This window comes from Colias eurytheme, chromosome 13 (assembly GCF_061535395.1).
Source record: "Colias eurytheme isolate Ceu_HAF_F1 chromosome 13, ilColEury1 Martin Lab GWU primary, whole genome shotgun sequence".
NCBI classification, from domain to species: Eukaryota; Metazoa; Arthropoda; class Insecta; order Lepidoptera; family Pieridae; genus Colias; species Colias eurytheme.
In genome coordinates this window covers 3,612,445-3,886,941 of record NC_142992.1, presented here as the reverse complement: position 1 = coordinate 3,886,941, position 274,497 = coordinate 3,612,445, and the positions used below count along the sequence as shown (strand labels likewise).

General features: G+C 33.8%; 21 protein-coding genes and 1 long non-coding RNA gene across 37 annotated transcripts; 9 read left to right on the top strand and 13 right to left on the bottom strand.

Annotated features, from left to right (window-relative positions):
* The first annotated feature begins 4,519 nt into the window (after nucleotides 1-4,519).
* Nucleotides 4,520-14,969, top strand: LOC149903314 (orcokinin peptides-like). 3 transcript variants are annotated; one of them, XM_090108540.1, is made up of 7 exons: nucleotides 4,520-4,559; nucleotides 9,676-9,758; nucleotides 10,210-10,255; nucleotides 11,756-11,861; nucleotides 12,543-12,632; nucleotides 13,839-13,958; nucleotides 14,653-14,969. In XM_090108540.1, the coding sequence occupies exons 2-7, from the start codon at nucleotides 9,684-9,686 to the stop codon at nucleotides 14,762-14,764; spliced, it is 549 nt and encodes a 182-aa protein (XP_089964666.1). In that variant the 5' UTR covers nucleotides 4,520-4,559; nucleotides 9,676-9,683; the 3' UTR covers nucleotides 14,765-14,969. The 3 variants fall into 3 exon arrangements, with proteins under 3 accessions (XP_089964666.1, XP_089964664.1, XP_089964665.1); XM_090108538.1 differs by lacking the exons at nucleotides 11,756-11,861; nucleotides 12,543-12,632; nucleotides 13,839-13,958; nucleotides 14,653-14,969 and adding an exon at nucleotides 10,673-11,417; XM_090108539.1 differs by lacking the exons at nucleotides 11,756-11,861; nucleotides 12,543-12,632; nucleotides 13,839-13,958; nucleotides 14,653-14,969 and adding an exon at nucleotides 10,673-11,417 and having other exon boundaries at nucleotides 4,521-4,559; nucleotides 9,679-9,758.
* Nucleotides 14,970-25,809: 10,840 nt separating this feature from the next.
* Nucleotides 25,810-27,327, top strand: LOC149903313 (uncharacterized). Its single transcript, XM_090108909.1, has one exon. The coding sequence runs from the start codon at nucleotides 25,810-25,812 to the stop codon at nucleotides 27,253-27,255; it is 1,446 nt and encodes a 481-aa protein (XP_089965035.1). The 3' UTR covers nucleotides 27,256-27,327.
* A 3,880-nt stretch (nucleotides 27,328-31,207) lies between these two features.
* LOC149903312 (mediator of RNA polymerase II transcription subunit 1-like) lies at nucleotides 31,208-40,516 on the top strand. Its single transcript, XM_090108360.1, has 13 exons — nucleotides 31,208-31,603; nucleotides 31,747-31,880; nucleotides 32,083-32,206; nucleotides 32,560-32,676; nucleotides 32,797-32,935; nucleotides 33,184-33,430; nucleotides 33,984-34,110; nucleotides 34,207-34,329; nucleotides 34,599-34,779; nucleotides 35,233-35,467; nucleotides 36,064-36,248; nucleotides 36,681-37,092; nucleotides 37,175-40,516. The coding sequence occupies exons 1-13, from the start codon at nucleotides 31,445-31,447 to the stop codon at nucleotides 39,753-39,755; spliced, it is 4,764 nt and encodes a 1,587-aa protein (XP_089964486.1). The 5' UTR covers nucleotides 31,208-31,444; the 3' UTR covers nucleotides 39,756-40,516.
* Nucleotides 40,517-40,528: 12 nt separating this feature from the next.
* LOC149903311 (uncharacterized) lies at nucleotides 40,529-42,386 on the bottom strand. The gene is made up of 2 exons (XM_090108361.1): nucleotides 41,554-42,386; nucleotides 40,529-41,137 (listed from the first exon to the last, which is right to left on the bottom strand). Exons 1-2 carry the CDS (start codon nucleotides 41,567-41,569, stop codon nucleotides 40,590-40,592), a joined length of 564 nt encoding a protein of 187 aa, XP_089964487.1. The 5' UTR covers nucleotides 41,570-42,386; the 3' UTR covers nucleotides 40,529-40,589.
* Nucleotides 42,387-52,036: 9,650 nt separating this feature from the next.
* LOC149903310 (facilitated trehalose transporter Tret1-like) lies at nucleotides 52,037-76,917 on the top strand. The gene is made up of 7 exons (XM_090108779.1): nucleotides 52,037-52,290; nucleotides 68,371-68,554; nucleotides 70,673-70,808; nucleotides 72,892-73,100; nucleotides 73,674-73,940; nucleotides 74,665-74,886; nucleotides 75,683-76,917. The coding sequence occupies exons 1-7, from the start codon at nucleotides 52,271-52,273 to the stop codon at nucleotides 76,214-76,216; spliced, it is 1,572 nt and encodes a 523-aa protein (XP_089964905.1). The 5' UTR covers nucleotides 52,037-52,270; the 3' UTR covers nucleotides 76,217-76,917.
* An 8,710-nt stretch (nucleotides 76,918-85,627) lies between these two features.
* Nucleotides 85,628-99,533, bottom strand: Chro (chromodomain-containing protein chromator). 8 transcript variants are annotated; one of them, XM_090108996.1, is made up of 22 exons: nucleotides 99,410-99,533; nucleotides 98,934-99,048; nucleotides 98,534-98,667; nucleotides 97,778-97,969; nucleotides 97,159-97,248; nucleotides 96,827-96,928; nucleotides 95,460-95,650; nucleotides 94,999-95,134; nucleotides 94,797-94,879; nucleotides 94,076-94,215; nucleotides 93,131-93,280; nucleotides 92,664-92,782; nucleotides 92,535-92,588; nucleotides 92,261-92,419; nucleotides 91,531-91,662; nucleotides 90,613-90,843; nucleotides 90,332-90,421; nucleotides 90,056-90,196; nucleotides 89,471-89,605; nucleotides 88,689-88,796; nucleotides 86,707-88,381; nucleotides 85,628-85,941 (listed from the first exon to the last, which is right to left on the bottom strand). In XM_090108996.1, the coding sequence occupies exons 1-22, from the start codon at nucleotides 99,410-99,412 to the stop codon at nucleotides 85,832-85,834; spliced, it is 4,290 nt and encodes a 1,429-aa protein (XP_089965122.1). In that variant the 5' UTR covers nucleotides 99,413-99,533; the 3' UTR covers nucleotides 85,628-85,831. The 8 variants fall into 8 exon arrangements, with proteins under 8 accessions (XP_089965122.1, XP_089965123.1, XP_089965124.1 ...); XM_090108997.1 differs by having other exon boundaries at nucleotides 91,537-91,662; XM_090108998.1 differs by having other exon boundaries at nucleotides 97,159-97,236.
* Nucleotides 99,534-100,678: 1,145 nt separating this feature from the next.
* On the top strand, nucleotides 100,679-102,949 carry LOC149903308 (uncharacterized). The gene is made up of 3 exons (XR_016457399.1): nucleotides 100,679-101,242; nucleotides 101,369-101,430; nucleotides 101,505-102,949. It is a non-coding gene; the product is annotated as an uncharacterized LOC149903308 (long non-coding RNA).
* Nucleotides 102,950-106,873: 3,924 nt separating this feature from the next.
* On the bottom strand, nucleotides 106,874-108,590 carry lwr (ubiquitin conjugating enzyme lesswright). The gene is made up of 5 exons (XM_090108555.1): nucleotides 108,490-108,590; nucleotides 108,350-108,418; nucleotides 108,173-108,256; nucleotides 107,799-108,061; nucleotides 106,874-107,616 (listed from the first exon to the last, which is right to left on the bottom strand). The coding sequence occupies exons 2-5, from the start codon at nucleotides 108,413-108,415 to the stop codon at nucleotides 107,550-107,552; spliced, it is 480 nt and encodes a 159-aa protein (XP_089964681.1). The 5' UTR covers nucleotides 108,416-108,418; nucleotides 108,490-108,590; the 3' UTR covers nucleotides 106,874-107,549.
* A 328-nt stretch (nucleotides 108,591-108,918) lies between these two features.
* Ssl1 (general transcription factor IIH subunit 2 Ssl1) lies at nucleotides 108,919-114,122 on the top strand. Its single transcript, XM_090108514.1, has 9 exons — nucleotides 108,919-109,074; nucleotides 109,143-109,344; nucleotides 109,495-109,634; nucleotides 109,801-109,963; nucleotides 110,179-110,277; nucleotides 110,660-110,832; nucleotides 111,428-111,559; nucleotides 111,981-112,089; nucleotides 113,940-114,122. The coding sequence occupies exons 1-9, from the start codon at nucleotides 109,013-109,015 to the stop codon at nucleotides 114,069-114,071; spliced, it is 1,212 nt and encodes a 403-aa protein (XP_089964640.1). The 5' UTR covers nucleotides 108,919-109,012; the 3' UTR covers nucleotides 114,072-114,122.
* A 1,467-nt stretch (nucleotides 114,123-115,589) lies between these two features.
* On the bottom strand, nucleotides 115,590-116,283 carry Bet1 (blocked early in transport 1). Its single transcript, XM_090108515.1, has one exon. The coding sequence runs from the start codon at nucleotides 116,037-116,039 to the stop codon at nucleotides 115,701-115,703; it is 339 nt and encodes a 112-aa protein (XP_089964641.1). The 5' UTR covers nucleotides 116,040-116,283; the 3' UTR covers nucleotides 115,590-115,700.
* Nucleotides 116,284-118,171: 1,888 nt separating this feature from the next.
* Nucleotides 118,172-126,358, bottom strand: LOC149903304 (uncharacterized). 4 transcript variants are annotated; one of them, XM_090108647.1, is made up of 17 exons: nucleotides 126,096-126,358; nucleotides 125,343-125,600; nucleotides 125,191-125,262; nucleotides 124,713-124,885; nucleotides 124,430-124,517; nucleotides 123,949-124,168; nucleotides 123,729-123,808; nucleotides 123,175-123,408; nucleotides 122,654-122,804; nucleotides 122,172-122,334; nucleotides 121,649-121,789; nucleotides 121,433-121,509; nucleotides 120,996-121,133; nucleotides 120,463-120,570; nucleotides 120,168-120,283; nucleotides 119,798-120,031; nucleotides 118,172-119,344 (listed from the first exon to the last, which is right to left on the bottom strand). In XM_090108647.1, the coding sequence occupies exons 2-17, from the start codon at nucleotides 125,388-125,390 to the stop codon at nucleotides 119,087-119,089; spliced, it is 2,301 nt and encodes a 766-aa protein (XP_089964773.1). In that variant the 5' UTR covers nucleotides 125,391-125,600; nucleotides 126,096-126,358; the 3' UTR covers nucleotides 118,172-119,086. The 4 variants fall into 4 exon arrangements, with proteins under 4 accessions (XP_089964773.1, XP_089964774.1, XP_089964775.1 ...); XM_090108648.1 differs by having other exon boundaries at nucleotides 125,343-125,505; XM_090108649.1 differs by having other exon boundaries at nucleotides 126,237-126,339.
* Nucleotides 126,359-127,195: 837 nt separating this feature from the next.
* Cog8 (conserved oligomeric Golgi complex subunit 8) lies at nucleotides 127,196-129,758 on the top strand. The gene is made up of 7 exons (XM_090109024.1): nucleotides 127,196-127,346; nucleotides 127,435-127,741; nucleotides 127,827-127,992; nucleotides 128,277-128,372; nucleotides 128,474-128,642; nucleotides 128,747-128,910; nucleotides 129,001-129,758. The coding sequence occupies exons 1-7, from the start codon at nucleotides 127,292-127,294 to the stop codon at nucleotides 129,688-129,690; spliced, it is 1,647 nt and encodes a 548-aa protein (XP_089965150.1). The 5' UTR covers nucleotides 127,196-127,291; the 3' UTR covers nucleotides 129,691-129,758.
* Nucleotides 129,759-131,447: 1,689 nt separating this feature from the next.
* Nucleotides 131,448-148,620, bottom strand: rad50 (DNA repair protein rad50). Its single transcript, XM_090108643.1, has 23 exons — nucleotides 148,303-148,620; nucleotides 147,256-147,439; nucleotides 146,870-147,055; nucleotides 146,533-146,746; nucleotides 146,183-146,274; nucleotides 143,603-143,812; nucleotides 143,150-143,316; nucleotides 140,099-140,247; nucleotides 139,568-139,682; nucleotides 139,081-139,187; nucleotides 137,691-137,817; nucleotides 137,072-137,230; nucleotides 136,735-136,848; nucleotides 136,411-136,608; nucleotides 135,631-135,777; nucleotides 135,043-135,258; nucleotides 134,677-134,837; nucleotides 134,249-134,483; nucleotides 133,768-133,974; nucleotides 133,297-133,493; nucleotides 132,308-132,412; nucleotides 132,061-132,177; nucleotides 131,448-131,853 (listed from the first exon to the last, which is right to left on the bottom strand). The coding sequence occupies exons 1-23, from the start codon at nucleotides 148,555-148,557 to the stop codon at nucleotides 131,607-131,609; spliced, it is 3,909 nt and encodes a 1,302-aa protein (XP_089964769.1). The 5' UTR covers nucleotides 148,558-148,620; the 3' UTR covers nucleotides 131,448-131,606.
* Nucleotides 148,583-149,857, bottom strand: LOC149903301 (uncharacterized). Its single transcript, XM_090108908.1, has 2 exons — nucleotides 149,340-149,857; nucleotides 148,583-148,598 (listed from the first exon to the last, which is right to left on the bottom strand). The coding sequence occupies exons 1-2, from the start codon at nucleotides 149,855-149,857 to the stop codon at nucleotides 148,583-148,585; spliced, it is 534 nt and encodes a 177-aa protein (XP_089965034.1).
* A 1,130-nt stretch (nucleotides 149,858-150,987) lies between these two features.
* On the top strand, nucleotides 150,988-174,674 carry LOC149903300 (transmembrane protein 47). 3 transcript variants are annotated; one of them, XM_090108557.1, is made up of 7 exons: nucleotides 150,988-151,178; nucleotides 154,132-154,193; nucleotides 165,525-165,721; nucleotides 168,183-168,322; nucleotides 168,706-168,768; nucleotides 170,135-170,265; nucleotides 171,696-174,674. In XM_090108557.1, the coding sequence occupies exons 1-7, from the start codon at nucleotides 151,175-151,177 to the stop codon at nucleotides 171,726-171,728; spliced, it is 630 nt and encodes a 209-aa protein (XP_089964683.1). In that variant the 5' UTR covers nucleotides 150,988-151,174; the 3' UTR covers nucleotides 171,729-174,674. The 3 variants fall into 3 exon arrangements, with proteins under 3 accessions (XP_089964683.1, XP_089964684.1, XP_089964682.1); XM_090108556.1 differs by lacking the exons at nucleotides 150,988-151,178; nucleotides 154,132-154,193 and adding exons at nucleotides 155,782-155,920; nucleotides 160,822-161,125; XM_090108558.1 differs by lacking the exons at nucleotides 150,988-151,178; nucleotides 154,132-154,193 and adding an exon at nucleotides 154,803-155,504.
* A 985-nt stretch (nucleotides 174,675-175,659) lies between these two features.
* RPA1 (replication protein A 70) lies at nucleotides 175,660-181,891 on the bottom strand. The gene is made up of 11 exons (XM_090108778.1): nucleotides 181,704-181,891; nucleotides 181,169-181,416; nucleotides 180,689-180,946; nucleotides 180,357-180,519; nucleotides 179,888-180,092; nucleotides 179,393-179,505; nucleotides 179,007-179,078; nucleotides 178,593-178,747; nucleotides 177,762-178,020; nucleotides 177,196-177,390; nucleotides 175,660-176,304 (listed from the first exon to the last, which is right to left on the bottom strand). The coding sequence occupies exons 1-11, from the start codon at nucleotides 181,734-181,736 to the stop codon at nucleotides 176,194-176,196; spliced, it is 1,812 nt and encodes a 603-aa protein (XP_089964904.1). The 5' UTR covers nucleotides 181,737-181,891; the 3' UTR covers nucleotides 175,660-176,193.
* A 1,979-nt stretch (nucleotides 181,892-183,870) lies between these two features.
* LOC149903297 (glutathione hydrolase 1 proenzyme-like) lies at nucleotides 183,871-204,512 on the bottom strand. Of its 2 annotated transcripts, XM_090109047.1 has the most exons (9): nucleotides 204,371-204,512; nucleotides 197,347-197,499; nucleotides 194,217-194,624; nucleotides 193,892-194,092; nucleotides 192,829-193,087; nucleotides 185,919-186,109; nucleotides 185,335-185,575; nucleotides 184,785-184,898; nucleotides 183,871-184,522 (listed from the first exon to the last, which is right to left on the bottom strand). In XM_090109047.1, exons 1-9 carry the CDS (start codon nucleotides 204,376-204,378, stop codon nucleotides 184,367-184,369), a joined length of 1,731 nt encoding a protein of 576 aa, XP_089965173.1. In that variant the 5' UTR covers nucleotides 204,379-204,512; the 3' UTR covers nucleotides 183,871-184,366. The 2 variants fall into 2 exon arrangements, with proteins under 2 accessions (XP_089965173.1, XP_089965172.1); XM_090109046.1 differs by lacking the exon at nucleotides 204,371-204,512 and having other exon boundaries at nucleotides 197,347-197,531.
* On the bottom strand, nucleotides 187,210-188,571 carry LOC149903298 (uncharacterized). The gene has a single exon (XM_090108880.1). The coding sequence runs from the start codon at nucleotides 188,569-188,571 to the stop codon at nucleotides 187,210-187,212; it is 1,362 nt and encodes a 453-aa protein (XP_089965006.1).
* A 3,476-nt stretch (nucleotides 204,513-207,988) lies between the features above and the next one.
* On the bottom strand, nucleotides 207,989-213,281 carry LOC149903296 (SREBP regulating gene protein). Its single transcript, XM_090109045.1, has 4 exons — nucleotides 212,912-213,281; nucleotides 212,378-212,522; nucleotides 211,525-211,676; nucleotides 207,989-210,907 (listed from the first exon to the last, which is right to left on the bottom strand). The coding sequence occupies exons 1-4, from the start codon at nucleotides 213,083-213,085 to the stop codon at nucleotides 210,710-210,712; spliced, it is 669 nt and encodes a 222-aa protein (XP_089965171.1). The 5' UTR covers nucleotides 213,086-213,281; the 3' UTR covers nucleotides 207,989-210,709.
* Nucleotides 213,282-218,289: 5,008 nt separating this feature from the next.
* On the bottom strand, nucleotides 218,290-219,790 carry LOC149903295 (uncharacterized). The gene is made up of 2 exons (XM_090108906.1): nucleotides 219,749-219,790; nucleotides 218,290-218,997 (listed from the first exon to the last, which is right to left on the bottom strand). The coding sequence occupies exons 1-2, from the start codon at nucleotides 219,788-219,790 to the stop codon at nucleotides 218,290-218,292; spliced, it is 750 nt and encodes a 249-aa protein (XP_089965032.1).
* Nucleotides 219,791-220,135: 345 nt separating this feature from the next.
* Nucleotides 220,136-228,671, bottom strand: LOC149903294 (uncharacterized). Its single transcript, XM_090109025.1, has 5 exons — nucleotides 228,637-228,671; nucleotides 223,051-223,105; nucleotides 221,569-222,803; nucleotides 221,302-221,475; nucleotides 220,136-220,392 (listed from the first exon to the last, which is right to left on the bottom strand). Exons 2-5 carry the CDS (start codon nucleotides 223,100-223,102, stop codon nucleotides 220,339-220,341), a joined length of 1,515 nt encoding a protein of 504 aa, XP_089965151.1. The 5' UTR covers nucleotides 223,103-223,105; nucleotides 228,637-228,671; the 3' UTR covers nucleotides 220,136-220,338.
* A 23,045-nt stretch (nucleotides 228,672-251,716) lies between these two features.
* Nucleotides 251,717-271,371, top strand: swi2 (Protein singed wings 2). The gene is made up of 8 exons (XM_090108964.1): nucleotides 251,717-251,872; nucleotides 254,173-254,332; nucleotides 255,868-256,030; nucleotides 259,264-259,421; nucleotides 260,538-260,711; nucleotides 267,320-267,478; nucleotides 269,182-269,382; nucleotides 270,947-271,371. Exons 1-8 carry the CDS (start codon nucleotides 251,790-251,792, stop codon nucleotides 271,130-271,132), a joined length of 1,284 nt encoding a protein of 427 aa, XP_089965090.1. The 5' UTR covers nucleotides 251,717-251,789; the 3' UTR covers nucleotides 271,133-271,371.
* Nucleotides 271,372-274,497: the final 3,126 nt, after the last annotated feature.

Sequence of the window (274,497 nt, the reverse complement as noted above, 5' to 3'; positions counted from 1 at the left end):
TTATAAAAAATTATTTATATTCTTTGGTTTACATTTTTTTTAATACTTTTAGACTTGACACAGGTATCTGAGCTTGACCTGTTGGTACAAAAAAATTATCAATTTTTGAACCTAAAATAAATTTTATGAAATATTCATAAGCTGCATGTAAAATAATAGTAAGGTTATGGATGGGAAAGCAACAGCTGAATGAATGTGTAACTAGAATTGGATTTATAAACTTGTTTTCCTTTTGGAACTTCGCTTTATGCACCTCGAGTACCTACCAAAGCTACAAATTGAAATGCCATCAAAATATTATTGAATCAAATCGTGATGATAACTAGATTTTAACTGAACTTTGTGTAACATTGCTATTCAGAAAATTTTTGTTTCTTTGATTTTCATTAATTAGAACATTGTCTAAACTTCTATAAAAGTCGTAGACTTAATTGAGGTTAGTTATTCAAATTTTGTACTTTATTTCAATACAATTGTCTTCTTACGAAATCTATTGTTGAGATGAATATATTATATTATTCAAATATCAAGACAATTCGGTATCTATTAACAAAAAACACTGAATTATTTTTGATGATTATGTTTTCATTGTGCATTAACTAGTAAGAGGATAAGTCATCACTCATCTCCCATAAAATTGGCCGCTAAAAGTATGTCAAGGGAATGGAAAACGTGAGTTTCCTTTTAAATTTTTTGAGGCATATTTGTTTCATGTTTGATTTAATCTGGATTATCAATTGACGCAATATTGTGACATCATTCGGAAGCATATCGCAGTAGGAATGGAACCCTGATTTGTATCACTTGCCGTTGAGTACCGGTTATTAAATGTTGAGAGCACTCTAGATAATGAAATTGCCTCAAAAAGCTATGGAAATTAAAAGACACCAGGGCGTAAGTTAGTAAACAAAATGACATGTAGGGGTTTGTACATTTAACAGTTTTTAACTCTGTGCTTTTTTACAAAATTTAAATGTTTAAAATGTTGGAAATAATGATTGCACCTCTTTAATATCTACTTTATGATAAAATTGGACACACGTATTGGACGTAGATTTAAATACACACATTAATTTACATGTTATTTTTTTCTGTGATGTATAAATTTATGAATAGAAGCGACGTACTTTATTCACAAGGTGGCCAAAGTAATGTGATTAAAACTTAAACGAACCATAATTCTACACCATCTTAATCCATACTAATATTATAAATGCGAAAGTAACTCTGTCTGTCTGTCTGTCTGTTACTCAATCACGCCTTAACTACTGAACCAATTTGCATGAAATTTGGTATAGAGATATTTTGATACCCGAGAAAGGACATAGGATAAGTTTTATCCCGGAAATCCCACGGGAACGGGAAATGTGCGGGTTTTTCTTTGGCTGCGAGGGCGAAGCCGCATGTGGAAGGCTAGTATGTATATAAATCTCGTGTCACAATGTTTGTCCTCAATGGACTCCTAAACCACTTAACCACCGATTATAATAAAATTCGCACACCATGTGCAGTTTGATGCAACTTGAGAGATAGGATAGTTTAAACATGTAGGCACCACGGGCGAAGCCGGGGCGGACCACTAGTTTGTGTATAAGAAGTAAGAAATTTAAAAAGGAGAACACATACAGAAGAAATACAAAATAGCGATTATGACACTTTTGCTAGTTACTTCATCCTTGGAAATAGTGGATGGAAAAAATGCAACGTTAATAAATAATTATTGCTCGCAATGTGACCCAATTATTATTTTTCACTGAAGGCTATGATTTATAAAGCCCGGGAGCAAATTAGTAGGGTTATTTTTTACACTAATTGATCCTCGTTCCATGTGTTTCGTCATAATTTTGATTTTAATTAACATGCTCGTGTTACCTACGCTTATATTTTTTTTTGGAAAAATACCCACGCTGTTTTGATTGGTTGAGTATAATTTTTAATATCAATCTTCTTCGTATCCTATTTTTGTACTATGAACAATAATAATCATTACGGATAAGGTATTTCTCTAATAGTGATGATAATGAAAAAGAAATTGCATAATATGAGCCGTTTGAAACTAGCGGTGACTTTATTACAAAAATATGACTCTACATTGCCTTCATTATGTTGTTTTATTGTATTTTAACAATTATTTAGACTGAAATTGGTAACTGACCATGACGCCATTACTCATCATTTTAAAGTATAACAGCAGATACAGAAAATGATGATGATTAGTAGATAAATTTTACATACAGGAATTTTAGTACTTTGAAGATTATTTATTTATTTACACTTTATTGTGCTGGCATACAAATTAATCCTTAAAATTAAAACTTAAAAACTAGTCCAGCACAGAAGGCGGCCTTATCACTTAAGAGTGATCTCTTCCAGGCAACCTACTGTGTGGAGTAATATTATGAAAGAGGAGGTAGGTAGGAAGTACAAAATATATATATAGCTATATATGTTCTATAATAAATACATACATATAAAATATTATATATATTACATATAAGTAATATTATTTCACTTTTAATTGGGAAAATCTAGAACTTCTGTTATTATATTCGTCATGACGTATTTTGATGAATTCCTGTAGTTTAACCCACAGAGAATTTACTGATTAGGTAATTTGTTATTCAAGTAAGGGCCGATTTTTCAATGCTTGGATAAAACTTATTCATCGAATAATGTATAAAACTACCATTTTAAAAACGTATTCTAATTGCCCGTATTTGACAGTTTACGTGACATTTGAATATTATCGTGTAATTTAAATTGTATCCAAGCATTGAAAAATCGGCCCTAAAACTCAATTTCTCAGAATAAGAGCGTATACGCACTATGCGGGTAGCCGCATTGCGGGTAGCCGTCCGGCTGACCGCAAGCACAATTATGTACGTAATATTCATTTCTATGCGCACTGTGCGGTCTGCGGTTACGTACATAATTGTGCTTGCGGTCAGCCGGACGGCTACCCGCAATGCGGCTACCCGCATAGTGCGTATAGGCTCTAAAACATTAAAATGGGTAATTCACCGACGATATTAAAATTAATAGGGAAATTGAAGATTGCTATAACAGGTACTAAGACATGATCAATATAAATTACAGTTGAAAGAAGAAAAGCCCTATAGCTATTAACAATTAAAAATTAAAATAACTTAATAAGTAGTGTTAGTAGCACTATGCAAACACGCTTCTAAAATCTTGTAATGCTATATCCACTACCAAGCTAGCAGTTTCTTAGACGTAGACCTTAATGTCATCAAGCAACTGAGTAAAAATTAAGGCAAATAACAGAACCGACTCGCTAATGTAGATAAAGTGTAAGATCGTGTCTTGCATACGAATCGTGAAGATATTTACTAGTCGATTAATTACTAATGATACAACATTAGGTAGGTAATTACTAAATATGAATGAACTTAAGTCCAATAATATTCATATTCAATTTATATTTTATAGTATTCAACTGAATTATAAAATTACTAGCATATTTATAATACAAAATATAAATATTAAATACGTTCAATATAAGCTTCAGCTGAATGATTCATAAAAATGCAATATACGAGGTATGTTATGTAAAAATCGTGCGTATCACTTTAAAAAATGTTATATGAACTTCGTCTTTGCAGATCATATTTATAACATATGTAGCCTTTAATATGTGATATTTCCTTTCGAACATTCAAGTATTCTAAACAAATACTACATCTCTTCATCTTTAAATCTAATCAGTATCTTAGTATCGCCTTTTTCAAATTTCAAGACCAATAAAATTGTCTTGACTTGAAATTCATTGCTCACTTTAACATAGTAAAGAAAAGCTCAAGTGTTCTTTGTAGCATTTAATTGATGTAGGGTAGGATGATGTTTTTTCTAAGATTTAACTAGCTGTCCGCCCGGCTTCGCCTGTGGTAACTATTATACATCCTATCAATCTGTGAAATCAAATCTCTTCCACGGATATTTTTAGGCTATTTATGAGTATTTTTTTGTATAAAATTTTATTACCTATTCATTATTAAATTAAAGGCTTTTTAACTGATTTTGAACAGATCATTCATCATATTGAAAAAAAAATGTCAATCAAGATTTTTTTTTCATTATATAAACATGACTTTCTTATAATATCATCGCAGTCTCATCGAAACATAATTATTTACAACTACTTATTTAATCATATAATGATGAAGGTGAATTATTTACTTTCTGTACAATATTATTTATATCCTATTTTTGACAGAGTAAAAAAACACGAAGAGTATAAACCATATTTTTCCTTGTACAGCAACAATATTATGTTGTTAAAAATCAACAAAACTTAAATGTTAAACACAAATGTGAAATAAAACATTTACCCAAAACGACATTAAAATAACGAAATATATTACAAATGGAATGACAATTGATAATACAGTAAACGTGAGGCAGCTTGTTGCATTAACGAGGCGGAGGGCGGACCGCCCGCCCAATCCGCCCAACGATATAAAAGCCGTCGAGATCGCTTCCACGGCACATCGCACCACAACACCGTCAACACAACTTCCCAACCAGCATCATCATACCAGGTCAGTATACATTTATATTCATCTCTCCAGTATTACCTAACTTCATTATCGACTTTTGTAAATTTTTACATTTAATTTTCAGAACTTTTAAAAAGTAAATTTTAATACAATCCAAATAATAAATAGTTCTATTTTATTTATTTGCGTAGTACACCAATTTATATACTTGCGTGTATTGTTGGTCAGAAACTGATGAATCGTTTTTGATGACATTGTGACCTGTAGTCTGTGGTTTTAAATACAAATAATAAATTGTTCTATTTTATTAATTTGCGTACACCAGTTTTATAAACTTGCGTGTATTGTTGGTCAGAAACTGATGAATCGTTTTTGATGACATCGTGAATTGTAGACTCTGCGGTTTTAAAATTGAACATTTTGTCGTTCATTATTTTTTGGTCAGTGGCTGTGTATTTAAATAATTAATTTTATCTTTTCATTCTTCTAATGAGACAAAAATTACAATTTAATGGCATAAACCAAATTGTAAACGAACATAATGTAACGATATAAATTTTATAGGCAATAAAAGGTAGCAACAAAACTGGCTACTCGCGAAAATTTTTAATATAAAATGCTAATGCCCACATACTCAAAAACATTGTTACCATTCATGTAAGAATACAAAAGAATGTTTCAAAACCAACCACTAAAGACGACATAGTTAAAAAATACATATAATATTATATATAGAAACCGATGAACAATAATAACAATTACGCAAATTATTGATCAGACTACTGGAATAGAAAACATATTCATATGATTTCTAAAAATAATCTTCAATTGAACAAAAATTATAAGCAATCTTACATAATTTATTGCGCGTGTAACTTCTTGAAGGTAAATATTAAGTAGCAGCGAAAGAGGGATAATAATCGAAAGGTCAACCAATAAATTGTTAGGAAATGGCATCTAATTTAAATACGATGAATGTAAACATAATTTTCTATCAATGCTGTTAAATTGTTATTTTAAAAATATTTAGCCATGAAAATGGAATAAGCGCGGAAAATTCAAGGAAGACCTTCTACAATAGAACTGACTTCTACAATTCGTATGAATTACTTTATTAATTTTTGTTTAAAGAAAGATATACGGCCTATTATTTTAAAGATTACGAACAAAATTTATTCTTTAGCTTTTACTGATTTTATATGTAAACTGATCCCATTTGTTACATTATTTCGGGTCTTTAAATAAGGGTAGATTTTGACGGACTGTAGTCTCATGTTAATGACATCTGTCACAAATATATTTTATTATTCAGTCAATAATGATAAATTACTGTGCCAAGTAAGACGAATGAACAGCACATACGAGAAATAAAATTTTATGATCAAAATAAATGTTGTTTAGTACAGACGCGTCCATTTCACAGTCTTGTATTATGTACTCTAAGCACGCTTGAAATATGGTTTGCCGCCCTCTTAATTTAAAAGAGTTCGTAAAAATCACTCAGAATTAGAATTATATTAATCCAACTATAAAATCGCTTATTTGCTCTGTTGCAATGTAAAGACAAAGACGCCTTTACTCACTCATCTAAAATATACTTATTATATTTCTTAATCCTGTATATAATGAATTTCGATTACTATTTTATTCAGAAATTTATTAATTTTTTAACTAGTAAAAAAATACTAACAAGTTCAGAAATAATGTACTCGTATATCGATTTCACGCGATAATTAATCTTTCATCAAATGCCGTGAAAGAAACGCGTTGATGTCTTTGTAATCATCTCTAAATCATTACGTAAAAAGAACTTCGTCCGAGAAAAACAAAAATTAAATGGTAATGGTTCATATTGTTGTAGATATGTACTCAAATTTTAAATGAACAAACCCGCATACATTATAACGTGCTTAATGAATGTATGAGACAAAAATCCTCTCAAATCCTCTTCAGCTTTGTATCTTTATATTTCATTAAATATTTATAAAGGTATATTTCAAGAGTATTATTATCTCCAACGTCGTGGCTACTCCCACCTAATAGATAGTATGTCATAAATTGAATAAGTATACACCGACCCAGATTAAATTCATATTGAACTCAAATATTGGTGGCTTTATACGAATCTGTGATTCTTCAATATTATATTATTAATAGTCTGTGATTATATACAAAATAATATGACAGTTTATTTAGCATTTTGAGGTATAGAAAGTATGAATACTAAAATAATACTAAACGTAATATTACGTAAATTTATATAACTAAAATAACATATTTTACCAAGCCTACAAATATGAATAAAATAATATTATTCAAATTAACGAGGAGTCAACCTAGTTCTATAAAGGAGTAATTTTGAGAACAAGGTATGTACCTTCTAAAGTTTAATAATTTTACTATTACGTTTAGATACGATCATATAGTTATACATTCAGAAAAAAAGTAACTATTCCAAATAAATATGAGTTCTCAGTGAGTTCTTTTTATCATTCAGTCGCTTATTGTTTTGCAAACATTCATCATACATATATATTGTTTTCGGTACATACCTACTTATAAGTACTATGTGCTTAGACAGTTCTTCATAAATAGCCTGGAGGCATCAAACAAGATTCACAAGCAGGGTAGGACGAAGGTTCGCTTCTAAACTTTATTAGAAATTTATTAATGATAATACGAACATGCGATTAATTATTCAAATCCAACGTAATTATGTTAAACTTTAACAAAAGTAGTTTCTAAGAAAACATTGTACTTCAAAATCTATTCAATTATATTATCATACTTCAGATATATTATAGAGAGAAACAATATAGAGCTTCCATCAGATCTGTTCAGAATGTTCATTTGAGGGATATCTGATTAGAATGGTAACAAGTGAGTTATATACATTCTCAATTCTATTTAGGTACCGGTTGAATATTTCCGTGTAAGCTTAAATAATATCCATCTCATCCATACTTAAATATTTATAATTCTTATAACCTACTTAAGGTTGAATACGTCGAATCTTTTTCAAAATGAGGTCAATTATTATTCCACAGAACACAGCCGAAGGTTACAACGCTGAACGCATAATGCTTCTCTATATCACTTCCTTTTCCAGCAACCCTTTCTTAAACATTATCTAGGAAGCAATGCGTCAAATTTTAATAAATGTTTTGAGTATGCTTGAATTACATATGTAGAGCCAAAGTACCACGTTACTTTTGGAATATATTCGCAATATTTTTTTTTAATATTTAATGTCTTATGCTTGAATCTAATTTAAAAAAATAATTGGTAATATGCACATGATATGTATTTTATTAATTGATATGATAATTATAAAATAACAATAATATTTTAGATTTAGTAAAAACACGCTTAAATCAGAGAAACTCAATAAAATTATTTCTCAAGTTCTCTATGAACTAAAATATAGATTTCCAATAATTGTAAATATTGTACATTTAAAAGCTAAGAGGAAACCTCTTCTTTGAAAAATACTTCAAACGGTAGATTTTATTACACATTAACGGTCTTAATTGAAGTTCACTTATTGCCCCTAGATACCGTCAGTCTTACTTAACCCGTGCTAATGAAATAGCCCGTTCTTTTACTCACTGCGTTTTAATTCAAATTATATATTTTATAATGATTAAATGCGCTCTAGATATTAGTAGTTTATGACTTGTTTTATTTCTCGATTTTACAGCTATAATATACATCAAAAAACTTCACAAATGCATTAACACGTTCGCTGCGAAACAGGGCTTGAAACACCCTGTCCGTGTCTCGTCGTTATAGCGGTAGGAAAAAACTTAAACTTCTCTGTCGTGCGGGAGGCATAACTTCCATCAGGTTCAGTGTAGGAAAGTGATATCTATATATCTGAGATGTGCTATTGATTCCTAGTTCAATGGTATACCGATCTTAATACCGGGTTTCTGAGACCTCGTGCCGCACTGAACAAATAAAAATTCTAACACAGTGCGGAACGAGGTTGCGAACACCTCGTACCATCGCGCACCTCGTACCGCACCCTAAGCTAGCTTCACGCGGTTAGTGTTGTGCAACGCATTCGAGACTATTTGTGGAACAACTTATTGAAGCTTTTACAAAGAAGGACTTGAATGTGGATACAGGTACCTAATTTTCAAACTACTCGTTATAATAAATATCGTTAATAGAAACGTGAATGTGACATGTTGAGTAACTTTCTTCAAATATGTTGATAATCATGATTACTATTAGCGTGTTTGTTCATTGAATCAACTAGCGGCAAATCCAAAACACCCGGCAATCGGTGTATGGCTCATCAAAATTTAACTCTTGCCCAAGTCAACAAGCCAACAAACAAGGCACATCATCTCTTAAAGGGATCAAAGAAGAGGAGATGTGTAGGATGTTACAAAAAACTCCGCATCTTCTTAACAAGTCGTGAGGCCGACAAAAAAAGTAAAGGAAATTCTCACAGAATGCACTGGTTGCAAACAATGTTCTGGTTTGGCCTGTTTTAATAAAAAACATCCATAAGTTTGATAAATAAATACAATTAAATAAAATCGATATTTCTTTTCCCATCACTAAATTATATGAAAAACTGCTATTGTTCAGTGCGGTATGGGGTACATCAGACCCCACATTTTATTTTACCCATAGAATCTAAACTAACTAATCTAACCACGGGCGACGGTAGATTTAGGTTAATGAACTCATTGTTAATAATAATCACGACAAAAGCCGCACACTTTGTCTTATTTGGCGCCAAAAAAAGGATTTTGGTCTCCTACGGGCGGTGGGGTTTAATATGCCTCGTGCCGCCACAATCTCTGGTATAGGACAAGGTTTAAAACGACCCGTAACGCAGTAATGGAAAGTACAGATATATCTGTGCCGCAGCGAACGTGTTAATATTACTTAAATTGTATGAAATTTACTTCTGGGATACATAATTCACTTCTAGGATACGTAGTCCATACGATAGTGAATTATTGATAACATAAAAGCTATGCGATGCTTTGAGCTTTCACACCTGCTCTTTAGAACTTATTTTATATCACGTTTCTCGAGAAAATATAAATAAGAATTTAAAATTTTCATGGAATTTGACTTCCAGTTTTTCAGGTCTGTAAGTATGTTAGTATGCAATTCTCAAAATAAGTATTTTCAGCAGACAAAATGATCCGCGCCAGTGGAGCAGTGGTCGTTGCCTTGGTTACACTAGTTATCTGCTGCAATGCTGACCCTCGACAGGTACAGTGAACATTACAATTACTGATACAAGCATTAGATTTGAAAATATTTTGTCTTCTCGTTTTATTTTTTTCTCTTTTTATGTATCTCTATAAACAGCAATTTTTTTATATTGATCGTAGTCGTTCTTCCTTATTTATCTAATCTATTTGTTCTTAATGAAACTAAAAAGAAAATGTTAATTAAATAAATAATTCTCACTTCCCGAGCAATTTCTTGCCTTTGAATATTTTAATAAAGAACCTCGCCTCAACCAGATTCATATTTTTTTTTGCTAATTCCGCAAATAAGCCGCAAATAAACCCAAATTTAAAAATACATAAAAACAACCCGACCAATCATTTTCAACGTATTGTTTACGACATTCACTTTTTTGACATTTTTCAACTTTAATCCCGCGTTGGTTCGAAAAAATTTGCTCCATTTTAAATGTTTACACATTTTTTGGCAGGAACAGGAGTTATCCGATCATAATTCTGCCGAGCGGTATGAAAGTGGTAAGACTTAGTATACAATATTTAATTACACAACTCGATTACGGCACTTATAATAACCCCTAGCACTGATGATCCTCTGGTTTTTCTCTCACGAAATTCTAATGTAGGTATATTCCCTTTCACTTGTCACGCCCCGTGCAATTTAATGGTTTTGGTAAGACATTTTAAATATTATGCAACCCTATGCACAACATCACAAATCAAATGTTTTTCAATTCACGAGTTTGCACTTCTAAATTCTTTCACATTTTTCACGTATTTGTGGTGATGGAAACGCACTTTACCTACAACGCACAGTCACGACACAAAAGCTTCACATGTGCACTCGTATTCTTCTGGTAAGTACACCTCGAATTATTTGGCTATTTGTCACATGATTAATATATTGCAATATAAACACGGTATATTTTGTTACAGATTTAAGACAAAGACAAGAACTAGAGAATTTCTTACGTTTCTTACTGCAATATGAAAATAAAAATAAAGGAAGACACCATGACTATGTGATGTCCACTTTATTAGCAAAAGCTTTGATTGGAAATGGACGTACAACTGACGGTCTTGGTGGCAGTAGCCTTCTAGGGAGAAGCTTAACGTTTGGAAAGAATTTGGATAATTTAGGAGGTTCTACGCTCCTTGGCCGCAGTATTGGTGGAAATAACCACTATGCGAGGTTTGTGGATGCTCTAGGTGGCGGCAATTTGGTTCGCAATTTAGATTCGATTGGTGGGGCAAATCTTGTGAGAAATTTAGATGCGATTGGTGGGGCAAATCTTGTGAGAAATTTAGATTCTATTGGAGGGGCAAATCTTGTGAGAAATTTAGATTCTATTGGTGGCGCTAATCTAGTCAAGAAAAATCTTGATCAAATCGGTGGACCCAATCTCGTCAAAAGAAATCTGGACTCATTAGGCGGAGGAAATTTGGTACGTAATCTAGATTCAATCGGAGGAGCTAATTTGGTTAGAGAAGTGGACCCTCTGGGAGGTGGTAACTTTGTGTAACTTGTAATAGTGAGTTGGCAATGCAATTCCAGCAACGTTTTCATCATATCATTAGAGGAAGTGATCAAATAAATTATTCCTGGAATAAAACATATTTTTCAATGTATATTCGATGTTTGTGATTATAATTTTAATAAAAATAAATGTGCAGATAAAAACTAAGCTTTTTTTTCAATTGAACATCTCAATTCCCTTATACAATCCTAACTCCTTAGCCAATACATGTTTTAATTTACTATAAATCCTCGTGCGCGTTTATAAAACTTAATGCTATATCACGGACCCAATTTTTACCCAACTATTTTATAATACGGAAACGTGACTTTCTGCATACATCGGAGACAAGCATGTAAAACTACTCGAATAGAAAAATAGGCTTGGTATTAAGCAAGTTCCAGAGCCAATATTTTTGTATACAACACACAAACTCAGGTAAGAACAATTTATAATTGTGATGAGATAGTCATCATAATATATGTTGTCATAATGTGTTTAGGTAACAAACCCCGCAATTTGGAATCCATAGGAGGAAATAATTTGGTGAGACAAGTTCGTGAAGCCCATCGAATGGCACATTTGGGAAGACGTTATGATTATCTTAGGTACGTATAAATAATAATACTATTTATTTTAGTATACTATGTATTTTATTTAACTTTGTTATACCATTATTGTATGTAAATATTTTAATGAAATATATTTTATGTTATACAAATTCCGGTAATTCAAATTTTCATGTGGCTTAAGAACAACCTGACTTACAAATTGGTTTGACCTGACCGTTATTAATTCACGTAAATCCTTAGAGAAACTTATAGAGGATCTGCTAGTTCACTTTACAGTTATCCGGTCTGCTATGTGATAACAAATTTATAGACAATTACACTTAAGTTATTTACAAGCAAGCTTTACCTAACTTTACATTAATCTGTCACACTTTTGTATTTCAATACTGACTTCATATTAATATAGATTTCAATAGAAAGATGATATAAAGTGCAGACATTTCAAAGTAATATATAACATATCAATATCCATTAAATTATGTACTGAATATAATATATCAATCATAAAATATTGCTCTACAATAAGGAAAATTGAGGAAAATATTTTTCATGTATCATTAGTGAAAGAAAATATATTTTGCTGCTTTAATAAAACTACCAGATTCATAACATCTTTATAGCTGCGACATAAATCAATTTTTATATGAAATCAAATTTAAAAACGCTGTCAGCTTTATTTAAATATACAGTCAAACTAATATAAGCATTTCATTATAGTCCATATGGCAACCGGGCACTGCTGAGTCCTTTTGAATATGGGTATTACGGAGAGGGGTTCCCCAAACGCAACTTTGATGAAATCGACCGGTAAGACATCGATTGAATTTTTAAAAATTGCTTCTCTGGCTCTATATTGTGTTTCTGTCAAAGTTTTAGAAGAGTGCTGAATTGGAAATCCCATAGGTATTGCGTTTTCTTCCTTGGAACTTTTAACAGCTGTAATGGAATGTTAGTATTTTTACTACAGTTTTCAAACAATGTCTTATTATACAAGCTAGAGCTCTGGTAAAATTTTCATTTATGTCCAATCTTTCATCTTTCATCAACAAGTCTATATTGAAACTAAATGGTATTACATAATTTCAGGGTAAATAGACGTGACTATGAATTTAGGATGTTGACTTCAAGCAATTTACAAGCTATACGATCAACAATCGAAATCTGTTAGCTCAGCCAGTCGAACTTGAAACTTGACTTAACAGTTTTACTTTGTTCAGTAGTAATTATCTTAAACTACGGTCCCTGAGGTAACATTTTAGACCTTGACATGGACACATTGTGACTTTGTTGGACTTTATCTGCTGTAACTTTCTTCAAAATTATGTAACACACGCGTTCTAATGTCAGTTCTAGAATAAATACTAGAGAGTGGTAGGGATCGCAAGAAATAAATGTAATCATATTCAGGTGAGAGAGCTTTTTTAACTTACAGGAAAACATGAAACATGATAACGGGATAAAGTACATTCATTTTTTTGTTTTCTTTTTTTTGCGTAAAATATTTTACCTTTCTTCCCAATTTAGTCAAACCATTTTTTCATATCCAGTCATGTTCACAAATATATTGCACATACACACATACGTTCACTATTCATTAATCTATATTTTCCAAGGGTCTAATTCAACTTCGTTTAGTTCAGAAAAGCTAATATTTTGTTGTTTACATTTATATAGTTAGTCGAGTTTTCACACTGACCCGTTTATTAATTTCTATTTGAATTGTTTATCTAAACGTTCACTGAAAATAAATTTACCATTTATTTTAAATACGTTTCGATTATTCTAAACGATGTGAACGAATTAAAAAAATGGTAAACACACGATTATTTTCAAACAACTTAACAAAATGATGTAGGAGATATTATAACAAGTAGGTGTACTAAAGGTCGTGGCTCGTGCATAATAATCAGCACTACATTCAGGAAATTAAAACTACCAAGCACCTAAACTAAGCCAGGGAGTAAAATTAAACATTCAAGTAACCTTTACATAATCCCGGAATTATGTACACAGGTCAAACCTCAACACGTTTGTGAAAAAACGCAACTTCGACGAAATTGACCAATCGTCCATGCCCTTCCCGTTCAAACGATTCTACCACATCATCGGGCCCAACTATCTTGACAACCCTGTGTAAGTAAACTACTTATTTAAAAAAATTGTTAGTAAGTACATATATTTGATCTTAAGGTGTCTTTCTAACCAGGATTCTCAACATTCCACAATAGGTACCTACCTACTCAGGTAACTATAACACATAATTTGAACAAGTAATTGAAAGTGTTTAATTTACTTAGTAAAGTTTATTATAATGTGGCTTTTATGACAAGAAAATGGTTAACATTTAATTAGATATTGTAAACATAAAGTAAAGATTTACTCCCCTGAGTCGTGAAAGATCAAGAGTATACCAAAAGTAATTCAACTAGAATGCACGACTTGACACGAAAGTTTTGATCGTAACCCAAACTTTTACGAAGGATGTTTGTGTTTTAATTATGAAATTTATAACACAGTTGTCATATTTATTAGGTATAAAACTTCACACCCACTTGTCAGGATTATCCGTGCGTGCGTTACCAAATTAAAATGGAATGAATCATTCGTTTTACACGAAATAGGAAAGCAATGATTCTAGTTTCAATTTAACTAAACATTTATGGGAAAGAACCATATACAAGAATCGGCAACGAGTAATCTGGATTACCCGTACTATGAGTTGAATCTCTACATATTAGTAGAGCTAGATTGAAATTTCATTCCTTGTATTTTTAGAACCTATTTGGAAAGCTTTTAATCTGTATTTAAATTTTTCCATAAATTACAGATCCAACTTGGATAAGAAGCGCTACAGGCCCGACTACCCCATGGACGAAATCGATCTCTCCCCATTCCCCATCGGCTCCAAGAGATCCAGCGAATCGCATTCTCTACGATAAATAAATATATTCAAGTTTTAACGTCCATCGGCTTAAATCCCCTTAAAATACTTCTTGATGCTTCGGATTCACGTTACAAATTTAACAAGATCAAATGTTGTCCCGCTATGAACTTAGTTGACGTGACTATACTTCCTTATTATATCAAATTTCGATAGAATTTGCAGATTATCTTAACAAAATATATTTCCATAAAGCCATATGATATCATAGTATATTTTCGTAAAAAAATCCCGATATAGAACAAAAATATTAATAAGAGATGTTATTATAGAATCATATAGAACGTTTACTTTTTCTACAAGTTCAATTGTAATTCAAACACTAATTTGATGTAAATCTATTTTAACATATAAATGTTTAACAATTACTTAGTTTTAATATGAAATGTTTTAGAATGTTAATATAAAATAATGTATATTTATTTATTTTATAAGGAGAGAGTGTTTGTAAAATGACCTTAGATTTTTTAATATCGACTTCTAAGGAATGATATTATTATGTATTTAAATCGAAAGACGTGGAAATGATGATTATTTCAATGTATTATTTTTCATATAAATATATTCCTTAAAATTAAAAGGTTTTTCAATTATTTCTTTCCCAAGAAAAATACGAGGAAGACATTCATTTGTAAACAAGTCAATTACAAAAAATAAATAATAACCCTTGAAAATTTACTTCTATCGAAGTAATAAGTAAAAGCAATGGTACTGTTCCTTGACTCATTAGATTATTTTCCTTTTATGACATTCTTACCAAAGAAATAACAACTTACTTAAATATTTACGAAGTCATACACTAGAAACAACTGCAATAATCGACCGAAGTAATATTGATTCAATCTCTCAACTAGCATAAACCAGAATTTTTTACTTTGGCCATAGCCATAAAGTAAAGTAATGTACTTAATCTACATAGCATACTCAACAAATCAACTTCAATTGATTTAAATTTCACGACATACGTAACATAAAAAGAAGCGAATGACTCTGAGGTTGTGCATTTCCCTTTTTTATGAAAATTTCTGTATTACGTCCAATTTTCTACAGCCCGTAGGTAATAACAGCAAACTAGGAACGGGTGGATCATAATGAGAATCGAGAACGGAACCAATTTGCCGTCGACAAATAGTCCTCCCATAGGCAATCTCTTTGAAAACAAACAACAAATATTAGTATTGTACTGATCATTTTTTACCCCATAGAAAAATGATTACAACCAACTACAACACATTTTTTTTAACAATAAGTACTCATTTCCCAATTGGAATATTTCAATGGTAGACTGAAAAAATACACAATTTCAATGCCTTAATAATTACTTATCCACTTGTAACTAGAAGTTGAACACAACTAATTAGTGTCAAAATAAATAGTTACCTGATTAGACAATTTTTGGATTAAGCATTATTTGATATCAATATTGAAAAATAGTTTAGAATTGGGAAATACCAATTTTACCAAGTTTCAGTAGTAATCTGAAGGATCGAAGTTGTAGCGTATTGACATATTTTAAGTGTAGGTACCATATAGGAGCTACGACCTAGTAGCGACGTGATGAGGCGCGTTTTCAGCTAATTAAAGTTCGTGCCGATAGCGCAATTATCTCGGAAATACCGTCTCCGCTTTATGCTAGTCACATTCGATTCCAAATTAACTTTAAATAAAGGCGCAATTTCATTAATATAGTTTATGGCAGAGAGCCAATGCTCTCGTTTTGTCCTTAGAGTTTGTCTCGCGAAATTTAGAAAGTACTGATATCTGTTACAGGGCGTTTAACGAACGAGCCAGCCGCTACTGAAAGTTTATTTCCCGCATCGTTGTTTCTTGTAATTTGATAGTTTTTCTAGTTTTATAGTAGGTATTTATTATTTAACTACAATACGAAGTTTAGATCATATATTCTCTCTTTATTCTATTCAATTAATTATTATGAAATGTTGTACAAAAACATTGAAATGCAATTTACGCTGAACTTTACTTTCAGCCAAAGCATTTAATTATAAAATAATCTCCGGATATTTTGTCATCCATTTCCCAAAATTAATTAGAAGTTTGTAATTCCAATGGAAATATTTACCGATATTATAACTTCAATCTTACAATTAACAAAACTTAATTAGCTAAACGGTGAAGCTTAAACATTAATTTTCCATCGACACTATATTCAATTAGCATTCTGTACACATGTCGACATAGTTCATTTTATAATTTCTTATATTATTGCCAAATAAAAGTAACATCTTATATGAAAGCATACACTTATATCTATAATAGTGAATAAGATTAATCAAAATTGAAATAAATTACCTTATTAAAGTCTTGCAGTTAGAAGGTGAATATTTCCAGCCGTGCGTAGTAGTAGATATATTATGTCGTAGCAGGATAATCATATTCAGGAACCAGGGCCAGGGTAACATTTAAAATACGATCCAAAATTGCAGTGTTATAAGTATAAAGTAGATTCTTTTACCACTGCATTAGGTAGATATCAAATATCAAAATTTCTCATAATCGTACTTCCTACTAAATATTATAAATGCGAAAGTTTGTGAGGATGTGTACGTGTGTGTTTGTTACTCTTTCACGCAAATACTACTGAACCGATTACAATGAAATTTAGCACACATGGCACACATATAAAATAGAGGGCAACTTTGATTAACACATAGGATAGGTTTTAACGGAAACTATGCGGGTTTTTCATTGAAAACGCGGGCGAGTTATTAACGTGAGAAATTTCAAGATTTGGTAATTATATTTTACTAGCGGTCCGCCCCGGCTTCGCCCGTGGTACATATTTACGTTTTCTCTACATAAAAATAATCCTCGTACTTCAAGGAATATAATAAAAAAAGAATTATCGAAATCGGTTCAGCCGTTCTCGAGTTATGCGCTTACCAACACATTTTGCGATTCATTTTTATATTATAGATTTATTTGGTAATTCGTATAGGTACTATATAGTATATAGTAGTATATTATTATTAATCTGTGGTACTATGTACAACATTTACAAGCATTTACAAGGGTACAACTAGTTTTATAATGAGAGAAACTGAAACATTGTTTTATCGCGAATAGTAAAGCTTACATTACAATTACAATTTAATATAATTAATTGGTACCCTGGGTACAAATTAGGGATTTCCTGGGAAAGCCTCGATCGCAAAACGGTGAAACAGTAGATAATAATTATTGAATTCGAGACTGTTTAAATTACTTTGCGAATTGCTTGAAGTTTTTTTTTTATGAAAAAATAATTTCCATCAGTCTATGATCTATGTCGGTATTGGTAGATACAGATCACTTCCTAAATAGTTACTAGTTTATATTCGCAATATATTAAAACATTAGGTATGAATTGTGTTATGTGCCCTAAAGTTACATACATACATACTAAAGAAAATCCTCTCCGTATTTTCTTTTTCAGCTGACTTAAAAAACGAGGTTCTCAAGAACTTTCTACTGGGTGAACCGATATTTAAAACTTATTCGTGTTAACTAGGCGCAGAAGTATAAAGCCGACTTTAATAAATAAAATATTTCACATCTCTCATCTCCAAGAGAATGGAAATAACCTATTACGAACTAAGTCAGTTTCAGATACAATTTTCTATGTATTTAGACACATTGACCCCTAGATTCAACAGACAATGTCTTTGTACACGTTAGATATTGAATTTTGTGACGGGGTCACTGAATTACATCGTAAATCAGAAGTGCAATAATAATCATTAAATAGAAATATGTAAGATATAAGATATACATAATACATTGCTCGGTATATAGAGAAATTAGGCATCATTAGAGTGAAAGCCACATATTACATCATACAGTAATGTAATGCGTTCAATTTCAACATCCCTCTCCAGCCCTTTCATTATACAGGAAGACAATACAAGAACTTAACGAGTTCTATGTCAAGTTCATATAGAAAATAATACTCATGATGATATTATAGAAATTGTTATTAATTGATCCCATCCTTAGGGAGTGCTAACAATAAATATATTAAACATAAGCGGTAGGTACTTTCCATATGTACAAGGTTATGCAAACAGAATCAAGTGTTACTATAATATTATTTTATTATCATTCTTTATGGTAAGATAAAAAAAAACTTTATGCTTTTAGGTACATGTAACAAGTAATGACGAATGAATATCAGCTAAAAGATAAATATCTAGAAAGAATTCGATAGTCGTAACATCGGATCATTCAATGAAAAGAGCAAGAATTTAATTTTCACCCTGTAAAGAGAGTTTAACGTAAAAATATTTGAATAATTTATTGCGTTTGTATTCTGTTCTTTAAACTTTTGTCTTTCGCAATGCTCAATTTTCTTTGACCATCTCTTTGACTGTGTAGAAATATATTGTCTGTAATTGAGAATGTAAGTACGTACGAGTCATTAATGTATACCTACCTATCGCGTATAAACAACTTAAATGTATAATCTCCCTCAGATGTGTAATGTCTAGTTCTAGTTTATCTACCCTATTTGAATATTATCTTATATATAAAATTCTCGTGTCACAATGTTAGTCTGCATACTCCTCCGAAACGGGTGGACTGATTCTCATGAAATTTTCTGTGCATATCGGGTAAGTCTGAGAATCGGCCAACATCTATTTTTCATATGTACCACGGGCGAAGCCGGGGCGGACCGCTAGTAATTTATAAACATGTTAAACTTCAACAGACAAAAAATATTCATGACACTACCACATTCAGCGACATTCATCAATACTTGATAGAATGATGAATTACTCCGTTGCACATTTTTATTGCGCTTTTGTATGTCATGACACAATGCACCTGAATGGTTTTAAAATAAATTAGGTAAAAGTAAAATACATATATTATACGGAAATGAACGGCCAATTTAAAACCAGCACAACAATTAAATTTAAAGCAAATGAAATAAATTAGTACCTAGCGTACAAGACGAACCTTAAAATTGTGTTAATATTCAGTATCTCTACGCTATTGGTTATTATTTATTGCATTATATATCGGAGTGTTATTGGTAAAAGCTGGGATCACTTCGCTTTCACGGATCGTAACACAATATAGGTAGGTAGGTATTTATTGATTGAATTTGATCAATTCGCAAATTTCGCTTTGCCTTTTATGAAGACAGACATTACATTTTTTTCACGTCCTTCCGATCCTAAGTTACACTTAGACTATGTGTTAAAAAGCTGATATTGTTAATCAATGGGGAAATGTAAGACGTTACATAGCTTAGGTTAACAACAAACTTATTATAATTTTCTCGAGAAAAAAATATTCGAGTATGATTCGAGTGTATTTTTTTTTTATTTAGCAATCGGTTAGGTAGGTATATTGTCTAAATTATAGGTGTAATGCGATCGATATAACGTGGAATAAAACTTTTTACTTGAACTTAATTCATAAAAATTCATAATTTCCGACTCCTGTTTATAAAGAATTTATAAAATTATGTTATACTTAGGTAGACCGTACACAAAAATCTCCAGCCCACACAACTCTCGAAACTCACTCACGTAAGCAAAAGAATTCGTCGGAAAGATTTGCATCTACTAAGAATTCAGATATTGGATGGCATCACAGAAAGGGAGAAAAGTGGTATGTGAATCCCTGAATCCCTACGATATAAGCTCACGGTCACTTCAATCGCATAACATAAAATAGGTACAATGTAAAAATTGTACAAAGGGTAACTACATACTTCTTGGATTCTTGGATTTATAGCTCACGTAGTCACGTAGTTACGTCACCTATGTAGAGAAAGAGAATAAGTAATTATTTCAAAAAGATTATGGAATCGATGTTTTCTTATGAAATGTGCTTCAAAACAATGATTTCCATTGATTTAAACATAATTATTAAGCAATGTGAAATACATAATACGGTATATTTAAAATTACATTTAAACTTTTCCATACTTCGCTTTGAAATATTATGAACTCGTGAATGAGTGAAACCACATAACGACCTTGTACTGAAAATCAACCGCCTATACAACAAGACGTTGCGAATATTTAAATAACACACCGCAGGAAAACGCGAATTCAGATTGCTTGTAAAATGAGGAAACGCTGTTTGCATTAATTTAGCAAAAGTGTATAAATTTATTTTCTTTATTTCACTAATCAGTAAATCTAAATCTATATATATATATGTATATAAAAATGAAACCCGTTTCGCGTTGTTCTTTTTTTATTATATATTCCTTGAAGAACGGGGATGGTTCATATATAGAGAAAACGTAAATATGTACCACGGGCGAAGCCGGGGCGGACCGCTAGTATATTATAATATTGTATAGATTAAGCCAAACATGGAAATTTTTGATATAGTACTTAGGTCCTACGTTGGTGGGTCTACATTTTAATATTTAAAAGTGGTAAATGTTCTTATTTGATACAACTTTAGGAATAAGAAATTCACATAAAAATCATGATAGGTAGGTATCTACTAACTTTCTTTGACTTTTTATTGGATGGATTTTTACAATAGGTATGTACCATTTTATTTGTTCATAAACTGCACTGTATATTGCGAATAAAATACTATTTATTACCAAATACTAAAGCTTCAAATTCAATTTGTATCTTTTATGATCTTCCATCATGATCTCATTCTTACAATATCTAAGCTTACAATAGGCTATTTGACAGTATAAAAAATAAATTACTTTTTTGTGTAATCCATATATATATATAAGGTTTTTAAAGCGATTTAAATTAATAAATGATATAAATAATAGCTTATTTGTTTATAAATCGTCGAGAAAAAACATCATATTTTTTAAAATTACCACGTGACCGAAAACATCCATGATTGGCTGCATCTGCCATGAGTCATGACGTCACAGATGCGTAAATAACAAGTGATCCCAACGTTTACTCACGTCGTTGCTAAATTTCGCTTTTGGTTTTGTTTCTTGTATAACTTATTTCTTGTGATTCAAGGTGTCTGTAATCAGTTTTGTTCTTTATGTGTTATTTTTGTTTGTCATGGAACCTAATTTCGAAAAAGCAGACAGTAGAAATCTACCTAAAGTGGACGCTGTATTGGTTGACATGTTCTATAAAAACAACCCAGACTTTTACGCTCCTGAATTGAGAAATGTGAAAACAGCTACGTAAGTTAATATTTCAATCGTCATTCATTACCTTTTTAGTTAAATGTACCTACAAACATGAATCACAATAGCACAATAATTATTATGAAGTATACATTTTTTAGGTTATGCCCTTTGTTTTTCATTTCAGCCATCCAGTTTATAGGATCAAAATTGACGTGTTTGTATTGATTATTTTCAATATCAATACAAACACGTCATCATCAATTTATATATATCATTATCTTACCTCAAGCAGGTAAGTAATGAGACGATTTATACTATCTACTAGCTTTCCACCCGCGGCATCGCCCGCGCAGTCAAAGAAAAACCCGCATAGTTCCCCTTCCCGTGGGATTTCCGGAATAAAACCTATCCTATGTCCTTTCTCGGGTATCAAAATATCTCCATACCAAATTTCATGCAAATTGGTTCAGTAGTTAAGGCGTGATTGAGTAACAGACAGACAGACAGAGTTACTTTCGCATTTATAATATTAGTATGGATTATAAATTTATTATTTACTAGCGGTCCGCCCCAGCTTCGCCCGTGGTACATATTTCGCAATAAAAGGTAGCCTATGTTCTTTCTCAGGGTCTAAATATTGTCTGTGCCAAATTGCATCAAAATCGCTCCGGAAGTTTATGAGACTATTCATTACAATCAAACAAACAAACTATCCCATCCCCTCAGTATCTCCCATCCTCACCACTTCCATCTCCCCAATCCTCCCAACCGTCATCCTCCCCACTCCCATCCTCCCCACTCCCCACTCCTATCCTTTCCTATCCCATCCTCCCAACTCCCATCCTCCCCACTCCCATCCTCCCACATTCCATCCTCCCCACTCCCCACTCCCATCCTCCCACAACCCATCCTCCCTACTCCCATCCTCCCATCCTCCCACAAACCATCCTCCACACTCCCACCCTCCCACATTCCATCCTCCCCACTCTCCACTCCCACATTCCATCCTCCCCACTCCCATCCTCCCACATCCTATCCTCCCACATCCCATGCTCCCATATCCCATCCTCCCACATTCCACCCTCCCATATCCCACCCTCCCAATTCCCATCCTCCCACATGCCATCCTCCCGCACCCATCCTTCCCACTCCCATCCTCCCCACTCCCATCCTCCCATCCTCCCATACTCCCACATCCCATCCTCCCACATCCCATCCTCCCCACACTCCCATCCTCCCATATTTCATCCTCCCTTCTCCCATCCTCCCACATTCCATCCTCCCAACTCCCATCCTCCCACATCCCACCCTCCCACATCCCATGCTCCCATATCCCATGCTCCCATATCCCATCCTCCCACATTCCACCCTCCCTACTCCCATCCTCCCCACTCCCATCCTCCCCACTCCCATACTCCCACATCCCATCCTCCCCACTCCCATACTCCCCACTCCCATCCTCCCACATCCTACCCTCCCACATTCCATCCTCCCCACTCCCAACCTCCCGCATTACATCCTCCCACATTCCATCCTCCCCACATTCCATCTTCCCCACTCCCATCCTCCCACATTCCATCCTCCCCACTCCCCACTCCCACATTCCATCCTCCCACATTCCATCCTCCCCACTCCCATCCTCCCCACTCCCATCCTCCCACATTCCATCCTCCCCACTCCCATCCTCCCACAGTCCATCCTACCCACTACCATTCTCCCCACTCCCATCCTCCCACATCCCATCCTCCCACATCCCATGCTCCCATATCCCATCCTCCCACATCCTATCCTACCATATCCCATCCTCCCACATCCCATCCTACCCACTCCCATCCTCCCACGTTCCATCCTCCCACATTCCATCCTCCCACATTCCATCCTCCCCACTCTCATCCTCCCCACTCCCATCCTCCCACATTCCATCCTCCCCACTCCCATCCTCCCCCGTTTTAAATTTCATTTATAAAAATATATAGAGTACTAGCTTTCCGCCCGCGGCTTCGCCCGCGTTTTCAAAGAAAAACCTGTTCCCGTAGGATTTCCGGGATAAAACCTATCCTATGTCCTTTCTCGGGTATCAAAATATCTCATGCAAATTGGTTCAGTAGTTAAGGCGTGATTGAGTAACAGACAGACAGACAGAGTTACTTTCGCATTTATAATATTAGTATGGATTGCAAATAAAATAAACTGCCTACTAGGTATTCAACACCATACTTACATCGAAGTGGTCTTCTCAAAAAAATATAACTGTTTTAATTGATATAATTATCTAATATCACTTGGATTTCAGCGAGCTAACTGACACTTTCTACGCATTTTTATATCTTTTGGGGCACATATAAATAGTTTGTCAGGGGTTTTAATAGTTGTATTTCTGCATCCAGGAACTACACACCACCTATAAGAACTCATTTTCTGGTTTTTAAACAGATTAACTTAATTATACTATAATTAAAACAAAAACGAACAATAAGTACTAGGAGCAAGTTGATGTTTACGCCGCTGTGACGTCACCATGATCGCGAGACGCCATGTTCTTCAAAATTGTGTTTTGGCGGCATAGAAACTGAAGGTGTTTGTATTTTATATGAATAATCTTATTTTTTTTAATCCCTTTAACTACTTAGGTACCTACCTAAATTATTATCTGTGTATTTGTTTTATGGGTGGCCCGTTGTAGGAAAGAACTAATACTTAAATTTGAACATTGAATCCAAATAATATTATGAACTTCGTAAAATTTGTGGTTAGGTAGTTACAATTTCATCTTAATTTTCCTTTTAGTACAGGAATTTTTTCTTGTCCCTTGCTATAAACTTATAATCAGTATTATCACATGTAATGTTACCCATATACCTAAATTTAAATTTTAAAATATTGTTTTGGATCGAACATAATAATAAGACTTCTCCTTTTAACTTGTTTTATATACATAAGTATTTTACTCACGTATGTTCCAGTCAAGTAAAGGGATCAGCGTCGAGTTAAGTGAGAGGTAAGGCTAACAAATCTAATTAAGGTTCGTTCTCTTTGAGTCTCTTTGAAACAGGATGGCCTGTATCATTTTATGTAGATCAACTCTTATCGTTTTTATGTAAGCGCTATCCATCAGCAGAATTGTTTCCCTGCACTTAATACAACGGTTGAAGCGGTTAGTTGAACCGCTTGAATATAATATTTTAATAGTGATAGCCACGAAATTATTATGGATTACCTACACAATTATTCGATAAAATACTTTGGTGAACGGACCACCTTTTAAAGGGATAGTTTAGAACCATCAGGTGTATTAGATGCTCTGTGCCATTAGTTTTAGCATCAGTCAATCTAGCATGTTTAACATAAATTTAATATCTAAAGTTTAGTTATGTACTAAATACAATATAAAAACCTACATGAAAATCCACATGAAAATCGCTTATTCTGAAAGACTCATTATTATACATAAAATATATTACTTAAGTACAAGTTTTTAAATTTTTTATCTACTTAACTATTGTTATTAATTTATTTTATGTGTTTAATACTTGGTTTAATATTAATAGGTGTATATAAAATAAGGAAAATACCTGTTGAAAATATGTACAAACCACAGTACAAACAGACTATGGAATAATTTAATTCATAGCTCGATTCATAGAGTGTAGAAGATTTGACGTATTCACGACGTTTTATTTCAAATTGACATTTGGCATGGCGTTGACAATTTGACATAAGATCGAACGAAAAAAGCGCGGGAAACTTCGAATGAAGCGGGTGTAATTTTTCTTGGCTGAGTTAAAATAATTAATTTTTATATGATCAGTGGAGTTTGGTTTTGTATATATAGTTTATAATTGTATATATTTTATTAATTGTGTATAGTTAGTGTTTATTTAGGTAAGTTTTTGTATATATTTAATTTATAGTATGTAAAAAGTTAAATTTCGTGAGGTAAGGTTCGGTCTGATTGTTCTATGAACGATCCTCCGGATCCTATTCCCCCGGGACTGGTTACCCCCGGTCCTGAGGTAGCTAGTTACATAACAATCCCAATTGTTACAAATACATGCTTAGATCAGAATTTGGAGAGTACTCCAAAGAAACGACGCTATAGAAAGCATGCAAAAGATTCAAATGAATCAATGATCACTGAAAATATTGATGTTGGTGATAAGCTAAATAGATCTAATGATAATTCTAAATTACATGACTCTGTTGCTTTACAAGATAGTCGGTGTGAATATGTACCTTCAGATTCCTTCCCTTATATTGTTCATGTACAGAGAACTGAAACATCACCCGGCGATGGCTCTACTCTGCATCCCATTACTTTTGGAAGGTTTTTAAAGAACAATAACATAAAAAACATTGTGTCTGGTAGCATTAAAAAAATAGGCAGAAACCGTTGCATTGTTGCTTTCACAACAGCACAGGATGCTAATGAGTTCGTCAAAAATAAAAATTTGAGTAGCTTTAATCTTAGTGCAAAAATTCCATCATTCAATATTACCAGAATTGGTATTGTTAAAGGCATTCCATCCGAGTGGTCCCCCGAGGAAGTAAAAGAATATGTGTCCACCCCAGTAGGTTGTGGTAAAATAATTAAGGTCCGAAGGATAAATTATAAAGTTAATGTTAATGGTACTATTTCTTGGAAACCTACACAATCAGTCGTTATAACATTTGACGGACAAGTTCTCCCTGAGCGTGTCTATGTTTGTTATAACTCTTTGCCAGTAAACTTATATATTTTCCCTACTGTCCAATGTTATCAATGTTGTAGATACGGTCACACTAAAAATATATGCCGATCCAAACCTAGGTGTTACAAGTGTGGTCAAGACCACACAGGCGACACTTGTACGGTAGAAGAAGATTGTGCGTCATGCTTATTATGTTCTGGTTTCCATTATGCTTCTAACAAAATCTGTCCTGAGTATAAACGGCAAAAAGATATCAAAATATGTATGGCTCAAAAAAATATTTCTTATGGTGAGGCAAGCAAATTTTACCCACAAATTACAAAATCATATGGCGAGGTATTGATGGCACCCTCTTCTAATTCAACCCCAAACAGAATAAGTGTTAATAATACAAATTCTTCATACAAAAAAACTTTTCATTTAAAACCTAAATTGCCTCCTAAGTCTATAAAGGGTTATGACAAAGTTGCTCATAATGATATTATTAGACAAGCTCAGATTCCTACGCCTGAAAATGGCTGCGGATATCAAGTGGTCCATAATGAAACCGAAACATCTCAGATTATGGATATTATAACTTCTTTAATAAACACTTTATTAAAAAATAAAACTTTAAAACCGTCCAACGTTGCCACTTTGTATAAGTTAATTGATAGCATAAGTAATAATAATGGATTCCAAAATAATACAGTGGAACTGCAGGAGCATAATTCCTAAGAAATCGGATTTAATTCATATTATAAATAAGCATGATCCTATTATAATCACTCTTAACGAGACTTGGCTAAAACCAAATCTCAATTTTAGAATTCCAGGTTATGTTTGTATTCGTGATGACAGAATTGATGGGTATGGTGGTGCTGCCATACTCATCAAAAAGTCTTTACAATTTAAACGTCTAATATTACCAGCGCACAATAATAAATATGTAAATAGTGTTGGCATTAGTTTTAAAAATATTTCAATCATTTCAATTTATATATCTTATAATTCAGAATCAACGTTTAATTATTTACAAAATCTATTAACATCAATTTCTACTCCTTTATTACTGCTTGGTGATTTTAATTCCCAACACCAATATTGGGGAAGTGGTATTACTACTAGTAGTGGTGAGCAACTTTTAGATATTATGGACATGCATAATTTATGTATACTTAACACAGGTGAACCAACACGACGTACGCGAATGAATGAAAATCTGAGTGCGGTAGATCTTTCTCTTTGCTCGCCAGGATTAGCTTCATCCATATCATGGCGTCCTTTAGCATCTTCATTCGGCAGTGATCACTTCCCTCTATTAATGTCAGTTCCTATAGGAAATACTAATAACACAACAAGAAAGCCAAGGTTGAGGTACCAATTGAACAATGCCAATTGGGATAAGTTTAGAGAAAAGGTTGATTTACGTATTATAAATCTTCCTGAATGTCATGCAGGTAATGAAGAGACGTGCTCTGAACATCTTGCTAAAATATTGATTGAAGTTGCCGATGAAACTTTCCGACATAAATCTACTAAAAGTTTGAAAATTCCTTCCCCACCGTGGTGGGATAATGAATGTAGTGATGCAGTCAAAGAAAGGAAGCGTATGGAAAGAATTTATGCAGATGACATGTCCGGTATTAATTTTGATAACCTCTCTGAAGCTATTAACTTTACTCGATCACTTCTTAAGAAGAAAAAACAAGAAGGTTGGAAATCTTTTTGTTCTTCATTATCCCCCGAGACTTGTCCAAGTGAAGTGTGGAAAAATATTAGACGTTTCCGATCTGCTTTCAGAGAACAAACATCTGTAATTTCTAAGGATTTAGCTCATAAATTTATGGATAATCTAGCTCCATCTACGGCCCCAGAGTATATTGAAAAACCCTTACCTATTGTCTCCCCTTCAGACCACAATTATAGCTCTGTAATAGGATCTCCATTTCTTTTAGAGGAACTCAAAGGAGTTCTTTCTAGTGTTAAAGATTCCGCGCCGGGTATGGACGGGATCCCGTATTCCTTTTTATCTCACCTATCAGAAATTAGTCTTAAATATTATCTGGACCTCATAAATTTAATTATGATTTCTGGGAAAATTCCACGGTCTTGGAAATCTCAAGAAATTATACCTATTTTGAAGCCAAATAAATCTTCGAGTGAGGCATCATCATATAGACCAGTGGCTTTATCGTCTGTCCTTTGCAAAATTTCAGAGCATTTAATAAAAAATCGACTGGAGTGGTATTTGGAACATAACAATTTTTTATCGAATAGCCAATTCGGATTCCGTAAGGCGAAAAGCGCCATTGACAACATCTCCATACTTACTTCAGATATCAATATTGCTTTTTCGGATAATCAACATGTTGTTGCTGCGTTTGTTGATATTCGCTCAGCATATGACAATGTGGTTATCACCATCCTACAACAGAAACTTATCAGACTTGGTATTCCAGACGTTTTAATTAATTTTATTATTTCTTTATTAGAGGAGAGATATATTGTTTTAAATATTGATGAATCCGTCCATTTTCAACGTACCACGAGTAAGGGTCTTCCTCAAGGGTCGGTCTTAAGCCCTCTATTATATAATATTTATACGCACGATTTAGCTGATTCATTTAATAATAGCATTAACATTCTTCAGTATGCTGATGATGTTGTATTATACACTATAGATTTTAGTTTAGATTCAGCTTGTAATTTTTTAAATAAAGGTCTGGTCGAGCTTAAGTCTTGGCTAGATAAAAATGGATTAGATGTTTCTGTAGATAAAAGTGTCGCTGTAGTTTTTACGAGATTGCGGATAGTTCCTAGGGTTTATATTAGTTTTAATGGGAAAAGGATACCACTCCAAAATCATACAAAATTTTTGGGCGTGTTATTAGATAGCAAAATGGCTGGTACTTATCACGTCGAGTATATATGCTCAAAATGTGAAAATATATTAAACTTGTTAAGGTGTCTTTCCGGAGTTTGGTGGGGTGCCCACCCTTTTTGTATGAAATTGGTGTATAATGCTTTGATTCGTAGTATTCTGGACTACGGAACGTTCTTGTTAGAAAGCGGTAACGTAACGGCACTTAAAAAATTAGATCAAATCCAAGCTAAGGCTCTGCGAATCGTATTAGGTGCAATGAAATCGAGCCCTATTAATGCCCTTCAGGTTGAATGTGGAGATCCTCCACTGAAAATCAGAAGGCAATATTTATCTGATAGGTTTTTGTTCCGTATAGTACAATTCTCCAACCATCCATTAATAGACAAGTTAAAAATGTTAAACGATCGGATAAGTACGTCTTCTTTCTGGAAAAATAAGTCAATACCTTGTTTAGTTATAAGTTACCGTAAATTCATTTCAATGTCAACAAGTATTTTTCAGTCGCCAGTTTTACCGCTGTATGCATATAACTTTAAGTGCCTTTTGATCAAACCAATTATAAAATACAATATTGGAATCAATAAGAATGATACGGATTCAAATGCAAATTTTAGGTTTAATGTCGATAGGGAGTGGCGTAATTGGCATCATATTTTCACTGATGCATCTAAATCATCAAATGATAGTTGTGTTGGAGTTGGTATATTTCACGTTCAATATAAGATTACACAAAAGATCAAGCTACCGCCGGAGTCTTCAGTCTTTTCTGGAGAGTGCTTTGGGCTCCTAAAAGCATTAGAATATATTAAATTAATGAAACTACCTAAATCTGTAATTTTTTCTGATTCAATGAGTTCTCTGCAATGCTTAGATAAATATTCTTTTTACAATAAACCATTTTACCCTGTTATTTTTCAAATCAAAAATAAGTTACATGAATGCATTAATCTGGGTTACCTGGTAACTTTTGCTTGGATCCCGAGCCATCGTGGAATCCAAGGAAATGATAGGGCTGATAGCTTGGCCAAGGATGCGGTGCAGTGTGGAGATATGTTTCCATACATGAACTATTCTCATGACCTGCTAAACTTACCGAAGCGATATCTCTTTGAAACGTGGAATACGGTTTGGTCAGATACTGGGCAATGTAAGGGAAGGAATTATTATAGAATCCAACCGACAATACCAATAAAGCCTTGGTTTGTTGGTGTTGAAGCCAATAAATTAGTTATGTCTTCAATAAGTCGCATGAGAATTGGACATATGTGTATACCTAGTCATTTAGCCAGAATTGGTGTGTTAAAATATACTGAAGTTTGTGAGTGTGGAGAGGGCGAGGGAAATATAGACCACATATTTTTCTCTTGCTCTCTATACGACCATTCTTCCTTTTATAATTCCTTAATATCCTCAAATGTTCCTCTTCCTACTCGTATGTCCTATCTATTTATGTACCCTAAAAAATATCTGAGTAATATATCTAATTTTATATGTAGCAATAATATCAAATTGTAATGTTAATTAATTTCCATTTAATCTATTTAAGTTATGTAAATAAGTATTATCTTAATGTAAGTATGTATTAATTTTTTTTTTCCTAAACTCTTTTGATCATCTTGCTATCGTCCTAACCATGGAACTATAGTACGTAGTATATATAGTTCCATGGTCCTAACCTATTTTCCCGTGTATGGTTTCCCTACCTTTAACTTGACACTGGCAAATGGTTATCTTCTTGCCATAACGAAGAAAAAAAAAAAAAAAAAAAATTTGACATAAAAATTTGACAGTTTATGTTAGTGCCAGTGGCTTGATATTTGGTTTGCTGCAGGAAAGGTGGAAATTTTCTTTGAAAAAAGATATTTAGAATAGGTTTCGTATTTATATTAGTTTATAGTCCACATAAGTTGTGTTTAGCAACTTAATTCAAGTTTTTAATGAGCATTAAACAAATCACACAAAACACAGCTGTGTGAAGAAAAAAAATCATACCTATCGAATTTGTTTGTTGTTATAATAGATAAAAAATTTCTTGAAAAGATGACGGATTCCAAAGCCTTAGTTATGGCTCCTTCAAATGGACTTCACGATAAATCTAAGGAGCTTCAAAAAGAAATTCTTATGGAAAAACTCAGATCCAAAACATCTCAATTTAAAAATCTTAGTGAAACTTCCAAAGCTGTTAGGATGGCTCTTTTGGTAAGAATTTTGTTGATAGTGTATAATTTTCTTGAATTTTTAGTAAATTAATAGAATTAATTAATTATAAAATCCTTATAACAATATTGTTCTAAATAAACTACCTTATTGGTGGTATACATAAAATAACATCAATTTTGCAGGACAAGCGCTGGGCGGTAGATTCAGCTGATCGCATGATCCTACAAAAATGTTTAGATAGTTTGCAGCATTGTATCAAAGTCACATCTCTACAGAGTTTAATTGAGAGACTGGAATGCTTGTCACGGCAGCAAGAGTAAGTGGTCCTACATAGCTTAAATAAAAAACTCATTTAAAGTAATTATACCATGTCTACCTTCTATGTTTCTAGTTCTGTTTTCTTGAGTTTATTATGTAACTGTATTGATAAAATATTGAATTAAGTCTAAGTTGTTCAGATCTTCTTTAAAACATTTCCATTCTTTATCTTAAAACCTACAGGAATGATTTTATTTTAGATTAAAGTTTGTTGTTGGTACATCTGGGGTGAATCTTTTCATATCTTCTGATATGTTTTACTTGGAAATACTAGTGGAATCTTGTGGATCAGTGAAAGATGTTAAGATACATCATGAAGGCAAGGTAAATATTTAATTTAAGTGTTTCTAATTTCTTTAGCTATAAGTTTTAAATCTATAAGGTTGAATTGATAAATCCAGAAGTCAGAAATGTGTGAATGAGTGCTGATGCAATATGCCTCGTTATTTTTTCACATAAAATTGGGGCTCAACATTATCCTGAGAAATAAGATTTGTGAAATATTATTAATAACATATTTTGTGTGTCTATCCTTTATTGTTTGTGGTATTTAAAATAAGAAAGCTTACAAATTTCAAATGTTATGTTATGCCTAGTACTTTAGAAGTGTTATTAAAACAAATGATATTTTAATTAGTAGTAGTAGTTAAAATTCATCATATTGATTGACTTTTTAGATTGAACAACAAAGCTGTGAAGAGTTAGTACAGTGTATCGCCAGAGGTGACTTTTCAGACTTCACAGCACATCTAGAAGGACTAACGGCTGTATATCAATTAAACGCTGAAAAGAAGGTAACTTGACATGTCAAAACAATAAAAATTTAAAAATGTCAGCTTCCTTGCTTCAATTGAAGTTACATTTACTGCATTTCCTATAGAAATTAAAATAAAGTGAGGTTGCATTTATTTTAGATAAAATGTAAAGCATTCAGTGCACTCCAGAGTTTAGAAGAGGATTTATGTACAATGAGACAGTTGCAAAGTTTCATAAAAGACCCATGGACCCAGGTACATAAGAGTCCTATTGGATTTCTTCAAAGGAGAAGAGGAGGTAAGCATTTGTTTGTAAACTAAATGCAAACTAAATATTAAGTAATATTTATCATTCTTTTCCGTTTTCATAATCCTATAGAATTATTGCACAAATAAAGCAATGATAATAATAGAGGAATCATTAATTATGTTCACATAAAGTGTCCACATATGGTATTTTTATATTCATTATTTTACAGTTAAATCAAATTATTCGCACATTTTCCCATTTCATTGTTGCATCTTAAATTATTGTTTCACTTCCAGGGCACGCAATGCGTCTCACGTATTTCGTATCTCCATATGAATTACTAGACAAAGACAAAGGTCTACAACCACTAACACCAGAGTTGATAACGGAAGGCCGACCACCCGCGTCCAATGGCTTTACGTCCCTCTCGGCAACTGCACGAACACCTATAGGACAATCAGCTCTAGTACTGCTAGAGGGGTCTACGGCTAGTAAATTACAATTGGTGCCGATTATTTCAACGGCGCAGAGGGCTGGGAAAGGGTAAGTGGTATTAATAGATTTTAGATTGGAAAACTGATTATTAAAAAAAATATTATTGAAAGTACATACCAAATTTTTATTCTACTTCAACATTAATTGTATAATCGTTAAAAATTTATGTTTACAAAATGTATATATATAAGTATGTATTTCAGAGAAATATGATACTACTAGTTTTCCACCCGCGGCTTCGCCCGCGCAGTCAAAGAAAAACCGGCATAGTTCCAGTTCCCGTGGGATTTCCGGGATAAAACCTATCCTATGTCCCGGGGTAAAAAGTAGCCTATGTCCTTTCTCGGATATCAAAATATCTCTATACCAAATTTCATGCAAATTGGTTGAGTAGTTAAGGCGTGATTGAGTAACAGACAGACAGACAGAGTTACTTTCGCATTTATAATATTAGTATGGATTGTTTCAGAAATCAGTTGCCAGTGAGGCCAATTTGGGATTATATGAAATACAATAATCAACAATTAATTTTTGATTTTACATATCAAGCATGTTATTATAATATGACTTAATGAACATTTTATAATTGTTTGTTTTGCAGTGGTCCAGTATACGCGCAACTAGTGCCACAAAACAGCGCAATGTTACCAGCTTGCTTTACGCTCAAGTTATCCCAGCCTATGCCTCTGTGTGCGGGCTTGGCTAAACTCATACATGCTACTACTGAGGTAAGAAATGTAGAATTTAACATGATAAAAATTCACACGGGTTGATTTTAATCTATCTTAATTCATATTCTTACAACTTATTTGTGTTTTCAAAAGGTCGAAATATCTGGAGATTGGGCGAATCCGAAGCCAATGCTTGGTCTGATCGCACAGCAGGCTTATAACAATCTAGTACCTGGAAAAATTATAGAGTTGAATCTTAGTAAAGGACTTTTTGTGGTAAGTTACTTTTTTTGAAATATAATATTTATATTAATTTTATGCCACTTTATAAAAAGTTCAACACATCCTCCATTTAGTTTTTTTTTTCTTCTTTCGCGTGTTATTCATCCTTAAAATAAATGTTTATCTATCTATGATTGTCTACATCAAATCATTTCAAAACATTGTACATTTCAAATTATTTTACAAAAAATCAGCACAGTGTGGCCATTAAAATATTAAAGTGCCCTATTATATGAGGTTCTATATGGACAATTATTCTGCAGAAACTCCCCGACCAATGGCAGTGCTACTTCCTGTGCGAGCGGCGCGGTCTGGGCGGGTGCGTGGTGTCGAGCGTGCCGTTCACGCACCCGTCGCACGTGCCGCAGCTGCTGGCGGCGCTCCGGCAGCAGGCGCTGTTCAACACGCTCGTCGCCTCCTGCGTGCGGGCGCAGACTAAACAAGGTTCGCTCTTACGTGGGATTATATACTGTAGGTTTGTTCACGGGCGGGTGCGTGCCGTTCACGCACTCGTGAAATACCACGTCACGTCAGTTACACGACTGAACGAAACATTCGAATTTTATTCTGCAGTGCAGACATAGCCGTACTTATTTTATACCGTACGAAACTGCGCGGAAATAATGCGCACCGCTTAAATTATTTATAGCTGAATTTGAAAAAGATTATCTTTACCTACTTAGATTTTTTGAAAACTTTCTCATTCATGTTCGATGACTGGAAGCTTTTTTTTTCACAACAAGTCTCATAATTATTTACATCTCGCGCCTAACGCAAATTAAACATTGCCACTAAATATTTTTATCGTATGTTTTATTTAAGTAAAAAGTAGGGTAGAAATTAAATTAATCAAGTTTTTCTTGTGAATATTATTTAAAAATCCGTCGTATTCCATAGCGGTGGACCTAGAGAACGTGCTAATGTTCGAAGTGAGCGCGCTGTCATGGCAACACATCTCGATATCGCTGGAGCACCCGCTGGACGAGAGCATGGCGACGGTGGAGCTGGACCTGGGCGAGCCGGCAACGCCGCGCGCCGCCGTGTGCGCGCTCAACTCGCCGCCGCGCGAACACGTCGACGAGTACATCAGCAAGGTGCTGCAGAAGAGCCACTCGATACCCGTCACTCTAAGGTAAGCAATGACGATGGGAACTGAGATGATTCTATTAGATATATATTAGAAAATTTTACTTGAATTTTTTTTTATGTTACTGTTGTGGCAAAACTGTACTTTGTCTGTGGTTTTTTTTCTTCTTGTACGCGGTGTGTAATGTGTAAGGCAATAGGCAATTATGGTCTTCTGGAAACAATATAAATAAGTTTAAGTAATCGCTGTTTTCATTTAACTTTAACTTAATAGATTCATTCAGCGACTACGAGATGCGATTGGACAAATAGCTAATTAATCTTACAAATGTCAATTTTGACAAATTGTATAATATTGTGGTACGTTTACACGATCTAAGAATGATGAAGTAAAATAAGTATGGTCAAGTTGATTAATATTTTAGTTTAATTTTTTAAAGTAAATTTTTGTAACAGGTTATTTTAGTAATAATGAAGTATTGTTTAATAATTGAAGGTCGATTGTCATACTTGGATCGACATGATGATTGATCGAGAATACTCCTTTTATTTTATAATTAAAGAACTTCCGCTTTTTAACACTTTATTAACGGTTAATGAATGTATCCTTCACTCGACCATATATTAATTATCCGTACACAGATCATTGATAAAAATATGGGAGCGCGAAGCGGCGGCGAAGCACATGAACGGCGGCTACTCCGGGTTGGAGTCAAATTTTAGCTGCGGCCTGGGGGGCATCGACCCCGGCGGCGACGTGAAGCACGAGCCGGCGCCGCACGCGCGCGCGCTCTACCCCTCCTCCGTGTCGCACCCGCACCAGGGGGGTGAGCATATACAATATACATACCTTTTTTTTATAGTGGGGAAATCTTCCAAGGATACCCACGGCCCCCGGGGAAGGAGCCGTGGGTTATGTCGGATTCTTACCGAATAAAACCCCACTGTGTTCCGTCGAGCTGCTTTAATGATGGGGCCGCGGGTATTTGTTAGAATTCTTCCGCGACCAAGCATATACATACCTACACAAAAGTAACGATTATTCGACCTGTATTTTTTGACAGAATTTTCATACGTCATTTTAATAGACAGATAAACTAACAAAACATTAAAATTTACCAAACAACCACTATTTATATTTCCGTACTGAAATGTACTATCAGTCTACGCAGAGATACAGATTTATTGAATTGGATCAAACCGAGCGTCAATATACCAATAGTGGGACACCCTGTATACTTTTATTTTTACTTTAACAGGTACATACCTTTCCGAGCAACAGCATCACTTATCTATGATGTGCCAAGATGCTGGCACTGGAGAATCGAAATCTCAATTATCTGATGACCGAAAACCGAAGAAACGTAAATCCGATACGGGATTGTGGTCAGCGTCGCAAAAGAAAGGGAAGCCCGGTATCGGTGATTTAGGCGACTCCGATAGTGAGAGTGACAATTCTGAAGGTTATGGAAACGAAGATGATAATACTATGAATAGTAATTCTACAAATGATGATATCGAAGGTCAGGAGTCATCGGTCTCTCAGAATGAATTCGCGTCAGATCTCGAGCTATCTGCGATGGACACGGCTGACGCGCTCGGTGGACCAGAGAACAGAACTTCATCTGATATGGATAACTCGAACGACGGAGATGTTGAAGATATAATCAGGTATTTAAATACTTTTATTCACGTTAATGAAACTATAAATCTCGAATATCATAATATAATAATAATCAATATTATTTCACAGGAATTCTTTTCATAAGTCTGAGCACAAAAGGCAAAAGCTGAAAAACAAAGAAGCTGAGGCGCGTAGAAGTACATCTTCTTTGCTTTTAGATCTCACTGACGGTAAATCGTATATGCCATCGTCCGTGAGTATTACTCCAATTTCTTCCAACTCTTCAAATCAGCCCAGTTCTGGATCTACAAATTTAACTTCAATGCTTTGTCTCGATAGGAGACCTGGTATCGAAATAATTCCAATAACAGCCGCTCCGCCCGCCGCTTTGCCGAGCTCTATTACAATAACTCCAATAACATCGTCTCAAATGAAGTCGATGGATGATCGCATACGATCGGAGAAGAAATCGAGCAAGTCTGAAGAACGAAGTAAAGAGAAGAAAAAGAAACGGCGCAGAGACGATTCCATGGGACCACCAGAAAAAGTTCCGCCCAAACAAGATCCTTTAACAAAACCTGTTTCTGTTAGTATCAAACCGACTGACGGTTCACCCATGCGATCGACTTCCCCAAACTCGATTTTAAGAAAATTTAGTCCTAGTCCTACTCACGGCAGATCAGTTTCAATTACTAAATCGCCAAGTCCTAATACAGTAAAGGGTATGGGAAAACCCTCCGGGACATCGAGTCATCACAACAGCCCTAGACATTCCCCAGTACAAAGCAGTCCAAAACATTTACCTGGGTATTCTAGTCCAAAAAACCACAGTATTTCTTCTCCTAAACATAGTTCCTCTGGATCTGGGAAACCAAGTATGTCAACTTTAAAGTCTGCAACCAGTGGGTCACCCTCAGGTAAATCCGGTACAACGGGTTATGATCTTACAAAAAAGATATCAAAAGACTGCTATGGCTCCACGTCTTTGACTTCTAGAGACAAAGAAAAAAAACATTCTGGTCTATCTTTTTCTAGTTCCGGTAGAAGCAGTCCAAAACTAAAAAACCCATTGAAATTGAAACAACTTGAAATAACACCAGTTTCATGTGACAGCCCCGTAACTGAACCGTTAATTTCACCACCTAATATCGAAGTAAATAAATCAAATGCACCAAGCCAAGCTCGAAATAGAAAAGGATCTCTTAGTGCCGTTATAGACAAGTTGAAGTCCGCACAGCATTGCGGTACCGATTCTGATATCGGGAGCGCTAAAACGAGCTCAAGTAGTAGCAACAAATTTAATGATGTAAAAAATAACGCAACATCTAGTAATTTAAAAGTGAGTGAAAGTAAAAACCAAGAGTATATGGTAAAGCCAAGTTTAGATGGTATGAAAATTACAATTAACAAAACAAGGTCGAAAGAATCATCTAGTAGTAATTCGAAAATAAATTATTCTGGATCCAGTAAGCAATCCTCACCTCAGCTTACACCGCCGAGCCAAGGCTCCCCTAAAACTCACACAGGCTTAAAACCAGGTGTAATAAGTGGCCCGGCATCTAAAAAAACTCAAGTTATGCAATCATCTAAATCCGGTTCATTGACACCAGGATCCACACCACCTAAAGCCAATATGAGTCCCTCCGAATCTTCTAGCTCTAGCAGTACTAGTGCTGCATCTAAAGTGCCTTATTCTAAATCTTCAAGTAGCAACACGTCTGGTATAAATTTATCGAAATCTGGCTCTAAGTCGAGTTCAGGTTCTCCAAAAAGCAGTAGTTCCGATCTTGCCAAAATCATTCGTGATAGAGAACGAGAAAAAGCTCGAACTAAACTTATGAATAATTCTGAGAAATCAATATTTTCCTCCAAATCTGAACGACATTCTAGTCCGAGTGGTTCACGAGACGATGTCGATGGTGATAGATTTAAAAGTTCAGCAAAAGACGCTAGTTTCTTAGTCGAAGGATTGATAAAACCATTAGACACCAGTAAGTTTCAAATACCGAAGCTGAAGAATCAAAACACTCCTGACAAAAACAGTCCAGTATCGCAATACGACAGCCGCTCAATGGTTAATGACTTTAGTAGATCGGTGGACCAAAACAAATATCCCTTTCCACACTTCGATAGTCCAAATAGAGTCTCTGACCCAATGCAGAAATCTGGCTATCCACTAAATGTACCGAAGCCTCTATTAAACATGGGAGGTGTAAGCCCTAAAACATTAGGAAACAAAACCGACCCATCAGAGTTTGCCAAGGTTTTGTCTGATAGCTTAGTAAAAGGCGAAAGTCCCCAAAGAAGTAAAGAAGATCCAAAAGATGCTTATTCTGGATCATATCCTCTAATGCCTCTGGATTTTAAAACAGATATGGCAAAGGGGTTTCCTGCTCCAAAGGGAAGCTCTGAAGACAGAAAAGGTGCTGATTCGTGTATGAAACCACCGGTTAGCGGTTCCGTGCCGCGAAGTGGTGCAACTACTCCTCAAGAGGCGGCTGAAATGCTTTTAGATTTCTCATCATCGTCGGGTAGTAAAGTGTCAGGTATGGTGGCCGTCCGACCCGTGTACCCAGCCACTCCTGCACTCTTACAGCTTGCAAAAAGTCCGGCCCCGTCCCCTTTAGTAGCGGCGTCGCCCCATTCTAACTCTCCTTGCATTACTGATGATGAGTTAATGGATGAAGCTCTCGTAGGACCAGGTAAATGAGAAAATGTCTCAAGTAAATAAGGATACAAAAAAAATTGTACGTATTTAAATTATGAATATAAGTGTAGTATATTAGTAAGGAAACTCTATTAGTAACTCTATTAGTAAGGAAAGACAAGAAAATGTTTATTTATTTTACTAAAAACCAAACTGCTATAATCAAATATTATTTTATCATACTGTTTTTGTGTAATGTAACTGGCCAAAATACAAATAATATTTAAACGATTCTTTTGTGTAAAGTATTACTAACATACTATAGTTATATGTGTATAAGTCAGTTAAATGCTCTTGTTCTAAATAATATTTATAACCTTTATTTATACATGCTTAGTTTGAGGGATATCTTATTATTTCATTTTATATTAAGTACATGTAACCATATTCTATTACGACTTACATAATATGGCATTTTAAGCATGTTTTAGTACTTTTGACTTAATCTAATTTAATCCTAACTATTTTATACATTTTAAATTAGCTGGGTTCTGAGAAATTTATTGAGTGTAGTGCTTTGGGAAGAATTTTGATTTATAATAAATTTATGAAGACGTAGATACGTCCAATTTGTCTTATTTTGACGCAAACTTTAAAACTATAACCAGCATAAAAATATATTTCCTATGTATTTGTGGGCCCACCAGGAGTTTACCGAATTGTTTTAAATATGTATATAGATAATTATTTTAGAATAAGTATATTCTAATAATAATGTAAAAATGGTTAAGACATTTATGTTTATACCTTAGGATGGTTGAAATAAACGTGTTCCATTCATTCTTATATTTTTTTATTTATATAAAAATAAACCTAGTAAATAATGTAGCTTAAAAATTAATAATAAAAATATCTGAGAGAGCTAGGGCGGTAAAACCTGTAGTAATAATACGGGTAAAAGGGTTGATATCTCCTATAAGGATTCCTCAAGAAATTTCTGCGTAATCCGTATCGCTTTTGTGGTTTTTGTCTCCTTTTAATGATGGGGATGGGCACAAATCCAGCTGCAGTATCCATTATTTCACTCGGATCTCTATTAACGACGTCATTGTATAAAATTTCTTCATCAGCTATTGCCACCTCGTCTAAATCAACTTCGGATGTTTCAGGAATCAAAGTATTTAACGGTGTTTGAATATTTTCTTCAATAACGATGTCCATGGTTGCGTCAACATTTGATACCAAATTATACGATTCGCTGCTTGAATTCAATTCGTCAGCCTTTTGTTCCAAATAACTATTGACCAAATTTATTTCCTCTATTGGTTCTGGTTCATTATTTTCAGTTTGTATTAAATTAAAAATATCTGCATTTTCAGTAGTTGAACTTGCGTATGCGGTAAGCCACAATGCCACGGAGAAAATTACTTGCGCCTTCATTTTTACTACAAATTGAAATAAAAATATTAGCTTTGAGGTAACTGACAAATTTACGAGACATCCAAGGTATATATATTGGGAAAACTAGGTTGGTAGGTTGAAGAAAGGTGTTAATTTTTCTCGTATTGAAATAAGCTATTAGAACTAAATAATGTAGATCATAACAATACTTTTATGAGACATATTGATTTCACACTGACTCAGGGGTTGCTTTTGTAGGGCAGTAGGACATCCTCGATTTTAACATTAGAGTTTTTAATACTTTAAAAATTACTTTTATCTGGTGAATATATATAAGATTCCAAAATCTGAATTGGTTTATTTACTAGAAACTAACACCGAAAATGCTTTATTGTTCTTTAAAACAAATTAATCGCCTAGAGTCCCATACTAATTTTAAAGTGACTTAAACAAAACTTACATATCTGTCTGGACATCTGGGTCTATACGCCTGGTACATTCTTCCCTGGTTTTGATTGTTCCTTCTCTCAGCTCGGGCCTTCTCGCGTCTCTCCTTCAATCTTCTCATAGCAAATCGAGGTAAGAACTGAAATTCAGCTGTTTCCATCATTTCGTCGGATGCCTCAGCCACATTTTTGCCATCGACGGGCTTTGCTTGTATTTGCGAACCAAACATAAAAATGGAAAACACTATCAAGAAAATTATTTTCATAAAAGAAGACATGACGAACGGAGATGATTAGTTAAATTATTTCCAACGGAATTATAACGGTGATTTGGATATGAATGCTAATCTTTATATGACCTTCGTAGGATTTTGCATCCAGCTTTATATGATACTACTGTTCCGGTGACACACATGTATGCATTTGTTTACAATACGGATGTTTTAAGAAATGTAACGGGTCATAAAGCTGCTTCCAATTATCACTTCTACGCCGGGTGTATTTATAGTCAAGTCTTGTTTTAGGGTCATAGTTATTTATTTATTTACGGCATACGCCAAACCATACATTCCCATCCCTGACACAAACAAATCATATCCTGGTGCAGAATTGAGGAATGAGTTCAGCAGTGAAAGCATAGTTATGATATAAATTTTAGAACTAATTAACAGATACTGCGTCCAATTCAACAGACAACCAAGTGCTAATCTATTACATACTCCCTTAATATTAATTTTAAATTTAATTCATAAAAAATCGGAATCGAGAGATCTTGTAGGCACTTTATGATTACATAATTAAATTTCAAAGAAAGCTTCTCCTTGCAAAATATATAACACCAACTCACACCATCCAACGCATGAATAAAGAGTACCTACCTATATTCCCTATCCCAATATGCATGGACATAAAACAACTTATATACATATAATATTTAGACCATACTATAAATTAATCCCTATATGGTTACGTATTTCAGTAACCGTAACACAGTGACTCATTTCAACGATAAAGTTGGAATAAACATAACTCGCTATTATAGCATCAATTTCCGCGAAAAGTCATCTTAGAACGGTAATAATAGTCACTTCATCTGTTCATGATGTAAACAAATATACTGTCAATTCTTTAAATATTTGTGTATTGTCGAAGAAAATTATAAAATGCCTTTTTAATGCCTTATGCCAGTCTTGGGCTTTCAAAAAGCGACAATCGATCACTGCACTGCCTTTGATTCAAATTTTATTGGTTCAGTGAACCATTTTTAATGAAATTGGTTTAGGTGTGAAACCTGGACCAAGTTTAGGCATGAAAGCCTAACTGACAGGGACGTTTTTTGTATATATGTACATATAATATCTGTAAGGATTACAAATTTACAAATTAAAAAATAACATATCATCAAATTCACATAACTACCTAAAAGTGTAACAAATATGAAATAACCCACTAAAAACATTAGTTAACTATAATTATTAAAAAAATAATACCACGTATCTCGATGACTTTTTTATTGTGTCATCGAGATACGTGAAATTCCATAAACATAAGTCCCCGTAGATAAGTAATAACTTTATTACTTATATATTATACTATTATTTTTTTAATAATTATAGTTAACTAATGTTTTTAGTGGGTTATTTCATATTTGTTACACTTTTAGGTAGTTATGTGAATTTGATGATATCACAGACTAATAATAATATACTACGTATACAAGATATGTTAGTTATTTTTTAAATGTGTCTGGCTAGATGTAAGAACCATGAAAACTGTCCGGCTCTTAAGGTAACATCTTTTTATAGGTCCCCAAGTAACATATATAAAATTTAGCTTTTAAACTATAACAAAAGTTAGGTACAATTTTATACACCTTTAACTACTACCTGTTTCCTGCCAAAGTAACCACAACCCAGACTTGATAATCGCTAGTCGTTCTTATCTGTATCGGAGACATATACAGAGAAACTTTCAACTTTCCTAAAGAAAGGAATGCTCTTGATCTATAAGAATCTAATTAAAACAGATAATTACTGCATATCATTTATTATTAGATAATCATGTTAATGTACGTGGCAGTTTGGTACTGTATTTGTATGGTTGTCTGTTTGCTTATAGGCTACCTGAAGTCTCTAAAATGCTTATAACTAGATATAAGGCCCGCTGTATGTCAAATAACAATAAGACTTGTTCTTCACCACAAAAAGTCTTATAAAAACATCACCAAAAAACGTCTGCCATTGTATTATTACATGGATTCCTTTACCTATTATCATAGCTCAGCGGGTATAATTATTCTAAACCTTGAACTAAATCGTCGTCCTTTTTTTCCAAATCCAAAAGATCCCTTCTTCGGCTTCACCTCTTGATCCGATATTAGGACTAAAAAAGAAATATAATCCGTCACTCAGTCGTTCTGAAGCCCTTCTGCTGATGTAAGAATTTTATAGGTAACAAAAAATAAATGCCCTCCTCATTACAAAGTTAGATAGTATGTAGTAATAAGAATATTATATATATACAGAATTAAAATATTTTCAACGCATATGGTATACAGGCAACATTATTAACCTCCAATGAAATCAGGTAATATCTCCAAAAATAAAGTATTGTTCATCCGCAGTTAAGGAAGTCTTTGTTTAAAATACCGACATTGACAATATCAGATAACAACCTTGCTCGACAAAAATTACCAAAAAACAGCTCGTGAAAGGTCAAAAGATTCGCTTGAGTATTTTATCCTTATCCAAATGGAGAGGTTATAATATTAGTAATATTTTCGTTCTCGAAATGACAAGTATCGACTATAAAACCAAGAGATTTTTTTTTTTTCAAAATATGTAAGTGTAGTTTCTACTCTATGTTTTACGAGCAAAGTTTTAGTTACACGTTATATTATTAAAGTATTTTATTGCAAGGGGCATCATATTTATTTGATCCGTATAACATTTTAATGTTAGAATTTAGTGTTTAGAATGGAACGTTCGAAAATCGAACTAACTAAAGTTTAAAGTTGAATGCCTTGTTGATTATAAATACTGTATGTAAGAAATTCAAATGTCAGGTAGGTAGGTAATAGGATTGTGTCACGGCCCCTCTTCCCTTTAATCTTCTTTTTTAGAAAGTCGGTCTAGTTTTACATTTCATTTACGAGAATTTTATTTTTCATGTCTCAAGAATAAAGATACATTTATTTTTAAAGAGTTATGTTCTAATTCCATATAGTATTGAGAGTAGCTGATATATTCTTATTTGGGTTGCTGGGAATTTCGTAGAAATTGGGATTTAAAGCCGTATTTATTCCTTATTTATCATAATGCTTAGTCTTTATGTGCATATCTGTGCTGTATAAATTAAAATGAATATGGATCAACTACATTATAAGAGTGGGTATAAAGTACCTATATCCATAATTATATATGATTATATGTAGTCTCTCAATAGGTACGCAATAATTTTTCTCTTATTATAATGAGGTAGGTAAGTATTCATATGCAATTAAAATATGAATGTAAACACCATACAAATTCTACATATTCAAACGTGTTGTAAAACAAGAATCACTGTAAAAACAACAACAAGTGTTGTTTACTGTTTATTTCCTGTGTACACCTCTCTGGAGAAAAATCTACGAGTCAGTAGGTATTTAGTCACGCAGACAGATTAAATTAACTAGTCACATAATAGAACATTAATATAAGACAGCATGAGATACAGCATATAAAAATGTATTATAAGAATGAACTTTCTCACGAGATGATGATTACAAAATTTAGAAGAGGGTTTTATGTCATGGGTACACAGAGTCATGGGTATAAAAAGTTTATCGATTCTGCTTGGAATGCACGCAGATGCTTCCCTGTAGATATTTTTAATAATATATTATTTCAGGTATGTATATTTTATTTACCTTTGTCCCTTTCCTGTACAATTACCAATTCCGCCAATATAGAACCACAAACTCATTTAAGGACGCTGTCACAAATCTGCGTTACTCAAATTTAGGTATCTAACGACGTAACTTTGTTCGCGGCAATATCACGCTCACGTAAACATAGCGCATTCCATTTTATAGACCATCTTCATACTTGATATTATTTTTAATTTTTGATATTATGTATTTTTATTGAAATTGATTCCAGAAGATTACTAGGAACTTTAAAAATTCATTTTGTTACTTTTATTAGTAGGTACGATCCTAATAAGTATGTTAGTATATTCAAACAACTTAAAAAAGTGTGACTATTTTACATCATTATTTCATTGAATAATAATCTATGAATTGGTTAATTGGCCAATATCAAAGCTTTTTAAGAAATGTAGAATTATTATCATACATATGATGTTACCGGCACTGTATTAAATCCGGCATTGTATACAATTCTTAGTAAATGTATGTTATTCCGAAAAATAGTCGGAATGAAATAAATTATAGGTATTCGTCACATAACACATTACCTAGGATACTCTTAAATCTGAACTTTTCCTACGTAGCAAACACATTTGCAAGTGTGGGTAGTTTTTGGGGTAGCTATTAACCAATATGAGGTCAAAACTAAAATCCAAGATGGCGCCGACGAAAATTTTACATCTTTTCGTCATGGGTGTCATTTTCAAGGTTTTGGAGTAGCTCTTAACAAATATGAGGTCAAAACTAAAATCCAAGATGGCGCCGACGAAAATTTGACTATTTTCGTGATGGGTGTCATTTTCATGGTTTTTGGGGTAGCTATTAACGAATATGAGGTTAAAACCAAAATCCAAGATGGCGCCGATGGGTCCTTACACATAGGTACCACACCTATGTGTAAGGACCATGCAATTTCATAAAGCTTATAATAACACTGTTGACCGACATCTTCTATAGAACATAAAACTGTAGGTATTGAAGCTTATCTTGATAAAAACTAAACCGGTTAACGGCCGCGGCTTGACACGAGCTTGGCCATTTTAAAAAGTCAAGTGTTCAATAGACCATGTTCGAATTTAGATAATATCTGCATAAATGATCAACACATAACAGCTGTTTTTTGCATTATATATTATGAAAATTATTATTTCCGTATACCTAATACATACTTAGGTATGTGAAGAGCAACTGGGTGGTTTTTCAACATTATTAATCTTAACTGTTTCAAAGTTACAGCGATCGGCGACAGCGAATTCTGATGAATGACAAACATTCATCTTGGTCTTGTCACCTCTCCTATTTGCCATATTTATTAACAATCTCACAACTCAATTAACTTCTCCCTATCATATGTTTGCCGACGATTTACAGATCTACACGCAGTCAACTCTTGATAGCCTACACCAAGAACGAACTGACCAAAATAGTAACATGGTGCGATCAATTTGGCCTAAAAATCAATCCGTCGAAAAGTCAAGTCTTCGTTATAGGTAGTCCCTACCAAATATCGGAGGTTGATTGGGGTATACAGGCTATACAGCGTATACTGCTTTCTGTACAGATTCGTAGAGAAATCATACCTTATAGCGACGACGTCAAAAATTTATGTGTCTACCTGGATCAGACACTATCTTGTTCACATCACATCCAAGAACTGAGTCGGAAATTTTATGCTGCTTCCAGTTAATTGCGGAGTCTGTGTAATTTCTTACCCTCACAGTTCCTTCTCCTTCCTATTATCGACTACGATGCTTGCTTTCCTGATTTATCAGTCGAGCAGATAGAAAAACTTGAGCGCCTCCGGAACTATGTTATCCGGTTTGTATTTTACTATTTAAGTAATTAAGTAGTAAAATTTAATTAAGTACATTTTTGCGCAAATTTTTTTCTATAACTATTGACACAGCTCTCTTATAGCTCTCATAAAAATACGATAAGCCGTTTAGAATGCATGCCAAAGAAATATAATTACCGACATACACTCTAATATAACGCTCCCTTTGTCGCACTGCACTCGGGTAAAAAGATAAAATACCATTCTCTAAAACATAATATTCTTTAGTGTTTATGTTAATTATCTAATATGAAAATTATAATAGAAAATAATTAACTAACTAATCGTGGTTATGAATGGAATGGATGCTGCAATTTGCTAAGTTTTTAGTTTTTTTACAATCCATATAGTAGTACTTAGGTAGTTACAGTAGACCGTACCGTAAAAATAAAAATATATATAGTATTATTTATATAAGGTGACTACTTATATATATTTTTTAAATTAGGTATGTTTCGTGAGAACCGTATTTAAAATTTAAATAATAGGTACGTCAATAAATCGGTACTTAACCATTACAGAATCAATGGTGATAATATAATTTTCATATTCATAGCAATAATTCCATGCCAATTGTCACGTTTAACTCAGATAAGAATTTTATGGACGAAACATTTTAATAACAGAAATCAAATAACCTTAAAATTAACCTCATGTTATCAAATAGTACGCACTAACTATTTCAGAGAAATTCAGATGAATGTACTTTTTTAGTTAAATTTCAACAGCTAGGTTTATTTGGTACCTACGTTTCGTGTTGTCGTTCTATGTAGCTCACACTTCAATACTATTTATATCTAGTTGTTTTTCAGACTTTCTTACGGTATTAAAATCTGCTTTGCCATGACCGCTGATCTGAATCAAAATAGGATCCGTATAAAACTATCGTCCAAGCGGGCTCCCCGCTTAGCTCAGCGAAGCTTCGAGATTTGACACCGTTAACATCTGTTGCTTATAATAATATGTCTGATCATGTGTGAAAAAGGCGTATTAATTTAGATTTAAATATGAATAATAATATTTTATGTCTTAATTATATAGACGATGATATACCGATTACCATATCTAAACATCCACATACATTTAAAATGAAGTCTAAAAAATGCATGAACCTATATCGAGTCAGTCAGTCAAATTGACCTGTAAGCGAAAAATGTGGTAGGTAATTGTACCTACCACTGTGATTTTTTTATTTGATCCAAGTGAACCAGTTATCTTGCACATACCCGGTACAAAAAATACTACGCGAAGTTCAACAATGATTTTCTCATTTAACTATGTAAGTACTAAGTACCTATGTATGTATGTCTTTTAGTTTAAACATGATTAATACAAAACATACATATTGATACAAAAATTAACAACTCCCTATTTTATTGAATAATATTATTGAAATATTATAACGTCTACATATTAATAAAAAAAATTGGGATATATGTAACTATGTGTAGTATGTATATTATTATTTTCAAAAAATACTTGGAAGAATGTTGGAAGATGAGAAAAATGTAGTTATTCTCGTCTCTAGTCGTCGTAGCTCTATCTTTCTGTAGCTTACACGATAATATTAAGCATGGTGATAAAATTCACAAATTAGTTAGGTACCTATATAAAGAAAGCTCTGCTTTAAAAATAAGGCTTTGAAATTTGAATACGGGTGATACAAAAGAAGTAGAAAATATTATTTCATAGTAATTTGATCTTGGTTGTAGTGTTATGTGAAGTCTTTTCCAGTGTTAGACCGTCTATATAGTGATAACTGATAACTACACTTGCCGTTATCAAGGTGTATGATTCATTTCTACAAGACAACAATTTATTGAATAATCTCGATTTACATATCATGTGTATAGACTAAGATCTCTAAGTTAGTTCTTTTTTTTATTATTTAAAAAAAAATCTTGTTGGCGTTTGGCAGAACAAAAAAAATTTTTGATAGAACAATGAAGAACAGTTTTAACGAACAGTTGATTGAGCCAAAAAAAGTGCAAAAAATTAATTTCCCCCCGCCAACAGAGCCTAGAGAGCCTATAGACTACTATCCACACTACTATCTATTTATGTGTCCGATTAGACTTTTGCTGAGATAAATCTGTGCAAAAGGGCATTGAAACTTTCTGGCATATCAACCCGGCCGCCATTTTGATTTTTTTTCAAAATCACGGCGCACGATTAAAGTTGTATGCATGGATAGAGGATACATAGACAAACAAAAAATGTCTAATAACATAGTACCCTAAAGCGTCACATTACCGAGATATTTGGAGGTAAATATTCACTTATGAGTACAACGACAAACACTAAAAATTGACTTATTATGTGTCTATATGCATAATATTATCTCCAAATAATCACTCCCAGGTAGATTATTATTAATTAACAGTTTATTGGAAGAAAGTAGGTACATTCATTACATAAAAACATACATACATTACATAAAAATGTAAGTAATGTAATGAATACCTAATTTCTTCCTGTAATAATAATAATCTACCTGGGAGTGATTATTTGGAGATAATATTATGCATATAGACACGTAATAAGTCTATTTTTAGTGTTTGTCGTTGTACTCATAAGTGAATATTTACCTCCAAATATCTCGGTAATGTGACGCTTTAGGGTACTATGTTATGAGACATTTTTTGTTCGTCTATGTGTCCTCTATCCATACATACCACTTTAATCGTGCGCCGCGATTTTGAAAAAAAATCAAAATGGCGGCAGGTCGATATGCCAGCGTCCATACAAAAAGTTTCAAACCCCTTTTCGAAGATTATGAAGAAAACTTATCTTAAATGACATCTATAAGCAATTCAAAGAAAATCGTGATTTCTATTTACAAGTGTCCGATTAGACTTTTGCTAATATAAATCTGTGTAAAATTTACGAAGATTATGAAGAAAACTTATCTTAAATGACATCTATACAGGGTGTACCAAAAAGTAGTGATTAACGGAAGCTGAGAGGTAGAGGACCTAAAGGGCTATCCGAATCACCCCCATGTATGTTATGCGATTTTTCGTATTTTCGGAGTTATGAGGTTTTTTTCAATTTTTCACCTATCGCCGAGTACGATGATATTTTCACTCATGCTGACGTCAATGATTGCGGAAGATGCTTGATTTTTTTTGTGTGCTAAGCTGAAAGATAGGCCAATTCAGTATGGTAACATTTACTATCGTTAGATCTTTGAATGGAATAAAAAAAATAATTAAATGGCAAGAAAGATAAAATTACCCAATATGTTCACCACTTCAAGGGCCCGTAAAAAAATAAAATCACATAAAAAAAGTTTTCCGTTTGACTTTTAAAAACTTGCTCTATCTATCAGATAGCTACCCTGAAAATTTCATTTTATTATTCAGAAGGCTTCAATCGAAAAATTTAAATCTAAATGTGGTAAGTGCAAAAATTGAATTAACTTGATGATCATTAAAACCAATAAATAGGTGTTTAATTACCAGAAATTTTTAAAATAACCCCGCTGTTGCTCAATGCAAGTAAGACATCACCGTAAAAAGTTGTCTTTTAAATGTCTGAATGCCCTTTTATCATTTTTAATGGTTTCTTCTGCTACTATGAATTTCCGGGTTATTTCGTCCAAATTGTGGCATTTTCTCAAGTAGCCGAGGTCTTTTTAGTATTCCCATTGAAACAAATCAATGGGGTTTAGGTCGAGGGACCGTGGAGGCCAGGCTTTAAGGCAGGCATCACCGGCGCATGCGCAGGCTGCAACGACCAATCCATCTTTCAGGGTATCTTTGCCCTTTAGCCTGGCCTGCACGGTCCCCGGACATAAACCCTATTGATTTTTTTCCTTGGGGATACTACAAAGACGAGAGACTGCCACAATTTGGACGAAATAACCCGGAAATTCATAGTAGCAGAAGAAACCATTAAAAATGATAAAAGGGCATTCAGACATTTAAAAGACAACTTTTTACGGTGATGTCGCACTTGCATTGAGCAACAGCGGGGTTATTTTAAAAATTTCTGGTAATTAAACACCTATTTATTGGTTTTAATGATCATCAAGTTAATTCAATTTTTGCACTTACCACATTTTGATTTAAATTTTTCGATTGAAGCTTTCTGAATAATTAAATGAAATTTTCAGGGTAGCTATCTGATAGATAGAGCAAGTTTTTAAAAGTCAAACGGAAAACTTTTTTTTATGTGATTTTATTTTTTTACGGGCCCTTGAAGTGGTGAACATACTGGGTAATTTTATCTTTCTTGCCATTTAATTCTTTTTTTTATTCCATTCAAAGATCTAACGATAGTAAATGTTACCATACTGAATTGGCCTATCTTTCAGCTTAGCACACAAAAAAAATCAAGCATCTTCCGCAATCATTGACGTCAGCATGAGTGAAAATATCATCGTACTCGGCGATAGGTGAAAAATTGAAAAAAACGTCATAACTCCGAAAATACGAAAAATCGCATCACATACATAGGGGTGATTCGGATAGCCCTTTAGGTCCTCTACCTCTCAGCTTCCGTTCATCACTACTTTTTGGTACACCCTGTATAAGCAATTCAAAGAAAATCGTGATTTCTGTGTACATATCACGAAAAGAGATAAAGTTAATAAATGATTCGTATGTCACGTTGATGGATACAAACTCATATGTAATTCAAGGTCCGTGTCCGCTGTTTTGTTCGTGATTATTATGACGTCAGCTAGCGGACTACAAACGTTGCTAAAATCTAAGTGCTTTTTACCACGCGCCGGCCGCAGTCACTCGGCGCAACGCTCGGCTGTAGACGCCGTCGCGGCGGTAACGCTATACCGAATAGCAATCGATCGCTTTCATTCACAATGTTTTGATCTGAAACTTTATAAATACTGTAGTATACTATGACCAGACGGTAAACGGACTTCACATAGAAAGTGCAAGCACTGAACGAAGTTTGAAATCCACAGTGAGATCGCGTGAGAGTCAAAGAACCGGTTTTGTTGCTGTAAATTTATTTTCTCATCATGAAGGATAAAAATAAACGGTAAGTAAATTTTAATATTTTTTAGTTATTTTTTTCTACGAAAATGTGGGGCAAAGAAAAATCTACAAAAAAAATATATCCAAATTATTTCCATAGCTGTAATAGTACATACTATCTCGATGGCTGTAATGGTACAATTATTTTTATGCATTCAAGCAAATAAAAAAGTTACATCAAAATAATAAATATTTTAAATAGTTATAACTTATAATAATATCTATTATACTGACTACCCTTATGACTATTTGAACAAGCTGAACGTTGTCTCCCCGGCTCCGCCCGTGGTACATAATATTTACGTTTTCTCTACATAAGAACCATCCTCGTACTTCAAGGAATATAATAAAAAAAGAATTATCGAAATCGGTTCAGCCGTTCTCGAGTTATGCGCTTACCAACACATTTTGCGATTCATTTTTATATATAAGAAGAAGAAGATATTTTAAAAGTTCCCCCAGTATAATGTATTATTTTTGCCCGATTCGTCACTTTCCATTGATAACCAGTCAGTGTCCAAATTACAAGGAAAAATATTATCAAACAATAATATTTATACAAATTTTATTTTTAATTAAAACGATAATTTGACATTTATAGTAGGTAGGTAATTTGGTAATTTCACGAATAATTATTGACGCTATTATGACTGTATCCTTAGACTGTAGTCTGTATTGCATGCGAATAACTATCCTCTATGCTCGTTGTTCCGGTAAAAATAAAATTACTTGTTAGCGATGGTTATTGTTTTTATTTCAAAAGTAAGCAGTAAAGGAGAATGGCAAACTCCCAAAAGACCCTGGACCTGATTGTTACACTGATGAATTATGGGGGATTAAAGTAATTAAAACTTCACTCAAAAGTTAAACAACAAACAGCCACAGACAAACAGCATTCTTGATTCTATTCACTCATCAGCATCACTGACACTATGACGTTTACAATATAATTGATGCCAGTCTAAAATAAAAATGTTTAATAATTAATTATTATTGATCACAGTTATTGATTATGTAAAAAATATTTTTGTTTTATAGAATGACCTTTTACATTTGAATTCAATAAAACTAAAAATAAAATATAAACATCCATTCGTAATAATCGATATATTCGACTATTTTACTCCTGACAACAATGGCATCTCTGCTTGATAAGACCGGTACATAGTGAACACATTAACTTTTTTTTTCAAAGATTTTTTTCAAGTTTTTTTCCCATAGAATCAGAAGTCAATAACTCAATATTTTACAAATAATTATTAAAATTAACATAATGAATTTTAAGTATATTATAATTTCTGTAATAGTTAGGCCCAGTTTCGTCATTCATTAAATTATTTGATATTTGTTAAATTTGTACCTATATAATACGGTCTATATGTAATGTTGGTAGGTACAAAGGAATTAACTTTCAATTAATTTAATTAAAAGCATTCTTAAATTTAAACAGAAAATAGACGAAAACATTGAAGGAAAAATAAGGTTGAACAATGTTCCATGTGTGGTAGGTACCCATGATAGGTAGATATAAGCCCTATTTTCTTAACTTGTCTTATCTTATTAATATACTTTAGAAACTCAGTTAATAAAAAAAACGCTATAAATGGATGTTTTTACATCAATCGAACCGGTCACATTGATACTTAATTTACCTAAGTACATTATTACGGAAGTTAAAAATTCGAATTAATTTGATTTCTGAATAAAAAGCTAAGAAACATGTTAATTTATTCATATGTATTAGGGGACCTACTTACTGATTCTAGAAACCTTATTATAAAGTTGGTAAAATGAATATTTCATTATTGCACGTAAAATCCCACAAGTATTATCGCAGGATAGAGCAGTTTCACTGAAACCTCTACAATCGTATATAAATATAATAAATTATACGACTAATAGATATTAATTTAATTGTTTGTTTGTTTGAACGCGCTAATCTCGGGAACTACTTATCCGATTTGAAAAATTCTTTCGCTGTTAGATAGCCCATTTATGCTTTGGTTGCGGGAGGTTTGGAAGACATTATTTTAATTTATTGTTCACTACGGACATATTGCATTCAACGTGAACATAATACTTAGATCATTAATGATCTAAGACATAATATTATGATTAGGTATAGTTTGCAAGCACAATGGGTTGAAATCGAGGAACAATTATTAGTCAATGATACCATTACACCTACCTAAAAGTTGTTATCAGTTATGATTTATGAATAACGAACGAATTTTATATCCGTCTTATAAAAAGTCTTTAGCAGGTTATGTAATAGAATAACTAGTTACTCGTGAGTAGAAAAAGTTACCTTTACCTACACAAAATGTTGCTAACACCAGATAATAAAGATAATTAGTAAACTGTTTAGGAATATTTTAATATTATAAGCTAAATTTTATTTAATAAGTAATACTGAAGTATAAAACTGTATGGTAGATAATAATGGCAAAGATACTCAAACCTCTAATAGCGCTATAACGAGAACAACACGCAGAACGTATCCAACTTATTAGTTATTATAATTATGATAGGTTTTCACCATTTTGTCAAAATGATTTTACTTTAGCCATTATTAGGAATTACTCTTTCTGAGTTAAAAAAATGATTCTCAATTTGATTGTATTTTTTGTAGGTTTGTTATATCCGACTATGCGAACCAATCTTGATTCCTCTTTTTTTTTAATTTTTTTAATCTTCTTTTCCTTTATTACCATTTACCTTGTTTAAACGAAAGTTATAGTCCTTTTCATTTAGGATGATTCCTGTGACACTTCATCGTGTTCCGAATTACGTATTTTATGTTTAAAAAGTCAAAATAATTTTAGTGCATAATATTTTTATTTTATGGCGGCATTATTACCAAAAATATAAAAATGAAACATCTTAAGCTTATAAATCAATAACAGTATTGTTTAGTTTAATATAATGAAAAATAAAATAAAATAATACAAAAATATAATACCTACGCAATTCGTGTACATGAAATGGATCGTTGAAAAATCATAGAGTTGGAAAATCATATAATCGGCGCCCATCTTGTAATCGTTTGTCAATCGAGTCAATCGTCTGTACGAGTACGTCAGCCTTGTATACAAGTTGCATTTTTATATTGATACTTTACGTGGTATTCTGTTATTTTTACTAATTGTTATTGTTGACTTTTTGTTGCTGTTGTTTGCTAAGTTACCTTAGTTAATTGTTGGCGAAATGCCGAAAAAACTAATTTTGGTACTTTATTCAAATCGATTTCATTTCCATATAGAATATTATCGATTATCGGAAACAATTCATACGATTTCAGTAACCGACATCTCTACACGTGTCAATAATCGATGTGTCACAGAAATCATCTTAGGCGCGGGACATATACAAGCGGCGCGGCGCGCATCGGGCGCACCGCGGGCGCACTGCCGGCGCTCCGCGGGCGCGCTGCCGGCGCGCCTCGGGCGCGCTGCCGGCGCGCCTCGGGCGCGCTGCCGGCGCGCATCGGGCACATGAGTAGAAAGACGGAACAGAGACTAAGCTTCTTAAGAACGTGCAAAATTGTTACCTATTTTGGTAGGGTTGTCACAATAGGTTAAGACAAATTAAACAAAACATATTTTGTTAAATAGTTTTATAATTACACACAATTACATACATACTTACAAATGTTAAACTTGTAATAATAATTAAAGGTAAAAACACACCGTGTACAATTCTCTTCTTATTAAAAAAGGACCTAATAAAATAAACGCAAGTAGGTACTTACTTGAAAAAGTAATAATCAAAATATTTACTCACCTATTGTACTCCCTGGGATAGTTGAAGTATGATATATTTTTAGTTTTTCTAGTATTATTCATACACACAGTACAATAAACAACCATTTTTAACAATAAAATATTACGTTTTATATTAAAATATTCAAACTTGCAAGTTGCAACTAATAAAACAAACAACGTGCGTCGTATCAACCCTGAGACTGTCCTCAGCCTGTGCAAGCGCAAACCGGTTTTTTCCAGAATCGCTGCGTACGCGACAAGCGGCCTGCGGTCACACACACATGCCCCGCGTACTTGTAGTAGTGCAATCGATTCGCGCGGTTGTTTGAAGCTTAGTCTCTGTTCCGTCTTTCTACTCATGTGCATCGGGCGCGCTGTTGGCGTCCGAAAACGATATTTATATAGAGTGGTTAAATACATTTTCTTTATGCATAATTTAGTAAAATTATGTTTTTTGTGCTAAAAGAGATTAACATTAATTTGAAAGTAACGATTTTGTTTTGATAATTCCTTGTAAGTAAATAGCGAGGATAACCCCACGATTGCAAATATATCTTTGTTGGAAATGTTGGAATTTACTTGGAAAATTTTATAGTACTTTTAAAGTAATTTTAAAGTAGTACTGGTGTAATGATGGAAGAAAAGAAGGTTAAAATAACACAAAATTTATATTGTACTAGCGGTCCGCCCCGGCTTCGCCCGTGGTACATATTTCGCAATAAAAGGTAGCCTATGTTCTTTCTCAGGGTCTAAAGATTATCTGTGCCAAATTTCATCAAAATCGGTCCAGTACCTAGTTTATGCGTGAAAACCATACATACATACATACATACATACATACATACAAACCTTTCCTCTTTATAATATTAGTATAGATAAAATATGGTTTTCAAACACAGGTTTACATTTAAACCATATAAATCTTATCATTAAAATCTCAGTTCAAAAGTATTTACAGTACTGATCATTCCACAATATTATTACAATTACAAATAAATAAAAAACACAATCAAAATCAGGATTATCTTTATTTCTGACATTGTAAATACATGGGAACTTTCATTATGCTCTTCTTCATTTTCAATTTCCCTACTGCCATCACCTGTGTAAATAATTTCATCGATTAATTCAATTCACCTTTAAAAACAAAACGAAGAAGGGTATGTAATAGCAGCTCTATATAATTCCACACAGAGAGAACACATTTTTGACTGACAGGCTACCGTCTCCTACTATAGACCGGGAGATACTGACACAAAATTTCGAGTCATTTGTAACAGGATGGTGGTTCTACAGGGGTCTTAGTACGCAATGACAAAAAGGAAAATGATGGTGTGAACGCTGGTACCGGTGGCTAAGTCGCGTGGGAGTTAGTCGAACTCGTCGGAAAATAGCGAAAGTCAAACGATTTGTAACAGTATGGCACTTATTTTTCATGTAAGTTTGAGGATCAACGAATATAAATACAAAATTTCAAAGATCTAGGTGTTGGAAATTTTCACTTATATAAATTAATAATAAATTATTTTTTTAAGTATGACAGCACTTTTTCCCCCTACTAGAAGTATGGCAAATATAACAATGGTCACATTTTATCAAATACTCTCCAAAAATCCAAATGCAATACTGGTACAAAAAATTTGGCGAAATAAATTTTTTTGCAGATTTTCGGCGGTACCATTTGGAATCGTCCGAAAAGTATGGCATGGCGATTTTCGTAAATGGCTGCACGACGATGGTTACCTGGCCTTAGCCTGGTACAAATGGTTGAATAATTGTTTTATTTAAATCAACACATTCGCGTCGGTATAGCGGGCTGTAAGTCACACCGGAAAAGTATGGCATGACACTACCGCCTACTTCTTTTTTATGGGCTATCGGTAAATTCTAAAATTTTTGTGTTACAAATCGTTTGACTTTCGCTATTTTTCCGACGAGTTCGACTAACGCCCACGCGACTAAGCCACCGGTACCAGCGTTCACACCATCATTTTCGTTTTTGTCATTGCGTACTAAGACCCCCGTAGAACCGCCATCCTGTTACAAATGACTCGAAATTTTGTGTCAGTATCTCCCGGTCTATACCACCCGATTTGTTTTTGATTGTGTATGACCGTGAATTGACCTCTATTTGGATGCGATGGGGGAAGCGCGCCTGCGGTACGCCTGCGGTACGCCCGCGGCGCAACCGTGGCGTGCCGCCTCGTCGCCTTTCCAAAATTCTTTCATACAAAATGTATAAGAAGGACGTGGTGCAAAACAGATTCAAGAGGTGCGCTTATGGCACGCCCGCGCCCGCGCCGCTTGTGTTTGACCCGCGCCTTAGGTGGAAAGGACTATAGTGTCTTCCGGTTGGTTCCATTAAAATTTTGTCTAGTTCTGACGATTTGGTGGCAGTTTATTTATTTTATTATTAAATTAAATACCTCCTACAGAAGTATTATATTATCTGTGCCTTCAGGTATCGAATATATGTTATAGTTAGAAATACATTTGTAGTCTAGTATGCTAACTCTATTATTAAAATAAAACAAATCATCTGTATAAACATACAATGTAATAAATAAATAACTAACAATGTAACGAATGTAAAAGAAAGAACTGACACCTGTTAACCTATTGGTAAGTTGCTTTTCTATGAAATATATTAATTAAGTATATTCTATTCATAGTTATAGGTACATTAAAACATCTGAAATATAAGTCCATTACTATGGCAAAACGGTAAAATGTATTATTACCATGTCAATGACACTGATAAAAAAGCTTTTATTCAGGACTCAGGTGTTTACAATTTCAAATAAAAAATGCCTCACAAGAGATTTCTTGCAACCTCGTCTGATCCAAACGTAATACTTGTGGTAATACGATCGCCTCACACAGGAGGGCTTTGTGTGATAGCATATTTTATAGTTAAGTGAACATTTTGTAAGAATAATAACATAATTAAATAAAACCGGCTAAGTACGAGTCGGACTCGCGCACTGAGGATTCCGTATAAACATGGTTTTTTTATATAATATCAAATATGTTGTAACTTTTTTATACTTTCCATAATGTTTCCTTTATCTGTGCTATAGGACGTTGCTTCGTACCAAATTTCAATATTCTGTGTTCACGGAAAGTAGATTTTGATTGCGAACGAAAATTTCTAAATTAGCGAAAAAGTTAATTAATATATCTTAACTAATTTGATTGCGTTGGCTCAAACTTTGCGTAGGCTTGAGTATTCATACGTTCTTCGGTTCTTGGGAAAAAGAGTCTTGACAGACAAACTCACAGACGGACAACCTGGGTTTCGCTTTTTTTTTCCTTTTGAGGTTCGGAAGTGGTTCGGAACCCTAAAAGGATTCATATAATAATACTTATTACACCAGACCATGAGATTTTATACCGATATAAATTTAATTTATAAAATAAATCCTTGACCCCACATCTTTTGCGTTTTAGTTTGAAAACGAACATCAAAAAGTTATTTTATTGCAAAGAAATTGACTCATAAATTATACCTACATACAACATTTCACAATGTATGTAACCAAATCCGATTTTATGTTATAAATTATGCTATACCTATATAAAGATTTAGGCTTTTCTAAAAAAAAAACATTTTACCAACTTCATTATTCGTGTGCCCGAGGTGTGCCCATATTCGCAGTGGTATTCCGCCATATTGAATTTGATTGATCTCGTTTTGATATTGATTATATATCTTTGTTTATCCAAAGATTATTAAATAGTTACTACGTAAGTACGGAGGGTACCTACAGCCACAGAGGTAAGGAGAATTATCTGTGTACATGAAAAAAGTCCGTTAAAATGCACTTTAGCATCGGGGTAAAAAGTTTTGTCATATGAGATGACTCTCCTTATCTCTACCCTCCATATACTTAAGTTTAACTACTTATAGACTTAATACTGATCTGTATTTCTTCTGATATGTATTTCATTCAGCCCATTATTATTCTTAATTGGGAATTAACATAGAATTAATAAGTCAACAACCGATATAAAATAGCTAAATATATTAATCAGGTTATTCAGCACTTACTTACCTACATTCTGCTTTACAGACATCTTTTGTTATCATTTTTAAATTATATTGATGCAGCATTTTAAACATACATACCTACCTAACTAGGTATTTATCTGTAAATGTAATATTTTTTAACTTCAAACCTACGTCCAACTAACATAATATATTATATACGCCACGTATTAAACTTTAATATAAATATGAATACATAATAGGTACCTACATAACTATAGGCATGTGTGTTTTATTTAAATTAAAGCAAATCCGTATTGTTATTATCATTTTTATAAAACGCAGACGAAAGGCAAAAACGAATTACCTACTGTATAGGTACCTAGGTAGGAGGTACTCTCAAGACTAGAGAATTACTGATAGAGAGAGAGAGATGATTAATTACATAAATAAATTTAAAAAAATCCATTAATACCACCGTCCACCACCCACACTTTTAGCAGATAACGGTTTCCACTCTAAGTATACCTAAAGCCATAAGCAGCAAATTTTATACGTTTCAAGATGCTTTCAAGTCTCATATAAAATTTCCTAACGTTTTGTTCTTATGAAGTTCTATAAAAGTGAGATTAAAAATGGCCGATCCACCATCTCTCGAGATTAAAGTTGTTGATTATTCATCTACCTACTAGGTACCTACTTACTTACGTTATTTATAAAATTTTATAATAATATTATTTTTTAATTAGTAATATATTATCTAATACTACATACTCGTGCATCTTCTAACATTTCCACTCATCATAATTCATTGGAAATATTTATCTAATCATACTATATTACTTTGACTTCAATCACTACATTCAAGGTTAAGAAAATTGAAAAGTAGAGCGAGCGCTCACGAGCAACTTAGTTGCCCGGCAACTATTTTGTCTCTGTCGCTGTCTCCTCGCAAAGTTTTGAACGATGCGCACACGAAAGCGACAGCAACGCACCTTTTTCTTTAAAATTTTCTTCATTTATCAACATGGTTTTCGAAGAGACGGTTGTGGTCTGTGCTCTTGTCCCGCATAGTTCCCATTCCCGTGAGATTTCCGGGATAAAACCTATCCTATGTGTTAATCCAAGTTACTCTCTATATGTGTGCTAAATTTCATTGTAATCGGTTCAGTAGTTTATGCGTGAAAACTGAAAACCATACATACCTACAAACCTTTCCTCTTTATAATATTAGTATAGATATGTAATCGTAATTGTAAAAAGTAAATTAGTTTTTATTTAATACTTTTTAGTGTATTTTTCAACACGAATCAAACGAGCCCAAACTCGATAAAGTTTAGTCAATATATTACTAAGTTCCTAATATGACCACCTTCCGACTCCATCATCAAATCAGCTCTATGTCATAATAATGTTTCATCGTTATCCAATTTACATGCGTATACAAAATTTCAGCTCAATCGGTTACCTGGAAATGAATCAAAGTTACTTGCTACATTTCAATTAAGTCATCGAGACCAGACAAAAATGCTCATAAAATAAAAACTACTGGGCTTATCCGAATAAAATTTATGGGACCAATTCCACACCATTCCGCATCAAAAAAAAAAAGAATCACGTAAACCGGTTCAGAAACCTTGGAGTAATTGGTATACATACATACAAAAAATATACCGGCCGAATTGATAACCTCCTCCTTTTTTTTGAAGTCGGTTAAAACTACTGTGTACGAGAATAAATACGTTGACATAAATACGTATTATCGCTACGCCGGTTACGCGGCAACTGGCCGGCGGCCGCCGACAGGCAACATTTTTGTCGCCGTGCGCGCACTTGCATTGAAACCAATAGATAGGGCGACAGTTGCGTCGCGGGCTTGTCTCCGAACCCGCGGACAAAAAAGTCTCCCGGGAGTTGCGTCGCTACGTGCGCGCTCGCTCATAGGAATACAATAAGTTGACAATAGTATGTATTTCAATTGCGTTACATAAGGCAATATATATAAAAGATTGTTGCAAAAGTAGAAATCCATTTAAAAAAACCAAACGATCTGAACAAAATTTCGTCGGTTTTATTCAAATTTAAAGGCAACAATTATGACTTTTTTCCATTCCAAAATACTAACACGATAATTATTATATTAGTACAAACTATATCAGCCTTAGATGATCTAAGATATCAGCTAATATACCTACCTGTACCTTCCTACACGGTGCCAATTACTCATTACTCCGCTCCTGTTGGTCTTAGCATGATGATATATAGCCTACTAGCTTTCCGCCCGTGGCTTCGCCCGCGTTTTCAAAGAAAAACCCGTTCCCGTAGGATTTCCGGGATAAAACCTATCCTATGTCCTTTCTCGGGTATCAAAATATCTCTATACCAAATTTCATGCAAATTGGTTCAGCAGTTGAGGCGTGATTGAGTAACAGACAGACAGACAGAGTTACTTTCGCATTTATAATATTAGTATGGATATTACTCGTGGTGAATGGATTTTTTAAATCGGTCCAGTAGTTTATGAGCCTATTCATTACAATCAAACAAACAAAGTCTTCCTCTTTATAATATTAGTGTAGATAAATCGCACCCCTAGATGAAGACTCCGGTAACTCAAAAAACCAGTTTTTTCAGAAATAAAGAAAAACTGATATTTCTGCATTTAGAAAAGATATCAAAACTCTAACTATACACATTCAAAGATAATAAATTTTTAGACCGTGTTGGATTAACTTGTTTGTTTATTGACTGTTAAAAACCTGAACAATATATTTTTTTTTAGTTACCGGGGTTTTGAAGTAGAAATATTGAACTTTTTTGTACACTAAGAAGAGTTGGTTTACTTTACCTGAAATTAAAATGAGTTTCACCTAAAAAAAAGCGGATTTTTGCTGAGGAGTTTTGAGTTATATTACTAGTTTTTCATTCATAAATAAATAAATAAATATTTTTTTTAAATAAAAATGCATAATATTAGAAAATTTAAATATGTATTCAAAAAATGGTACATATGAACTTATTATTACAAACTATTATTACTAATAATTACTATTTTAATAAAATTGAGATCGTGGACTACTTATTGCTTAGCTAAAACTATACTTAATAACTATCATAACTTTGTTAAAATCACAGCAATAAGTAAATAGATGTTTATTCTAAAAAAATAGAATAAAAATTGTTAGTATTTTTGTGACCATTATTGTACCCGGGGACAAATTCCTTGAACCCTCCGATGCTTCTAGCGGGTCAGGATCCTCCTTTTTTGCGTTCAACATCTCTAACATCAATTTTCCCCGACCTTTCATAATTCTGAAAGCAAATAATGATCACATTCATTAAAAAATCAAGTAAAGTCAACCAACTAAAAAAAACAGCAAAACTTCACGATCTTACTTCGAACATTTATAACATAGAAAGAAATCAATTGAAAATGTTATAAATAATCTATTTACTTTATTATAATTGCGTATTTAACTAAACAAGCAACAATAAACAGAGTTAATCTTTTATTCAAGAAAACTGAGTTAACTCAAAATTTACGTAAATTTTCATGTAAATTAAAGTAACTCAAAATAGCCAAAAAAACATTGTGATACAATATCATCAAAACCCCTGCAAATCAAAATGAGCAGTCCTAAATATCAACGAAATTTCAGCAAAACTTGATCAACTCCAAATAAGAAAGTAAACTTACCTTATAAACTTCACGTAAACTCCTGCAACTTAAAATGTGCAACTTTTGAAGCATCTTTCACCTGTGTCGATCGGGAATTAACTAAAGATGGCGGACTAGTCTACGGGCGGTGCGGGGCAAGGTCATTCAACTAAAGTAATGTTTCGCGCCATTTTTTCAAAATGGTGGACGATATTGTTACGTGAGTTATATCTCCGTGTAGGTACTCGATACGAGGATTTGAAAAGGCCATTAACTCAAAACGGGCACTTTTTGAGTTACCGGAGTCTTCATCTAGGGGTGCGAAATATATTTCGGCCGCACTCGGTACGGTTTTCTCCTTTCAAAAGAGATGTTCATTTATTATTATCATTTCTTAAAATGTTAACTAAAAATCATTCATAGATTATAAAGGTTTTGTGAATTTATTGCGAATCGATAACTAAGCATTATCTTGAAAATATAATTTAAATCTATTTTTTTTTTTTTTATTCTGAAGACTATAATATAGCGATGTCGACATATCATTCACGGTCGTACGAGTCAACTAGGAAGGCAAAAGGCAACTTGGTATTGCCAAACAGACTACTATATCAATATCCCGTCCCAGAAAGTTAGAGGTCACTTTGCGAAATTTGCCAACTGGAGATCATATCATTACTACATAAATATTATAAACAAATCTTAGACATTTATATTAGGTACAATCAATATTTTATCCAACGTGTCAGAGGCTAAAAATAATTGGAGAACAATCTATTATTTATTTCAAACTTTTTCTACAATCGCGCGGATAGACATTTTCGAGTAAAAGTAGTATTAATTTTAATTTTACAGCATAATTAAGTAGTCTTTAAAATCTAGTTCATATTTAGCATGTCATGCATAATATGTCGTGGCCATATCGTAGATTTGCTCATTTCATGAAATGATTGATCATTTCGTGAAATGGTCGCTTTTCATGAAATGGTTGAATGTCTATAGGCCACATCATGTTGTGGTTTGAACAGATCAGTGATAAGAAATCGTTTCTCGTCGTTCTTTCTTTATGGCCAACTAAACGCGCGGTTTTTTTCATGAAATGATCAAAATTATTTAATCATATCGTAAAATAGTTACATTAATTATTGGTAGAGGCGCTACAAGCGCTGTGTTTATGTGACTTGAATGACAATGAACAAGTTCTTTGAATATATATATTTTTTTAATATCTTATCGACTTCCTATATTTTAAACGATCTGGCCAAGTGTGGATGACAAAATCGTGAAACATTGACGATTTAACGATCTGGTCAAACTATGTTGGCCACATCATGAAATGCGACCATTTCACATACCTACATCTAAATCGGAACCTTATAAGTAAAACATTATAATATATACCTACCTATAAATAAGATTAATTCTGTTGTAAATTTAACTACAAAATAGAATTTTAAAACTTACATTAGGAAAAACTTTTTGATCTTTTTTAATTTCTATTAACAAATCTTTGGTAATCGAACCGTATTTATCATAATTTTTTGTCCCGTGTACGATATTATCTGGGTCAGATGACAATAAAAATCGTCTGACCCACAACAAACGGCGACACCTACTTCAGCCAAATTAATATACAATGTTTGTGACGTTTGTACCCAAAAACAAGTTTATAGGTATGTAATAAATATATGTGAACGGTTCAACCAAATGGTTGTACCGTTGTAAATACAGCTTCACAGGAAAGGATATTATTTTATCGTAGTACGGTAGGAAGGTTAAGGGTTAGTATGATAACAATTAAACTGCATGTAAATACAATCTTGCAAACTGCTAGTGACCGTATCGGACGTTTTATTAATTTCATTAAATATATAACAAACAAACAATGGTTGTGTTATTGTTCGGCTACGCGTTTCACATTCGCGGATTACGTATATTGAAGGTACAAAGGTAAGTCTGTTCCTAAATAAGCACGCGCAGATATTCATTATTCAGATTTCAGTAACGAGTAGATGAGCTCGTAGGTATTATGAGATAGTTTAGATATCTTATCGTGCTCGTTCGCAGCATAATCGATCGAGCTTGCGTACGAAGCTCTAATTTTGCACGCCTCATAAGCGAAGCGTTGAGGTGGGTACTACTGTCGCTTCGCGCAAAACATCTGATTTTTCAAACTTAAAATGTCTTTATGTATCATACATTGCACTTGTAAGATAATACAAACACACACATATTAAGAAAAAACACTATTTTTAACGTTCATGATATTTTTGATGTCATTTTTGTTATTTAAACTAGTTAAAAAACAGTTTAAAAAAGTTCTGTCTTGGACGTCCGTGTGTCTGTATGTGCGGATCCTTTTTCTTGTTAACACGATAGCGACCGAAATACTTTACTAATCGAGTCTTTTTTTTTCTCTTACGCTTGAGTATGCTCAGGAATAGAACCCTTTCATTTTTCAGGGTCTGATTCGATGTGGTTTAATTGTTATTAAATAAACAAAAATAATAATTAAAAATATTTATTAAAAAAAAATTATGAGGCGTGCACTTTTGGATTTTCCAAATTATCTAAGAATATATTAACTGATTCAATATGTACGTACAGCAAAGCTATAGCGTTTGCCGTTATATTAGTTGCTAAGCTTGAAACATTTTTCAAATAATGTAGTTTGTTTTCTGTTATTTATATTATTTTATTACCTATAGAGTATTGTTTAATTAAAAAAATAACTTATTTACTTACATTTAGTCATTCAATTTTTGCATAGGTATTAGTAATGATAGGTACGCATGGAATCGATGTATAATTTTCACGTACCCTATTTTTTGGGCTCATTTGACTGGACAATGAAGAAAGTATTGTACCTACCTACTTACTACTTAAAGCAGTGTTCATTTTTTTTTCCTCATATGATTATCCTTACTAGCATGTCAATGAAAGTGCGTTATATCCATAATAAATATATCGAATATCGATTGACTCTTGGCGCCGTTATCAATTATTTTCCCATCACGCACACGCCTTTCTTCTGCGTGATGGTATGTACCTACCTACATGTTCATGTACATGTTTAGTAGCATAAGTTTTAGTTAAAATATTCATAAAAAGTTTTGTTTTGTTTGTACTTTAACATATTCCTACAAAGCGAGTGTGCCGTATACAATAGTTGTATTAGCATACCAATGCGTTGACCAAAATTCATGAACTCATTTACCCAAAAAGATTAAAAGTGTTATATATTAACCTACGTAGAAAGGACCTGTATAGAATTCTTTCACAGAAGTAAATAAGACACAATGTTGTGTACTTGTGTGTGACGTAGATAAAAAATTGACCTTTAAAACTTAAATAACCAAGAATCAAAATCATTACAAAATTGTAGTTACAATTATTGGTAAAATCGAAATTATTCAAAAAAAATTAAATAAAATGTTATTTAAGTATTATACCTATTAGGTATTTGCTTAGATCATTAATTTGTTGTAATACTTTTCGCAATTTTTCCTTTATCTCTTCTAGTTCTGTATGACGTTGCAGCTTCGTAGGTATCAAATTTCAAGAAGTTCACGGGAAGTACAATTTGCAGCATAAATAGTATCTTTTGATTGCATTGACTTAGAAGATTTCTTTCTTTCTTTCTTAGAAGTTTGATTTTTCACACATATGTAAATTTCAGTTTGAGATGTACCTAGTGCTTAAATCCAGGCCGCGTTCCTCAGAATAAGGGTTTTGATAGACGGACAAACAGACGGAGAAACAGATAAACGGGCAATGAAGATCCCGTTTTTACTAATAATGACCATTGTTTTCACCTTATTTTCACAAACAAAAGCATTAGGCAATAAGAAGATATCATTAATGACATCAGTACGCTCTATATTGGCTCGCATGTCGAAATATCTTTCCACAAAACAGCCGTACTGGGTCTTACGCTAAATAAAACCGAACTGTACAGTTCCACAAATAACGCTCTAGTCCGAATAAAAAAAAATTGGCAAACACCTAAATAGACTCATGTGACGAGCATGCGGTACACGTACCAAATATAACTTTTTGCCTGTGCTTTTTGCTCATCTATTTACTTTTTTTAGTCACTTTTACCCTACCTATATATATTCAACGAAGCAACACAATTCTGTAAGACCTGCACATGGTCAAATGCAAAGAGTTTATAGTCGCTATTAATTTATCGTATGAGCATTTCGAGTATGAGTTGGGAAATATTGTGCAACTAGTGTTACAATTTTATAGAGAAAAGTTTAATTTTATTATTTTAATAGATATCGTTGACAGTGTTTGAATAACCCATTGACTTTCATGCTGATCCATTCGTTGAAATCATCATAGTTGAAATAAATTAAAAATACGAATCTAAATTTCAAATTAAGTTAATCTAGCTAGCAGTTAATCAAGTTCTCCCTGATACAATAGATAGAATTTCATTTCGTCGCCAGTAATGGCATTCATGGTATTATAGTAATTTGTAAGATAAATATAAACGCTACTTTTTCGTTTACAAAATAATGTGCTCTTCTAAAGATAACCTACCCAGAGTGCAATACAATTTTGCAAAGTCATTCGTATACAAATGCGTAAGAATGTAAAAATATATTAGTTTAAATCTTCTGTTGTAATACCTATATATTATACAAAAATATAATTTTCTTACAGCGATGGTGCTCACGAGGCAATGCTCTCTCAAAGTCCCAAGCCAGTGGTCAAGAGAAAAGAAGAGAAGAGTCAAGAAGAATATGAAGCTCTTCAAAACTTCCTTCGTAGTATTAGCTCCACGGCCACTCTACCGCCTTACGTAAAGGGTGAAACCTACTCATCAGTGCGCGGAGTATTTAATCAGGTAACATTAACATTATATACCTATGGAGAAAAATCAATTCAGAGTAAAAAAAAATCCTTTTTCCTTTCAAATAAATCGCCTTTCGATTGATTGAGGTTCTTCAGAGCGTACCTAATGTACCTATCTGTTTCATAGTGTGTGTATTATTAAACTTATATTTAAGGCGCTACCCGGCAATTTCGACTATGTTCAACCTCTATAAAGTCTGGTACAACATAAAGCACAATACCGAAAAAAATATATAAAATAGGATGGTCTTTGATCTTTAATTGCTCGCGAGGAATTTTTTCCAAAGTTAATAGATTTCTAGAAAAAAAATGTTCCGTGGTCATCGATTTTTCCGCAAATACTCTATAAACTTCGTAACCTGCTGACTTAGAGCTCTGAAAATTTTATGTTTAATAAATTATCAGTTACACAACAGTCCCTGACGAGGATTTTTTGTTTCACTGATTGGTATCTTTTTAAATACAAAATGCGAGGAAAAAAGAAGGTGCAGCGGGAGAGGTTTGAGATCCGTCAAGTATGGTCAAGGTTATTAGCGCATGTATAAGCCTTAAGTATAAAGTACCTACACACTACACATATCGTCAAACTAATATGATTGAATTTACAAGAAATTTGCCATATTAACTTAATGAAGTGGAGAATGCCGTCATTGATAAATTACCTACACCCATTATAGATATATAGTTACATGACCCAGTGAGATACCTTTTAACTTGATTAGTATTGAGAAACCAGTAATTACAGGGTACGAACATTCTATAGGTATTAATTCAGTGTTAGCGTTAGTAGGTATATATTATTAACACATTCAATGACATATCAAATAAATTATTACGCATAAAGCGTCAATATTACGTAAGGAGTCAAGTTCATGTTAACACTCAAACGCTATTGATAAGATTTCATGCACAGATTTCATGATTTATCGAGATGACATTGATTTTAAATTCAAATATAGGGCTCTGATAAACGGCAATATAGTTACGGCAATACATGATGAGATGGTATCTCTCATTTAACTGAATAATTTATTCAATGATAAACTAATATGAATTTATGTGTTGCGATTTCTAATGTTCGTCTGATATCCGGGGACCAATTTTATTAACATAACAGACAGTAACATACGTACATAAAAAAAAATATTTAAAAAATAAATTGTCTGTTTTTAGTAGTTACGTTCATAAGGTGTGGTCTTTGTCTTTGTCTTGTTCACTAAGCTTGACCTATTTCGGTCACATCTGCTTTCAAGTTTCAACAATAGCAATAATTGAGTCATATTATTGATATATATAATATGTACCACAGAATATACCTACTAGTAGTAGTAAAGTGAATACGAATTCACTTTAGGACCCTTGTACCCCTGTGACCCTTGGCCTTGTGACCCTGTACTGTAGCAAACTGGGCTTATTTTTATTGCGTGGAAAATAAATTTTTAAATATTGTACAAAATAACGTGTTAAATCTTATCTTTAAAAATACATCATTGTGTAGAAGGCAACAAACTTGATAATAATTTGTACATGGATGACTTTTTATTTATTAGTTACTTATGTCTTGCGAAATAAAAATCGCAAACATTTTCCGAATGTATAGGTACAACATGTTTCACTCACACTATTCCATAGAAAGATCTTTCTAGATCTTTCGTTGTTTTCTCATAAAACATTGGCAGCGGCGATAGGCGCAGTGAATTATTAAGTATTCATACGATTACACAACTGAGGTGGAAGCGACCCCAAGGAGGCAGCATCGATTAGCATACGACTTCCCTGATAGATTTCTCTGTCATTCGGCGAATATATGAACTAAACAATTAAGTAGAGATTAAAAAAAACTTCTTCAGTCGCCAGCTTACAGCACTATACATATAAATCAAGCTGACTTTTGATACGAAAACATAGCGTGAAGTTAAGGAAAAATAATAACTACATATGTATATGGAATATGTATTATTGTTAATATGGTCGATTTTCGTCGCGTAAAACTAGATAATCAACCACTTCCTGGCTGAAATCTGACACAAATGGGAGCAAATGTTTAAATTAAATTACAATAATTACAAAAAATACCATATATTTAATCAGTTTTGTACTTTTGTTACAGTGCCTTATAACATGTGCAGTGCTCATATTAGCAGCGGGTGCAGGTCACCCCATAGGTTTTTCTGCTGTGGCTTTGCCACAACTTCGAACGGAAAACTCCACTATGAGGATAGATGACGATATGGGGTCTTGGATAGGTAAGTGCTTAGAAAAAAGTAATATGTTAAATACATGGATATGAATATACATTAATATTAGCATAATCTTTCATGAGTCGGGACTCGTGACTTTACGTAAAAATTGGAAAGAAATAAACTGTCAAAAGCGTTATGATAATTACGATGGTCAAACATCATAACGCATCATTTATCATTATTGAACTTACTTAGGTATGACGTATGTAAAATTTCATGTGATTTGTTTTGTCTACAAAAATACTTCTACCTAGCGGCTAACTATCTATAAAAACGATTCAAATTGATGATTCATGTGATTATATTTTTTTTTTATAAATTCATTTAATTAATTAAATCGAAAACTTAAATCGGATTTGATGATAATTTATTCTTTTTATTATTAAAGACATAAAATTAGCTATCCAACAACATAAAATATGTACATAAATTATGAATTGGGAACAAAGAAAGAAAATTATTTGAAAATTACCTCTTTGTTGTCATTGTTATTTAAACACGTTTTTGTGTCTTGAAATGTAAATTTATAATTGAATTAGTTTCATATTTTTCTCGGGTGTTATTTTTCATAATACAATCTCCACAACAGAAAATGTTAGCTGATAAAGGAGTGAAAAATAAAATTGTTGACGGACAAAGTACCTACCAAGTAGGTACATACTTATTATATACCTACGTACCTTTTGTCATTTAGCTTCTTCAAATTAATTGTGATTAATGTTCGAGAGCAAAACAAATATCAGATGGCAACATTTTTAAACTTGTAAATTGTAATTATTCACTGTTCAGTAATTGGTAGCAATTACTATTCATTAACGTAATTGGCTTCGAATGTAATGTTTGTTTTCTTCTCAGACCTGATGAATCTTGAAAACTTAGTAGGAATAGATGTTGATATATGTATCGGTCTGGATTGTTCGATCTGTTGGGTAGCTCTACTTCTAGTAGTCAACTATCAACCAAATACATTTTAATGAATATAAAGTACCTAGGTAGGTAGGTATGTCCCTAAATAGAGGAAAATAACTCATTATAATATCATGACACATATTATGTTACCGCTATACCATACCAATATAAAAACACTATACTAATGAGTAATGACATTCTCAGAATACCGAAACAATAAATTAAGCTAGGAATTCGACTGATAAAGGTTAATAACGCCACAGATAATATAATACTATAATACCTACTATATAACGCTTAGGTATTTTTGGATCATATATCTAGTGACCTACACAATCTCCTCAGTCCTCTACTATTGCAGTTTGTGGTAGTAGTTTATGCTTTTACTTATTTATCGTATCATAAAGAATAAATTTCCATATTTTGCCTTTCAATTATATTTTTTACGTTGCACATCAATATCGCAAACACAGATCGCAAATTATAGTCCCTGTACCTTACATTGACACACTTAGCAACCGTAGATTGCAAGCTGCAATAAATAAAATAGTTAGGTACCTACATTTCTTGCCAATGCACATTGCACGTGTCATCTCTATAAATTATAATATTCTAGTTGTCTCTTTTATATAATCAGTCGTCAGTAGTCGTCTACTTACTTACTTTTTAGCAAATTTACACGAATTATGTATTATATCTATAATTTATAAAGGAATGCACACTAACCATATTTTCATATACCTAGAAAAATGAATTGATTTAAATGATTTTAAAATACATAGTACATGTTGCATCACATTTTATATGCGGAGTATCTAATTAATATCTTCACGATTTCAAATGTACAAATGTATAGAATCAATATATTATATAAGCCTTACATGCTTCTCCAAAAAATTCTCGATCGATATGTTTTGCAAAAAACGAACAATGACTTTATTGTATAATGCTATATTATGTAACTACTTCGATAGGAAGTTGGCAGGGTCAAGGGTAGATATGGATGTGAATCTATTATTAAGCTGTTTATACAAGAACATACAATTTTAACTATCTAAGGAAAATAAAAATTGGCCTTTTTTGTCAGTCCTTATTACTACATATATATCAATCAAAATCTGAATCTGCTTATTACAATTTTTAAAGGACAAACCAATGAACGTCACTTCCTTTACAGCTAGTATCCATTCTGCGGCAACTCCCTTGGGTTCAATGCTCTCCGGACCAATAATGGAAGCGATAGGGCGAAAGCGGACCCTTCAAGCATCCACCTTGCCTCTAGTAGTGGGCTGGATACTAATTGGCACTTCCACACATCACGCCTTACTACTTCTAGGACGTGTCGTATGTGGTTTTGCCGTCGGTATATTAGCGGCACCATCACAGGTAAATAAATTCAGCTTGATTATCAGGAAATTACACTTATGAATCTTCTTTGCTCATAAAAATTAGCAACTATACTTAATGTATATTTCATATTCATCGCTATAAATTGTGAACGTCACTATAGCTATGGTTAAACGGATGTAGAGCTAACGAATTCATCATGATTTTTCTTTATAAAAAAAATAAATGAACGTATATATTTTCTTTTATTTTAAGAGGCAAGGAAATGCTGAGGCATTTTACCTCGACTATTTATATGATAAATAAAACTAGTCCGTATAATCAATAGTGAATATCACTATCATTACGGTCTATTACATTACATACTACAGTAACAGTAGGACCCATTATGAATAGTTTCTTATATATTTTCTTTCCAAGGATATTACTATTTTAATTTTAATATCTACATTTTTTGATCCGCAAAAGCTTTATGGTGGAAGCTAGGAGCTATATAAACTTGTTTTACAACTATAATTACACTATTATAAGAACAACCAGTTTAATCTCAAGGTATTGCATTAATACCTTCTATTTATTAACCGATATCGCTATAATATTTTCGATCCACAGGTCTATTTGGGGGAGATATCGGAGCCAAGACTGAGAGGTCTTCTAATTGGAACACCGTTCGTGGCCTATTCACTGGGAGTTCTTTATGTGTATGCTCTTGGCGGGGCGCTACCGTGGAGATCGGTTGCACATCTATCTATAGTGCTGCCGACTTTAGCGTTTGTTGCCTTGTGCTTTTCTCCGGAGAGTCCCACGTGGTTGGCACGACGTGGTCGGTTCCATGAAGCCATGGCGGCCATGTCACGGTTACGTGGAGATCCTGATACTGTAAGTTTTATTACCAAAATGTTTTGAAGAAATTTTATAAGCATCTAATTCAAAATTATAATTCGTCATGATACTAAAGGAACACTACAAAATGCTTGAGGAAAATATATCTATTGTTCATGTCCATGATGTTTATACTTATATGACTATATTTACCTTCTCCCATATAGGTAGGTATGTACCTAAGTAAATTTAACAATACAAACTTGCATAGAGTACTTACCTTAAACATGATTACCTAATCCTCAACACCCCATTACAAGCAACTGTTTGATATAATTCCGCTGAACAATGCCTTAAGTGGTTTGTTTTCAAGCTCGTAACATGGTTTCGTGCAATCGTGTCTAATGAGCTCAATAAGCACGCGCGCGCCAATTGAACTGATGTTTCTCGAACATTTAACCGCTTCGACGAGCTACATTTTTAAGAAGCAACATAACACCCATATTAGTCTTGCTGTGTACTCTTGTTTAACAACCCATTATAATGTAACGCTACACGACTCGTTATATCATTATGTCACAGACATTTAAACAACACACGCTCTTCAATTTCAGAATTGTTATCTAGCATTACTGTACGATTTTCATTCCCAATTTGAATTATTAACTACATAATGACACAAATTGAGTTTAGTAGACGAAAATCTGTCTAACTCACATAATTATATGTAGTTAAAATGCGACGTTATTATCATCCATAGTTAACATCTTATGTATTTCAGGCGCAAAGAGAACTCCATGAACTAATATCGGCCCGTGAAAAGGAAAAAGCACGAGGTGAAGAGACCATTCGTTTCTTCGCGACTGTCCTCCGACCGCCGGTGATGAAACCACTGCTGCTTATCAACGCCTTCAACATGCTTCAGATCCTGTCGGGCAGCTACGTTGTAATCTTCTATGCGGTCGACATTGTCAGAGATGCGGGCGGTTCTTTGAACCCTCATGTACGTATGTCGTATAATGCTAGTTACTGAAATAATTTAATTTTTCCCTTATCGTTGACATTTTTCGAGTCAAAAAATAGATACCCCTCTCCTTTTTTCTATAGGGTAATAACACAGGTTTACAATATTGTAATACTGTGGTAATAATATAAATAGGTTCAGAGAGTGAATATTTTCATATTATGTATCTATAGACGGACAGTCACAGAGAAAAATTACTTAAATGCGTTTAGTTGAATTCGATAAAAGATCATATTACTTATAAATAAAACATATTATGGGACTAAACTAGTTTATTGATTTTATTTATTTCATTTTGTTATACATATTTCCTCGTAGCAACGATTTGTTATGTTACCTACTTAAGTTGGTGATGATTCATGCTGTTAGAAATAAATGATACGGGTAATTTGCTAAGAGCTGCTAGTAAAAAATAACGCATTATTACTTGTAAGTAGTAAGTAGGTACCTACTTCAATAGATTTGGCAAAATTAGACATAAAAACTTACCATGACGTAACTTACCACACATATTATTACCTACCTACTTATAATGTACATTTTTACCAAACCTAATATTTTATTATTCATACATGCGTACGGTGATACTTTTTCGAAAGTAGAATATCACCAAGCCGTGTCTGTGCGCCTGATTTAGTGGGTTATTTAAACTGAGGTACAAATTTAAAAAAAATAACCAGACAAATAAAATTCTGAATCTTTCTTATACATAATTCTAAATTATATTTTTTGTTATCTAATAATAATATATTAAATTAAATTATTTATTTTCCAGTTGGCTGCCAATGCGAGTGCCCTGGTGCGTCTAGTTGTGACGGTGTTAGCGTGTGTGATGCTGCTCAAGGTGACCCGTCGAGCTCTCGTGCTGGTGTCAGGAGCTGGTACTGCGGTGTGTACCCTCGCACTCGCTTTCCTTCTCTCCCAAGGGCCCGGCACCGGTTTCCTTCCACCCACTCTCATCCTGGGCTACGTCGCATTCAACACTCTAGGCTTTTTCCTCCTCCCGGGCCTGATGATAGGCGAACTCCTACCGACCAAAGTGCGAGGCCTCTGCGGCGGCTACATATTCTGCCTCTTCAACGCCGTCCTCTTCGGTTTCACGAAACTGTACCCAGTCATGGAGAACGCTATCGGCATGACCGGCGTCTTTGGTCTCTTCGGTGCCTCGGCCACGCTAGCGACGGTGGTGCTATTCCTCCTACTCCCGGAGACTAAAGGAAAGTCGTTGATTCAAATAGAACAGTATTACCAGAAACCAAACATATTATGGGTTACGAGAAACAGAACTGAAAATGGTCAAGGTGTGTAGGAATAGCGATAGAGTACTTAATGAAGGAGCTTATGTCCGTGTGGATAACATGAGAATGCCTACTCTCAGCATTTAATGCAACTGCCGCATTCTTCACAAACACATTTTCCAAGGTTTTAGAAACATTTAGAATGTTTATTGTTACTTCGTAGATCTAAGATGAATTTGTGGTATATTTAGTGTAACCGTTGTTGTTAGTACTATTAATTACTTCGTTTTACAAATTTCGACATATATGGCATTAGCTAAGCATTTGGTACTTCTAAGATAATCTATATTATTATATGTGTACCAATGTTACAAGTCTATAATATTTTACTAAGGATTCTCATATGAGAAGAGTCGCTTCCTTAAATATTTTATCAATGCCTTAATATATTAGGTATAAAACTAAATGTTTCCTGTTGAGCTTAACTAACTGATGTTAAATGAATAATTATCATAATGAACTATTTTTTATCAAATACAAACCAAATGACGACAGTTATATTTACCACTTCTTCGAACGAACAATTACTGGGATCCAATTGAGATCTGTGTACCTATTTAAATATGAAATTAAAGATGACGTACCTAATATCCGTTAGATAGAGTTTTTTTTTCAATTATTATTTTAATGTTTAATTAATTCGAATAATGTCTAATTAATTGTAAAAATCGTAATTTTTTAATCGATGGAAAAATTTGGTTTCACATTCTACATTATAGGGTAAACTCACCTAATTATGTGACTCACTTAATTCGGAGATACAACGTTTGGACTCTTTTACAGCGTTATAGGAGTAAAATACAATACATTAAAATTAACCCTATGGTATGGTAATAAAGCTTCTTTTTGTGTACAAATTTTGGTTAAAATCGTGCGGGTGAGATAGTAACAATCACGGAATTTGTCACTGCGCCCGCCATGTTTGACGCTTCACCGATAGCATGCAACTGTGCTGTCATTATTTAATTAATTTTAAATAGAAAAGGTGAGTGTAAGTTCATGATACTTTGACAATTAATTGTTAAAAACATATTCTTGTTGATACCGATAAAGGTTTTAGTAATTTTTCATTTGTTTTTGCATAATACCTTATTTCCTGGGTTCAAAAAGTTAACGATTCTCAAGATTGCAACTCAAAACAGTGTCACCGAATTAACCAAGCAAATTTTTATTATTTTCAATTCGTGTATTAATAATTGTTTTCAGTACGTATACGTTAGTCGTTTAAGTCAGAAAATATTTATTTTTACTCAGGTAAAAAAGTAGGATCGCTTTCAAGCATTTTAAAAAAGTCCGTTATTTTTTTTATAACATAATTAAGTGAGTTATTTTTTTATTTTAGACAGCATGGAGGAAGACAAAAATAAAAATAGAAAATATAATGAAACAACCCTGACATCCGCAATTCAAAGTATTCTGCAGTCAAAAATGAGTCTGTACACACAAACAATTATAAAGTCCAATATTGTTTTTTATTGTTCCCTTCTTTTGATAGTATCTCGTTGATTAATAAAAACATAATTATTACTTTCAATATGTTTATATTTTTTATTAATTGTATTTTTTTTACTTTTGTGTTAAAAAATAATAAATACTCGCATAATTCGGTTATAACAGAATTAGAGAAGTACTATCACCGAATTATGGTGATTGTCACAGAATTAGACAAGTCATCGCGGTTTGATTAAGCTCATTTTACGCTGAGTTAATTCATATGTGTTAAGATTACACTTGTTCCATATGATAAATAGAAGATTGATTAATGTTCCTATTAAAAATAAAAATAAAATTTATGAAGTTTAACCTGCTTTTTTTTTCATATTCTGTTTTGTCACAGAATTAGATGAGTTGACTATACAAATTGCTACTTTAAGTATAGATAAGTTGAACATATATCTGCACGATCCAAACCACATAAATTGATTTGTGTCTACAATAATTGATTTTGCATTCAAATATACATATTATAAAGTTACTAAAAAGTAAAAATATCATAAAAAAAATATCCATTAATAGTCTTGTCCATATCCAGTCCAATCTTTTTTGGTGGTAGGCTATATAAAGAGTACTTACCTACATTTAATAAACCTTACCTTCAAACATTCTACTTACGATTTTTTTTACTATATCTTTACTATATATATATACTACTTTTGATATATTTATACTTTTTAGCATGCCCATTATGTGAGATTATCTGTGATTTTTAAATGACCACGTAATAGTCCAATGATTTTCATATTGTAAGGTCTTTTTTAAGTGATATATTTATATAGGACAATTATTTTTGTAGTTAAGAAATAGAAAATGTGATAAAAATATACAACTTGAAAATATTTATCGTTTTATTTTTCCACGGAAATATTAAGTTGCTGCGTTCTACAAAAGTATTTCTGGAATTGCGTAGGCATACCATAGTTAATTATCTTTAATAGCTTATAATTAAGAACCCAATGTCACATACTACTTCATGGGGTATGTACTAGTGAACCTTCCTCGATTTCAGCCATGTTTATTTAATTTACCTACTTTACTATATAACCTTTCACCCGCACGGAACCGATATAAAAAAATTGGAGCTATTATCAATATTGTTGTATATTTCGACTTAACTCATTACTAGACAAAAACGTGTATCATACATATCTTCTCTGCTACTAACCGATGATCTAGTTTATATAAATAACTATTATTCTTTAACCTTTGACCCGGATAGAAGCGATATAAAAATTAATAGATGTTCAATCCTTGTCATAGGTCAATCTTGTGCGTTTTTATTAAAACTCTTTTTTTTTACTAAACTAGTAAGATACATGCAATTATTATTTGCTCTATTTAATGATGGTCTTATTAGTAGATGGTCTTATTAGTTTGTGATGAAAAATGGATCCTTTATGACAATCGGAAGCGTTCGTCGCAATGGCTATCCCCAGGAGTATCAGCTAAATCCTGCCGTAAACAAAAATTGACTCTGAAAAAGTTACTTGTGAGTGTTTATTGGACTAGTGCTGGTGTCGTTCACTACAGCTTTTAAAATCTGGCCTAACGGTTACGGCAGATATCTATTATCAGTAACTGCCATGATGGAAAAAATAGCTGCTAAACAACCAAGACTGGCCATTCGCTCTAGGCCACTGTTGCTTCGGGACAACTCTAGTCCACACACTGCACAACAGATGGCCGCAAAACTGGAGGAGCAGCAATTGGAATGTCTGCGACATCCACCGTACTCCCCGGACCTTGCTCCATCAGATGACCAATTTTATCGGAATTTGGATAACTTCCTACATGGAAAAAAAAATCAACTCTAATGTGGCAGTCCAAACCGCATTCAAAGAATTTATTGAATCTCGTCCCTCCGTTTTTTTTAGTAACAAAAATGCATCGATAACAATGGTACACACAGGAACTGTGTGTACATACTTTGATTAATTAAATACTTACATTAAACAAAACAAATCGACTTTATATTCCTACCATACAAAACGCCAATTTCATATATATTAAGGACCTAATATTTTGTAATATTTATTTTATCCACGTGATATTTAATTAGTGATTTAAACAAAATATTCACGATCACTGGATCCCGTTCTGATATTTTTGACCGATTCGATTATAGCAGAGTATAGTATTATCACAGTATTACATGGTATTATCTGTGGTATTATCGTATTACATTATAGATAAACAAATAAAACAACGCTTTATTAAATATATTTTTATTTATTTTATATCGTCCAAGGTTCTATATAAAACCAATTTACACTGTTATTTAAAAAATACATACAAATGAAACTGTCGAGATGGTTATGTACAATGTTGTTATGTTGTAATAATCGCTACATATTTACACATATGTATTTTGAAATTTCAAAAGTCGAAATTTACAATCAATCATAGAGCCGTACGTAATAACTAATAACTATTTAAAGTACAGAAAATCGAGTACCTATTCCTATTTGTCTTTTAGTGAGGAAAATATCTATTTATTTATAACAGGTTTCTAGATTCCCATGTCGCAGTGTGCGTTACCCAGGCAAAATGTTTTGCTTTAGAGAGATGAGACTTAAACAAATAATTAGTGTATCATGAGGAGCAATTTGTTTACTAATAGCAAAATTTGTTTGAATTGTAGTTTTTAAGTTATTTAAGAAAAACAAATTTTGCTGGAGTAACGTTTGAAACGTTACCCAGGCAAAATCGTCTTTCAAAAATTAGTTTCAGCACGGAACCAAATACATGAATAGATAGCTTTTGTTGCGTAGTAAATGTTTATAAATAGCAAAATTTGTGTGTGGTATAGTTCTTTAGTTATTTAAGATTTTGCTGCGGTAACGTTTTGGGATTTCCCAGATCTCGAAAACGGCTCAACGCAGAAGTTTGAAAAAAATACCAATAAAAGACCTTAATTTGTTTAAATTTGTTTAATCATTAGTTTTTGATTTGGTTGACGTAAACCAATGTAATTAAATGGTTTCAAAAATCAGAAGAAGCGGGTTTACATGTAAACCAATACACTTATAACCAAATAAACAGCTGTAAAAAATACCCGTGGTTCGACGCTTGTTTACAGCAGACATTTTAGATTTCATACTTTACACGTTAAGAAGATAAAAACAAATTTGATTTATTTTAGACTGGTCGTACTTTAGCGATCGAATACGCAGTTCCCATAACATTAAGAAACATGGCATACTTTAAACAAATTAAAATGATTCATGAAAATTCTTTCTTGTTAATTTCAGCCTTGAATTACGGCTCTAATGAAAGTTATCTCAAAAACAAGAATATGTCAGCAATTCTCTAATAAGCCGACCAAATTGAAAAGGTCACGTAAAAGCGACTGCACCGTACGTACGGGTAATCTTCGCAAATTAGCAGCTTGGTAACCGATGTTTTGTACAGTTAAGCAGAAAAACGTTATTCGTGAAGCCGATTTTTTAATATTTTTTAAGTGCAGTACCATATTACACAATTTTTACTAGTTAATAAAAGTGTAATATCATAGTGTATAATTTATAGTGTGATTTAAAACAATACAAACATATATACATGTAGCTATATTTTTAGTACTTAATTTGTTGTTTCTGTTAACCCTTAAATGGACAATGTTGTTTTTAAACAACATACTAAACATCACAGATAAAATTATCTTTATTTTATTTTTTTGTTAATTTTGACAACTAGTTCTTATTTCTGAACGAATTTTGTACTTTTTTTAATGTTGGCACTATCCAATATTTTTATGCATTTAAAAATAAATGAATGTCAAATGTCACTTTGAAGAAAACTTTTCTAGTGGCGCGAAACTAAGTTTTGAAGCTGTGTTCGGACTTTGATAAAATATAATGTAAGTATATAACATATTTTTATTTGCTTGATTATATCTTCAATTACATGTTCATGTTGTAAAACATTGAAAATTACTTGATGCTACTGTCGAATTACGCGAAATCTGGTATGTTGTAGGAAAACTACAATGCGCATTGCCTGCTAAATAAATGCATGTTTGGTGAAGGGTTTTTATTTTGCTTTTCAGCATGCCGCGATTACTAGAAAGCAAAATTACAAAGTATTTAGAAACTCTTGAAGATTCAGAAGATGGCTTAGACGGCTCGGACTCCGAAGTAGAGGATGAAGGTCACTATTATCAAACAGCTCGAGATGTTCTTCGGGACCTTGAAAATAGTGATGAAGGTGAGAATGCCCAGTCTGATGAAGTGGATGCTGATCCTCCTCTCGTAATTGACAACGATCAAAATATGCCAGACCCTCCTATTTTGGAAGCCGGAGAAGCAGTACCCCAGAGTAGATCACAAGGGATTTCTAAGCGACCTCTGGTTTGGCGAAAACGGAATCTTGTTACTGCTGAAGACAGCCTTATTTTGAAGAGCCACAAGTGGACCATGCGCTTATTTTATCATTTCCTGGACCTCGCAGTTATAAATTCATGGGTTATGTTCAAGAAGGTAAATAATATAAAAGGAAATGATCAACTTCTCAATTTGGGTACATTTAGACTAGAACTTGCCGAAACCCTCTGCAAATTGGGTCTACCTGCAAATGGCGCTAAACGTGGTCGACCTAGTGGGAGCACAATACAAAGAGAACTTGTAATGAAGAAGTTCCGAGGACCAGCTCAAGCAATTCCTTTGAAAGACGTCAGATTGGATCAGACATGTCATTGGGCAGTTTGGCTGGATAAGCAGCAGAGGTGCAAATTCCCGAAATGTTCAGGATTTACGTTGAAAATGTGCCAAAAATGTCGTGTATCTTTATGTGATACGAAAAAAAGCAATTGTTTTTATAAATATCATAATTTAGAATAAATAAACACATTTCAAAAACAATATCCACTCTTATTTTACCCATACTTGCAAAATGTCATTGAATGCGCAATGTAGTTTATAAACAACACTCACATTATTGCAAAAAAAAAATAGTAAATTCATGTCTAGATTTTTTTACCCATTTTTCCTAGACAGTAATACATGTCTATTACACAAATATATTTTTTTAAAACGTAAAAAAAAAATCGTCCATTTAAGGGTTAAACCAAATGTTTTATTTTGATACCACAACGCAAAGCCACGCTAAAAACGTTTTTACGTTCTTGATGCTAGTCAGAGCAGCGCGTTTATTTTAACTAACCTGACCAGAAAACTTTTGTATTCAACTGTACTAACAAAACATCTATATTATCCTGTTCATTTCAGATGGTTGTGCTTATGTATGGTGCGGTCGCTTTTATGTGACCTTTTCAATTTGGTCGGCTCATTAGAGAATTGCTGACATAATCTTGTTTTTGAGATAACTTTCATTAGAGCCGTAATTCAAAGCTGCAATTAACAGGAAGGAATTTTCAGGAATCATTTTAATTTGTTTAAAGTATGCCATGTTTCTTAATGTTATGGGAACTGCGTATTTGATCGCTAAAGTACGACCAGTCTAAAATAAATCAAATTTGTTTTTATCTTCTTAATGTGTAAAGTATGAAATCTAATATTTCTGATGTAAACAAGCGTCGAACCACGGGTATTTTTTACAGCTGTTTATTTGGTTATAAGTGTATTGGTTTACTTGCAAACCCGTTTCTTCTGATTTTTGAAACCATTTAATTACATTGGTTTACGTCAACCAAATCAAAAACTAATGATTAAACAAATTTAAACAAATTGAGGTCTTTTATTGGTATTTTTTTTAAACTTCTGCGTTGAGCCGTTTTCGAGATCTGGGAAATCCCAAAACGTTACCGCAGCAAAATCTTAAATAACTAAAGAACTATACCACACACAAATTTTGCTATTTATAAACATTTACTACGCAACAAAAGCTATCTATTCATGTATTTGGTTCCGTGCTGAAACTAATTTTTGAAAGACGATTTTGCCTGGGTAACGTTTCAAACGTTACTCCAGCAAAATTTGTTTTTCTTAAATAACTTAAAAACTACAATTCAAACAAATTTTGCTATTAGTAAACAAATTGCTCCTCATGATACACTAATTATTTGTTTAAGTCTCATCTCTCTAAAGCAAAACATTTTGCCTGGGTAACGCACACCATGTCGCAATCGTCTACATCTTAGTACAATAAAATTTATTCTAAGAACACAATGAAATTGTATTTAATTATCACTCAATTTCAACCTCCATTTTTAAATAATGCTGTTTATTAAACTAGTGTGTAAAGAGCAGGAAAGCACATGCACAGATCTTACATCATACATCTATACGTTTGTTTGAACGCGCTAATCTCAGGAACTACTGGTCCGATTTTAAAAATTATTTCGGTGTTAGATAGCCTATTTATCGAGGAAGGCTTTGAGGAAGGAGGAAGGCTTAGGGAATTATATTTATAGAATGATATTATCATCACGCTAAGACCAAACCATTGTATCTGTACTGGGATGATATTTCAATAAATATTCCTTTAGCGACATTTCCTTGTTTTTATTTTTAAAATACATATTTATTAGGAAGTCATAGAGCAGAGTTATTTCAAAACAATCGTGAAACATTTAGAGTAAAACTTGGATACAATGTTTTCAACGTGTTAAACTGAACCAAAAAAATTGAACTAAGAAAAATTACATTTATAGAGAAGATTTTATGTATAAATATGTCATCTTATACTATTACTACAACATTAAAAGGCGGAGGACCTATGATTGTCGTTGTTTCCATACTAAATAGTACCTATTACATACGTTCGCACTTAATCTGCACCATACATAGGTGTAATATACACAACATACTATGAAGAACACTATATTAGAATTAATTAAACTATCCTCAACTTACACAAATTTGATACGTAATTTCTACAACATTCATACTTTGGTTAGCGACTAATATTTGTTTTTTTTTTGCATATAATATCCAAATAATTCATTACTGATATTGAATCCATTAGGATATATTATAACCATTTATGTAACAAGTAAAATTACAATTCTTATAAAAACGAAATTTAAACAATAAAAACTGTAAAGAATATGGATTTCTGTATAGTATTCTTCATATATGTAAAATGTAGCATATATATTACACCTACAATCTAGTACCTGGCCTAGATTTAAGGCATATTATTGAACTATAAATAGACAAGTAGTTTTCCTTACATTAAAGAACGAGAGTGGGAAAGTAAACCAAAAGAATGCAAAATAAATAAATTTATTTTCTTCCTAATCGCGTTTATTTTACCGATATGAAATTCTTATTTATAATTAATATACAAAATGTAACTTACAATAAAATTACAATTAGGCAAATATATTTTTAAAAGTTTAATTCTTGAGAGTTTAGAATTAATTTAAGTTTAAAGACAACAAATTTACATATTTTCAAGTTGATAATACATCAGTGTGTATCTTGTGTATTATTCAATTATTCAATCAATATTACAGTTACTTGCTGTTTTTGTAGTATATATTACAATAAATATTAAAAAGTAACGCAAGTCAAGGTCATGTTTTATTTTCCTTCACTCTCATTCTAAAAATCTAATTATTCATAAAATTTGAATTATATGCATTCAAAGTGTCCAACTTGTAATTGAAAGTGGCAATGGAAACCATCTATGAAATATTTATTCATAATTACATTTGGATCGATTCTTACAAAACATTTTCCCATGTACATCATACATTTTTGTGCATACAAATACATAATAAAATCAAACTTTAACAATAAGTGACCACTAATTTCATCATCATCTATACAAATATTATAAAGAGGAAAGGTTTGATTTTTTGTTTGTTTGTTTGTTTGTATGAATTGAATAGGCTCCGAAACTACTTGGCAGATTTGAAAAATTCTTTCACTGTTGGAAAGCTACATCATTTCTGAGTGACATAGGCTAGGTTTTATCCCGGAAATCCCACAGGAACGGGAACTATGCGGGTTTTAGCTAAAGCTAGTATAAGATAAATCGTTAATTTCATACTGTTTTGTTCATTAAAATATTAAGAACTGCGCCACTAAAAAATATAGTCTATACTATAATTCTCATAATCAACACATGTATGCATATAATTCAAGAAATCCCCGTTTATTTGGGGATCAGGGGTAATTCCTTAGTCTTAGACTGTTCAGTAACTATACACTTAAGCTATCAGTCATTCACTCTTGTGCTTTACTCGCTTCCGTTATGGACTCGTACTGTTCCTTGTCGAGTTCAGTCATTGTGAAGCTTCCGTCTGGTAGTAGGAGAACTACCCGCCGCGTGCCACCTGCGATAAAACAAGAGTAAATTAAAAACATTTTATTTATTAACATATAAGCTGGAATATGTTTTAAGTAATATGAGATTTTTCTTTGAGTGGTTTAACATGTTTGTCTGTGTCAAGTGTCTGATATCTGTGCAGTCTGGTAAATATGTCAAGTCAGTGTCTAGTATTAGTGAAGTTTAAGTTTCCTATCTATTATTTGCAGTCTGACGTCTGGTATCTATGTAGTCTTATATCTGACAAAATATGTGGAATTTGGTGTGTATACTGCATAGTGTATGTGCTTTAGAGACCAAACATCTAGTGTCTGGTGTTTAATATCTCTAATCTGACGTCTGCTATCTGTGTAGTCTGGTATTATATGACATGTGTGGAATCTAGTGTTTGGTGTTCGATATCTGTGGTCTGACGACTGGTATTTGTGGTCAGACGTCTGGTATTTATTTATTTGTTTATTTTTTGAAGTGAAAACTTCTTTAGCGGCGTTGAGCACTTGTTCTGTAATCTGTAATGGGTATAAAATCTCGCGTCAGGACTCAGGACACGTGACCTGATCGAAAAAGCGTAAGACGGATGGATATCAAGCATGCTCAACGTTAATAATCAAGTTTTCTCTTCTGCCGTGCCCGGAGTGCAACCCGTCTTTTTTTATTTTGTATCTGTATCTGGTGCGTCTGACAGGTATTGTATGTACGGTGGTCTGACGACTGGTATCGGTGGTCTGACGACAGGTATCTGGTGCGTCTGCCAGGTATTGTGTGCACGTACCGGGCGAGGGCAGGTCGGCCTGCACGAGCTGCGCGATGACCTGCGTGGCGTCCTCCCCGGGCTCGCCCTCCACCTGCACGGCCACCTGCTGCAGCCGTCTGGTATCTGGTGCGTCTGCCAGGTATTGTGTGCACGTACCGGGCGAGGGCAGGTCGGCCTGCACGAGCTGCGCGATGACCTGCGTGGCGTCCTCCCCGGGCTCGCCCTCCACCTGCACGGCCACCTGCTGCAGCCGTCTGGTATCTGGTGCGTCTGCCAGGTATTGTGTGCACGTACCGGGCGAGGGCAGGTCGGCCTGCACGAGCTGCGCGATGACCTGCGTGGCGTCCTCCCCGGGCTCGCCCTCCACCTGCACGGCCACCTGCTGCAGCCGTCTGGTATCTGGTGCGTCTGCCAGGTATTGTGTGCACGTACCGGGCGAGGGCAGGTCGGCCTGCACGAGCTGCGCGATGACCTGCGTGGCGTCCTCCCCGGGCTCGCCCTCCACCTGCACGGCCACCTGCTGCAGCCGTCTGGTATCTGGTGCGTCTGCCAGGTATTGTGTGCACGTACCGGGCGAGGGCAGGTCGGCCTGCACGAGCTGCGCGATGACCTGCGTGGCGTCCTCCCCGGGCTCGCCCTCCACCTGCACGGCCACCTGCTGCAGCCGTCTGGTATCTGGTGCGTCTGCCAGGTATTGTGTGCACGTACCGGGCGAGGGCAGGTCGGCCTGCACGAGCTGCGCGATGACCTGCGTGGCGTCCTCCCCGGGCTCGCCCTCCACCTGCACGGCCACCTGCTGCAGCCGTCTGGTATCTGGTGCGTCTGCCAGGTATTGTGTGCACGTACCGGGCGAGGGCAGGTCGGCCTGCACGAGCTGCGCGATGACCTGCGTGGCGTCCTCCCCGGGCTCGCCCTCCACCTGCACGGCCACCTGCTGCAGCCGTCTGGTATCTGGTGCGTCTGCCAGGTATTGTGTGCACGTACCGGGCGAGGGCAGGTCGGCCTGCACGAGCTGCGCGATGACCTGCGTGGCGTCCTCCCCGGGCTCGCCCTCCACCTGCACGGCCACCTGCTGCAGCCGTCTGGTATCTGGTGCGTCTGCCAGGTATTGTGTGCACGTACCGGGCGAGGGCAGGTCGGCCTGCACGAGCTGCGCGATGACCTGCGTGGCGTCCTCCCCGGGCTCGCCCTCCACCTGCACGGCCACCTGCTGCAGCCGTCTGGTATCTGGTGCGTCTGCCAGGTATTGTGTGCACGTACCGGGCGAGGGCAGGTCGGCCTGCACGAGCTGCGCGATGACCTGCGTGGCGTCCTCCCCGGGCTCGCCCTCCACCTGCACGGCCACCTGCTGCAGCCGTCTGGTATCTGGTGCGTCTGCCAGGTATTGTGTGCACGTACCGGGCGAGGGCAGGTCGGCCTGCACGAGCTGCGCGATGACCTGCGTGGCGTCCTCCCCGGGCTCGCCCTCCACCTGCACGGCCACCTGCTGCAGCCGTCTGGTATCTGGTGCGTCTGCCAGGTATTGTGTGCACGTACCGGGCGAGGGCAGGTCGGCCTGCACGAGCTGCGCGATGACCTGCGTGGCGTCCTCCCCGGGCTCGCCCTCCACCTGCACGGCCACCTGCTGCAGCCCGCCCGCAGACCCGCCCGGCATCAGCTGCGCGAGCTGCGACGGGTCGATTGTCAGCACGTCCTATAGTACAAACACGATATTAATTAGCTTTAAATACATATTGTTATTGAAGGATCAATCGTGATACGATTGTATGGGAGTTAAATTTCGGCCAATGTTGGTTATATAACGCAACACACATCAAAAAGTACATTACTTTATAAACTTTATCAATATTTTCGCTGTCAAGAAGTAAATTGTCTAGTGAAGATATTTTTTCAATTTATACCTTTGAATCATATATTTATAAAAAAATATCTATTCCAAAAGCTTTAGTTAAATTATAAGAAATTGCTGTAAATTATTCGACAAAAAGAAGTAAACGCACCTGTCCATCCTCTCTTGTAACATACGTCACACCTTCCCCGTCACCCTCAGCCCCGCCCTCCACGCCCTCCACTGTGCCTTGCACACCTTGCGTCGACACTAGTAGCGTCTGTGAACATTTCATTACATTATTGATTGCAATGTCGCGGGTAACATTTCTGAGGGATTGTAATCTAAAAGTGTTTACATTTTTTTGGTGCCATACATAAATTTTATTATGTGTCTAGTGTATCATGCCACATCTGCAGTCAGACGCTTGGTATTTCTGGAGTCTGATGTGTCTGGTAGGCATTCATTCGTATTATTTAAACTCAATACAACCGGATTAAAGAAAGTTATCACACAGATAAAACACAATCGGACTACTGTAGGTATTATTACCGTGGTTTTACACATTCACATAGCATGTACTCGCGAACAAAAAAAAACATAATAATGCCATTGAGATAATATGACACGTATGGAAGAGACACCACGAACAAAATCTGTGCGCCATTTTTTTGCTCTAACTAAGTTTTAAAAATTATTATCTAGTTATTAATAACTTTCATCAGTAAGTACCTGATACTTACCGATGAAAGTTATTCCTTTGCACTTTTCCGTATTATTTGTATTATTTGCGCAATATCGCAACACACACGAAGGCATATTTAATGCGTTTCACTTTAAAACAAATAAAAAATGAGCGTGCAGTTACGCCATATGGCGTATGTTGAGCGGAACATAAGTGATGTAGGCGGTGTCGTCTCCATATGTCAATATATATCAATTAATAATGCTCACCTGTCCGTCCTCCCGTGTCACATACATGACCCCCTCCCCGTCCCCCTCCACGCCGCCCTCCACCCCCTCCACTCCCCCCTCCACACCCTCAGCCGCTACTAACAGCGTCTGGCCCGCTTCGTTCTCGCCGGCCACCTGCATACAATATACATTAGCTATCTATCGTTTGTATGTTTGATAGCACGTTATTTTGCAATGCAATAGAAAAAAAGAGCGTGGGCCGAGCAGACGTGTCAGAAGTGAAACGTCTTTGGCAAGACGACGTGACAATATTGCCATGGCGCGACCTTGGATATAACTACCAACGCGCCGCCTAAAGAAGTTTCAATTCAAAATGAAGGAACGACTTATGATATGTTGTATAACGTCGATTGTAATGTTTTTTGGATTTTTCGCTGTTTAGGTAACGGTGAAAAATATTTAAAATTTAAAAAGCTTACAAAAAAAACCGTTTACCCGAGAGGATTTTTTGCTATTAAAGAGGGAAAACACATTTTTTTTTTTTAATTTAATAGGAAAGCTACCTTTTTCTAGAAACACGTTTAAAAAATTACAAATATTTACATTTAACTTATACTCAATTACCTGATATAGCACTCCATCCTCCCCGCGAATCATGATGGGTGTGTGACCAGCGTGCAATAAACTAACTTCTTCACTATCATCAACGCCGACGCCCTCTTCTAACAACTGTTTCACGGCACTCGCTTCCACTTTCACTTCCGTCTATTACAACAAATAAATACGTGTAAGAGTGAAGTCCCATGTCCCCAAGTGGGGTAAGGGGCAGATGCATTATACATCTGTTTCACTGATCGATTTTCATTAGGGACAAGTAGGTATATTGAAATTTTTACTCACTCCATCTTCATCAGTAAGCATAGGTAAGGAAGGCTGCGCTCCATCGCCCTGTACCAACATTCCCGTTGTTCCACCCGGCGACATTTCCACCTGTTGAATAATAAATAATAAGAAAACATTTGTATAAAAGAAGGACTTTTCTAACAAATGTTGGTACTTATACAGTATTAAAAATACAATTCAAACTCTCTAATAAGCAAAGTAGACGATTATTGACCGCGAGGACATACGCTTTTTAAAATTTTCAAAAATAAATTAACGCAGTACAATCAGCCACGTACCTTCATGAGCATAGTAGCGGACTGCGTGGGCGGCGGGGTGGGCGGCGTGGGCGGCGTGGGCGGGGGCGAGGGCGTGGGCGGCGGCGTGGGCTCGTTCTCCGCGCGCGCGAGCCGCCGCCCCGTGAGCGGGCACAGCGTCAGCGGCCGCTCGGGGCTCGCCGGCGGCAGCGGGCCCAGCTCGCGCGGGAACGGGTCCTCCACGCCGTCCGACGAGTCAGACGACGTGTCCCACTGGGTAATGGTATAGTTCAGTTACACTTGGGATTACAATAGGTTTAAGTATAGGTCGCGTCATGTAAAAAGAACGCTGACGGTTAAGCTGCGCATTGGCGATTTATTGGTCTATTTGGTGTTATGAGGTGGTATAAGAATAACAAATATGTAGTTGCGAAGCCACGACTCGAGAGCCTACTTCAAAAATTATACAAGCAGCAAATAACTTTCGTGCTAAACTCGATACATGCGAAAACACACCCCATCACTTTCATCCAGCGTTCTTTTTTCATGACGAGTACTGTACTGTGACATTTCAGTCTACTTGAGTGAATAAACTTTCGAGTTCAGAGTTCGAATCACATTCAAAAATTGTCCAAAGCGAAATCCTATGTGTGTTTTAGACAGTTTGCGAATGTGAGATACAATAGACTTTGAACCTTAATGCCAGGACGTAAGGTGTCAATTTTAATAAGGTTATGTTATGTTTTCTTCTATCATTTCTAATCATCGAAAAGATATTGTAAAAATATAATAAGACAATTTTTATTCTATAAACAACTCAAGCAATATGTAAAATTTAATAACTTTTAAATAGTTAGCATAAGCTGTAGATTTCTTTGTCAGAACATATAAATCAATATAAAAAGCGTGCAAAAAAATATGTTAATTGTAATCTATATTAATATTTGACACGTCACATACATTTACCTTGTCGAAATCAAAGGAAACAGCCTTCTCCTTGATACGCATGAGCGTTGTAGGCGAAGACATGAACCCGCCCCGCCCGCGGCCTCTCACCGCACCGCCGCGACGCAGTAGACTGTCTCCTTGCGACTACACATACAAAATATTAATACCACAGAACATATAAAAGAGGTTAGAAAGGCATTGTAGGCGGGACAGACGCGCCAAGGATATGAGCACTGCTCACATCATCATCATGCGTATGATTCGTTCCATTTTAAATCGCGTGATCGCGCGGCGCTATGATTGGCTAGATTTTAAATTGCAAATATGTGCGTAAGCGAACTTGCGTAGACTTGGTCACACCTACAGGCGACACCGGTTCTTATAGGAACGGCGAATTATTGCCATTCTAACCTCTTTTATATGTTCTGTGATTAATACTACTGTATATTATATTCGTAAATGAATGAAATTGATTCGCAGTATAAACTACCAAAAAGTCTTAGTATGGTAAGAAGAAAACAGAAATAACAGGGAAAGCTGATAAATAAAATTGATCATAGAAATAGATCTTCTGATTCATAGTACTTCTTGAAGAACAAAAACAAATGTATAAAATTTGTTTACAAATTGCATTAAGAGTTATATTAAAAATTGACTTCATTCATATATAATATTTCCTAATAAGATTTTTTATGCTGATATTGAGGTACACATTACATTTTTCAAATGCCTTGGTACTTACTTGTGCCAATTTCTTATTGAGTATAGTAACTGGCGACTTTCCGTCAGACTGACCGCCATATGGTCTTTGTATTGTCCTCTGAATGATTTTCTGTCCAGATGGAGTTATTATTGTCTTTTCGGTGACTTGCTGTCCAGCAGGGCCATATGTTTTCTTAACCTTTTAATTCGTAAATTTATTTTAACATTGAACATAATATATTATACCAATATTTATAACATTGAAATAACAAAAAATGTGTAACATAATATATTTTTCATGGTTAATTAATTACCTGTTGTGTCATTGGTGTACTTGGTGATTGTCTCTTATTTTCTTCCATCTTCTTCTGTAAATAAAAATAATAATCATTGTTTTTTTTTACAACATACCTTAAAACATTTTAAAACAATGATATACATACCTGTTTAGCAGCCATTATTTGCTTCTTAATAACATCTTGGTCTATATTAAGGCCAGGACCAATTTTTCCAGGTGAATCGATCTTCATTATGCCAGAACTCTTTGACATTATGTACACACCTGACAACAATTATTTGAATTGTACAATTACATTTTAAGTAAACTTAACATATGAGACATAACCTAAACCAATATTGAAATTGATATTTATTATTTTATGGCATTTAAATGCTTTATAAATATAAATTTATAAAGAATTTAATCATCCCAATAGATGGCGCGCGGTGTGTCCCCAAGACACATAAAAAAAACTGAAAGAATAGAATAAATTCGATTGCTCTGGCGGGTCACGAGTGGCTGAGTTGGTCAGGCATTCTCCCCGGAATGGCGCAAAAGGATGCGGGTTCGAGTCCCGCCTCGTGATCGAATTTTTTCTATTCTTTATAAATTTATATAAACCAATATTACCTGTGCTCAAGTTAGGCATATGCTTGGGGTCAACTTTGATAACTCCCTTAATGTTAGGCATGCCCTTGCCACCAAGCCCCAGGGACTTCACTAACTCTGGATCCACATTAGACTTTGGAGACGATTGGCCATTGATAATGCTTTTTTCCACTAGAAACCATACAAATACTTTAACTAACACATTTTGACACACATTGTTAAAAATATACAACTCCTCTATACATATAATAACCACTGCCAAAACTTTTGAAAATAAACATGCCTTAAAATTTTAGTCCAAAGTTTTATAATGCACATACACTTTTTGACTAACCAAACATATTTTTTCAAAGGATTTAAACACCACACATTCAAAGAATATGTATATTAAATAAAAATTAACAACATAATAATATGTTTATCTCATCTCCAAACGAACGTTTAATATACCGAGCCATTAACTTCAATCCATATTAGTTGCCATGAAAAGCATGCACTCATTTTTAGGTTATTATAAACATGCACAGTCTACTGACTATTATCATTCAAGAATATCTAATACACTGGAGATTTCAGTATGAAAATTAACTTGTAACAAGAAAATATGACGTTGAATGACGCCTGTATGTTTTTTATCCCTTTCCTAGGTAGTTAGTTAGGTGTGAAAGGGATAAAAAGCATACAGGCTTCATTCAAGGTCATATTTTCTTGTTACAAGTTATTTATTTTATTATTTATTGCACACACAAAAGAAATAGAGACACATACAGTACAGACAAGAGGAAAATAATGTGTACAAACGGTGGCCTTATCGCTAGGTAGCGATCTCTTCCAGGCCTCTCTTCCACTCTGAAGTTAATGTTCATACTGAAATCTCCAGTGTATTAGATATAAGCTTCTTGATTATCATTATCCATTTTGGCTTATAATGTTGGCTCCCTACATAGTTTCACATTCCAAACTGACCTTTAGGCTCATCAGGGTCGGAGTAGTCATTGTCCACAGAGAGTTGTCTGGCGCGCTTGGCGGGCGGTTCGTCGTCCGCGCCGCCGCACCACGCCTTCACTTGGTCCAACGCACGCGCTTTACTACTACGTTGTAAACGGCTACAATATAAAACGTTCATGTTTTTAACGTGATAACGTTTTTAAAATCGTTTTAGTCGGGTGACATGTTCAGAAACTTGTGTCACACCAAAACCTCACGAGCGCGATCGCAGGTATAACGAGAGAGAGACGGACCGATCTCCCGTCTCATCTCGAGCGCTGCCACTGCATTATGTTATCACGTAAACATCTCGATCGTAAACCTACTTTACAAACAACCAATTTTTTTTTTATACTCATTTATCATTATGAGTGCTGTTAAAAACCTCATAAGGTTTCATATCGCGAAATTATGTTAGAAAAAGTGTACAGCATAATTTACACAAGGCCATGCTGGCTTGTCTGTAGGACTGGCGCCAGTATAAACTCTGCTTAAAATTTTGTTTTCTGTACCAATAAACAAATAAAATAAATTATAAATCTATTTAATACCATATTTTACCATTAAAAAAAATATGTTTACTATTTTATTGTCTATTAAAATATATCTAAATATGAATACAATAATATAAACATATAAAAATAAATAAATAATATCTATACAACAGTAAACATTAATCATAAAGGCTTTTTTAACTTACCCTGTAGGTGTTAATGCTGGTGTGTCATTTTTCTTAACTAATTGTTTCACAACTTGAGGCAATGGTGTACTTGTTTGTTTCACCTGTGCAAACAATTACATAAGGAATAATTAATGTATGTATTTTATATATATTAAACTGGTTATCAACTTCATTAGATTAATTTATAAATTACACATTATGATAATGAATAAAATTTTACCTGTACTGGATGTTGTGATTGTTGTTGAGCTCTTAATGCCTTCAGTTCCTTTTGCCGTGCCAATTGCTTTTCAAATGCCTCTAGTAAGTGTTTGCATGTTTCCATATTTTCTACTGGCTCCCATGTATTTTGTTCGCTGCAATTCCATATTTTAAATTAGGGCCAAGTATGCTTTGAAATTATTAAAAGCAACGAAAATCAAAATAATGTGGCTGTTAAAATAAGACTAATATTAAACATTCTTTAAAAAAAATTCCCAAATATCTCTTTGAAATACAACATTTTAGAAATACGAATTTTTTTACAGGTATGAAATTTAATTTAAATCGCTTTGTTCATATCAAAAAATATGAAATTTTATAAACAATTCGAATGTAATACCAATAGCAACAAGATATTTATTAATTATTATTTATTTAAACAACACCAAGCGCTAGACTCAAAAACAACAGATCACATACTGCGGGTAGCCCTCCCACTTGAGCAGGTACTCATAGTGCTTGCGGCGCGGGTTGAACCGCTTGGCGAGTATCTTCTCTACAACAAACTCTTGGGGTGCTGCGCCCGGCGGAGCCTCGCGCTCCGTGCGACGCGCGATACGCTCCGCTGCCGGCACGCGCTCTTGTGCACCGCGTACACTTTCTGTGTCCTCCTGCGAATTCATCATCATCATCACAGAACATATAAAAGAGGTTAGAAAGGCATTGTAGGCGGGACAGACGCGCCAAGGATATGAGCACTGCTCACATCATCATCATGCGTATGATTCGTTCCATTTTAAATCGCGTGATCGCGCGGCGCTATGATTGGCTAGATTTTAAATTGCAAATATGTGCGTAAGCGGACTTGCGTGGACTTGGCCACACCCACAGGCGACACCGGTTCTTATAGGAACGGCGAATTATTGCCATTCTAACCTCTTTTATATGTTCTGTGGTCATCATCATCATCAGCCCATACACGTTCCCACTGCTGCGACACGGGCCTCCTATAGGGTACAGGCCATAATCCACCACGCTGGCCAAGTGCCGGTTGGCGGATGACACATGTCGTCGAACTTTTGATTCTTCGACATGTCGGTTTCCTCACGATGTTTTCCTTCACCGTTCGAGCAGTGGTGACGTTACAACATGCGCAGATAAATTGAAAAATCAATTTATTTCCTGCGCGCTAGCCTGGTCTCGAACCCCGGACTTATCGATTCGAAGTCCGAGGTCTCACCACTGAGCCACCACTGCTCTCCTGAATTAATTTATATAAATTTGCAGCTACAGCTACACTTTTTGAGGGGTTAAGTGTTAATGGATAGATGGATGTGTATATATGGTGACTTTTGAGTTATTTTGAAATCTACTTGCACCTGTGGCTTCACAAATTATACTTAAACCTTCGTCAAGAACTAATCTATTAAAAGGTCACAGCAAAATTTTTTTTATACATTTGTTGATCTGAGAATATTCTTGTATACTAAGTAGTGTTAACATCCGTTCAAAATAGTTTCTACTTAGAGCTAAAAACTCAATTATAAAAAAATAATAATTTGGAAGGAGCCGCTTACGAATTATGTATGTACTTTTGCAAGCAAGTATAATTATTATACATTGTTTCATACTCCAATAATTTAAAATTAAATCTTTAATAAATAAAAATGTAATGATAAAAGGATTACTCTTGCATATTTTACTAAATTAAATTTAAGAAAAGGAAGATTGCAACCAAAGTATCAGAACCACAAAACAATTTTATTTTCTATTATTATCGAATTATTCATTTACCAAATATCACACAAATAAACAACAATCTATTGAAATTATATAAAATGTTATACCTTTGCCTTCGCAAGAGCTGAAACTGATAATTTAGAAGGAGGTTTGATTGATGGTTTTACATCATCACTTTCTTCTCCAGATGGTTGCGGTTCAATATCTTCCTACAAAATAATATATCAAATTAGAAAATAGAAAAATCTATAAATTTAAATGTATTTTTTGAAAATTCAGATAAATAAAAGAAAGTACATGCAAATACATAATTTAAAAACATTTTACGCTTTTCAAATTCTGTCTCGCCAAGTTAATCATGATGTGTGTGTGTTTGATTATTTATTATTTGAGGCATGGTCAACTAAATTAAATTCAGAGCTAGTAATAAAATACATACTTGTTTTATTTTTCTTGGTCTTCCCCTTCTTTTCCCTTCACCCGGTGTGTTTTGAACAGGAACAAGCTGATCATCTGACTTTAATTCCATCTAATTAATAAATCATATTTTATGAAAATTATTAATCTAAAAAACACATTTACTCAATTATAATTAAATAGTACTATAACCTAATAATAGCTTAGTAAACTAACTAAACACCAGTGCCGGTATAAGGGCCACTGACACCCTGGGCGAAAATATTGTGGCGCCCACTTGAGGTGTTCTGAAGGTTTGCACCAGGAGAGGCAAGAGACTCCAACTTCAGACCTTGGCGCCCCCCAGAATTTGCCATTCTGGGCTCTCTCCCCCCCCCTGACGCCGGCACTGCTAAACACTACACATACTTTTAGGGCCGATTTTTCAATGCTTGGATAAAACTTATCCGTCCAATAAAGTATTTCACAATAATATTAAAATGTCACGTAAACTGTCAAATACGGGCAATTAGAATACGTTTTTAAAATGGTAGTTTTATTCATTATTCGACAAATAAGTTTTATCCAAGCATTGAAAAATCGGCCCTTAATCTAACTTTTAAATTTTAATCAAGAACAATCTCAATTCTCAATATACTCACAACTTTAGCATGTGAGAACTTAGACAAGGACTGTACATTGGAGCCAGCGGTGATCCACGCAGTGCGCTGTGCTTCGGGCATCCTGCACCACTGCTGGTACAGTTTCCAGCTGTTATCGCCCGATGTCGCTGCGGCGTCGCGGGACGAACACTTCCATAGGAGGAACGCCCACACTTGCGACTTGCTTTCATTCTGTGGGCCAAATTTTATTAATAAACTAGATTACCGCTCGCGGCTTCGCCCGCTTTGACTAAAACCTAATAAATTATATACTAAAACCATCTTCTTGAATCACTCTATCTATTAAAAAAAACCACATCAAAATCCGTTGCGTAGTTTTAAAGATATAAGCATATAAAGGGAAATAGGGACAGAGAAAGGGACTTTGTTTTATACTATGTAGTGATTATCGTGTTCTTCTGTAGCAAACTTCTATGTGCAGAACTGAGGTTATCATGAATTTATTAATCTATCTGGCCAGAGGCTACCATATCTCTAAGTAGGACAAATATTATATCAGTTGATGTTCATTTTTTTAAATTCTAATGTATGAAAAACAATTCATTTTAATTGGAATGCCAGCTGCAGTAACAATTTAATGAATATCCGTTTAAATTTTTTACGAGGCTTGTTTACCTAAACAATCAAAAGAACCTACAAAATATTTAAAATTATCTCTATCAATTTGATTAATAGACGGTGGAAATTTTAAAAATGTTCATTAGCATTTTTATCAATGATAACAAATGAACTTACACTATCTCTAACAGGAGATTTTCCAGTACAGTTGTTTTCATCTTTGTGCTCCTTGAACTCATCAACAAAATGGAATGCTGAGTGGCACTGTCCGCACACCAGCACATCCAAGGTGGCCATTTGTTCATGGGCTTCTGCAAATAAACAGTACAAATTATTTTTGACAGTACAACAAACATTATAAACATAAATTTTGATACCCCACCCACTTCTTTTCTACAATAGCTTATAGCATACTTGCTCTGTGGCTTATAGCTATAACATAACTGTAATGAGACTCCTGTGAAAAATGTTTATTTTATTTTCTCTAGGTACAATTATAATTTAAGCTATAAATTATAAATAGGTCCATAGTCGCTTTAACTTTTTTAGAATAATAAATATGTATTATAATTTTTACCTTTTAGAGCAGTAGGATTTTTTGTCAACTCCTGGGGGTTTCCAGCTGGTATTTCTTCCGCAAGCGGCGGTTCTCCTTCTTCCATAGACGCCATTATTTCCACAGCACTATCTTTCTACAATTATTTGGATACTTTCTAAAGTTTTTACTAATTTTATAACCTAAGCTAAATGTATAGCATCAGATTCCCGCCAAACTTACATTATGAACATAATAAACCAAACATTACTACATTTTTTAGCTATATTTTCGTTAGGTTTCTGTACTTATTAATTGCAAAAATAATATAAAATCATCATTAATATAGCGAACAAGGTAATTAATTTAACAGAGACGCCTATACAATGCCGAGCCTATAACTTAGGCAGCTTCTCAACCATTATCTACTATTTATAACAAATTTTGCCTTATCTGATATTTGATATAATCACAATAAAGAATAATTTTGTTCACTTTTTATTTATATTCTCACTCACCATTTAATGTCAACAAATCAGATTTTTTTACAAATATTTAATTACAAGAATGCATGCAAAACGGAACAACAATGCGACGAGTTCCACTCTCAAATTCAATATAAAAATTTTACCGACACATTAAATATGCCACCTCGCGATGGCCGACACAATGTGTTTTCTAATCTAAGACTTTCGTTAATGCCCAATCGCAACTAAGCACGCTGATATTATTAACCAATCACGAAATAGTGATCATTTGGAATGGCATAACATACTTCTGGTAGTAGTTTTGCCGTCACAAATGGCCGACTCGACATTATGTCGACATATTTAACCGACATTTGAAAGAAACACAATTTTGCTGATAAAAACTAAAATTAACTGTAGATTAATCAATTAAAAGAAACTATAAGTTACCATAAATGCTTAACCTATCATATTCAGAGCTTTATATTGATAGAAATCATAATAATTTTATAATCAAACTCGTTTATTTTTATTATTTTGTTAACCGACTTCGAAAAAAGAAGAGGTTCTATGTTCTACTGTTATCGTGATGTATGATAAGTATATAGGCATTATATAGGGATATATTTATGTTTGTTCATGTAGGTATATATGTCGTGGCCATGGACGTATAAAAAAAGACGGACGGTATATCGCCTAAACATTGAGTGAAGCCTACTGCCTAGTAATGGCGGCGAAACATCAATGTGTGTGTGCCATGTTGCCATGGCAACAGCTTTCCTGATGACAATGGCGGCTGTATTTTTTTCTATAAATTTTGCCGTAATAATTTTGTCATTAAAACATAAAAGAAATAACTTGCTTCCCTGTGGAAGTTAATCCCTTGTGTTTTGTTATTTAAAATTGTACTGTTGCGACACCATTTAACCACGCAAGACGGTATTTTAAATATTTTTTTGTGTAACAGTGACGCTAGTTCACGACGTAATGGCGGCCGACTAGCTTACTATGGTGAGAGTGTGTGCGTGTTTATTGTCTTTACACGATCGCTAGCTTACTATGGTGGCTTCACGTTGTTTGTTCGTAATACGGCGTCCGTCTTTTTTTATACGTCCATGGTCGTGGCTATATCGTAGATTTTCTCATTTCATGAAATGATCGATCATCTTTATATATAGTGGTGGTCATACAATTAAGAACGATCTGAAGTACTAGAAATTTTTATTTAAATAATGTCATAGGTACACAGAGATGTTCACCTTCTGAGAAGCAACTAGTTATGTCATAAAATAGCCACATTAATAGAGCAACTAAGTTTAAGGTGATGAATTAATTTTTCTAACATTTACGGCCCTTTTCAAACCTTCGTAATTTTTATATTATTAAAGTTGTCGTGATGAAAATTCTTGACAAGAAAGTTCAATAGTAACACAATACGTCTACCGTTTTAGAAACATGATTCCATGATATTTTCTCGATAGAAAAAAAATACAAAGTTATCATTGTTATTTTTTTTTAATCTCTGGCATCTTCAAAATAACAAACGTAAAGTTACGACTTTTTGGATATTAACTATAAAATATACAACCTATACGTCTACCGTGTTAGAATTTTGAAATATGCGATGGTTTTGAAATAAACAAGAAATACTTGAAATTAGCGCGCGACCAGCCAATATAGCGAGAGCCGCCCTGTATCTTCCTACCCCGATCGCTGCACGAGTCATTCCCGCTACGGCCGTCACACGGGGAACTTGTGTCGCTCGCGCAATCGTAAAAAAGGGTGACAACACGATAAGACAAATGGGGACAATAAAGAAAATAAGAAGAAGAAACATAAAGGTTGGAGGAAAAAGAATGCTTACAATTGGAACAAATTAATGAAGTAAGTTGGTTTTATTTTAAATTTGATGATAATTGTATTATAGACGATGTTTGATATGTACCCCTGTTTTAAGTACATAACGAATGTGTAAGATTTTTTCATTTATAGCATAAATAATCTGTTCAGAAATCCGGAATCCAGAAGGAAAATAAACCCACTGATTGTTCACAATGTGAATCCACTCCTTCGTAAGTACCTTTATTCAGTCAAAAATGTATGTTATCAAAGCTCTACTGGTTTTATCGCATGATTCCATTTTTAGCAAAAAGCAACAAAGTGCAAAGAAATAAAAAATCATGGTGAACTTAGTGGAAGTATGGCGGACATAATATGGAACAGGAGCTCATTGGAGTAGTATTATATTTAAAAAAAATACGAAATAATTTCAAGAATTACATTTCTTAGAAGGTGGTAGATAAGTATGTTGTATAAAGAATTTGATGTTGATATATTTTATTTCAATTATACTTACTACACCTGTGCGGGAAATTGCTTAGTAATAAAACAGGTTTATATTCATATTTACATAGTAATGTGAGTTTTCATTTCGAAAAATTTTGTGTAAGTATGTATATTAAATTGAGTTCCTGGGTGATCTGGAAACACAATTGGGCCCGGAAGATGGCGCTGCAGTCACTCCTCCTAATGACATGAACCGATTTGGATGAATATTTGTGTGCACATTTCATTTTTGTGGGATGATTGGTTGATTCGCTTTCACATTAGCTAATATTATGTATTTTTGTTGTTAGAAAGTAAACTTAATTTAATGTTTATAATACATTATTATTGGTATAAATAAGCCAGTGTTCGTCTCACATTGCTGTACCTGCCTACCTACCCTACCAGGGCCTAACTTTGTTCTGGCTATTTTATTTTGATTATTTGTAATGAATAATTACAATTATAATAGAGTGCAAAAAATAAATACATGCATCAATATATTTTGTGTTTTTTTAAACAATTTTTTTATTTAAAAAAATATCATTCCGACCGCGGCTTTGCCCGCGTGGAATTAGATTATATCGTGAATCCTGTCTTATCCCACATAAGTGTTCAGTTCGGATAAAAAGTATCCTATGTGTAAATCCAGGCAATTAGCTATATTTTATCAAAATTGGTAATGTAGTCTTGACGTGATTAAGTAACAACTAACAAAAAAATATACAAATTAACATCCAAAGTTTCGCATCAGTTTTACTGTATTAGTGATATCTTCCACTCTTGACTTTGACTGAGAAGAATTAGGGTTTATAACTTCTTTCAGAAATATTACCTTTCATTTCTGGGCATGATGTAATATCTACGTCAGCATCAAATTCTATCTAAGTCCATTCAGTAGTCCGCGTTATTGAGTACCATTTCATTTTTTCAGAGTAACAATATTTTTTGTTATTTTAAAGATTATTTATAACCTGTATTATTTTGTAATAAAGTAAACATTACGAAATAATAATAATTATTAATAATGTCTAAGTAGTTGTTAAAAAGAAGATTATTTGTTTATAAGCAAGAAAATAAAACCAATAAATCAACAATTAAATATATGTATAAGAATATTATAACTGTATGACGACTCCATACATGTTTGTCCCGAGTCGACCAGCGGCAGCGCGGCGAGTTTGCAAGAATGACTTCGCGCACACCCGCGTTCGCGATAGCGAGCTATTAGACTCCGCCCGCCAAGCAGTAGATTTTTTTTGTGTATCGTCTTAATAATAAGTAATAAAATCACCAACAATATTTTTTCAAAAATAATTTATTTTACCAAAGCAACACATTCAAATAATAGTGAAGCTGGCCAAATAATTAAGAACGATTAATTTATCTGCTCGGGAATTGTTTTGTATGACACTTTCATTTAAAAAAATTACAATAATACGTTGCGAGAAAAATTTGTAGAGCAAGTTAATACATTTTTAACTAAAATTTATATTTAATAGCATGTCCACGGCTTTTAATTACTGCTTTACACCGGCGAGGCATTGACTCTATTAATTTTTGACATTTTGCTAGAGAAATAGAGTTTCATTCTTCTAAGAAGACGTCGTACAGCTTCCCTTAAATTTCGACACTGTGTATTTGAAACCTTTTTCTTTACTTCGAACCACAGATTCTCTATTGGGTTAAGGTCAGGGCTGTTAGCTGGCCAGTCCAAAGCAGAAACTGACTGCGCTGTTAGAAATTCTTTTACAGTGTGTGCAGTGTCCTTTGGATCATTGTCATGCTGGAAAGTCCAAATAACCGGTAGAACTCTTCAGCATAAGGTAACATTGTTTCTTCCAGTATATTTTTGTATTGGAATTGATTCATGTTACCTTCTATTAACTTTACAGGTCCAACACCATGTCCAGAAAAGCACCCTCAAATTTTCACATTTCCACCACCGTGCCTGTCGAATTCTGTATTCGGAGGACGTAAAACATATCGTTTTCCATCGGAAAATACTCTGTTTATTTTCGTTTAGTCAGAGAAAAGTACATTTTTCCACTGTCGCACAGTCCAGTTTTCATATTTTCTTGCAAATCTAAGCCGGGCTTGCCTGTGGCAAAGTTTCAACATGGGTACTTTTCTTGCTATCCGACCGTGCAATTTTTCTTCTACCAAACGTCTTCGAATAGTGCGTGCTGAGATTGCTGAAGGGTTATTTTCGCCGAAATATTCTTTTCTCAGCCCATTGGACCCTTTAAAAGGATTTTGTTTCACCATACGGACGACGTTTCGGTCATCTAGAGGAGTTGTTTTTTTCTGTCTTGGCATACGTGGGACATCCGAAGTTGTTTGATACGTATCAAAATGCCTTAAGGTGTGTAAAACCATAGTTTGAACATTGCAGATGCACTTTTTATAAGACCAATTCTTCCCGCGAAGTTTCATTATAACTTTCCTAGTAGATTTATCACAACTTTTATTTATTTCCATTTTTTTTTTATGAGAAGTAATCACTTTTAATCTCTTGCAACACTTAATGGCGCCAAAATTATACAAACATCCACAACACACAACACACAACAAATCGAGTCCAGTGTTCTCTATTGAAATTTGAATAAAAGTATAAACTATTTTGCGTTCTTAATTACGTGACCAGCTAGTAAATAGGAATACTATGTTTAGAAGTAGTGTAATAAGTTTGTCTATTAATTTTTAGGCTAATCACGTGTATTAATAAATACAGTGATTTGTTGGAAAAGTATTTCTATATCGAGAAAAATAAAAATAATTACATGAAATTAGTTATGCATCTTAGTCTGAAAAAATCTTCCCTTTGTATCAGCGTTCTTAATTATATGACCACCACTGTATAATAATTAATATATAAAGAAATAATAATATACCTAACTAGTACTTAGGTATAAAAAAAATTGCTCATTTCATGAAATGCTTGATCATTTTGTGAAATGGTCGCATTTCATGATGTGGCCAAGCCAACATAGCCGATCGTTAAATCGTCAATGTGTCAATGTTTTACGATTTTGTCATCCACATTGGGCCAGATCGTATAAAATATACGGAGTCGATAAAATATTTAAAAAATTCTGAATATTTAAAGAATTAGCTCATTGCCATTCAAGTTAGTGCCGAGACAGGAGCCGGCGAGTGCCAGAAGCGAATCGTTTTTTGTAATAGGAAACAGTTAAGTTAGGTGACTTTGATAAATAACACACGAGCCGAGCGAGCAAATCGCGCGTGCCGCAGCAGCGGCCGGCGAGTGCCAGAAGCGAATCGCTTTTTAGAAAAGAAACAATTAAGTATAATAATGGTAGGATCATGGACGTATACAAAAAGACGGACGCCGTTTTACGAACAAACAACGTGAAGCCACCGTAGTAAGCTAGCGATCGTGTAAAGACAATGAACACGCACACACTCTCACCATAGTAAGCTAGTCGGCCGCCATTACGTCGTGAACTACCAACTGATTAACTGCGTCACTGTTTCACAAAAATATTTAAAATGCCGTCTTGCGTGGTTAAATGGTGTCGCAACAGTACAATTTTAAATAACAAAACACAAGGGATTACATTCCACAGGGAAGCAAGTTATTTCTTTTATGTTTTAATGACAAAATTATTACGGCAAAACTTATAGAAAAAAAAATCAGCCGCCATTGTCATCAGGACAGCTGTTGCCATGGCAACATGGCACACACACATAGATGTGTCACCGCCATTACTAGGCTTCACTCAATGTGGCGATACTCCGTCCGTCTTTTTTTATACGTCCATGGGTAGGATATAATATTATAATTAATGTAGTTATAGGATTTTAGATGTATTTTTTCTTCAATATAAGATCCGCAGTTTCCATAGTACTCTAACCTCTCCGTCGTTAATTCTTTGCTATGACTTTCTTCATATTGTAATTAGACGAATTATGAAGTTTTACTGCGAATAATAAAATTTTCGCCAACGGCCGCCATCTTCACACATAAACACAGCGCTTGCAGCGCCTCTACCAATAATTATTAATGTAACTATTTTACGATATGATCGATTAATTTTGATCATTTCATGAAAAAACCGCGAGTTTAGTTACCCATATCGAGAAACGATTTCCTATCATTGATCTGTTCAAACCACATCATGATGTGGCCAATAGGCATTCAACCATTTCATGAAATGCGACCATTTCACGAAATGATCGATCGACGAGATTACTATGATGCGATGTGATTTAATTGTTTGTAATCTAAGGTTGTAATATGTATTACTTACCTTATAACACACATATTGATTTTTGGTAGGTACCTTACATTTCAAGAGTATGATATAAAAAAATTTAATTTATTAATTTTAACAAAGAAGTTTTTATTGCTCGTATATTTTTAACAGGAGTACTAAAATGGCACTGACCAATAAAAATTATTTGAATTATGTGTAATATGGTATGGATATACCTACTATAATATGTATTATAAATGCGAAAGTAACTCTGTCTGTCTGTTACTCAATCACGCCTAAACTACTGAACCAATTTTCATGAAATTTGGTATGGAGCTATTTTGATACCCGAGAAAGGACATAGAAGGGACATAGGCTACTAAAGGGCTACTATTTATCCCGGGAAAATGACGCAATCCCGGAAATCCCACGGGTTATGTATGCGGGTTTTTCTTTGACTGCGCGAGCGAAAAGCTAGTTATAATATAATATTATTATTGTCGAAATTAGAAAGCCCATTGGCGGAAAATTTCGTGGAAATGAAAAGTTAATTATTAATTATTTTGTCTTAGAAAGAAACGAGGTAGTCTTGCCTTCCCTTCATAAAAATTGGATGCAAATTATACATTTCAAAAATTTTTTTAAATGTAAGTATAATTTGCATCCAATTTTTATGCTGAAAATTTTTCCAAGAGCAGGTAGTTTCTACTACGGCACTGGCACCTTCATGAGTAGTTACTTACTAGTCGCATCAACTAGTCTCAAAAAGCAGGTACTCCATGGATTTACTTCAAATATGGTACAAAGATAGATTGACCTGAGGAAGGACATAGGATAGGTTTTATCCCGAAAATCCCATGGGAACGGGAACTATGCGGATTTTTCTTTGACTACGCGGGCGAAGCCGCTTGCGGAATGCTAGTTCCTAATAAAAAAGTTGTTTTGTAACATGTTAATAAAACCATCCAGATATGATTTTTACAATTTATTATTATTCGATAATACTAACATAAAGATACAAAAATAGTTTAAAATCATAGTTAAGATTCTTATCGCAACTCATCCCAGATGTTACCGATTCTACAGTGATTTTATCTGCAATACAGTTGTTTACAATAATGCTTTTAGTAATTTAATAAAAGCTTCTAGTCATAACCTTTAATCTCACCAGTCTTACTTCTTCACATAACCTCCATTAACACATTATTTAACACCCTTATTTGTTGTTACAAAATAAATTAACACTTTTATTTTAATTATACATGGAAAATATGAAAATGTTGGCTATGGACTTACTTTTTAATTACAATAAAATTGGAAATCAAGTACATATATACTTGAATGAAAATAACTGTTAAATTATTAATGTCTCCTACAAGAAATTAAAATTTTAACAATTTTTATGACTATATTCAAAGTACAATCACTTTACTACAAAATATAGAAAAATTGATGTTATTTGCAGCCATAATTGATATCACAAGTCAAGAAAGACATGTTATTACCATAATTTGACATGTGGACTATAAAGCATCTTCATAGTAATGCAATCTGAAGCCACAGGCTCTATACATAGTATTCAATTTTCCTATATTATGCTGCAAACAAAATGATGGTTTTTTAAGTGAGTTTAATTTATTTGAGTTTTATTCAGTGGCAGCCATCGCGCGTGCTTGTGCCCTTACTCTCTTGTCATATTCTAGCCGGTTTTGACTGAAATAAAAAAACACAATATATAAGTTTAAACTAGAAACTACTAACTACTACTACTCCAAATGATTGTGTATTTTTGAGAATCCTTCCTTGTAATTAGTTTTTATATATCAACTATACTTTTATAGCATAAAAAAATGAATAATAAAAAAAATATACTTCTATGAAATGTATAAACTTACCAATAGATTGTGTAAGCTTCAGCCTGTGCAGGATCTTTGACATTTGGCTCATTAAGAAGGTCTTGTATACCAAGTAGAATCTGTTTGATTGTTATCGCTGGGCGCCAGTCTTTTTCTTCATCAAGTAACGAAAGGCAAACAGTTCCAGAAGGGTAGACGTTTGGGTGGAACAGAGGTGGTTCAAATTTGCATTTTGGTGGACTAGAGGGGTAATCATCTTTGAAGATCATTCGCAGCTTGTACAGTCCACCTTCCCAGGGTGTCTGGAGAATGAAAGGATAGTATGAAGTGTTGAAACATTTAATGGGTTGACGGTCAATGATTAAATTATTTCAGAGTTATATTGTACGAAGTGTTTCTAAATAAATACTAACCCCTTTCTTTCCTGGAATCGCACATTCCCATGTCATTAAGTTTAGTGAGCCGTCAGGGTTTTTCATAGGTCTTGCAACAAACCCCTGAAATATATACACATCATTATTAATTTGAATAAAAAGTGTAAAATTGTCACTAACGTATCCATAGAAGTATGTGCTAGAAACATGACTTACAAAGGGATGGTCCTTACGCCAAGCTTTTCTTTCTTCCGCGAGACGAGCACTTGCAATACCCGACATTTTCTGAAAGTCCAAACAGTTGATTAGTAAATATAAATACACGGTTTTTAGACGCTTTGGAAATCCATACTTACAAATAAAACAAGGAACTACAGAAATAATAAATTACACAGCGCGAAAAGCGTCCCACGATGCGTCAATTAGGCATATGACATAGATAAAAAATGCGTTATTATGTAGCTGTCAATTGACAGATTCTATTATATAAATTTAACATTCACGTCAAGACTATTTGGTGAAATTTTATAGTGCACCAATATTTATTAATTTTAAAGTTTTTTTTTAAACCACATTTAAAGTATGAAATATTGAATATTTTTCTGGGATTTTTGTAATAAAAACATTGAAACAATACAAAAAATCACGTACAAAACATTTAGCCAAAAACTTAACATAATAGACTGGTTCTGATAGGCTTCTGCCTATTCAAAAATAAATCTGGCAACCTTGCAAAAATCTAAATGTCAATGTCACAACATGTCTGAAACTGAGGTCTGAAAATATTTGATAGAAAACACCGATACGTTTATGTTTTTATAATATTTTAATATTTACATAAAATTTAAACTTAGTTTTGTGCTACCAAAAGACAAGATCATGGCTGACGATGAACAGGATCCTAAAGAATATCGATGGGAAACGGGTTATGAAAAGACATGGTAGGTTGAGTTGTTATTATTTAAATAAGAAAGCTTGAAACATGTATTAAGTGTTATTATTTCTGTAGGGAAGCAATAAAAGAAGATGAAGATGGCTTGGTGGAAGGTCTTGTGGCGGAGTTTGCTCAAAAAGCGGCTCGGAAAGCAGCAACCACTCGTCGTGGCCCGGTACGCCTTGGCATGATGAGGCATCTACTTGTAGCCATCGATTGTTCTGAAGCTATGAGTTCACAGGATCTTAAGCCTACAAGGTTTTTATGTACATTAAAGGTTTGATACTTTTCATTCATTATTACACATTCAAAACATTTTATTTGTTGTGTCATGATTTTCCCTTATTCATATTAGATTTTTATTGATAATAAAGCATTTTTTTATATTGAAAGTTATATAACATAGGTGCTTAACATTTTATTGCAGTTATTGGAGAAATTTGTAGAAGAATTCTTTGATCAGAATCCTCTTAGCCAATTGGGGTTAATTGCAATGAAAAACAAAAGAGCTGAAAAGATAACTGAGCTCTCAGGAAATATTAGAAAACATGTCAAAACTGTTCAAGGGTAAGAATATCATATTTATGAGATTACAGTTGAAATATCCTTATACAGAAAAATTCCATGTGTTCTATCAGATGTTTGTAAAAATTATGAATTATGTTCTTTTTATTTTCAATTTATATGTATTTTTACTTCTTTCATTAAAATATTATAATATTTTCCATTCTAGCTTATCCAACTTGGCATTAACGGGAGAGCCTTCACTCCAAAACACATTGGAACTTGCTGGCCGAGTTCTGAAGCCACTCCCTGGTCATGCGTCCAGAGAATTACTTGTTCTATTTGCTTCTCTAACTACATGTGACCCTGGTGATATTACTACAACTATTCAGGTATTTTATTTTGAATATTGGCTTGAAATCTACCATTTTATCTTAAATGATGTAAATAGCATACTTAATTAAATGAATAGTGAAATTCCTGGTGATATATTGTTTATTCAAGTTTTGAGAAAACTGTTAAAATTATAAATATGTACATGAAAATTCCGTTTACGTTAAACACACAAACGTTTACGTAAAAAACATAAGAATTTAATTATTTTTAGAACTTGAAAAATGATGGAATTAGATGTTCAGTAATTGGATTGGCTGCTGAAGTAAGAATATGTAAGAAATTATGTCAAGATACAGGTGGGGAATATGGGGTAAGTGTAATTAATTACAATTTATTTTAATGCTTTATTTATACAAACTCCATGGAGAATAATCACAAATTTCCCAAGACTGGCTGAAATTTCATTGTAATAATTATTGTCTTCCAGAAGAATTTAATGAAATTGTAGTGAAAAATAAATGTTTAATATTTATTTACCTACGCTACTTAAATTGGGACAAAATTTTACTTAATAATGTGTTAAATGTTGGAAAATCACAATAAAAAAAATGTTACTTTAAACCATTATTACATTTTTAATACGATTGACTGGTTCCTGCCCTGTCCCTGATAACCTATTAGCCACATATTATGTAAAAAATTTTTTTTGTATTAGTTGGTATATTATCATACTTTTGCCATTTTCTCAATAGGTAGTATTGGATGATGTTCACTACCGCTCGCTACTCTTAGAACATACTTCCCCACCTCCTCGAGCGCGGGCGTTAGACGCTGGTTTAGTAAAAATGGGTTTTCCACATACCGCACCCCCCGCTACTACTTCTGATGGTGCATCTAATGATCCACCCATCACTGTTTGTATGTGGTAAGTTTTTGTCATAAACAATTTAACAAACACATTTCTGACTAGGGCTCAAATAGATTGTTATCTTGTGCTTTATTTCTTGAATCATGTTAGATTATGAATAGTCTTTACTCTTCAGTGATAGAAGGTTTGACCCTCTAAACTGACTATTAAACAAACTCGTCCTGTAATAATAAAACAGTTCACTCTACCTACATGTATTTTCTTTAAACGATTTTGAACATACGAAATTTGCAAGTGTTTGTTTGTTTTTTTTTTTAATAAAAAAAAATAGCCTTTTTTGGTCCAGTTTTGTGTCCATATACGAATTACGTACTTATTAAGATTTTTTTATGAATAGAAGAAAATCTCACTTTAACGAAAACATAAAAAGTATATCCTAATATGTGAAGAGTGAAGCGTTTTTATTTTTTTAATGTTTATACTACTAGCATATACATGACATGTATACATTGTATATCGTTATAATAACAAAAAATGTAACAATAAAACATCACTAGAATCATATCCTGCTTCATTACCTAGGGCGTGAACCTCAAGCCAATGTGACAAATTAATGTATGAATTCAAATAATATTTTATTTATTGAATACAGTCACCTAGAGGAGGGCGAGGGTGTGGGCGGCGAGGGCCACCTGTGCCCGCAGTGCCGCAGCAAGTACTGCTCGCTGCCCGCGCAGTGCCGCACCTGTGGGCTCACGCTCGCCTCCGCGCCGCATCTCGCTAGGTACACGCGGCTAGATGTATTTCTTTTATTTTTTTTGAAGTGAAAACTTTTTTAGCGGCGTTGAGCACTTTTTCTGTAATGGGTATAAAATCTTGAACTCGCGTCAGGACACGTGACCTGATCGAAAAAGCGTAAGACGGATACCATTCCAAAATATCAAACATGCTCAACGTTAATAATCAAGTTTTCACTGCTGCCGGCACTCCCGGAGTACAACCCGTCTTTTTTTTTTTAGGTGAAGTAGACTGTGCATATTATAGATTTATTCGTATTGTTTTATTTTGTTTATTTTTCCTTTAAACCATGGTTTCCAAGGTTGCTTGGAAGAAATCGCTTATCGCGATAAGGCTGCCAAAATTCTTTTTGTAAATTTTTATGTTTGTGAGGGTTAATTATTATAGCAAAGATTACTTGTTTCCAGATCATATCATCACTTATTCCCGGTAGACCCATTTGAAGAATTAAAAAATGAGGGGCAAAGTCAGTTTTGCTTTGCCTGTGTGAGATCATTTACCGATGTTGATAAGCAGGTATGTCATTTTTTAATTCACTAATTCGTTACGAATTAAAATATTATTATTGCATGTATCATGTGTGAGAGTAATTAATATTTTAAATTGTTATTTGTTAATCAACAAAACTACAGTGCATGTTTGTTATGCATGTTTCATTTGGTGAAATTAATCCTAAACCCCATTGAGATAATATTAATATGGAGTCGATACCGCCTACACCACTTATGTTCCACTCAACATACGTCATGTGGCGTAACTGCACTCAGTCGCTTGCTCGCTCATTGGCGCGAACGTCACGCTCATTTTTTATTTGTTTTAAAGTGAAACGCATCAAATATACCTACGTGTGTTTTACGATATTGCACAAATAATACGGAAAAGTGCAAAGGAATAACTTTTCAATCAGTAAGTAACTAGATAATAATTTTTAAAACTTAGTTAGAACAAAATTTTTGGCGGGCGACATTTTGCGTCATTTGTCATAGATTAAAAATTTAAGATATGACATTGGGCATGAAATAAGTGTTGTTAGTAATATTTGCTGGCGTATATTTTTATAGTATAAAATAATAATTTTACATATTTAGAAAAGCATAGACTGGTTGTTAATTGAAAAAAGGTGAAATCATGAAATATGAAAATCAATTACTTAATCACCAATTTTTTTTTGTTAATTGATTTTAATCAATTTTAATTGATATTGTATAAGCTACTGACTTGAACGTATAATTGAATTATTATTTATTTATCTGCACTAATATTATAAAGAGGAAAACTTTGTTTGTTTGTTTGATTGTAGGTAATAAATAGGCTCATAAACTATTGGACCGATTTTGATGAAATTTGGCACAGACAATTTTTAGACCCTGAGAAAAAAAATAGGCTACTTTTTATTGCGAAATATGTACCACGGGCGAAGCCGGGGCGGACCGCTAGTTCAGAGATTAATATTTTTTCTATTCAAGGTTTCCATGTCTGGGTCGTGAAGAAAGGGAAAAATGGGTAAAATTTGTCCAAAACAACCGCAGTGAAGAAACCTGGTTACCATCCGATAGAACTAGCGTCTGTTCATTGCATTTTCGCGATGAGGATAAATATACCACAAAAGCGGGAAGGCGTATTCTAAAGAAGTCTGCTGTTCCTTGTATTGATGTTAGTAATAATAATAAAATTTTACGGATTTGTATAACAAATAAAATATTATTTTAGCCATCACTAACATTATAATTATTATATTTATTTTAGCCGAAGGTGTGCTACAATAGTACTGGAACAATACAAGCAATTTCTGAGCCGGGAACATGTTCTGAGGATGATGAACTAAATATAAATAAACACAATTTTTACACGGCTATTATTTTTTTTCTAAAAAAGGCTCAATTTGTAAGGAATGAAACTTCCCATAGCCCATATTGAACCTCCTCATCCTATATTATATGCCAGATATTGTTAGCCCCGCGTAGTAAAGTCAGTTTATATCTAAAATAAATATTAAGTAAGTACAAAGAAAATTTCAAGTCAACGTGCATGTAAGGAGTGGCACCCAATAAAATAAACAGAAAGAAACAAAGTGTCGCCTCTATAGCGGTGAGTCAGTGACATCGCATAATCTATGACTGTCTAGCCGTCATTCGCGCGCCCCGCGCCGCCATCTTGGCGCACAGATTTTGTTCGTGGTGTCTGCTCCATTATTAATATTATCTCAATGCTAAACCCTTAAAAATTAAACCTTTATTTTCCATTTGCTGATGAATCATAGTACTGTGCGTAAATAAAATACCGTTAATGGATTCTTGTTTCTCTTTTTCCATCAATTTTTAATACATTATTTCAGGTACTGATTCCTAAAATTTTAAATTGTACAGATATATCGCTGCACCCGTTGTATGGAGTTTTATTGCTGGGAATGCGAGAGTATGATAGCATCCACCTTGCATGTGTGTCCGGGATGCGCGTCTCGACCGCACCTATATCAGCGATTGCCGGAATCCTCGTGATATTAGTTATATATTGTAAAAAGTATTGTAATATATGATTGTAAGAATAAATTGTGTTTCATTTAAATTGAGTGTGAGATGTATTATAATTTCGATTTTTATTTTATGATATGGTTACTTTAGAAATTGTATTTATACAATACTAGCGGTCCGCCCCATCTTCGCCCGTCGAAAATACATAATGATGTACATAATAATGTAGCATTTAGCTCACATATCCCTTTCCATTATCCCTTATTTATATTTTTAATTTTTTAACATTTTCTTTCTCAGAAACTCGTGTTTTTATTTGTTTAAATTTTCCTTGAGGATGTGAGGATAAATTTTTTTTTATCAATATTGGTACAATAGACTAGTAAACAGGGTTTAAAATATGTACTTACCTACCTCTGTAATAATTAGATATGTTTTAGTGGTTTTATTACACAGTTTTATGATATAGAGATTATGTACATACTGCTTTGAATTTATCAATTCGTGATTTCTGAACTGTTGTGTCAATGACTACTTTATGTCAATGTCAGAAAACGTTCATGTCGTGGTTCATGTCACATGAAATTGAAAAATTTATATTTGTTTGAATTTAAAAATTAGCACCACCAACTAAAATTTAATTTAATTAACCACAGAGCAAGTAATATAGTAGCACATAACAAGCAAATGTAATGACTTGAAGAACCCTAATTAAGTTTAAAATGTTAGAAGATATTATTGGATTGAGTATATTATATTTTTGAGCAGTCTGGTAAAATATTCAAATTTCTACTGTATTGTGATACAAAGATAAACCTTGACCTAAGATAAAACATGTGTGATGGAAAAGTAATCACTGACCTCTTTTACGACAATGAAAAAATGAACAGGAAAAAGCTTTTTGAAAAGGCATTATTTCAGGCGAAACAGGGCAAAGTATTATATATACTTCAAGATGAATTGAACGAATTGCCTGAATTATCTCAAGATTTAAGTTTAATAGATAGGCATTATATAAAAATGATCAGTTTTCTGTATGTATCTAATACAATATCGCTCATAGAAAGTCTGGCATCATTAGCAGAATGGGAACATGTACCATCTACTATAATTCTGGATAGCATGAATAATTTTGCAAATAAGAACAACATACAAAATGCTTGTGGCATTGTTGCCTTGCTTATTGATTCAGCAAGAAGTTGTTCAGTCGCCACTGGATCTTCATGTAATTTGTATATATCCATTACTAAAGATGTTGCATTTAATGATTATTATAATTTGATGAAAGAATTGTATGTGACAACATTTTGATGATATATGTATTAATCACTTTAAGTTATAATTCAATTTTTGTAAATTATTTTACTCAATATATCTTTTTGAAAAATTTAAAGAAATTTTATTGTCTTCTTTTACACTAAACCATCAAAACCTGTGTTTGATTTATTCTTGAATATTGACTTACAGATATTGCCGCCATAGTCCTTATCAAAAACCTTATCCACAATATAATTGGTTCAATTTAAACTATGGAATAAAAGACCATTGATTGATTCACAACATCATATAATATTATAATTTAATAAACATATTTACAAATTTTAATGATAAAAGGGAATGAAAACATATGAAATAAACATGTATGCTTTGCAGAAATCACCTGAACTTCAGAACTATATAAAGCAAAAAGAAAACAAAAATAGAGAACAAGAATAAGTAAATGATGTAATAGTTATGATTCCCTTTACCAAGCTTCAATACTCTGCCCATAGTTTTTCCCAGAAAACCAGAACTTCTGTCGACATCGTCATCTAGGCCACGTAATATTTTATCCTGGTATCGAACTTCGTTGCCAATCTCAATTGACATATGTTTAAGGGATGTTATTTTTCCACTAAGTTCCTCGGCCATTCGTTCGTTTTCATGTTCAAGAACATCCTCAGTAGGAGCTCGAGGTATCGGTTGGTATGCATAAGTTTCTCGGGCTCTTCGCATATTGCTGCTACGACCCGCCGTCTTGAAATCTTTATTTTTACTATACTATTATTGAATATGTTCGAAAGAGCTGAAAGGCCTTCGTATTCACTTCACAGCAAATAAACGATGTATTAGTTTATATACAGAGCATTTAACCGTATAACAAGGGGTTTTAGATTAGTTACAACAACAATGAATAGATATTTATATTATTTCTTTCAGATTCATAGATTTTTCATTTCATCACTTTCACGTCGTCAACATGTCGTCAACAAAAGTGACGTGTGACGTGTGTCAACTGTCAAATTAAACTATTGTCATTTGTCATGTATTTTTTTAAAAGATAAAAAAGTATTCACGCTTCAAGGCTCCTAGTACTTTTGACGTTTAAACTTTGAAGTAAAAAGGATCATCAAGTAGTTTCGAGTGTAAACTATAATTTATGAATTCTTAACACTCAAACACGATTTTTGCATTCATAGCAATGAGCATTAAATCTCTACGTTTTAATATAGGAGGTAAAGGTATTTAACAGTTATTTCTAATTAGACGGAATATCAACGATCGCATTCAAGTCGGACCTACAATCGAGTCTGGGTTAGTACAAAGGCTACTTTTTGCCTGGATACCACGCGAATGAGCCACGGGTTCAGTTAGGATACCGTGGCCGTGGCTTCGCCTGTGTGCTGTTAAGTAAATTAGTTTTAATGCTTAACATTTTGCTCTTTACTGCGGATAGAAAGATAGACAGAAAAACGAGGGAACAATCCCACCCCAAGTGGAATATATTATTATGCTCACGTTATCTATTGCAACACGAAAAAATAGAAAATAATACTTATGTATTTTAGAACTGAAATCTCCTTTACACACGAGAAATAAAGTGTATCATAGGATAAGAGAGCTACGAGCTAATTGTCAAATGCTTATACGATTATCGTATGGGATAAACCTATACAAATAATAAAATTTGAGTATCTGTTTGTTAAATAACCGTTTTTTACAAGATGCATATGGATGTAGACACTGTACATACACCAAAATAGTAATTATTTTTTAATGTCTGTCTGTTCCGGTTAATCTCCGGAACGGCTGAGCCGATTTAGACAAAACTTTCACTGACAGATGGCTGATGAGTTACTTAGTCTATAATTTATACTGATATTCTCACAAGAACACTAGGATTAAAAGGAAAAATCGTTCACGCGCGCGGATGAAACCGCGAGGCGCAGCTAGTAAATAAAAGAAGCAGTTTTATTTAAATTTATATTATGAAAGATTTATTTTATTGCTATTAGTTTTAAGAGTTTTGGTTACAGCTAGAAATTAGGATAAATAATAATAAACAATATGTGTTTCTGTACAAGTGACAAATTACATTTTTGCTACGTCAAATTATACCTCTTCCCAGAAAATGAATGAGAAAAGGAATTACTCAGAACAATGTATGATTTAGTTACTAAAATTTCATTTTTTTGAATAATGATAAAAAAAAAGAAAATTTGAACTCAAAATACTGTGAAACTTAATATTAATAAAAATAAAACTAGTATCATATACATTCATGATTTACTAAAATATAATCAAAATAACGAAACATATTATGCTACAACAACCATACATTTAAGTTTGGGGAATGTATTGCACAATACAGCAGTGATCATTTGCTACATTTTTTCCATTTTAATATACAATATTATGTATAATATTGTAAAATAATAACTAAGAATTTATATACGTATTGTTTTGTAATGATACCTAAGTCCCATGTCACATGATGCAATATAATATTAGATGTACATATTTGCTTTAAATATTGTCTGAAAATTCACTTATAGATTGTTGATTTTAATATTACTTTTAAAGTAATTAATTTTTTTTTAACTTCATTCATAATTTTTATTTCTTGTCGTCGAACTATGCAAATATAATGAATAATGATGATTTTAATATTACTAAAACTCATAATATTGTCCCAAAAGTATGTTCTCTCACAGTCCATACCCCCATTATCACCTTATGTATGCTGTCACTTGTTAGCTATCAAATACTTCAATTTAGAATAACAGAAAATAATATCTTTTATGGAGTTCAAACTGAATATCAACAAAATTTAGGATTTTTTACTTATTTCATTATATTCATGAGAAATAAGCAATGAATACAGAATACCCCAAACATATTACTAATAGTTTATAATACACAGTATACACAATTATATACCCTATGTACAGTCACACACGAATTAGAATACAACTAACCGAATAATCAGTCAATCATTAAAATATAACACAGACAGACTGAACACCAGACGTCTTAAGTCTTAATAGGACAGAATATTCACAACTAGCATTATATATTTATTATTTACAAAGTATGTACTCTAGACTTCCATAAAGTTCATTTTGGATTGATGATAAACATAATCTATTAATTTGTGAGATTTTACGTAATGATGTGAAGACATAAGACATACATATAAGTCATTTAACACATAGATAAATGTTCATGTTAAAAGCTTTGGTTTTAAAATAGCAAAGGATTGTAACATTTGAAAACATGAGCTTTGGTACGGCAATAAATACCAATCAATGAAAGACAAATACTTACAATGCTAACATTGTATATGGATAGTTAAAAATGTAAGTTATGAAACACAATTTATTTATTTCCTATAATAATAAGTAATTAAGCTATCGAGGCCAGCTCTAAAATATTATTTGCATCACATTTTTTTAAAGTTTCTTTAACACACAAATGCGATCAACTATTTTCAGTATGCAAAATTATTAAATACATCATACTTTCGTCACGTTTAATAAATTCATTACATATAATACCTAAATTTTACAAATTGCACTGAACTCAACATCAAACAGCATTAGCTTGTCTTTTTCACGTGTTATACGTGCAAATTAAGATACGCGGAGATTCCGTACCCGTTTCACTCGAATGAACCAATTCTATATCTTTACTGGTACTTCGATAACTATAGCACCTCAAAAATTCTATTTCTTCCTCCTCGCCTTTCTTTTCCTATTATTGTTCCTAGTTCCGAGTTTTCGTCATATGTGTACCGGGACGTGCAGGAGAAGGGCATCTCTGCGGGGGAATTCCAACGAGCACATTTCGCACTTGAAGGGTCCCTCGTCGTGTGTGTGTTGTGGGGAGTGTGCGGGGGAGGGGGGTGGAGAGGGGGATGGCGGGGAGGCGGGTGCGGGGGTGGGGGGAGAGGGCAGCGGGGAGGGGGAGGGGGAGAGGGAGCGCGGCGCTATGGCGCGTAGATCGTCAGCCGGGTGCCGGGGTGGACGCCGGGTCCGGACCTGTAATAAAAGCAAGCAGTTAGAGTGATGTAATGGTGAATGTGCACGGTCAATGATAGCAAAATATTAAAGAGACAAATAAATATCAGTATGTATCCTACGGACGAAATAGAGATAGCTAGGCTATACAGATAGGATGTAAAATTAAAAATTATGCGCAGAACAGTTTTGTTTTACTTATGCATGATTTCTAACACTTGACATGTCTACTCATCGTATAATAGCACAGCATCTGGTAATTCTGTGAATGATAACCTTTATATTTATGTACTTGTATACTGGATGTGTTAGTAGGTACCTAATCATTAACTGCACGCCTCTGTTCCCGTTGCCATGGCAACTCAACTGCAACAATAAACACATACCTGCTTAGTGCGCGGCAAGCAAGGCAGCGCGGCTGGTGACCGCGGCGACGGTGGTGACCGTAACCGCACCGGTGACCGTGACACATACCTGCTTAGTGCGGGCACGACTCTCCTCCGACGTGTGTATCATGCGCGGTCGGCGCGGCGGCGGGGCAGCGGCGCGGCGACGTCGGCGCGCAGTTGGCGCGGCCGGTGACCGCGGCGACGCTGGTGACCGTGACCGTGACCGCGCCGGTGACCGTGACCCGCCCCACTCGCCCACGGGCGACAGCGCCGGCTCGTTCTTTATTTTCCGCCGCCGCTTGTACTTCCTTGGCCCGGACTGCAAAAGGGATACATTGAATATTATGCATTTCTGCAATGTTAAGCAGTTTCAACTGGCCAGTACTCACATGTCAAAAACAAAATATGAAACAATTTAAATAAATTTATGTATGGTTTTAAAAATCAACATTTACCTGTGGTTGTCTTTTCAAGGCGGTATTTTCATCACAGTGCTGTATGAGATGCTGCACCAACTCTGCGCTTGTTAACATCGGCCTCCCGCACACAGTGCACGAATATTGATACCCACCTGATATAAAATATTTTTATAAATAATTATTTTTTTTTGACTGCAAAAAGCATCTTGAAAATTCAAAAAAATAACATTATTTTTAATAGAAATATTATTTCCTTCATTCAACATTCGAAATATTATATAATTTAGTTCCAAATTAAAATATTTGTATACCAATAACAAATAATAATTACCGTTAGCGCGTCGGTCGGGCGCCGAGTGGTGCGAGCGCACGTGCTCGCGCAGCACAACGCGCTGGTTGAACGCACGCGGGCACACTGCGCACGCGTACGGCTTCTCACCTGCACACAACATGATTATAATAAACATTATTATTATTGCTTAAACTTTATAGATACTCCATATCTTCAACCGCCTCCTTGGTACAGTAGTTGACGCGTGAGCGTAGCACCGAGGGGTCCTGGGTTCGATTCCTGGTGGAGACGAAGAAAAAAAAATGTCTCGGTCTGGTAGGACACAAAAGGCTGATCACCTACTTGTCCCTAAAGAAAATCGATCAGTGAAACAGATGTATAATGCATCTGCCCCTTACCCCACTTGGGTACATGGGACTTCACTTTATATCTTCATCCACAAGCTAAAGCATGTAAAATGTTCCATCAGAAAATATTTGACTTATAATAATTAAAACGTCACTTTCCTTTGAGGAACAAATAAAAGGCTATTATTGTCACAATCATAATATATAATTAAAGATGTAACGTACCGGTGTGTATCCGCTCGTGCTTGCGCAGCGTGCCGCCGTCGGCGAACGCCTTCCAACAGAAGCGGCACGCGTACGGCCGCTCGCCCGTGTGGATGCGGATGTGGATCTGCTGCGAACTGCGCGACCCGAACACTTTGCCTAAAATATAATACGCATTTATTGACGTGACAACGTCTTATAATTCGATGGAGCCGGCTGTACGCACGAAAAAACATGACTCATGCGGCGTTACCTCGCTCTGAGGCGTTCCATGTAAAGCTTGAAGTGCAAGCGAGAGCGCGGAACGAGCGACAAAGAAGCACAATCAGACGTTGTCACGTTCAACTATCGTCAGTGAACCGACTTAGACAACCAATTTTTTTGTTACATTATCGCTATTTTTTTACTTTTTGTAAAAATGAGTATTTTAATTTTCATTATTTTGAGTAAATACTTACCACATTCTCTGCATGGGAATTGTCTTGAATTGAGTGATGCTGTAGTTGTGTTGCGACCTTTGGACATTCTTTTTAATCTGTAACATAAAACAAATATTATATCCGAAATATATTATTTATCGAAAATTTATTAGTAACTTTCTATGACAAATGTCAGTGTCCCTAAAGTTTATTTACATAATATATGTGTGACCTGTTTATTTTTTTTTATATTACCTAGGTGCATTAGGCCGATGTCGTTCAGCGTGTCTCTCCGCGTGTGCCAATAGCGTCAAGGCATCGGGACAGCTCTCGCCGCACACGTCGCATGTGTGCTCTTGCTCCCAGGTACTGCTTGTGCTGTCGTGTCGCTTGTAACTGGTAAAAGTTTGGAGTGTTAGTATGTTATGGAATGTCTATAGACGTATCACGTACATTACGTGATAACTTATACATCAATTTAAATAAAATGGAAAAAAATGATGGTTAGTATATTATTTTGTACTTTCAAAAATTTTACAAATATTAATCAAGTGTGCAAATTATTAAAATATTACTAATATATAAAAGTGGTTATTATATCAGAGGTCTCAAAATTTAATTAGCGATCCAACTAAAAATGTACAAATAAGTGTAAGAATTTTGAAATCTACACCACACACAAGTCTCTTATCGTGCTGTACACCGTGCGCTCGCTACCGCTGTGCGCTAATTTAAACTCTAAACCATACACAATTAGGTCCACAATACGTTCGCTTACCTGTGCGCGGCTGCCACGTGCCGCCGCAGCAGGTCAGCACGCTGGAAAGCCACGCCGCAGTCCTGACAGAACAGCTCGGGGCCGCGCACCGTGTCGTACACCGTGCGCTCGCGTTCACTGCCGCTATGCGCTAGTGGGGATAGGCGGAAGTCCATGTCGTCACCTGTTGTTTGCCAAAAAAACAACATATCATTAATTTTGGTTTATTTTTTTCAGTAGTAGTGATCAATTGATGTCTGTCGGAGAGGTAAATATGTTACAACTTTTAATAAGAAGTAAAGTTGTAGAGTAGTAAAAATATCTTATTTTTTGGTTTAAGAATATAACTCTGATTACAAAGTACCAGCTGGCATATTATATAAATTTTCCCAGTGTGGCTTTGTAGACATTAAAAAAAATAAACAAAGAGTACTTGGACTATTGTTAATTTTTGCGTCTTACCAACTAAAAATTCAAATTAATAAAAATCATATTGCACTTACCTGAGTTATCATCATAGGGGTCGTGTTTAGCCGATCGCGGCAGATGCGGCAGGTGCGGGTGCCGCTGCGCCGCGTGCGACGCGAGCGCCTCGCGCGACCAGCACAGCTCGCCGCACTCGCTGCACTCCACGGGGGAGTCGCCGCCGTGCACCTGCGGGGGGGAATTAAGTTTTATATATTTTAGTGGAAGTCAGTTTCACATCCTAAATTAAAAAATTGTAAAAATTTTGAAATATATAAGAACATTTCTAAATAGACGACCCACTGATATCAACTGTCCATGCAATATAAAAGTCAATACATGGTGAAGCTAAATCTATACATACAATGGACTACAAATTTACATACTATGTCAGCTGATTCATATTTTTGGACATATTGGACTATTGATTCATAGCAGATGAAGTTTAAAATTTTGAAAGATAAGAAGTAAGCACCAGCAAAGGCTATTCTAGTAAACTATGCCCAGTGGAAGATAAATTATGAAGTATAACATACAACATTCACACGCTTGTACATACCCTGGCATGCGACTGCAGCGCTTTCTCCCTTGCGAATCCAATACCACAATGCCGGCAAACGAAGGGCCTTGACGGGTCGGTTGGCGGCGGGGGCGGGGGAGGTGAGGGCGGCGGGGAGGGGGACACGGGGGATGGCGGGGAGGGGGGAGATGGGGGAGGCTTGGGCGGAGTGCGCCCGCGCCGCGACCACTGCTGCGTGCGCGCTGACGTCATGTGCACGTCCGGCACGCCGTTCTGTGCAAACAAGATATGAAATTTCTATAATAAGAAAGACCTTAAGTTAGCTTAAAACATGTTTTCGTCAGTTTTTAAACACATGTTTTTTTTCCTCATTTCTCTTTTCTTCATTTGGATTTTTTAAATAATTCACATAAATTGTATGTTAGCTGATTAATAAACAATGTCGTACATTTTTGTTATCTTATTAATTGATGTTTAATATTTCCACATTTATCTAATGGGTTTGAAGAAATAAGTTTTACATTTTAAGACCAAGATTAAAAAATCTCATTCGTGAATTGTATTCATGATTTAGTTATTGCATATTATCTTACTTCTACAGGATCTGGTTTCTTTTTCCGTCTGCCTCTTTTCTTTCTTGCCTTTAAAAGAGAGGCAGTGTGTATTTCTTCATCTGGAATAAAATAGCCGATATAGAATTTCATTCTTTTCTTCATTTGGCTTTATAATGTTGAAGTAAATATCAAAGCACTGATTTAGCAGTCTAATGACATAGATTAAATAAGTTAATATACTATAATATTCAATATTTACCATGACTATGATATTCAATAGGCTCATTTTCTGGTATAAAAGCGTGTACTTTCAGATGGTTCATGAGGTCACATTTGCGCACGTATCTTACGCCGCACAAGTTGCATGCGTGCGGTCTATCATTTTGATGTGCAACCATGTGATTCATTAGAGCTGCTTTCTTTCGAAACCGCCGTGAACAAAAATCGCAGGGGAATGGTCGCATCGCTGTGTATTCATCCTGTAAAAAAGTAATTAATAAAACATTGGATCTATACTAATTTTACATAGCTTTGAGATGAAATAAATTTGAGTTAAGATAGGCTATTTATCAAAGAGGCTACTGTATAGTTCATTTAGTAAGGAAGATACAGCAAAACATTTTGGTAGAACTAATATAAAGCATAACATGAAATGTAAATATTGCATAATATATAATTATTAAAATCAAATAAATAAAATACAAAACAGAATATAGGTTCTGCTTGTGAAATAAAATTACCTGATCAGTTGGTAATGGCACATCAAGGTCATTTTCTATTTTCACATTCTGCACTGGATGTGCAAGATGTTCTAAAGGCACTTCCACTCTGAAACAATTTCAACAGTATATCATAACTTTCCTCTTTCATTCTTCATATAGTTAAGTTAGATAAGATATATTAATTCCTTTTCAAACAATTTACACAAAAAAATTAACACGATTAATCAGATAACATTTAGAGAAATTTCGTAACAATTTACATTATTTCAAATAAACATCGATATTTATAATTATTAATTACCGTTCCTGTTCTCCACTAATCACCCAATCATCAGTGATTACTTCTTCCGTAACACACTCAACGCTGGGATCAGCTGCTAGTTCAGCTGACTCAGTATAATTCACATCTTGGGATAAGAATACAAGGTTCTCCGCTGCTATATTATCTGCATTGGCAATTAGCTCTTCTGCCGTCTAAAAATTATATTTATTATCACATACTAGACCATTGACATTATTAAAATTTATTAATAGATAATATATTTATGAATGTACATTCTTAGTATAAAATTATGAATGTCTATTGGCAAGGCATGAATGTAGCCAATCATTTTTCAATGACATTGCAAAATAATTTCTATACTTAGTTAAAGTATAAATTAAGCATGCAATTTATTGATTGATCAAAATAAAATAACTAAATCATTATAAATTCTTTTTTCCATAAATTAATAACAACCAGGGTCATTAACAGAACATAAAACATATGAATAACAAACCATATTTGAATAAGGCACAGTTTGGACATTTTCTAATCCGCATATTACTTCTTCAGTCACCTCTATATTAGGCTAAAAAATAAAATTGTAACTAAAAATATGATAATAAAATAAAAAGGTGCAACAGATAATCAATTTAAACAAAAACTCACTTTTATATCAGCTTCCTCCCAGCGGAGGTGGAATTCTTCTCCTTCCATTATTGTATTGTTCTATTTCAGTCTAAATCATTTTTAGTTACTTTCTCTCTTTGCTTAAAAGGCCATTAGGATGATCTTCAATTATTTGAGTAGACCAACTTTATGTAAATCCAGTCTTAGTAAATAATTAGATGTCATATTTATTGAAAGTTAATGATTACAATCAGTAATAGGATTTCATTTTAAAAAATGGTATGATATTTGATATAACTAAAACAATCAGAGAATAAAATGTTTGAGGTTATATTTATTTGTTTACATACAAAAATTATCGAATTTTACAATAAATATATATTTCGCCAATAATTAATACAATAACATAAACGTAACGATAAAAGTTTTACCCGCTGCACGTAAAAATAGACATGAGTAGAACATAAAGTCTATCTCTGTCACTGATTTCAATAATAGATTTAGATGTAAGATCAAAACATCAACATAACCTTAGCAAGAGATTAAGTATTTATGACAACTGTATAGGTTAAATGAATGAAATTACTTTTAAAATTATATTTGCTCAATAACCATCAACGTACAGCGATATCAATTGAAATGGCGCAACTAAAATGGTGCCTTGAATTGAAAGTGCATAGGTTATAATTGTCAAATAAAAGGTTACTTAAGTATACACAAAGTAAAAAATTACAACATTAAATATTTTTGTTGAGAGTGTGTTAAAAAATTGGTGATTCTCTTTTACAATACCTGATTTTTGGTGGTGATAAATTCATATATCTATAGTTTTACATGACGCAATCACAAAACTTGATAACTGAGTACCTACGGAACGAAAACAAAAAGATAACCAAAAATGAAGTGAGGTTATTTCCCTCGATTTATTCTTACGCAGAAAATAAAGAAGACAAAGATGAAACTGCACTTTTTTCTCAATTATTGGGCAAATTTAAGAAACATTTGGTTATTTCAGCAAATGGCTATCTTGAAACTCGTCTTTGTAATATTCTCGATTTTTAGTTACCACAGATAAGAAATATATATTTTTTTGTATCGAATCGGTATTGAAAAAAACTTAATTACGAAAAGACGTGTACAGTTTTTTTTTATAAAATTATTATTTATAAAATATTTAGTCAAGAAGTAAATATAAATTGAAATTTAATATGGCTAGATATTATATTTTATAATTACAATGGAAATTCAAATTCTTCAATCTTAATGGTGTCCTCTTACAAGAAAGTAAGAAGTTCACTGATCATCCTACTTATAAATTTAATTTAATGCGAATGTTTGTGAGGATGGATGGACGTGCATAAATCCCGCAGGAATGAAAATTATGCGGGTTTTTCTTTGAAAACGCGGCCGTGCCGCAGGCGGAATTCTAGTGTATTCATGTAATTAAACAAAGATAAAACTAATCGCATTGATGAAAATTATTAATTCCTGAATAATTAAATAGACATTTATACAATAAATTTGCCGAAAGGTGGCCGGAATCATGTATTATAAAAAAAAAATAACTACTACCATAATATACTGATCCTCTGGCTCTAAGCCTCTGGCACTGAATTCTGAAACGTCGAAGTTTGTTTGGCCTCTGAAATGAGAACACTCCACAAAAAATTGAGCTTTGATAAAACTATAAAGGCGAATCTTGCGCGGGATGTCGGATGCACGTGGGATGCGAATCGGCCGCGGCGCGATCGAATCACGAATCGCTCACTCGCTAGCCTCCTTAATTAGAACGCAAAAGCACAGGAACGCAGCTTTACATATTTTGTGAATTGTGCTGTCAAATGTCATTGTCATTATTATAATAATTGTCAGATTGTAGGTCCGAGTTGTAGGTAGTCGGATGTCAATAAAACACGTAAACAAGCAATTTTGCGTAAATACAGAAAATTTAATACAGTTAATACAAATTTATTTCATTTATTAGTATAATGGCACAAGAATTAAGAGAATTGTGTCAATTATTATTTCCGAATTCTTCCACAGGTAAACCTTCACAGTAATATATACTAACTAGGTTGAACTATTCGTTGAGGCTATTTAACACGAATCATCTATTTTAATTTGCTTTTAGAAAATGCTGAATATTTCTCGGATATATCCGATTATATAAAAAAGATTGGTTCCCAAAATTGGGAACAAATTGCCAAAGAACCTGAGCGTTTAACTGATGAAATGAAACATTTAACCGAGCAAACACAAGATTTGGCTTTCACAAACTACAAAACCTTCGTTGAAACGGCTGAGATATCGCGAACAATAATGAAAGATCTTGGCAAATCAAAAGATTCTTTAGCAGTATTTTTGGAAACAACACCAACTTTTGTGACAGAATGTGAAAAATTCTCACAAGCTGCTTCGGACATAGTGGAAGACAAAAAGTAAGCTATTCATGACTTTTTTTTAAATATAATGCATAAGTTATTATTTACATAACATTATAATTACACTTAAAAACTGTTTCAGACAATATAGTAACATCAGGAATCAAAGTGATAAATTGCTTGAACTCTTAGAATTGCCATCTTTAATGAGAGAAGCCTTAAATTCAGAGGACTATGAGAGTGCGCTTGATATATTCACATTTGTACGGAATTTATCAAAGAGATATTCAAATATTCCAATTGTTCAGGTAATTATTAACATTGCTATAATGAGTAACTAGTTATTAATTGTTGTCCAACCCCTAGGAGGTAAATATATACCAATGAGAAATGTACTCAGTAAATATTACATTTCAAAGTTTAAAGCATTAAGCTTATATTAGAAAATTCAGTATATTAATTGTCTTTATTTGTAACTAGATATGAGTGGTCAGTTTTGTCATGAAACAGAGTGTTCATATAATATATTATGTTACTCTTTTGATTTGAATGTTTACTATCAGTATAATTAAAAATATATTTTACTTTTTAGAATACTACTAGGGAAATCATGACTTTATGGTATGAAACTTTGTATCATCTTTTCAATCAACTGCATTATGATTTACCATTACCACAGTGTTTGCAAGTAAGTAGATTCACTGTTGCATGATTTTTTAATGAAAAATTTGCTCTTAGTAAAAAAAAAATATTTGAATGTTCTTACTCATTTTTTGTTATTTAATACAGATTTTGGGTTATTTGCGACGAGCCAATATTGTATTCAAATCCACTGAGGAGGAACAAAATTATACCAATGGGAACAAAAACGCCACTTCAGATGGCTTGCATTTACATTTTCTTAAAGCCAGGAATGCATGGTTTGAAAAAGCTCTAGAAGATGCTAAGAGTACAGAATGTAAGTTGAAATACAATACTATTTTTTTAAATGAATATTTTACCATTTGAATTTTATTTATAACTTATTATGTTACTAATACATGCTAAATATATTTTTTTTAGCCCCTGATAAATTGCTAAGAAGAATTGTTGAACTGCACAGGATTCATTTATTCAATGTTCTTACTCAACACAAATCTATATTTTTATCTGACTCCCAAGAGTCCAAAGTCAGAGATGATGAATTAAGTGGAACTAGTGCACTGTCTTGCTGGTTAAAGCAAAAGGTAGGAGAAAATCTTATATTAAACATAAATATAAATATTTGACTATTTTTGTTATTATTATATAACTATTAATAATTGTTTTCCTCACAGGTTGAAGAATTAGCAAATACTCTAAATCAAAACTTACACAAAGAAGATGAGACAAGCTTTGAGTCATTATTAAACCAGTGTATGTATTTGTGCTTGTCATTTGGAAGGGTGGGAGCCGATTTGAGATGTGTGCTTACTCCTTTATTCAGGAACAATGTTTTGATGCAATTTAATGCTGGCATAGAGAAGGCTGATAACAATTTTGAACTATACATGAAAACATACAAAGTTGCTAGTATAAAAAATGTACCAAGACCAATAAATGAAAACCTAGCATCTGGTCCTCCGGAAATTTTACTAGATTATTATCCTTTAGCTGAGTATTGTAATGGCTTATTAAATGTTCTGAATTCAATGAGAGTAACAGCGCCATTAAATCTCGTAAAGGATGTTTATAATGGTTTTCGGAAATCATTTGAAAAAGCTGTACAGATTCTTATTTCATTTTATCACAGAGAGCAACAAGCTTTTACTGATATTGAGAGACAAAATTATAGTTCGTTTTGTGTTTGTTTTACTGAAGATTTAGTGCCATATATATCCAAATGTTTGTCGATTTCTTTTCCTCCATCACAAATAGCCGAAACGCTAGGTGTTACTCTTACTGTTCTTCAAGAAAGTAAAATCCTGTACATAGATCAAGCAAAATTATGTCAACCGTTAAATAATATCACAGGTTTTTCTATGTAATTGACTTTGTATCAATAATAATTAATAATTATTATAATAAATAATTTGTATAATATATTTATATTAGGGAAATAGTCCATTGAATAAAAAGTTCTAGAGTGCGTGAGTTAGTAACGTAAGATGTTTCTTCGGAAACATATCAAGAGTCCCTAGATAATAAACTTACTAAAACCCCGGGACACTAGGAGGAGCCCCGGAGTGGGGGGAGGGGGGGAAAGGGTCCATTTTTTCATTTTTCGCTTAAATCTCAAAAACGGTACATGTTAGAGAAAAACTTTCAAGGAAAAGTTGAAAGGCCATAAAATTATCTACAAGTTGTGCCTAAATCATTTTTTCCTATATCCTACCGTTTCTGAGTTATGCGCAGTAAGAAATGATTTTGACTCGAAACAATTTCCCCATATCGATCAAAAAATATTTATTTCTTCCAAAAAACTCAAAAGTGCAACTTGTGACCGGTACAGATAGATTGCTCTTAATTAGGTCTATAATTAGTAAAATAAACACATTCCTCCATGGAAGCCTTTAGGAGGAATCCATTGTCAAAATATTATATTAGGGTAGTTTGAGTTACTGAACTTGATCTTTTTATTTTTTTCTTCCAAAAAATTCAAAAGTGCAACTTGTGACCGGTACAGATAGATTGCTCATAATTAGGTCTATCATTGATAAAAATACTAGATTCCACCACGGAGGCGTTTACGGGGAATTGAATTTTATTAGGGTAGTTAAGATACTTGAACTTTTTATTTTTTTTCTTCAAAAAAACTCAAAAGTGCAACTTGTGACCGGTACCGATAGATTGCTCATAATTAGGTCTATCATTGATAAAAAAACCAGATTCCACCACGGAGGCGTTTAGGAGGTATTGAATTTTATTATGGTAGTTACGATACTTGAACTTTTTAACTAACTACCCTAATAAAATTCAATTCCCCGTAAACGCCTCCATTGTGGAATCTGGTATTTTTATCAATGATAGACCTAATTATGAGCAATCTATCTGTACCGGTCACAAGTTGCACTTTTGAGTTTTTTCGAAGAAAAAAAATAAAAAATTCAAGTATCGTAACTACCCTGATAAAATTCAATTCCCCGTAAACGCTTCCGTGGTGGAATCTGGTATTTTTATCAATGATAGACCTAATTAAGAGCAATCTATCAGTACCGGTCACAAGTTGCACTTTTGAGTTGTTGGAAGAAAAAAATAAAAAGATCAAGTTCAGTAACTCAAACTGCCCTAATATAATATTTTGACAATCGATTCCTCCTAAAGGCTTCCATGGAGGAATGTGTTTATTTTACCAATGATAGACCTAATTATGAGCAATCTATCTGTACCGGTCACAAGTTGCACTTTTGAGTTTTTTGGAAGAAATAAATATTTTTTGTTCGATATGGGGAAATTGTTTCGAGTCAAAATCATTTCTTACTGCGCATAACTCAGAAACGGTAGGATATAGGAAAAAATGATTTAGGCACAACTTGTAGATAATTTTATGGCCTTTCAACTTTTCCTTGAAAGTTTTTCTCTAACATGTACCGTTTTTGAGATTTAAGCGAAAAATGAAAAAATGGACCCATTCCCCCCCTCCCCCCACTCCGGGGCTCCTCCTAGTGTCCCGGGGTTTTAGTATGTTTATTACCTAGGGACTCTTGACATGTTTCCGAAGAAACATCTTACGTTACTAACTCACGCACTCTAGACCCCCCTTGGAGGGACTCATTCAATGGACTAATAAGTTATCAGGTTATGAAATAAAACTGTTTATTATTAACTAAAAAATTGTTTTATTAATTATTCTTATAAAATAAAAATATTGTGTTATAAATGAAATTTAAGGCATTTTATAGATATTTTCTCCGATAATCATCTTACAGTAAGATGTTGGAATGAAATGAACATTATGATTTTTTTATGTAAATCTGATTTTCTTAATTCTAGATTTTCCTTCTTCATTTCTGGAAACTTCGTAATAATGTGTGACTTTATCTATATTTCCCAGAGATTCGATGAACTCCCTGTCGTGGGTGATGATTATAAACATGAAGTTCTTCTGGGTCATTCTCTCTTGAACTATTTCTCCGAGAGCAGAACACAAACTGTGAATGTTCTCTTGATCTAAATTCGTTGTCGGCTCATCTAGCGCGAGGATACCGAATCTGTAATGTTATTTAATAAATAATTATTTTTTGTGTCAAATCTAAAAACTCATAGCATCTTTGTTATACAATTTTTTTATTATTCAAATGAACTATCCATAGGTATATTATTATATCAATAAAAACAGTTGCCACAAAATCTTTGTGAGGATATACAAACGAATCTCTTATTTATACAATTCAGTTAAAATAAAGGCTGAAACTCACTTGGAGCTAAATGTTTCAGCTAAAGCCAGACGTATGATGAGGCAGGCTAGCACCTTCTGTCCCGCACTGCAGCGCCCACGCATGTCTATTTCAACACCATTTTTACATTGGACTACCCTGTGATAAAAAAACGTTTTATATCAAGATATACTATTGAAAAAATCTTATTATTATAATAAAATAAAATTTGATGACTAAATTTCTTAAAAAAAAATCCTTTGGTCATATACACTTGCACCATACATACCTGTAATCATATTTACGACGATCAGAGTCAGCATTCATAGTACCCTCGGTTTTAATTTCTATATAGTCGATATCATTTCCTCTGTATATTTTTCTCCACATTTCACTGTAACAGGTAAAAAAAATTGCTTTTATTAATAATATTATTGCTTTAAGCCGTGTTATACAAACAGCGTAACAGATTTCTGTCTTTGTGACAACATTCATATAACTCACAAGTGACAACATTCATATAACTCACAGGTCGATATGAGATGCATATTCCTTAGTCTTAGAGCGTATACGCACTATGCGGGTAGCCGCATTGCGGGTAGCCGCAAGCACAATTATGTACGTAATATTCATTTCTATGCGCACTGCGATGCGGCTACCGCAGACCGCACAGTGCGCATAGAAATGAATATTACGTACATAATTGTGCTTGCGGTCAGCCGGACGGCTACCCACAATGCGGCTAACCGCATAGTGCGTATACGCTCTAAGTCTAGCTCAATACATAACCAGGTTCCACCATATCATGGTGATTATAACGTAATAAACGTGTTTAGTGCATACACTGCACATCACCTGTCTACGCGGTGCACGTGCAGCGAGCGGATGTACCGTCACACCCCGGACACTCCATACAAAATTATCGTTTTGACAGTCACACTGTAGAGACTGCAAATGTGTGTGTTAACGCTTTATGGTTGGCACATTTGTGACTAGCGTAAAAAAAAATCGCGTTTTTCTGATGAAATACATCCGTAAACAGCACAATATCTAACCATTTTCTACGAAAAACGATAATCACGAATCCAAAATAATAAAATTACTTTAAGTCAATTTGATTAATGTTGTCAATCTTCGTTGCGTGTCGTCCTTGCAGAAAAATGCGGACCATTATTAGCCTGATCGTGCGGGGTGAGGTAAGTGTTTAATTTTAGCGGGCGGCGGAGAGCGTCCGTTCTGTAGCGTTTAGCTACTATTATGTATTCTGTGGTACCGTACCGTATGATGAGGTTGATGTTCTCCATCTTGTCGCGGTGGAACTGCAGCAGGCAGCGGTCGAGCGCGGCGAGCAGGTCGCGCGCGTCGCGGTCCACGGCGCGCGTCACGTGCAGCGAGCACAGCCGCTCGCGGTGGCGCGCCTCCACGCCCGCGTTGCCGCTCGCCTTCAGCTCCGCGCGGAACTGCTTCAGGCTCGCCTGTGATACGTAGAGAGATGTGAGGCGTGTGTCGCCGTAAAAATGTAAATACAGTTAGATTGAAAAATGTCGAAAATTTGTATACCTACATGAAATTTTATTACAATTTGCTTTTATTTCGATTTTAATAAACTAGCGCATTGTAAGATAATTAAGTATAACTTGAAATGAAAAAAATAAAAACAAATTAAAATTATTCAATAGATATTTATCACCAACCTATATTATTACAAAATTGGACCATTAAAAAAAAACATATTTAAATTCACATTACCTTCATCTCTCCCAACATGCCCTCAGTCTGCGCTTTCTCTCTAAATATCTTAGTCTGTTTGGAAATCAGTTCCTCTTTCTGCGACAACATCTCCGTATTAACTCCGCTCAGTTTCTCGTTGATTTCCGCCAACTCTTTCTCACAATTCTCGATTTCGGTTTGCGCTTTACGTAGTTTTAAGTTATCGTCTAAATTACGTTTGTATATCTGTTAAAAAAAGAGAAATTGGTTTACGTACTCTTCACCATTTTTATTTCAAAAGAACTTTATCACATAAACTATACAGTGATAAACTTGTATAGTTTTATAAGCACATGGCTTAAGAGTCTGTGTGATATCTTGTGAATTATGTGTACCAAAAAAATAGAGATAGACGATCCAGAGAATAATATTACGTGCTATAGACTAATATATAAACAAAATAATAAAATTCAAATTACATTATATATTACATAAATATTTAAGACGTATTTCAACATACTTCCTGTTTAGCAAGCTCATCCCTCAAGCTATCTATCTTCTTAGTGAGAACATCGCGGTCGACCATAATCTGTTTCTGTTTTTCCATCAACTTCTCATTTGCTTCCTTAATTTCGTCCATTTTCTTCTGGATGTTTCGCTCCTTATGTTGACGAATCTCCAAGTCTATGATCTTCACTTTGTCGAACGCGTTTACGACTTTCATTATGTAATTATTTTTTATATCTATTTCGTTTCTGAAAGGTTTATTAGCATTAAAACAATATAATATACAAAAACACATAATTCAATGTTTTTTAACAAATTTGGCTTTAATATTTTAAATACTAAAATGTATTCAAATAATGATTATCAAAATATACAAATGTTAAACGTGCAAAGGTGTTATAACTTACAATAAAAATGGAGAAATATCAATAAATCACTCACCTATTCTTTTTAACGACCTCATTCTTTGCATTTTGTTTCTCTTTGAGATCGGCTTCGAGCGGCGCGATACCTTCTTGCAGTTCTTTTAATTCAACCAAATATTTCTCTTTGTTTTCTTCCATTGTCTTCAGGTTTTCTTGCAGGTTGACTAGATCTTGAACCTTAATATAGGAAATGGACATTTTATCAATATCTTGAAAGTAAAATGAGAAAAATACATATGTTGATCGATACGATGTCGCGAGGTCGCTTGATTGATGAGAAAATAGCATAATATAAGAATTTTAATAAAAACAATTTACGAGATTTTCTACAGGAATCAAAAAAGTGCCGTATTTATTAAATATTAGATTAGACAAAAAATACCTTCTTCTGAATATTAACGACTTCCTCTTTCAACTTGATCTTCTTCTCAGTGGCATTATGCAGTTTCTTGTTGTGTGCGTTGAGCGCAGTTTGCGCGCTCTTGATTTGCGCTCGCAACGCGGAGAGACGTTGCCGCACCGACGTTTGCTGCGTTGTCGCTTCGTCGAGCGTTATGTCCGTTATTATGTCCGTGCATTGCGCTTTTATTGCTTCTAGCTGTTTGTCAAAACAATCTTTTTAAGGGGCAGAAAAATATGCTTACATATTTTGCTAATGAATTTTGTTATGAAAATGTGGTGCAGTGCTGTTAAAAAATTTACTTTTCCTTTTCTTTGGTACTTAAAAAGTCGGTTAAAAACATAAATAACTATATAAATATTGTCAGTCAGTCTACAATGATTATTTCGTATAAAGATAGATTCCTTTCCGAATCGTAATTTCTTATGAATTTAAACAACTTAAATTTAGAGAACTTATTATATGGGAGTTATTTTAAAAACATAAGAATAAGAATGCAAATCCTTATAATTCCAAACAACCTAAAAAAACATTTATTTAAAAGAATTTATAAAAATGATATGATCTCACATCTTTATTAGCGGTTTTCAGCTCGTTAGTGAAGCGGTCCAACAGCGGCATGTCGCCGGCGAGTGCTCGCGCGGTTTGCAAGCGCTTCTCCGGCTCTATCATGGTCATAGATAGCTCGTCCGTTTCCTCTGTAGCACTGGATATTTTCTGAAATCATTTATTTATTTTACTTTTTGAAGTGATACTTTTTTATGGGGGTTGGAAAAAAATTTAGTGTAACATTTTTCCGTTACGCGCCATCTTGTTTTTATCCCTACAACGCGTGATTGACGTAGTTATTTCTGTAAAGTTGCATAAAGTAAATTATTTTTTGAAAAATAAGGTCATAAAGAAGTTTCACTTCTTACGTGTGTACACTAGTTCACGCACACATTTTTTTTTATTGTACAGTGTACACCATTTAACTTATATGTAAATAAGGTTAAGTACTGAGACCTTATTGCTTATGAACAATCTCATGCAGGCAGGTTGTAATTTTATGAGAAATAATATAATAGTGTATGTAACTCGTAATTTTAAAAGTCTATCTATACATATAGATAATAAAGATGTAAATACAAAATTAAAGAACATTATCTTCCTGTAATGTATATCTGTGTCAATTATTTATTCATGATAATGTTTAGAATAATTATTATAACATGCAATATTGACTTAGTTATGTTGAATATCACAATATTGTTGTGTTGCATCTCATCCTGCTTATGCAAATAGGAAATACCATTAGATTAACTATTACCTATGACTTAACTTATAAGCCATCTAAAAGAAACAACTTACAGTGTCAATATCGCTAAGACGTTTCTCCAACTTCGGTATCTCCTTATCTTTGAGGTTGATAATTCTCTCATTGAGCGACTTCATACTGAGCAAATCATCTTTCTTTGCAGAGGACTTCTGTAATTCCTCTGTTACTTTTTCAAGCTTGGCCGGTACATTCATCACTTGTGTTGTTAATTGTGTTATGAGATCTGATACCTAAAAATAGTAGATTTTAATATAAAATCGATATAACAACTGGTATAAAATATACATATTTTTTACTAAATTATATTTTTTTTGAAAATTATAGTTTTTAAATGTATGTACTTAAGTATAACAAACCTCCGTGTCTGTATCAAATCCTCGGTTGCACAGTGGGCAGCAGTTATTGTCCTTCAGTTGATTTTTATACTTAGCTATTATAAACATTGATGATTGTAGAACATTTTGTTCATCCTGTAAAAACGAATGTATTAGGATGATATTAAGTTTATTTACGCAAATGTATTTTCTGTAGAATTCTGTACCATTATTTTGTAAATATATTGCGTTGGAAATCAAAACTAAATTTAACTTATAAATTGTTACACAAAAATTTTTTACAAAAATTAACACATTTCAACTAATTTCGCCCTTATTGTCACTTCCTTTGAAACAAGTAATTAAACAAAAAAAATACCTGAAGTTTTTCCACAGTGGCGGTTACTTTAGCCAGCGTAGCATCGTACGTCTGTGTGCCACAAGCTTTATACATTTGATCCTCTGCTTTTGTGAGTTCCGCTTTTCGCTCATTCAGTTGGTCGCGGGCGTGCTTACGATCGGCTTCTAGACGAGTTATCTGAAATTGAGATGATATTTTAAAATAAAAAAAAAAAAAGTGTGGTACTCGGGGACTGCCGCGGTAAAGCTATTGCATTTGCATAGCGTGCCTTCAAGTCGTGCGTGGGGAGCGTGAGGTTTTTTCGTTATGGAATTTCTGGATTCGGTCCCCGCGTTCAAGGCCCGCGATAGAAGCTATGCAATAGCTTAAAAATGCCCTTTGTTTATGCAAAAATCTTTAATAGTATTTCCTTTTTTGTTTGACAATTCAAATAGAAAAATGAAACATGTTTTGAAATATATGAATAAGTATTGTTAAATAACACTTCAGAAGTGTTTTTTCTTTGTATGGCGTAATTTATATTCAACAGTTAAAATTTATGGTACATAATAAATAAATAAATTCTACTTTTTTAATGAACTAAATAAAGTATTTGATAATAAAGCAGGTAAAATATTAAATTATAAAATATACATACTTCCATTTGTTTCTCTTTGATCTTCTGTTTCGCTGAATCTACTTCAGATCTAAGTTCACATTCCAATTTGTTCACAGATACAGCGTAATTATTTTGAATGTCTCCTAATAGTTCAGTTAAATTCTCCCTGGAATAAAATATTAGTATAAGTAAAAGTTCATCTATCTTCCCTTAAAATTTACATATTTTTTCTGAGATTCATGAATTATTATGCTAATCATATGCATTTCTGTTGGTAAATTGGTTGAATATCAGAAATTGAAAATGGGATCTGTAGTTTCAGATAAGAAGGAATTTCTACAATAACTCTCACCAGAGGCGGCTCGTGACAAAATTTTATGGGTGTTCACTTGAAATAAAACACTGAAAATACATGGTGTAAAGCAGTACATTTATCAAAAAAATTACTTATAAAGGAAATACATATGTCTTTCTTTTTGGTGTGCAAAAATATCTACTTAAAGCGACAAGACATTCGTAAATGTCTGTCACAACCACACAACCACGGTGTTTTCACATAATATTCATCGGATTTAAACACACGCGTATATGTTTTCGTTTTTGTCGTACATTTTTGCCTAAGGCCAAGTTCAGGCCGTGGCAGTCCCTTAGCTTTCAATTCAAGCCGAATTTGTAACGTTTTAACACACTTTTTAATGAACGCCACATTATAATTGTTCATTTTCACACTCACAAATTATACTGATAACTACAGACTATTTCATCACGTATCTTATGATTTTAATTAGAAAATTCCCGAATTTGCATTCGCGCGCGTGCATTGAAGTTGACTCGAGAGTCGAGTGTTTGTTTAAAATTTAGAGAGTGGCAACATCGCGCGAAATCGCTGTCCTGTGTACGGGCGCCCAGGCGCGGCGGTAAAAACGAACCGGCAACGTTTGCGGGAGCGGCGCTCCGAATTTTGCTATCTTTCCATAGAAAATCTTCTGTTTCACGCGCGCAGGCCACTGGCAAACCCTCTCTTTCACTCCTATTGGATTTCGTATTAGGAAATGTACTAAATATTTTTTCATTGGAGCGCAATCGTGAGCGCACCGCTTCGCGCGTTACTGTATAATACAGTATTATTCAGGTGTATGGAATGATGGAATGATGGATATATTCATTGGTATTGACAGTAGTTTTTTACGATTACGATTGATTTTAAATAGTAATAATTAATATTAATAATGAAATTAAGGAGTATGATTTTATTATAATTATTTATGGGAGTTCACTGCACCAGCGCTCCTTAGGGCGAGCCGCCTCTGACTCTCACAATATTTCTTGGTTTATGGTTTAAGTATAGAAGTTTACATTGTTTGAATTTGAATAAATAAAGTATGGGTTCTTAAATGTGAAAATAACAAAGCTATAACTATTTACATACTTGTGTTTGTTCTTTAAAACTGTCAATTGTTTTTCTTTTTGTTTCAATGATTCCTCAATCATATCCCGCTCCTTAATTTTTGCTGTTTGTTTTTGTAGTTTTGTTACCTGGAAATAATTTTGATTGTTACATTATACTTACTTGAATTATATTATGTTAGTAATGAGAAATTTATATTGTATATAAAACATATGAAAAGAAAACTTATACAATGTAAGTAAGTTAATATATTATTGGATATATAACTAGCTGTGCCGCGCGATTTCACCCGCGTGGCTCCGCTCCTGTTGGTCTAACCGTGATGATATATAGATATTATAAGATATATTATTGAGGATTTTCAAGAAAACCAATTTGTTTCTGTGTAAACGGGCTATCTAATACCGAAAGAATTTTGCAAATCGGACCAGTCGTTCCCGAGATCAGCGCGTTCAAACGAACAAACTCTTCAGCTTTATAATATTAGTATAGATAAAAATAATTGTACCTTATCATTTAATACTTCCAGCTCTTGCTCATTAGTTTCAATGAGTTTTTCATTTTCATTTATTTCCTTTTGCTTCTCTTCAGTATTGAGTTCATTTTGGATCCGTTCAAAGTCCCTATAAAGTATATAAATTAATGTAAGAATAACAAATATTATAGAAGTAATTGGGAAGGTAAATGTAATTGTTATGAGATAAAAAAATATCTGAAAATTAAAATTGATTTTGATCTCTTAAAAAATTATTGGCAATAAGTAAATCAGCATCAATTTTCACCTGGGATTTAAAATAAATGACAATTGAATAAAGTATAGTCTGTGGTTGTCTGTCAGTAAAATGTTTCCTTCAAAAAATACACAATATTAAAAAAAAACAGCGTGTGTGGCGAGCACACATTTACTTCTTTGGCTAGATTCAAGATACCAAAATCGTCGCCTTACTCCAAGACGTGACAGCATTGCCATGACGCAACCTTGAAATTTTACTCTCAACACGCCTAAAGAAGTTAACTTCAAAAAGTAAAATGTACTTACTCTTCAGCAGTCTTCAGTTTTGCCTCAACAGTTTCTAATCTCTGCTTTGATTTATTCACATCTGTAATTTGTTTTTCAATTTTCGCCATATCCTTCTTATTTGTTTGAATATCCTCTTCTTTGTTTGATATCTTTTCTTTTTGTCTAGACTGTATAAACATAGTAATATTAAAGTTGTATATAAAATTATCTTACTTGAATATTATGATCAATTATAATTGTGTATAATTTTGTTATTTTAAGAATTAAATGATGATGAAAATTATTTTTTATGTGTGTTTATGTATAATAGTCCGTTGAATAAAAAGTTCTAGAGTGCGTGAGTTAGTAACGTAAGATGTTTCTTCGGAAACATGTCAAGAGTCCCTAGGTAATAAACATACTAAAACCCCGGGCCACTAGGAGGAGCCCCGGAGTGGGGGGAGGGGGGAAATGGGTCCATTTTTTCATTTTTCGCTTAAATCTCAAAAACGGTACATGTTAGAGAAAAACTTTCAAGGAAAAGTTGAAAGGCCATAAAATTATCTACAAGTTGGACCTCAATCATTTTTTCCTATATCCTACCGTTTCTGAGTTATACGCAGTAAAACATGATTTTGGCTCAAACAATTTCCACATCAATCGATCAAAAAATATTTCTTTCTTCCAAAAAACTAAAATGTGCAACTTGTGACCGGTACTGATAGATTGCTCTTAATTAGGTCTATAATTGGTAAAATAAACACATACCTCCATGAAAGCCTTTAGGAGGAATCGATTGTCAAAATATTATAATATGGTAGTTTGAGTTACTGAACTTGATCTTTTTATTTTTTTCTTCCAAAAAACTCAAAAGTGCAACTTGTGACCGGTACAGATAGATTGCTCATAATTGGGTCTATCATTGATAAAAATACCAGATTCCACCACGGAGGCGTTTACGGGGAATTGAATTTTATTAGGGTAGTTACGATACTTGAACTTTTTATTTTTTTTCTCCAAAAAAACTCAAAAGTGCAACTTGTGACCAATACTGATAGATTGCTCTTAATTAGGTCTATAATTGGTAAAATAAACACATTCCTCCATGGAAGCCTTTAGGAGGAATCGATTGTCAAAATACTATATTAGGGTAGTTTGAGTTACTGAACTTTATCTTTTTATTTTTTTCTTCCAAAAAACTCAAAAGTGCAACTTGTGACCGGTGTGATAGATTGCTCTTAATTAGGTCTATAATTGGTAAAATAAACACATTCCTCCATGGAAGCCTTTAGGAGGAATCGATTGTCAAAATATTATATTAGGGTAGTTTGAGTTACTGAACTTGATCTTTTTATTTTTTTCTTCCAAAAAACTCAAAAGTGCAACTTGTGACCGGTACAGATAGATTGCTCATAATAAGGTCTATCATTGATAAAAATACTAGATTCCACCACGGAGGCGTTTACGGGGAATTAAATTTTATTAGGGTAGATACGATACTTGAACTTTATATTTTTTTTCTTCCAAAAAAACTCAAAAGTGCAACTTGTGACCGGTACCGATAGATTGCTCATAATTAGGTCTATCATTGATAAAAAAACCAGATTCCACCATGGAGGCGTTTAGGAGGTATTGAATTTTATTAGGGTAGTTACGATACATGAACTTTTTAACTAACTACCCTAATAAAATTCAATTCCCCGTAAACGTTTCCATGGTGGAATCTGGTATTTTTATCAATGATAGACCTAATTATGAGCAATCTATCTGTACCGGTCACAAGTTGCACTTTTGAGCTTTTTGGAAGAAAAAAAATAAAAAGTTCATGTATCGTAACTACCCTGATAAAATTCAATTCCCCGTAAACGCCTCCGTGGTGGGATCTGGTATTTTTAGCAATGATAGACCTAATTATGAGCAATCTATCTGTACCGGTCACAAGTTGCACTTTTGAGTTTTTTGGAAGAAAAAAATAAAAAGATCAAGTTCAGTAACTCAAACTACCATATTATAATATTTTGACAATCGATTCCTCCTAAAGGCTTCCATGGAGGAATGTGTTTATTTTACCAATTATAGACCTAATTAAGAGCAATCTATCAGTACTGGTCACAAGTTGCACATTTGAGTTTTTTGGAAGAAAGAAATATTTTTTGATCGATTGATGTGGAAATTGTTTGAGCCAAAATCATGTTTTACTGCGTATAACTCAGAAACGGTAGGATATAGGAAAAAATGATTCAGGTACAACTTGTAGATAATTTTATGGCCTTTCAATTTTTCCTTGAAAGTTTTTCTCTAACATGTACCGTTTTTGAGATTTAAGCGAAAAATGAAAAAATGGACCCATTTCCCCCCTCCCCCCACTCCGGGGCTCCTCCTAGTGGCCCGGGGTTTTAGTATGTTTATTACCTAGGGACTCTTGACATGTTTCCGAAGAAACATCTTACGTTACTAACTCACGCACTCTGGACCCCCTTTGGAGGGACTCATTCAATGGACTATAAAGCCAACCTATAACACCCAACAACATACTTAAAAAAAATTCCATCACCTCCAATAGAATTAGTAACTCAATGATGATATTTTAGATAAACAGGTTCTGTCACAAGTTCACAACCATACAAGTAATTACAGTTGCATTTAGGGCTGATTTTTCAATCCTTGGTTAAAACTTATTCATCGAATAACGTATTAAACTATCATTTCAAAAATATATTATACTAGCTTTCCGCCTGCGGATTCGCCCGCGTTTTCAAAAAAAAACCCGCATAGTTCCCGTTCCCGTGGGATTTCCGGGATAAAACCTAGCCTATGTCACTCAGAAATGATGTAGCTTTCCAACAGTGAAAGAATTTTTCAAATCTGCCAAGTAGTTTCGGAGCCTATTCAATTCATACAAACAAACAAAAAATCAAACCTTTCCTCTTTATAATATTTGTATAGATTGTATAGATGTATAGATGTATAGATTTGTCTGTATTTGACAGTATACAGGTGACGTTTTAAAATGTTCGTGTAATACTTTATTGGACGGATAAATTTTAACCAACGATTGAAAAATCGGCCCTTATTATATTTATTACTTACCAAAGCATCCCTGCTCTGGTCCACATGATGCTGGAACTTCTTTTCTTCTTCATCGGCCAGCCCCTTCTGCTCCTTGAGGTCGTCCTGCAGTTCCTTAATCTTTTGGGTGATTGTGTTCATGCCTTTCTGTGCGTCTTCGTCTGTTTCCACCTTCTCAATTTCTAGATCTGTTTGTAGACAATTTTGTTGTTTTTATTCTATTCTATACACATTTGTTTTAAGTTTTAGTTGCTGAAGTGATTAAGAAGAAGAAATTAAAAATTCTTTAAAGATTAAGGTAATTTTACTATTATTAATTACTATTAAACACCATAACTATAGGTGAGACAATGTTCCTCTTTTTCTAATGTATTGCAAATAAGAATCTAAAGAAAATACTTCTTCAAATTGAAATGTGTAAGATTGTTTCAGGGGAAATACAATTGTAAATGACTTAAAATTATTTGCACTTACCAGCAAGTTTGCCTGTCTCCACAATTGAGGAATTTCTTTTATCAATTTTCTCCTGGTTTTGGCTCTCCAACATAATTAATTTGTTGAATTTCACTTCATTGGATGTTTTTTCATTAGCTATTTTCTCTTCCTCTTTATTAAATGAAGTATTCTTCTTGTATGATTCCTCCAGTTCTTTCTGCTTAGTTTTAGCTGTCGCCGCATAGTTGTCTAAAGATAGCATGTTTTCATTATTATTGGAATAATTTCAATAGTTAATTTTATGTTAGGTGATATATTAGGTATATTAGCGTATTTCCAAACTATACATAGCCAGAACGCAACCATAGGAAACTGCTCGTGTATACTTTGTAATGTTGTTTTTAAGTTTGTTATTACAATATATACACGAATTTTGCGTACTGGTCGTGTATACTTTGTAACACGGATTCTTGCTTCTTCGTTCCAAACTATACACGATCAGTACGCAAAATATGTATAAGTAAATATAGCTACTACACCACTTACGCTTGAGCGAAATAATAAATATATAGGCAATCAAAGACTTGTACAGCCATATCTATCTACTTTTATTCTTCTTGATTGATTCAGTAAAATATGGAATAAAAATATAATTAGGTAAGCTTAGAAAAATAAATAGGTAACAGATATAAGGGTTACCTATGGGTTAGGTTAGGTTCGTGTTTTAACCAATGATATTTTATGTATAGATACGTTATATACTCACAATATATCCAAAAAAAATGCTTCATATGCAGTGTCAGGCACACACAAATACAATTTTCATTTTACTTAATTTATTACATTGACAGACTGTATAAGAGAGATGGCTCTAATAAAATGATATAAACAAAAAAGACAAAGATAGTTTGTCACTTCCGCGCAGGTGTAAGCAAAAGTCATAAGAATTCACCAATTAAATATAAATAAACAAATAGTTGTCATGGTAATTGGCATAGACTAACGACACAGAAGGTTCAATGTTATAGGTTATAGATGTTAGGTTTCCTGCTTAAATAAATGTGACATTTCATTTCATTTACTTTTTTGATTAATATGATGACGTATTAAAATGAAAAAAAAAAACTTTTTTGGAGATATAACTGTATTAAGTATTTATTACTAGCTGTGGTGTTCGTTTTCGGTCATCATCATTTCACCCGATAAACACCCACTGCTGAGCATACTGCATAGTCCTCCTTATAGAACTCCATAAGGACCGATCTTACGCTATTCGTTTCAAGGCAGTTCCCGAAACCCGTACAAGGTCATCATTCCAACTTGTAGGATAATTATAATAATAGTGGTGCCTAGATGAAAAAAAAGGATGAAATAAAAGAAAGGATGAAGTATAAGCCTTTTTTATCTAAAACACAAATAAAATTTATGTTCAATAGCTATTTACAGAAAAGCAAATAGCATTTTTCGTCAGTAGCGATAATCTTTTCTTTAATGTATATACGTATATTCAACATCATTTTTGCAAACAAACATTTTTGCCATCACGATTTCATTGTATATATGTATATAATAAATAGATATATATTTTGTTAATTATATGCACTGTGTGGATTTAAATATAAAAATAATGAAGTATTTACCCAAATCGAAATTAATAAAATAACCGTTCTATTTTCAATAATCGTATCTACATGATAATCTTTGAACACAGTGTACGCTAGCTTTGTCACACTAGTGATTGAAGCAATGTTTTACCCCTTTCATTATTTCAATACACGTGTCAAGCAAGTGTCATTCATAAAGAATTGTAAATTGTTATTTTTGCTCTTAAACTGTAATAATTTAATATATTTTGCTGTGATATGATATTCCTTTATATTTCTTTATTTTTTTGCACGAATACGTGCACTTTCTGAACACACAGGAAGCCATTTTCGACAACTTTAATGTACCTATCGGCACATGCGCTCACTGGGACCGGTGACAATCTGACTGATTGCATTGGTCCCAAATAGGACCAATTCACGGAATCAGTTTTGGTGCGTTAATGACGTATCTACCTCTTGTTTCTATATATAATATCATTGGTTTTAACTACACAAAAAAAGGAGCCCCGCGAAGCGGGGCTCCGTCGCCTCGCAACCGTCTTCTTCTGGACTTATTAGATTCTTACATTTTAGCACTATTGTCAATTGTAAGTTGTGCAGTATAGTCGGGAACGAAGACGCAAGCATCCTCGATACAAAAAATATACGATCAGTACGCAACATTATAATATACACAATACACATGCATTTTAATAATAGATTTCAAAACAGCAATACAATTATATTATAAACGCGAGCAATGGAAAGACGCCGCGCTTACTCCGAAACATACACGATTAGTCCGCATGCGTACTGGCGCTGTATGTTTTGGAGCGCTATTCTTACTTACTTCACTACAAAGTATACGCGAGTATTTGCGTACTGCTGTTGTATAGATTGGAAGAACTTTGTAAAAAAGTTATTTCCAAACTATACATGATTAGTTTCACACCGTTGCGTACTGGCCTTGTATAGTTTGGAAAGACGCGGTATATTAATACAAATAAAAAAAATTTAAACATAAATGACATACTGATATTTTCTTGTAATTCAGGTGTTGTTCCCTCATAAACATTTTGTATGCTTTTCTTGAGCTCTTGTTCTTGGGTCTGGCAGTGTTCTAATCTGAAATTATTCATAGTACATACATTTTTATTAGTGATAGTGTTCAACATGGACATTATTGGCTTAAAATTATAAACAGACAACTCAGGAAAGACCACCCCGGCGAGAAGCCGACACCAAATAAAGTGATAAGTCAAAGGAAGAAGAAATTATTGGCTCAAAATTTTCAATACAAAGGATATAACAGATAGAAAACCTATATCTATAATTTGTGGCCAAAAGGATTATCAAACAATATAAATAAATACAAATACATACCTAGTCTTAATCTTTTCCTTTTTTGACTCAAAAGAAACTAAATTCTTTTGTAATGCAACAATGGCAGTTATCTTTTCAGTGATAGGAGTAAGCTCTTGGGTTAATTCACTCAATTTCAACTCGGCTTCCGAGATTCTAGACTCCGTGTTGACAACATCTAATTTCTTTTTATCTAATTCTTGCTTCTTGTCTGTTAAGAAGGTAACTTCTTGTTCTGAAAGTTATTAAAATATATAGTAAAATCTTACACAAATGTATGCTCTAAATCTTTATTATTTTAAATAAAATATGTTAAGTAAATTAGTTATATTATATTCTACATAATTGAAATACTTACCAAGTAACTTGAGTGTTGTAGCATATTCCTTTCTGATTTTTCTAAGCTTATCAATACAATCACTGTACTTATCAGCATCAAAAATCTCATCAAACCTCTCTTTCACCTTTTTGCCCTCGTCTAAAGGCCAACTTGAATCTTCTTGATGGCAAAATATGACAGAATTCAATATTGCTTTTGATACACCTATAAATTATCATTAGTTATTAGTGTATACATAATTTTGATTAGATACCTACAGTGTATATTTTATTACTATTCTAAACATCTAGGAATATTATACATGAATGATTTATGGATGAATAAGTTTCTGTATAAACCATATTTTGAAAAACAAATGTTCTATTTCTTAACTTAAATAATAAATATTATCATTGTTAACTTGCCCAGTTCTTCATGCATAACAACATCTAAGTCTGCGCATCTTGAAGATATATCTTTAGTCTTTCCATTTTCATCTATAACTGAGAGGAAGGAATCCAAAGTCTGGAACTTGGTTTTCTTCTTTTGTAGTGCAGTAACTCTCATTGATCGTGACACCTCCAGTTGCTTATCTTTAGCATTCACTATCTAAGAATAAAAAAAACATATTTACAGTCAAAACCGTTTATGGTGACATCGTTAAGAACAACATACCAGTTAAATTGACCAAAATCAAAGGTCCTGGCTGAATGTTATATGACCGCCTTATCGAAAACATTGGTTTTTACGACATTGTTTACTACGACATACCGCATTAAGCGACCACATTTGGTTAATATTTTCGGAGTATTATATCTGTAGAACGACCGGCTCTGCTGTATTGTAAACAATTTGAATAGGTAACTGTATCCACATCTGGCACGGTATAATAGTCAATTGCTATTATCGTAAAAGTAATCAAAGTTTAGGGTCTTTTGTAATTCTTAGAAACAAAGCACATGCATGCAGTAGGCATGCTTCGTCATATCTCTTTCTCTTAAGTCAGTTTGTTACTTATCTTTTCACAAGGCACACCAAAACATATTGTTGAGTTAACTGTGAAAATTGTAACATGTCGCAAAAAAGAAAACAAATCAATATCGAAGAAAAAACGCGTATTATTTCAAAGCTACCTGGCAAAAGAATATAGTGTATCACACTCGACAATTTTAACCGTTTGGAAAGAAAGGGAGAAAATTCAAATCCGGTTGTTACAACTATCGGTTTTTACGACTCAATATGACTAGTCCCTTCGATGTCGTTATAACAGATTTTGACTGTATTTTGAAGTTGGATATGGAGTCTCTTTTTGTCTTAAATTGTATAGAATTTGGATAACCATATAGTGTAAAATGTAAACATACTAAATAAACATTTAATCCATTGAATACATTATCCTTTATTACCCTCCATGCAATATTATAGGTTTTTAAAATGATTAACCCTCTATCTGGGTATTAAAACTTCCATACCTTTAATTTTACTTGTCCCATTACTTCAGTGGATCTGTTTACTTTAGCATCGTGTACAAAGCATTCATTTCGGCTGCCCGGAGGCATTTGACCTGTTACAGCATATCGTAAACATTCAATTATTGTTGTTTTACCGCACCCATTTTGACCAAGTATTAAAGTTAATGGTTTTTCAAAAGAAATCCTTTGCTCATCACATTCTTCAGGACCAAAACTGCGGATACCTCGAACCGCCAAAGATTTTATTCCCGCCATTGTAATGTTTAATATGTTGTCGAGCTCAACTCAATTCATTCCTGGGAAAAATGATGTTATTGATTATGAATATGTTACCCTTTACATTGATGTGTTATATGGATCTAAATTCAGTTGTCTGTTGATTATTACCGATGTTTTAACAAATTCAAATATCAAAATCGGATGAACTGTAACACGACAAAAGGTTATTTTCCCGGCGTCCGCGTCGTTGTCTTTGAAGTTTGATGCTGAATTGTTGACAGTTGTTTATTGATAAACCGTAGTGCTTTAAGCTACGGCCACACTACCGTGATATGCCAATAATTATTGCCACAACTTTAACAACACCTAGGTGTAACCACGACTTATGGCCATAATTCTACAATGCCAATCAATATGACAAATGGCGGTAGGCAATAGCTCCGGTGGCGGTATTCTTTCGCACATCAAAGAAGATTACCGCGGTATTTTTTTTTTTTTTTTTTTATTGGTAATAGGGAAGCGCTTGACCACAATCTCGCCTGATGTTAAGCTGAGATGTGGTCTAAGATGGAACGCGCTTCCCTAGAAGGTACCTGTTCACTCTACGCTTGAAGACCCCCATATTGTACTCGTCGGGGAACACAGACTCAGGAAGCATGTTCCAGTCCCTCGCGGTTCGGATAAAGAATGTGGAACCGAACCGCTTAGTCCGGGTACATGGAACGTCCACCATATGGCGATGCCTAGAATCTGTGCGCCTCGACGATCGATGGAAGAACGGGGATGGCGGAACGAGATCGTGCAGTTCCGCAGCGCACTCTCCAAAGTGTATCCGATAGAAGACCGATAAGCTGGCCACTCTGCGGCGGTGACCGAGGCTTTGGAGCTTTTTGCCTACTAGGTCATCGTCATTTATGAGCCTCTTGGCACGCCTCTCTATCGCCTCAAGCGCCTCCAGTTGGTACTTGGCGGATCCGTCCCAGAGGTGAGAGCAGTATTCCATGCACGATCGGACTTGTGCTTGATAAAGGTTGAGCAACTGTCCCGGGCTGAAATACTGTCTCACCTTCGCCAGAATTCCAAGCTTTTTTGAGGCTACTTGGGCTTTAGATTCAATGAAGGAACCAAAGTTCAGAGTGGGCGTTAAGGTGATACCAAGAAGCTCAAGGTGGTTAGTTATCGGCACGGACACACCTTGAAAATTCGGAGTCAGGTGGAATGGACTCCGTTTAGCGGAGAATAGACACGCCTGGGTCTTAGCCGCATTGAACTTGACCAGATTGGCATCGCCCCAGTCGGAGACCGCCTGTAAGGACAAGTTCATGCGATCAACCATCGCCTCCCGTAGAGACTGAATTTGTGCCGTACTGGCTCGCGTATTATTAATATGTAATTATTAATATGTAATTATTGCGTATGCGGCCACACTACCGTTTGTCCAGTGTGCAATATGAGCTCACCGGCGACGCACGTATCGACATGGAGTGGTCAAATGAAAAAGCGCTCGATGGTGCTCGAATTTTTGGAATTATATTCCAATCCGAACCGTCTCTTTGGGATACCCGACAGAAGAACTATAAAAATCGCAGTGTACCTACTACACATCGATTTTTATGTCGGATCAAACAAAATTTATCATTTCCAAGTATAATACTACGGCCACACTACCGTGATATGCCAATAATTATTGCTACAACTTTAACAATACCTAGGTGTAACCACGACTTATGGCCATAATTCTACAATGCCAATCAATATGACAATTGGCGGTAGGCAATAGCTCCGGCGGCGGTATTCTTTCGCACATCAAAGAAGATTACCGCGGTAAATATTGCGTATGCGGCCACACTACCGTTTGTCCAGTGTGCAATATGAGCTCACCGGTGACGCACGTATCGACCGACATGGAGTGGTCAAATGAAAAAGCGCTCGATGGCGCTAATTTTTGGAATTCTTGGAATTCTTCTCTTTGGGATACCCGACAGAAGAACTATAAAAATCGCAGTGTACACAATGATGCGTGGCGTCGGATCAAACAAAATTTATCATTTCCAAGTAATAGATGATTTGAAAAAGAAAAAATCCTTTTGAAAGAGAAAGAATCCTTGATGAATTATTTCAGAAACCATATTATATATTAATTATTAACTAATATTTTTTTTGCTGCGGTATCTGCCATTAATTACCGACATATCTAGGTAAACTCTAGTGTAACCACACCAGTTCATGCAGTAATTTAGACGGTAATATAATGCCATAATTATTGCGGTAACAGCCCGGTAGACGGTAAGGTAGTGTGGCCGTAGCATAATAGATGATTTGAATAAGAAAAAAGAATCCTTGATGGATTATTACAGAAACCATAATATACATTTTTTGCTGCGGTAAATGCCAATAATTACCGGCATAATAAGTGTGTCATCTGTGCCGAGACCATTTTTTGGTACTCTGTTTAACGTTATATATTTTTAGACTGTGGTCGCACGAAGAAAAAAATCAGTTCAAAAAAATAAATACTGTCATGGTGTTTCTCGATTATTTATTTTATGTAATTTATATTTTTCCTTTGTGTAGGCTACAAAATACATTTTAAATTTATTATAGTTTTATTATTTCATGTGAACCTGATTGATAGCTGTGTTAAAAAAGCTTCATGAGTAAGTATTGATCACTTGAAATTTTGTTTATTTTGATGAGACAGCTTCTGAACATTAAGATTTAAGCACACATTTAGAATGCGCTATATAAATTACAAGTAGGTTTAAAGCCTAAAATTAGACTTTATAGTGTTGAATTCGCTCGTATATTTTTATTATACGTTATCCATTGTACTGTTGAATTGAGTATCAAATGTATATAAAGCTTGGCCTTGTTTCGTTATGAATCACCAAGTTTTAAAGGTTTTATGTTAATCATTGAGGCTGTGTTATAATAATTATTGTACTTATTATATACTAGCCTTCCACCCGCGGCTTCGCCCGCTTTGTTTAAAACAATAAATTATATACTAATACCTTCCTCTAGAATCACCTTATCTATTAAAAAAAAACTGCATCAAAATCCGTTGTGTAGTTTTAAAGATTTAAGCATACAAAGTACATAGGGACAGAAAAAGCGACTTTGTTTTATACTTTGTAGTGATTAATATTTTATGATATAATGTTCTCCATTAGGAAATTTCAAACTAACACTATTTTTTTTCATGTATTTGCAATCAAAAAGGAATGTTTTTGTTGTTATTAATATGATTAATCGTATGTTACTCAAAATTTATTGCAATGACACTATCTATATTTTATGTCTAATGTATAAATAGTATCAAATTCTGGGGCGTAGTTTTATCTTAATTTTCAAGCATTTCTAAATTGCAATTTTACACTAGGTACTCAAGTTCTTGACACAAATTCCTTGATTTATGACACTGCTCCAAAAAATAGCCCCATTTCATTGAATCTCGTTAAAGTCTTAGGTTTATTTGTGTATTTTTAAACAATTTCTATCATTTGAGGTAAAATATTAATATTTTCTTCAATAAAGTTTGGTGGGCAAAAGTTGGATGAGAGTTTTATTCATACTTAGAATGCAACAGATTTGATGTTTAATAGTTGTCTCTTTCTGTCATGCTAATTGTATCTATTTTTCAATAATCTGTATGTTAACATTATAATATATGTACTTATTTAATTTTTAAGATTTAATTTTCATAAAATGTGTGAAACGTTATTGACAATAATTTAGTTAGAATTGAATTTCATATAATCTTATAAGTTATACAATTATCATCTATAAATGTTACTTTAATGATAAATGCAATCTCTAGTCATCTAGTGAGTGTGTGTTATTATTATCATTTGGACTAAATAAATGCTTTTTCTTCTCACTTGTTAAATGGTTGTATTCAGATGAAGTGTAACATTTTTTTGATATGATAAGTTTTCTGTCATGAAATAAAAACATCACTTATAGTTGTTGCTATATTTTAATATGAGTGAAACCAAGGATGCAAATCACATAAAATAGAATTCCTTCTATATACAAATCCATTCTTTATTGATATTGGGTTGACTCAATAATGTATGTTACTTGGTCATGCAAAAATATTTTTAGAGTCGTTTTTGAGTGTACCTGTACCATACAAAAAGCTTAAATTACAAATCTTTCCTCTTAATAATATTTGTGTCGATAGTATCTATTATCAACAAGTTGAAGTTAATGCAAATAGTTTTTTTTTTTAATTATATGTACCTACATTTATTATTCTAGTTGGTTAAAAATATAAACCATATAGACCGGGAGATATTGACACAAAATTTCGAGTAATTTGTAAGAGGATGGTGGTTCTACAGGGGTCTTAGTACGCAATGAAAAAAATGAAAATGATGGTGTAAACGCTGGTACCGGCGGCTTAGTCGCGTGGGCCTTAGTCGAACTTATCGGAAAAATAGCGAAAGTCATACGATTTGTAACACAAAAATTTTAGAATTTACTGATAGCCCATAAAAAAGAAGTAGGCGGTAGTGTCATGCCATACTTTTCCGGTGTGACTTACAGCCCGCCATACCGACGCGAATGTGTTGATTTAAAAAAAACAATTCAACCATTTGTACCAGGCTAACTTTTGCACAGGTAACCATCGTCGTGCAGCCAATTTCGAATTCGATTGAAAATCGCCATGCCATACTTTTCGGACGATTCCAAATGGTCGCCATACCGCCGAATAATTGCAAATTTTTTTCTCACTGAAAGATTTGTACCACCTTAATTTTTTTTTTCAACAACTCCTGAATGATTATAAATAGAAGTGTGATAATGCCATACCTGTGGGAGGTGGCGAATGTGTATAAGATTTCTTTTATTGTAAGATGTTATTCGTATTTTGAACGATTTGTACTAATTTTTCCTGTAAGTTTGAGGATCAAAGAATATAAATACAAAATTTCAAAGATCTAGGAGGTGGAAATCTTTACTTATATAAATTAATAATAAATTAATTTTTCAGGTATGGCAGCACTTTTTCCCCTACTAGAAGTATGGCAAATATAATAATGGTCACATTTTATCAATTACTCTCCAAAAATCCAAATGCAATACTGGTACAAAAAGTTTGGCAAAAAAAACAAATTTTTTTGCAGATTTTCGGCGGTATGGCGACCATTTGGAATCGTCCGAAAAGTATGGCATGGCGATTTTCGTAAATGGCTGCACGACGATGGTTACCTGTGCAAAAGTTAGCCTGGTACAAATGGTTTAATTGTTTTTTTTTAAATCAACACATTCGCGTCGGTATGGCGGGCTTTAAGTCACACCGGAAAAGTATGGCATGACACTACCGCCTACATCTTTTTTATGGGCTATCGGTAAATTCTAAAATTTTTGTGTTACAAATCGTTTGGCTTTCGCTATTTTTCCGACGAGTTCGACTAACGCCCACGCGACTAAGCCGCCGGTACCAGCGTTCACACCATCATTTTTCTTTTTGTCATTGCGTACTAAGACCCCTGTAGAAACGCCATCCTGTTACAAATGACTCGAAATTTTGTGTCAATATCTCCCGGTCTATAGAAGATAATTATTGTTCTGTGTTTTCTTATTGATGTTCTCTTTTTAAAGGTGACAACAGGATGGCCTCAACAACAATGATAGAAACAGTTACTATCACAAGACCACTGAAGGTGAGTCTTTTATGTACCTATTGTTCTTTAGAGTTATCCAAATAAGATAAACATTATCATAAGAAAGCTATAATAAAGAAAAGAAAGATACAGCATACAACTCTGTTGTAAATCATGTGTTTCTTAATTAAATTAAAATAAAATTCTTTCACATGGTCAGTTTGTTTAATCTCATGTCTTAAACTAGGAAAAGAGAGATAATCATAGAAAAAAGAAAGGACAGTCTGTGTCAGTCAGAATGTAGACATTCCTATGAATATTTTAATGGATCCAATAAAAATGTGAAATTAATTGTAGAATCTTGGTGAATTAATCATGGTTTGTATAGTTTTGGTGAGTTATGTAGATTGTAGACCTAAAATAAAACTCCATTAAGCCATGGCATTTCTTTATAAATTATAATAAAACCCATTTTCATTATAAGACTAATTATTCTTTACAATAATAGAATAAATTTTAATACCTACCTTGCTCTGTATCTTTCATCCAATTATAAAAGGGTACAGTGTACACGTGAGCGTATATTATCTAGGAATACATAAAAGTGCTCGAAGCCTAGTATTGGATTAGCGAACGACTTACGTTTTGTTAGTGAACTAGTGTGGCGGAATGCAAACGCACGGGGGTTTGACGCCTAGTAATCTGTGGCAACCGGGAGAATTTACACGACGTATGATGGGAGAGCGGCCCTCTCCGGTCCCGCCGACGAGGGACCTCTGGCCGCCGGTGCAGCAGCCTCTCAGCATAAGCACCCTACACATAGCTTACCTTAAAGATGACGATCTATCACCGAGAAGGGCGTCTACGCTACCGCCGCAACCTTACACTCCAACTACCATTCCCATAGAACATGAGTACAGGCCTGGAGTATGCACCGTTGGAACTAACACTGAACCACCGCCGTCTTTCATGTTCAAACTTAAAAATCTTCTGAAACGAGACACCCGTGAAACGAATGTGTTTCCGCCACCGGTACAGTTCACCCCGGTAAACAGAGACAGTTCATCTGAATACGAAGACTCGCCGTTAGAACGTGCGTTTAATGGCATTAAAAAAGCAATATCGGGTGCTAAATATCGTATTGCACCGCGTTCCGATACGGCGGATAGCCCCAAAATAGTATATGATATGTCGAAACCTGGTGATAGGATGGTTACAACTTTCGGAGCTAGTGAATCCAGAAAATGGTTCAAATTTCCTTCACGGGCAACTTACACTCGACGTCTCCGAGCCGTAGCCGATTGTTGCCATAGGACCCCACAGCGCCCGCCCAGACGTAACGTGCAGCCTAAGAGCTTGCAGATCACACAGGTGTGACCGTTGTGAAGATTTTTATTGAGAAATCTTAAAGTAGTTTTTAATAGAACTGTTTTTGTTTAGTCATAGTAAATCTCTGTGATCGCGTGCTAGAGTGGTGTTCGTTTATTGTAGAACGATCGAAGTTGAAGTAACATTTTGGCTAATAAACGAGTTTCTGTAATCTGTGTTTTGTTGGCGCGCGGGAGGGTGGCGTTGCGAGGTGGTGCAGGGCGGGCGGCCAGTCTCGCGTCAGGCGCTGCGCCGCCCGGTTCCGCCGCCCTACTATCGAGATCCGCCCTCCGAGTGTCTTTACAATTTCACACATCCCTGTTTATTCCCTACTACACCTACCCTTTTCGAAACCTTGCTAGTATTTTTGTTAAACATTTTATTTTCGTACAGTGCTTTTATTTTCGAAGACTGCAAAGGTGCTTTTTGTGTAAATCTCAAAGTCGGCGCGGGTCAATGCGCAAAACTCTTAAGCCAGATATTTTGTGAAATATATGTTTAAAATTGCTATTGTTATGTTTTATATGCCTGAAAATTATTCTGTTCAATTCGAAAAAATCGTATAAAAGGTCTTGTGATATTTGTTATTTAATAAGGTTTTTATTGTGCTAGTTGGATTGGGTTTAAAGCATATCATAGAGGCTACTATGGCCTATATTTCTTGAATTCTTTAATTAAATATACAATATACATGTCTTCCATTGTATCGAATCGTCACAAAAGAACGAAATATTTTACTATAAATGGCATCTTCCATTTGTTTACGTGTGAACGGCACCACACAACGGTGATTAATAATAAAGCAATACTTTCACTTTCGTTTGTATCAGATATATCTGAATCGTCCCAATATAGAAATGGTAAATACAGACAGAGTGCGTCATGTTTCTTCACACTATTTATTGGAAAGTTGTCTCAAACTCTGTATTGAAACAATGCGTCCTGGTAACAATGATTGAAAAGATTTTGTTAGTGTGTTACTATTTATTTATTGCTGTTACATCCGCTAATTGGAGAATAGATGTTTTCAGAAATCTATTCCTATTTTTCAATCAATATGTTGTAAAGTTAGAAAAATATTTTAATCAATAAAAAATACTTTAATAATCTAAAGTTATTAATTTGATCAATCTATGCCTGCATTATGTCACTTGAATATGACTAGAGTTTTAGCTCTTTACGTGAATTGATTAAATAAAGTATCAACTTATGTACGAGCAAAATATCGTAAAATTCTATGTACGTATAGGTATATTTTTAATACTAAAATTAAAAATATACGTTTTGCTCTATGGAGTGCGGTACCCTCTTGATGTATAATTTTCTCAATATAATATGAAGGATACTTCTGATTCCTGAAAAACTGAGCAATGGCAAAATACAGTTATAATAATATCTTATTTCAAACATTCTTGTTGTCTTTCTCTCAGCGGCGGCCTTACCCATTGCGAGGCTCCGGGCGGCAGGCCCTATGCGAGGCCCTTTGCTCTTCGTGAAATGTATGTGATGTGAAAGTAGGTCTGGTTGTTTGGTTTAGGTATTTGTCATGTTTGAGGAGAAATGATAAAGTTATACAAATGAATAAAATTGGAGTTTTAAAATATTTATATATTTATACATAGAAAGATTTACCAAATTAACAAATACAGAGATGATAAATTTTAAAATTGATGTTTGCGGCTTTTCCTAAGGCTAAAATCTTTAATTAAAGCACAATAATCCAACGAATGAGCTACGTCATTTTCGATTGAAAGAATAGCAAGGGCTGAAAGCCGATCTTGTGTCATCGAATTCCTCAAATATAATTTAATAATTTTAAGCCTCGAAAAACTCCTTTCAACAGACGCAACTGTCACAGGTGTGGTGGCAATAATTCTCAGGACTATTTAGATAGTGGGGTAAACTTTAGTTAATTTGTTTTCTATTATGTATTTCAGCACCGATATAATATCGTCGTTTCCTTCATACATAACACACGCATGAACATACTCAGTTCTTCGTACAATTCATGTCCATCAATATCACATGATTCTCCTACTGTCATAGATATTTGCAAGTCGCTATTACAAGGGATGCCTGGAAACCATTTTCTCGATAATTATCGAGCCAATTTGTGAATGCGTCTAGGTGTTGTATAGCCATATCTAAGTGCATGTTTTCACCTTGCCACATTTTGCTTATAACACTTATCTTTGTAAGAATTTCATACCATATGACAAGTGAAACTACAAATTCGTAGGTAGTTATTTCCTTTTCTATAGAATTGCATTCACTGACCAATTGACAATCTGTTGTATTTTCTGCTAAATCCTTTAAAGCATCACATATATCGCTTAGTTGGTATTTAACGGCCTTCACCGATGCTACCCTGCACTCCCATCTAGTTTCAGAAAGTGGTTTCAGCGATAACGATTTTACATGAGCATTTAAAATAGCCCACCTCTGACTTCAGCCGGCAAACAGAGTGTACAACCCTTGTAGCAAACCAAAAAAAGAATTTTGCTTGGACACAAGACGATGCTGCATCTCCTAGGATGAGATTCCAGCTATGACTCCCACATGGTAAAAAATAAGCAAGTGGATTAATTTCAAGAATACGTTTTTGGACACCACTTTTTTCACCACGCATATTCGCACCATTATCATATCCTTGGCCTCTGCAGTTTTGCAATGATATACCTAACTGTTCTAATTTTGTGATTATATAATTAGTCAAACTCTCAGCTGTGGTTTTTTCGACGGCTAAGAAACCAATAAAATGTTCTTCAATTTCAGCTGTATTAATATTAAAAAATCTTATCCGAGCGAGCGAATCGAGCGAGTTGCAGCAGCGGCCGGTGTAAATATAGCGAGGAGCGAAGCGACGAGCGTGTTATACTAACATATTTCAGTAATATTGTATATAGTAAATTATTTTTTAAAAAATAAGGTCATAAAGAAGTTTCACTTCTTTACGTGTGTACTCTAGTACACGCACACATTTTCATTTTTTTAAATTTGCTTGGGTGGGTTGTTGCGCGAGGCCCCTGCAAGAGCGAGGCCCCGGGCGATTGCCCTGTTCGCCACCCCCTAAGGCCGCCGCTGCTTTCTCTGCACATTTAAGGTACAGTTCTCTACAACCACTATCTGTGGTTTCAATTCATTCAAATGTTCCAAAGAGGGGTGATCAATTAAGTCATGTTTACATGATAATCAAAATTAATTGTTTTTACGACTTACGGCCCCAGATTATTTACTTAAAAAATAAACCTCATTTTTCACAAGCAATTTTGAACTAGCAGTATAAGGGTAACTTATCATATTTGACTTTTATTTGAAGAGCCTAGAATTAATAATATGCAGGGTTATTATGGAAATTGAAATATAGAGCGCAAGATTTAATAAAAATATATTCATGTGTACTTAAAGGAAAAAAAAGAAAAGGTTCCTTTGAAGGTTTTCCGTTTTACACTCGGTTCACGCTTTAATAAACATTTTCCAACGTATCTACCCTGAAAAAAACAAATATGGAATTTATATTAAAACGCTCTTCGAAAAATCAAATGTTGAACATGATATTAAAATATGTTAATATATTATGATCTAATATGAATAGTAGTAATAAAATCTGTTAATTGTAATTTTGTAATATCGGAAGTGATATTAACAATGACATTCCTTTCTTTCATTACATACCTATTGAGAAATTCTATCTATTGGATGAAATTCGATCGACTCTACTAACCACTGAGAAACTTTCTCAGTGAAAATGTCAACTTTGAAGTGCAAACGCCAACTTTAACATCAAAAAACTTGTACAACACAATGCGTTTCGAAACTTTTCAAGTTGAATTGCTTTCAGTATGAAACCTTAGCTTACAAGGACATTATATTAACTACTAGTGCCTGTAACTGAAGTAAGAACGAGTTCGAATTTCGAAACTGGTATTGCTTGCTACTAACTTGCTAGATGTATTTGCGTCTTGCTCGGACGTCTTATTTGTTTTTAATACATAGTTTTTTTTACTACAAGTAAGTGAATATTAGAATTCAAAGATTTCTGGTCTAATATTATATGAGCGCAACGTTTTCTCAAATTCTGTCTACATAATATTTTTGATTGAATTTGAATTATCTTTTCATTCCATTCTTCCGTTCTCAATTATCATTTATGGACTATAAGGACTTTTATAAAATAAACCATGTAACTAATACTTATGTAAACATGGATAATAAACATGAGCACATACATCATAGTCCTGATAATGCATTTTATCCAAGTTACATATTTAGGTGTGCATTTCTACATTCTTGATAAGATAGGATTATTATATGTACGTAGGTATATGTATTGTATATACGTAGGATTAAATTGATATTGATTTTAAATTTGTAAAATTTTATTTGAATGACATCAGCCTTTTCTCAAAGTTAAAATTATTATCGTAGCGTAGGTGTACTTTGCATAGGAAATATGTAAGTATGTAAAGTACCTATAACCAAAAACATGTACATATTACCTTATATACTTTTTCGATCACACATTAGCAATTTACGACTAACATAAAACCGGGATGGTTACCTCATTACAGTTTAGTATTCTCATACGGCTCCTATAACCTCATTTGGTTACTTCCCCTTTATTTAAAGTAGGTAGATATACGCATTTGTTCTGTCGCTTGCTGACCTAATTTGAGAAGTCATGCGAATAAAACGGTGCTTGTTGATATCACTACCCTAGTTTATTGACAGTATTTGCACGGTAGGAATTTTGATTTTATTCCGAGTTTCAGTACGTTCAGTCGCGCATACAAGCAAAATAAACTTAGAAATTGGGTCACCTCTTTTATAATGAATGCTCAAGCTTTTATTGGTGTCCTATTTTGATATTTTTTAAAGATGATTATGAATGAAAACAACTATTGCTTTTGATTGTCTCCTATAATAACTTTTTTCTATTCTTGTTGTATATCCAATAAAGGCGATGGTGTAATCTAAAATTCAAATACAAGTCAAAACTAAACATTTTGAGGTGCTTTTATATGGTAGCGTCCTAATTCTTCTGTCTCCGCGATAGTTCTAGGGTTGTTTTCTTGTCTTTAACCTAGTTGGTTTCATTTGAATTTCACTAGGAAACTAAAGCCAAAGTGTAAATTTGTATTTGTGTTTTGTGCATTACATATGTAAATTTACCTTTGTTGTATTGTCATTAACGTCGAGGTCTGTGGGTGTAATTCGATCAGCGTGACTTTAGCGCAGCATTTACCTAGACAAACGATCTTCATGTTCGTTGTAAGGTTTCCATTGTTTACATTGTTTTAATTAAAATCTTTTTATGTAGAAGTTACTCGTCCAGTTGAGAATCCTCGACCATATATCCTACCAGTGATCACGCACAGTAAAAGTAGTGTAATATATATAAAGAAGAGAAGTGAATATATAATAGGCGTCTAAGGAAAGGAATGTATTAACGTGTGTAAGCGCGGTGCGTGTGTGCGTGTTTAGAGCGTGCGCGCATGCAGGGGCGCGCGGGAGCTGGCCCCGGTGGGCTCCGCTCGCAGCCGCGCGCCCTGCCGCCCGTGTTGCCGCCGCCGCCGCAGTTCGCATCGGAATCAGACGAAATGCCTGCCAATCAGATTGCACAGGTGATTTGATGTACTTTAGAACATAGGTTATTAACAATACCTTTAGTCCAGTAGATGAATAGTATATAATATGTGGACTATCTTTACCAATGTAAATATAGTAAAATGTGGAACGAGAAGGAACTTCTGCATTATTGAATTTTATCTTGTAGACATAATTTTTAAGTCGGCTAGAGCTCTGCTATTTTTGTCATGATCCGGATTCAACGAAAGCTCCCGTCATTTCTCTTTAGAAAAATGAGCAAAAAGCTGTACATAATTCGCTTTTCTAATTATTCTCTGAACTATAAAATACATTGCTTTATTAAAAAACTAGGTTTCCGCCCGCGGCTTCGCCCGCGCAGTCAAAGAAAAACCCGCATAGTTCCCGTTTCCGTGGGATTTCCGGGATTGTGTCATTTTCCCGGGATAAAAAGTAGCCTATGTTCTTTCTCGGGTATCAAAATATCACCATACCAAATTTCATCAAAATTGGTTCAGTAGTTTAGGCGTGATTGAGTAACAGACAGACAGACAGAGTTACTTTCGCATTTATAATATAATAATATTAGTATGGTTTTCATCTGCCATAAACGATATACATTGAAATTGTATTTAATTGAATGTATAATTTATATAACACATGAAATTGGCCAATTTTGGGGTCAATATAAATACAAATAAAAAGTATCTACTATATATACTGTATACATAGGCTGTATTAAAAAAAACGCCAAAGTAGAAGTGCCACAGTAGAAGAGATTCACTTTGCTCCTTCGATTGCCGAATGCACTGGAACTGGAGGCTTAATTTCCTCTCTGTTTCCATGCTATTTCCGTAATATTGTAAATTCATGTGTGGCTCTTATGACTCCGATCTACCCGCAACGGCTTTGCACGGTTAAATACAGAGTATGTGAGGATTTATTTGAAAGCAAAATTAAATTCGTCGTCTTTTTAAACGGACTTAAAAATGCAAGTTGCAATCTTCCTGTGTAGTCTGATTTAGTTTTTTAAAATCATCAACATAAAATAATCTCGCAATTTTATACCGTTCAATTTATAACATTCTGAGCGCGATGTAACTCATTACTCAACCCTTGCTCTCCTTAACATTTCGCTGATGAAATAACAAAAACAAAATAACATACGTTTTATAAGATAAATTAGAATAAACATATAAATTATAAACCCATTTTTGAATAAAATATTATCTAAATACTAAAATTTAATTATTTTTCTGTGTTAATTACGGACACACAGACGCACGTGGGCTCTACTAATAATTTGATTCAATTTATGATTGCGTGCCTAGCTGAGGGAGAGTTTACGAGAGTTTTAAATATTTTATATTTTTGTTATGAATGAGGATGTCTATATTGTCATAATTAGTTCACATGAAAATGTACTTCCTTTTTATGCATCTATCAGTAGTATTGACGAGAAAATTGCACTACCACAAAGCTATAAATATTTTCTTTTTCTATAATATGACATGGTTTCTACTTTTTATTTCTTTTAAATAGCGTCCGTTATTTTTTAATTTTTTGCAATATAATAAAGGAAAGGGCGAGTCATAAAAATATTCACATTATGTGTACTACCTTGTTGAATCCCATGTTACATTATAGAGTAAAACGAAACTAGAATTTAACCGACTGGGAATAGGGGACTATACATGGGGACTACAAAATCTATTGTATGGATATTGGAGAATTATGTAATGCATCATTGTACATACATATTATGCAGTGCACTGTATACATAATATTTTTGTAATCGTTGTATGTAAATGAAGTTTAAAAGTGAAAATGAAAGAACAAGAGGCGTATAGTTATACTTTAATTAACACGAGTCTTTGGACAATGGTCGTTCATTATTACTATCGCTCATTCTGTATTCATCATACAATATACATACTACCAAGCGTCTGACCTACATTTTAAAAAAACGTATTCAAATGATTCTTTCCTTACACGTGCCTGAGACGTAACCCCTAACATGATGGCTTTACAATTTGACAGACCTCTTTACAAATGCTTCCGGAGTTTATATATTGTTTGAAGACCACTTAATCAACTCGTTTTATTAACTGTATTTCTTGTATAGCCGTGTATAGAGGGGTGTTTTTTAAATAAATACGTAATTTCGAAAGATGTACTATTAAAAAAAAATATATGGATTAACAATTTATTGATTGATTTAAAATCAGTATTATAATATTATAATATTACTACTGAAGAAATAAATCCCGTCAAAACGTGATAAAAATAGTTTTCAAATTCTTTTGTCTGCACAGAACTATTGAATTAAAAGTGTCTGGGATTTTCGCGGGCGAGGGAGCGTCGTCGCGACGGTCGCGACGCGCGTAGCTAAGCAGGGGTGCGATTTCTAATGCAAGTTCGTGTGTCGGTCCTTACTCCTTGCAGCTGATGGTCCGGCCCGTGGGGACCGGGACCCTATCGATCCCGCCCGTCCCGCCTCGCCTCTAGACACCCACCTCTCACTTTCGTTCTTCTTACCCTCGCGTTTACGTTCCTTGCGTTTCATTTCACGCTATAATCCCCAGTCCCACTTTTGACGACTACAGTTTGATGGATCGCTACTCGCGAGCCGCGCAACACGCCGCTGCGAGCATGCTTTGTTTTTCACGTTCTTTGTTTATAGAAAGAACTTTTAGCTACCGAGTACTTTGCTCGACGTATGTTGTTTTGTACATGCTTAATGAGGATGGGAACAATAGGGTAAAGTAGATCTATCTATGCAAGTGGATTCGAGCGACATGGCAGTTAGACTACAGGCCCGTGTTGAAAAAATTATGGGTCATTTGACCCACCAGGTGACCTATCTAGAACGATATAAGAGCATAAAATAATAAGATTCAGCACTATGACGTCACTTGTAAGCTGTCCACCTGAGTGCAGATGAGAATTCGAAGGTTCAGGTAGAGATTTTCTCCCCTTGTCTCCATGATTTTTGTACGGCGTTGCGGAATAATTGATTAAAAGTAGTATAGAAATAGTATGACACAGATGCCGTACAAAATCAAATGACCAAATTTACCCCGGCAACTGTCGAAAAATAAAAATAAATTCCGACTTTGTGGACCACCATTTTTGTACGGCATCTGTGTCATACTATTTCTATACTGCTTTTAAGCCATTATTCCGCAACGCCGTACAAAAATCATGGAGACAAGGGGAGAAAATCTCTACCTGAACTTTCGAATTCTCATCTGCACTCAGGTGGACAGCTTACGAGTGACGTCATAGTGCTGAATCTTATTATTTTATGCTCTTATATCATTCTAGATAGGTCAGGTGGTGGGTCAAATGACCCATAATTTTTTCAACATGGGCCTGTAGTCTAAGTTCGCACACATGTTTTAAAACGTTTTCATTGAACATTTCTTTGCATTTTAGCTTTAATAGAACCCTTTACATTTTACAGTGTACATACATTACTCATTAAAAAGTAAATGTGTATTTACCAAATTCACCATATTTATTAATTTTAAAAGAGGAATAATTTTCTATACACTAAGTTTTATAAAATATATAGGAAGCATACTTCTCTTATGAAAGCTCGCAAGCTTAGACAAAACAACTCACAATGTTTGGACTTGATAAATATGACCCATATTTAAGAATTTTTGCTTCAAGAGCGAAAATAAGTTTGCAGGCGGTTCCTTATTAATGTTATGTTTTAATTAGCGCCCGCATGCGAAGAAAAATTGAGTTAATTAGTATCTGTATATTTGGGGAAAGCTTTTATAAGCCATATTTATTTTAGAAATTGATTATTTTCGTGCAGACAATAATATTAATTAAGGAAGGTAAATATTTTTTACTATAAATTAGTTGGATAATGTTTCTGTTGCAACTTTCAAAATCATCATTATTATGTTGTACTAAAGCAAAATACGTTATTTTATTTTGAATGAAATTGGTATCCAAAAAGCACAAAAATGGACGCATTTAATGTAGGTGTTAAGGACCTTTGTATAATCATACGTTTAGATAAACGTATGGTTATATGAGTATGATCGTATGATTATATATGTGGACTAGGAAAGGTGGCTACGAATTATGAGGGAAAAGTTTTATATTCATACTAGCTTTCCGCCCGCGGCTTCGCCCACGCAGTCAAAGAAAAACCTACATAGTTCCCATTCCCGTGAGATTTCCGGGATTGCGTCATTTTCCCGGGATAAAAAGTAGCCTATGTCCTTTCTCGGGTATCAAAATATCTCCATACCAAATGAAAATTGGTTCAGTAGTTTAGGCGTGATTGAGTAACAGACAGACAGACAGACAGAGTTACTTTCGCATTTATAATATTAGTATGGATAGATAGCGTGGAACCGCCGCGCCGCCCAATCGTTAGGCTCTTGTACTAAAGTAAACATTCGTATCTTCCAGGTGATCGCACTAATATGCGGCCTGCTAGTGATCATCCTGATGGTGTTGGGGCTGGCGTCAGCTGACTGGCTGATGGCGGCGGGCTGGCGGCAGGGGCTCTTCATGCACTGCATCGACCCTGAGGCGCCCACGCCGCTCCCCTTCGATATCACGGCGCAACCGGGATGCTACGCTGCGAGGCCCGCGCCATACATAAAGTTAGTATAGCTAGCGAATTGTGAATTATTATATGATTTCTGTTATCTTCTATGAAGATTACTTTGTGCTTCGCTTCGCTATTCTCAGGAATGTATAAATGTGGATACATTCCTGCGAATAGTGAGGCAAATGAACACCATTGTGCAAATGCGTTATCATATGCATGCTCGTTATTCGCCTCACAGTGCATTTACATCAAACGAACATAGAGCTAGAGCTAGAGCAAGAGCATTCTTTCGAGATCTTTTAGTGTAAACGAAAACTCGTTTTCAGTGTTGTTATAGTATTAGAACTGTTTACACTGAAATAATTTGACATAGTGGGGTTAGAATGAGGATTTGCTCGTTTGATTTAAATGCACGATTCGCACAAATGCTTAAATGTGCTTTAAAAAATGGCACTGTTACCTCCATGGAGTAGTGATTTTGTATGTAGAATATAAGTCAAAACAAATATAGGATAGGATAGAGGGTTGCTTTTTATAGAATATTGTTAGTTAAATATTAGTGATGGAATTAAAAATTTATATCGTAATGAACCCACATTCTTATCCAGTGTTGTAAATATTATAGCCTGTATCATTGCTGAAAAATAATATTGCATTGTTCAACATTACAATAAATGCAATGCAGTTTAGTGGATCATATTGTATTGCTGCATTAAAACTTATCATGCAAAACGGCCCAGATAAAAATACCTAGTAAGATAAAATCGATATACATGTCAAGGACGCCGTCGCTACATAAATTATGTTCATTATTCAAAGAAATAGATTCATAATTTTCATTCTAAATAACCTTATTATTATTGTAAAGTGCCTACCAACAAAGTCACAAATATTTTTTTCATTCGCGTAATGGACAAACTGTATAAATCTTTGAAATCGAAACGACTAAAAATAGCAGCGCTCTCAAGTTTCAGTGGAGCACTTGTCAAATTAAATTAAAAACGATTCAGAATTTGTGAATTGTGTTTGTCAGTTTGTTGAAGCCACTTTGTTTGCGTTTCGTGGAATGAATACGGTTAGTTACTGCCCTCTCGCTATTTTCATTTCGAGAAGGAAATTAATACTTTAACTTTTCAAGTATTGCAATAACAATTGCAAATTGCAACTGCAACATGGAGCAGAGCTAATTCTTTTCTTAAATAAGTAGGGATGTGTTAAGACATTTAATACGAATTTTTACCGTGTTATTACTGGTTAGGGAGCCAGGTGCAAATTTGGTTAACTATTTCCTCTCAAGAGATAATTCGTCAGACGCATGAGAGTATAGTATTATAAAGCCTCGTGAACGTCAGCTGGCGCTCGGTTGGGGGGGTGAGCGGTTGTAGCCTCCCACGCACATAGGAAAAAAAATACATTCATTCATTCATTTCCTCTCACCTAAAAATTTGTCAAATTGTAGCTAACCCAATATCTCAACGAAAAAAAATAGTCAGCTGGTTACAACATGGTGTATTATACGTCAGCTGGGGTCTCGAACATGAAAGTTAAATTTAAAGAAAAATTTATTTTCCGTTATTTCCTCTCAAACAAAAATTTACCTGATGATAGCTTATATGTAACTGTAGATAAATATATATGTCAGCTGGCTGTATCTTGGTGGAAAAACCGTCAGCTGATACGGGAGGCTACAACCGCTCTTCCCCCCAACCGAGCTCCAGCTGACGTTCACGAGGCTTCATAATACTATACTTTGATGCATTTTACTACATAATTACCGCTTGAGAGGAACTTGGTCATAAAATCTGCTGCTGGCTCCCGGACCATACGTTATCATTTGTTTTAATTGCCTGAAATCCTTCCTTTATTATAGCAATATAATTCAAAGTGTCTTAACTCAATCTATTAATATTATTATATAATATTCTTTATTTATACCTACTTATATGTAATCAATAGGTTTATATGGTTAAAGAACTATTAAGGGGAGGCTCCCTAAATTTTATGTGAATTTGCATTAATATTCTGAAACAGGCACACATACAATCAAAATGGAACTTTAGTATATGATTTATTGGGTCTTTTTCTTTCGATGTACAAGACAGTTACGTAATTGTAACATTTTCGCTCGATTTATTTTTTATTAAAAAATTATGCCTTTTTTAAGGATTATTACATTTTTTTAAAGATTTACTTCGACTTTATGTCTAAAATAAATGTTAACGGTAAGAAAATAGAGTTTACTATCGAATCCCAAGATATTTTTTCTCTAGATCAATTATTACTTTAGTTATAAACGAAATAAGAATTGAGCCTTACTTTTCGAGCTCGACCGCGATCAAAGAGCGCACGCGATATTCAACTTTATTACGGCTGTGTTAGCGTCTAGTACCGTAACCGGTCTCTCAGTGCCAGAAATTATGTTAGGGAGCCTCCTCTTAAATGAATCCTTCAAACTTCCAAACTTCATATCTATTGAATTTTCGTGGTATATAACAAGTATCTTGTGTGTGCAGGGCGGCAGCCGGTCTGTGCGTGGCGACGCTGGCGGCGGACGTGTGCGGCGCGCTGCTGACGGCGCTGGGGCTGCGCGCGGCGGACCACCGCACCAAGTTCCGATACTACCGGTTCGCCGTGCTCGCCATGTCGCTCGCACGTACGTATACACTACTATTACAACTCAGAATATTGTGACGTCATAGCTGTTCATTCAAACAAACTCATCATCTAAGTTCAGCTATTTTGACCATCCTTTCCATATCCTTAATCATTAGTAGTAGGCATACTACTAATGATGAAGGATATGGAAAGGATGGTCAACGAACCGACAAACGGACGTACGTTGACGGTTTTGGGTAGGAGCCCTCAAGGTAACATAAAAATTAGTAAAAAGGTAATGTAAATTCCGTGCTTCATAGCCTAATGAAATCTGACCGTGTATCTGGAGCATTACTGTCAAAACAAATGTGTGATGAGCCGTTTTATTATTAAAGTAAAAATTGTGCGATTTAACTAATAAAAATGTTTTTCATTTTACAGTGATGTGCATCTTAATAGCGCTGGTGATATATCCAGTTTGCTTTGCGGCAGAATTGAATTTAGGTAAGCCAAATAAATTGCTTTGTCAATATTATATTCGTACATTATTTTGTTATTTTTGACATGTGTGTCCGTGACTTCTCGACATATTTTCCCTAGATACGTCGCTATAATTGCCAATTAGTCGTATTACATATTTAGGATCCCTTTATCAATATTCCTATATTGAAGATACCTGTTACTACGTGATCTCATAAATCTTTATACTATAAGTATCTCTAATGAGATGTATTGAAAAAAAAATCATACAATTTATATTTATTTTTAAGTACTAGGTTATTATTTCAGGCATATATTTCTATACAAAATATTATGAAGAAACAAAAAGGAGACATAACCTTTCTAGTATTTACGTGTCGCTCATATATGGAAGTCCTTATACATTCGTGCACAATGTTGAACCGTCTAAAACTGTAAATGAGAAAGGATACTCGGTGCTAGCTTTTTCCAGTCCTATTTTCCCATTGTACTGTATCTTGAAAGTGCTCTTTATACCTAGTAGTACATATACATAGTAGTTTGTAACGTGCTTCCCGTGCGATGATAACAGCCTGCACACTTCGACCCTCTTGAGGACCGCCAACAAAACCGCTTACTCTCGAGCACTAGAGGTTAGCTCTGAAGTAATCTACGCAACGCTTTGTGCCCTTGCTTTCTATAAATAGCGAATTTTTATAGTGGAAGTAACGTAGTACAAAGTAACGTTAAAAATGATCCTAGACAAAAAATGTTTCAATTTAATAAATTGATACCTGTGCAGCTGTGTATTCAGATTTCATCCAATTTCAGATATTGTTTTTGAAAATTTTTGATTATTTAAGCAGTAGCATAATGTAATAGGCATCTCCAATAAACCATGAATCTTTCGCTATCAAGCTTCGAATAAAATGTAACCTAGGTTTTCATTTAAAAAAAAAAAACTGGGTCATAAAAATATGTTATAATAAATCGCTCCTTATTAATTATTATTGTATTTGCGTTTTTACCTGGGATCTCTTTTCAAGTAGAATAATAAATTTGAAATAATGAATTTTTATTTTTTGTTCTGTTTGTTGTATAGTTTATAACATAATATTATTATAGAACCTATGACTGCGAATCGAAAACAATTTCAAAACAAATCATATAATGTACTGTTTTTTTTTATTAACTACTCAAATGAATATAGACAATGGGCGGATCTACACGGAGCAAGCAGCCCCGCGAAGCGATATCATAATTTTAATTTTTCAAAGAGCGCCGAGCGGCGACCTAGCCACTTTGCGTAGCATTTGCTTCGCGTGTCGTTTTCCTTTGTGTGGACCCGCCTAATCAAAATTTGGATTATGTGCGATTTCAATGAAACATTGGTTGCATATTATGCGTGCAGGTAACAGATCAGTGTGGGAGTTCGGGTGGGCGTACGGCGTGGGGTGGGGCGCCGCCATTTTCCTTTTCGGCGCAGTCGTGCTGCTGCTCTGCGATAAGGAAAGCGAAGAACTCTACTACAAGGAGCGGAAAGTGAGTCAGCCTTTGAATTATAAATAAAAAACATGTTTTTATTTCTGCTGCATGCCACACTTTCCGTTTGTAAAATAATAAGACTGTATTTTATTCTATAGTGCCTTTGTATATATTGTTGTAAGAAATAAATGAGTTTTTTTACATGGCTTTTTATTTTTTGTTCTGTTTTGTTTTATAGCGTATAACAATTATGATAGCTTTGAATGCATGTGATTTTTTTATATACATATTTTAAATTGACTTTTATCCCTTATCCCGAAAGGAATAATCCTTTATAACTAATACTTACCTGATTTATTTTTAGTTTTGTTTTATGGCATAATATAATTAATAAAATATCCATAGATTTTTTTTTCTTTTATATTTACTCACATGCAATAGATAATTTTTGATTTATTAAAATTGATAGTCTTTCATCAATACTTTTGTGTTTTGGCAACATTAATGTGCCATATTTATTGTCCAAGTACAAATACACATTCAAAATATTACCATATTCTTTATCCCTAATGGTATGCCGATGTATAAATGAACTTAATGATACGATTACAAATCAAATGCTATTTTATCGGAATTTTTAATAGGGATATTAATAAGTAAATAGCACATGAAATGTCAACATAACATGAAAATGACTATGCAGTGGTATTGATGTATAATTATGATCTTTTGTGAGCAACAATGAAATAGGTATTTTTACACATAACTAAAACATAATAATTAATTAATGTCTGCTTATTCAATAGCGACACTTAATACTTATACAGTAAATTATGTTTCTGTATACTATGATACATAAACCTTAGTTAAAATGTTCTACAGTTGATCCTTGTAGAGTATAAGGTATTTACAAATTACATTTGTTTCACTGATTCATTATACCTTATGGACAAGTAGATGAACAGACTTCTTAGCTTTATCAAACCGAGACTTCTTTAATGGAAACAACGGGAATCAAACCCAGGACCTTTTTTATTCTTAGGTATTGTTTTAACACTATCCAAGAAGAGCATCAAATGCCCTTTTTTATTATGTAAATGTAATAAAACCACAAAATATTCGTACGATACGACCATTGCCTGAGAAAGCCATTTGCACATATTTTATTAGCTAAAACTATCCTATGTGTAAATCCAAGTTACCCTCTATATGTGTGCCAAGTTTCATGAAAATTGGTTCTGCAGTTTTTGCGCGAGTAGTAACGAACGAGAAGTAACAAACGAAAATAAAAACTCGCATTTATAATATTAATAGGATTACCATTTTTAACCCATTGAGCCCCAAGTGGCCCGATCGGTCCACGACACAATAGATTTTCTATTGTGTCTGTGGTTCCGGGGCCTGAGTTATTACAACCATATTTCAATAAAGTTTTATAATATATTCTGGTAATAATGACGATGCTGATGATGGTATGTGCACGCCAGGTGGTGAGCGGCGAAGCGGGCGCCCGCCCCTAGGGCCGCGGGCGCCTGCCCGACCTCGTGCCGTGAGAGCGCTAGCGCACACGCGCACACACCCACACACGCACCCCACGCACACACACGCACACCAACCACTTGGACCACACCGCATACGTCTAATGTTTATTATGTGTAGACTCTTGTGTTGATTCGTTTCTTTTTTAATTTTGTGTATGGAACACTGGCAGTAGACATTTGAATAAGGAACATCTGTGGTTTTTGGCTGAAATGTCTATTGGCGGTTGTGTTCTGTTTGGCGAAATGAAGAGGTCCAATTTCATTTGCTTCTAGATAATTGAGATTGTGTTCCAGTAAGAGAAATGTAATTATAACAGACTTGTGTAAATTGGACTTCTTCAATACGCTATTTTTAGTGCTTTCTTATCACCGTTACAGTTATAATGTAATACGAATATGCGAAATGTGTTATATTGTAATTTTAAACTTGATAAAAAGCATGTCTGTAACTCTGTTAAGTATCTGGTTAAAAAATTGTTCATAATTTTTTAATATAATACTAAGCGATGTGGTCCAATTGTTGTTAAGACGAATGTTGTACGATTTTAAGAATTGTTATTTTGGTAAATCCTGTAAGAATTCTTTAAAACGTATCAAGAGTAAATTGTAACGAGATGTTCTGTTACGAGTGTGGAGTGCGGCGATGTTAACTTTAACTATTGTTCTGCAAAATCGAATTGATATCCAGAGAACTGCTTTTACCCAAGGATAATTAATCTTTAAGCAATTTAAGATTATTTGTCGATTCAAATTTGCAGATAAATGGTTGCAAGTCTGCTGCGATTACGAATAATGTACGACTCGCGTTTGTTTTTATTAATTTACACCTTTTTCTTGCTTTATTCGAGCAGTGTTTTGTGATTTATTTTGTACAAATGACGTTCATATCAGAATACAGTCTGAAATGAATGTCGTCTACATCATAAAAATATGTATTTTTTACAATTTTTTTTTTACAAATTTAAGTTATTATAAATTTTTATAATTATTTAAGCTTTAAGTAATTATATTATGTCGATGATTTTATGTGATTGAAATGAAATGATTTTCACCGAAGGCGTAATTTTTTTGTTCGCCCGTTCGAAATTTTCCCTTTAGGCATCAGAGTCGTTTGGAAATAACTTCAAAATTTTTTGCCGCGTACGTGCGCTCGTCAAAATTATAAACGTATCACATAAGATCGTATCGCCTCTCGGCCATATTGTGTTAATGTTTAATTTTAAGGTTAATTTAAGGGCGTCGTTAATTTAGTTTGAGGGCGTCTCGGCGAGACCGGCGACCGCTCCACAGCGCCTCGAATGTAATCCGTTCCAAAGAGCGTCGCTATTATTTATTGTTAACTTATTCGTTGGTCCTTAGCGGGTTGTAAATATTTTTAGTGTGGTAGTATCGTTCGTCGGCACAGATTTTAGTGCGACAGAGAGTGTGGCGTGACGTATGGCTTGTGACGTGTGGTGTGGCATGGCGTGGCGTGGCGTGGCGTGTGGCGTGTGCGACGCGCGGCGGCGGGCAGGCGGCGGGCGGCAGGCGTCGCTCGCGCAATACTACTGACTTATTACTTACCTGCGTTTTGTAATATGAACTTGTACTCTTAGAGCTACTGCACAATTAGTGTAACGAGTGTGCTTGGATTACTGTATCGATGCGACCGACGACTCCGTAGAACGGAACGACGACGTTCGTATACGTCGAGCTCTACCGTCGCGATGATGTTTCTGAGATTAAACGGGCTATGACTACTTGAGATATGTAACGGAATTAATGATTTCGGTCGAAGTTACCTTCCCTAGGGTATGTATGAATGTATTTTTGTCGTATTATTTATACTTGTTCACGTGTACCGATCGATTCGGTCCCGTTCGGCCTCGGTGATACTCGTCAGGAATCTCATTTGTTTTAAGTAAAACTATAAAGATCCTTTTCGGAATTGAAAATTAATTCACGAGATATTTTCTTAATATTTATATAATTGTCTATGAAATAAAATGTATCGCTAGGACAGCTGTAGGCTAATGTTAATGGTTAATTATTATAACTTCTAAGGCATATTAATAATTAAGGATTTTAACTTGAAATCTGCATTTTACATTTGCCTATTTACCTACTTAGATTTCAAACAGGACTAAATTTGCCATAGTTACAAGATTATACCCTCTTACGTTTTTTTTCCTTTACAAAACTCGAAAGATTGTATATAATTCAAATGATATAAAAAAATACTTCTAATAATAAATATTAAGCGATTATTATTACTGATTACTCAAAACTAACTGAAAAATGCAGATTTTTGTAATCTCTAATAGTGTTAATAGTTTATTAGTGAAAGATACTGTATTTTTTGTAATCAAGCATTATCTTCTAACTACATATTCTATTAACTATTGAATCATATTTATTGGTTAATGCTTTAATTTTGTACGATTTTTTGTATTTTTACATCATTTGGTTTGTGATAATTTTAATTACTTAAGGATTTTAGTAATTGTATCAATTTTAGAATCTCTATTGTTAACTCTATCTCTACTATTTTATCACTATAATCTCCTTTACATGCAATTTTTTCGATGTTCAAGACAAAGTGAAGAATATGTAAAACACTGCCATTGACTGATTTACTTCGTCGAATGGTGTCAATGTTATAAGTTAAGTGTACATTTTATATAGATATACTTAATACATAGCTACTTGTTTTTTGTTCTTTGTTTATATGCTTGGGCAAATTGCATCGTTCATGCTAGTCAAATACTGATACAATACAAATTTCACGGTTTTCTTTTCATTTTCAAATAATGTTAGAAAAGAAATGTTATAAAACAAGTATATTTTGGGCACAAGGGATCTATGTAAAAGTACTATTTATATAGAAATTTGTTGTCTTACCAACCCTTTCTAAATTAATTAAATACAATTGTAAGAATAAAGTCAATTAACGTCTTAGTTAATTGACTTTATTCTTACAATTGTATTTTAAGATATGATAGATTTAATATATAAATCTCATTTTAAAAGTCAAACAGACGTTATTGTTTTATTTTTAACACGCATTTGCCCAAGTTTATAGGAACTATTGGATTATTTTAGCCAAATGATGAGTCATATCAATGAGATTGAATAAAGTAATAATCTAGTGAAGTTTTTGTTTTATTTCCCAATGTTCCACTTTTACATATTAATAAAATATGATAGCTAAATGTTCGACACAGCTCCGGCAGACACAGATCACGACACAGATCCTAATACAAACGGAGAATATTCAACGAAAAAACAGGTGGAAATCGGTTCAGCCGTACTTGAGTATTTAGAGATGTAGACGTAAGACGGTCGATGTTCGAATGCTTGTTATTTATTAGCTCATAACGAACATTATTTAATAACAACATTAACACAATTATTAGCTCACAAGGTATTTACATATTAGGTTGCAATTATTCATCTTAAATAATATACAATACAAGAAAAGAAACCTGATTTTTGGAGAAGAGATTCATAAGAGCTTCGTCTTCGCGAGATCAAGAATACAATATCAAGTTATAAGGTTTCTAGTTTTCCAAATATTTTTAGTCAAGCTCATGTAAACCAAAACAAGTGTACTAGCAGTCTGTATAGTGTACTGTTTGTGTAATAGCACTATTTTTACCACATTCCAATTATGGTCATTTATGCTCCAATGTATCATAGAATAGCTGTACTCCGCGGTTTTAGCTTTATAATATTAGTGTAGATATGTTATATTATAACAGTACTATTGTACTAGCTTATATATTATATGCAAAAGCAGTTGTTAGTTAAGTTTAACGTTAACATTACTGTTTTAACATAGAGAGATATTATATAGTTTATAAAGAAAACAAAACTTGATGAGGTGATATTTGTAGGGAATGGATGATGTAGTAAAAAAATACAACATAAATAAAAATAATTATTTATTAAAAATCATACATAATTAACACAAGAAATTTACCATGGTTTTTATGACTCGATACAAAAACAATGCTACATAATTTTACATTATAAACAAATTATTTGGATAGCTCCCAGAGCTCTCTTAATTGTACTCACTTATAAGCAATTATCACAAGTAGGTCTAGAATTTTTAATAGACCTGAACATATTATTGAATTGTCAGAGGAACTGAATTGATTTCTCTTCCTTTTAAAAGAGAATCACATTTCTCTGCTTTTTTATTGATAATAATCAGGTAGGTATTACATTGGCTTCATTGGATTCGATAAGAAGACATTTAAAGCCCCGTATTCACGATAATCATTTGCTTAGCAAAACAATTGAATCAAACAATCAATCAAATAAATATTTTCAGACTAACGCAGCGTTGGAGCGGTTAGCATTAAAACAAACCAGCAACATTAATAATTAACTTGTAGTTTAGTTGCTAAGCAGATTGCCTTGAATACGAGGCTTATTCCTTAAGTATTAAGGTTTATAATTAAATGCCGACATTGCACAGCGCCGTGATACTGCGCACGAGTCTCGCGTTCGCGTCCTTGTAGTCCACGGGCTGAGCGTTCATCACTATTGTCTTCAGACGAGCTTCATCCTATTATTAAGAATAATTATAAATGTAGAGAATGTTAATGAAAGTGGACCAAGTCTATTTACTTGTAGTTGAATTATCTATGTATCTATGAATGAAATTCTATTTATAAATATTTAATCAAAAGTATTTCCTACGTCTTTTCAACATTTTCTGAAATTTTGATGAATGTAAAATTTAATATTTAAGTTTAAACAGTTTTTCTGTACACTCGATTTTATACACATCCATTTAGAGAATCACATAAAATGTTAACGTGAAAGACTATTCCCTTGTGGTTAGGGAGCCAGGTGCAAATTTGGTTAACTATTTCCTCTCAAGAGATAATTCGTCAGACGCATGAGAGTATAGTATTATAAAGCCTCGTGAACGTCAGCTGGCGCTCGGTTGGGGGGGTGAGCGGTTGTAGCCTCCCACGCACATAGGAAAAAAAATACATTCATTCAGTCATTTCCTCTCCGCTAAAAATTTGTCAAATTGTAGCTAACCCAATATCTCAACGAAAAAAAATAGTCAGCTGGTTACAACATGGTGTACTATACGTCAGCTGGTGTCTCGAACATGAAAGTTAAATTTAAAGAAAAATTTATTTTCCGTTATTTCCTCTCAAACAAAAATTTACCTGATGATAGCTTATATGTAACTGTGGATAAATATATATGTCAGCTGGCTGTATCTTGGTGGAAAAACCGTCAGCTGATACGGGAGGCTACAACCGCTCTTCCCCCCAACCGAGCTCCAGCTGACGTTCACGAGGCTTCATAATACTATACTTTGATGCATTTTACTAATTACCGCTTGAGAGGAACTTGGTCATAAAATCTGCTGCTGGCTCCCGGACCATTGAGAGATCAACATTTCCCTTGCTTTGTTTCTAGTCAATCAAATACTTACACTGTAAACTTCCATTTTTGTTCGGAATTTGAAGACGAAAGTTTTAAACTTGACATCTTCGAAGAGCCGCGCATACCCACTCTTATTATATTCAAACATTTGTCCGATCTCCGCGGAAGTTTTTCCGAGCATGGCTTCGGCGGTTTCGTTAAACGCTGTTATACGCTGATCGCCCGTTGGATCTGACACGTTTGCCTGAAGATTTAAAAACATAAGGTCCTGCTAAGATAACTATATTAAAAATTAAGGTAGATGACTCACCATGACCAATTTAAATGTAGGGATAAAATCGCGTTTAATGACCTTTATTTTCAAAAATATAATACGCGCATAGAAATAAATAGAATAATTACATTTGTAAAATTCCCACAAATACTCTCCAAATATCTGATACATACAAAAGTCCCACAGACAAACTGCATAGTGCAGTTTTGTGGGACTTAGACATAAGTTATTGTAAAAATTTGTAAGAATAATTTCAATAAATAATAATAAATAAAAATAATGAAAATGACAGATTTGTTCATATAACAATATATTATTAATTTATCATAAAAACAACCTACCCCCAAAAGCAGCCGATACTTGTAATTAGGGTATTCTCTATTGCACTTTTCACATCTATACTGTCCATTCTCTTGATCCACCAGTTTCTTATTACACTGTTCTTGTGGACAAGCCTTGTACACCGCGTTGTCTGCAAACGTGAACGTTAGAACACCGAGTAGACTGAAATAGTCGCCTTTACTACCAGAGCCTAGTTGTTTGGCTTCTGCTTCAGAGAATGTTATCCATTCGCTACTGCCTCCAGAGTAACCACCCGCTCTGCAAATTGGTACATTTTAGTTGTCTATCACATGAAATGACTCATGTCATTGAGAAGAAAATCTACATATATAAAACTCAAAGGTGACCTATATAATGATCTATCAACACTAGCACCACTGGACGTATCGGGCTGAAATTTGGCATGCAGGTAGATGTTAGGACGTAGGTATCCGCTAAGAAAGGATTTCCCGATATTCTTGCGGGAACGGGGAAAAACAGGGATGTACGTATAAAGTCGTGGGCGGAAGCTAGTGTTATTATAAAAGTGTAAAATTTCAGATTTTATAAAGTAATGTAATGGGAAGCGTTTATAACGAAAATTATTTATTCATTATTTCCTGTATAATTTGCAGTTTCAAATATGTTTAGATTATTAGGTTAATATTTTTTCATGCATCTCCATCCAAATATTTTGTTTCTTATTCACCTTTGACAAAATTAAAACAATATTGTGAAGTGTAAGAAATATTAAAATTACATTAACTTTCAAGTAAATTTACACCTTTGTGTAAGAATGAACACTATTCATTGCAATTTTGAATTATTACATTTTACATAAGTATATTTACCTTGCTGATATATTTACAATATCCATATTAGCGCCACCATTATCGTACCAGCCTCTCAGCTTGTGAGCTTCGGGCAGATCAGGGTTGTATCGTAACATTGTACTCGCGAGACACGACAGGGATTTACTTCCGTTGAATTCTGTGAGGCGAGCCCCCTGTAGCCATTGTTAATAAATTAATTACCAAGTTTGTGTGTTTATTTATTTTGATTACTTATGAACTGAAGCATCTAAATTCTAAACTGAAGCACTGTCATCAAAATTAGTGCCATTTACTGCAAGTAAATCATTTATTTCCAAGTCTTGTTCATTTATTTACCCAAAATGTCCCAGTTTTATTTATGATTCACAAAGATATTTGATATTTTCATATAAAAGATTGAGGTAGAATGATTTAGGAGTGTAGGAGACTTACTTTTGCAGCAACTACAGGATTTGAACTGCCATCAAAGGTTTCTGCTTCATTGCCCCAGAGTGTTAAAACAACCTGTAAAGCCATATTTTTATAAAATATTTAAGTTACTAAGTTATACTAAGTTCTCTTAATATAGGTAAGTTTAAAACAAAGGTAAGTCAAAAACAAGAAGTATAGGATGACTGCCAAGTATTATCTCTTTAAGTTTTAAAGAACATCATGTTCATATTGCCTCGTCCACAAGGGGACAAATGCCTTATCTTTAAGTGATACTGCTTTCCGAATCGGTGGTAAATGTTAAAAATATGTACCTATGACGTTTCAAAAGTGCTTCTAGAAGAAGTCTAATTGAATAAATAAATGTTTGAGTTTGAGTGAACACTTACCGCACCACCAGAAGAATCAACTAGTGTCACTTCTCTCTTTTTCAATTGCTTGCCGGTGTTGCGGGCAGTTAACTCTTGCATGTCGGCTGCTGATTTGCACACTCCGATTAAATCTGAAAAATATACCATTTATTACTATTTTTTATTAATGATTCTTTACAATATCAACCTCACATATATTACTTGAAAAAAAATGTTTGTCTGTAATGTCTGTTTACTGACGATAGTTGAACGTGACAACGTCCGATTGTGCCTCTTTGTCGCTCAGAGTGCGGAAGCACTCTCGCTCGTATTTCAAGCTTTACAAGGAACGCCTCAGAGCGAGGTAACGCCGCATTAGTCATGTTTTATCGTGCGTGCAGCCGGCTCTATCGAATTATAAGACGTTGTCACGTCAAAAAAAGTATGTATTGCAAACTAAAATCATTTTAGAAAATGTGTTCACTTAAAAATCACTTAAAAAGACACAATAAAAGTACAAAGTGAAGAAATTACCTAGTAAAGTATCAGGGCTCTTATTAGCAATCTCATTGATTGGTGTGAAATCATATTTAACTGATGGAACCGATGACGAGCCCTCAGTACATTCTGCAACCACTGTGTCTGAATTGAACGTCATTTCGTAATCATTCTTGAGAGAAGTGTACTGTTTGTTTGCTGTCTTCAATTGGCACTTGCTTATATAATATACTTTATCAACCTAGAATGGAATAAGGACTTATATAATAACGTTTAGTGCATGAATGTTACTATTAAAAATATTATATAGGTTTAAAATTAAGATGTTACAATAATTTAAATTATGTAAACATAATGCAATTGCAACTGAGAAATTAGCTATTATTAATTGATAAATTATTATTTATCATCATTTAAAATTAAATATAAAATTTGTATTTATTTTATTTTGAAATAACACATAGTCAGTAACGAATAATACATACAATAATAAAAAAATAATTACCTGAATCATATCATAGAATTTATCAACTTCATTCCGGAAGGCTGTAGCTCTAATCTCCCCAGTTTCATCACAAAGGTCCATACTGAATAGTTTCCCTTCACCCTTTGCATTGCTCCAAGTGCGAATGGCAGATTTACTCATAACACGCGCTTTTATTACCCACCTACCAAAAATAAGTACATTAATAAATTATATAGTAATATATAAACATTTCTAAGTATATTGTGGCATAATTTTAGCACAATACGAATCTGTTTTTGCGTGTTAATTTTCCAAATTCTTATAAAACTCATTTCAATACTTAGATTATATATCAATAAATTTGTTCATACTTATTCTGATAAGGACTCAGACTATTGATAGGATGAGTCATTTGTGTATTCAATAAGCTGTTATTTAGTCCTGCTGCACTTGATTGATTTATATTAGTTGACATGCTCGGTACTGGCGCTGGTTTCTGCATAGGTCTCATAGGGCTTTGTACAGCTGGTTTAGGTGACTCCTCTGACCAGGTTGTTGGGTTCCCAAGCTTCTGGCCCACTTCTGAGCCAGGGGCAATTATTGTTATGTCCAGGATAATCATTACTCGTCTAGAAAGATATTGATATCATTTGACTTTTTATATCAGTGTCATGTTCATAGTTTACTTTTTATTCTATAGTAAATGTTTTTAATTTGTTTTTTATGTTTGTATAATTTTTTAGTCCATAGAACATGTTTAGTGTAATTTTAACAAAAGATCTATGAAAAATCTTTATACTCCTTTGAATATGTAATAAGTAATTTATAATATCATACACGTAGATACATACTTTTCCCCCTTTCCAGTGTTTTTTAATAGTGATGTGACAAACCGGTCAATCTGAACAACTGAGTAGTCTGACAATTCCCCTGTTATGAGTTTATCATTGAGCTGTGTAGCGAGCATGGCAAAGCTATGTGAGTGTTTGCCATCAGACACAAGTAATCTGAACCTTTCGTTAGCTCCACTGCCTTGTATTTTCTTACTTCCCAAAACTTGCATGACGGGTTTGTCATAGTTACCACCATTCATGATTATCTATAAATTTAACCAAAATTATTTGAAATAGTGTAATTTTATAATTCATACGTCTAAAGTCTCTAAAGATATGTACCATAAACTCTGTTAGAAGTTCAAGTTTAAATTCAAATTCATTTAATATCAGAACATCGTCCACTTGTTACTAATTTCTTAGATAGTACAGTACATGCTTAGATCCACTATAAAATCCTAGCAAAGCGGTAGGCGGTTTGCAATTTAAATGTAAAAAAATAAAAATCAACGAAATAGCAGGTGAGTTTGATTGCGTTACAATTTCTTGTTACCTCAAGAGATCCTTCGGATAAATTGTAACCCATTTTGTATGCTTAGCGTTATCTAAGGTTAGATGTATTACAGTTTTATTTATCTCCGTTTTCTATATTTTATGTAAAAAGTGTGCTAATACTGGTTATTTAAAATTCCTTTGCTTTCAGTCTTTTGCTTCAGTTTTCAACTGTCAAAATTACCGCGAACTACGAATGTGCATAGAGAATATATAGAATATCATGGTATATCTCAACAGATAAAAAAGATATTGTCTCAAATACGAGTCTGTTGAGAAGTGGCCGAGAATGTATCGAGTCGTGTGAGTCATGCAAAGACGTGCAAAGACGTTATGCTATTAGCTAGAGTGACTCTAGCTGCTAGACTATTTTCCTGCGCGGGTTACCAGCGCTTATAAGCGCCGATAAGCGCTTATAAGCGCTTATAAGTTTCAAGCTTTCTTTCTGAATACGCCCTAAGGTGGGTGACCATGAATTTTGTTTGACATTGCACTGTCTCACGAATTATGTATCGGTATTTTTTAAAATTTAAGATTTAAAAGCGAAACCCTAGCACGTTACGACGACGTTAGCGGCTACATTACGATAAAAACTGTATTTTTCAGCTATGTATGAAAATTATAAATTACGATATACTTTTACTGTAACATAAACATACATTATGTTTTCGTTTATTTTTAACCGACTTCAAAAAAAAGGAGGAGGTTATCAATTCAGCCGGTATATTTTTTATGTATGTACAGTGTACACCGATTATACCGAGGTTTCTGAACCGATTTACGTGATTCTCTTTTTGTTTGATGCGGAATGGTTTCGAATTGGTCCCATAAAAATTTGATTCGGGTAACTAGGCCCAGTATGTAGTTTTTATTTTATGAATATTTTTGTCTGATCTCGATGACTAATTATTGAAAATCTAGCAAGTAACTTTGATTCACTTCCCGGTTACCGATTGAGCTGAAATTTTGTATACGTATGTAAGTAAATTGGATAGCGATGAAAAATTATCATGACATATATGGAACTGATTTGATGACGGAATCGGAAGGTGGCCATAGGAACTCAGTAATTAATTGACTCAACTTTATCGAGTTTTGGATCATTTGATTCGTGTTGAAAAATACACTAAAAAGTATTAAAATATATAAAATAACTACGTTAAAAAACCGACTTCAAAAAGGGAAAAGTAAAAAATTAAAAAGATTTGATATTATTATTTACCTACTAGTTATATATTTTTTAGTTGTGCTCATTGTGCTATTTACAAAATAGGTTTGAAGTCGGTGCCAAGCACTAAGCTCTTAGTATTGAACGCGTGTAAACCGGGCAATAGGAATTAGGAAATCAAAACTACATAATAGACTACAGGCCCATGTTGAAAAAATTATGGGTCATTTGACCCACCACCTGACCTATCTAGAATGATATAAGAGCATAAAATAATAAGATTCAGCACTATGACGTCACTCGTAAGCTGTCCACCTGAGTGCAGGTGAGAATTCGAAAGTTCAGGTAGAGATTTTCTCCCCTTGTCTCCATGATTTTTGTACGGCGTTGCGGAATAATGGCTTAAAAGCAGTATAGAAATAGTATGACACAGATGCCGTACAAAAATGGTGGTCCACAAAGTCGGAATTTATTTTTATTTTTCGACAGTTGCCGGGGTAAATTTGGTCATTTGATTTTGTACGGCATCTATGTCATACTATTTCTATACTACTTTTAATCAATTATTCCGCAACGCCGTACAATAATCATGGAGACAAGGGGAGAAAATCTCTACCTGAACCTTCGAATTCTCACCTGCACTCAGGTGGACAGCTTACAAGTGACGTCATAGTGCTGAATCTTATTATTTTATGCTCTTATATCATTCTAGATAGGTCAGGTGTTGGGTCAAATGACCCATAATTTTTTCAACACGGGCCTGTAGTCTATAAGTTTTACAAAGCTTGTGTTATGAATAAATCTGCCATAATTCGCACTTGGAGCAATGCAAAGGGTTAAGGGAAATTATTCCGGATCGAATGAGCTAAACCACAAAATTTTATCAAAAGTTTGTTGAATTCTCAGCCTGTTCTGACATGAGGGAGTTGAAACAAACTTTTATTTTACGCAAAGAAAAAAAAAATCGTAGTTTGATAGGATTTAATAAAAACAACAATAATTTAATGAAATAACTTTAATTTTAAATTATAATTAACATCACAGCACCTAACTTTTATCCACACACAATATTATATTTACAGTTGTATAATATCTGTTTCAATAAAAACAAAATTTATTCCAGTTCATTCGAATCGTCAGAACTTCCTTTAGATTGTGTTACAATAACTTTTCCTACAAAATTCTGGTAGAAAAAAATTCAAAGCATGTTGATAGAGGTATATCTTCGATCGACACTATGTACTTGTATTTACACCACATTAATTAAATGTATGAGATCGGCACTCGTCTTATAAAAATAATTTTTAATTTAGAGTCAATTTTGCAGCATGTTACCATTAATAACACAACATTGACACGGACTGCTTATCCAAATGTTTCTTCAGCTATTAAAAAACTGCGATGGCCTTTGAATAGTATGAATAATGCATACTACACATTTGTATGTAGTTAATACTACATTAGGACAACTGTTGGAATGTGTATTGCCGGTTTTTTTAAAAACCGTCTATGCTACCGATTCGTCTATGGTCTGTTTTTGGAACGAAGTAGCCATCGCTATCACGCATTGCCGCGATCATTGCAGCAAAACCTGCCGTTGGGCCGAGACTCGAAGCTTCATGTCCTCTGGCACGCAGGGAAGCTATTACTTCCTAAAATAATAAGAATACATTGATTTTAGGAAATTTTCTGCTAAGTAAGTTTATATCAAACAAAATTGATGTCATAAATGAGTCTCTACGAGTTTAATCTGGAGGCAGTGGCGCAATATTATGTTTATATTTAATAAATAAATGATATAAACTGTCACCTAAATACTAACCCAATGCATTAAAAATTATTATATAAAATTCCCTTGTTTATCTATATGAGCATAACTAGTTTAGTTTTCGTATTTATGTGCATGATACTTACTGGATTAAATGCTTCTTCATATTCTACTTTCATAGGAATCAGTTGATGGTGTAAACGTGGCTGCTGCATGACGCTTGGCAAATCTTTGCCCTCGAGTAATGTGTGAATTGTCATCTGTAAATCAAAATTAGTCATTATCTTCATCACCATCATCATTTGCACATCCGCACTTTATGGACATAGGTCTTAAAAGAATTCGGGCCATAATCATGGACCATTCGATTTTATAAAACAATTTTAAAAGAGGTTCTTTATTTTTTGAAGTGAAACTTCTTTATCGGGGTTGGAAAAAAAATTAGTGTAACATTTTTTCGTTACGCGTGACATTTTTCCGTTACGCGCCATCTTTTTCTTATTCCTACCACGCGTGATTCCACGTATTTCTGTAAAGTTGCATATACATAGTAAATTATTTTTTGATAAATAAGGTCATAAAGAAGTTTCACTTCTTACGTGTGTACACTAGTACACGCACACAATTTTTTTCTATGACGTTACTTTAGATAACAGAAATTACGAATTATTAAAATCCAAAGCAAAAATACCATACCAGCGCAACTTGAGTAGTGATCTTGGTACCGCCGGCGGCACCGAGTATCAGGTCCACGGTCTCGTTGTTCCGCAGCACGATGCTGGGCACCATGGAGCTGAGCGGCTGCAGGCCCGGGGCCAGCATGTTCGCGGGCGACGGCGGCATGCCGTACACTGACTGCTGCTGCGGTATGGCGAAGTCGTCCATCTCGTTGTTCAGCATTATGCCCAAGCTCTGCGAGCGGCGCTGTGAGCCCCAGCTGTATGTTTTTAAACATCGATTAGTATGTTGTTAGATAACAAAATATGAATGTTTCTTTTACTCTAATACCTACTAGTTTTAGGTATTGTAATTTAGCTTGGTATATCACAGAAAGTCTAATTTTTTTATCAGAACGTTACTTGTACACAATGACCACAGATCAGCTTTTTTACGCACTGAATTATTATGGTATTTAACACACTCATTTAATTTCAGGCAAACTGTTATCCAAAAATTACTGTAAATTTACAAAATGTTCACACTTACATTTGATATTTTGTCTCATTTCTGTTTTACATTCCAAATACTACAATTCTAACTTTAACTACAAAGCTACTCACATGAAGTTAATAGTGCTGGTAGCGGATACTGCACTACCATCAGGCGCGACGACAATAATATGCGCTGTCCCATGATCATCGGCTCCTTCGAACATGGCGCCGTAGTGCCGCCAGTCAGAGAACGTTCTGGTGTCGTCCACTTTCTCTCTGTGCGACCTTGCCCACTCGGGAGATGATAGATTACGTTCCAGCTAGAATAAATACTGTTAATTGATTATTGTGTTTTGTAATTGAATTAATATTAAATAGCATTAGATTCATAATTATGATCGCAGTTGCCACAGGCCGCCAACATCGATCCGTACTTATGGAAATACTATATAAATGTATAAAGGCATTTCCAACAAATGAAAGAGTTGTTGTTGGACTTGTAACATCTGCCAAATAACTACTTGACCGTAGATTATTAGGATATAGGATACCATCTCTTATAGGATGCCTGTACCTCGTAGAGGGAAAAAATATATTGGCTATATAATAATGGAAATGATGGCAGTTGAAACTGATGATTGCCCAATAAGAATAAGCTATTTTTATAACAAACTACCAAGTATAACTTATTGCATAGGTAATGTCAAATTAAGTTCGTAAATTCTGGTCCAGTCATTATGGGAAATATTTTGTAATCAGACCTATCACTTTTATGTAAGTATGTCACCAAGACTCAAGTTACACTAAGATTGTAAATTGCATTTATTGCTAAACGAAAACTACATACTATGTCATTAACATAATGAATAATATCATTACTGAGACATGTTTAGGAATTTATTCGATACTTTTCGTAACAAATATTATTAAGGAATTTATACAATAGTTGAGTTTTACTTACCATTAAAACTCGTATTATGTCCAGGAGCCTTATTCGAGGCCTTTAAACAATAATGAGAGACATCTTTGATTTCCGGCCGACATTACGTAGTTGTAGTTCCAATTATCTCCACAGAGGGCCTCGTTGTCGCGCTTCCGTGTTTACCAGAGTGACGTTTGTACAGCTAAGCTTATAAATAACGGTTTTCGCAGTAATTAGCTCATTGAGTCTCATTATTTTTAATAATTTAATTTTATTAATTATTTAATCAAACTACCAGGCAGGTCTTAATGTAAGGCCTCGAATAAGGCTCCTGGACATAATACGAGTTTTAATGGTAAGTAAAACTCAACTATTATGTCCTTACGCCGTTATTCGAGGCCTTTAAACAATAATGAGACATTGTTTGGTTTCGCCTGGTAAACAAGACGCCAATGTGATTATTTACAAAAAATAAATTAATATAATCATTTCAATTTATTATTGTGATAAGGGCTCAAACAGAGCACATAAAGAATTATTCTGATTATTAACCGGTCTCACTTCTTTTTTATAATATTTTTTGAAGGTATTTTGTGACCTCCAATTTCCCCTTGCAAGAATTTTATCTATAGATTCATTGTCTAACCAGCTCCTAAAGGCAACAGCTGATCGAACGCTACCAGGAGCAGCTTCAACACCCGCCTCTCTCAAAGCAGATTTCACCCAACCAGCTATTACAGTTCTAGAAGCGGCTTTCGCCTTGCCACAAACGGTTACAAATAAATTATCTACGTTAGCCGAGTTACGCCTATCCATGCCCAGATCTAATAAGTTTCTAATCCAAAATACGGGGTCGATATTACAGTTACTTGCGTTTGACAATAATTTCCAACCCGATTGAACATATGAATCCGAGTCAGTCTTAGATCCATGTTTGGGCCAAAAAACTATAGAATTTTCTACGGTACTATCTACATAAAAGCCTTCTGCAACACTCAAAAGTGTCAAGTCATGTATTCTACGACCTGAACACAATAATAATATAATGGCACAACGGCGTGAAATTTCCCACAAGTTACTACTATTCTGCACATTATGATTAGTTAACCACGATATCAAAATGGAGGTATCCCAAATGTTACCCGCGCGCAATTTTGGGCTAGTATTTGCTATAGCTTTTAAAATCTGTTTTACTAAAATATTCGAACTTAACTTAGAATTGTCCTCCGTCTTACATAAAGTGGACACGACTGATTTATGAACTAAAATTGTCCTATATGCAAGTTTTTCGACTAAATGTAAATCAGCTAAATATTTGGCTAAATCAGATCCTGTTGGATTCTTAATGTCGACCTTGTGTTTTAAACACCAATTAATCCACCGTTCCCAAGCAGGTTTATACGTTTTAAGAGTAGAGCCTCGCCATCCTGACCGCAACAGCGATTTTTGCTGGCTTGACCATGTTTCTAACGCTTGCGACCACCCCCACATTTCCAAATTTCGAGAACCATATTCTTTACCTTTGGTGGCGGGAGACCCGTGGTCAGATCTATTAGTTTGGTCTCCAGGTGGCGGACGGTGAAGGGTGGTGCTATCGCTCGCGACTTCAGATCTGCTCTCCAAAATGCCCGCGGCCACCTCGGTGCTACTATTAGGTACATACCTTTCGCTCGATTGAGATGCATCAAAACTCGGGGCAGGACACTCGGAGGAGGAAATACCCACGCTAACCTGAAGGTCCATTCCCAAGCAAACGCGTTGTGTTTCCATGCTTGTCGATCCCGTTGGTCTAGACTCACATATTTGGGTACCACATGAGCTCGTGTTGAAGCGAAAAGATCTACATCTGGTACTCCCCATTTCGCAAACACTAGATCTGTCGTTGATGGTAGTAAATGCCATTCCGCGGGGGACATGTTCCGCGATAGACGATCTGCTTCCATATTGTAACTGCCTGGAATGTGGTGAGGAATCAAATGTATGTCGAAAATGTCTAACAGATGGTAAACTTCGTAAGTTAGTTTCATCAGTTCCGCCGACCGACAACCCCCTTCGTTTTTCAAGTAGGCTACAACGGCTTTGTTGTCGCACTGTAGAAGAACTGACGAATGAATCAGAGAGGGACCCACTTCCCTTAAACATTTGACAACAGTGAGCATTTCCTTTTGGTTCGAATGAAGTAAGCTTTCTGCGCCCACCCATTCTCCCTTCATATGAATACCATTTAGCTCGGCCCCCCAACCCGAATCCGCCGCGTCCGTTAAGAAATGTGTGGTTGAGGGAGGATGAATTCGAGAGAACTTCTCGCAATTTACCAACCACCACTTGAGCTCCTTGACCACCTGTTGCGGCAGATGAAACGACGTTCGGCCTTGGTGTTTCAGCAGTCTGTTTGAAAGTGTTAAAAGACAACGGAAATTGAGCCGGCCCTGGGGTATAACGAGACGGGCAAAGTTTAGAAAGCCTACAGTACTCTGAGCCTCTTTCAAAGTTATGACCTGACTCTCCAATAGATGTGAAATATTTACCTTTATTTTCCGGATTTTGTTTTGTGGTAAACACTTCCTGTTCTGCCACGTGTCCCATACTATACCCAGGTATTCTAAAGAGGTCTGAGGTGAGAGTATCGATTTGTTGGTGTTTACCTTCCAGCCCAGCTCCTCTAGACTTTTTAGCACGAACTCCACTTGGTTGACGAGCTTGGCTCTGTCCTGGCATACAATTAAAAAATCGTCGAGGAAAACAATGATTCGAATACCTTTCTCGCGCAGAAATTCCGCTGTCCAGTTCGTCAGGGACGCAAAAACCTTGGGTGCTGTTGCGAGCCCAAATGGTAAACAGGTCATCTGTAACATCTGGCCCTTGTACATCAACCTCAGAAAGCAGCGATGACTCACGGCCACGGGCACGTGACAGTACGCTTGGGTGAGATCGATTTTTACCATGAAATCGTGCGGCTGTAGAAAATCTGGAACTCGATGTACCGAAATTAGTCTGAATTTCGTTACTTTGAGATATTGATTCAGTCTTTTTAAATTGAAAATTGGACGCATTGAACCGTCGCTTTTTGGTGTTAGAAAGAGGGTAGATAAAAAACTGGGCGTTTCGGGGGCATGCTGTAAAATATTTTCGGTTAGCATATTGTTTATTGCCAAATCCATCTCGACAGATGGAACAGTTTGATAGTGGACTTTGGTATGGCGCGGCATGACCAAGGGCGGTTTCGCTTGAAAAGGAATTTTGTAACCTGTTATTATTTTTAGCAGTGCTTCTGGAGCACCCCTCTCTTTCCAAATACTCACAAACTCCGTTAACCTGCCCCCCCGAAACGTCTGTAAATAATCAAAATCTTTTATCACCTTTGCCTCTTGGACGCGAGGCACTAGTACTGTTAGATTGCGGTCGGTTAAAACGCATTTGCTTAAATTGTGATCTAAATTGAGGTCGAAATAAACGCTCATTAAAGTCATAATTAGGACGCACTCCTTTGGGAGGTGCATAATGTCTAAAACTATTATTATTATTATAATTGAACGCAAACGGTGCAAAGGAGCGACCGGTTTGGTTTTGAATAAACGTACTAGGTCCAGGTTGCGCAGCCTGGGACCCAGAAATAACTCGCTTTTCTTGCGCAGAAAAGGAGGATTTATTTTGCGAAAAAATTTTATTAATACCGCCATTTATTTTTAAAAATTCAGAAAATGCTTCCTTTTCAAAAGCCGCCGCGATTCCGCATTCACAAGAAGGCGGAATCTTTTTTAAACTAACCCTTAAAAACTTATCTTTTACCAAATTTAAGAAAAAATCCCTTCTTTGTTCAACAATATCCGCTCGTCGACCGCATACTAATTGTAAGCAATCAAGAGAAATTTTTTGAAAACTGCCCGAAAATGTCTCTTTAATTTTAGAAAGCAAGGATTCTTTGTTTATTTCCTCACTGTCATTAGTCCATTGTAACAATTCCGATACGCCCTTTTTTAACGCATCGCTTTGCATAATTAACGCATGAGTAATAGCACTTAACGACTTTTCAGTTGCAATTAAATTATTAGATTTTTCGAATTGTTTAATTTCATCGTTTACTTCAAGATCAACAAATCCCGGACGAGCGTTATACAATTTTTGAATATCGGCATAACGTACGTTTGTCCAATTCTCCGAATTGAAATGTTGAAGAGAATTTAATAATTGCAAATGTTCAGTTGAAGTATTTGCTACAGTTGGCTCTTTTAAATTTGTAGTCAAATCGAAGTTAAAAGAAACGCTCGGCTCGACAGCCGGTTCGCTTACATGATCACAATTATCAAAATTAATTCCATCTGAACAATAACTATACCCTGGCGGGTAGTAGCCAAAACCAGAGGAGAAATTCGCAAGAAAATGCTGTATTTCACTGACCTGATTTGAAAGTAATGATAAACTTTCATTTTCCTTACGTGTTTTCTTGTTCTTACTAGGTTTGCTGCTTTTTCGTTTTCTTTTAACCGCCTTTTTAGGTGAACGTACGACCTCCTCTTCATCCGACGATAACGACGACGAACAATCGCTGGATGCCAAATTATCATTTGGCATCTTCTCACTACCTCCGTCACTCATTTTAAATACACTTAACACGACAACTTCTATTTAAATTTTAAACTGTAACTAATTTTAATATTTAAAACTTTAATTTCAAAACGTAATATAATAGCAAACTACAACTTTTATTCCAAAGGATAATAAACGAACGCTAACAGCGTTATCCCAAGATATACTGTCGGTACGAAAATTAAGACGCCAATGAGCTAATTACTGCGAAAACCGTTATTTATAAGCTTAGCTGTACAAACGTCACTCTGGTAAACACGGAAGCGCGACAACGAGGCCCTCTGTGGAGATAATTGGAACTACAACTACGTAATGTCGGCCGGAAATCAAAGATGTCTCTCATTATTGTTTAAAGGCCTCGAATAACGGCGTAAGGACATAATATCGTTATTTGCTGAATACCCATCTTTTTTAAATCCTCTTTAACTTAGCATAGTTATTACAACCTCATAACTATAATCAAAGATTAGTTAGGTAGTAGGTACATAGATCTATACCACAGATAATTTAGTATGTAGGACTAGGCATAGAAATCTAAATAACAAGACACAATAGAAGTGCTGTAATGTCATAATTCGTATGAAAACCGCTGTCGCCAAAATCAACACATTCAAACCGAAAGCTAAACAGTACACACAAGTAAACTATGCCTTTTATTGGACAGCTTGATTTTAGTGAAAACTAACTTAACTATTAAATTAAACTTTTGAATATGTATCCTAACGCACGAATTTACGGTTTATTTTAGAATAACATCCCTAAGTATATGAGACTTTTTGCTCCAATACGAACAAACGTGATAATAAGAATGGTCGACTGTGTCATTCATTGTTATTTCGATTACTATGGTGACACTCGTAATACTTGTAAATATTCTATAATTTTAAGGAAAAACGGCATTATTTCTAAAAAAAAATATTTTCCGATGAAATATTATTCCTTTATAAGTATAATTACAACTTGTGGAAGAATTTCCGCAATGGGAATTGCTGAAACACACCATGTATACACTCATAGGTACGTCTCCAGAGCAACTGAACAGTGACGAATGCACTGGTGATGTGAACATCACCTGAGTGGCGACAAGGTCACGCACGCTTACGACTTCTAGTGTCTTGTTATTTAGATTTCTATGGACGTAGGTATCTATATTCTGCAATAAGTAGCCTGACTCTTCTACATACTCGCGTTAATATACACGCAGCAGAATACGGAATACGTAACTAATAAGTGCATGGGTGCAATTCATAAAGTAAAAAAAAAATTGGTTGTCTGTAAAGTCGGTTTACTGACGATAGTTGAACGTGACAACGTCCGATTGTTCTTTGTCCGATTGTTCTTTGATTGTTTCTTTGTCGCTCGTTCCGCGCTCTCGCTTGCACTTCAAGCCTTACATGGAACGCCTCAAAGCGAGGTAACGCCGCATGAGTCATGTTTTTTCGTGCGTGCAGCCAGCTCTATCGAATTATAAGACGTTGTCACGTCAAAAAAAAACGCATCATCAATTAGCACAATCAATAAAAACCTCACCTCCAAAATATCGAACGGTAGAGCGTTAGAGCGTGAAGGGTCGCCGAGGCCGGTGCGTCGCGCGTACGCGTACTTGAACGTCTCGACGACGCGGTGCCAGTAGAGGTTGGTGTCGGGCGGCACGGCGGACCCGGCGCCGGCCCAGCCGTGCAGCATGTTCAGTATGAACGCCAGCACCGACCCGGAGCCCGGCAGCGGCACCGAGTAGAGCGTGTGCTCGCCGGACACTTGCACCGCGATTGGGTCTTGCCATTCTACCCTGCAAATTGCAATCACATTAACAATCCATACTAATATTATAAATGCGAAAGTAACTCTGTCTGCCTGCTACTAAATCACGCCTAAACTCCTGAACCAATTGTCATGAAATTTGGTATGGAGATATTTTGATACCCGAGAAAGGACATAGGCTTCTTTTTATCCCGGGAAAATGACGCAATCCCGGAAATCCCACGGGAACGGGAACTATGCGGGTTTTTCTTTGAATGAATCTCTATTTCCCTTGGTCACGAGTCACGACTCACGATATATCACGCATGAACGGCTGGAATTTCGATCAAAATTTTATTGTTGTGCTTATAATTATCAGGGGTCGTGTTATTACCTCTTATTTCCAGACAGTTTACGCCCTGAATTGAACTGACTGGCAAATTCATATGATATTATCGCAACTTATTTGCCTTTAAAAAATACAAAAAATTTACGGTTATTTTAACTTCACACGCGTTTGACAATTCGTGCGGATACTGAACAACATCAGTATCCTGACGAGTCGAATAGAATGCTACAGCTTAGAGCTGTGAGATTTGAGAACGGTTGAAAAAAATAGAAAGACTTATTTATAAAGCTTGAGGATTATCGATATTTTCGTCATTCACCAAATTTTATCATATCATTATCAGTCTCATATCTACTTCTGCCATCAACGAATTTTAAAAATGAATTTGTGATAACAATGTGATAAGATCATCCCAAGTACGCAAGAAAATTATCGTCATGCAGGCGAAATATTATTAATTTGTGAATTCTTATCAAACCAAACAAAATAAATAATAATATTTACCGGTAGTTCCTGAGGTCTTCTTCTGTGACGATGCCACCGAAACCCTCTATGTCTCGCACGAGCGCCGCCGTGAGGGTGCCGTTGTGCATCGCCTCCGGGCCCTCCTCCGCGATGATGTCGAGTGTACGCGCCAGGGTTGGTTCGCGGATTTTGTCCCCAATGTTCCATACTTCTCCCGTCGCTGGATTCACGTACACTTCCCTGGTTGAATAATAAGTCTCATATATTAAGTCATATTATTTAAATTTGTTAGAAATATATAAATTGAAATTCTTATGTGTAACTAATACTTAGGTACCATAAGCTTCAAGTGTATTATTTTTACCTCAAAGACGGCTCTGCGTGTATCCGCGCGCTGTGCGTTTTCAGAACGCGCGCCATGTATTCGCTGACTTGATGGCCGTTGCGAGCGAGGTCCGCCGCCGGCTTCACGAGCTCCCGCCACGGTAAGCGGCCGTACTCCCGATATAACGCGCCGTAGCCTCGCAGCTCGCCGGGCACGGCTATAGCGAGCCCGCCGACCGTGGAAGACGCGTTGGCGAACATGTCCTCGTGCGTCGCTGCTGGCGCTCGTTCCCTGGCGTTCATTACTCGAACTCGTTTCGTTGGCGCGTCGTACACCGTTGCTAAGAAGCCGCCGCCAAGACCCATGCATTGCGCGCACCCTAGACCCTCGCAGAACAGTGTCGCGATCGCAGCGTCCACCGCGGACCCATCTCTTTCCAATATACTCCTGTAACAATACGTTGTATTAACATTTGGACTCACACGATGCTGATGATAATAATATGAAAAATACAGACTAAATTTAGCTTCCGACGTGCATACAAAAAGTATCTCATGTCGCTTCAGCTTCTTTCCCCGTAAGCCGCACTGTATCTATCTTTGTATCCCTCTTATTATTCATTCCATATTACACTTGTATAAACATTATTTTTTAATTACTCTTCTGTCCTGATCTTCTTGTGACTTTTAAAATGTATGTGTGTGTATGTATATACCAACTTTCTTTCATCCTTGCATTTAAATCTTTGTAAATAATACCATATTAAATAATATTATATTATATCTATTTATACTGCCTATTATATTATTTTTTATTTTATTTCTGGTTTAAGTTTTTTCTTTTTTTCCATTTTTTTGGTTCCATCTGCCTTCTGGGTTCTGGCAGAATAAACAGCGTCATGAGTCAGCCGACTCATGACATATGCTGAGCCAGGACCCTTTCACAGCCATAACACCTTATTAGCAACCTATTTACTTATTTATTTATTATGTATTAAATTGTCATGTGTTTGGTGTTTTTTATTTGTATTTTTTCTTCTTCTTCTTCTTCTCTTAATTAATGGCTCCACCCAATAAAAAGGGACTTCGCCAATGTCCAGTATATATGGGAGAGACAGGACTCAAATTTCAGCTAGTTAGACTTGTTCGGTTGTGACATTTAACATTTGGAACTGAGTGGGAAAATGCAGAAATTTTGATCAACTTGGAGCGGCTAGAACAAACACATAAGACAATACAGGTTATATATATTACAGACTACAGGATACACTAATATAGTTTATAAATATAATAAGGGGTTAATACTTTAGTTTGTTAAAGGAAATAAATTTAGATAGAATTTCAACAAATTTGGAAGGTACTAAAGTCAACAAACATTTAAAATTTGTGGGACGAGGGATTTCAGGAGGGAGGACATCCAGTAATGAGGAACGAAGCTTGGTACATTCAAAGAATAGGTGGTCAGTAGTACCTTCATCCAAACCACACTCACAAATAGAGTGATCACGTACTCTAATTTTCGCCAGGTGGACAGGAGTACAAGCATGGCCGAAGCGGAGTCGACAGATAGTGGATGTTACTAGTTTGTCAAATTTGCGAAAACGGAAAAACCACGGTTTGTGTGGAATAGTAGGCTGAATATCCCAATAGAATTTACCTTTTGTGCGGCTGGACTCTTGCCAAAGATTCAACCACTTCCTATCCAAACGCAATTTTGATAGTGGAACAAGGTCTTGACTATAATTACTGAAGTGAGTATTGAACCCACTTGCGTAGCAGACTTAGCCAAAGAGTCAGCCATGTATTTTTTCTATGTTAAGTACTGTGATTGTCAGTTGTAATAATGTGTTATTTTTGTGAATAAATGTTTGTCTATTGTCTATTGTCTATTGTCTAAATATTTGGATCTATAGGAACCTATGCCAATATTATAAACACATCTTTTTAGTACAATAATTGTAATAAGTTAATGATAGTTAGTTAGGTATAATAAGTTTGTTCAGCAATAATGATTAAATTTAACTCAATCAAACAATTTACCCAATTTATAAAGCTACAACATCAATAATGTTCACATATTTCTGCAATTTACCGTGTTTATAAACAATAACAATTTGCTTGGTATTATTATTTAACATTGATAATGCCTTAAGTTTATTTCTGACGTCGTTGCATTTATTGGGCAATGATTTTAAATGTTACTAGTAATATTTATTCCTAGTAACATTATAATATGCTAAGTACCTACCTATTCACTCATGAAAACATAACGCTTTTTTATGATTTTGTTTAGTAGAAAATAAGCATACAAATGATACAATGATACAATATGGTATCACCCACAGTCTCACCTCTCATGGTTTAATTTGGGACAACTGAATAATATGCAAATTTTAAAACACGTATGTGATCTTACAAAAGACAGACTTCCGCGCACATTTTCATTTTCCATTTCCACGCATTTTCTAAAGATTTTACCTAACTTTAAGTACGTTGGTACGTTTTATATGTTGAAATTTAACAAGATACATTAGTAAAAACGGATTGTTTCTATTCCCATGCACAGTGGCAGATTTATACATTTTCATTTAACGCGCCCACCAGCCCCGTGCACGTCAGCATGCACGCACCCTCCCCGGCCACGCCCCTGAACAAAAAAAGACGGGTTGCACTCCGGGAGTGCCCGCAGAAGTGAAAACTTGATTATTAACGTTGAGCATGTTTGATACCCATCCGTCTTACGCTTTTTCGAGTAAATACCTGTTTTTCGTATTTTCAACTCATTAGGGTACAATTACACTTTCGTGTTCGCTATTCGCCTCGCAACGAATCGCGATGTAATATTCGACGAATCATTCATAAACGCAATAGGTAGGTAGGTATACGAGTGTCGATGCGAACCACTGTTTGACTGTGGTTTGACTGTTCACACCGGTAACACGAATTCGCGAATCTCAAAGCGAATAGCGAGCACACATGCGTGTTCGTTATTCGCCTTGCTATTGCATTGTAAATGTATTAGGAACTAATAACTAATACAATATGGAGAAAAAGAGTGAACAGGTAACTTCTAGGGAAGCGCGCTCCATCATATCTCAGATTACCATCAGGCGAGATCGTGGTCAAGCGCTTCTCTATCATACAATAAAAAAAGAAGTTTTACCACTAACCGTCCAACAGAAGCACATTCAACGCCATTGGCAGCGACGACGGCCCGAGGGAAGCGCGCGTGGTGGCTGGTCCACGGCTGCAGCACCAGCACTGCCACCAGCGCGCCAACCACCAGCGCTGCCAACACGCTGCCTATTAACAACCAACGCGACCTGCCGAACAAATACATCACTAATATTATAAACTTGCTGTGTCATACTTTGTGGTCGTACTGTTCCACCTGGGTTTATAACTACACATAGCTTTTTGGTTATTCTGGTGTACATAGCTTTTTGATTACACCCATAACCTATATTACTATAGAATTTTATCAAAACCCGTCCAGTTTTTTCGTGAAAGAGTAAGAAACCTGCATCCATTCTTATTTCTTACACATTTTCGGATTTATAATACCAGTAGGATTTATAATCACAAGTCAACACGTAGGTACCTACTCTAAATTACTGATTCGTGTATAGCGTTGTAAGTTATAAAATGTAAATTCATTTCCTTGTTATTACTTTCGTATTTGCTGATTAGTTAGGAATGGCGAGTTTATGGACAGGATACATATTATATCCGGCTCTAGCGTGTTGTTTATAAAATATTTTTTTAAATCCCTTGTAGCTCTCTTTTTATAAACCAGTTGTACCTATTCTTGACTAGCTTATCTTGAGTTCAACTCAAAGACGTGTTTTATTCATTCAATTAAATTTAATCAGAAATTTGTACTTACTATATATTTAAGAGTTGCTACGGTTATACGAGTAGGAACAACTTTTAAAAGATGGAAATGCCTAAATAGTTATGAATTAGAGTAACATCGATAGCCAAGACCAAGGTAATTAATAAAATTAGTCGTAAATTGATACACACTTTTATATACGTCACGATTTTTAACTATTCAGACACGTATCCACATAACTATAACTGCTGTTTTGTTTTCATGATTCAGGAAGTGAGAAAATTGTTTTAAATTTAACAAAAAGTAAAAATACGATATTTTTCTAAAATTTTGCGTGTATAGAGCCAATTATGGCTTTTGTAAATGTCAATAATTAAACTTCATTATTCAGTTGTGACAAGGTATTATTTTTTCCTGTGATTTTTTCATTGTCCCTAAGGGCGTATTCAGAAAGAAAGCTTGAAACTTATAAGCGCTTATCGGCGCTTGTCATGTTCATATATTTTCCTGTCAGTGCTGTCAACCCGCGCAGGAAAATATATGAACATGACAAGCGCCGATAAGCGCTTATAAGTTTCAAGCTTTCTCTCTGAATACTCCCTAAGTTTATATAGAAACTTAGGGAAATAAGGTATCCATTTAGAACATATTTAGAAAGTATCTGTATAATATGACCTATTTTTAAATTATGTATAAGGATATCATCGTTTTTCTTTGAATTATCCTCAACTTTTAGTTTTACAAGAAAACTGAAGCTATTAAGTATAATGATAGGTAATTAGTATTTGCGTAGCTAGACTGTATATCAGGTTTAAACACATTTAGTACTTACACAGTTGTATATTTAATGACTAGCTTTGTTCTCGTGTACTATTGTAATTTACTGTGTGACTGATTCGATTGTTCTGTCGTTATCTCTCTTTTGTAAAACTGCATGTTAATCTGGTCTGAGCGTTTGCAAGATAGTTAGTACAAAAAATACGTTTTTTTTTAAATTGGTGATGTAAATTTCTGCGGAGGCATTGTAAAGGAAAAGATTTTCAATTTAATATAATTTTTATTTTTTTTTAAATTCAATTCAATTTAATATAAATTTTTATCTATAATATAAAAATGAATCCCAAAATGTGTTGGTAAGCGCATAACTTGAGAACGGCTGAACCGATTTCGTTAATTCTTTTTTTTATTATATTCCTTGTAGTACGAAGTACGAGGATGGTTCTTATGTAGAGAAAACGTAAACATGTACCACGGGCGAAGCCGGGGCGGACCGCTTGTTTTTAATATAATAATATTACATAGATATATATTTTTAAGGTGAGTCCCTATATATAAGTAGTATGTAACTACCCGATATACAAGTGAAATTCTGAAATTTTGATTCTTCATAGTTCGTAGCACCTCTACACGGTCTACACCTATAGCCATATCATAATTATTATTTATTAATAAAGACCTAGCCTAAAAACTTAACAAATTATATAAAAGTATCACTCTATCTATTAAAAAAAACCTCATCAAAATCCGTGCGTTACGACAAGATTCAGCTTCAGCGACTTGTATGATGATGAGTATAATGATGATAGTCACTGATGTTATAGCCTACACGTTGCTATGAAATCAAATAAATTTAATTAAATTGTCGTTGTAATCATGTGAATGAGGTACATTTTATTATCAAGATGCTACCAATAATAACTAAACTACAGAATATACTTACCGCAAATTTATCTACATTTTCATTTAAATATAATGAAAGTTAAGTAATTTATGAGTTGAAACCTATTTATCCCACGTATTGTTACAGGTTACCATCATAACATTGTATCAACAAACACAAGCGGCGCGGGCGCGGGCGTGCCATAAGCGCACCTCTTGAATTTGTTTTGCACCACGTGCGGGCGCGCATCGGGCGCACTGCCGGCGTGCATCGGGTGCGCTATTGGCATTTTGTATGAAATAACTTTGGAAAGGCGGCGCAACCGTGGCGTACCGTCTCGACGCCTTTCCAAAATTCTTTCATACAAAATGTATAAGAAGGACGTGGTGCAAAACAGATTCAAGAGGTGCGCTTATGGCACGCCCGCGCCCGCGCTGCTTGTGTTTGACCCGCGCCTAAGGTAACATATCTTTGGCAATATGGTAAGTACCTACCTACGTTTGTTGATGTCAGAAGTTTATATTTATTTATCACTAAAATACTTTTAGCACGTATTATGTACGCATCATATCTTTATGATTCTGTATTTGTATATTTATGTTATCATCATGACAAATAAAATAACAATTCTTCACTTATCCTAGGGCTTTGTGAAAATGAATTAGAGTAGCAATTACCTAATTTAATAACTGATAAAAGACTGATAAGAATAATAGGTATACATACTTTCATGATTTCCAAATAATTTATCGGTGCAATTAACTATAAACCGGATAACTGTAAACATAGAGCGGGTCCTCCTGACACAGGTTTTATCTTAAACTTACTAGGAGGGCCCTACTGCTCCAAATTGTGTAAAATTTAAAGGAAATAAACTATTTTTTTTAAACCACAGATTAATATTCAGTTTATAAATCTGATAAGCTAAGCTATGAACGATGATATACATAATCTAAATTCTAGGACAGAGGTATCGTCAGTGGATACTTTGAAAATAAAATGTTTTTCTCTAGCACAAAAAGCTGAATTTAATGTCTCAAATATCTTTGAGAAGAATACGTTATATTTTTACTAAGTAATTATGAATTTTATAATCGAAATAAAGTTTTCATTTCACGAACGTAATCTTATCTTTTTAATTAATTAGGTATTATTACCAGTAGCAATGCTGCAGCAATGGTACTAATTACAACATAGGTATTTACTGAACGTTTAATTATTGATACCTACGGGTAAACACCGGAAGGAACGATTAAAACACGTTCCATTGATTAATTTAAAATTTTCGTTAACTTTTTTTTAACTTAAAAAGATTTAACTATTCTGTATTCTGCTCGTAATTCGTCGGGACTGCTAATTTGAATTAGGTGGCCTATAAGACCTTGACACATTTAAGTGAATTCGGCAATAGAACAATAGGTAATAAGGTCAATTAATTGTGAATATATGAATTACGAAATAATACGACCCTCTTTGTTTTGTTTCATCTATAATTAAAATAAAACGTAAATACATAAGGTGTTTGGTCATCGTAATTTAATTCGTTTATTACAGACACGGGAGGGAATTAATTTTAATATGTACTTATAATCTATAATTATAATTAAGGAATACTTAATAGGTAAGTAGTTATATATTTTATTTATTTATATATTTTTATTTTCCTTGCCTCCTCGAGGGAAGAAGCGAGGAAAGAAAGTTATGTAACTGCTTACTTATAATCCGAATATATTTTAATAAAAAAATTAGGAAAAGCTAAATTTAACACGAAGAAGAATAATTTCTTGAAACCTACAAAAATGTAATTTAAGTACGCTAACTTAGATCATTAAGTAATGATCTAAGCTTCTAAGCTAACTAAAGTACTAACTACTTTAAATTATTTATCTACTTAGGTATATCGCAAGACGCAAAAAAATTGCTGAGATTCACAAACAGAAATTTCGTACACGTGCTAACATCGTAATTGGTTTATATACTAATAATATATATTATCTAGATATGATATTTAAAGATAATTGATCGTGCATATACCTACTTACATTGCTAAAATTATTATTGTTGTAAGAAAAATAAAAGCCTTGCCTATTATTATTGATAGAAATAAGAAATGTAAGTACCTACCTATAATATTCCTGATATCGCGTTTAAGAAAGTTTGTGCCTTGTTAACATACTCAAATGATGGTATTATAATACAAGGAAAGGCGTTTCAATATTTAAATATCGATTTATGCATAATGAAGAATGTTGCCAAACTTGTTATTATTAAATAGGTACTTATTCCGGTTGCGAAACAACGGAATTTTTTACCATTGGTTATGAATGATGATTTAATGTGTTTTTTTTTGTTAAAAAAAGACCTATAGAGTACACAATCAAAGAACACAAAAAAGTTAGTGTACCTAACTCCTTTGACATTAATACAAAATGATCTTTCAAAAATCTTAATATGCAGATAAATGATCTTAACTTCCACCACATCTTAGTTATCACATTGTACACTAAATAGCTAAAAGTTAAATAATAATATTACAAAGGTAATTGATATAATATAATATGATATTATATCATATCTTTGCTATGATATTTTTTTACTGTAAATCTACTTTTTTTTTCTTACATAATTAGATATACAGGGTTACTTGTAAAACACCGGCAACCTCGCAGGACAAGACAGCTAACATCATAAGTAACAACATTTGTTCTACGACATTTGATAATTTGTTAGATTTTATTTTCATACAAAAATAAATATTCATTTAATTTTCCGTCTAAATATTATAAACTCTACGCCTCCCAAAAATTACGTAAACAAAAAGCGAACGAGAGGGGGAAGGGGGCGTCGCGTCGTCCATCCGATAATTAATAGAACATAGACTTACAAATGTAAGGAGAGTACAATAAAAGTTTAAAAAATCATTTAAAAATAATTTATTGCGTTATGCCAAAAGTCGTAGAACAAATGTTGTTACTTATGATGTTAGCTATCTTGTCCTGCGAGGTTGCTGGTGTTTTACAAGTAACCCTGTATATATTATTTTTATTATATCCGAACCCAAATGTTATAGTGTTTAAGGTGATTCTGTATAGTTTAATTATTATTATTTTGTTGACATAATTATAAAAATTTTAAAACATCCAAAACCAAAAATTATTTCATTTTTACACAATTTTTCCAAATCTCAACTAATCTTAAAAAGTGCACCATTTGCGAAGTGCACCATTTGAGAAGTGTACCAGTTGCGAAGTGTACCATTTGAGAAGTGTACAAGTTGCTAAGTTCACCATTTGAGCATGGTGTACAAGTTGAGAAGTGCACCAAATGCGTCCAACCCTTCTAAATTCTATGTAGATACTATATAAAATAGAGATAAAAGAAAGTTATTTCCTATGAACATATTAGAATTTTACTGCATTCAAAACTTACGTGATCGCAAATTCCTACTGGGGAAAACTTGTGCCTACACTCTTGCTCTTCCTTTCAGGGCCACAATCCACGTCTTTGGCCAAATACAAAGCTTATTGATGAAATATTATTTACCATCACCCTTTTTGGTTTTCGGATAAGAATTTAACTGTTTTCTTTTTGAAAGACTTTGAACAGTGATGTGAAAAATAGACGATATTACCTAGTTAATACGCGCTCTTTTCATCAAACGCTCGACTTTCTTTTACATAAATAAGTCACATTTCGACCATTATAACGTAAATTATTAGGTATAATTAATCTACTAATTGTTTTTTCAGTCAGTTTAATTAATCAGTTTTGAAACATTATTTTATTAGTATATAGAAAAGTACATTATTCCCACGTAAAATAAAGTGTTTTATTTAGATTTCTTCCCTTTTCAACCGGGCTGTAATTGGGCAAGTGACATTTTTGATATCCATTTTGATAATGATTCGATATTGTAAACTACCTGCTAAAGGGATTTCAAAAAAGAAAATTTTTTTTACCCTCAGGTAATTGTATTTTACCCAACGTGTGATGACTTTGTAAAAATATAATGATTGACGTATTTTGATGATTTCGTTTAATATTGTTTAGAGAATATGAATACTGTTGTAAATTTAGTAGTAAACGAAGGTGTGCAAAATTAATTCATTCCGCATTTACCTACACAAGTATTTGTAGAAATAATAAATAGATGACAATTTAAATAGAAAACACAAATCGATTCATAAAAAATTAATTAAAATACGATGATGAAGTATTGAAACTCGTTTTATTGTTTTTGATAGTACGAGTTTTGTTTTAAATACAGGTAATATCGTATTACTAGAGGAAATAAAAGTAATAAAAGTAGTAAGTATAAATGTTTAGTAAGATAGATCAAATTATCCTTCTAGGAAATGTGAAAGTTATGTATAAATTTTATATAATAACAAAACAAGGGCTGAACCGATTTGGATGGAATTTGGTATCCAGGTAGATGGCGTACAAGAAGGCCTGACTGGACATAGTTGCAGCCGGGGCATGCGGTAAATAATCAATCTAAAGGAGTTAAGAATCAATTTAAGATAAATATATTATTTATCTCAAATTGTATCTTTTGCTATCAATGAATAATCTGGAGAGCGTACGCACCTGACCTACCTTCCACGTTATATTTAAAATTACCTACCTGCATTATCACATTTTCATATATCACAGTACACTCAAAAATATATGTTTAGCGAATATTCACGTATCTCACCTTAACATTTTGCTGGTGGCACGACAACTACTATCAAATGGTGCGCACTGACTGCGCAAGCGTTTAGTTTTTAGAAGGCCGTTTCGTTGCGAATTGCGATATAGGTACAAGAACCATTAGCTGGAGTTCTGCCTACAAATGAATGTCAGCCACCTTATTATTTAATTCATTGCTGTGACAATACCTCGTGTTTGTTTGAGGATAATAAATGTTCGTGTTTGACTTGGGTATGCTTACCGACTGCTTATATTTTATTGAGCAGGCTCTATCAAACATATTATAATACGAAAAGCATACGGCAGGTTTGTTGTCATTAAGTTTCTGTTGGTATCAAAATTTGGCGAGACGTTTTTGTTTTTGCTTTGAGGTCATTTTATCTCAATGGTGATATCTCTTTTTTTATAATTTACAGTATTAGATACTATAGACTAACTAATCATTCAAATTTTCTGTTATCATTCAAATTACTGTATTCAACTTCTGTAATTCAGCAGTAGCCAGTAGGTAATATTGCTAATTTTTTAATAGGATATATGTACTTAGAAGTATTCATGTATGTAGTCAATGTAGCAGTGGCCTTGACCTCGACTGGGTCAAATTAGGATAACCTACAAGTAAGCAAAACTTGGACGTCTTTCTTAATTATTAGATAATATTAATTATAATTTTTTTGTCTAGAGATAGAACTAAGGTGGCTAATGGCTATAGATGGCTATATGGGCAACTTTTTACCGCTAGGAAATATTTCATTCCCATGGGAAATACTGTCTAGTTTTTGATTCTGATAGGTACAAATTTTCTGGAAATTTCTACTACAAGATTCCAGTGACTGATCGTACGTCACAATTATTAGGCAGAGCTGATTGAAGATTCAAAGTACTGATATGTAATCATCTATTAATTTTTATAGTATAAACAATTGATAATTAATACAGATAAAAAACGTATTTGAAGATACAAGAATTATGATTTTAAATTTAATAAAAAATATATAGATATTATTATTGAGATAATATCTAGCTGGTACTTATATAATTATATTGTTATATCACAATGATTTTAATCTTCTCTATAGTAATATTTGGTTAGTAACATATGTTAATAACTTTCCCTTATTAAAATTTTGCTGATTGATTGGTGTTCAAATTGAATTAGAAATGTGGAAATTATTCTAATCCATCACTTAATTTACATACTTACGAGTTTTTAGAAATTGAATTGTAGTCACTAAATAGAAAGCAATAAAAAATAATTTGGAAAATCCAAAAGTGCACGCCTCATAATTTTTTTTTAATAAATATTTATTAATTATTATTTTTGTTTATTTAATAACAATTAAACCACATCGAATCAGACCCTGAAAAATGAAAGGGTTCTATTCCTGAGCATACTCAAGCGTAAGAGAAAAATAAATAAAACCGGCCAAGTGCGAGTCGGGCTCGCGCACAAAGGGTTCCGTAGCAGCAAATATAATAAATTACAGTTAAATCAACCTATCTCAAAAACTATAAGAGATACTTTGATCAAACCAAAAATCGTTGAAAGAGTTAATTAGCATGCATCACCTCTATTTTTTTTAGAATTTTATACCCCGTAGTTATAAAAATAGAGGGGGGGGGACATACTTTTTACGACTTTGAGAGCTGATATCTCAAAAACCGTTCACTTTAAGAAAAATGTTTTTTAGAAAACTTTATATCATTTTAAAAGACCTTTCCATTGATACCCCACACGGGTATGTACATCGAAAAAAAAAATTTCATCCCTCAGTTACATGTATGGGGGGCCCCACCCCCAATTCTTTTTTTTACTATTTAGTGTCATATTTTTGTAGCGGTTCATACAACACATATTCCCATCAAATTTCATCACTGTAGTACTTATAGTTTCCGAGTAAATCGGCTGTGACAGACGGACAGACGGACAGACGGACAGACGGACATGACGAAACTATAAGGGTTCCGTTTTTGCCATTTTGGCTACGGAACCCTAAAAAAGACTCGATTAGTAAAGTATTTCGGTCGCTATCGTGTTAACAAGAAAAAGGATCCGCACATACAGACACACGGACGTCCAAGACAGAACTTTTTTAAACTGTTTTTTAACTAGTTTAAATAACAAAAATGACATCAAAAATATCATGAACGTTAAAAATAGTGTTTTTTCTTAATATGTGTGTGTATGTATTATCTTACAAGTGCAATGTATGATACATAAAGACATTTTAAGTTTGAAAAATCAGATGTTTTGCGCGAAGTGACAGTAGTACCCACCTCAACGCTTCGCTTATGAGGCGTGCAATAAATAAAGAAAGCGTTTATTCTGTACTACACTGTTGCATAAGATAGATGAATCTATTATAATATGGTGTAATAAACCGCCTTTAATCATACATAACGGGATTAAAGTATTTGACAATGAAGATAAGATAAATGCTAGTTAAAATACCTAAATGGATTGTTTGGTACAATACAACAAATAATAATATTATAAACTTCGTAACGTCAAGTAAAAGACGGTAGTATTATTAAATACTAGCGGTCCGCCCCGGCTTCGCCCGTGGTACATATTTACGTTTTCTCTCATTTTTCTCTACATAAAAACCATCCTCGTACTTCAAGGAATATAATAGAAAAGAATTATCGAAATCGGTTCAGCCGTTCACACGTGATGCCATGACAACGCGAAACGGGTGCAGACCCGCCGCCTTTTTATAGCTCCCGCCGCGAAGCGCGTCGAACGCGGCAACTGATACACAAAAATAATCCTTATGGCTGCATGATTCTGTATTCACGCGCGATGACTTATAGCGTATTTCATGTATAACTTTGGTGTTTCTACACCGATTTACATGATTCTTTTACTATAACCTGCCCAGGAGTATGAAGAATAATTGTGCCAAATTTGGTTAAAATCCGTCGTGTAGTTTTTGTTTCTATAACGAATATACAGACAGACAGACAGACAAAAATTTTACTGATTGCATTTTTGGCATCAGTAGCGATCCCTTATCACCCCTTCATAGTTTTTTTTTAAATATATTTCATGTACAGAATTGGCCTCTCTACAGATTTATTATAAGTAGGTATAGATGTTATAATATTTTTAACATGTTTTCTATAAGTATATGATTAAAGATATTTGTGGTTATATTATGTTAACGAAAATATTGTAAACTATATAAATTTACCAGGCTTTTGTTTGCATTAAATTTTGAGAAATTAATATGTTTTCAAGCAGTCACTGCAGCCACAACTTGATTCACTTTAATTAATAGTAAATACCATATAATAAATTCTACATGGGTATTTAATATTACATGTATCGAACTTGATTAGATATAAATATATTTTCTATAAGTAATTTAAAAATACAGTCCAGTTATAGGTAAATAAAAACGTGTACACGCTCCAAAATGGCAATATGAACGTACAGGCGAGAGAGCGAGATATAATCTGTTTTATGCGTAAGAGCGAAAGAGCGCGAATTATAAACGGATGTTGCCGTTTTAAAATACAATAATGTTGGTGTATATAATACAGTACAGCCAGTCTTATTTTTGATGCTGATTGGTTCCTATAGACAATTCCAAACACTAAATACAATAAACTATTAAAAAACTATAAAAAATCTCGACCTTTTATATTAAGTAGAACAAGAAGTGAAATGAACCAAGGGTTAGAATAAACATAAACGACATAAAATAGTACAAAAATATATTTAGGTAGGTATTTACAATATTAAATAACATTAAAGGTATTAGCTAAGATAAGTGATCACAGTTGCTGGAGTAAACGAGAGTCATAGCTTGTGATAATAACAGCGTCCATATTTTATAAAATTGTATGGTTTTAATGTGACAATACTGTTAGCGGCGATTTCTTAGCATTGTCCCGAACCTGCGCAGTCGAGAATAATGAGGTACATTACATTAATATTTTAAGGCCCTTATCTTGGGCAAAGGGCGTCGACAGTACTGCGCCATGTATCCCGATTTTTGGCATCATAATAATGAGGTACTATCTGAGTAATAATTGTGTGACAGGCACGACGGTACCCACGCGCTGTATTCCCTTCCACATTTGACTCAACCCTAAAGTTACGTCGCTTATGATATGTATACATAATCGAAACCTAGCTAGGTAAGTATATAATTTCTCTTTATAAGCTATTGTTGATGTAAGGCATCCATAAGCTATGTTGCTCGTTTGCTCTCGTTAAGTCATCAATGCGTGAATATTATATGTCTATTATTGAATTATTATTGCTATATAATATACATATTATGTACCTATACCTATAAAAGACGCTGTGTAAATAAATTATTGCTACAAGAATTAATTATATTACATAGATTATTATAATTACGTAGGCGTTGTATTAGTCAAAAGCTTAAAAGAAAAATAAATCATACAGCTTATGAACATTCTGTTTGAGGCGAGTATTATTAATTTGTAAAAACATATAAAGTAACTAAATTGTCCAAATGCATACATAATAATTTACTCATTGCATTGAAACTGCAGATTTAAAAACTTCAAGCTCATTAAAGAAGCAAACATATTGTAACTAAAAATAAATATAATTATACGATAAATATGTTCGACTGACGTCTTGGTGAATATTAATATTGCCTTAATATCTGCTATAGTTCCGAATTATATATAACATTTTATTTCTACTAATAAGAAAACGAATTTGGTAACTAAGTATGCTAAGGCCTAAAGTGACGTTTGTAAAGGTACTTCTCGATATTATTAATTCTAAGTGCATAATAATATGTAAATAGTTTAAAATATAAATATCTATTTAAAATTACACGTTCTTAATATTTTTAAGGCACTTATTGACCATAATCTCGCACCGCTCTCTTTTGTAAAATGTTAAAATCAGAAGCGCGAGCCCGAATACTATCATCAAAGTATATTATTATTATATTAGCTTTGGTTAAAATATTCGTATTCTCATGAAGAACATGACTCATGACGTCATAATACATGTAAAAAATTAGTTCCTTTTACGCACGGCAGGGGCGCTTTTCAAATTCCCACACAAATGCTTTCGACGATAATAATTTGACGATAGTTTTCGTGTTCGAGTACTTTAGTAACATATGGTGTTCAAATGTCCAACCATTACTTAGAAATCTCTTCATCATGGTCCTTACTATATTTTTTATGTTGTTGTAAGCGCGAAAACGTCTTTTGTTACGATTTTGCTCGAAACTATTGAGGATATTTTCGTTTTATTGCTTTATTGCAACTTAGCTTCGTGGTTGCGTTCCTGATGTTGGGCAGATGGCGTTTGTTTTGTGTATATTTCTAGTAATTTTATTGTGTATATAATAAACATAGACATACATAAACCAAGGTTTTTTTAAGTACAGTTATATTCTATTGTATTCATGACAAAGCACTATAAAGAACTAGAAAGCAAAATATCATAATATACAATTGTCTGACTTTCATGAAATAATTATTATATTTATGAAAATGTAATGGAATAGAATTATTTCTTATTAACTCTTATTATTGTGTTCCTACTGTTATTTATATATTATGCTGTATATGTAAGTAAGTATATGAAAAATGTTTAAATTTACATATTTAATAATTTTAACAAAGCCCTTTTATTTTTATTAAAATAAAGAAGACTTGATTAAATTTATGTGCAACTACAGAAAAAATATTCATTTTATAATTAAAAAATTAATATTGCTTAATTAAAGGTGACGTTTCTTGACCAACAATCATGTACCTTCACCTACTTTATAAAAATTTCCTTTCTTCTATAAAAATTTATTTATATATTAGTTAGTAAATAAATAGCAAAATCCAGTTCACGTCTATGTGCAATTAAAGCATCTATTTAAAGACCTATTTAAATCTGTGAACACTTACTCTATTGCAGTCTCTTTTATATTACAATAACTTCATTGATCAACATATTAGACTAAAAAGTTAAAACATTAATATATTATAATTGCCACCGTAAAATTGTAAATACAATTACAATCTAGCTCGAAAGATTGTAATCTTTTGACAAATTGTGATCAATTACAATTTATTGTATTATTTTACAATCGTGTTTTTCAATCTTACGGCGACATATTATATTATATCCATATACATTTGGCTAATTACAATTTACCTAGTGTTATTTCTACTCTAGCAAGGCACAAATGCTCGTCAAGAAAATGGATTCCTTAAAAAAAGATGCTAATAAAAATCATATAAATAACCTTAATTAAAGTGGTCCCTTGCACTTGTAAAGTCACTGGTCACAGATAATACAGTTTTAATATCAGGCATGTTTCCGCAACTTGTGCAGAAGTAAATGCTAGGATGGTGTTTTTGTTTCTGCCGTATCACTGTAACAGTGCTTATGTCCTGGGTTTCTGTAGGAATTCTCGTGGAGTACACTGTGTGAACTTGTCCTGCATTTCGTGAGACACAGTTCATAATCGTCTCCCAGTGAGTGGACCAATACATGCTCCTCGACCGTGAGCTTTGAGAGGACCACTTGCAACATACTTCTCTGAAAATGTACAAGTATTTCAGGTTATCCAATGATATTCAGGATTTTTGTTAGCTATAAATTAAGTAAGCTTGAGTAACAACTTATTGTCTTATTTGACTTTTGGAAAGATGAAATTAAATTCCAGAAAACCACTGCTTGAATTGGTAGAGGAAAATATTGTGTCGAAAGTTTTTATTGAAATGATTAAAATCTTTATAGAAACTGTCCTAGTCTGTCTGTCCAAGTCTCTGTTCTGCGAAAACAGATACATATTTATATAGTTGAGATCAACTGGGTTTCTCTAGTGCTTTGCTTGTACTGATGCCTTTGCACAAGAAGGACATTAGATACCAGAATTTGTTTTTTATATTAAATATTGTTCATTTCAAAATATAAACTATATAACATAAATGTTGTTCCATCAAGAGTTAACAATACAAAGTATATTATGACTAGATTTCCATACCAAATTTAATTGTAATTGGTTCAGTAGTATATGCATGAAAGAGTAACAAACATCCATCCATTCTCACAAACTTTCACATTTATTTTACAAGTAGAATAACACTTGTTGATATTAGAGAGAAAACACTAAATTTCTACCCTTTACATCATGAATTTGATTAAATTATTACCTTATTAGGATCCAGACAGCAGGAGACACAGTACTCATATACAAGACAGCAGTGGTTTTCATTACATGAAGTGCAACTGTATCTTGTTGTTTCTTCCGCATCCACAATGCAACATCCGTTCTTTCCTATGTCATTCCTTTGACAAACATAACCTGAATATTAAAAGAAAATTTTTCTATAAATCAATCTTAGATTAGAATATAGTTATAATGATTTATACTAATAGCTGCACATTGAGCGTAAATAAAATCAACCCAATATTTTAATCAGTTTTGTGTTATTAATTATATAAGTAATAAATTTAAAATATCATATACATGTTTTCTTATTAGTTTATAGAACAGAGCTTAAATAAAAATCGGTACTGAACTGTGTGTAATTAATATAAAAATTCATTAAAATAATGGTAAATACACATAAAATTTAACGATGAAGTTTTTAATATGTACTTTAAAAATCTATAAGAACAACACACACAAAAACTGCCTGCCTATAGGCCCCCTATGAGGGTGCAGGCCATAATCGACAACACTGGACAAGTGCTGGGTGGCAGATGTCACATACAGTTAAACTTTTGATTCTTCAACATGTTAGTTTCCTCACAATGATTTCCTTCACTGACCACTGGTAAAATTAAAACAAATTATCTATACATTATCATAAAGCTGAAGAGTTTGTTTGTTTGAACATGCTAATCTCAGGAACTATTGGTCCAATTTGAAAAATTCTTTCTGTGTTAGATAGCCCATTTATCGAGGAAGACTATAGGCTATATATCATTACACTAAGACAAACAGGAGTAGAGCAATGTGGGTGAAAACGCGGAGCACAGCTAGTTCATAATAATATTTACCTCTGTCATCCACAATAAGCGCTCTACCTTGAACAGAGTTTCTGCACTCAATATCTACAGTCTCATTATGCTCTTGTAATGTTCTCCACACAAAGGGTTTCTGTTCTAAGGACACATCCTGATATATCATGTTTTTATCTGTACCCTGTAAGTGTATTTTTCAATAGAAATGCAGTATTTTTGATTCATCATTCATCAATTGTTATAAGCCAGTATGTATAATGTATATTATGATATAATTAATGTAGTGGAGATGGACTATTATTAAAAAAATACACAATAAAAAATTCCACATGAGTTCTTTTGTATGCTACCACAGGATTATACCAGTCCTATTAGTTTTTTTAGGTAGTCAACTTAGTAAGGACCTAATTTGTAAGAACTCAGGCAGTTTTAACAAACGGCTACTGCCACTACAGCTACGTAGCTGTCTAGACTTTGGTTAGCCGCAATTCGGATGTCAGCCGTAACATATAATACAAAAGTGGATTTTATTTGACATGAATTATACGTGATGGTATTATAATAACTAACCTCTCTCAGAAAACTGACGATACAGTAAGTCAACGAAGATGCAAATATAATGCCGAGAACCAATGGTCTTCGGATAAAGCGTAAAATGGCAGCATACCACATCTTAATAAAATTTAGTCTTTCTGTATAATTACTATAATCTTTCGAGCACAAAATGTGTAATAAGAATAACATTTTTATTTATTACGTTTCCGCATAATCTTCAATAAAATTTCTTTCATATTGCACTGTTTTTAACATGATGCTAATATTAGTAATATTTTTCAAAATAATATGCAATGAGATATCGCATTTATATCATTGTTTGTTTAATATAAACTATAAATTAGTTTAGATATTATTTTATATTATTCAAAAATATTCTGTAATCTGTTTATGTACATACTGGGCTTGAATAATATTTAAATGACAATGACAGATTGTCAATATGTCAATTGTCATCTTGATTTTTTTTATACAGACTATACAATGCATACGAATATTGTAAATACAGAGCTACAAGGCTACAATCACTACAATACTGTGAATAATTAGCGCTGAGCTGAGCGCTACCGCCGAAAATCTAAATCTAATGTAGTGGTTTGGTGCGTTCCCCATTCCCATTTCAATATCAAATTACTTAGATGAATATTTTATAATTACACAATCATAATTTCAGTGCTCATAGATACACTACAATATCTAAAGTAAATTAAGTTTCCTAAAAATGCTTTTTGTGATGCTTAAGCGACAATCTCTAATGGTAATCCATAGGGATTACCATTATTCATAAATCATCACTACATAGTATAAAACAAAGTCGCTTTCTCTTTACTCATACCACAAAGTTTCGAAGTCTAATTGAATTAAATAAATGTTTGAGTTTGAGTAAATAACCACTCCCAATAGATAGCGGTCTAAAAATTTTATAAATAGAAGAGATCAGTAACGTGCACATTCCACAAGCATTCTCTCTTCAAGTATTTACGTAGCCAAAATTGTGCGCATTATCGGCGTAGGTATGTGATTAATAATATGTGCGTTATCTTTAGAGTTTTGTATATTATTAGCTATAAATAAAACTTAGGTCGTCGCTATTGCAACTAATTAATAACCTTTTTACCTATAATAAAAAATACATATAATTAGGTATATAAGTAGGTACTTTTAAAATAAAAGGGTTGATTTTTTTATTTATTTTTATAATATTTTCAAATTTCCCGAGAATATAGAATATTGAAATTTGTTACGAAGCAACGTCTAATCTAAAATAACATAAATTTTAAGCTACAACATCTCATTCAGCTAAAAAATCCGGCCAAGTGCGAGTCTGACTCGCGCACCAATTGCTCCGAAAAAAAACCTATTAAAAAATTTGACATCGATCGACCATACAAAAAATAAGGCACTTCGAAACTTTCAAATCAATTCTGGGAATAAGTTGCTGATGTTATTTTAAAGTTTACAATGGTCCACTTACGACAAGTACCTAATAAAATTATGTTCTGGTAATTTATGATAAGCAATAATATTCGTTTATTATTATTTTAACAATAATATTCGTTTCTAGCATTGAACCAAGTGCCTATTCGAAAATAAACGAAAAATGGTCTAAAATTTTAGACCATTTTTACGATACGTGTTTTAACTACAATTTAAAATCCTACATTTAGATTATTACAATCCCCTATCGTATACAATAATTCTCTTTTTAACGATTGACGATCACAAAATGTCTGCTAGTATATAGTGAGTGATGAAAATCATTCGACGACACCTGGGAAGCTACTCATACCACAAAACTCTTTTGTACACTTCGTTGTTCCTCATGTGCAGCAGTTGAGATGTACAGAGTGATTGTTTCTAGAACTGATCTCGATAGAAGATGTGAGAAGGAAATGTAAGATATATTTCATAGTATGAGTAGATAGAACAAAAAGACAATGTAAATGCTATCCATTCTTAACAATGTTATCGCGTTTTGTGGAAGAAAAATAACCATGTTATCATATCTATTCAAATTGACTAAAAGCAATGCTTTTGCTTTTGCATTTTGCCTGTTTGATTAGGACGTTATCTACTGAATGGGACAATTATAAGAACTGAGTACTTAATTTTTTATTGTTTCTTTTTGTTTGTGTTTTAATATATTTTATTTGCCTAAACCTATTTTTTGTGTATGAGGGTATTTTCGAAAATTGTGAACCGATTTTTATTTAGGAAATCCGTAAGTTCTGGAGATACAGAAGGCTCCGGAGATAGTCTCAATATTATCAAGACCGGATCTAATAATGGAACCTCAAAGAAATCTAGGAAAATAGAATTAATTAACATGGTCATGAGCCAGAGCAGTCTGCCGTTTAGAGTGCTTTATGTCTATGGTATGCGGTCAGCGATCCTTCACGTGCAAGAAGCTTATATCTTATACACTGGAGATTTCGGTATGAACATTTGACGTGTAACAAGAAAATATTGCCCAGTTGTTGTGTTTTATCACTTTCACACCTAACTTGGTATTGCCACTGTTAATACGAAGTTTTCCTAAGGCTACTACTCAGAGGAATATGAGGGCTACTATGTATGCTGTAATATTCTGTGCAAAAGGTTAGTTTTTGTACATGAGTTTGTTGATAAATTGCCAACAACGTCATTCAGAAGCATTGTTGGATGAGACAATTATTATTTATGCTAAATAAAATAAGTATCTGAACCAATTATTAAAAAGCGATACTCCCTGATTATGGGTAGTTACCATAATAAAATTGTAGCAACTCTCACTTTGACAATATGGCTTAAGTGTCAAAAAAATTGCGTCGCTTCGAATATTTAAGTTAATATTGTTGCGTATTTAATAAATATTTTCCGAATATAAATAATATATTGCATTGTGAAAAATTGCAGAAGTTTTTGGACACCAAATTCTGGCCTATAATTTCACAGGCAAGTGTATATTTACGTTATTTACAAAATTACTCAATACTCATGCACCTGTTTAGAATCATTTTAATGGCAAAAATCGTCAAATTTATCATCATTTTACTAAGCAATCATGTTAAATAAGTTCTTTTCCTAATACTTTCATCATTTTTCAACAAGTTTTCAACAAACAAATTTAACAAGTAAGGTAACCATGCTGATGGGTTTTTACGGATAGCGACGATAATATATTGCTAAACAATATTATGATGAACATTTAGAACACCATTTTAATTTTTTTTATACTAGTAATGAAACAACACACGACATCGGTATTGCACTCACATATTGTGGTTTGTTCTTTTTAACATTGAAATTTATACTTTTTAACCTAATATTTTTTTTGTTTTACGTATTTCAGCTTTCCAAAAAATGAAGTAAAAAGAAATATATGTGCCTATCATGGGTAAAATTACTGAGGATTACGACCCAGAAAAAAAATACTGCTATAAACAGTTTTTATTTGATGTTTTTGGCTTGAAGTTGACCCGTCGAAGCAACGCGTTTAACCCTAGAAAGATAGTCTGCGTCAAATTGACTCCTGCGTTTTCTAAATATAGCTGTATCTTTTTAAATGTCGCGAATCCATAACTGTGCGTTTAGGACATTTCATAAGTCACTGAGAGCTACCCTATGGTATACGTGTCAATAAAGTTAATGTAACCGATTTTGAAATATAACGACTACGTGAGTCAAAATTACGCATGATTATCTTTACCGTGACTTTTAAGATTTTGACTTCTATGGTAGTTTGAATATTTTTTGGCTTATTATCACTGTATATTGTGGCTTATGTTAAAATTTTATTTTTATACATATTGAAGCAAATATAGAAAACAATTGGGGATAGAAAATTGGAAGAATATTGTATACTGACCGCTCCTATGCAAAGCGATGAGGGTCCTTGTGAAGATACCGATAGTGAAGTAGGAGGACCACGAAATTGAAGATGACGAGCAAAGTGACACAGAAGAAGCTTTTCCCGATGAGGTACAAAGCAAAGATGATATATTACATTCAAGAAAAAGGCGGAGTAGATGCATTAGACCGAATGTGTTCCGTGATGTCCTATAGTAGGAAGACAATGAGATAGCCAATGGCTTTATTTTATGGAATCATTAAAATTGCCTGCATATTTCATATTATATTTATAGTCACAATGTTAACTACAAAGCACAAAAACATCTGAGTCAAAAAAACATGAAATATAGAAGCATGGAACTGTCTTCTTTGTTTATGCGTGGGCGTTTAGAATCACCAGCTTTGAGGAGATATTTGCGTGATAATATCTCCAATTTGTTGCCAAATGAAGTATCTGGTACATCGTAAGAAAGAACTGAGGAGGCCTGCAGTAAAAAAAAAGTATTTACTATACTTTTTGTCCTTCTGAAATATGACGAAAGGCAAATGCGTCCTGCAAAAAATGTAACATAGTTATATGTCGTGAGCATACGTTGATATGTGCTAAAGTTGTTTCTCATTAATTTTTCATATAACTATATGTACAACATATATATAATATATGAAAAAGTCTGATAATTATGGTAAAAAATAAGTTTTTATTAGAAATAATACTTGTTACAAGAATTGTAGATTTAAAGCAGACGTTTAATGTTTTCGTTTTTTTATACGTATAAACATAATTATAAATAAATTATTTGTAGTATTAATTATTCTAATATAACTGAAAATATATAATAACTTACAATTTATAGAAAAACAATGATATATCTTGACTTAGAGGTAATTAAAAAACATGCGTAAATTTGACGCATGACTATCTTTCCCGTACTACTCAATATGATTATCTTTCTAGGGTTAAAAAGAAGATCTGAGTAACTAACAATTTGGTATACAGCATCTGATGCAAAACACAACTTTCCTCTATTTACAAAGGATGTAAATGATGAATATCTAGGGCATGCAGAACCGAGTCCGGTTCCAAGATTTTAAAACCCGGTTCCAAATCGAGCTCAGAACCGGGTAGAACCGGGTTACCCGGTTCTTTTATAATACCTCGAAAAAAATACGAAATTAAACAAAAGTAACTGTAAAAGTACCTGATGGGCCTTTTATTTTACGCGGCTTGTGTCTTATTTTACTAAATAAATAAAGAAACAATTTTTCTAGCAATTTTTCCTTTATCTGTGTTATAAGACGTTACTTTTACCAAATTTAAAGGGCCTGTGTTCATGAGAAGTACCCTGTAGGGTTTGAGTCCCATGCGAATGTCGAAATTTGCGAAAAATTTTCAGCATTTACGGCTGTATCTTTTGATGCGTTGGCTTGTGAGTTTGACTTTTTCACATCATCAAGGGACCGAAGACTTGAGTACTTCCTTACTTACTCCTCTGGCGCTGAAACCCCAAAGTGTGTCTTGGCCTTTGAGACGAGAACTCTCCATCTTCCCCGGTCCTGAGCGGTCAATTATTATTGGCTCGTAGCACGCGCAGGTCCACCTCTACTCGATCGCGCCAGCGATACTTAGGTCGTCCAACCAGCGGTCGGCCCAGGGGTCGCCCCAAGTATGCCCTCTTCAATCCTCGTTCCTCACCCATTCGTTCTACATTACCGAGCCAACGGAGCCGTTGTGCTTTTATTTCTCCAAGTATATTTGGCTCGGCCATTAGTTTTTCTAGTTCGGCATTTGTTCGGACTCTCCAGCTTCCATCCTCTCGTCTGGTGGGACCAAAAATCTTGCGAAGAAGCCTTCTTTCGGTGACTAAAAGCTTGCGTTCTTCATTCTGGGTCAGGGTCCAAAGGGCTTCACACCCATACATAAGTATTGGTCTTATGACCGTTTTGTATATACGCAATTTGGTGTTTTTGCTCAGAAGCCTGGACGCGAGCACCTTATGCAAGGCTGCACCACATTTCAGGGTATTTTGGATACGGATATTAATTTCTTCCTCCCTGGAATGTGAGTCAGTTATAGTGCAACCCAGATATCTAAAACTAGCAACTCCTTTGTACGTCGTATCTCCAGCCTGTAGGTCTTGGCGTTGAGCTCGTGTATCTCTATACCGCTTCGTGTGGCGAAATTCCGTTTTGTTGGCATTGATTTTTAGTCCAACCTTTTCTGCTTCTTCTTTCAAGATACTCGCGGCTTCGCTCACTTCATCGCGGGTTTCCTAACAATGCGAGGTCATAAGCATACCCAATCACCTTATGCCTTGACTTGAGTATTCGATATAAATTTCAGCTTGATACCAAAAACAAAAACATGACTGTTTCAGTAAAATCAACAGCTTTTCAAATTCACGACAAATCTAATAAAAATATTTCAGTATGTAGCCTAATTTTTGTCATTTTCGAAGCCTAATTTTTTTTTTTTGGTAATACACCCGTAGGAAACTTTTAGAATCTAAGGTTAGACAACCAATCAGAGCCACGCTTGAGGCGTGGCACGAAAATTCGCGATGCACGTGAGTCTGACGTTGCCAGATAGAATAAATTTGTTAAAATAATGCAGAAAAATATAAATAATACTTTATATTTTAATATTTTATTCGGAACCGGGAGAACCGGGTTTCATACTATTCAGACCCGGTTCTCAAGATCATCAAAAAACCCGGGTTTACCCGGGTTTTTCAGAACCGGGTAAACCCGGGTGCATGCCCTATGAATATCGGTTAATATCCAAGCTTTGTAGCCAAAAGTTATCAAGCGTTATTTAAAACTATCATTCTCTACCAATTAAAATTGTATGTCGTATAAAGATGATAATTCTTGTAAGTTGACCAGTAATTATAATAAAAATACTGTTAAAAATATGTCGTTATTATTTATAGACCATGATTTTTAGTTTTTTCTATTTCGAAAAATCCAGAATATACAAACCAGTGTGGTCACCCACAGAAAGAGACAAAAAACAACACTAACGTCATTCAAGGTTATATTTGCTTGTAACAAGTTAATGGTCATAGTGCAATCTCCAGTGTATTAGATAATTAGATATTTAAGTAAGCTTCTTGTTCACGTGACTAAGCATTATTTTTTTGGATTGTCAAGTAACAACAATAATTCATATTTCAGAAGTTTAGATTGCCAAAAAAATTATACTTTATTTTAATTATTAATTACTAGCTTTCTGCCTGCGGCTTCACCCGCATAATCAAATGAAACCTCGCATGGATCCTGTCACCTTGGGATTTTCAGGATGGAACATATCCTTGGTCCTCTCTCTAAGTATCTCTGTTCCAAATTTCATCCAAATTGATTTAATGGTTTAGTCGTGAAGAAAGGAAAGACAGACCGACAGACCGATCGAGTGAGTTACGTATATATTTTATAATAATTAAATTATGAGTAAGGATTTCATAAAATAAAATAGGAGGTATTTATTGAAATAATATACATCAATACAAAATAACACTATATATTTACATATTTACATACTCGTAGGAGTAATTGTTTCATGTTTACTGCTTGTGCTCTTCTTATTTTTCCATTTTCATTTCAATACATCATTGTTAACCCTTTTGGGATTGACAGCAGAAAAACTTGTGAAGTTGCCACTCCGCTTTCTAAAATAATAAGTGTGTTTAATTATAACAAAATAAAACAAAACATATTATCACAAGGTATGTTATTAGATGTACTTTAAGCTGCGATATAAAAATGTTCGTCAATTTTCAAATTGATTATGATCACTTATGATGGCATTGTCATCTGTGGCACCATTTTCTATTAATTCTATTGTCGAGCCAATTTAATAGGCAACATTTGACGTCTATCAATTTTATCTTCATAGGGTGGTAACCTGCTTAAAAACATCGATTAAAGTGAATTAATCGATACGGACTTGAAACATTTGTCAATCGAACTTGAAACACATGTCAATAATTTATGATGATTTTTATTCCCAAGTAATCAATGCATTCGATTCTAGATGTCAGATTTCGATTTTTAGAGTAACGTCTCTGGTATTTAAAAAGAAAAAAGGTTTATTGACACAAAATTGTAGCAACGTCAGTTCTTTAAATCAGAAATTGTTTATTATGTTTAGAATGGTTTATCAGTAAAATCAAATTCTAAAATTACTTGTATCGGTCATTATTATTATAAATATGTTATCGTAATTGAAAAAAGTTAAGCAAATGTGCAGTTCTAACAAAACGAAATATCATAGATATTCTATGTCGTCGTTACTAGGTTACGTTGTTGAATTTTGTTGAACTGTCAAATGTTGCCTATTAAAATGGCTCTACTATAGTCCTCTAAAATCGCGCGTGCAATTAAAATGACGTTAATTTAAAAACATATCGTTGGAATTCTTATGAAATAAACTTTCGTAAATTAAGTCATATGTTTACGAAAGTTGTAGCTAAGTAATTTAAAGTCCAACGCCGAAATTAGAAACATTGTTATATCGCTTTTGTTTTTTTAATAATGCTAGAAAATAAACAATTGAATATAATACTTTTCAAAATTACCATGCATTCAATACTGCAGTAGAAAATTTTGTAACAGCCTTTACACATTTTGTGGGTAATCTTCGTGCACACACTACAAGGGCTCAACTTTAAATTTGTATTAAGAGATGTCACATTTTCAATAATTGGTATTGCTTCATCATGGTTTATTTCGGTATGCGGCTCTTTATTGCTCTACAATAAAGAAAATTTAATTAACACTAAACGATCCACAAGTTGTTTTAGACAATATGATAAATTTGTAAAAAAATGGATAAACATATTTACCAATTCTAATTCATCCGAGAAATTAAACGTTAATGGACTTGTAAAACCACTGTCTCTAGATATTGTAGATCTAGCTGTTTCAGCTTGTTGACTAATATCTGATTCTGTATTTTCGGGTCGATAGGAGTTATAATTGTTATTCTGAAGCGAGTCGCTTTCAAATATATCTCGATTGCCAGAGAAATTTATAAGATTATGTACTATTGGATATCCTATTGACTCACATTTTGTTTCCTGGTTTAATTTTGCTCGAAGCACTGATCCATGTTGTGGTAATTTTGAAGTAAATATTTGCAATAAATGTGAGTTTTCCTCGAGTCTAGGATTATTAACGTCTTTGTTAGCATTGTTGTATAAATTATTAAGATCCCGATTTTCATGAAAGCTTACTTCTTGTGCAGGTAATGTTGATTCAACTTGGTATGTGTTTGGTTCATTCATGTTTATGTTGTTAAATATTATGTGATTTTCATTAGATATAGAAGAACGGTTTTCTGGCATCAATGTTTGGATTGTGTTATAAGAAGGTGGTGATATCATACTTTTTTTCTTACACCATTTCATCATTTGAAATAAAATATGTCTACTTTCGTTAAAACCAATAGGTAAAGAGCAATTTTTAGCGACTGTCGTGATTCTCATTATAAAGTTGTATAAAACTTTCTCATTATGTTCAATTGGTATTAAATACTTTAGGACATATTCATAGGAATGGTTAAACATTATTCTTTTAAAATTCTCATAATATTGCCGGTGCTGATCAGATAGAGGTTTCTTAAAGTAAAACTTGATAATTTGCAAAATATCGTATAAAATTATATCTAACGGATGAAACGCTGCTTCCGGAACATAATTTCTCAAAGAGTTATTTACAGACAATGAATTATGTTCCAGATTATGATTATTTATGAATTGATGCATTGATGTCATTTCGTTGTTATTGTTTTTTGTGTGTGCATTATCTGAAACGTTGGGCGTAAAGTTCGGCGTTTGCTTGGAAGGTGGTATTTGATGCATTGTACTTATGCTTCTGGCACGTTTTCTTGACCTGGCTTTTGTATTTTTACTTTTGTTCAAGTTTTTATCGTGGTAATTACAGTTAGTCTCAACGTTATTGATCAATTCGTTTGAATTTCTGTCCTGAGGTTCGAAAGGAGTTGGATGGAAAATGTCGTCTATAATAACGGTTACATTTACGGGCTTATTCAGGTCAAAAGATTCCAGTTTTGAAGCACCTGTAAAAATAAAATTAATTATATTTTCTCACCTCCAACACTAACATACGCGTGATCGAGTAATGTATAAAATAAAATAAGAATTTTATCAATATCACAAAAAAAGGCCGACAAAGCACCTGTAACACTTCTAGTGTTACAAGTGTTTATAACACTAGAAGTGTTATGGGCGGTGGTGACCACTTAACATCAGGTGGCCCACCTGCCCCTTGGCTTGCTCTGACATAAAAAAAATATATCTACTCACAGCATTCATTTTGATAAGGTGACTCTAACGTGCAACTAGCAGCGGAATTCATGTCCTGGAACAAAAATTAGTTATTATAATCGATGATTATTGTTATTACTATGATCTTGCTCAAACGTGAAGCAGTCAGACATAAGCATTATGTTTATGTTAAATAACACGACAAGATAAATATACAACAATAAACAACACGTCTGTAAATTAACTAATACTATTTTTGGCTAATTGGTCGCTTGAAAATGTTAATTGTTCTTTTAAATTTAGTGTCGTTTTATTTTTATCAGCGTATTTATTAAAGAAATAAAATAGAAGAGAAGAAAAAAAATTGAGAGGTGTCAAGGGACACCCGTCGTTACAACTCTAGCTCCCGTTCGCAACGCGCGAGGAACTTCGGTCCAAAAAACATGACAATGCGTTACTCTTCACAAACCAAGAACTATTGCATAATGTACATTCAATGGAACTTATGGTTTTGCTAACGCTGATTAGATAAAAATACTTATATAAAAAATCAACTTAAAAAAAATTGATTTGATTTTTTCATAAACTTTTATTATCTTCGCGCAGTCAGCTAATACCGATGGCAACGGCATGTGCGATGTCTGTCATGTCAGGTGTGTACAAAATACAAATACAGTTATTGTAATTCGTAAAGTATGAACATACCGATTTTTATTTCCTTTTCACAATAATTGTTTTGGTATTTGTCATTGGGTTATTTAATTTTAATATGTTACTTTTATCAATTAGATAATTATTTAATTATAAATAATTTAATTGATAGTATACACGTAACAATGTTTGTTTACTTTCAAAATTATCTGAAATTCGTGCGATACTGGTAAGCGCACGCGAGCAAAGACGCTGTATAAGGTTATGTTGAAAAATAATAGGTCCATTGTTCCGTTAATGTTCTATTATGCGTAGGGTCATTTATGGTGGTCCAAGGTATGCGAGACATTGGTCCTCCTTCGGAGAATAGGTTACTTCATTCATATTTTATATCACAAAATAAAATTAAGTCCTTCATTACTCTAGATTGATTAGTGAGATGCATACTAGCATGTGTAATTAAAAATAAATATTTTATTAATGACTAGCGGTCCGCCCCGGCTTCGCCCGTGGTACATAATATTTACGTTTTATCTACATAAGAACCATCCTCGTACTTCAAGGAATATAATAAAAAAAGAATTATCGAAATCGGTTCAGCCGTTCTCGAGTTATGCGCTTACCAACACATTTTGCGATTCATTTTTATATATAAGAAGATTAAAACTTAAACATATAGATTCTACATCTTTGTTAAAGTTTTATTGATTAGACATCTATGTTAAAGTTTTAAAAATATTCGTATTTTGCACCTTTTCTTCATGAATATGTAACCGTAAGATTGTATAAACCGTTAGATTATACCTAATCTAACTCGTGAGATAAGGAGATAGTAATTTGTTGTTAAATTGGGATCCGTAACATTTGCTTGCAATTAACACATAATAAGTACATCTTATTATTTTATTTGTTATACTATAATGCGAATACACCTAACAATCACAGTTATAAATATTTTTTTTCTATCTACAGTATAATATTTACACAACATAATTTTCCCTCTCTAGCTCTAGTTCTTTGTTCGTTTTATGTACATCCATATGTACCTCTAAATGCACCGTTACAGAAATCAAATGTTTTTTTTAAATAAAAGTCTCTACCATGTCTCTACTGTCTACATTTATTTTTCTATCGCACACGTAGAATAATATTGACACATAATTGTAAGGAGAAAACACTAGTCGCATTCATGGCATTTTTAAAACACATTTTGCTTTTTATATAAATAGAAATAATGTTAAAAAAAATATATTTCCTGCGTGTCTGTTAGTACTTAGGTATGCACTATGCATGTATGGAAACCGGATCACAATAACGCGCGAAAAAATTAATCGAATTATTTTTTTTAAACGCTTCGGTATTATCTAAATTTATTTCCTTTCGAAGGTCATGGTCTAACTCAACGAAGTTTAATTTTAATTAAGAAAAACTATAATCAATACTTATCAATAATTGTACATCTGTTTATGTAAAAAAGGTTATCAATAATTCAATAGTTTCGTAGTACCTTATTCCTTTTTTGGGTGGAAAATTGCGCGAAAGAATGAAGTCTGTGTTTTTTTAAATATATTTCTATTTTTTTTTGTAAAAATTGAATAACCGAAATGATGCCCTTTTGGATTTTTCAAAGTTTTATTTCAATAATTAGTTACTTCTTAATACGTTTACCTATTATGAAAATTGAATAGTAAAGATATTTCGTTTTCAATAATAAAATTATAATTTGTAGGTATGTAATCATTCAAGTGAGGTTAGTATAATTCAGGTTTTCATTAAATTTATATAGGTATGTATTAGTATTTATATTGCCTTTTTTAAGAAAAGATATTCCTATAGAACGTCCTTACAGGGCATTCACCACCAGGACTGACAAAAAAGTACCTACACAAACCTGTTTTTTGTTTTTATTTCTACAAAACCTAAACATGTAGTCAGGACTGTCAATGGTCGTACCATGCATAATAATTCTAAACACGTAAGATATATTAATGTTTGGTAGGTACATAACAATAAACCACATTCAAATGCAGCAAGGTTCATATTTGATTATTATTCCCGTTTCATTGATATTGGATGACATCATCAGCACAATTCTGGGGTATCGTATGTAAAAATATAGGTACGTAGTAGGTACTAATAATAACTTTCAAATCACTTTCAACACTATACTCGTCTGAAACTTATAAATAGGTAGCAAATAAAATGAACAATATTTCATTGCTTATTCTCATACTTATATTTCGTAAATCTGTCTGTCTGTCTGTCTCTGTTACTCAATCACGCCTTAACTACTGAACCAATTTGCATGAAATTTGGTATAGAGATATTTTGATACCCGAGAAAGGACAAAGGCTACTTTTTACCCCGGGACATAGGATAGGTTTTATCCCGGAAATCCCACGGGAACGTGAACTATGCGGGTTTTTCTTTGACTGCGCGGACGAAGCCGCGGGTGGAAAGCTAGTTAAATAACTAAAATATAAACATTAAACATACCTACACTCTCTCTGGATTAATCACATCTTTAAAAGAATGCACGATTAGAATAATAATAATAATTAATTGGTAGGTATATTGAATTTAATCAATATTTTTCAATAGATAAACAAAAACAAAAAACTACACTCCCATCCAGTGAAACTTTCAGACAGGATAACCTAGCTATGTAGGTACTCTTTCCTCCGAAGCAGGCTTAGGGCGTAGTTTATTTACATATTATTTTATTTATTTACTAGATTTCCGCCCGCGGCTTCGCCCGCGTTTTCAAAGGAAAACCCGCATAGTTCCCGTTCCCGTGGGATTTCCGGGATAAAACCTATCCTATGTGTTAATCCAAGTTACCCTCTATATGTGTGCTAAATTTCATTGTAATCGGTTCAGTAGTTTTTACGTGAAAGAGTAACAAACATCCATACATCCATACATCCATACATCCATACATCCATAAATCCTTACAAACTTTCGCCTTTATAATAGTATTAAGATATAAAACCATTCCTATCATTACAGTTTACCCAATCCGATAGGGAGGTCAAATTTACAATAAAATTTATTCATTAATACAAAAAAAATACATTAATTAAGTTTATAATATACAACCGCTACAATTATGTTTGATACTCAACTCAAGTCAAATATTTATAATGATTAAGTAATACATTTATATTATAAAGCTGAATAATACATATTTTTTAATAAAGTCAAAATAAATAGTTATGTAATTTTTATTATATATTTTATATACCAAAATCGTTGCTTTCTCTATGCCGTGATGGTATTGCATGACGCGACCTTGAAATTTTACTCTCAACGCGCCTAAAGAAGTTTCACTCCAAAATAATAATATAACTTTATGAACTTAGTTAGTTAAGAAATACTAAAAATACACTTAAATTCATGAAATTTTTAATTTTTGTATTGTCATCAATCCTTGATAAGTGTTTTGAATTCAATCTGTTCGTTTAAAGTGGTTCAAAATAGAGTCTAAAGCATTCGGTACATAACCACAACCTGTATGTTAAACAATTAAAGCGCATTAAAAACAATAACAATTAAGTACTCTAACATAAACATGGATAAATAACCAAAGATAACAGTTGTTTTCATGCGACAAGCAGTACTTGATAATATGTTTGAGCATTTTCCGGTTACCCCAAATTTTAATTAATTTATGAATTATCATATGACGTTTTAATGTATAATCTATGATGACGGCTGTCTGTCAACTAATGTGACGTCATCACTGATCACAAACGTCATTTTTATGTCATCCTTAAGCAGATGGGTTGGTTTATTAGTGGTGCCATATAACAAATAATATGATCAATACTTAGTATTATGTTTAATACAACCTGAGGACAATAAGTAGGTACTAAATCTACTGAATAAAAAAAAAACAGTTTTGCAAAGTAAGTATGCAAAGTTCGTAATTCACATGAAAAATATAAGGACAATATAAAGTCGTATGGAAGTATAAAATACAATAATATTATTAAATAAATAAATTCGATGCCGCTATCGGGAAATCATTAATAATATATAATATCATAATAATAATTATGTAACCATATATATTTTTTTTAATTTCTTATTATTATTTCATATTTTAATTATTTGAAAGCTTATTATTTGAAATATTATGTTAATAAGCACTAAGGTGGACGAACCCGCGGGTAGAAGCAAGTAGTTCCTACTTCGCGTTTATTTAGTAGGTAGTAGGTATATCAGGAGATACAGACAATGATATTATAGGTAAATGCAGATAAGTTACCAATACAACATTTGATCTTCAAAAATCGCATACACAATTAGACGTCAAAGTAAGATGGCATATAAGTACACTAACATAAACATAATATATAATAATAATATAATATCTTGAGCGAGAAAGAGACAACTCAAGTAAATTGTAGCTAATTGGCAACATATCAACATGCCGCACACGGAGCGCTAATAACCTATCTATACCATAACACTTATAATATAATTGTATACCGATCGCGATGCAAATATTTTTTTTTAAATTGATAATTTCGTGAGAATACCTACTTGTAATATAATATAACAATCCAAATCCAGATGATCCTTAAAAAACACACTGCACAAATAATAGTAGTAATAATAACACTGCCTCAAAGACTTCTTAATTATTTTAAGTTTATTGTTATTAAATGCATAAAGGTGACACTAAAACCATAAACAACATTTTACGTATGAGACGCGCGACGACGTCACCGGTCAGTGAACAAATGAGATATCTAATATTAAATGTGGCGCGCCGGCGCCGCGCGGTGAGCGGAGGGGGGACGTTTACTGGAAGGGGTAAAGAGTTTATGTGCAAATTTACATATATATTATGTACATATTTATGAATAATATATACTAATTTATATATTATATATTTAAAGATACAATGTCTTTAATTAAACGTAAGTAATTATAGGATTAAGGAATTAAAAAATATATTGTTTTTACCGAATTATTTGGAAGAATGACACTGCTGACGTGTCTGCTCGCATTCACTTTATGACTGGATCTGGTCCGATTTTGTTGATGTTATTTTTATATATTGCACAGTCATGTCCTCTATGGTTTGCTAAGGGCAGACACCGTCTGCTTCGAACGTTTTGAAAGTGTGTGTGCCATCAATGAGGTCATTGCACACTTTTATTGCAAAGCTCATACACAGGCTCATAGTCGTTAATGACATTGTTGATTGCTTTTCTTTGTAATTAAATTGACCTTGAGATCTATTTGTAGAACACTGTTGTTTAGAACACTAATTAATAAACATTATTGTACCAATACTTAAATACTAATAATATACAGGGTTACAGGTTAAGTCGACCTATTCCTGTTAAGAGCGTGTAGTAGGGGTCAAAACAAACTGATTTGATCTTATAATACCATATCCAAAAGTTAGCCGTTGAAGAGTTATTGCAAAGTGCAATTTTATTTTTTTTCTTGAAAATGCCACTTTATCTTCGCATTTAATTTTTTATTTTACTTATTTGATCTGGGTTTTTTAAGTTTTTATGTAAAGGTTGAGTTAAACAATAATTCTCAGCATTAGAAATCCATATCGCTGCAAACAATTCAAAGAAATGGCTTTTAAACTAAAAATAATAACATTAAAGTAATTAAGTTAACTCGTTTTAAACAAAGATATTGAAAGAAATCTCTATGAAAATGTGTCTGCAGATGTTTTTAAAAACATGTGCTTGTTCTTAGCTATGTAAAAAGGTATGATAACCTCAGGTAGCATTCGTAGATTCCCAGAAATCGGGGATAAACTTGGTATGGGGAAATAATTCTTAGAAAAGCTCGTTAACATCGGTCTAGTTATTATCTGCCTATGCGAACAATAAAGGTTTGTGCCGCGTGATTACGATGTCTCACTCACACGCTGCAACTATCTCGCTTCCACCTACTAGAGAGAGCGAGCAAGGTGATGGACGAAGCTGTAGAGAGGTGAAGTTTGTAATGTTGAATGTTTCCTGGTGTTATCTTCAGAAATACTATTCGTTGTACAGGAGAGATACTGTACAAAGAGTACAATTACTCGTTTATCGTTATGAAAGTGTAATTTAAATAGAAAAATATATAATTTTTAACAAACAATGAAACCGCCTTCATGAAGTTTAAATATAAAGTCTAAATGCGTTTTCAGATTATCCGATTCTATATCGTTAATGCTCGCCGATGCGATATGATATCTACACAAGTACAAGCAAAATATTGGCGACAAAAAAAAAAGGTTTTGGTGTCGTCTGAGCTCGAATCTGCTTCCATTTTAGTGTAGGATGCACGGTTTCGAAGATGTGCAGATCGATTTACTCATATCTAATTGATACCCGGTGGGTATGTACCGTCATTAGCGTCCCATTGTTCACCTTTTCCTAGTAGGTATATATCTATTGTTCCTCCAACACCTGCACCGTTCCAACTCGGCGTTCATATTATCTATTACTCATTAGTCATTGTGCACTTCGCTTATCATTGCTTTTGTATTAAACTTCTTTGTTACAACCACAGACCACAGAAACTAAAGGGAGATATGGTTAGGGGGTGGGGCCGGTGTCGCAGCGATATGCCCAAAAAAAGAACACATGCTGTTTGTTGCATTCAGTTGACGTTCGACCGTCGGCCGGGTATTATTTGACAATGCCGTGTTGTTCCGTTAAAGTTTGTAAAAACCAAAGTGAAACCAGCATCTTTAAGTCCAATGGAATCACATACCATCGGTAAGTACTGAAAATTATACGATTTTCTTACAAAAATTTCAAAAACAATATTACGCAGAGTGATTTCTTGGTTTCTTATCTTTTATATTATGTGACAGAACGACAGTCACAATAATTTATGTAAATAGTTTACAATGCTTCTTCTGTACGTTACTCTATTCAAACGCGGAGTTCGAATGAACATACTAAAGCTAACAATCGTGTAGTACGGCCGCTGCTCGGGGTCGTTAATTAAGGATGCGAATCGAGTGTGTCCATGTCGATAAGATTCGGATTTTTACTACCTTACTACCTTATTTTTATATCATAATGTATTACTATTAGCTTAATATCTGATTGTATTATTATTATTTGATAGGTACTCGAGCAATAATTTTATAGTAATTATTATACATGGATTAAAAAAAGAAGTCACTTATTTCATACTTATGTTACTTTACAATAAGTCACTAGGCAATGCTTTATGGACTTCATCACCATCAAGGTGTCCATTTCTACCTAGTTACTGTATTGTCTATAAATTGTTTTAATTTTAACGTTTCTCATTTTATCGACAAGCAAGGGATTGCTTGTCGATGCGGCTGTATTGGTTCTGTATACGTACGTACGTATACAGAACGTACGTATACAGACGTACGTACGTCACTTACAATCTAGTGTGTGAACGAATAGTCGCTCTCAAATTTTTGTGTGAGATGACACGCACACAACGCGAAGAATTGTTTTTATTTTGTTTACTGTTGCGTGCGTAGCTAGCTGTCGACGGCTTTAGCGCATTCAACGGCTCGAGCAGTCAGTGTATGCCTCACGACCGCGATGAATGAATGTCCATAGTTCACCGCGCTGTCGCGGCTTCAAGCGGTCGGTCTCAACTGCTTGAAGCCCTAAAATATCGTTGTACAGTGTGTTCCCTATAAATATGCTCGTAAAACTATGCATTGAATATACCTGAAACTTATATAGCAAATACAGCAATATTGACCATAAACGGAAGTCCAATCATTCTGAAACCTATCAACATTCCAGTTTCATCTCTTACAATTCCTTTTCAAAAACTGGAGATGATATCGCTCAGGTGTTCGTCCATATGAATCAAAATATTGACCGATGCCATTCGCATCGACATGTACAGCTACCCAGTGCGATCTTCTAGCGCACGCTACGCATCTATGGGGGGGGGAGGATCCTTGGATAATCACGGTGAGGCGCTTGCCGTCTCCCTAGACATCTCCAAGGCTTTCGACAAAGTTTGGCACGTGAGCCTTTTGAGCAAGTTTCCATCTTATGGAATTCCAAATGACCTGTGCGTTTGGATAGCTGATTTCCTGAGAGAACGTACGATTCGCGTCATTATTGACGGTTGTTCGTCAGATGAAATGACCGTTAATGCCGGTGTTCCTCAGGGATCTGTTCTCTCAGTGACTTAATTCCTTCTGCACATAAACGACCTCCTCAAACCTAACATGTTTGGTTATGCAGATGATACTACTGTTGTAGAGAGGTACCTATACGCTCAAGCATCTCAAGTCAGTATCAGATTTGAACGGGAGGCCATGATTTCGCGTATCAACTCAGCCTTGCTGGACGTCACGAATTGGGCCGATGATAATCTGGTTTTTAAGGCTACCAAAACACAGGCATGTCTTTTTACTGCGAAGCGAAATCCACTTCACCTGTCTCCATCTTTTCATAAAGCATTAACCCCCAAACTCGAATTACTGGGTATGTCGATTTCTGCAAATCTAAACTTCCGTCAATTTATTGAATCCAAAGCCCAAGTAGCTGCCAAAAAGCTTGGCATATTAGCAAAAGTGAGACATTTCTTCACACTGGCACATCTCCTTCAACTCTACCAAACTCAAATTCGGGCGTGTGTGGAGTATTGTAGTCATCTTTGGGTGGGTTCCGCTAATGCTCACCTTGTGTGTGTGCTTTGGAATCATTGGCGATCCCTCATTAATTCATCGTGGCCTCCAAAGTCTTGACCACCGCTGGCAAGTAGCATGCCGGTCGGTTTTTTACACACTTCATTTCGGTGAATGTGCGAATGAACTCCACCACCTGGTTCCATCTTCTCCATTTCTTCACCGCACATCTAGACGAGGAATGGGATTCCATCCTTTCACAGTCGACATTCCTCATGTACGTACGCAGCGTTATGCAAATTCTTTTTTCATCCGAACTGCAAAGGAATGGAACTCTCTTCCACCGTCGGTGTTCCCCGTGGACTACAATATCCAGCTCTTCAAGTCCAGAGTGAATAGGCTTCTTCTGGGTAGACGTGCTCCTAAATAGATCGCATCACTGCTTTACATCAGGCAGCCAAGCTTCTAACACTACACGCCCTAACTCTACAAGGCCTAACTTCACAAACTCTACACCTTAGTCAAAATATGTGGCTTGGCCGTTCGTTACTACAAGAACTATTGTATAACACAAAAGTAATGAACAGTGAATTAATTTTTCACCTTACGCCGATGTGAATGTAGCGAAATGGCCAAGCCACATATTTTGACTAAGGTGTAGAGTTTGTGAAGTTAGGCCTTGTAGAGTTAGGGCGTGTAGTGTTAGAAGCTTGGCTCTACATGAGATCTGATAACTTTTTGACAGTGCGAGTCATATGGGCTCGTCTTGGCAACATTTTACATGAAAATGTTTTTGGTGGGATTAACTATTACTTACTGTGCTACATACTCTTTAAACATTTATCTCAGTATTTATTAACACGTTCACTGCGGCATGTCCAGTATCGGGCCATCAGCGACTACACCACAGTGCGGCGCCCAAAATCGCAGTTTTCACCGTGGTGCGGCGAGGTTTTTTATATGTTAATGAATGACTAGAAAAGAGACAAATATATTTTTGTGATCACAGTTTGAAGTAGGACTCAATTTCGTTTAAAAATTGTATGGCAAAATATTGGACACACGCATAGAAAAGAAACCGTTTCTTTTGTGTGCGGCATGTCAAATATTTTGCCATGGACAAGCACCTCATGCCGCACTGTACTGCCAGCGCGCCGCGTGTCAATCTCGCATAGTGATGTACCAGGACCGCACGCGTCGTTATCAAATTTTTAAATGACAATGATACCTTAGAGGCTTTAGTTTTTTTACTTTCTTTTATTTCGTAGCATAAATGCAAAAATGTGATGACAGTTGTGAAAATAATATAAAACATTAAAACAAAAGTTACTGAACAAATTAAAATAAAAGTTACTGAACAAATTAAAACAAAAGTTACTGAACAATTTCCTGATAGTACTCTATCAAGTACCTTGTTTTATATGTGTTTTTTTTTTGTATCGACGATCTCGTTATCTGTTAACAAACAGACTGAAATATACAAAATTGATTTATATCGATATCGATGTTTTATTTTACAGTGTTTCCCATCGCTATTACTGTAAACATGCCGTATCAACGCAGTGCGGGATGGCAAATAATTTTTCACAAAATCAGGGGTTTACATTTTCCCTCATATCTTTTAAACTATTGAGTCAAACTAAAAGCTATTTATGCGGTATATACAAGACTATATATACTATTATCCGAAAAAAATTTTTTTGAAATATCTTGAAATTTCATGAAATTATTAACCTTCAAAGTCAGTAGGTGCGATGTGATAAAAATGGCTCATGACGCACAGTGGTGAACTTGCCGATGTGAAGTATTGAAGACATGCCGCACCAACGGTAAGTTTGGCATTTTAGGTGCCGCAGTGAACGTGTTAATTCTTTACACTATTTTAGAACATAATTTCGCGACGCGGTTCCTACACCATATTTTGTTATTCGATTAGAAGACAAAAGATGTGCCTTCATAAACCGGTTTCTTATCTCGTTAAATGGGCCAAATAAAAAGTGTTCAATACAATATTATTGTTTTCCTATTCTTTTTGATGTTTTAATGAATTCTTGAAAGTTTTTTTTTGTATTATGTTCTTTTATAGGTAGTTTTAAATATCTAATAAGTACCATCCTTTGCTATATTTTGGGGCACAGAATTCCAATATAATGTGGTTTATACGACATTCTCCGTGCGTTTTCCATAAAAATTATGTAAGTATGTACTTTATTAAGAATAATTAATTAATTTGATAGCCTAAGTGCGTAAAGAAAGAAAGAAGAATAAAATGACCTGATATAGCGCGCAATAACGTAACTGCGCAATTTAAAGTTAATAAACTCGGCTCCTCATTAGGCCGTCTCGCCCATCTGGCGCCTGGTTCAAACAAAGGATCAGACATGCCGCTATTGCATCGCTGTACCAGTCAGTCGCCTGGTACGGGTCTATGCTAAAGGTGCGCAAACAAACTTATGGAACTCGGCTTACAGCTGCGACTATCGTTATTGTGTTGCTTTTTATTTTTGTGGTGTCTCTCGATGTTAGCCAGAAGGGCTTCTTCATCTTAACGCGGACGCGTGGGTGAGCTGAAGGTTCACCCTGGTAGCGACATGCGCAAGGGCATCCCCCCCTTGACGGGGATCTCGAACCTCGTCTTGAGCTGAGTGGAGAAAATCGGAAGGGCCCTAGTCGGACGGGACGCGTTGCGTCGCAGTGCCAGATAATCGTCTGGTTGTCCGGCGCTTTCTTTCTTCGTTTTTAGGGTTCCGTAGCCAAAATGGCAAAAACGGAACCCTTATAGTTTCGTCATGTCCGTCTGTCCGTCTGTCCGTCTGTCCGTCTGTCACAGCCGATTTACTCGGAAACTATAAGTACTACAGTGATGAAATTTGATGGGAATATGTGTTGTATGAACCGCTACAAAAATATGACACTAAATAGTAAAAAAAAGAATTGGGGGTGGGGCCCCCCATACATGTAACTGAGGGATGAAATTTTTTTTTTCGATGTACATACCCGTGTGGGGTATCAATGGAAAGGTCTTTTAAAATGATATAAAGTTTTCTAAAAAACATTTTTCTTAAAGTGAACGGTTTTTGAGATATCAGCTCTCAAAGTCGTAAAAAGTATGTCCCCCCCCCTCTATTTTTATAACTACGGGGTATAAAATTCTAAAAAAAATAGAGGTGATGCATGCTAATTAACTCTTTCAACGATTTTTGGTTTGATCAAAGTATCTCTTATAGTTTTTGAGATAGGTTGATTTAACTGTAATTTATTATATTTGCTGCTACGGAACCCTTTGTGCGCGAGCCCGACTCGCACTTGGCCGGTTTTTTTCTTTCTTCATTTCCGCCGCCTCGTCGTCAGTCATCAGTCATTGCCAGTCGTATAGCAAACATGGAGTAGGGAGCACGGATAATAAGTTGCGAACTTATTAATATTATTTTAGTCTGTCTTAATTATAATTCATATTAGAGCAATAATTATATAAGCCTTACAAAAATAAAAATTTAGTGAACGATTATATCACTACTTAGAAGCCGGTATTGGCCACAAGAAAAAACATCGCGACAACATGTGTCAATTATCCTCAATGGAACATCATAATGATGATTTGAAGTAATATAAATCTTCTTATAATATAAAAATGAATCCCAAAATGTGTTGGTAAGCGCATAACTTGAGAACGGCTGAACCGATTTCGTTAATTCTTTTTTTATTATATTCCTTGAAGTACGAGGATGGTTCTTACGTAGAGAAAACGTAAATATGTACCACGGGCGAAGCCGGGGCGGACTGCTAGTAGTCCATGAAAATATGTGTTATCAAATGTTTTGTGTTGTTCTCAATGTAGAATGCGTCATTGCTCTTCTCTCTTGCGCCTGCAATGCTTTATCGGTATCCGTTTCCGGTATTAAAGACACAATATAAACGATTATTAAATTTATAGTTCTAAAAGTATTTCAATGCCATAAAACCAAAAAATCACATGTGATAAAAATATAATGACACAAAAACGAACCTTCAAGGAAAAATCAAAATTTTTCGACTTCTTGAGATCAATCAACTTTTTTATATTTTAATTCATGAAATTGAAAAGGAAAATATTTGGTTAATCATCTATTTACTATTATTTTGCATTCAGGCTATAACAGCAACCGCCACCCAATATTCAGTACAAATTGGCTTCATGCAATCGTTGTATCTTGAGTTCTGTTGTAAAAAATCCATGAATATTTTACTTACCAAAAACAGTCGCACGGGGTACTGACGTAGTCCAGTAATTTCACAGCCATCCTGCGCAGGCAACTTTGGGCCGCGATGATCGACGTTCGTTTACTGAACTAAGTAACACTTTGGTCTACACTTACGTGTCACATACGAGTAAATCTAAACAGAAGTGCACACTCAATTTTTAAATAAACAAGAAGATAAGGAAAATACCTGAGTTGAAACCTAAGGTTCAAGGTCAGGAAGATCGCGGGTTCGAAGAATCGATTCGAGTTCCAATGAATATGCTACGATAACATCTTGGACCACCAAGATGGAACGCATTGATATTAACAATAAGGCCATTCAGTGGACAATAGGTAATTCAGGGGAACAAAGGAACTATTAATGTAATGATTCTTGTGCCTACCTGATCGTCGGAGTGGGGGATATTTAAATATAAACTGATCAGAAGAGTATCGATTAAGGTCGGAGATAAAATATAATACATGTCGTATGTAAACCAACACAAATACCCAATTTTAAAATAAACAATAAGACGTACCCAAGTTAAAACCTAAGATACAAAGACAGGAAGATCAGTAATCCAGTTCCAATGAACTCTTTATGATAACGCCTTGTACATCTAAGAAGGAATATCAATAGGTACTAAGGCAATTCAGTGGACAGTAGACAATAAAGCGATACAAAGGAACTATTAATTTAATGGAAGCATTGTACCGGACCACCAGAGGGGGGATTTTTCAGAAATAAGCCGCACAGAAGAGGCGCTCGTCATTGTCTAACCAGGGGCCTTAGACAAAGTAACAATTACAAAACGATAACGAAGTTAGAAATCGCAAAAATGTATGGGATTGACATTAGATAGACCACGTGATCTAACGCGGCGTATGTCAATCCCATACATTTTTGCGATTTCTAACTTCGTTATCGTTTTGTAATTGTTACTTTGTCTACTGGGCCAGCTACCTATAATTAAGGTCGTAGATTAAGCTAAATTGTATTTTTTTCTTTAAACAAATTATTTTTAAATGAACATTGCGACTGAAATATTTTTAATTACGGAAGTCATACACGAGTGCCGCATATGAGTGCCACATACATAAAATTCACATAAAATGAGTGTTACATAGGAGGGCACAGAAAAAAACACGTCATTTAAACAAAAAAACATCTGCTTATATTTTTCTAATGTACTTTTACCCTGTAACTGTTATAGACGAGTAAATTATGAAATAAAATAAAGCACATAGATGATATCAATATAGGTAGTACCTAGATTTTGTCAGTACTAAAACAAATTAGCTTGTCGTATGCCGGAGAAAACTCTTCAGCTGATTCTGATGATATTTAATGCTGCTGATATTTTACTCCAGTCTAATTACATATATTACACACTTTATAAAGATAAACGTTTTATTTGTTCAATGAAACAATCATGAAACATAAACATTCTATTTGTATGTACCACTAATAGACTGGGGTAGAAGCCTTTGAAAATAATGAAAAGATAAAAAAAATCGCAGTCGGATGAAACCCATTAGAAAAGGAGGGGAATATAATAAAAATGTAAGGAAAAATAAATTACGGTCAATCCGAGTTCGGGAAGCGGGAGGGGGGAGCTTTAAAGAGAAAAAAATGGTTTCTCTCGATTTCCGACAAAACTACAAGTCCTATAGAAAAAAGTTCAATGGCAAAGTTGTAGGTAATTAAAAGTTCTACAACTTTTGTATTCACAATTTTTTCACATAACCTAAAAATTTAGGTGAAAAATTCAAAAAACCAAGTTTTTGGTCTTTTATTTCTATCTACTTCAAAATTTATTTTTTTTCTACGAAATTTGGTGGAAACTTACTTTATTATGTCCCAAATACACTGTAATTTATTTGATTGAAAATATTTATTTTTTCGCCTTATTTTGAATTAATACCAAAAAACCAACCTAATTTTCAATCGAAAAGTCACCCGTCAAAATATCAGCTTTTTTCAAAAACTTGGGGTGCCTTTTATTCATTGAAATCTCTACTTTCATATGGTGTAAAAAAAATAAACACCACCATAGTAAATGTTCTCAGGAAATGCATACAAACAATCTGAAAATTAGCTTTTACTAAATCAGGCACACTTCTTGAACTCTATATCTTCTCTTGTATCGGCTTTTCGGTAATATTTCAAAAGAAAAATAATTATCTGTTCTAAGTTTAATATTTTACAGCATATTCAAAAGCAAAATGATGTCGATAAAAACATTTCAGGTAGTTCAAGAAGTGTGCCTGATTTAGTAAAAGCTAATTTTCAGACTGTTTGTATGCATTTCCTGAGAACATTTACTATGGTGGTGTTTATTTTTTTTACACCATATGAAAGTAGAGATTTCAATGAATAAAAGGCACCCCAAGTTTTTGAAAAAAGCTGATATTTTGACGGGTGACTTTTCGATTGAAAATTAGGTTGGTTTTTTGGTATTAATTCAAAATAAGGCGAAAAAATAAATATTTTCAATCAAATAAATTACAGTGTATTTGGGACATAATAAAGTAAGTTTCCACCAAATTTCGTAGAAAAAAAATAAATTTTGAAGTAGATAGAAATAAAAGACCAAAAACTTGGTTTTTTGAATTTTTCACCTAAATTTTTAGGTTATGTGAAAAAATTGTGAATACAAAAGTTGTAGAACTTTTAATTACCTACAACTTTGCCATTGAACTTTTTTCTATAGGACTTGTAGTTTTGTCGGAAATCGAGAGAAACCATTTTTTTCTCTTTAAAGCTCCCCCCTCCCGCTTCCCGAACTCGGATTGACCGTAATTTATTTTTCCTTACATTTTTATCATATTCCCCTTCTTTTCTAATGGGTTTCATCCGACTGCGATTTTTTTTTGTTTCAAAAATTATCTTCTCTAGTGTATAAACCATTTAAGATTTATCCTTCTTATACCTGAGAGAATTTTCACAAAAGCTCACCATACATAATTTATCAGTATTATTCTACGAAATCTATCGTTCTCAGAGTCTAGCCAATTTTCTTTTATTTTGAGAGAGAAATGACAAATAACTAAACGCTTGTCGTCCATTAGTTTTTTACATGTTTGTTTTTTATATAAACTTTTACGTCTACAATAATATATGTTTGTATAATGTATAAAGTCCGTCAATGCAGATATTCAAATTAACAAAACTTCAGATCCAGCCGAAAATTGGTAACATATGCATCGGTCGAAACACAATTAAGAAAAAAAATATAAAAAATGTTCGCCTTTCACTAAGGTCAAAGGTCAAAAATTGGTTTTTCAAAGGTTTTCACCGAAATGATATGCTAATAATATGCTATCGAAATAGGCTCGACGGAACGCAGTGGGGTTTTAGTGGGTAGGAATCCGACATAACCCACGGTTCCTTCCCCTGGGGCCGTGGTAGGAAATATTGAGTTCAGCTGCAAAAGTTTCTCTATTTAAAGTATGTCTCATATTTCAAGTTTATAGTATTGTAGTAACTGTTGCAACATTTGGTTAACACATGTTCAACCCTGTAAAGATTTATTGTATAGTGTCAAGAAGTAAGGATAAGAAATGCTCTAATAGAGTCATATTTACATACATTAAGATTACACGTAGTATCCTAGAATTTAAGCCATATTGTACCCAAAATAAATCAGACGTTGTTTCGTTATTTTTATTGCCATAACAAATTAGACAAAAAAGACATACATAATTATTAATAATTATAATTAGTGAGTACGACATCCCAACTTTATTTTTATGTATCACAGATAATATAATATACATATAAGTACTTATACTAGTTTTTATTAAATGTTTTTTCGTTTTGATAATAATTTGGTTCGAATTTTATGCACTTTAGCCGATTCAAGTTACATTTTTGAAAAACTGAAAATACTCGAATTATAATAAAACCTTGAATTATCAGTTCGCTGTTATGGAAGTGTAGGTAGCATGGATCGTCCACAAGATCTGGTCGTTTTCTAATGTGTTGCCTGCCTTTAAGATGTAAGAGTCCCTTCTCTTCATGATAATGATCATGATTATGTATTCGGAAATTCTGCATTCGTTCTACAGAGGAAAGTGAAAGATGTTTTCTCAATTTCATTTATATAAGTAAACCTTCTTCTGAAAATAACGAAACAATCACTAACGAACGACAGATTAATCGAAGAATCTATTTTATCAAATCGCGATCTCTAATGAACAAGAGAATATTATAGAGAGCAAACCTTCATGCCTTAATTTTTCCGGCAACCTGATGCGCGCGCCCTAACTGCTGAATGAATTTTATTTTATATCATGAAAATAAAACTGAAAGGGTCTGACAACGGTGCCAAATTTGAGCTTAATGAGAAATTTGAGTAAAGGCGTGCAAGAATGGATAATTAATTAATATTTTTGACAGGGTTTTTTATCGTTTTAAGATTTTGGAATTCTTTCAAGGAAAATATGTATACGCAAATTACTAACATTAGGTATATTGTTTAAGCTGACTGTTTAATTTTCTTATTATTTATAGCATTACATATTTATATTCCGATATTATAGTAAACTATGAGTATTTAAACAACGTCTAAAATTTTTCTATAATTAAAATATAATATAAAATAATATAAATATAATATGGAATAATATAAATAAAAATGAAACCCTATTTCCCTTGGTTACGGCATCACGAGTGGACTGATTTCGATAATTATTAAGCTATTTCATAGCTTCTATCGCGGGCCTTGAGCGCGGGGACCGAATCCAGAAATTTAGTAACGAAAAACCTCACGCTCCCCACTCCAACGGGCGCGGAGGTGTGGCTTGAAGGCATAACATGCAATAGCTTTACCGCTGCAGTCCCCGAGTGCCACACATCTTTTTTTATGATATTCCTTGAAGTACGATGTATTCTTATAGAGAGAAAACGTAAACATTAACCACCCGGGAAGTCAGGGCGGACCGCTAGCAAATAAATAAAAGTAATCGACATTTAAACAGCCGTTTTAATACTAATTTAATGAAAATTGAGTTTCATTAATTTAATCATCCTTTATGAAGATTGATCGTAGATTGCATTTCATATTAATTTCTGAATCAATCAGCTTGCTTTAATTAATATGTTTCCGAAAATTTTCATTAAAGAATTTCCCATACTGTCTTATGATTTAAATCGTACGCTAAATATACATTTATGTTCGTCAATTACTAGCTTAATAGCTATACCAATTTACACATATCTACTACCAAGTGATGTTTTCCTTCATACAATAATTAAGGTGTTTGCGTGAAAATTTCGGCAGTTCTGATTTCAATATGAGGCTTTCAGTCGTACATTGAACGTTGCGTGGATCGCATTTTCTCACGTTTTTCCCCAAAAATAAGTTTGCCGCGTTAATTTTTTTGCGAGCGTTAATTTTTTATAAATATTTTATTAATGTCCCTCAACGGAATGCTTATTGCTGAGCATTGTGTTTAACAGTGAATATTAAGATCATATTTATATAATTTTTGAGGATTAATTTTTTAAGGAAATGGAATTATTCGGTAAGAATTCATCTGTCAAATTCTGACATGTAAACATTGTGTCCTTAAATATTTGTTATTTATAAATAGATAAAGTGTTCTAAAGTTGTGTTGTTATTGAGGGAACATGTTAAGAGTCTCCAAATTGTCATCCTAAATTTGAAAATATTTCCAAAACATAACAAAACATAATAAAACGTCGGTGAATCGGCTGAGAGTTATTGTTGATTAAAATTGTGTGATATACGTGAACTCACCTGGCTTATTGCGATTGATTACATTATTTATCAATCCTGTTACACAATAAACAATATAAAGTGCAAACAGTGCGAAATTGTGCTAGTGGAAGTATTAATTTACTTTATAAGTGTAACTATGAAATTAATTTTCTATCACCCTCGGTCATAACTGATAAAAATAAATTGAAAAAATCCGAAGAATAATATCGCGTAATTTGACTCAACGCTCAACGGTTGGTTTGGCTATGTGTAACATGCATCGGTATTAGAATCGGGAGTCCACGGTTCGATCCCACGTAATACCACGTAAATTATTTTTTTTTTTTTTTTCTTTTTTTTTTTTTTTTTTTTTGCTATCATCTACTTTAACAAGAACACACATAATATTTTACGGTATATAAGGATAAGGAGAGGAAAAGGAAAATTTTTATAATAAAAAATTAAATATGGCCTCTAATAATAAAGGTCTCTCGTGTTGTGCATGCCCAAATATCATCAGTGGTCTCGAATACCTATCTTGTCTACACTGCACAAGTCGTTTCGATCTGTTGTGCGCTAACATCCCCCTTAAGAAATTCAACTTAATGTCGGAATCGCAAAAAAGGGGATGGACTTGTCAGGCATGCCGCAATAAAAAGATTCCTAGAGGTGACAATTCAAATACCCCGGTTCGCTCAAATGCACTTACACATAAAAGTACAAGCTCTTCAGATGACGAGCAAATAATTCAAAACAACATTACTCACCGAAAGAAATCGGCGCAAAACCAATCTAAGTCAACAATTTGTGATCCGAACTTATTATCCTTAATAAAAAGCGAAATTCAATCAGCAGTGCATGAGGCTGTTAAAGCATCAATCGATTCTTATATATCGAAGGAATTAAATGGGATCAGAGACCAATTATCAGTTTTAAATGACTTTCAAAAGACTTTAGATTTCTTATGCGCTGACTATGACCAATTAAAATGTGAATTTAAACACATTCAAGATACTACTTCGATTTTGAAAAAAGAGAATTCTGTATTGCAATCAAATGTAAGCGATTTATCAATGCGCATTAATTTATTAGAACAACATGCACGTGAGAATAATGTGGAGGTGAACGGACTGCCTGAAAATAAAGCCGAAAATTTAATTTCTGTAATGAAGCAGCTTTGCTCCATCGTTTCCTACCCAATTCAGGAATCCGACATTATAACATGTACACGCGTAAGAAAACTCGACGATTCTAATAAAAGACCGAGATCTATTATTTTTAAGCTCCGTAGTACACACGTTCGGGATGGAATAATATCAGCTGTTTCAAAGTTTAATAAAAACACACAAAACGATCGTATTAATTCTAGTTTGTTGGGTTATGGTGGAAATAAGACTCCTATCTATGTGTCGGAACATTTATCACCATATTATAAGTCCCTTCATGCTAAAACACGCCTCGTTGCAAAGGAAAAAGGTATAAAATTTGTCTGGGTAAGAAACGGGAGAATTTTGACCCGGAAGGATGAGCGATCTCAACCCATACAAATTAAGAACTTCGAATCTCTTAACAAAATATAGTATCATTGCCCTAGGAAAAAGTCCGATATTTAATATTTTACCATTCAATATATATTATCAAAATTTTCGAGGTATGAAAACTAAACTAGATGGTATAAGGTTAATGTCACTGCAAACCGAATACGACATAATTATTGGTACGGAAACTTGGTTGGATTGTTCAGTATTTGATAACGAGATTTTAAATGAAAATTATAATATATATAGAAGAGACCGGCAATCTACGGCATCTACAAAGACGAGAGGTGGTGGTGTTATTATAGCTATATCTAAACAAATTCAATCTGTTCGTATGCGTCACCTTGAAAGTATATATGAAGATTTATGGGTTTCATTGAAATGCATATCGGAGGGCAAAACTAGGGATATCTTACTATGTGCTGTTTACTTACCTCCTCCAGTGTGTTCATATGTATTAGATGGTATTTTGGAAAATATAAGTAATGCTATACAATCGCATCCATGTGAATCAATAGTTATAGGTGATTTTAATATGGGATTTATTGACTGGACGGTGGAATCAGATATGTATTTACGCCCGTGCAACTATGATACTTCATCTGGCTTGTCTCTAGTGGATTTCATGTCTCAAAATGATTTACTCCAATTTAATAATGTTAAAAATCATAACCAGCGAATTTTAGATTTAGTTTTTGGCCGAAATTGTCAGATTGAAGTATCAAAGGTTTCTGTTCCCTTAGCTAGATTAGACCCTCATCATCCGGCAATTAAAATTAATGTAGCATTATCGAAATCTAAATATTTAATAAACAAATCATATGCAAGTCGTAAATTTTTTAAATCTGATTATTGTTTGATTAACTCCAAGCTGTCAGAGATAAACTGGGAACAGGAATTGGTTTCGTGTAAAGATGTCAATGTTATGGTTTCAAAGTTTTATAGTTTGATCAATGATGTAATTAATCTTCACGTTCCCAGCCACAAAACAAAAAGCCGAAAATATCCTATTTGGTATAGAAAGGATCTTATAAAGCTTATCTCTGAAAAAGAAAAACTCCGTAAAAGGTTTAAAATCTATAAAAATCCTAGGGACAATCTAGAAGTCAGCATCCTGAGTAAAAGAATTAATAAATTAATTAAATCTCAATATAAGGATTATATAACTAGTATAGAAGCTTCAATACAGCATCATCCTAAAAAATTCTGGACGTTCATTAAAAGTCGTAGAGGTTGTTCGTCGACTTTTCCCTCAAGAATGAAATTAGGTAATTTGTCTTCCGATACTGGACCTGGCATTTCCGAGCTTTTTGCTTCTCATTTTAATTCAATATTTTCATGTAGTGACCAGCAGGTATTAACCGCGGATAATGATATATATTCACAATTCTCCATATACGATATCGAGGTAATTGAGAGCCATATTCTAAAATTGCTCCGTTCCCTCGATCCTAGTAAGGGCGCAGGACCAGATGGAATCCCGCCATTTTTTATTATTAAAACCAGCCATAATCTTTCCTTTCCGCTCAAAATCATATTTCAGAAATCCCTAGAGTCTTCGATTTTTCCAACCGCGTGGAAGACAGCAAATATCGTCCCTATTTACAAGAAAGGCGATAAAGATGATGTCAAAAATTACCGACCGGTTTCTCTACTAAACACTTTCTCAAAAATTTTTGAACGCTTGGTACTATCCGCCGTTACTCCATACTTTAGCAACCTTATCAATGATTTTCAGCATGGATTTTGCAAAAATCGGTCGACAGTGTCAAATTTACTGCACTATTCAACATATATCAGCGAATGCTTAGACAGAGGCTCTGAAACGGATGCCATATACACAGACTTCAGCAGTGCATTTGACAAAGTCGACCATACAACACTGTTGGTAAAATTGAAGAATTATGGCTTCCACGGAACTCTTATCCAATGGTTTCATTCTTATCTTCGCCATAGGGTTCAAAGGGTGACCATGGGTGGATTCAGGTCTCGTGAATATATTGCGACGTCAGGGGTTCCCCAAGGGTCACACCTAGGCCCGACTCTTTTCTTAACCTTTTAACCGCCTACGTCGGATTAATCCGACAAATATTTTCGGGCCCATTTCGCCAGAGTCGTATATTTACGACCAAAATATCACTGCTCGTTTAATCAGCTTTTTTATTTAATTACGCTGTATTCTATCAAAAATATGTTTATATTAGGCAAATAGTTAACTAAGTAATCATTTACAGTTTAATACACTTTAGCCTCTTAATTAGGAGTCCTAAAAATAATGTCCAAAGTTAGATGAATTACTAACATTATTTTTAGAAAATTGTATTAATGTACAACGCCCATGACGACAAAATCCGACATGAGGGACGGGACATATGCGATACAAAAATAAACATAAATCAAAATATTTCTCGTTATACTGACTAATTAACTTTAAAACAAATACAGCAATTGTTAATAAAACATTTGTTTACAAATATTTGTGAGTATTTCATTTAATTCCTTTAAAATTAAGTAAATTTACATATGAAATGTCATCGATTCAATTGATGGTTCCCATCCCTAGCCTACATGTTCCGAAACTTACTTTGTTAGTACGCCCTGCGCTACGGTCGGATAAAGACGACCGCTTCTTACGTCATAAACGAGTGCCGACTTCTGGAATTTTCCATCAGTGTTGTGCTTGTGCATGAAGTTTTACGTTCGTATGTCGATAAATTCTCTGGACTGATTTTATTGTGAATAGTTTAAGTAATAAATAATAATTAATAAATCGTTCAAATTTTTAAACACTTTTTGTTTTACTGACTTGCGAAAAATGTCGAATAATTTCGTAAGGTACCTAAGTAGTATTCAAGTAGGTAGGTACCTATATCTCCACCAAGCTAAGTTAACACCTCGCTGGAATGCGGCATGTACCCGTATAATATAATGTTAAAAACAACAAATGCAAAGTAAAATCTAACAAACATTTGTTTACTTTTTTAAAGTCATAGCGAATCCTTTTTTACAGCCCGTACCTACCTAAGCCTCAGTGTGACGTAAACGACGCGAGGTGCAAACTTAGCTTAGTGAGATGTAGTTGTTAGTTAACCACGCTCGCAAATGCAAATGTCGTTATTAAAACGAAATATCGACATCACAAAGTTAAGTATTGCACATCCCTCTTTCTTTTAGGTATTTAATTTTCGATTCACTGTGCCGGGCGCTAGGGACACGCCAACTGTTCTGAAGTCGGGCGGTTAAAAGGTTAATCTTTATCAACGACATTTCTAACTGCATTAGTTATAGTAATTGCTCAATCTTTGCCGATGACCTAAAACTTTATCGTAGTGTGAACAATTCTGATGACGCATATCTTCTGCAGCATGATATAAATGCTATTCAAGTCTGGTGTAAGAATAATAAAATGGAGATTAACGCTGACAAGTGCCTTCACATAAAATTTTCTAGAAAAAAGAATTCTTTTAAATCAGCTTACACAATTAATCATAAACCTGTTAAGGAAGTGTCAGTAGTTCGTGATCTAGGTATATTATTTGACAAAAAACTAAACTTTTCAAACCATATTGATCATATATGTTCTAAAGCTTGGCAGATGTTAGGTTTTATAAAACGGAATACAAAAGATTTCAGACAAGCAAGTACGATAATTTGCCTATTTAGTGCCCTAGTTCGTAGTCTATTAGAATATGCTAGTACGATTTGGAATCCGCATTATCAAATTCATATAGGCCGCATTGAACGCCTACAGAAAGCTTTCACAAAGTACTTAGCTTTTAAGGATCACCGTATCTCGTATAGGGCAGCTTATAAAGATAGACTGGATCACTTTAAATTAAACTCTTTGGAAAATCGCCGTCGTTTACTCGATTTATATACATTGCATAAAATTATTCATGGGAACCTTAGCTCTAACCTAATTATGTATTTGAATTTGTCAGTTCCACGCTCTATTCCACGTTACGGTGTTTCTAGTACTTTCTGCCCAAGTCTATCCCGTACTAATTTAAAAAAGAATAGTCCATTTAATAGGTTAATGAAAACGTACAATAGTGTTACCAATAAAAGAAATAGCTTACAACATAGTAATAACGTTGACATTGACATCTTTCACGATAATTTTTATAGTTTTAAAAATAAAATAGTAAATTTTATTCAGTGACTGTGTTGTATTTTTGATGTATTTGACATATTTTATTTTATGTGCTTTATGTGTTTTTATTAATTTGTATTTTATGTGTTTTAGCCATGTTTTAATTGAATTTTATATATTTTTTATTTCATGGATGTTTCAAATTTCAAAATTTTAATCATGTTATCATTGTAGTATTAATTTTATGTATTCTTGATAAATTTTTAATTATGTGATGAATTTTATGTTTTTTCGTCAATGGATGATAAACTTGATTATGTATTTTTAGACTTTTAAAACTGAAAAATTTTAAGACATTTTTTTTTTTATAATTGTTGTATACGCCTGCTTTATGGCCAATTCAGTTTATGAAATAATTATTAATGTATTTCTGTATATTGTATTAATTGAGTCATTATTGGTGTGTCTAATAAATAAATAAATAAATAAATAAAGAATTAACACAAATGATAGAGTGTCAATGTATTGTTTTTACTAAATAGAGAACATAAATTGAAATATGAGAGCTTTCAAGATGTTCGTCGTAAAAATTTCTGTAGACCAACAGGAAATACGTAAAACGTAGTCTGAGATAGATTTATAGCGGTATAAAAGGTTATTTATTGGTTATTTACGACATCAAGTGTAACCAAAAAAAATTTGAATCAAATCTATATGGAATTCTCTTTGATGTTATAATGTTTCTTCAGTTCTTGACCGGTCCGCAACACACCTCATTGTCATCCGGTTCGTAATAGGCTGACATTACCGCCAACATTATTAATATCCTACCATCCTTATTGAAATACATCAAAAACCTCCTTATAAGCCGTTTAAAATAATTTAATTTAAAATAATAAAGGCAGTGAAATACCGATCCCACGGTTCGCAATTTTTTAATAGTCTAAATTTCTGAAGTGAAAGCAATAAAACAATAATTGGAGAACAGTGATGTTCTATATTGCAAGCACTGTATCTTCCTGTATAGAACATTTTTACCATATAAGTACCATAATGAGCTAAGAAGATTTAATTTTGGCTTTCGTATTTTAAAATAGAAGGTAAACGAAATTAAACAAAGTTTAGGTTAGAACTGAAAACTTGTGTACAATGTTTCACGATAATAATAACGGAAATATTGTAAGTAATGTAAATACGGAAAGTTCTCGAATTTTCATAATTTACCTCCTAATTTGTCTGGGCACGTAATACACGCAACTGTCGACGTCTTGAAATTTGACTTCACACTTCCATATTTGAATATTTATTATTTTATTTCTTTTTAATTATGGATAACAAATGAAAATTTGTCTGTGAATATTTTATGGTTTTATATCATCGAAAGTCAACCTTGATATTTTGATGACCGGTAGATAAATATAATTGTTATTGAAGGTAGATTAAACCTACAGAAATGTAGTGTAGACTGTAGGGTAGGTAAGGCGTTTTTTATAAGATGTCATTCAATTCAATCAATACAAATAAAATATATAGAGTAAAAATATTTCTTCCAAGCACTTATTGGTATCCTAAAATAGGCATGTTAACGAGATATAGTTAACACTGTCTTGAAGGTCGTGCCGATGATTTCAGTCAAATTACTCTGTCACGAGCGATGACTTACAATACCATGCAACACGTGGCTCCGTCATGCTTATATGTTACATGAATTTAATTCAATATTATTGAACATTTTCCCAATTTAGTTAATATAAATGAAGCCTGTACGTGTTGGCACTACTGAAAATAGTAAACGTCGGTAAGATCAACAACTAAATATCAACAAGACAAGCATGAAATCTTTTAATAGAGGATAGCTATGCATCCATTACTTTTCGTTTCAGGTATTTAATAAATACGTAGTTAAAAATGGATCAATTAAAATTATGATAATTGGATGACTACAGTTGCTTGATTTAAGTATAATAATATGTATATTGTAGCGCATGCATTTTAAAAAGATTATGGGCTTTTACTTGTGTCAAGTCACAAGTGACTTGTGCAATCTATGTAAAAATATCGTGTAACTGCAACATAACTAACATGTGCTAAATATAAGTTCCTTTATTGGATAAACAATACGACCGCGATGTGAAAATTAGACATAAATATAAGACACTAGTTTCCGTCAAATATTAAAAAAAATACAATTGAAAATATATTTGACTAGCGGTCCGCCCCGGCTTCGCCCGTGGTACATATTTCGCAATAAGTTTAGACCCTGAGAAAGAACATAGGCTACCTTCTATGTTCTTTCTCAGGGTCTAAAGATTATCTGTGCCAAATTTCATCAAAATCGGTCCAGTAGTTTATGCGTGAAAACCATAAATACATACATACATACAAACCTTTCCTCTTTATAATATTAGTATAAATATATGTACCTATTACTGTTGTTGGCACTACTGAAAATAATAAAGTATCGAAAAAACAAAACATATTTTTTCAGAATATAGACGTGACAGATCAAACGACCGTTGAAAACACTGAAAACGAAAAACAATAGGCATTGATAGTTTTTCTCGTAACGATTAAAACACAAAGCTTTTTATTTTAGCGTTTATTTTTGTATGGAAGTAATATAAAATTGTTCTATTCATGTCAAAAACGTTTATGTTCGTAACTAATATTTGGAGCAAATGATTATACATAAATTATATCTATACGCCAAGCATTATCTGAAATGTTCAATAGCTTGAAAATAAAATGTTTTTTTTGTTTCAATATCTTTAGGAACTGGCCATCATTCGAAACCTTAGAGTTATTGTAATATAATATACTCTAAGTTCAAAACCAACATGGCAATAATATCAAATTAAAAAGTAATGTCATTAAAAAGTATGTATTCCAATTTTAAAATTCGCGCGGCAAGCGCGGGGCTATTATAGTAAAATTTTATTATTGATTTTTCTACAACAAAATTGTGAATAAAATAATTGAAAATTGAGTGTGTAATTGTTAGTTTATTGTTAAATCTTCGTTGACCAGTTAATTTAAAGGTTTGCTGTGTATTCAATGTTATTTGAATATATATTTGAAATCGATTATAATTTCATGAAATATAATATGAACATAATATGAAATGATTACATACCGATATTTCATTTTGCTGTATACCTATCTCATCCGTATAAAGGTCCGGAAATTAAAATCAGACATATGTATTGCAGTCTACTGTAATATACTTATACTCTAAGATTGCAGTAAATAATAAAATAAAGGATGGAAGCATTTAATTCAGTTGATGTACATAACATAATTATTATAATATTCTAAAGAAATTAGGTATACCCTCTAACAATACACCTATTTACATAGACTACCTATTTGAATAGTTTTAAGTTTTTATATTTATAATTATAGTTTTATTAATTTTTTAATGAAATAAATTATATTTTTTAATGAAAATTATATATAATTTAAATATAAATTTGTTCCTACATAATATTTATAGTAGGTAGGTACATGATTTTGTATAAATGAATTCCGAATGAAATAAATTTGTTTTCGTTCCCTCGTGTTGATTTGGTGGAAAATGTTCATGGCATGGACGTTGAAAAAAATTTTTTTTTTCTGTGAAAGATTCTTAACGTGACGGTAAACTTATCTTTGATGTTTTTTTATGTATTTTCTATTTATTAATAAAATAGAACTACCTAGAACCCACGATATTTGTAACAATATATTTCATTAATACCCACGTATCTATGATGTAAAATCAAAAATGTCAAACCATGGTCAAACCCTAAAATAGACATAATTTTAATTCAATACTTAATTGTTTCAGTTTTGAAGACATGCTTTTTTTTGACCCTTATTAAAATCGTGACACCTGGACATCATTTTGTAAGAAAAAACATCACAGATCAATTAAACAACAGAGGTTGTTCGTTAAAGGAAAATATGCATAAAGCCCATTGCTCTAGGACTGGTACACATCTAATCTGTGTGAGAGGTTTTACTAGTGACTATTTGACGGATGTGCGGTAAGCGTTTTCAAAAATTTATTGAATGCTTTTGTTGCTTTTTGTTGTTTGTTAATTGTTATTAAATTTTTATATCATACATTTTATTTCCTTTTTTGTTTAGATAAAAACACGTGCTATACAAACAATAATATCTTTGAAGCATAGCTTTGAAGATAAGCGTTCCAGGCTTTATTTAACTAATATTAAATGTCTAATTGTATAGATAGAGTAAGTAAGTTTTTTTATTTTTTTTCCATACGCACACCACATATTTTATAGTCTATTATACATAGGCATATCCATACAATATGTATATAGAAATTATATTATTAGGTATACGAGAACTTAATTTAATCTATACTAATATTATAAAGCTGAAGAGTTTGTTTGTTTGTTTGTTTGTGGTCCGATTTGAAAAATTCTTTCGGTGTTAGATAGCCCACTTATCGAGGAAGGCTATAGGCTATATATCATCACGATAAGACCAACAGGAGCGCAGCAATGCGGGTGAAACCGCGCAGAACAGCTAGTTAATGATAATGATGAAGAACAAGTACTTCAACTATTGTGTATTTAAAAAGTTCATAAGGAAAATTCTAGAAAAAATATCCGTTCCGGATTTGATACTCGGGCTTGATTTCTTTGTTAATATAATATGTTGCTGTTGAATAAAAGCACAATATTTTTGTTGAATTTCCCGCACACAAAGCTTTTTCTGCTAAAAAAGATATATTTTCTGATCGTATACCTTTTCATGAGAAGTTCTAGTATATTTTAATCCACTTTATGAATGTTGGTTTTTGTAGACATATTTTGGTCGATTCATATTTGGGTTTCGCAATAAAAATCTGAAATGGGCTTTGGCTTGGTTTCGATTTAATAAACTCGACTCAACTTTTAATTGTTACACGGGTACAGTATTTGTGACTAATCCTTGTATGTAAATTTATTCTATGTTATGTTTGAAAAACGTGTATCTCAATCACAGTAGAAATTAGTATGCATATTACATACATACTAAATAAATGTTTGTAAGAGTTTTTTATTAAATAGACATAAACTGAGAAAAAAAACTTTATTAAAGAATACCAAAACTATTACATACAAATGAAGTTAGTCTGCCTAACCATTGCTTTTAATTTCGAAAACAACTGAATATATTAATAAAACATTTAGTAATAAACTAATATTTTATCAGTATATTGATATCGTTACTAAAAACGCGAGCACGTGTAAGCAATTCTAAAGTTTAAGTAAATTTTAATAGCAACAGTCTGATTAAATTTCGGTGTCAGATTTCCATTTATAATTAAAAGGTCCACCAAGGATTTGTAAGTACTTAAACGTTTGTAAGGACAATATTATAGAGATATTATTTCTTTTCATCTTTATCTATTGTTATTTATTAAAGCGTGGAAATAAAAATGGATTGTGTTTAAATAATGCAAAGGCATTTTCATCACAAAGCAGCTATGTACTGTACTTTATAGATTTCGTCTGCTTTATTCTCGGCTATAATGTCTACAGTGAATTTGCAATAAAATCCGTTCCAATGCTTTACGAGACTGTGTTTACAGATTACGGAGACGTTAAATGATTTTTTGATTCACTGTATCGATAAATCAGGCGAATATACCTACGTATGTAGAAATTGTGTTGGTTACTATTTGCGGTTACTCGGTACTTAGGAGATCGTTGTGGAGGAGCAGGTACTTAGAAGCTTGTGTTTATTTAAATAAATTTGTTTATATGAGAAATATTGGTCGCATAGGGACTATTGTTCATTTGTTTATGTTAACTTAGTACAAAGGGACTAATTGTTTATGGTGCTTAATGCTTCCGGTATGCGGTCAGCGACCTGCATGCATAATAGATATATTCCTTCTGTGGAAATGATAGGCGTAGGCTTCTATTATAGTCAACATGAAGAGGTCTTAGAAGACCGAGCGATGGATAGTTATTAGATATTATATTGATGAAAAGCTTCGTTTATCGTTTATTTGCTACAATAATAATGTGATAATAATTAATTCAAAATACGGACTTTCATTAATCTTTCCTAATATTATAAAGAGGTGGAAGAATGTTTGACTTTGAAAGGTTGTAGAGGGTTATCGGTGAATCTCTATGGTAAAATAGATTTCTTAGTTCAAGAACTAATTTTGAAGATACATCTTTACCTGGTAACATAGGCAAATTAATCTGGGTCAACTTGGGAAAAACGGGTCAAGCTCTTTACGTTTCGTTTCTTTCAAATTTAAAAAGTAATTGTTTTTCCTGAACTTATTTACTTGAGATTTATAACGATATTCCTACAGGTATGAAATACGTCATTTAAGGATAGTTGACTGGCCGGTCACGTGTTTCAATGTGGACGAACTTCAGTATCATTTTCCAAATATACGTGCACTTGACTTTATCAATTGTACGTATTTAACTACTTTCAAGGGACGGTTTCGACCTAGTAGTAAAATTGAGGTGAGCTTATTGTTATTATGTCTTACACGTATATTGCTTTTTTAATAATTGAAAGTTATAATAAAATAAAATACTTATTTATTGTTGTGTTGATTATTAATCGTACCTAAATGAAACAAATGTATATGAAGGTGTTATGTAGATATTTGCCATAATCACAATGTAAACTCATAAATCAGGCCACTTGAGTCAAGTTGACAAAAACAATTTGTGTAATAGGATTCCCACTTAGGATATTAGGCTACTCATATGTCGTCGCCCTATTTATCAGAATTTAACATTTTTGATTTGGTTGAAAAGAAAAAAAGTATGGTATTTGGGCTTAATGTTACTGCTGAGTGCTGACGGACACAAAGCCAAGGTACTTATAGAAATTTATGATACTGCATACGAAAATATTAAAACCCATTTCTTTAAATGTTTCGTTATTTGTTTATAAAAAATAGCTTGCTTGTAATTTTAATTTAAGTTACAACTTAAATTACAATTTATAGTCAATAAATAACACTTTTACCCTTATCAAAGCAAAGTGTAACCAGATGCGTCAGTTATGCATCTGGTTACACTTTGCACATCATTTTTGAATAGAAGACATTTCTTGAATATTGCTAGGAAATCCTGAATGTATCGAGGCAAATTTTGTCAATCGTGTTTCGGTTCCCAAACTTCACTAAACAAACTCTTTAATTAAATAAATCGTTAAATAAAAAAAATCAAATTGGTAGTTTTTGAAGAAAAAATTAATTCTCCGTGCTCTCGAAACGACTGTTTTGGGTCTCATTTCACCTTAACGAGAACTGTCAGCGTTTGAGGAATGCTGTTTTTTTTAAATTTCTATGTGATTTTTCAATAATGGTAAACTTGTGTGTGATGTCTCGTAGATGCATACGATCAGATTTCTTTGCCATATCTCCTGGCTGATTTGTCATTGAAAGATCAAAGTAATCACATGCAGGCCTTGTTTCTCCAGCTTACATATTAGCCAAAATTTACTGATAGGTTCAATATTTCTACAATATGTTATTCACGTTCTTAAGTAAACATACAAACTTCAAACTTGTTTTATCATTGTGTTTACTTTATAATCAACTTCTACATGTACTTATTATAGGGTGAAATATTTTTATGATATGTTTTCTGAACATTCTTAAGTAAATATACAAACTTCAACCGTTTACTTTATAATCAACTTCTGCCTTACTTCATAAAATTGGTAGCGTATATTTCCTGTACGAAAGTTATGTTTGTATGAAATGTAACAATAACTTTTAATGGTTATAATTAGAATATCGAATAAACAGTAACTAGGCATTTACATTTTTTGTGAAAGTTTGTAAAAATTTGTGAAAAATAAATAAATTTTGAATTTGACAGTCATTTTAATTATCTTAACATAAATCTTTTTGTCACTCATTTTGATGCATTTTGGCATAAATATAATTTATACTTTTCTAAACGGGAATTATTTTGATAGCGTACTTGTCTGGTTAATTACACTAGAATATTTCTTTTTGATATAGGATATTTTTTTCCAGAAATTATCGATTCACGGGCTCCCTTTACTATGGGAGGTACCAGCGGACATGGTGACAGACATGCCTCAGCTGAGAGTGATTGACCTTCGATATAACATGTTGAGGCATTTGAGAGAACCCCTCTTGAGCAAACCACGAAGGCTGGAGCGAGTTTATTTAAGTGGTAAGATATTTAACATATTATGTTCGTAATAGTAAGGCATCTTCCGTTATATTCCGTGTATATAACAATGTATTGGTTTTCTATACACTTGCCGAAACATTTTTGAATATAAATTATAGCTTACTTACTGATAATGTAACTTTCAAGTAGAAAAAAATATTAAAAATCAATCTAGTAGTTAGCTTCAATACAAATAAAGCAAAGCCATAGAGCAAAGCTGTCCTCTTTATAATGTTACTAGATTTCCGCCCGCGGCTTCACCCGCGTTTGCAAAGGAAAACCCGCATAGTTCCCGTTCCCGTGGGATTTCCGGAATAAAAACTATCCTATGTGTTAATCCAAGTTACCCTCTATATGTGTGCTAAATTTCATTGTAATCGGTTCAGTAGTTTTTACGTGAAAGAGTAACAAACATCCATACATCCATACAAACTTTCGCCTTTATAATATATATATTAGATAGATATTAGATTAGACTAGGAACAGATACAGCTTTCATATACTGAGTAAAGTGCTATTATATATATAATACTTATCGGTCACATAATTCTGCACAGAGTAAGAAATAAGATAAATCATCATCGCTTATCAGTTAACGCACTACGAATAGAAACGAAATCAAAATTATACGGACATATTAAGAGATAGTGTAGTGAATGAATGCTTTATCAATTAGTTATGAATAAAAATTATATTAGAAATAAATCCATACTAATATTATAAATGCGAAAGTAACTCAGTCTGTCTGTCTGTTACTCAATCACGCCTTAACTACTGAACCAATTTGTATAGAGATATTTTGATACCCGAGAAAGGACATAGGCTACTTTTTACCCCGGAACATAGGATAGGTTTTATCCCGGAAATCCCACGGGAACGGAAACTATGCGAGTTTTTCTTTGAAAACGCGGCTTCACCCGCGGGCGGAAAGCTAGTAGGTTATATAATCATAAGGCGCGGGACATACAATACAAGCGCGCTGCCGGCGTGCATCGGGTGCGCTATTGGCATTTTGTATGAAATAATTTTGGAAAGGCGGCGCAACCTTGGCACAACCGTGGCGTGCCGTCTCGACGCCTGTCCAAAATTCTTTCATACAAAATGTATAAGAGGTGCGCTTATGGCACGCCCGCGCCCGCGCCGCGTGTGTAGACCCGCGCCTAATGTTTTTGTTGTGTACTGCTCTGACGGGCGTTTTGATCACGTGCAAGACTTTCAACGCGTAAAGACCTAAAACCAAATACGTCCTTCACAGATCTCACGTACATAAGATATACGTGTTATATTATGTAATATACTTACGTTCATATAGATTGTACTTTGAATAAAGTATGTCAAGCAAAATTTGTGTGAATCAGTGTGATTTTTTTGCGCTTGCATTGTAATCCTCATTAGTCATAAATTCTTCTATTACGTATATAGACTGATAACATGAACCTGACAGATAAATTAGAGGTCATGACAGAAACGTTTCAAGATCGACAAGGTGGAATCAAAATTACAAAATTCTTACCGGAAAATTCAAAATTGCAGTTGATTCTACTCTCTCTGTAATCCCTTTATAAAAATATTCTTGTAATTCTAATCAAATCTCCTAATTCTAATGAATATCGATATTTTCGTTCGCAACTATAAAATGTAGATACGTTATATAAGTAATGTATATATAGAGTCATTTAATTTCCCAAGGGTGGTGTTTATTATGTTCATACTTATTAGTTACCGGATTATCTTAATATCGATGATGGGTAACGTCTTGCCAATTGTCTTGCCTTGTATTATTATTTATTAGTTTTGTTTGTTATTATTTAATTTTATAAATTAGTTAGGAACCTGAATGCATGCATGATAACTGAAAACAATATATAAAAGAGGAATTTTACAGTAAAATTAACGTTGGTATCAGTCCTTTATAGTTTATAGTTGAATCAAAACATTTAAATTTAGACGAAATTGTTAAATACTCTCGCAAAACTACTATTTTATTTTAAAGGTGAACTATAAAAGTATGTTACGTGAACCTAGTAATTGAATGGTAATTTGGTGTTAATTTATGATTTATGATATACAGTTAAGTTAGGTTACAGGTTAAGTCGACCTATTCCTGTTAAGAGCGTGTAGTAGGGGTCAAAACAAACTGATTTGATCTTATAATACCATATCCAAATGTTAGCCGTTGAAGAGTTATTGCAATTTTATTTTTTTTCTTGAAAATGCCACTTTATCTTCGTATTTAGCGTTTAATTTTTTATTTTACTTATTTGGTCTGGGTTTTTTGAGTTTTTATGTAAAGGTTGAGTTAAACAATAATTCTCAGCAATAAAAATCCATATCGCTGCAAACAATTCAAAGAAATGGCTTTTAAACTAAAAATAAAGTAATTAAGTTAACTCGTTTTAAACAAAGATATTGAAAAAAATCTCTATGAAAATGTGTCTGCAGATGTTTTTAAAAACATGTGCATGTTCTTAGCTATGTAAAAAGGTATGATAACCTCAGGTAGCATTCGTAGATTCCAAGAAATCGGGGATAAAATTGGTATGGGGAAATAATTCTTATAATAGCTCATTAACATCGGTCTAGTTCACAGTATTACAATATTATGTGGTCTAGTTATTATCTGCCTATGCGAACAATAAAGGGTTGTGCCACGTGATTATGATGTCTCACTCACACGCTGCAACTATCTCGACGAAGACGAAGCTGTATATGATTTGAGCTTTAGCAGAAAATTAGGTAATAGTCTATTATACAATATTTGTTTTCCAATGTCACCTTCAAATCGAGATTGTTACTCACTTACCACACCTTAGGCTTCATTAGGTAATTTAAGTAATTGTCATTAGCACGGCTGCGTCGTAAACATTTTTGTTTTACCTAAATTGGGTTCTTTTTTTAGGTTACAATTAGTCGATTGAGTATAATATAAATTAGTTATTTTTAAATTTTCAAATATCTATAGGTATATATTATAAAACTCAAAGGTGACTGATATAGTGATCTATCAACGAACACGTATCGGGCTGAAATTTGGCATGCAGGTAGATGTTAGGACGTAGGCATCCGCTAAGAAAGGATTTCCCGAAATTCTTGCGGGAACGGGGAAAAACGGGATTGCACGTACAAAGTCGTGGGCGGAAGCTAGTATTATATAACAAAGATAGTAGATACGTTATAATTTTACATTACTTGAAGACTTGAATAGTAGGTTTATATTTTGTTTATTTTTATAGATAATAAATGGGATTGCAGCGATGGTGGTCTTGATTGGTTGGCGATGGAAAGTGAAAACAGTACAATAAGACAAATCATTGTGGATTACTATCAACTTCTCTGCCAGCAACAACTGTATCGAGGCAAGCCGCTGCATAAAGTAATGGATATTATAAAAGTAAGTGAAGAGTGAGATATGAATTCTTTACCTTTACTTTTTAATTGTATAATACTTTAATTCTAAGGTAATTCTTAATATATTGTAAATTAATTCCGCTTCGCCAGCGAATTCAGAATCTGACCGTGTCACTTGACTGCAAAACCCACACAGGAAATGCGATAGTCAAGAGACTATCGCATTTCCTGTATGGTCCTTCATCCATACCTATTAGTTAGTGATAAAGCGATTAGAAAGCAAAAAGTTATGGCATATTTTTATGCCATAACATGATTCAAAATTCATAGTTTGATACCAAAAATCATAAATATAAGTACCTAGTGCCCATTCAAATTTTTTGATCATTGTAATCTTTATCACATAAATGAGTTGCGTTATCTTTTTGTTTAAATAATGGCTGAGTTGCTTTTGTTAATTTTTAAACAGTCAGAGCTACGAAAAAACGGTCATACGCCAAAACCCCCATTTTGACACCAAGTTAATACCACCAATATAAATTTTTGTGCCAGAATTTATTACGATATCTGTACCTACGAATTTTCATAAAATTTAAATAATTATGGCAAGAGAGTCATAGCGATAAACGACATGATGTAAATGGACTGGAGCTGTCTAGTTTATGTGCGTTAAATTGTCGGCATGTCCATGGTAAAGTGCTTTATTAATTTCAGATAGTAAAACTATTATCTCTTGCGCTCGGATAACCCCAGATTAATCGTGAAACATTCTATTTTTAGTTTATTGACGTCTATCACCAAACCTAACAATATTATCTGTTTATCATACCATTTAATAGGATTACTGTAATTACAAAATGCTTTGAAGTACCAAATATAGACATTTAACTGAATAAACACTGTTATCTAAGTAAATGACTTTGTATACAAAGAAACAATTCAATTGATGAGAATAACTATTGACTAAATCATTTCGATAAGTAATGTACTCTTGTAATAATTTTGAAACGCTAAAGAATAGAAAAAAACACATAAGTTTCACATATTCCATCTCATAAATGGAATTCATGAGCAATTTATGTCAATTTGTATTTATGCAAAATTTTTCTCTTTCTTCCTTTCCCCAAAACAAATATAACCTACGTGAAGACGTTTCCAGATGGTCCGAAACAACTGTCCCGATCCGTGCGCGTGTGCTATGACCCACGTGGTCAACGACAGGAATGGTGGGTTGCTCCCTCTCATCACTGTGGACTGCTCTAAGAAGGACCTCGTGATACCACCGGTTGCAGTACCGCCGAATACTACTACGTTACGGCTTGAAGGAAACAAGGTAAGGTGTGAAAACTGGAAAAAAATCATTTGGAACACTTTTGAGCAGGGGAATTTTTTTTGCGATAGCGTCATGTTAAAGGTTTTATTTTCTATTTTTTCTTAATAAAAAGATACAATGGGGTAACCATACCAAGTTAAAGAATCATCGCCACTTAAATTTCCACCTTAAAATATACATACATATGAAATTTGAGTTACTCCTTATAATCATAGTTTAACATTCGATATACATTGCAGGGAAGATTTCAAGACTTGAGAATCTTGCCACCGAAAAGAGTGGCAAAAGTGTAATCATTTTGAATTTTCGAAAATGTCTAATATCTTGCAAAACCGAAGAAGTTTTACTGAACATAAAATATATTTTTCTTCGCGTACTATATTATGTATTCATTACCGTCACACCTCTATATTAGATATCTTTGTTTTTCTGTCCGGAAATAAAAGAAGGATACTTATACATCGTATAGGAGCTACCAACGTTGACAAGAGAGAATTTTAGTATAGTTGGTTCTTTGATATACTGTTCCTCTTGCCGGTTGCCGGTGCTTGTCGGTTAGAGTCCGGGCTGTCTGGCTGGTCGCAGTGGTTGCGTTTATTAGTGCGCATCTTATCTGCACAGGATAATTTCCTTAATTTTAAGTCATTTTTTAACGCGTAATTTTTAATCTTTTGCCTTTAGATAGATCCATCAGACATAATTTTTTTATTGCAAGACGTTTTTCTCGTTGTTAAATAGGTGCCATACGCAATTTTTAATTTCGCTTTTATAAAAAATTCAAATTATTTTAATATGTCTGTAATTTTCATATTATGTTCTTCAAACATAATATAATCTAAAATTAATTAGCCAGACGCTAATTAATTCCACAAGGACAAAAACATTCGGTTTAAACACGGTTTAAACAAAACTGTCTCTGTGTTTTTCATTTAAGATTTATCTTTGATAAAACTTTCTTATGAATGTATATTAGTTGAATACAAAATTGGCGGAGAAAGTAAAATTATATTTGAATAATTTTGGATATATTTGTTCCAAGAAAAGTTAGAGGGCCAGACAGAAAATACTGTACTACTTTTTTGAAAAAAAAAAACATGTTTTTGTGTCTGCTAATTACAAAATAGAACTTATCGTTTTAATTAATTTATTTTCATAAAATGTACAAATAAAAATAATTTTAATTCGTTTATTGCTTCTTATATAAAGTTTTTTTAGATAATAATTATTACAATATCATCGAGATGTATAAGAGTATTATCTATACATATTCTACAATATAGTAGAAAGATTTTTTTACTATACGTATTATACGAGGAAATAGCTATTTCGCAATAACATTCAATGCTAAAGGTTAATCACACGTCTTGTGCTGACCATTTACAAAACTTAAGTACAAAACAATATCATTTCAATATGTAATTTGATATGCTGTCGAATCAAGTTGAAAAGCACCTACTTGTTTATATATTCAGCTATTTATTTACTTTCACTTAGTGATCATATTGTTTCTTTGTAAATTATATTGCTACATTGTTCGAGTAGGTATGCTTATACAGCGTTTGTGGCTATTGATATAGCAATTGCTGCGCGAAGCAGCTCGGTCATTGTATACGTGGTTCGGCTGAGGAAAATGACAGTACAGCTTCCCTCTGCAGTAATATTTAATATTTACATAGGTAGTAGGTTTTTATAACATTTAGGTACAAAAATTAAATAAGTTGAACTATTAAATTAACTATAGGAACAAAAACAAAATTTAATACGCTCTCATAATTATATTAACTGTAAACCGAAAACTTAGTTATGGATAACCTACATATTATAAATTCAGGAAAATATCGAATTAAAAATATAAGTTTTAAAAATATACATATTTCTCAGAGTTACGTGGCACCGTAACTTGATACGCACAGACCCTACAGATTTTACATACCCCTTTTCCCGTACGAAACAACATAATATTACATGAAATAATGTCCCATCCCCTCCTGTAGCTCTGTTCAGGCACGTGGCTTATATTTTTTGGAAATAAATAAGTTAAATAATAATAATGTTTGACATAACTAGTGCGTGTATTACCGTAAACTTTGGTTTTGCAACTCTATAGAAGAGAGCTATTAGATTTCTAACCACCTTAAAAAGCAGGAGGTTCTATTTTTTAGTATCTTTATCGACTTTTATGATTTTCAAAATTATTTGTAAAGTGTCCCGATAGGATTTAATATAAGTAAAATATTTAAAATGAAGTCCGACTCCGATCCGACTTTATTTTCTTTTTAATTTTTTGAAGATAATAATTATTATATATACTGACAGACGTGGTGGAATACAAGTAAAAAGGGATGAAAAAGTCATAATAATATACAAAATTTTACCAGTAAATATTAGAGCAGTACGACATAGGAATGTATGTAAATATAAAGTATTCAAAAGTTATTGAATTGTGAGATTGTGATTTAACTATTTAGAAGCAATCGATTTAAAGATCTTTTAAATGTGACTCGTGGATCAATTGGATATAAGTTCGGAAAAGTAAATTAGAATAAACAAATTCTAAATTGTTGTAAAAGAAGTAAATTTAGTAAAAGCCCAAGTTATAACTTTATTAAAGTTAGTAGAAACTTATTCAACTAATTAATAACCAAGTTTACGCTCGGAATAAATACCTGTAAGCCAAATTACTATTCAATTTAATAGTCTAATTAAAAGATTTATTTGTGGTTATAAATAAATCTCAACAAGAGAAAAAAATCCTTTCGTATAAGGAAACGAACGAATAATATGGATCATATTATTGTAAGCTCTCCTTACACTGAATTCTTCATATTAATATCGGTTTTACGATATTCGTAGAAACGTGTCTCACATACCCGTATCGTATTCTTTGCAAGAATGTAAAATAACTCCTTACATAGCAGCAGAGGCGGCTCGTGACAAAATTTTATAGGTGTTCACTTGAAATAAAACACTGAAAATACGTGGTGTAAAGCAGTACATTTATCAAAAAAATTACTTATAAAGGAATTAAGTAAGTACATACGTCTTTCTTTTTGGTGTGCAAAAATATCTATAACTTAAAGCGACATGACATTCGTAAATGTCTGTTGTTGCTTTCATCACAACCATACAACCACGGTGTTTTCACATAATATTGTTCGGATTTAAACACACGCGTATATGTTTTCGTTTTTGTCGTACATTTTTGCGTAAGGTCAAGGTCAGGCCGTGGCAGTCCCTGCTTTCAATTCAAGCCGAATTTGTAACGTTTTAACACACTTTTTAATGAACGCCACATTATAATTGTTCATTTTCACACTCACAAGTAATACTGATAACTACAGACTATTTCAACACGTATCTTATGATTTTAATTAGAAAATTCCCGAATTTGCATTCGCGCGCGTGCATTGAAGTTGACTCGAGAGTCGAGTGTTTGTTTATAATATAGAGAGTGGCAATGTCGCGCGCGGCGGTAAAAACGAACCGGCAACGTTTGCGGGAGCGGCGCACCGAATTTTGCTATCTTTCCATAGAAAATCTTCTGTTTCACGCACGCAGGGCACTGGCAAACCATCTCTTTCACTCCTATTGGATTTCGTATTAGGAAATGTACTAAATATTTTTTCATTGGAGCGCAATCGTGAGCGCTCCCCTTCGCGCGTTACTGTATAAATACAGTATTATTCAAGTGTATGGAAATTGGAATGATGGAATGATGGATATATTCATTGGTATTGACAGTAGATTTTTACGATTACGATTGATTTTAAATAGTAATAATTAATATTAATAATGAAATTAAGGAGTATGATTTTATTATAATTATTTATGGGAGTTCACTGCACCAGCGCTCCTTAGGGCGAGCCGCCTCTGCATAGCAGTAAGAAAAATATAGACATACCTTATTGCAATTAATTGATAAACATCAAGTTAAATTTTAGTAATAAATCATTTTCATAATTTTCATAACGCATGTGACCAAAATATGTCTCAGTTAAGCATAACAGTATCCAGCTAGTTTATTTATAGTCCTACCGGATGAATTTATCATCCGGTAGGAGTAATTCAGGCATCAAATTGGAATCAAATATAATATCGATGAAAGCAACAAACCGTAATAGAGATACGCTTTAACTTCGAATCCCATGAATCATGCATTGTATTGAGTTTCTCTTTCATTTTCCTTATTTCAAAGTTATACCTACCACAGATAATATAATACTATGTAATACGTAATTCAAGCTCTGAAGTATTTTTAGCAGGAACGCAAAATTCGGACTTAGAATATACGATATAAGAATAAACGTATGATATGATATAATAAACGTATGTAATATAGTATTATCTCACTTTGAATTTGGCGTAGCAGAGTACCTATAAAGATACAATACTATTTTTCATTTATATAATAAGTAGCACGAAGTATTTAGTAAAATTTACAAATATGTATTAGAAGCGATTAAAATCTTAATCAAATTTCGTTTCTCTAAAATACCACGGAAATTATTCACTGATTCCATCATTCCAAACAATAAATACCTAAGTCAACCAAACATTCGGTGTCGACAACATTTCTTGGAAAAATGTTATCAGCTATTCTAATTAGAACTTGTTTATAATACCACTCAGTTATTTAAAAGAGTCATTTTACAAGGATTGTTTATATTAAACTGGCTTCTATGTGTGTTGTGAAATATAATGACATGAGCGTTATGTTCCCAATATCATATTCCTTCGAGAAACGTTCGTGGAAGTCAATTATATGAGATCTGGTCTAATTACCTGTCGCAGGAAATGAGCAACTAATACAATAATGAACGTTTGAAAGCAATAAGGTTCAATATAGGATATTATGATGATTATATTGATATTTTCTTAACAGAGCAAGATACATAATATTTTGGTATAGTATGGATGAAACAACGGTAGAATAAGTTTTGTCTTCAAATAGTTATTTTTAAACAAAAATTGTGAGAACTAAACCAAATTTAAATGGCAACACATTTCAAATAAATAAAGAATTATAAAAAACTATTCATCCAGTCGAAGGTACTTAACAAACAAAAATACGATCGAATTGAGAACCTCCTTTTCTGAATTCGTATAAAAATTAAAATAAGTCAGTCACTCATAAAGCTTTCTCTTCTGGAGTTCCAGTCAAGGTATAATATCAAATATGTATATATAGGATTATCAAGTATACCTAGTATTTAAAAGGATGCAAGGCTGACACAATCAGTAATAGGTTCTATATTGTAATAAAAAATTAGAACTAGCAATTTTATTTTAAAAATTTTTTTGCCAAAAATTTCCACATATAACCTCTATAATCAAGTATTTCGCCATTTTCTTATCATTGTCGATGATCATTAGAAACAAGACGACTTAATCGTTGATTGTGTATACTTAGATAAGAGCAAATGAGCTAGGAAATTTGATCCACCTTCATTAGATACCGTAGCAATCATTATTTACTAATACAAACTGCCACACGAAGAGTTTCGAAGATGACGTAATTAATGTGAAATATTGCAGATTCCCTATCGATATAAATTACAACTTTAAATGTTATGTAATCATTTGTCTTGATTAAAGTCAGCAATAATATGTTTACTTTGCATTTAAAATTCATTAAATAGGTTCTCTATAAATAATTGCACAATAATTGTAAATGTTAAATTGTTTGTAATTTTTAAAACACGTTTTGCATACTCGATAGACAAATATGTCAGAAGGTAATCGAGGTTTTGTTCCGATTTGGTGATGTTTTTGCTGAAGAGTATTTTGTTACACGTGTTTTGAATAGTTGTCATTGACATGTTATTTGTAAATGCTTACTTTGTATTTTAAATATGTGGGGTATTAACCTTAGTTACTATAAACCGAAATAAAAAAGCAACTACATATATCGAAAACTTGCTATTTTGATCATGTCATTATAATTTGTAACTTTAACGAACTTTTTAACACACACTATCACAGATAATATAATAGATAGTTACTATGTATATTTTATTACTTCGACTCTGTAAATTATTTTCACGAATTAAGTAAATTTACGACAATGTCCAGATTAAGTATAAATTTGCATATTTGCACAATTTCCATGAAATGATTGTATAGATTATGAACAGTAATAATTTGATTCTTATTGGTATGTGTAACTATTCCAGCATAATCTAGAAATTTTACTTTTCATCAAACATGTAGCGAGATGAATCAAATACTTATCCTGACAAGTATGCGAGTTATTCCCTACTTTGCTGAATATTGTAGTCTCTGATATTATATTATAGTTCGATGGATTTAATCGACGTTACCAAAAAACAACGGAAGGCAGAGGCGGCGTAAGGCGTGGGCGGTTCGTAGACTAGTGCCGGCCTCGCGCCTCATAGACGAAAATTTATTTGCAAAAGTGTTAAAAATCTAAAAGCACACGGTGCAATCTTGTACTAGTAAAACGTTAGACGGACTATAGCAATCTAAATTCGTATTCGTACACCACAAGGAGGCTTCGCGGATCTTGCGAAATGTACCCTCGTTAATTAAGTTTAGTTACTTGCTAGCCGCCACTGAAAGTTTTGAAATTTTATCGTATTTTTTTTCAGATCACTTCTATAAGAAGCCTAGTCCACGATCCTCAATATAAGAAGTTGATGGACCTTTACCTTGACAACAACACTATTCAGTTTGTCAAGGAGCTAGAAGGGTCCGAGTGGTTCACGACATTCCGAGTTCTGAGTTTGCGAGGCAATCGATTGAAACAGGTAACATTGTAAGACGATTTAGTGTAAGATATACATTATAAATAGGATTTATTTAAATGTTTTGTTATATTGTAGCAGTAAGGATGTTTTGACCCTTGTCTTTGGAGGATTAGTCCCTGTTGTGTTGTCTATAAAAGCTCGTCTTTTAATAATTGCGTACTATGTATATAAAAGTTTTTTTTTTAAATGTAAGATACTTAAAGCAAAAATATTATTATACTATACTTTAAGTAATCTGGCGTCTCTTTTGGTGTGTCTCCTGTTATCATTAGTGAGTTGATTATGAGATTAATTTATTAGGAGCTTTTTATTGTTACCATAGTATACTACCCTTCGGCAATTGAAGTCAAGGGGTCTAAATTTGATAATTTACCTATCTAATCATACTAATTAGTTGTTGTTCATTAAAGGGAACGTAATTATTAAAGGAATTAATAAAGTTACATTCTAATATGTATACTTTTATATTGTAATATTTATTACACGATTCAACTTTCATCGCGTAATTAAATAATTAGTGTCTACCAAGACGACTACAGTTTTGTCTGGTGTTCTCATTTAAGTAATAGATATTTAATTTGATTTTATTTAATATCTTTTTCATTATTTATGCTTTATAAAGCAACTAGGTACCGAAGTTACATACCTACTTGTCTTTGTAAAAGGGATAACTGCCGTCCAAGCTGATATTAATAATTTGTAGTTGTGTGCTATGAATAGATTTGATTTCTATAGAAAGTCTTATTGATTGAACGATTTGCCCACTAGAGCCAGATACTCTTATGCATTTCTCAAATGTAACATTAAGTTGGTTTAAATTTAATTTAAGTTGGTATTAGAAGAACGATCTAAATAAACATAGATTATTTCACAACACAAATCATAATATTGACATTGTTTGATTCCAGGCACGATTATAAAGACGACCCTTCTAAAATCTGGAAGAAATTTGAGTAAATATTTACTTAATTGAATTTTAATGTTAAAGGGGCTTCTGTGTCAAGAGATAAACGTGCCTGCCATTTATACTACTTATATAATACTTGCTATTTAGGACTTATACAATAATAGTTACAAAATATTTTAAATCTGAAATATTAATTTGAAAGTGGTGGATTTTTTCACATCTTACAAAATATATAAAAGCATTAGGGCACTATAAGTATCGCAGATAGAAACAACATTTAAATGATAATACAGTTTTATAATTGTTATTAATTATAATATAATTCTTATATTCTTTTCAATTTGGGGACTAATGACTGGCTATATTTTAGCCGGGCTAATCTAAGAATTCTCTTATTAACGTTCCAAAATTATATTTGGAAATTACAGAATTTAATTAAAATTAAGATAGGTATTAATAGCGTTTCTTATTCCTCTCATTTATTTATAGCTGAACCTATTAGGTATTCATTACCGAATCTTAAATCACTGTTCCGTTATTGTTTTAGTAACAAATGGATCTGCGATATCCGAATTCTATGCTAAATAAATAAATGAATATTGTATTCGCCAAAAAATCATAAAATATTTTGTATTACATTTTGATTTTTCATTTAGTAGATACTTAAGAACAGTTCAATTAATTTTGGTTCGTTGGATTGTCTCCAGGTCGATAAGCTTAAAAAATTAAAACATACAGTATTCTAAAACATCCCTATCAAAATAATTCTTGAAAAATATTGATTAACCTATTTCAGATACCGGTATACGCTTTCGACAAAGCCTTTCAAGTGAATAACAACATAATGGGTGTATTTTTGGGTCATAATCCGTGGCGGTGCGACTGTCACTTCACACCACGCTTCCAAGGATTACTGCTCAAGTATAAGAGAGTTATCCGAGACTTATCCGATATAAAGTGCTCCAAATCAGACGACAAAACCATTTCGCAAGTACAGGTAACGTATAAAAATCGACGTTTTCGTGTAGGCGTTGTGAATAATTATTATTTCGCTGTTCTCGGCTTAGGTGTACGTTTATAGATTGGGTTGGGATATTGAAAGTTTAAATTATCCAATTGGTATTTAATACTCCAGGGGAGATGTTTCTAAGAACATTAAAATTTAAGAACGTAGAGTAGTAATGCTTAAATCTTCCTCTTCCAATTTTATATTCTAACTAGCGGTCCGCCCCGGCTTCGCCCGTGGTACGTATTTCGCAATAAAAGGTGGCCTATGTTCTTTCTCAGGGTCTAAAGATTGTCTGTGCCAAATTTCATTAAAATCGGTCCAGTAGTTTATGCGTGAAAACCATATATACATACATACACACATACAAACCTTTCCTCTTTATAATATTAGTAAGTATAGATTGAAGTTGATAAATTACCAAGTTTTCAAAGTTACTTTACTTATTGAATCTACTAAAATGGACGAAACCGTTCGATTAAAATATATTCAAACGTCGTATTTATAACAGCTTTTACATTAAAATAGTTCGATAACTAAATGTAGCGCGTTTCCCATTGTGTTAATGGCTTTAATTAAAGACCCATTCGTTAAGTGATTACAATATCTATCGGGTTGACCGTTGAGTATGTGACCAACAAAAATTACAAATTATTTTAGTTTATACAAACAACCGATGTCAAAAAAATGTTGTTCATACAAAGTTAGAGTTGTAGATTATTGATTTCCTACATTTTTTTGTAATTCGACAAGGCATCTAGGGAAATAGTAACTTTAAAAATTAGGTAAGTAGGTACATAGTTGAAAAATTATAGATTCGCGTGGATAATGTTTTTTTTTGTGGGGAATTTTTTTTCATTTTCAGGGCAAAAAAAATCTGTCCTTTGACGAGAATATGTTACCTACCGTGGATTTTTTTTTATAAATTTATTTGAAGGGTTTTTCTGTATGTTTGCCCTTTTACATTTAAATAAAAAGTTACCTCGCAGTTTTCATTGCTTTATTAATCAAGAGAGTGTTTTTATAAAACGAGTCTCTTCAATAGATTTTAGAACAAAAATGAATTTTGTTATTATACGACGGGTCGAGCTATTTTTGTTGTCGAAACATTTTATCAGACGTCTTGATAAAATTTATTTCAACGAGAAATACTTTCATGATTTGATATTTAACCTTCAAAAGGACTGAATTGGACTCGCTTCAATTATTTTACTTGATTCATTTATTTCATGTTTATTGTTTACTACTGGATAATGTTTTTGAATCAAAAGTGACTTTTTAATTATAAATTTCCTTATAAAAGCTTTTAAGCCGAAATTAAACTAATACTTAGGTATTCATACTTCGTAAATTATCCGAAGACACAACATCATTGCCTCTATAGTATTGTAGATGTCTTTAAAATATAGAAAAGATAAAATGTAATTTATGTATCCATAACCCAATAATATAATTATTATTAATATCACGATTTAATTTAAACACTTTCTTTTTCGACGTTCTTTGTATATTATCAAAGTTTATTGTATTTTAACATAATATTTTTCTCTTTCAGATAAGCACACTGTCCCTAGGAATTGTATGCAGCAGGTCAGAATTAAAAATGCCCATTAGTTCAATAAATATAGCCAATTTGGTTCTAACTTTCCTTATACTATTGGTAGTTGGAAGGTTTTTATATGACTGGCATCACTTTAGAACAACTGGCAAACTGCCTTGGATATCTTCTATTCTGCCTTAAATTATAAATCATTAAAATTAAATATGAGATTAATGAAATTTTTTATAGAATAGAAAATTAATTGTGATTGAGATGAGATTTTTGTACAAAATATTATAAGCAATAATGTCATACGCACAAATTTATTTATAAGCTTAATGTACGGCTTTAAATATGTATTTATTTATTGTTGTAAAATAACGTTTAGTCATAAAAATAGAAAGATATTGACTGCATATCCGGTAGGTAATAAAAAGATTCTTCCCGACGATATAGAGTTCAAAATATAGATATTGTTATATTGAATTATATAAATGTTTATTAAACGTACTTGCAGAATATTATTTAATAATTGCTTTAGTCGTTCGTATTTAGTGCTTATTTTGTATATCTATTATAGTTTTTGCGTAGTAAATTTTATACTTAGATATAATATTTTAAGTACAAAAATCGATAGATATCTCATATCACTCACAAGATTATACTAGGTACGACATATTTTACTTAGTGTTAATATTTCTATGTTTATTATAATATTATGGTGTACCCTTGGTCTACCCATTGTATTTTATAATGGAGAGTTGACATTTTCCAACTTACTTTTAAAGCGAAATCTGAACTGTGAATGTAAAGATTAATTATGTCTTTATCTAGTTATCTACTATATAAAAATAAGTCGGGTTTTCCTTCCTGACGCTATAACTCCAGAACGCACGAACCGATTTCCACGGTTTTGCATTCGTTGGTCTCGGTCTCGGGTCTCGGGCTCCGTGAGGAGGCAAAGAAAAGGTGTCTCTGGTGGCGAAACGAAAGTTTGCTAATTAATTATAATTATTCTTAAATAATAATTATTATACGAATGAGAGCTTTAAATCCCCAGTCTTAGTTATTTTTTTACATATTGTGTACAATTTAATTTATTAAATATATGCTTCTATAATATTTTCATAAACGAAAACATTCATTCAGCGAAAACACAGTTCCTGTTTAAGATATTTTATACTTTTTTTCGATATCGCTGACGTAGAGTTAGCGTTAGCTACTATTAAGTAGGTATTCTGTGGTAGAGTCGATCATGGCAGGACTACATATTATAACTTAAATAGCTTTCCGCTCACGGTTTTGCCCGCTTTGTCTAAAACATAATAAATTATTTACTAAAACCTTCCTTGAGAATCACTAACTGTTTAAAAAAAGCCGCATCAAAATCCGTTGCGTAGTTTTAAAGATTAAATCTTACATAGGGATTTAGGGACAGAGAATGCGACATTGTTTTATATTACTATGTAGTGATACTATACTAGTAGTAGTAGTAAAAAAATAAAAAAAGTAGTTTGTTATGTACATATAACACGCCTTAATTATAAGAAGATGCATAAGGCCACCCAATTAATTAGCTTAATTTTTCGCCAATAATTAACCGTAAATTCCGTGATTTAAAAAAAGTGAGTGATATGGTATTGTGGACTGATTTTCGCTTAATGAACGTCGTCGTTCTTTGATCCTAGCATAATATTTTACAAAAAAGGCGAATAAATATACCTACATATATATTATGAAAATTATTTTTTGTTTTATTTATTCCTTATTAAAAAGCTAGTTGTTACCTATGAATTTATATCCGGTAATTACGATTTTACATAATATCCTAAAATTTTAATTACAAAAATTTAAACCATATTCGAAATAAATATATGTAATATGTATCTTATTCTTGAAAGAAGAATGAGAAAAGTTGTTGGAGTAACAACATCAGAACTAACTTAATTATTGCAATCACAACAACTTTTTTGTAACAACAGAGTTGTTGTAAGTTGTAATAACAACAACGTTCTACATATTTAATAAATTATAACGCAAGTTATTTTATAAAAGGTAAAGTTTTGGCCCACTTAAAAGGCAAAAAACGTTGCTTTAGGAGGGTTTTCGAATGTTTTTGCCTAAATTACCATGTTTTATTTTTATAAAGTGGGCAATATAATAATTAAAAATGCTACATCCAAGTGTCAAATTACACACAATATTCAATTGATGATTGACACCATGATATTATAGCATCACGTTGCCCATGTTAGCAATAGAGCAGGCTCCGAGGAGATGTTCGTTTGCAAAAATAGCGGACCTAAATCTGACTTCTGATATATATTGTATAGATCCCAGACATCCTATAGATAGATGTTGCCAACCAGTTTTGTGGTCCCCCTCCCCGCACCCCGGTAATTAAATATGGCATACAAAGAAAAAAAAAAATTTCCAAAACATGCCGTGTGGGGTGAAGAGCTTATTGAGTAGATCACGAATATCCTATTAATATTATAAAGGCGAAAGTTTGTAAGGATGTATGGATGTGTGGATGTATGGATGTATGGATGTATGGATGTTTGTTACTCTTTCACGTAAAAACTACTGAACCGATTACAATGAAATTTAACACACATATAGAGGGTAACTTGGATTAACACATAGGATAGGTTTTATCCCGGAAATCCCACGGGAACGGGAACTATGCGGGTTTTCCTTTGAAAACGCGGGCGAAGCCGCGGGCGGAAATCTAGTATAGCATACTATAACATTTCTTACACTTTCTCTAAGATTTTTTAGAAAATTTACGAAAATGCTCCATTTTTGAGTTAACTTTAAACCACTATAGATTGAAAACTCATGAATATATTTTTTAAATTATTATTTTAAATAATTAACAATAGTCCATTGTTTACGATTCACACGGCATGTTTTGGAAATTTTTATTTTTTTCTTTGTATGCCATATTTAATTACCGGGGTGCGGGGAGGGGGACCACAAAACTGGTTGGCAACGTCTGACTACGCGGTTGGCGCAGTGGTAAAGTACCCACAACACAAGCCTTAATTGAGCTTACTGTGGGACTAGGTCGATTTGTGTAATAATGTCCTATAATATTTATTTATTGGGGGGGCAAGTATCTCGCCTCGCGGCGGTGTGAAAAAAAACTCCGGCTGAGTGGCCAGACGGCCGGAGTCTAGGCGACTTTATTTATTATTATTATTATCTGTCTATGGGATGTCTGGGATCTATACAATATATATCAGAAGTCAGATTTAGGTCCGCTATTTTTGCAAACGAACGTCTCCTTGGAGCCTGCTCTACAACGCCACCTATTTATTTTGTTTCCTAACAGCTTAAGAACGTGTTAGAAGTCCTAGTTCCTCGAAGGAGCTGATGCCATCTTTTTGAAGGTTTGTCTAATTAAATGTACCTATATTGTATTGTCTTGCCTTGATGATACCTATAAAAATTGTTTGTGTTACTTAAAACTCATTGAAATAAGTTATAACCTAAAATGTTTACTGGAGTCGACTTTGTTATTTTTTATTTAAAAAAAGATAGTAGGTAATAGGTCTTATTAA

Coding starts and splice junctions, on each gene's coding strand:
- LOC149903314 (XM_090108538.1), top strand. CDS start 9,684: ATGATCCGCGCCAGTGGAGCAGTGGTCGTTGCCTTGGTTACACTAGTT. Junction 9,759..10,209: donor GCAATGCTGACCCTCGACAG/GTACAGTGAACA, acceptor ATTTTTTGGCAG/GAACAGGAGTTATCCGATCA. Junction 10,256..10,672: donor TGCCGAGCGGTATGAAAGTG/GTAAGACTTAGT, acceptor ATTTTGTTACAG/ATTTAAGACAAAGACAAGAA.
- LOC149903313 (XM_090108909.1), top strand. CDS start 25,810: ATGAACGATCCTCCGGATCCTATTCCCCCGGGACTGGTTACCCCCGGT.
- LOC149903312 (XM_090108360.1), top strand. CDS start 31,445: ATGACGGATTCCAAAGCCTTAGTTATGGCTCCTTCAAATGGACTTCAC. Junction 34,111..34,206: donor TCATACATGCTACTACTGAG/GTAAGAAATGTA, acceptor TGTTTTCAAAAG/GTCGAAATATCTGGAGATTG. Junction 35,468..36,063: donor TCGATACCCGTCACTCTAAG/GTAAGCAATGAC, acceptor ATCCGTACACAG/ATCATTGATAAAAATATGGG.
- LOC149903310 (XM_090108779.1), top strand. CDS start 52,271: ATGAAGGATAAAAATAAACG. Junction 68,555..70,672: donor TGCGCGGAGTATTTAATCAG/GTAACATTAACA, acceptor CTTTTGTTACAG/TGCCTTATAACATGTGCAGT. Junction 70,809..72,891: donor CGATATGGGGTCTTGGATAG/GTAAGTGCTTAG, acceptor CTTCCTTTACAG/CTAGTATCCATTCTGCGGCA.
- Chro (XM_090108996.1), bottom strand. Junction 92,420..92,534: donor GTACACCAATGACACAACAG/GTAATTAATTAA, acceptor ACGAATTAAAAG/GTTAAGAAAACATATGGCCC. Junction 88,382..88,688: donor TTACAAGAGAGGATGGACAG/GTGCGTTTACTT, acceptor TTTGTACTATAG/GACGTGCTGACAATCGACCC.
- lwr (XM_090108555.1), bottom strand. CDS start 108,415: ATGTCGGGTATTGCAAGTGCTCGTCTCGCGGAAGAAAGAAAAGCTTGG. Junction 108,062..108,172: donor CGATTCCAGGAAAGAAAGGG/GTTAGTATTTAT, acceptor TTCATTCTCCAG/ACACCCTGGGAAGGTGGACT. Junction 107,617..107,798: donor GAAGCTTACACAATCTATTG/GTAAGTTTATAC, acceptor TTTTTATTTCAG/TCAAAACCGGCTAGAATATG.
- Ssl1 (XM_090108514.1), top strand. CDS start 109,013: ATGGCTGACGATGAACAGGATCCTAAAGAATATCGATGGGAAACGGGT. Junction 109,075..109,142: donor ACGGGTTATGAAAAGACATG/GTAGGTTGAGTT, acceptor TTATTTCTGTAG/GGAAGCAATAAAAGAAGATG. Junction 109,345..109,494: donor GGTTTTTATGTACATTAAAG/GTTTGATACTTT, acceptor ATTTTATTGCAG/TTATTGGAGAAATTTGTAGA.
- Bet1 (XM_090108515.1), bottom strand. CDS start 116,039: ATGCGAAGAGCCCGAGAAACTTATGCATACCAACCGATACCTCGAGCT.
- LOC149903304 (XM_090108647.1), bottom strand. CDS start 125,390: ATGGAAGGAGAAGAATTCCACCTCCGCTGGGAGGAAGCTGATATAAAA. Junction 122,335..122,653: donor CCCCTATGATGATAACTCAG/GTAAGTGCAATA, acceptor GGCAAACAACAG/GTGACGACATGGACTTCCGC. Junction 121,134..121,432: donor ATTCCCATGCAGAGAATGTG/GTAAGTATTTAC, acceptor ATTATATTTTAG/GCAAAGTGTTCGGGTCGCGC.
- Cog8 (XM_090109024.1), top strand. CDS start 127,292: ATGGCACAAGAATTAAGAGAATTGTGTCAATTATTATTTCCGAATTCT. Junction 128,643..128,746: donor AGATGCTAAGAGTACAGAAT/GTAAGTTGAAAT, acceptor TATTTTTTTTAG/CCCCTGATAAATTGCTAAGA. Junction 128,911..129,000: donor CTTGCTGGTTAAAGCAAAAG/GTAGGAGAAAAT, acceptor TTTTCCTCACAG/GTTGAAGAATTAGCAAATAC.
- rad50 (XM_090108643.1), bottom strand. CDS start 148,557: ATGGCGGGAATAAAATCTTTGGCGGTTCGAGGTATCCGCAGTTTTGGT. Junction 146,275..146,532: donor AAGGAAAAGATTAAGACTAG/GTATGTATTTGT, acceptor GAATAATTTCAG/ATTAGAACACTGCCAGACCC. Junction 137,231..137,690: donor TCAAAGAGAAACAAATGGAA/GTATGTATATTT, acceptor TCTCAATTTCAG/ATAACTCGTCTAGAAGCCGA.
- LOC149903301 (XM_090108908.1), bottom strand. CDS start 149,857: ATGGTTGATCGCATGAACTTGTCCTTACAGGCGGTCTCCGACTGGGGC.
- LOC149903300 (XM_090108558.1), top strand. CDS start 154,803: ATGCAAACGCACGGGGGTTTGACGCCTAGTAATCTGTGGCAACCGGGA. Junction 165,722..168,182: donor AGGCCCGCGCCATACATAAA/GTTAGTATAGCT, acceptor TTGTGTGTGCAG/GGCGGCAGCCGGTCTGTGCG. Junction 170,266..171,695: donor TCTACTACAAGGAGCGGAAA/GTGAGTCAGCCT, acceptor TGTGCACGCCAG/GTGGTGAGCGGCGAAGCGGG.
- RPA1 (XM_090108778.1), bottom strand. CDS start 181,736: ATGGGTTACAATTTATCCGAAGGATCTCTTGAG. Junction 178,748..179,006: donor ATCCTGTAGTTGCTGCAAAA/GTAAGTCTCCTA, acceptor CAATGGCTACAG/GGGGCTCGCCTCACAGAATT. Junction 176,305..177,195: donor CAAAAATGGAAGTTTACAGT/GTAAGTATTTGA, acceptor TCTTAATAATAG/GATGAAGCTCGTCTGAAGAC.
- LOC149903298 (XM_090108880.1), bottom strand. CDS start 188,571: ATGGGGAGTACCAGATGTAGATCTTTTCGCTTCAACACGAGCTCATGT.
- LOC149903297 (XM_090109046.1), bottom strand. CDS start 197,516: ATGTATTTGTTCGGCAGGTCGCGTTGGTTGTTAATAGGCAGCGTGTTG. Junction 184,899..185,334: donor TCACTACTCAAGTTGCGCTG/GTATGGTATTTT, acceptor TTTGATTTACAG/ATGACAATTCACACATTACT. Junction 184,523..184,784: donor ATGAAGAAGCATTTAATCCA/GTAAGTATCATG, acceptor TTATTATTTTAG/GAAGTAATAGCTTCCCTGCG.
- LOC149903296 (XM_090109045.1), bottom strand. CDS start 213,085: ATGTTATTCTTATTACACATTTTGTGCTCGAAAGATTATAGTAATTAT. Junction 211,677..212,377: donor GCTTATTGTGGATGACAGAG/GTAAATATTATT, acceptor TTTAATATTCAG/GTTATGTTTGTCAAAGGAAT. Junction 210,908..211,524: donor GCTGTCTGGATCCTAATAAG/GTAATAATTTAA, acceptor GTACATTTTCAG/AGAAGTATGTTGCAAGTGGT.
- LOC149903295 (XM_090108906.1), bottom strand. CDS start 219,790: ATGACCATTAACTTGTTACAAGCAAATATAACCTTGAATGAC. Junction 218,998..219,748: donor CAAATATAACCTTGAATGAC/GTTAGTGTTGTT, acceptor TCGCATTGTTAG/GAAACCCGCGATGAAGTGAG.
- LOC149903294 (XM_090109025.1), bottom strand. CDS start 223,102: ATGAATTCCGCTGCTAGTTGCACGTTAGAGTCACCTTATCAAAATGAA. Junction 221,476..221,568: donor TCTCGGATGAATTAGAATTG/GTAAATATGTTT, acceptor TCTTTATTGTAG/AGCAATAAAGAGCCGCATAC. Junction 220,393..221,301: donor ACTGCAGTATTGAATGCATG/GTAATTTTGAAA, acceptor TTATTATTTTAG/AAAGCGGAGTGGCAACTTCA.
- swi2 (XM_090108964.1), top strand. CDS start 251,790: ATGCATAAAGCCCATTGCTCTAGGACTGGTACACATCTAATCTGTGTG. Junction 267,479..269,181: donor GAGGCAATCGATTGAAACAG/GTAACATTGTAA, acceptor AACCTATTTCAG/ATACCGGTATACGCTTTCGA. Junction 269,383..270,946: donor AAACCATTTCGCAAGTACAG/GTAACGTATAAA, acceptor TTTCTCTTTCAG/ATAAGCACACTGTCCCTAGG.